Consider the following 288,358-nt stretch of genomic DNA (forward strand, 5'->3'; position numbering starts at 1 on the left):
TACATTGTAAAGAATATATTGAGATAAACCAAGTTTAATTATGATATGACATTTTGTGACTCTGTGATACCTCACAGTCAATTAAGATTGTGACTCAGAAACTCATGTTTCTGTGTAGCTCAAAGTCTGGCATTCAGGAACTCCAGAGCTGTGCAATCATAAATGGAAATTTAGTTTATGAATGGGGATACAAATTCCTTTGGTTTAGAATTAGTTTTTAATGCACAATGCCAGGAACTGACAAGCCCACTCTAGATTAGAGATGTTTTCAACCCATCCTCATTTTAGAACAGAAGTTCCAGGATTATTTATTGAATAAGTAAGTCCTGTAATTTCTTTACCTGAAATACTTCTAGTTATTTAAAACATGAAAACCTGACATTTTATAAAAGCACCATGAAATAAAACAAACTTCAAGTTGTTCTTCTCATAAATAATTCTGGTTTCTTATTATGCACTGCTTATCATGTAACTTATGGCTGGCTAAAGTGGCCCAGATTCTCCAGGCCTAAATAGCATCCAAACAATTTAAACCTTGGCACATCAGGACTGTCTGATCTTAAAGCTTATCCTATCTAAGGCACTGCACAGGCTGTTTGTGTAAATGTCTGCATCTTATCTCTAGAAGCCTACCAAAAGATCTGTTTCTGCTTTGCTGGAGAAGGCAGGCTGCAGGCTGTGAGCACTCCAGGTAAAGACATATCCATGCCCTTCATACTTCCATATTTTCAACTTCTAACAGCACTCTGCAGGGTCAGTCTCGTCAATGCCACCTTTCTGCTATGGTGAGGCAAAGGACTATTTCTCTCTGTAGCTAAAATCGTAGCATTTCTTTTTTACTTTTGTTTTTGTAATTATTTCCTTTAAGAAGGAGAAATTGTTCTTCATTACATGTGTGCTAAACCTAGCAATAAAAACCATAACCCAGAATTTCTAACAAGTACTTATCATTATAATGATTATTAGTGTTGTATAGTTATGCATTGCTAGCAATAAGTGTTTTTGTGGCTTTCCAGCACTTGCTCCTCATGTGAGTTTTTCACCATATGTTTGTGCACTGTGCTTAATGATGTCTGGAACAATGAAGCATAGTGCAGTAAAATAATAATGCTAAGTTCTCTTACAGAGCAACCTCACATTAATTTTAAAAGAAACTTTAGCCGTTTAGGGACTGCAGAGTTAGGCTAACAATATTTAATGAGCTTTGTTCCAAAGTCTATCCTGATATCATCAGCAATTCTGGTTTACAGTTGAGGATGCAAATAAATAGTGAAGGGAAATATTTTCCAGAGCCATTAAAAATAGTAGGTAAGAATAACAAATACAGCTGTGGGAAAATAAGGTGATTATTTATCAAAGTATATTTGATCAGTTTTTCTCAACTTTTATGCTACTGCAATGAGCATGAACTTATATAAATTACTTACAAATGTCTTTTTGAAACCTGACTTGACTTCAATGTGCAAGAAATCATCATTGTGTCCTCATAATGGAAGTGATGCTGACATTTTAGTGGGGGATGCAGAAGGAATCAATCAGATTTTACAACCCAGTCAGGATATGAGTGCTGGATAAATATAGACCATGGAAGTGGTGGTATGACATCATTGCTAGTGATATCTTGCGTCATGAAAACTGAAGTCTAAATGGGAACAGAAATTTCTCATCTTACTTTCAGATGACATCAAAGGTCCATTGGAAATTTGTTTTCATTAATGTGTTCTTCACTGATGGCAGTAGGGAAAACATTTTTTTGTCTGGAAAAAAACAAATCAACCTTTTTTTAAAGTACTGAATATCCATAAGTTTTTTTAATTTGAAACTTCTTCGACATATGCTTTGCATTCTGATGCATTTGAGACTTCAAAATCATTACATCACATCTTTTAAAGTTTTCATTACAATTCTGTCACACAGCCCTCCCTCTCTGCCCCTTGAGAAGCTTTTTCTGGCATCTAACTCCAGCTGAGACCTCATTTCCAACACCAAGCATGAGGTAAAGCCTTCACTGGGACTCTTAATGACCATCATAAAGAGTGAGAGGCTATCACAAGGTTTTCTTGTCTCCTGTGTATGTGAAATGGCTCATGCAAAACAGAATCTCAGAACAGCTGAGGTGGGAAGGGACCTCTGGAGACAATCTAGTTCAACCTCCCTGCTCAGAGCAGGGTCAGCTGGAGCAGGGAGCTCAGGGCCATGATCAGTTGCATTTTGAGTTTCCACAAGGGTGAAAATGCCACAACTTCTCTGGGTGTCTTCCCATGTTCTGACAGCCACACAGTAAAACCCAAGATTTTCTTATGTTTCAGTGGATTTTTCTGTATTTCAACTTGGCCCAAAAAAGATCACATGATGACACTATTTGCACTTATGGTCTGAACCCAACAAAGTCGTCATGCATCCTGGGAGGTTAGAAGAGGTACTACTTAACGACATGAAGGAATGGACAGGCAAGTATGGTCAGTGTTCAATTCTGAAGTAAGAAAGTTGTCCAAATAGAAGAGCAAACCTGGCTTAAAACATAGCCAGAAAAGCAGCCACTTTTCACCTGCTCTGGATCATAAGGATGGAAATCTCATCTCTGCTGACACTGGCAAGGTCATATGCTGCACATACAGCTCAGCAAACCTTTACTCATGCAGGATTAATGATCAGGGTATGAAACCACATGGTGGAACAGTTATCTGAGCACTGACCCACTCATACTTTTGCCTTGACAGCTTGCCTGTCTAGAGAGATGTCTGGATGTATTCCCTGACAGGAATGATGGTTCTGGTGAGTGCCCTAGAGAGACAGACATGAGTATTCAAATGCCAGAGCAGCTCTGAAGTGCAAGGTACAACTGTGTGCCTTCAGGTTTCCTTCAGCTATCTATGATCACTTCATACATCTCCTCTCAGTCAAACCACACCAGAAGTGATAATGCTCCCTGCATAACAAAATGGATATGGCCTTGAAAAGACAAAAAATATAGATGTCTTTTGGGTTGTGGGTAGGACAGCTCATTTATGTCTGAAACAATTTTTGTTCACTACTGTGGATCTCTTCAGTGAGACTAACCTCCTTTGGTCTGAGCGATGCCATGGTGAGCCTCCTCAGGTCCCAAAGCAGTGGGGTGGCCCCTGTGTTACCAAATTAAAAAGGTAGCATAATGTTGTTCAAAGCCTTAGCCCTAGAAATGATGAGCTTTTTATTGAAATGTGGAGGGGAACTTCCCAGTAGGCTTATTAGTGGCCAGAGATTTGCTTGTTTTCAAAATTCTGGTATCTGACTAGTGCTGGTTGCTCTCACTTTACACAGTAGGCAAACCTCACTGAATCCTCTGTACATCAGTCTTCAGAAGGTCTGCAGGCAAAACGTTTAAATACAAGATGTTCATGGGACCCTCGGTTTGTAAGTGACAGCCTGAATATTGTGTCAGCTCCCTGATAGTCATTCCATTGGAGTGGATTTCCAGGGCAAGGCCTGAAGGAATGGAGGTGACAATGGTAGGGCAGAGTGAGAAGAAAGCACGGACCGGACTGCTGACAGCAGCAGCAGAGAACATCTCTGTCCCTCCTCATCCCCTGTCACTCCTCAGCTCTCTATGCTGAAACTAAACCAGTGGTCATGAGTGGAGCTGCAAACCATGACAATAGCCAGAGACTGAGAAAAGACAAATGGAGCAAGGGAACAGATTTGAGAAAAAGAAAAAAGGAGGGAGGCAGTGGCACATGAACCAGTTTAATAGGTCGGATGGGGAGGGTGTAGGAACAGGTACAGAACCCTCAGACTTCCCAGCCTGGGCCAACAGGAGGACAGCTCACATGGGGCCTGAATTCAGATGAAGAGAAATGGTCTTCACTTTGTCCAAGCCGAGAGGACCTTGAAGCCCATGTTTCCCATGTGCTTGAACTGCCAAACTGAATTTGCTTGCATGGCCAGAGTCAGCCTTTTGTGGACCCTAGAAGGCTTGGGGATGAGGTGGGTGCTGGGAAGCTCAATATGACCAAGGCTTGGGAAGCATGGAATTACCCAGAGGCAAATACTTAGAGGCTGTGGTGGTAACTGGCAAAAGCTAAGGAAATGCAGAATGACAGACAGAGCCTCTGTTTCTCTATGTCTCTCACCTGTGCTCAGTGCTACCTGCAAATACTTCCTATCTTTTCTCAAAGGAGCAACTGAAAAAGATTTTTAATTGACTGTTTAGCGTTTTCCTGCACAAAAATGGACGTATCATATTCCTGATTTGTTCTTATCTAAATTTTTTACTTTATATTCTTTTATTAACTCTAAAAACACATTACAGAAGAATACAGTAAGGTTTAGGATTCTAAGTCACAAAGCAGGTTTGGTCCTTCAAATCAGCTAGATGCCATTATACAGTCGTCCATCGTAAGCCTTCCCTTCCCTTCTCCAACTGAGTTTACTTCTCTTTCATGTGAATGGGTAACAGAAATGACACAAATATGTCTCCTTCCTATCTATTTTTCTCATTTTCTTCAAGTTGGGTCCCTCAGTGTCTGAAAATTCTTTTCAGCGATGGAGTTTTTCATGACATACGTTGAACATATAGTAAATATATTTGTAGCCCTAGACTGAATTGTGAGGCATCAAGGAGAAAGATTTGCTATCAAGATGCCTACAGTAAATATTATTGCCATTTTGGAGAAAGAGAAGCTCTGCTTCTGCAAGTTTAAATTGACCAAGAAATTCTTTTTAATGCTTTTTTTCCTATTCCCCTCTCACAAATATTTGTTGGAAACTGGTAGTTTCATCTCACTCAAATAAGCACCAGATTCCTTAGGGGAAAAGATTAGCTCTAGGCAGATGTTCTGCTTAGCCAACTTCCTTTCTTTGGAGGGAAAAGAAAGAGATGTCAACACAAACACAAGTCTGTGTTTTAGGGCATGGGGGAATATTTCCAAATTTAATATGTTTTGCCCTTTAATGATGAAGAAAATAGGTAGATCCTGGAAGCTTATTTTACTTACATAAACTTACTTATTTGCTGGCCTGCTAAAGGCTAGACCTTGGCCAAGGATAAAACAAATAAATAAATAGTATTTCTTCTGTTGAGTTAGGGATATTTTACTTTTAACTTAGTTTTCAAAAGGCCTTATTTCCATTAGTACACAGATGGCTTTATAAATATGAAAAAGTGTGTGGGTGATGAGTCCTTGAACATAGTGCATTTGGGTTTTTTTACCAGTTAGTCTAGCACAAAAGTGACAATTCCTGTGGGCAATGTGAGCTCGGAGACCAAGAACTCAGTGGTGTCAGTGACCAACATCTTGTGTATTTTCTTAGAAAATCAGGATTAATTTTCTAAGAACAGCTGAGCACTTTAACTGATTGTGATAGATTGTTTTAGGGAATGGGTCTCTCCTGTTAGACTTGCTTCCTTGTGATTAATAAGCCTCATTAGGAAAATGGATTTGAACCTTGACAGCTGTCACTCATGCCAGTTCAGATTTGTATAGACAAATTTATAAACATTGTCATAGAAGAAACATATTTTCCCTTGGAACTTATATGTGTACAGAAGGAAAAAAGAAAGGATTTTATGTCATCACAGTACTTTTCTTTCTCATCTAGACAATCCAGTGGAGTCTTCCTGAGAGGACTTTCCCAATTCTTAATAAACTACCTCCTTTCCCAGACATTTGACAGATTTATTTGATCATCCCTTAGGAACATATTATTTTTAGGAGTTTTGTCCATTTGATTTGCTAAAGAAAATACAACTGTAAAATTGTTGGGGTTTTGCCTGCCCTTTTGTGTTTAAAACCTCATCCAAAGCGAAATCATTTGGAAGGATCAAAAATTATTCCTCTATTGTCTTTCTTGTCTGTGTTTTGATTTTATCTAAGTTCTCTTTTTAATGTTGCAGTAATTCTATTATTGATACAACAGATTTCATTTGGAAGAAGAAGAAGAAGAAGAAGAAGAAAAAAGTTTTCTTTGCTCTGCGTATCTTATGGATGATTTTGATTTTGTCTTTCTCATTTTAATCTCATTTATAGACCTGTAAGCTTTCTTCTGTTTCATGACGGGAAAGGGTACCTAAGGGATGGTGCCTTGGCCCATTGCAGTTACAGGAATGAGGAGGGACCATGTTCCCACGCAGCACCTGTGACAAGTAGAGCTCCTAGTTTGTGCTATAACTCTTTCAACACTGTGGCCATGTGGTCTTTCAGCTTCTTAGCCTGTGCTCCAAACAGTTTCTTTAGCAATGGGCAAGGTTCAGCTCAAGCCTAAAGATTCCAAAGAGGATGGGTTGTCTAAGTCTGGAAGTGCTTGATGTGTGAGACTTCCCTGGATTGTTGTATTTGACTTCTGGCTTATTACCTGGAGTCTCTCTAAGAGGAGAATAATTTCCTCATTATATATAATACATGTGGTATTGCTGGGAATTGGATTTCCTGTTCTAGCAGTAACACCTTGCAGTCCTGCATTAGAAAGGATTGGTTTTATCTCTTAGTGTCTCTTGCAATACAGATTTGCCCCTTTCTTTTACAGAGGGATGTTCAGCAAAGGTGTCAGCAAATTGCAGAAGTCCTGTCTGTGGGCGTGGTTTCAGTAAACCCCCTTGTTAAATATGGAGCTCTCCCTAGACACTTCTCTGCAGCCAAAGACCTAAATATTCAAATAAATATATTTAATGGCTCAATGGTTCTCTTCTTCATTGGTGTGAATTTTCCTTTACATGCCAGAGAGCTAACCAAAGAGCCAAGTGGCTTGAATCATGATAACCATGCTGCCAGGAAAAGGCAAGCTCTATATTTTGATTGGCAAAGGCACTGAGGAAGGTACCAGCCATATTATTTCTTCTTCTCGAGTAAGGGGGTTTTCAGGGCAATTAAAAATAAAGCCAAATTATCGTGGAGTGGGAATGATAAGAAAGTTGAGGAAAATACTGAAAGAGCTGAGAAACTAGCTCCCCTGTGTTGTTAAAAATTATGCACATTTGTCATCTATAGTCAAGCTACGGACTGCTCTACACACCTCTGAGGAAGAGGGAGTGGATGAACCTGAATGAGGACAAAGACTTGGGAAAACGTATATCCTTTCTCCTGACATAGCCAATATTAGATTTTCTAAAGAAAAGTGTGCATGTGGGGGAAAGATGTGAATTAGCACTCTTCATAAACTATGAAAAATCTTAGCATGGAAGTTGGAGCTAGAAAGATCCTGTTAATCCATCTAATTCAGACTTATCACTCCAGGAAGGCTCTCTCATGACATTTCTAGTGACTCATCTAGCCCCACTTAAATTCATATCTATGAGGTTATTACTTCCTCTTGCTTTTTAGGAATCATAATAATGGAAAGTGGGAATCCAGGCTTAACTGCTAAGAAGTGGATATTTATTGCATCAGAATGCATAGCTCAGCTCCAGCAGAATGCTCCCTTCTCCTTTGTCATTTAAAAATGAATTGTTTTTTCTCCTGCTCCTCAAATGTCTTAATTTTTTATGTCTCATACCTTAAATACTCCATAAAACACGCCTAAATCACGTTTTTTTTTGATAAGCTGTTGCAAGATTCCTTCAGTACCCAATTAGCTGTGAGACACCTGTGGGGCAGCAGCAGTACCAGACCTCAATGGGCACTGACTTTCTTGACATTACAGTTAATGCTGAGGCTGGAGTGGCAGCATTTATAGATTATATATAGATTTTTAGGGGTGTAATGCTAAATGGCTGACTCTGCCTGGGGTACCTAGTAGCCACAAACAAAAAGCAATTAGATGAATAGAGAAGGTCATTAAACCATTTTTCTCCTGGTGCCATGAGGTAACAGCCACTGAGAGAAGGCTGGCCAGGTTCTGTGAGGGGCCCAGAGGTGAACTGCTGCTGTGCATCACTTGTAGCCAGCTGCTGCCTGGTGATGCTCTCTGTGTATGGAGGCACAGCCCGAAGGAAGGGAGGATCCCAGAAAAGGACATGGTGCCTTTTCCTTTTATTGGCAGGAGAATGCATTACTCATAAACGATAAGAAAGACTTTGTCAAAGCAGAAAACCCCACATATTTTTCAGGTCAGGCTACCCTACAAACCATAATAGAATTTCTTGCAGGTATTTCCATTTCAGGTTTTTGGGTGGTGAAGGACAAACTTTACAGATCACCAGGACTAGATAGTAATGGTGCCATGAGTTCTGAAGAATCTCAAACATAAAATTACTAAACTATTGCACATGGGAATAGCATACAGTTTAAACCTTCAGCAATACCAAGGAAGGGAAAGCTGACAAAGATGACTTCAGTCACTGAAGAGTGGTCTTGGAATATGTAGACAAGTCGGTCTAATTTTTCATTCTGGAAAATCTGTAAAACAGCTTCCTAAAGAGTAGAACAAACAGATATTGAATAATACATTACAAAAAGGAATAGACAATATGGATATTATCAAGGCAGTTATGCCTCACAGAGTTTTTAGTAAGTAATGTATGTGGATCCGTGTAGTATATATGGACCTTCTACAAGCTTTCAGCAAGATCATTAGTCAGAGGTCTTAAAAACCCTAAAAACTCTTAAAACCCCCTCCGACTAGGAAAGAATCCCCTTTGGAGCAAATAACTGCTAAAAGATAGAGAATGAAAACTTTTAGCAATGGAATGAGGTTACTAATGCAGCCCCATGAGAGACACATTACTGCAGGCTGTACTGTTAAATAAACCCATACACGATTTGTGAGCAGAACAGAGAGGTGGTGAAGCCTGAAGGAGATTTGGGATACTCGGGGGAAAGATGACAGTAAGAAACTGGAGTGTGATAGCACAGTATGAGGCAACAGAGGAATAAAATTATAGAGGAAATGCAATGTAGAGTACTGCACACAGGGTGTGGGGAGGAGGGGGGATACCAGCACTCACTTCAGATATGGCTTGTTTTTTATACTTTTTCCCAAAGTACCTGTACATATCTTCTGTTGGCCAGAAAACGGATGGATGAATTGTCAGTCTGAACCAATGTGGCATTTTGTTGTGGTTAGAAATTTTAATGGAAATATTGGGAAGAGATGCAGAATTCATGAATCTACTTTAAATGTCTTCTGCTTTCTTAATCTCTCTGCAATGATGAATTTTATCTTAAAATATTTGAACCATTGCTACTGTAATAATGACAGAAGACAGACTTACAGGCCAATACATATAAATTGTGTCATTCTCATCATGCAATCAAAAAACAGAGGAAACTCAGATGTGTTGCAAAGATAATAAGATTCAAGTATATATAAATACTTGAATGCTTCTGTTTTATGTAAGACAAAAAAAAAGGTTTAAATCTCCTGAGAATTCACTTCTGAACTTGTGAAACATAGGCAAAATATTATGCTTTGTACAAGAAATTAATTTTAATACTGGCATGGCTAAATCTAGCATGGATAATTATATTCTGTTTATGCAAATATAAAGTTTTAACCTTTTTTCTTTGTCTTTATTTTTTTCCTTAGAGTACTCTTATGTGTTCCTCTGAAGAAGCTATATTGAACTTGCCACTTTTATATTCCCCTGCTGCTTTAAGGGGTTCCTTTCTGTGCTATTTGAGAAAGATCAAGGTTCTCTGGAGAGCAAGAGTGAAAAACATCATCATCAGTGACTTGTTCAGGGCCTTTCAGTCTGATGCTGTCAATCTGTCATACACCAAACCCCATCTGGCTGTGGCCTTTATGCACCAACACGGACAGTGAAAGGAGCAGGAGTGTGGGAGGGACTGACCACTCCAGGACCTCAGTCCTCACTCAGGCTGTCTTCTAGAAAAGTCCTAACTTTCCCTTTCCCTCTGTTGTAGTCCATGCACAGCACTGGGTGGAAGGGTGACATCAAAGAGTGGTATTTACTCTCAGAGACAGAGAAATTCTAGGCTCTCCCTAGACCACTCTCTGCACGTGAAAAGCCACAGTGGAACAGATACTGTTTAGTCTGGCTGGAAGTACCATGAAGTGAGCATCAGCTTCTCTCCTGTTTCTTGATTTTTGTTTCTCCTCCGTGCTCTTCCCCTGAATGCCATCAGTTCTATGCTGGAATGAGCTGCACATCATAAGCTCAAGCATTTTGCAATCCTTGTGTGGCAGTGAGTGGAACCTGGTCTATTGCTGAAACAGAACCTCTGGAAAGGCATGAAGAATAAACCAGAAAATTGTTTCTGTCTGGTGAACTAGGAAAAAAAGTATATGGAAAGAATTCCCCTTCATAAACTGTAGATTGTACTTGTAGTCTATTGAGCCCAGATATGCATGTTCTTTCTATTACAGCTCATGAACTCACAACTGGAATTTACTTTTTATAAAAGAATAAAAGAAGAAAAAAAAAGATGCAGCGAGCCAGCCCATAAAACAGTTTTGGACTCTAAAATTACATTATAATTGGAATTTTTAAACTTATGTAGAAACACTACTGTGTTAAAATATCTGAAATGAGGTATTTTCAACATAGAAGTTAAACAAAAAGAAACACCAGTAGTTTAGGGCAGGAAATCACAAATTGAAGCACTCAGTTTAAAAGGGATTATGGCTAATATAAAATAGGCCTTTCACTTAGCACTTCTTTGCTGCTTTGGCAACCAGGCACCAAAATACATTATTTGTGGCTATAAAATGCTATGAGCAAAGTCATGTTACAGGACTAAAAAGTTGAGAAATCAAACCTCGTGAGGAGTCTTCTTACACCACTTAGACTTGCTCCTGCCCCAAGAATGGTGATAGAGAAAGGAAAACAAGAACAAGCTCCCTAAAATGGGGGAAAACAGAGTGCCAAGGCCACAAAAATCTGTGACTCTTCAATTTATCTTCAGTTCTTCCAATCTTGGGTCTGGGCCGGTTTTTTTTATTCTGAGAGAAGAAGGAATAGGTCTGGATTCCAGCAAGACAAGAGCACACAGAGCCCTCAAAGCCTGTTGGGAACCAGTGGGTCCAAACAAGTACACACAAAAGGAACAGCAGCTTTCCCAGGCTGGGATCCAGCACTGTCCCCACCTCCCACCTTGACTTCCTAAGTGACCCATAAAAGAAAAGTAGCAAGAAGAGCAGGACAACAAAAACCAAGGCAGAATTAGCAGAGAGGTAGAAATGGATGTGCTTGCACTTCTACAGCTGTGTTGGTTGCCCCATGTAGATGCATATCAGGTCACTGGAGCCTGACCTAACCTGAGGTCTTATGGCACTACTGTTATGCTGCAATTGGTTGTGGCACATTGCAAGACCACAGAGAGACCCTAAGTTAACTGCTCAAGCTTTTGTGAATGTTTACTAGAAGTAGTTATAGACACTAAGAGAAGACTTCTTGCAGGGACAAATGTTCTAGCCTGTAGCTGCATCAGTTGTTGTTCAAAGCAAAGGGTTCAGGCTGTCCCAACAGAAATATGTTGCTTTGCAACAATTCATATCTTAATTCTTTAGAATTCATTACAGGACTGGGAAAGAAGCAGCATGCGAGATAAATGAAGTGGCAGAAAGATGTATGGGAAGAACCTGTGATTATTAACTGAAACACTTCAGCATAGAATGTAATTCCACCAGTGTGATTATGCTGGTTTATGCCAGCTGAAGCTGCGATTGTTTGTTTGCCTGTCTTAATTGCATTTAAAAAGTAAAGCATTCATTTCTAACCCTCATGTTTGCAGAGAAGTGCTTGAAAATGTAGTGCATCTAATTGTTCAAAGAAGCAGAACGCAATTATAAGACAACCTAGTGGTATTATTATTTAATCTTGTGGTACTTAGAGAAAATTATTCCTATTTTTGATCAGACTATTTTGAGAATTTGATTGGAGTTTTGTATAATGCTACTTTCCCCTCGTTTTTTTGGTGCATCTTTCAAACAGTGTCAAAAGGCAGTAAACATCACTTAAGGTAAGCAATCTTCAGCATAAAAATTAGGCCAGTTTGACAGAAGCAGATCTAGTGAATGTAGTACATGAATTGTGCTGTCCTTATCTGGAGAAATTAATTGGTTGCATCCTGTACAAATTCCCAGGAATTTTTGACTCTAGAATTTGCAAATGTATTTCTCAAAATTTGACACCAAAACATTTGAAACCTCTTTGGACCAAATGACCAAAAAGAAAACAACTGAAATGCGTGACCACATTGAAATTAGTTGCAAACTTTTAATTATTTTCAGGAGGATGTTTTTTCCAAGCAATTTAGAATGCACTGTAGAATGTGCTGCTTTGGCCATACCAGAGTCTGAATTCACCATTCACCAGCCAGATACAGAGCAAGAAGCAGCACGTGCAGTCAACCAAACCTTTTCTTACTTCTATGGCTTGTCTTAGGTGGTGCTCTGCCAGCGTTCAGTGAGTTACTGCTTTTGCTGCTGAATCAGACTCTAACAAATGTCTATTTCCTAGGGATGTTTTTTCTGGGCTCTTGTCCTGGTTTTAGATACGGTAGAGTTAATTTCTTTTCAGTAGCTGTTACAGTGCTGTGTTTTGAACTTGAAATGAGAATGCTGTTGATAACTACTATTAAGGAGGAGAAGCAATTATTTTCTCATCCTTTTCAAAGAATGTAAACCTGAAAGAGGGTGAACTCAGTGAAGAGCTTGGATGGGAGGTGGGAAGTACAACAGCTTTGCTCTGCATGTCTGTGTACCATGCTATCATGGGAAACCTGTCTTCACAGAGCAGTCTACCTGGCATGCTAAACAGCCCCAGACACCAATGCAAATGTAAAAAAACAGTCAGTGAAATGGCAAAAATTGTTACAGATGAGGGATAACATCACAAAGACATCTAAAACTTCTTATTTGCCTAATATTATTGGAGAATTGAAAAAAAAAAAGCCCCAAACTGACCCTGAGGTAGCTGTAAGCCCCTTCAGTTCATGGCCAGGTGCTCCAGAACTGGGGGACCTCACAGTTGCAACTAAAGAGGCATTTCTGCTGCAGCTGTTTATTATTCAGTTCCACCACATGGATTTCTTTTTTTCCCTGCTTTTTCTTGAGGATGTTCCAATTTTTCTGAACCCAACAGGAGGTAGCATCTAGAGAGTTGACTCACCCCCTCAACACCAAAGAATAGTGCCCCAAGGAATGGCCTACAAGTCAAAGGGTACTTTGGAGTGACAAGTTTGAAGAGTGACTTGCAGGTCACACTGCTACAGATGCTAGGTGTCTTCCCTGCAACCCTAATGCTGTGTGGAAGTTGGATGCAGGCAGTGGTTTTGCAGATGTGTTGGGAATCGAGTTTTGCATGTACAACATGTAACTCAGTAACTCTGCTGATACTAGGTGAGACAATATTCATACATGAAAAGAGCCATATGAAACCCTATAAAATAGATAAGACTGCTCAGGAAGCTGCCTGAGGGGATGGCAGGAGGTAGAGGCAGCTCTGAAACTGACTACTGCAGCCTTACTTGTCCACTCAAAGGACAATAAAACTATTTTAAATTCAGCCATACACCCCAGCCTGCAATGTCCTCAGTTGTTGGATCTCTGCACTGGGTGAGTTCAGAAAAAATTTATGCTAGTGCCTTAAGTTATTAGATCCTCTGCTGGAAATTCTCATTTCAATGGATTTTCCCTCTATTAAGCAGGAAAAATTTCCAGAACAGGAAAATGTGTTATCCTCAGCACTGCTTGCAGTCAGGTGGCACTGCTCAGGCACAGATGGGCTCCTCTGAACTCAGGAAAGCACAGGCTTGAAACCAGTGTGGAACAAAAAGTGATTTCTGACAAAAACCAAAAAGTTGTTCTGACCACTATTTCCCACAGTGGTTTTCTTTTTAGAAACATAAATATGTAAAAGGAAAACATCTGTCAGTGTCTGAAGACTTTTTGTATATACAGTTTTTGTTTTAAATTGAAAAAAGGTGCTGGAGAATTAAAAAGATATTATATGTTAACATATTCTAGTAAAAGTTTTTGAGACCTTTCCAACATTTTCTCTTACTTCTCTTTAATTTCTTTTTTTCTTTATAGCTTATGCATCAATTTATCTGCGTCTTTACCCGGATTTGAAGCCAATTATACCAGACATAAGTTTAACATTTGGCATGTGACAGATTTCCTAGGAAAAGCTTTGGTCATGAGCTGGGGACTCTTTAGTGTCACGGGTGAATCTCAGTGACATTAGCCTGTTTCTGCTTTCCCTCTAATGTGTATTTTCATGAACTGCTCCATACAGAAGTTCAGCTGCGTTTATTGAGCCAAGTGTGTGGCACCACTTTTCACAGAGAGGAGACAAGTCAAAGAAAGATAAAACTTCCACTTATGCATTTCTGACACTGCTGTGGCTGCAGAAGAACAACGAGCACAGGCACAACCAGCAGCATGGCTTCTGGTGGCAAAGGCTTCCCACGTGGCTTATCACTACTTACTCCATGGCTGCTTATCACTGATTATTCCTCTACATTTCTAGATAGGACTTTTTCTGAACTGTTTCAGTCCCCTGGGCCTGAGTTAGTTTATTTTTAATCATGCGCTCACGCCTGAGCACTGCCACCTCTCCCGAAGGCCTGGGGCTGCTCGGCGGGATGGGATCTGTGCTCTGCCACCTTCCCACGTGTGCCTTTGTGCCCACGGCCGCACCTGCTGCCGGCTGCTGGCTAAGAATAGTGCCCTGCTCCGAGTTATCTCCGAGCTGCTGCCGGAGGAGCGCAGATAGCGAGAGACGTGGCGCTGCTGAGGGTCACGCATGAAGCCTGGGGCTGAGATAAAGAGCACGAGGATCTGAGAGTGCCAGCGGGGTGCTTGGAAAGCAGTGTCTCCTTTCTGCTTTCTGTCTACCTCCAAGTGCCTGTGTGCTCCGAGCGCCAGAGTGCTCACCAGGAGATCCACGGGAAGTTTGAGGACAAGATGACAGCTGGAATAATGATCTTGCAGAAAATGAGCTTTGCTTAGCACTGCTGTCAGGAGGAAGGTTTTGTTTCAGTGGCATAGCAACCACAAGATGAAAAGGGCCAGGAATGAGAGGGAAAGGGGAGGTGGTGTCTTGCTCTGTAATGCAGTTTCCTGGTGGGGGAAATCCTGCGGTGCTCTAGAAAGACCCCCACTGAGCAGGCTGAATTGGGCTCACAGGACTCAGGATTTTTAAGTGCTCTATTGCCCTGGTAATGCTGTGATGCCTGTCCCTTGTCAGGCTCCATTTGGTCTCAGGGCAGAGTGTAGCAGCTCTCCCAGATCCCCAGTAATGATATGCATAGTACCCACAAGTCAGGCTACACACTCCCTTCTCCCTCACTCCCTGTTTTTCAGGAGAAAGGTGGCTCAGAGGAGTGCACTGGCAGATCCCTTCCTCAGAGGCTAGGCCATGTGCCAAGCCCCTCACCAATACAAATTGTCCCAGCAGGACCATGCTCGACATTTCATTGTAAGTCTGATGAGTGACCCCATCTGCCTGGTGCAGTGTCACAGGAGTCACCTGCCACCCTCCTGGGACAGCCTTGGGGACCAGATTTGGGATGGCTTTTACCTCAGAGTTTCACATTTTCAGGAGATAAATGACACAACTTACAGCTGCTCTTTGCCTTGATTTTTTAGTTTTGCCTCATTCCTGAGTCTTAACTATAAATTTGCTATTGGTTTAAGCTATCTGACAGTTTCTTGCAATTGATGCATTGATCAGGACAAGTGGAGATGGTTGATTTACCTTTCAGTAAGTGTGCTTGCAGATGTTTTCATATCCTCTCAGACAGAGAAGTGCAAGATGTGCTGTTTATTTGTTCTCATGCAGTAACTGATCAGATGCAATTCTCTTTTCTTTACTCAGGACTTTGAAATCTGTTTTCATCTAAAACTCCACTGCCATTTGGAAGCAGCATTCCTTCTGCTGATAAAAGTATGATAAATCCAGTATGATAAAGGATTTATTATTTTTAATTTTTCTTCCCACAAAAAGTTCAGATACTTTTAAACACTACATATGTGTTGTGCAAAGGTCTTGTAAGTTGATGTCCTACCTTTTAAAAATGATAATTTCATTTACATTCAGAGATCATTCAGCTAAAAAGGCTAAAAATAGCAAATATTATTTCCTCATTTATCCACTCTGAAATAATTTACTCTTATTACCAAAATCATCACAAAGACAAGCAATCCTTTATAGTTTTTCACACAGCTGGTTACACCCAGATTCACAGGCACAAGAAGAAGCCATCAGTAGCATGTCACACTTGATAAATCAGTGCATTCAGGTCCTGAGCACAATGCTCTGCTACAGCAATTCAGTGTGCATCAACTGAGTGAGGGCTGGCATCAGGGAGCTCAATTCTTAACTTGCCACAAGTGAAAGGTAAAACATGTTGGAGAAAAAGAGGTGGATGAAGAACCTTCACCTTGGCAGTTTTAATGGCTCAGGAGCACAGGGCAAACTTTTAAAATGGCAATAACTTCATTGTAAGTCTGAGCTCCGAGATTTATGGAAGGGGAAGTCTGAGTGCTCGAGAAAAGATGTCCAACTTTGTGGATGTGAGAGGCCAGCCAAGGAGATTACACATGGTGAAGCATCCACCCATTGCTTTAAGCTTCTGCTACCTCTGCAATGAAAATATATGCCATGTAACTACTGACACTTAAAAGCTATTGCTGTGCAGCTAAATGGATCCTGATAAAATGTCAAAGAAGATAATCCACAGTAATTGTTTGTGCATTTTTGTTGCAATAGACAAGCAAGTTCTGGGGAACCACAGCACTAATCCCCCACTGAAAGGATATCCATGCTAGAAACCCCAAAAATATATATTGAGGTTATGCACAAGACTGGGGTCTGGCTTTATCAGTATCTGGGGAAGGTAGGAGGGCTCTGATCAGCCTGAGTGAAGATGAAGGTCCTCATCCTCTGACATAGTGTGGCTTAAGAAATAAATTGCAAGTGTAGGGCAAAAGAGTTAAAACATACTGATCCTGATTTAGCTGATATGAAGAAAACTATTTCTGTGAATTTCCTACTTTACATGTGGGTGTTGGTTTAGTGGACCCTATCCATCCCAAACCGGACAGATGAAACTGTGCAAGACAAACAACCTTTGTTCCCTGAACTCAGGCACTTAGTCATCAGTAATTATTTAGAACAGGTAAATGAGCCAAAACACTTCATAAAGCAATATTTTTTTTGTTTCTCAGCTATTGCATCTGCTGCTTTTCCACAACCACCTTAATATTAAAATGCTTCTCTTGGCATTGTGCCAGTCATGGGAGAAACAAGCTGGTGGAAAGTAACCACATGCCAATCACAGTCACAGGGTTGCTCTACACACATTGAAATGTCTGGTTTATGGGAATAAGCTACTGCAGCTCCTATCATCAGGCAGCCAAATCCGTCGTGATTTGTATGCGCCAAGACAATTCAAGGTTTGTGTGCATAAAAACCCTGTAAGGCAGAGATTGAGATCTAAGGAGGAAGGACTCTCTGCCAAAGGGAGAATTTCTTTTTCTGTGGTATGAAAAATAACAAAATCAAGTCATTTAATTAAATATCTCAATGTGTGGAGCTGGGTTGATACATTTATTTGCAAATATCCTGGAAAACTATCTGTTATTTTCTGTGGCTTGACTTTGGGACAATTGCAGCTAGTGTTTTGCTTTTGTGATGGATTGTGTATACAGTGGTTCAGAAAAAAAATCAGAGAACAAACACGCAGCCCCTTTTTCAGACCTGTCTGGGATGTGTGTATGTGCTGCATTTGCAGTATGTGTTGTTCCTTATATCCTTCCCATCCCACTGCTTGCTGACTACCTGCTGAGATGGCTGCTTAAACAGGGAGCACTGCAGCAGACTCTCTGCCTGCATGCCCAAGTGTTTGAGAAGTTAATTCTTGCCATCCCTGGCAAATGTCAACTTCCGAGTCAACTTAACAGTTTAAGTCAGACTTCTTCATGTGGACATTATCCCTGAGCTTCTTTCTCACCATCTTTTTTCAACCCAACCAAAAGAAAACACTAAAATGTCTTTTGCAGCATCTTCAGCAATGGATGTATTTCTTTTAACTGGGAAGAAAGGCCTGTTGATTTTCCTGGCAGAGTCAAAGGACGTGCCAGTTGCCGTGCTCACACAGGCAACTGCATTAATTCGTTGCAAAGGTTAAAAAGTAAAACAAATACCTAAAGCCCTGGCACAGATCTAACCTGGTTCATAAAGGCGCCAGAGAGAAGCCCTGGTTTCTAGTGTAAATAGCCCACACAAGCCTACACTGGACATTAATCTGAAGGAAAATGGAACCAGAAATTCCAGGAGGGTGTATATTTTTCCTCCCTGTTTCAAATCTCTGTCAAAATCAACCCTGCGATACATACGCCTAAAACCCTTACCCAGAGGTTTGCCAACTCACCTTTAAAAGGGACCAGGGCTCAGGGGTGATGTGGCAATTGTGCCTGCACCTGCTCCTCCAGCACATGCAGGTCACTGCTGCACCACAGCCAGTGCCAGGCTGCTCGAGAGCTGGGAGATGTTGCTGTTGTGCCCATCTCTGCTTTATCCTACAGAGGATGTTTTGGTGAGTAAAGCAACAGGGGCTGTTGATGCAGTGGGGATAGGCTGGCAACTGGAGTGGTTATTGGCAGTGTGGGAATGTGACGGCAGTGGGGTCCTTGTTCAGAGGGGTGAAGCTATTTGGTGGATGATGCAGTTGTTACAGGCAAAGGGTTTGTGGTCAAACAATTGAGGGGGGAGAATAAGACAGGAGAGAGGGTAGTGATGGATTTATTGTGGGAGCACCTTCATCCTCAAGGGTGTGCTGTGCTAGTAAAAATAGCTACATGTAATTAAAGAGGATCATCACAGGGCAGGAGGTTTTCTCTGTGTCACCTGATACTGCTGTCAGTGTTGATGGTGGCACCCACATGTGTGGGTTTCGGAAGCCCAGGTTCAGCCTGTTCTTAGGCACCTCCAGTGACAGAGGGTCTTCTCAGTCCTGAAAGTCTTCCGGTGCTTCATTAGGACATGTACTTCACCTGTGCCTTGGTCAGGAGGCAATTTATAGACTATCCTTAGATTAGTCTCCAAGTGATGTCCAGTCTGATTGCAGTGAGAGGATCTCTTTGCGTGAAGGTAGGAAACTTCATATACCACATCTGGTAGGATAAAATATGATTGGGGGATTGCCTCTTTGCTGAACCAAAGCATGCTTCAGTTTGGGTGAAAGCAAGAGACAAAGTGAAAAAGACCCATCTTTGAAAGACACTGAAAAATCAATGAAAATAAAAGAGTGGGATGTGTTAAAATCAGCTGGCTGTAACCCAGCAACAGTATCCAACAGTCACACTCAGGGACAGGCTGCTTCTGCCTGTGCTGATCTTTTTCTGGTTGATCTTTTCTGCAATGAAATGTGCATTTGGCTTTTCTGTCAGTTCTGCCCAGCCAGCTCAGGAGTACCATGACAGACTCACGTCACCATACCTCCTGCTGAAACTGGTGCAAAGATCTGGAGGATCTAATCTAGCTAAAATAAATACAAGTTCCTCATCTCTGGTAAAAGCTGCCACCTAAGCATAGCAAGGGGTAGGGGCTGCTTTGGATGACCATTTTAAGCCCCAGTCTGCCTGAATATATCCTCTAACATGCAAGAAGTATTAGCCAGACTGCTTCAAATCTTGCTCCACAGTTACCACCATCTCTAGGCTACACAAAAGAAAGAGTGAAGAAGATACCCTTGGGTTGAAGTCCAGCAAGGCTGCTGGAGCTCCATCCCCTTGATCTGTCCTTCCACAGAGCTAGGCCTGTGCAGACACAGAACTTCTCTGAGAGCTCTTTTAGTTGCACTCTACATGGAAAACCACAGTATCTCAGCCCCTGTCATTCAGAGCCCCTGCAAAGCTTTGCAAGTGCTATTTTTCCATGCTTGCCCTCCTTTTTGGAGTATCCTCACTGTCCTACACTGTTGATTGCGGCTCTGTGACCCAGGCAGTGCTGCATAACCTGCATGATCACCCTGTACCTTGGTTAGTTCTAGAAAATGATCATATCTGAGCAAGGAGATGTTTGCAGCCAGACTGAGAGGCATACTGGCATGTCTGCTTTCCTAGGAAGTGAGCTCTGGTTGTAGGGAGGACAGAGAAATGTCGGGGAGCTCATGCTGGCTCCTGCCTTGTGTAGAGCTGTGCTTGTGTAAGGACACCAAAAGGTGAGTGCCAGTAACACAGCTGTGCTGTGACTGTGAACTTGTGCTACACCAACGCCACGAGTCTTTGGAGAAAGGATGGTGTCATGACATCTGTCAAGCGAGTCTTGTGCTCTGCTCTGTACATCAAGTCCTGACCCTTCATGGGCCTCTCTTCCCCTGCTCCTTCTTCTCACAGCCACAGCAGCCACACTCCAAAAAAAGTAAGTGAGGCTAGAGCAGGCCATGTCCTTCCCTGCCTCCCTTGCTCCATCTACCCTGGACAACTCTTCTCCCCTTAGCTTGGTGCTGGTGCAATGTGGATTGAGAAGGACATGCCAGTGAGAGTCTAGGTACAAGCCAGAATTGCAGATGAGACATTTAATTTCAACACGGTGCCATTTTCCAATGGAGCAGCTTTCTGGTCAGTCCTGCCCTGTGACAGAATGGCCATGGGGCAGCTGTACCGCTGAGTCTGTAGCCCAGCAGTTCTGCACCTTTCTTGAGTTGACTGGGTAATATGTGCCGTGGGGAAGGAGGATGTGGAGCAGAGGATCCAGCTGACAGCAGATCTGTTCCTATGCCCTTGATGGAAAAAGTGGTACAGAGGTATGGATCTGTGTGCCACTGTCAACACAGAGATGCTGGTTTTTTTTCCTCCCTGGACAATTATGCATACAGTGAATTTCTGAGTCACAGGCTGGCATCCCTGCAGATCAAATCATTTGCCCAGTACTGGAATAAGCAAGTGTACAAGCCTGAAATGGTGAGCTGGTTCTGTTTGCTCAGCTGACAGAAGTGTAGCAGTTGCTAATTCCATTGCATCCCCTCAGAGCAAAAAAAGGAGAAAATGTAACAACCAGCAAGAGAGAATACAGAGAGACTCTGTATTGCTCTTTCCACTAAATATGCCCAAATGCAGGCAGACAGCTCTCTCCCCTCACTTCCCTGAGTGCTTTATCCGGTGATGTAACCGACTGCTAAATAATAGACAAACCTGGTATGAACTCTCCTACTTATTTCTGCGCGGGTGCACGTATGGAGCAATCTTTCTGCATTTTTCACTGGATTTTACAACTAGAAATATGCCACTGCCCTCTGCTGGAAAAGCAGGAGCCAGACAAGCAGAAAAGAAAACCAGAGTGGAATTTTGTAAATGCATAATATGATTGCATTTACTGCACTTGGTACTGGAGACCTGTGAAATGCAGCAGGACAGGGACAGTGGGAGTCCTCTGCCCACTGGACAGAGAAGGATCCACTCCCCTACCACAGCTGCCTTTTCCCCTCACTTTGGAGGGCTCCCAGATTGGGAAAAACCTGGCAGTGGAAGAAGATATCAGACCAGAGTTACCAGCATTTGCTCTTTCTCCTACACTTCATGTATAGAATACAGTTGGGATTTTTGAGAACCCTTTTCTATCTAAAGATATGTTTTTTGAGAACTTACTAAAATAGTCAGAATAAAAAGTTTAGCCTATCTGTTGCATGCTAAAGTATCAAGCTGGCATTTATTTTTTAAGGTAGATCACTCAACACACCTCGAGAAAACTGTGTCACTCCAAGTGCCGTCAGATGGCTGTGGTTAAGCAATCCATATGGACAGCACGCCAAGGTGCACTCCTCATGAGTACTAAAACTGTTCTCTAATGAGAACAACAGCAGCATTGGCTTTGAGTGAGCAGATGCATCTGAGGAAGGGTTATCCTTCCAGAACAGGTTTCCATGACATTTATTTAGCCATTTCTGGTGTGATGCTTATCAGACTGATTCCTCATCATGAGAGGCACTAGCTTCTTTCTGAACTACAGAAATACTATTGCTAGGTTAGTCTTCAAGCATGGAAATGCTGGAATTGTTGCCTTGAAGAACCATGGCAGATTTTCAGCTTAAAGCTGGAGAGTCAAAAATATTAGTTTACATTGACAAATACACAAATAGCCAGGGTGGTGTGTTCCACCTACTCCAATGGCCTTGTCTCCATTGTTGTCAGGGTGATGCAACCTGGGCAAGGGGCAAGGGCCAAGAAATCGTGTGAAAAGTATAAGAAGATGCAAAGCAGGCCTTGGCAGCTACCCTTTGTCTTCTTTTAGTTTGTTTCCCTTTCTCTTCTTTATTTTTCCCTTTGTCTTTCTCTAGCACCCCAGTAAATGATTGTCCTGAGGATGGAAGTGTCACAATGGTGCCAGGAGACCTGAAAAATAAATAGACCAAGTAAGCAAAGACCAGCTAAGTGGAGGGTGAAGGGGAAAGCCTCCTTGGTATAGCAGCAGCTGGAGTGCTGGGCATGAAATGTCTGCTCCACAGACTGGTTTGCATAATTGACTTCCCTGACATTAACTTCTAAGCCCTTTGCCTAATTTGCTGACCCATATGTGGGTTTACATCTTTATATATAGTAAATGCATAAAAACTTTTTATAATGACTCCATGAATGACACGTTGCTGCCCTGTAACTCGGTAGCTGTCCCTGAAGTTACATAGATGTGTCTGATTATAGATCAGCCTTTCAAAAGTAATAAAATGAAGTGGCATTTTATGTAACTCAATGGGTTACAGTAGGAAGCTGCTAACAGTAGAGGATTAAAATAAAATTGTTCTTGGTATTTAAAAAGTGATGAAATGAGGAGAAAAATAAATCCACCCCCAAATGCTGCAAATCACTCCTTACAAGTTTGGCATCTGCCAAGATTCTACTTGGAAAAAAATCCTGGGCTCCTTTCCTCAGAGGGTCCTCCCACACTCCTCAAGGCATAAAGCCCAAGGGTGGTGTTCACTGTCCACAGACACACACAGACTGTGCACAGGCACACCCAGCAACCTCATTAATAAATGCCACCTTTTCCATGGGGTTTTTTTTAATGCTTTCCAAAAGATATCACTGCTAAATCCTCGTATTCTGTGCATTTTCTGTGATGAGACTTAAATACAGGGGAGCAGATCTGACGCATTTCAGCATATTTCCCTGTTCTTTAGAGGTAAGCAAATAAAGGTAGGCCATTTGTGTGTGACATTTATTGTTTATACATTAGTGTACATTAATCAAGAGACTGGCTGAATCAAATATTTCAGCAGTGATCAGTCAAAGTATGATTACAAGTTGAATGAAATTACTGATAATGATGGACTACATTCAACTGGAGAGAAACATATAGAAAGGAATAACTCCTGAGTTTTAGATTATTCATTTGTATTACTTTAAAATACCATCCCAGCATATCCTGTTGCCTTGATTTTCCTTTCATTTCTATGACACGGCTGCCACTGTTAAATAAATGGGATTGCATAACTTCCAGATCATTCACTGAATATGGCATTGAGTAAATTACAAAAGGGAAAGGCATATTCTGCAAAATGCGTTCCCCCAATGAGATGGAGTTAGTCTTGCACATTTATTTCCAACATTTTGGCTAGGCGTGTACGTGTCTCAAGTACTTAAAAAACCACAAGATTATTTTCCAGAATTCCACTGTGTAATTTTTGCCATTAAACACTAAAAAGGAAAAATAAAAGTCAACCATTCACTATTAAAAGGCTTTAATTATTTGGAACACTAACATAAAGAATGTTTACTTGAAAAGGTTTCTTTCCATTTTAGTCCATCTTCAAACCTGTTACACTGTATTTCACTGACTAGTATTACAAATTACACTGACAAGTTTCCTCAAAGTTGCAAAGGATAGAACTATGGTAAATTGTTTCACAAGTTATTTAGAAAAAACATATAAGAAATTTTTCTTTCCCTCTTCTTCTATGATGAAGCAGAAACTTAGCATTAAAGTAACAAGAACAGTCATTATAGTGCTAAGTATATTCGACATATTTAACCTCACAAATAAATAAATATATACAAGGGAGGTTACAGCATGTCAACTACAAAACAGAAGCTTTACATTGTAGAATTGAGAGCATTCAAGAGCAACTAAGTGACACAGAGTTTAAGACTACTACATGGTAGTAAAAAAAAGAGAAAAAAATCTTAATTCAGCAAAAATACAGGTAGATGTACATTAAACTGATAGGTTACAGCTCAGCTTCATTCAGAATACTGTGTTTTCTTTTTATTTATGTTTTACTGATCTAATATGTTTTATTGATTCCTCATTTTTTTCAGGAATGTTTGATTTTCCTTCTCTTCAATTTTGAACATCTTAATCAGGTAGAAATCTCACAGTAAGCTGCTTTGTGAACACTATTATCTACAGTAGTTAAGCAAGTGGGATGATAAAATATAAGTTCAGTAAATGCTTGTACATAATCTCTCCGTAAATGATTTCAATTATTAAAAGTATCTGACAACAGTCTTTGCTGTTATTAATTACATTTTGAGTGAATGGGGCTGACTTCCATTCATACACCACGGAAGTATTTGCAGTTACGAGCCTGAGGTTTCGTTCAGGTGCGTGTAGCGACAGCAGTGTTCCTGGGTGGAACGCTGTCAGCACATCCTCCTCCCGCCAGGTGTTTGCAGCCAGGGAAAGTGGGCCATTTGTGCGGTCACAGCATTAAATGATCTCTGCACTCAAAAGCACGTGCAAAGAGCAGAGAAAGCACAAATCCACATCCCTAATCACTGAGCGTCCACCTGCTTGGCAACTGAAAAATCTCAGCACAACTTTCTGCTCTCTGAATTTAAATAATTGAATATGCAGCTAAAAATATTTTGGTTGAAAAAAAGATTAATTTTTAAAAATTAAAACTTCCATTAGGACACATTCTCATCTGAAAGCAGTACTTGAAAAAACCTTTGATGTTTCAGCACATGCCTTCAGAAACATGTGCAGCTACAATTTTTATAATGCTTGTCATGGGGTGAAACTTGGTTCGTGAGGAGACATGTCCTTTTGGCACTCAAGGTCACATGCTAATATGTCACACATTTATAGAGAGTAAAACAAGTAAGCATTTTATGCTCTTCTCTGTTCTCTGCACACACACCCCCACACCCCTCAGTGTCATTATGGACACAGTATAGCAATGTGCAATTCCCTAATATTGCCTGAACACCATTTAAACATCCAACAACCTCAATCATGTCATTCAACAGGGAGGCAAGAGAGGGATACTGATACTGATAACGTTATATGCCCAGAAAAATGTTATTTATTTATTATTGGTCAACAATAGGTTGACCAGGTTATCCTAATGTTGTAATGCCATTTGGAGGTGTCTATACATACAGTATATCTGAAGTACAGAGACTGACAAACTCATGGGTTTACAAAGAATTCATCTTATATTTAAATATTTAAACTTAAGTTTTAGCACCGTCCATTATTTTTAGATTGTCTGTGGTATACACTGTCATATTTACCATGTGCATTATTATAAAAAATATGTGTAGAGAGAGTTCTAGGTATATATTTATATATCTATATATTGTTGAATGTCCTTTTGTTATTTTGTTTTGTGAAAAAAGAACATTAAACATAGACTTGAGATGGGAGACACTGCATTTCGTACATACCAATTAATAAATGCCGAAACACGACTTTGTGTAAACTGTGTTTCTATGTATAGGGATACAAACTGGCCTGCCTTTACAGCACAGAATGTTTTGGTAAGTAATGATTAGGTCTATTTAGGCAAAATGGTTTATAATAACCCTTTAACTGGTGTTAGGGTTTTACTCACTTATGAATAAAGAACAGCACTAGACATTCAAGAAGCAAGAATCTAGCAAGTGTAATAGGGAAAATCCATATTTTTCAAAAGAAAAAGACCATCAGCAAACTGCTCAATAGAAGTTTTCCTGCACTTTGTGACATGTCTGCTATTTTCTCCAGGAGTCACGACTTGCTTCTGTTTGGATTATATAATTTAAAGTTAGCCTTGTGGCTCTTCAAAGATATTTACACAGGATTACAATTGGCTGTCCAGGCATCATGCTGGCTGGCACACATTTAAAAACAGCTCAATACCATGGTGGAAAATTGTCTTTTTCCACAACAGTAAAAGAGAAATCAGTCCTTAAGTGGAAGCTGTTTACAGGAGAACACTATAAACTGGGAAAAAATAACTGAACAGGTCACGTTCTATGACATCCAATATTCTCAGTTCCAGGCAGACTTTTTGTATTCCTTTGTATTCCAATATATCAGAAACCCAGTTAGAACTTTGTGCTGCGACTAAATGTGTCGGACATGATGATATTTTTATAGAAGTTGTCGGAGTGAGGATTGCAATATCCTTTGACCTTGTCAATAACCTGGTGGACAGGGATGATTGATGTCTGTTCTCCATCCTCTTGGGCAAATTTTGAAGATGGCTTGTCAAGAAAAACACTCTCTGAGAGGAGGAAAAAGCAACAAGAAGAAGTTAGGGCCTCTTAAGCAAACTCAATGTGTCACCCCCACATAGATATGCCTTCAATTGCCACTATTGCTGAATTAAATTAATGGCCTTTGGGGTTGGCATTGCTTCTTCTAAATTCTTTTGAGATGTCTGGTTTTGTGGGCAGACCTTTCAGGTATCTCTTGAAATTATCCCCCCATTATTTTGCCTAAAATGTTACTGTCTCCTATGACCTTTTAATATCTTAATTTACTGCTGATGCTCTGAATCTTACAAACCAAAAACATTTTGATAGCACTGGATCTCCATAAAGAGCATCTCCACATAATAAAGTACTGTAGAATGACAGTAAACAGATTTAATTATTTCAACAGTGGATGTTTTGAGCTATGCACAGAAATAATATAATCTGTGCTGAATGTAGCAAAGGATGTGTTGCATCTTAAAGCAAATAACCAGAGCCAGAACTGGCCAAAACTTTGTACTTGCCTAGAATCACTTTGTTTTTTCCATATGGTGGAGGGTACAGGCTGAAAGTTTATAGGGAGGAAAAGATGCAACAACTGTGCATCCCTTCAGAGTCCATGAGCTAGAGGTCAAGGGTGAAGCTGAAGAGATAAAGAAGCAAGGCAACTCCCGGCCAGACTGGGTAAGTCTGCTTCAGTGGCTCACATTAGTGCTGTTCAGAGAATGGTCAGTAGGTAGAGCTAACGCAGCGAGAAATGAGGAGAGAGCTTGTCTCTCATTTTCTCAAGTATGTTGTCCTAATTCCACTGTAGTGAAGCTGGAATTAATTCTCTGAACCTGGGCAAGATCTGGACCATTTCAAGCCACCAGTAAGGTGGAGTACCCTGGGGAGCAATGTTTTCTACAAGTGACAGTTTTGATGGCTGTTTACAAGACCTCGGGAAAGTAATTTCCAAAAACTCCTTGTTAAAGGATCATTTAAGAACTAAGCATACTACTTGAACTATGATTTCATAAAAAACTTTTCTTAGAAATAAACCAACTAAAAATAAACAGAAAAGTAACCCATCCCTGGAAAAGTCATGATATCAAGCCATAAAAGAGCATAAAGTGTTGCAAAGAAGAAATGGATTGCAGACAGAGAAATCAAAACAGTTTCACTCATTAAAACAGAAACAGGCATGTTGAGGCTTATCAGGATGATCTTTTCAAAGCACGCAAGAATGTTCATGAATTGCAGCGAATAACTCCACGTCCAATGGCAAATATCTGAGTCCTGAGAGCCTTTCAAATTTATGCATTTACTAACCAATGGCTTCACATCTAAGTACAGGGTTAAAATCATGTATCCCTGAAATAAGTGGGACTTGTATGACCAAATTCTCTGCAGAGATAGTCTTAACTTCTAATTCACAGAAGTGTTACAGAGGGTATTTAAGTACTTTCTATGAGGAATTTGGTTTGGGTTTGTAGACAGCTGGGGCACAAGATGCTGTAGTGACCTCTTTTGTTCACTCATGAGGGTCCATCCAATATTTGTGTTGGTGTATTCTGTATTCAAGCAGCAGTTCACAGGATGGCTTTCAGGCATATATATTTCATCCTTCAGAGTAATTTTGGGTGCTAATAGATACAAAAATCTCAATGTCTAGGAGACTAATCCAGTAATGGCCATAGACCAAATATAAATACATTAAATTTTCTGTAATAACTTTGATAAATACTAAACAATCTTCTGGAACTCAATCAGATTGTTTTTGCTTTTTAATGTATGCTTTGTGTACGGGTGTTTCAGGATAATCTCCTTTCCCCAGACTACTGCACACAGGCATTAATGTCAGGACACAGTCTCTTTTCTAAAGTGGTATCTTCTAAATGCTTTGTGCCCCATGCAGAGTGCAGACACCCAGAGTCTGAAGCATGCTTGTCCTTTGATTCAGCATCAGTGGCGCAAGATAGAATAGAAATAAGCAGCGTTTCTGATTAGCAAAATCCTCTGCATCAATGAGGACATCATGCAAGAAGCATCCCTCCACCCTGTTCCAACCATGCATTCAACAAAAGCAATTCTCACTTTACCTGTAATGCTCCACCACTGATGAGGAAAGGGCCTTAGAAGACATTATCTACACCACAAACACATGAATGCTTGTGTCAATTCCAGGGAGCACATTATAACCATATTAACAAGACTTGCCAAGACATGTAGCTATGACATTATTTGCCTGCAATTTAGCTAAGTTGGCAAACTGAGAAGTTCAGCTATATTAAAAATCAGAATCTGAATGTTATTTTTTATTATTTTATTATTTTTACACAGGAGAAGATATGTCAGTATTTAAAAACCTAGTGTTATCAAAAAATCCTGTGGAGTATCACAATAAGATGTGTATTTTTAGAGAACAAAGTAAAATGTAATAAAATTCAAGAAAAAAAAAAGAAAATTGTTGTAGTCCCTTAATGCCCAAAAAACCATCACATTACAAACTTTGTTTACATTAAGAACTGCAATCCTTTCTAGGAATAATTTCTGCATGGGATTCAGCTCATAATTTTTGAAGAACATCTATGAGTAAGTTTATTTTAACTTTACTACTTTTTATCTGAAACAGTTTGTTTTACTTCAAGAACACCTTGCATAAACTCCACCACAAAGTCTTCTTAAGTGTTATCCTGATAAAAAGCCCTGAGTCCAACAAAGCATTTAAGCATATTTTTATCATTAATCCCAAGACCAAGGATCTAAATACTGATCTGTCATGAGTACAAAAGGTAATTCTCCGTATGCTGCAGAAAGGGCACAATGCTGTCCTCCTCTACTATTAATTCAACAACAGCACTGTGATTGGTGGATATTAAAGATGCTGTTTCTGGAAGACTGCTGGCAGAAGTGTTCCGACAGGGAAGAGATGAATGAATGGCTTGATCAGGGCAGCTGGGTGCACTGTACACCAAACCCAACCTGGCAGCAGGGACAGACAGCCTGGGGAGACAGGCAGCAGCCGTGTGCTCCCAGTGCAGTTTTGAATAGCAGTCCTGAGAGCAAGCCCAGGTGCTATCAGTTATCAGGAATTTCTAAGATATCTCTCATTTTTACTGTGTTCAAAGCAGACATACTTCATGTATGTTGTCAATAACCAATAAGGTTTTAAACTCTTAAAATACCTAATGCACAATCCCTCATGCTAGTGGATGCACTGAATATTGGTCAACAAGAAAACAAGTGTAATTCTTAAAAAAAAAAGGGATGTGTGTACCTAACTGAAGCAGGTAATGATCATCAATAAAAAAAAAAAATAAAAGGTATTTCCTGGAAACTGTGTCATGCATCAAGAAAGGAGAGTGTACCATCATAAATGAGACATTGGGGGCTTAAAAATAATTTATACTTAAGAAACAACATAACTTTCCTTCTAGTGAAATAATCTAATTCATATGCAAACATTTTTTCTAATAAATATTTTAAAGCAAGTAAACACACCTTTGAGTTAAATATGTGTGCAGATTTTATTTCCACTATATTTGTAAAAGAGTATTGTGTAATAATGCTATGTGACTTTACACAGGACAAAAACATGCACTCACAAAAACAGAGTAACAAAAAAAATCTGAACTATATAAGTGAATTTCTGAAATATTATCTCAGACATAACCAAACTTGCAAATCATTCCAGCTGCTCTCTTTCTTTGCTCCCTTAAAGTGTTCTTAAAATGAGCACATTTTCATGGCATGAGTGGAATACAGATGATGCCTTTTATTACATATACCATTGACATCTAAATAAATACGCAGTAGATAAGGCTATTTGTAGAAGGGCAAGACAATGCATACTCTGGGAACACAATGTCCATTTCCGAGTAGGCTCCATTTGTTGTTTTACCGATAAATGTTTTACAGTTAGATGAAAGGAGTTTAACCAAGACAATCAGCTGTAGACTTGGACTCTGAAGACTTGATTCCTATTTCCAGCTGTACTGCCAGCTTTCATGTTACCTTGGGTGAAGAACGTCATCTCTCTGTGCTTTGGCTACCCTGTGTTTACAATAGGATAATAAGCAAAATTTGCTTTCATCAAGCCTATTTCATTTAGTATGGGAACATGCGGAGATCAGATCTATATATTGGATGTATTGCATGTTAGGTAAGGATTCTTATTAAACAGTAACATATGTTTTAAAAGCATTGACACTATATGAATTGATGACATTTTCTCACATTAACCTTTGGGTAGGAACACTTACTGTACCTTTAGCACAAACCTATGTATTCACAGATGCATTGGGTCGCAGCGCAAGAACTCACCTGTATGGCTGTTTCGTTTGCAATATGTATTCGTCGTAGATTTTGATTTGGATGTTAGGTAGGTTGAATTGGAGCCAATGGAACTAGATGATAAGGATTTCCCAAGATTATCTGAACTCTTCTTTATAATATTGGTTGCTGTTTTGCTCCAATCTAAAGATGATTGAGAAGTTTTACGTAAATAAGTGCCATAGATAATAAATGCTTAATTTATTCAATTATGAGTATTTAAAATATCTGATGCATTTCTTAGCATTGCTTATAACAAATACCCTATCCTTTTCCTGTTAGGTATCCTCTTTAGTTTTAAAGAACTATAAAATTATTCAAACTTGATTTACTCTACCGCAGCAGTTGAAAATGGTGGCTCTAACACTCTAACAGTAGTTTGGCTGGACAGCAGAACTGCAAGTATGATCTGGCTTTCCAGAATGCAGGAGTGCAGAGAAGCTTTGTAGCAATACAGGGATACCAAACTTTCCCGACCTGAAGAGCAAAATCCAAAGGTGATAGGAAAGGGATAGATAGGATCATTTACAGTGGTCTTATCATCTGAGGGTTTGATCTCCTGCCGAGGAAGATACTACATACTAACAACTAACTTGTTGTTCAGCATATTAGTGCACTATTTATATAATAAAGTTTATTCAGTAGTTCACATTTAAAGAATTTTTCCAAACCATTAGTACAATAGGCTCTTAGGCTGAAATAACTTCCAAAATTAAATTAAATAGCTAATACCAATAACCTGACCAAAGAACCCTAACACTGAAAAACTCATCACAGGTGTCCCAATACCAGCAGAATAAAATTAACTACTTTTGTATCATATAATTGCAGGTAAGTGCAGGAAGTTTCACAATTTATTCATCTTGCTGTTATTCACTGTACTTCAATGAAATTCACAAAATGTGAGAGAAGTCCAAGCCAAAGATACATGAGCCACTTTAGTCTTGATTTAAATCAAGACAAATACTTTATCCTAAATTATTGCTACAGGAGTTAGGTATGCAAGTTCACATTTGACTTCTATATCACTGTTCTGCCTGAAAACAGTGTCAGGTTCATGGAGATTAAAACCAGCCTGTGGCACTGGTTAATGCCAGGCATAATGACATCACATTAACTATACCACTGTAATATTCAAATCCTTCATGCTTTTATTTCTACCATATTCATACCCACAAGCTGCCCAACAGCAGCATAAAAAAAGGAAGGAAATAATTTGATCCATCTTTGTTTTTCAGTTCAGGAGTTACAGGATAAACCACAAGGAAACTGAACATATGAAACAATTGGATGTCTGATCAGAACAAATATGATTTTCGTAATTTGTACTAACTCCTTGAAATAAAGAATCAAGCTTTCTTACTACAAAATGAAAGCTTACCATAGCAAGCAATGAGCTTATGCCACCTTACACCAACTGTAGATTTGAACACTCATCATTGAACAAGAACCACACGAGAAAGAATTATATGGTCCAAATCACCACATTAGACAGCAAAGGAAGGGCCAGTTGCCTGAACACAGCAGTCTCATGCCATCCAAGATGGCATGATCCAAGTGCAGGAGACTATAAATGCTGTGGCTCAAGTGTTGCACTTTTCATGTGTCCAAACCAAAATCTCTCCTTTCTGACTGTTGCAGATGAAGATGAACTTCAGTTCTAGAACCCAATAAGGCTTCTGTTAAAGGAATTTTCCATGTTTCTGAGTCTTTAATAGTCTCTGAATTAAATGGTAAAGGACAGGACAGTTTAAAAAGGCAAAGATAAAAGCAAAAGAAGTCAGAATATTTCTATGCAACTTTTAAGAATTGCTCTTACATCAGCTTAACAGTCCACACAATTCAAAGTCAACATACTTTAATATACAAGAAAATGAGTAAGACTGGATTTTGAATGACAAAATTTGAATCTCTGGATCCTTATTTAATTTTTTTTTTTTTTAGGGTCTGAAGGGCCTTCCAAAACCCTGCCCATGGCATGACAAAATTTACCAGCTGCCTTTAATGGAACACTGAAAGATTTGAGAATTTTTATGAAGTGATATCTGAAAAGTCTCTTGGAAATTATTAGTACTGAAGTGACAGTCTATGATTAATCTATTTTTCCACATTTCTGGCTTACCTTCTATTATATTAAAAATAACATAGAAAGCTGTTTACCTGGACTTTTATAGACAACTGCAGCACCTAAGGAGGGGAGCTGTGAACTGCCTTTACCTGAATTGTCTGCCAGTCGGAATCTGCCACAACAGAGATGTCTCCTCCATTGTTTCTGCACATTTTCTTTCATAGCACAATGGAATACAAATATAAACAAACCTGTGATGAAAGCAAATAAACACCAAATCAAGCAGGTATTTATAAACAGATAAACAGATTAACTGAAGTTTGTTATCTGAAGATTGTGAAGTGCAAATAAAGAAAAAAGTCAATTTAATATTTGGTTATTTTCATCCATGCATCATTTAAGAGGTATGGAAATTAACTAAAGTTTTCCCATCCTCTAGTTGCTATGTAAGTGTATAGGATATCAGAATACAGAGGCTAGGATGCCTTTTACTGGCATTGTTGATTTAGATTCAGCTCAGTGTTCATGCGTTTGGTTTTTTTGTTTGTTTTTTGGGGTTTTTTTGTTGGTTTTTTTGGGGGGGGTGGTTTTTCTGTTGTTATTGTTGGCTTAGAGGAAAATGATTAAAAGGTCTTTCTTTTCTTTGAAACAAACTATTATTTTGCACCCAACAGGACTGCAAGAGAGAGATTGCAAAGTAAATACTAACACTATTATATTAGCAAGGAGATATCTCCTGGATGTGGTTCCATATGTGCAGAACTGTGGGCTGTATTCTTTTAAAACCAGACATCTTGTAAATGGCACTTAAGGGTGTTCTGAAAAAGTACACCTGGATTTATGTGCATCACATGCATGTACTTGAAACGATTATGAAAATGGTAAGAATATGTTCACAAGTACCAAGTAGAAGTCCAGCTACTTAATCCCAAAGAAAACTAACTGATTTGCACATGCAATTGAAAATGTGTTTAAGAATGTTTTTGTAGAGTTGCTTTTCTCATGCAGTTTTAAAGTTTTTATTTTCACGACAGGAGGTAAGCATCCTACCATGTGATAAGGTAGGTCTTAACAGGGCGTATGGTACAATTTCATCACCTAGAGTTGTACTTCAGAGCTAAATATAGTAGTTGGAAATCTCATATGTTCCTGACTTTTCTCAGGCAGGCACTGGCTGTGGAATCTTTTGTTTTTAAGTGGCTTAGACTATTCCTTGCTTTACTCATATTCTCATGAGAGAGTCAACCCGAGGCCGAACACCTGATGGCCAAACGCTACTGCCAGATCCCTCATGATTTACCTTAAATGTGAATAAATACTACATAGTGTGGGCAAATGTGGTCAAATGGCTTCCTCTAAAACCATTCCTTTATGATCATCATGAACAGTTCTGTATACTAATGTCTAGCATGTTTCAGCTGGCAGAACACAATGGCAGGGTATGGCTTGGATAAAGATCTTCTGGAGAATCAAATTATCGTCTCTCCTCCAGATTGCTGAGGTCTAATTTTGCACTAGTGCATGTCATTGAACTGGGCTTGTATTTGCTTATAGCCACCAAGCCAGGCTGAAAACTTTGAAATCAGTTAACTTTAGGTAGGGGTTGGGTCATGAAACACAATTTTTACAAAATTTTTCAAGAGCTGATGGGGAAGAAAAGGAAAAGCACATTTTAAAAAAGGCATCGCCTTAATGCATCTCAAATGTAGTTTCTCTTGGATTATGGATACTGTATTTGCATTTAGTAAAATATTTTTCTATGTGGTTTGTTTAAATCACAGAGCAAGTCCAATGTGACCACTGGCAGCTCTTACAGGGTTAGAGGTATAAAGCTGGTTGTGGCCCAAAGTTCCTCTCAGGGCTTCTACAAAGCTTACAAACTTAGTAAACTGATGCTTAATTAAATTGCAGTGAATGTTCTGAACGGTTAAAAAGAAAATGCATATTCCATAGTAATGCAAAACAAATGTACTGAATTAAGTACTTTGCCTTTGCCCTGTCTGGGCTTGGCCTCCAGAACTTTTTTCTCTGTATTTCATTATTCATTAAGTTTACAACGTGCTTTTAGTAGTACAGCTTTGGTTTTGTTTCCCAGAGACAAATCAGACCCTAGGCTTGGCTCTTGCTTGGCTCTGATATGAAAGTATTTGGCTTGCCCAGGCATATACATAAAGTGAGCAGCCAAAAAAGAAATGTTCCCAGATTTTTTACTCTGAGCGTCAAGGAGAGAAAAATAATTTCCTATGTAGAGGAAATAGCAAAGTACAGTAACACTAGCAGTTGCTGCAATTTGCTTTTTCACTGCCAGTGCCCAGAAAATTGCTGATGGAGGCTGCTGGTATATCTTCAAATGTTCGTGCAGCTTTCAAAAACTTGAGAGAGGATAGACGCGTTTACCAACATCTCCATAATCGAGCTGCTAATACTGATGAAAGACTTGCCATATTGAAACATTTTTTGCTGCTAGGAAATGCTTCCTGATAAAGATTTGCCCCATTCCATCCCCTTACTGCTACATGAACACTGCACCAGTTATATGGGATTTTAAACATCCTCTTCCTTTATTCTTTAGCTTTGCCTAGCTCTTTCTGACACAGCAATACGTACTTTCAGATAGAAGATTGTTATTTCCTATTGCTTGATATGACATGCCTGAGCATAGACTGCATCATCATTGCTACCACAATCCATGGAAAGCTCATCACTCTTCTTTTTACATTTACTTCTCATCTTTTGCAGTTTCATCTTCTGACTTAACTGCCTTCCAAATATTCATTTTCCATTAAATAGTGCTATTACCCCACGGAGACTTAAGCAGTGGTGGTCAGCCTTTTATGCACTCTGCACATACAAGCTTAATTAACTGCACTGGAAATTCTGGTTACAGAGAACTTGATCAATTTGACCCTTGGCAAGCTTTTCAGAGTTTAAATCTTTTTTCATGTTCTTCCCATACTTCTGATCTCTCTAGGCCCTTCTAAATTTCTAACACAGACATAATGCACTAAATACTTCATTATGCTGCTAGGGGAGTATCAGAACCTGTCATTTGGAAAAAACAGTTTCTAGTAAGAACACCACATCCAAATATTTTTTGTCATTTTTCTTAGCATTTTAGGTTGAAACTGACCCAAACAAAAACCCACACCATTATTCTCTTCCCATGAAAGCTCAAGAAATCTTTCAGCACAGTAAATACATCTCAACTGTATCAGACAAAATCTGCACAGGGTGACATTAAGTACTTTTTCCATAAAGAGAAAACATTTTGCTGACCCAAAGAAAATTTAATTTTTATCTCAATATTTGTGTTGCATAACACATGTTCCTTCAATGATATTCTTGAATTTGTTTTTTGTTGTTTTTTTTTTTTTTTTCAGGCAGATTTATTTCTTATATCAATATGTGTGTGGTATAATGCACGCACTTCCAATGACCTTCTTGGGGTTTTCTCTTCATTAAATTTTTAGTTGTTCTTTATAGGTGGATAGGGCAAGCACTGATAGAGAATTTTATGGCAGTTGAAACATATGCAAATTTTAGCTCTGAGCTGAATGTTTTTAAATGTCAGCTATATAATTCTGTAATTTTTAACCATTTGATTACAATTTACAGCATTTTTCAGAAAGGCAAACTATGCTGGAAAAGTAAAATAATGAAAACTTGAATAAAGGAAAGAAAAATAAACTGACTATAACAGTCACTGGATTTTTCTAAAGCAAAGAATATCCCATATGTTTCTGCTATATGTCCACACTGAGACAGGACTGAAGTTTATTTTATGAGTTTCTCATGTCTTAATAAAATAGTTATGAGTTTTAGAGATTTTCTACAGGAATAAATTAAGGAAAAAGGCTTCCTATATTTGTTATAATCAGTGAAAGGAAATGCTGAAGGTCATACAGCATGTGTCTCAACAGAGAACACTGCAGACTGTTAGCTAGGAAGAGCTCTATTTATAATATAGTTCATTTTATGGAAAAAGACCTTGAAACCATAATGAATTTATGTAAGATATTCGACCCGGGTGTAGTTGATGTCATTATTCCACATAAGGGGAAACTATTGATGGTTTAGCATCAAAGGAAAACCTAGAGAGCTCAGATATGTGTTCCCTAGTCCAATCACTGGACATAGTAAGCCCCAGAACAGTAACAGATCAAATATTATTCATTCATAGAACAAAAATTCAGCTTACCTTGCAATGAATTGAAAATTGAGAAGAGGTACAAGAAAGGAAGAGTTAAGGGGCCCCAGGCAAAAAAGGCAAAGCCCCATGTCATGCCCAGGAGGAAGGTCAGGCTGACCACACTACGGAGGTTCCTCAGGATCTCTTCCTTCAGGCTCCGATTGGTTCTTTTCCCATTCCTCCCGCAGATTTGCACCATCACCACAATAAACATGGCGACATTCATTAGAAACATGATTCCAAAGTAGCCGGCACAAGTCACATAAAAGACAACTTCATTCTTGATCCAGCAGCTATAAAAAAATTAAAAAAAAAAAAAAAAAAAAAAAAGGATCATTTTTGGTTAATGGAAACTATCCTCCAATTATTCATATGACTAAAGGAAAATGAGCCGATTTCTGATACCACTAATGCAGAGCTACAATGTAAAATGAAACCTTTGTCCATTTTCTGTTTGGAAACAGGATGAAGCCCAGAGGCACCTTAAGTGACCATGGCTTATAGTGTTATCATATGAGAAATCTGAGGGCTGTACCCCATTTTAGTCAAAGCTAATTAAAAAGGTGGGAAGCAGTGGGAACTGCAGTCCTATAATGAAAAAAGTACAAAGAAATTCACTGCTGTCATCTGTGTGAAGCATTGAATGCTTTAAAAACAGAATGGGCAAACTTGGATCTTCAGTGTCAAAAATCTGAAGTTTCTTCCACTAGAGCTAAAGGAGAACTTGAACACGACTGGAGAAGTAGCAGGACTTTTGAGGCAGCCATTTGACAGTCAGCCATGTGAGAGACCTAAGTAATTTCTCTTGCAGCAAATGGCCTGAATGCTCAGCATGATACTATAATAAAATAAAAAATGGAAATTTTATTTATCATGATGAAGCTTCACTAGGCAAGGAAAAGAGCACTCACATAAAAATTTTGGCATTTGGAGTTACTATCTGGACATCAAGAGAAGAACATAGAGGACTATTGAACTACATCGGCAAAAGGTTGGTTTATTTACAAAGGAAACTATTTTTATACGATTTCTTTCTTTGCTCTTACCTAGAAAATACAGCTTTCATTTAAGACAAACCAAAACAGGTATTTTTATTTTATTTTCATGACAAAACCTATAAATTATTCTTTGCCAGAGACGTGTTTGTAAGTGGCATTGGGTCATGCAGATTTCCCTCCAATTTCTCTAACAGCCGTCTTCACATTACAGATTCTAATCATTCGGAAGACAGTTTTTCCCTTTTTGCTTGCTTAATGCACCATTGACTTTTGCAAAGCAACTATAAATGCTTAATTTTAAGAGAGCAAAAGAAATACTCACAAGTCATCCCCTCCTTGCCCGTTAGCATCTCTACCATATAACTCTTTGCCATAAACGTGACTTGCATTTGTATTAGCACTTGCTAAAACAATTGCTATCACCAGAGCTGGCAAACCTGTAACACAAGAAATCTGGTGAGCTTTCAAATCTCCTAAACTTTCAAATTCACCATGCTAAGCTGAATTACTGATGTGTCCATCCCTATAGTTTTAGTACAGAGTATCCTGAGAAAACTGCACTGAGAAGGTAGAAGGAAACAATTTTTCAAACAGTACAAATATATAGAACTATTAAAGTAATTAAGAGGCATTAATGAATAAGCCCTGTAATGTTCTGTAATGTATAAAAAGTTTAGTATGTGATAAGGAAACTAAAGTAAAACAATAAACTAAAGTAAAATAATATCCCTTAATTACCCAAAGTTAAATTTGCAACTGCACACAGGCTCTCATTATATAGTGAGATTAACAAATTATTGCATAAAATGAGGTCTAGCAGAGGGATGGTATTAGGAATTTTTTGAGGGATTTTTTTCATGCTAATGTGAATTCATTAGGTTGTGTCACTGGGGAACATGAACTTAAACCTGCAATTTCTCCACTGTTTCTCTCAACCACATTATATTATATATCCCATATTATCTTCTGCAGCGTTATACATATTATATATACTTTACTTATATGTGCCCCCCTCGCTTCCATAAAACAAACTATGTATTTCTTAATAAAAAAGCAGAGGGAGTATTTGGGGAAAGTAGACAACTATGCAGAGGAGAACTCTGCAGAAAAGTACAGCTCACACAAAAGAAATGTACGTTTCCTGATATGCCTTATTTACATGCCTTATCCTTGCTATAACAGAACAGATTCAAAGGGGAAGAGGTTAATTTGCTTTTCCGACCACTCAGTCCTTGTCCTCTGCTGAGGTTGCCAAAGAGGATGCTAGTTGCCAATGGAAAGACATCAATTATCAGCTGTACCGAGGTCAGTGCTCTAGCCGTAAGGTTAATGGCTTAGCATTGTGCTGTATTAATTCAAACACAATATGTGCATTCAGGGAGAAACCACAGATTCCTGATATAGACAAAAATGAAGAATAAAAGTCTTGCTGCTTGAGCCTTGCAGTTATTTTTCAGTATTACTTTTTCCATTTAAGTCCTGCTGTGTACATTGCTTAGGGCAGCCAGGATCTCTTCGTGGTTTAAACATTGTGCTGAATCTCAGAAAATTTTGGTTGTTTCTGATTCCACAATAGGCTTGTATTTGTTGGCAAGAAAATTTAAGCTGTACTTAAAGTTTTTGAAAGTCAATGCAAAACCTCCATAGGCTTTGCAGTAACTGCAAGAGTTTCTGCATTCATTGGGTTGACACAGTTCTCCATCTCTGACACAACACTCACATTTCCCCTCTCCCATTCTGGCCTCTTTGGAAAACAAGACCAGTTTATCTGGTCTCTCTGCTCATTCTGGGGCTGTGAGCTGCTCTGGGTGGAGAGTGCCAGTTAGAGTGTTATTTACACAGAATCACATGGGGGAACTTGGTGACAGAGAGGGCTGCCTGCATGCTGGCACTGCTGCAGGCAGGGGTAAGGAAATGACACACTGATATTATTAATTCTACTCTGCATTTCTGATAGGGAGCTTTTATATAGCAGCATTTATAGAGAACATTTATACAGCAGCATACATTTTATGTAAATATTGCATCTACTGAACTCACCCCAGCCAATGATGCAGAACTTCAGTATGTATCGCCGTATATACGTGTTGAACACCTTCACTAGAGCAATGTACATGTGAACAGCTTCCAGTCCCATCCATGTAAAGGTGGCCAGGAGAAAAAAGTGCAAAAGTGCAGCTACAGCTATGCAGAGGCCATCAATATCAAAGGATGCAATCCAGCCATCAAGCAGAAAAATCAGGTTAAGAAAGAGCAGGGCTGTGCTCAGATTCATCAGGATTTTGGATGGATAATCTCTTCGCAACTTCCTAATGAGAGAAACACAGATGCACATGATTAACTTTCTGCAGTTACACAAACCACCTATTGCAGCTGGGTTTATCCCTTCACAAAGTCAATAAAAGCACAGGGAACCCCTTCCAGCTGTGTTTGTGCAGTAAGACATAGTGGTGTGTATTTCTGTGAGGGATTGTTGAAGGCTTCAGCTATGTGTGGCTGGGGGTAAGCTACCAGTTCTTTGGGTCCATAATGAGTTAATTAACTGCTGCAGTATTTTAGCAACTGATTTTTTTATTGAAAAAAAACCCCAAACCAATCTTTCAAATTAAGTATAAACTAGTACTTTTTATTTTAATTGAAAGCAAAAAAAATACAGCTGACCAGAAGGTCATCTGTGATCATTTTATATGTAAATCTTAGCCTAAGTTTTGGAATATATTGTCCAGTGAATGTGGTTTTCTGTTTGTTTTTAAATAGGATCTTAGGAAGACTGAAGAACAAGTAATTTTTTTAAACTGCTCTCCATTAAAATGTGGGTAGTGGGGGGCAGCAAATAATTTCTACCAACTTGAACCAGAACACTATACCATAGGTAATGTAATAGGAATGCAATCATTGAAGTTATTTAAAACTTGAAAACCCCCTTCTCCAGCCCCCCTCCCCCACTTCTGTCCCCAGAAAATTATCCTTCTTTAGCAGCTACTATGTCCTGTCCTGTTACTGGCAGAATGCTTTCTTTGTGTTAACATGACTTCATTTTCTCTTTTTACTGTTCACAGAACTGTACTACTTCAAAATTTTTGCTTTCTCTTGAGTCACTTTCACATTTCAGCAGGAGTTCTGTTGAAATTCTTGTAACACTTTATAATTTATTTTAATTTCCTTTCTCTTCCCACTTCTTTCTGAAGGGGTATAAAATGTAATTCCTCTAATTGGAAGTTTCTCTTTTTCAACTTGGAACCTGTTATGCCTGCATAGGCAAGTTTTGTTTGGTTTTTATAAAAAGACTCTTTGAGAATTTTAAAATAATACCTATCTGTTCAAAATCTAGAGGATTCCCAAAAGGAAAATTTTGATACACATTCACCTTATTCCCCAGTCTGGGCAGCACAACACATAAGAAACTGGAGGAAAGACTCTGAACTTGTGTCCCCTTGAACAAATTTCCACTTTACAACACTGTGACTCTGATTTTGCAGGTTTGATTTTTTCAAATACAGATTTCCCCTCCTAGGCAAAAAAGCCAGACTAACCACGTAACTAACTTATTTCATTCTGCACATACAGGTACTTCCTTGTGATGTTGTTCACAGAATTGGTACTTACTCAAACGCAATGTATGTCAGAAGAGTTGCAGCTGAAAATATAGCAGATATTCCACAGCCTATGTAAGTGATAAAGGTCAGGACCTTGGTGTTCTGTGGGTCAATTTGTGTCACGGTTCTCTGAAGGTCCTGGGAGAGAGAAGGAAGAGACATCAATTGTAGCCAGCACCTTTTCTCTGAGCACAGCAGTCTTTTTGGTAATTAGTCAATAAAACTGAAAAGCACTTTGGCAACACCACTGTAACCTTGACACTGGGGTTCATTTTTACTGTGTGTACTTGGTCTATAGTTGTTACACCTTTCACTTCCTGCCCACAGCTCTTCAAAATATTGTGCTTTAAGTATTATAACCGCTGGGAATGGCAGATAGAGCCTGATTCTGATCCTTATAATTCAGTACCAGGAATTCAAATGTCCTTCTCTGGAAAAGTCTCCAGTTTCCAAGCTTTTTAATTCTGTTGTGTGTATACAACTCTCTTTCAGAAGATGTAAGATTTAGAAAAATGTAACTTAAAAGTATTCATATTGAAATGTGCAACATTGTGGGGAATTTCTGGCCTTTTTGTTATTAAAAGTTCATAAGAGTCAATGTAACTAAACATCTACAGGTGAAACCAAGGGCAAGATATTGCTTTTTGGATTTAGGGTCTGTTTTGATATAAGAACTACACTTTAAATAGAATTGGTCAGAAAAGTAGTGACAAGGACAACAGAAAAAAAAAATTGGGGAATAAAGTAGGAACATTCTGAGGATTTTCTTTTTTTTCTGTCTAACTGTAACTGCCCCATAGTACCATCTGAGAATAAATGCCAGTGTTGTTTCCTTTTTTTAAGGACAAGGAAATATGAGGATGTTTGGATTTATATCACTTTGGAGAAAATGTGAGCAAACACTAACAGATAATGATGTCAATTCTGCAGTCATTGTCATTGTTGTACCTAGCAAAACTAGCTATCAAAAAGAAACATTAAATGCTACAAAACTTTACATGCTTCATAGGAAAAGGCAGGAGCCTTTTACAGTCCATTCCAGCCTTCTATGACAGTTTATTTAAACATAAGGAGAGTATTCTTTGGAAATAATTTAGTATCTAAATAAAGTCAGAAGAAATTATTAAAATGGAAAAGCCATTAGAATGGTCAAAACTTTGTAAAAATCTACTGGAATGCAGCCCAAATTCAAAGACCTTCTGCCTTATTTCCTACTGCCACTAAAGCATTCAGGGAAGAGAAGGGGCTCATTGAATATATCCTAAGAAAGCCTTTTCTTTATCCCTTTGGGGGTGAAAAGTGGAACAAGACCATAATTTAGCTTGCAATAAGACACAAAGTTTGTGGCTCTTTCATATCTACATCTCAGCATGATGTGAAGAGAGCAGTTCTATTTAGAAGGGTCTGGAAGGCCAAAGCTGAAAAAGTCAGTGTATGTGGCTCCCTTGTGTGGTTAAAGTTGTATGTGACACTGCCACAAGTTACCTCAAACCCCAAATACTTCCACCTAGGAATTATTCCTGCTGTGACCAGGAGCCAACATATTTTCTGCAGCTATGTTTTACAGGCCAAAGAATGTTAATTTCAGCTGGAAAAAAACGTATCAGCCTGTTATTGAGCATAAACAACCGCCAAATTTAAGAAAAGATAGCAGTATTCCATTTTGTCACGGGATTTTTTTTCTCTCTGAAAAACACTTCACAAGTGCAAATTGCTGGAGGCTATGCTGCTGAGGCTGAAGTGCACCATATGGTTCCCTCTTTCATCTCCCTGACAGGCTTTGCTCTGCTACCCACCCTGTCTGGAGACTTTGCTTAAGGCTCTGACAGAGTACGGGCTACATGTTTTGTACCAGTGCTCTGTGAGCAGTCTTTTTCTGAGAGAAGGCCTGTATTATAAGGCATCCCCAAAATGGATTAAAGTCAAGCAAGAAAACAGCCAATATGGGTTTACACATTGTGCAAAAGGTGCCACTTCATAGTTTATGACATTAGATAAATCTCGTCAAATTTGCAAACTAGATTTGCAAGGGACAAGTCAGCCTTTTGACCTAAGGATGAAAGAGAATTATTGTGCTCCCTTGACTTTTCATTCTCATAGTTTTCTACCATCTGTAGGATGTTTTTCTTTCCCTGTTTTTCCTGACAATTAGTCTCTCTTCTTTTTGTTCTGAAAACAGCATTTCTAACTTCTTCTCATGCTTTTTCTTTTTTTTTCTATTTTTTTTTTCCTGCAAGCAACTTCCCACTTTCTCAATCTGGAAATTTCAAGTATACTTAGACTTCTTTCTTATTCACTTCCCTCTTTTTGCATACCTCCTGCCTCAGCTGCAGGTCACTTTTGTCAGATTATACTGTTAAAGGACATGTCAGAGATCCCCTGCAACTTAGGGCTCAATAGGATCACTTTTTTTTCCTGTGTTGCCAGAGGAAATATTAGTACTCGGCCTTGGTTGTATTCAGCTGGATGTTATAATATGTTATTTGTATTTTGATATCACTCAGAAGTCTCAATCTTAGGTCTTTTGTGGCACAGTATTTTTAAAATTTAGAAAAATCTCATGGGTACATTTTAATTAAAAAAATAATATTTAGCCACTTGTAAAGAATTTAATAACGAAAATAACAATAATATTCTTCCATTGCTAACTTTCTTCATTATCTCGTTCCCGAATCCTTATCACTAGCTACTTTGTTATGAAAATATAACTTTATGATAATAAGGGGGGAAAACCCACATATTATTATTATTAAGAAATATATGCAAAAGAAAGAACCCAAGTAACAAAAATGAGAGTTGTCTTGACACCACACAAAAGCTGTGTTACTCTTCCTGGGAAAGGTAACTTGGTGAGCAGAGAGTTTGCCTACCATTAGGACCCCAAAATGTGTGAGGTGGTTGCACAAGCACACAGTTTCATTTTCATTGGACTCTGCATCCACTTGGCAGCCCGCAGGGTTCCAGCCACCGTTGCCACCTGCGGAAATGAAACATGAGAAACTTCTGTCCAACCAACACATGTCAACCTCTCTTTCAGCAGATTTCTCACTTCATCTTGTGCAAACACAGAAGTACTTTCTCAAACCAAATGAGCCAGCACTAAAAACAACCAGGAGAGAAGCAAGTGTCAGATTTCCTAGTTTCTGCAGAGAATCACCCCAGATGAGTGTCCCAGGAATGGACTGGTGAGCAGAAGCAATAGACGGAGATGTATAATAAAGGTGGGGAGGTTTTTGGTTAGTGAGTAAGACCTACTATGTGGATCACACATTAAGACATACCTTAGTTTTACCCAATAATAAGATGGTTTCAGAACTCCTTTTTCCCCCACTGATGTTATGTCTACACCTGCCTGCATCCCACTCATATATCCTTGGGCACATGAAAGCTTTTATTGCTCAGGAGCAGAGGGTCCCGCCCTTCCTTTCTGCAGCATGTAATGCAGAAGGTCAGAGTGGGTCATCCCAATGAACCCTGGTGGCCTTTCCAAAAAAATATAAAGTGAACTATTCCCAACTCGCCCCACCTGAAAAGGCCATTCTGAAAAATAAGTAGAAAGATTTTAGTTTTAAAAATTAACATGCTAAAAACTAAAATTTCTTTTTTCTTTTTTTTCCCTGCCAAAATATGAGCTAGTTTTTAAAAATAATTAATATTTTTGACTCTTAAAGACTTTTTTTTCACAGCTCCTGACAAAATCCAGCATAATTTGCTCTGTAACTTCAAGACAATCAAACACTCAAACTCAAGACATTCTCTCAAAATACTGTGAAGATGTTCCAAAACCACTTAAAACTCTTCTCCACTCAAGCAACCACTGGGAATAGTTTCCTCCTTGTGTGTTTCTCCTTTAATGTGATTCTCAAGTTCAGCTTCCTAACTAGTTTCTATGATTATTTGCTCATTTTTGTCCTCCTGCATTCTCCTCAGTTGCTCTGTCTGTATTTCCTGCTGCTTTGAAGTACAAATTCGGATGGTAAATTTTATTTCTTGTAAGACTCTGTGTACTAAACCTCTCCATCCAAAATCCTACAGCTCTGTTTCATTGTAAAGAAGAGTAACGTTTCAGTAGTGATCTCTAAAACAGAAAGATCTGGAAAGTCATCCCAGAGAACAACTTTGTGCAAAGGATTAAGAGCATGAGTAAAACATCACACACAGGTTTGGCAGTAGCAATGAAGAATGTTCTAAAATGTTGCCTTTAATGTGTGTCTCCATATGCAACCAAAAAAGCTTAAGATCTGTAACAGTCAAAATCTTACAGTTATATAACCCAATTTTTAAAAACATGAGCAGTTAAAAGTATGGCTAAGAACCATTCATGTATCTGAGCAGCATTATAATTTAATTTGCTCATACAGAGAGATCAGTGAAGAACTGCAGATATGGGAAAAAAGTGGAAAAACTTAACTGAAAATTTTAAAATCCTAAAAAATTTGCATTAAACATAAACTTTAAAAAGGAGTATTTAACATTTGCTGTAACATGTAACTATACTAATAATATGTAAGTAACTAATAGAAGAAATTACACACTTCATTGAATGGACTTTACTGAATTCTGTAAAGATTGATTTGGAAGCAAAATAGCCAATACTGTGACCGATTTTAAAACTCAGACACATTTATTCCCCACATGAAAGAAATTACAGTATTTTTAAACTCACCATTTTTGTTCATATCCCAGAAGACACAGGTAGGTTTAGGATCTTCCTAAGAATAGATGCAAAAGTAGACTTTGTATACATCTTCAGACCTAAATCTCATCAACATTTACAAAAGCTATTGCAATGCATATATTTTCATTTAACCAGCAGAAGAATCCATATCATTTTGATTGTTGAAAACTTGTCTCAAATTAAGAGTTTTTTCTTCTAAAAAGACAGATTTGTCCAAATTGCAAAATCTAGAGCACTGCTTCTATGTACTGTTCGACAGTTCCTTTTGTACATCCTCAGAATAATGAAGTTTTCTTGTGTCACTGAAGTTAGCCATGAAAATGATGTCTTTATAGAATCTAAATACTTTTTACTGTTTACTTCCTTAGGGCTTCTCCGTGAATCCTCTATGAAAGGCCTCGAAAATGTGCCAGTGCCTGATGAACCCAAGTGGAGGTTGTTTTGCCTCACCTTAAAATATTCATTGTAATGCAATGCAAGATAAAGTTAATCGAGCTGTGAAAATTACAAATCAGGTTCTCATTACATAAACAATTTACTTAGGTATTGCATTTTAACATTTTCTTTCATGGCTCTACTGCTATTGCCTCTTTTGCATTAGATACTGAGAACAGACTCAAGCTCACACATATTCTAACTGAAACAGTATGTGCCATAAGGTTGCATTTGGTCTGTATTTCCCTAAATTTCCTGTAGTCATCTCTTATTAATGTGTTTCTGTCCATTCCTCTGCTGAAAACCACATGACAACAAAATAATTCTGGCAACTATTAACAAAGCGATTAATGTTTGGTCAAAGAATTTAAGTAATTATGAAGTTCCAGTGTAATAAATCATGTCCCTGGTCACGAGTATAGTCATGAAACACAAGTTTCACCTACAGTTATTGGCACAGAAGTTACCTCCGAGGGGCAGAATCAATGGTCTTTCAGGTGCATGTTAGCTCATGAATGAAGTACGAATGCATGAGGATGGGAGAGGTTATTTGTTTCTACTTTTTGCTTACTTGCTTTTGTTCTAGACTTCTTAATTTCATTTTTCGCTTGCTCAGAATCCATCCATATAAATCAGGCTATATGCTTAGCCTTTACTATATATAATTCACATTCCTGTTCCTCTGAATAATCAGTCTTGTTTTACCTGAATTTTGGTATTCTTGTTTTACCTGAATTTTGGTATGCTTGATTGTAACCTTCACATAATCCTGAAGATCCTGAATGGTTAAGTTTCCAATACTGCATGCCACAACAAAACTGGTCAAATTGGCAGGATTTTCTGCATCCTTCAAAAGATTAAAAAAATATAATAAATGCTTACATGGCACATAACATAAAGGCCATAGTACACAGTTTCATTTTTGCTGTGTGCCAGAATAAGTAAGTTGTCAGCATTTCTGTACTTTTGATCACACAATATAAGAACATTATGTTTATAAAATCAAATTATGGGTAAGCCTCATGGAAGCTTCCCTATTTTCCTTGTAGTCATAAACAAACATAGGCACAATTATAGAGAGAGGTTAGAAGGCAAACAAAATTATAACTCAAACAATGTAGCAGATAACAACCCATGATATGATTAGCTCATTTCCCTAAACAAGCATGAACGAGCTCTCTTATCTTATTGTTGAAACTATCCTTTATTAAATGCAAAGTTTTTAGAGAGTAAACTGTTTTCTGCATATAGTTGTTAAATCATCCTCCATCTTAAAATGAATGACTATGAAGTAGTAAACATATTCAAAGCAATGTTACATACTGAAGGAGATAGCATTTTCTGTAAGATCTTATTTGATAGGTATTTAAATAGAATTCTGACATTATCACTGACCAATAGGATTTTTAACCTGCAGCTGACAATTTTCTGGAAGAGAAGTTTTCCTTGGAAACTAAATATTTATTAAAATGGAAGTGCATTGGAAATGCTATTTTCTTTTGATGAGCTTCTATTGAAACCTGATATTTAGATGTCTGGTTGGGAAGCTTGGTCACTGTCTGTGGCAGATCATAGGCCAAATGAAGTCTATTGTCACTCACTTTCTCTCCCAAAATCTGGTCTGCCAAACTTCTGAACTCTCAATTCCTTCCATCTAGGGGTTTTGTTCACCTAACAAGATGTCAGGTATCAGCACAGCACTGGGCTCGTGAGATCCCACCACTCATGGGAGACACAACAGTTTCAGTTATTAAGTGCACATTATCCTGAGAAAAATATTTTATTTTTTAAGACCCATATCCAAGAGTTTTCAGACACAGTATTTCAGATTATACTGGAGCTTTGTGGCAAAATTTCCTAAAATCTTAAAAATTGAAGAGGAAGGAAAATGCAAATTTCTAGGCAGTTCTTGAGCATTCAGACAAGAAAAAAATCTCTTGGTTACCACCTAAATTTGCACATCTGACAAAGTCTATGAAAGTCCTTCGACATATTTCTACAGGTTTCAGTGGATTCTGTCTGTAAGCAGATAAGAAAAACTAGACACAGTTGGTCTCTTTAGAGAAAGCAACTTACTATATTCTTACTATTCTTACAAGGTAATAGAAATAATGTGTGCATTAAAGCAAAATAGAGACAACTACTTATTTAGCAATAAGGCTGTGCTCAGCTAAAGTTCAACATTTCGGGCATAGATGTGTACACAGAACACACCTGCCTTTGGTGAAGTGAATCCCACCCTGAACAGCTTTTATATAGTTCTCTAAGTAACATAACCATCTTGAATGAATTACAAGATAAAACTTACTAGAATTATCTCAGTTGAAAAAAAACCCCCACCACCTCCAATGCTGCAATGTATGTTTCACTGTTATGTTGAATACTTTTAAGGAATACAGCGAACAGTTTTCAGATACTTGTAATTGCAAGTGGAAGAAATATGAAATGCAATAAAAATGAAAGACTCTCATACTAATATATACTATACAAAGTTATTTGGTTTGAGATGGCATGTGGATCAGCCTATTTCAATCCCCTTTTTGTTGAACTTCTCTATTTTTAGACTTACTAAAAATGTGAGGATTGCACGTTTTTAATTCATTGTGTTAAACATCACCCATGAAGAGTTCGAAAAACACACAAAAAATGAAAGGCATTTTAGTTGCTAATTCAGGTGCCATTTTTATGGTTTTTGTTTTTCAATGGCTTATTTAGTACTGCTTAGAAATGCATTCTAGCACCATTAAGGGACACATTCTGACTTCATATGATTTGATGCCATTATGACCAGCCTCCATCTGTGTTCTTCTGGGTTTTTTTTAATTAAAGATATCCATCCTGTTTTTCTCAAAAGCAGGCTTAAAACGAATACAATTTAAAATAAGGATACTTTGGGGTGTATTTCAGAAGGCAACTGTGGGTCATGGTATTTTCTTGCCTAGATTATCTGAAGAATCTGGATACACTCCAATAAAAACGATAATATAGGGACAATACAATACTAAGGAGTTCTGCGGATGCACAAGAGCCAAAGGTCACTTGAAATACTGATGGGAAAACAAACTCAAGTCTTCTGAGACATATTCTACAGTTCACCATGAAACAATGTTTCCTTCTTAATTAACTGGTTTTTTTTTTCCCAAATAAGTATGGTTTTGGTTTTCTTTTTCCAAGCTGCAAACTCTTCCTAATATTTTTGGCGCCTACCATGCAGGCACTATTTGCAATTACCGTTTGATAAGACCCAAAAAATAAAAAAATCAAATCTACCTGAGCATGTTCAGGTTTCAGGTACAAGCATTGTTATCCTTATTCCTACTGAAATATGGTGTGCTTATGAGAACACAGGTATGAAAAGAATAGTGTGTATATAGAAACAAATGTTCTCTGGCTGCTAACCATCAGCCCAGGGACTCCAAATGAATACAAAGCAGTCAGCTGGATATGACTGCTAACCAGCTCTTATAAGGAAAAGAGAGTATTTGGCAGTGTTATATGCCAAATTCCCTCCTGATAGAAAAGAACCTGGCTCCGCCGAACATCAAGGACTTACATTAATGCATTTTAACAGAAGTTACGCCTGTTAAGAGGCCTTGCTTCTTTCCTCTGATTTTAAGCAGCTGGGATACAATTTTCCATAGATTACCCCCAAAAAAGGTTTATTTCACATGTAACAGGAATTTGCAGTTAAACCACTGACTTCAACTCAACTTGGGCACCTCAATTATTTTGCTACTCTGAACATAAGGCTGTCTTTAGCACCTACATTTGCTGTCATCTTTTAATTCCTGTAACTCATGAAGTACTGTGAAATTATTACACTACAGGAAACTTTTAGCAGCTGGCTTTGACCCACCCTCTCTGAAATGACTTCAAGCACATTAATGTTTACCTGAAAAAGACCATTTTTATTGAAGAAAGTAAACTGAGCCCTGGATATAACTTCAAACTCGTCTTGACTTAAATTCTTCAGTAAGCTTGGTGGCAGAACAACAGAAGCGAAGGCACTTGTCTGATCCTTGTCAAAATCTATCTGTTAAATGAAAACAGCAAAAGAACATGTTGAAACAATGAACAAACCATCTGTTGTCCACCACTGGGTTCACACTCTTACACAGAAATACCTAGATATGGGACTAGAACCAATCAAGACTAAAATGACTTGTGTCTATGTAAGAGTTGATGCAATAAATAAATTTTAAAGGCTGGGAAGGTTTTCCACCTTTCCAGCATGAGATCAGCCTTCTGCTACAAAAACGTATTAGACAAAACCAACAAAGAAACAAACTCCTGCACTGCTATAATGATGATTTGGAGATAACGAGATGGCAATTACGACAGTCATAATCATTTTCAGTAAGGTTCAAGATACTTTTCCTCATAACAAACAATGTTGAGAACTAAAAAATATGCTCTGAATCTTTCTGTCTTAAATTGTATTAGCTGGCTTGATCTGCACATCTGAAATAATTCTCTTATGAGCTGTTATAGTTTCTCTGCTACAGAAAGGAGATTTAAAAATTATTAGTGTCACTTCTCCATATTTATTGTGCTATGTAGCACAAAAAAAGACACTTTCTGACATCATATAAATTTAATCTATACTGGCAATGTATCAGACATCTAAAAGCCCTCTGTGGCCCAGAGATGTAACAAACGAGGAGGAAATAAAAGAGGATGTAACCCTGCATTTCATCAGCAATTCTATGAAGGATCACTTTCCCACCATGGCCTACTCAAGGTGTGCCACCATATCCCTTGAAAGAAGGGGAGCAAGCCAGCTCACAGTGGCTCTACAGTAAAAGCTTTTAAGAGTTTTACTGTGAGATATGGAAACTCCCACTACTGACTTCCCCAGAGGCATCTTGGTCATGTATTTATGCCTCTCATGGAGAATTGTATAATTGTAAAAGCATCACTAGCTAATAGAAGGTTAAAAGTCATAGGCTACTGACTGATTATTCACCCTTGGAAATCAGTAAGAAGTAGCTCATAGATATCTCCTGACAGGGATAATGTAGTTCAAACTCAGGTTTACAGAGGATAATTCTACCACAGTAAACAGAAAGTGTGTATGTGATAAAGATGTCCCATTAGGCATTGTCTGCAAATACAGTGGAAGAGGTTTCTCCAAAGAAGCATGGATATATTACAGGAACAATTTAATAATATGAATCACCAAAACCTTAGTCAAAGGTTTGGCAAGAAACATAAAGACAGAGTGGATTGAAATAGAATCTTTCCAAATTGCCATGGATAAATTTGCTTGGTATCTACTTTAAGAAAAAAATACTAAAAAAAAATCTGGAAACATTCTGACATACAACTTGAAGACTTTAATGTTCCCTGATGAGCCTAGGATAGATCATCTCATCATTAGTGAAAAAACCTGGGCTTTCACAAGGGAATCTCCCTTCAGCAGGGAGAGCAAGTATCTTTCTTACAGGCATGGAAAATATAAATGGTGACCACAGCTGCTGCAAATTTTCTGGTAGGAAGGATGCTAAAAATTCTCAATCAGCTGTTGGAAATGTGAAAGTCTGAGAAGAAGCTCATGTTCCAATAGGAACACTATAAATAATTTGACAGTTTGGATTTTATGATTATTTAGACAGTGCTGTAATAAATGATTCCAGGACGAGAAAATTCCTGGATGTCCTCAAGCCACAGATGGTAATTCCTTTTATATGTGTGATCATCCAAAACCTGGCTTTAGAATTTTTCCTTTCCTCCTTCCATAAATAAAGGATGAAATCTGCAGGAGAAACATTCCTTTGATAACAAAGAACTATTCAGCTTCACAAACAGCTACTGAGCTGCATTAATGTAAGAGCTAAACGAAAGTAGATTTACAATCACCAAAAATTTCTGATAAAATTGAATCAAAGAATTTTTAGCTAAAATATATAGGAATATAAATATGTGAAAACTCAACTACATTAAATATATTTTTATCTATTTAAACAAGCATTCAAGTTTTGATCCAAAGTCTATATACACGCACAAGTCCTGAAGCCTACTCTATTACTACTACTTTTTCCAGAAAGTAGACTTTTTTCTGTCTTCATTATTGTTTTGATTTCTGGAATATATAGTATCTTATAAAATTATCAGATATTTATTAGGATTGTTGAGTTGCCAGTTTGCAGCGGGAATTAATTTGTTTCTCTATTATTCTTATACTGTAGTGATTAGTCTTTAACTGTTTTTATAATGTCATATTTTGTTGAATTCAGTTTTAGTTCCTCTGGCCCAAATGAGAGCAGATTTTTTTCTTTTTCTGTGTAATATTTTCTGTGTGTTTCTCCAAGTAAGGCTCACTGTACTTGAATGGTTAAATACCCAGGAAACTGAGATTACATTACCACTGTCACAGACTTCCTATTTAACTGAAAAAGAAAAAAAATTACACTGCATTTTTAAAAGCATTTAGGTGCCATAAGATGCAGACAGGCATGTAGGGAAATTTATAAATTCTTGGCACTTCATCACTACTGATTTCAAAAGAACCTTCGGAAAATCCTATAGGTGCTCATGTGCATCTCAAATGTTATTTCAAACTTTAAGATGTCTGTTTTTTTCTATTTGTGGGAAAAAACTGAAAAAAAAAATATTTTTGAGGTGATGATAAATATCTTAACTATAGTATCCTGTCTAGATACTGTAGCACTGGAGACCTTCCTACATCTTGCGTGATCTCTGTTTGTTTTATTTTTTAACGTCTAGGCTGGTCAAGCTCCACATGAAAGACTTGAACTACCTCAGACATCCTAAATGGTACAAGCCAATCAACCTGTGTGTGGACAGCTGCATCAGACTTAAGTCTCTTTTAGCAGTAAATGTTTAAACTATACTGGAAGGTTGAAGAACTACTGTATCTGCAGAAATCTATATGTAGATACCTATATCTAAGTATCTTATTTTAAGGCTGAAAGACATCAATAGAGTTGTTAGCTATTGTACAATAGTCAGTACTGCAGATTGTTAGAGGTTATTTTCCTTTTTCACTAGTAAAAATACCCCACAAAACTAAAAAAGGTTCAAGTGTGTTCTGGATTTATAAGCAAATTACTTTTTATCTGCATGGAATGTGAGTTTATCTGTGTTTCCTGTCACTCAAGGAAATACTACATTAATCTGTTATCTGTTTGGATGATTGTAGGAAAAAGGAAATAGAAAGTAGGTGGAGAATTGGGAGTTGTAAGTGGATTTATAAGAACCACAGTAAACACACTTGGAACAACAGGCACATTTCATGTTCAAATACAACTGCTTGTTCTGTACCTGGAAATCAGATGCATTATTCTGTGGACTGACACTGAAAGAACCACCTTTGAATGAAGTTGAATTTATAGAAGACACTCCAAGTGCGAGATTTCGTGTTGAAATAGTCATGGATGGTCCAGCAAAATGGATCTTTAAAGCCAAGGCATCAATAGTTTTTAGAGCTCTAAAAACAGAAATAAAAATTATTCTGGAAACTGAATACAGAACAAAACTTACTTATGCTCTGCATGCTACCCACATCACAAAATGATCCTCTTGTTACTGACTGTGTTTCTGTCACCCATCTGTGTATTCACAAGGATACTATTCGACTGTAAATTTATGCAACTCTCTTGAAAACAAAACCTTTTGACTGACAGAAACTGTCTGACTACATATCACTGGTCCTGAAATAATTTTCCAACAATACTTAGATCTATACTACATCATGTATCAGAAGACTTCTTTTCCAGCCAAATACTTTGTCTTTGTCATGTACAGTAAAAGAAGAAATATTTGTGTCTATAATTTGGAGAATTCTTTTCAATGGAAATCAGAAGTGTTTGATTTTCTCGTTTGTCTATACATGGAAGGATGAATCCTTACAGCCTTGCAGGTTGCTCTCAAAAACTTTTCTTAAATGCAGAAATACTTACTCTGAAGATGAGGCTGCCAATACACTGTCTGAACTGGTTAGAATATTGGAAAAAATTGTCACAACAGTAGAACCCAGAGATTCATCAATTTCTTCATCATTCACAATTTTTTTGAGCTTCTGCACAACGTCATTTACTTTGTCTGAGGTCAGCTGCTGCCCCTCGCCAGTGAGATTCAGAAGCTGATTTGCGATATCTGCTGCATTTTCTGTGAGCATACAGAATCAAGCAAAAAGAGAAAATAATGCATTACAGTCCTGAAGTAATCCAGAAATACAAATTTTTATTATCACAGTTGAAAGCTAGCGTGTGTTCTATGGTACCTGTAATGAACATGGGATTTTATCCTTTGGTCAAATTTGAAATTTTTAAAAAATGTATTTAGAACCTGCTGATTGTATACTGTCCTCATTGGCTGTGTCTTTCTTTTTTTTGTTTTGATTTGAGTTTGTAAATCAGAACTATTATAGAAAGGGGTAATTGAATGAAAAAGAGAAATAAAATGCATATTATCTCTCTTTTTTTCTCCTAATGCTATCCTTTCTTTTTCACTGGGAAAAGGTTTCACTCTTGAAGTGAAACAAATGCATTTCAAAGTCTCTATTACTGAAAAAGTAATCACTCCTTTAAGCTTTCCAAAGAAAGTCTGATCCCCTAGCAAATGTTTCAGTCCTTTCAGAGGACAGTACTCTTACTTGTCAGAGGGCTGACAAGCACAACATACAAGCAAATTTCATAAGAATTTTCCTAGAAAGGAAAGTTTGATAGTGTGTCCGATGGCAAAACATGTTAAAACGGTAATTTCAATGCCACCTGGACAGAAAACTAATAAAAACACTAGCCTTTTACAACATCAAAAAATATTTGAGGTTTGCTGGAATTCGCAAATAACATTTTGAAAGATCAGCCTTCTTTAGTCTGCAACTGGCTGTTGTTTTTTATAATAGTTTACAGTCTACAGTCTAATATTGTAGAATGTTCATTTTACATGACATGATGTTTTCATATAATCTGACTGTAAGTACTCAATCGATTAAGTTAGGTAGCCAGGCTCCCTAGGACACCTCTATCAACAACAAAAAAAAAAAAAGAGGCTTCTCCAACAAAACAACTCAGAACAAGAGCTTACTGTAGGTATTCTGAAATACATATGCGTATCTAATTCTTTTCACCTGACTGAAATGTCATTTAATTCAGTAACTGGTATCCAGAGCTTTTAACGGGTGAGCTGAATTGAACTTGGGTGCACTTCCCCAAAGTTTAATTATTTACTTTGCACTGATTTTTTTAGAAGGATTTTTAAACAACTTAGCATAAAGAGAAAAGATATCCTTCCAAAGACCAACATTAATATACCCACCTGTACAGTTTCTAAGATCAGGCTGACCCCAGTATGATGTATAATTCTGCAGACCCAAGTAGCTAAAGAGGAAAAATGACAAAATTCACATGAAATATAGTAACAAAATTACATAAATATTTCATAATTCTTATGCAGGTGTCACAGTGGTCCACTCTTCTCAATTCACTAGCATTCCTGGTAACATGGCCCCTAGTGAAACACAGTATGTATACGTGACAGTGAAAGTGTATGATTGATTAAATGATAGTGCTGAGAGAAACCCCAGTTCTTCAGCAGAAATTCTTGCCTTGTATTTCAGGAAATACCCAAATTTTGACACAAACTATTACACCTCTACTATGGCCTAGTCAGATGCAGTTTCTATAATTTCTTCTTGTTATAAATGGCTTTGAGCAAGTAAATAGCAAGCAGTTCTTGAGTAACTCCAGTGAGGGAGACACCACAGCCTCTCTGGGCAATCTGTTCTGGTGCTTGGTAACCCACACAGTAAAGAAGTTCTTCCTCACATTCAGGTGGAACTTCCTGGGCATCAGTTTCTGCTCACTGCCCCTTGTCCTATTGCTTGGCACTACTGAGAGGAGCCTGGCTCCATCCATTTGACACCCTCCCTTGAGATACTCATAGACATTGATGAGGTCCCCCTCAGTTGTCACTTCTCAAGGCTGAACAGGCCCAGCTCCCTGAGCCTTTCCTCATAAGAGAGATGGTCCAATCCCTTAATCATATTTATCACCCTGTAACACTGGCTCCAAAATTAAACACACTTTTGCCTCAGTTTTCTTTAAAGACAATCATGTTGTCACAGCATGGAAAAAGGCAGGATGGTAAATGGGAAGATTTATCCCTTTACTCAGCACTTGATAAAATAACATTATTCCTCAGCTGATCACATTTATTATAACAGCACAGGTAATCACCAACTGTGGAATGCAGATGACTAGAAGAGACTGTTAGAAGAGCTTCCTCTTCTCCCAAAACACATCCCACCAGTGCTCCATATTAGCAAGAGCTAGTGGAGGCAGAGGCAAGGAAGGCACAGCACAGGGCAGAACACAGTACTTTATTTTTTTAATGAGAAGTGCTGTATGCAGACAATCAATGGTATAGTGTCGACCACAAATGAATAATAAAGATAAGCAATACTGGGACAGCAAAGGCCAGAAACCTTAATTTTTAATGATTCTGAGGCTCTGACATAAAAACAATCTGATTTCTGCACTACTCACTCTACGACAAGAGTTGGTCAGTCAGAATCAGTTCTTGTACAAGATTAGGAGGCTGAGGAAGTGAGTTATTTAAATATAATGTGGGTTGCTTTCCTGTTTGGCACTGAACCTCAAAGCTGATTCATATCCATGTTGCCATACTGTTTTCAAAAAGTAAAAGATCTGGTCTTCTTAGAACATGTTCCAGATGCAATGTGGGTGGATAAGACATACATATTGCATTTAATGATAATCATCCTAAATACTGAAGGAATTAATTAATATTGCATCATCATAACCATGTTTAAGGCACTCAAAGCCATAATGTTTTGGTAATATATAAACGGAAGTAATAATATTCCCTTATTATAAATGGGAAATAGACCCACAGAGTTAAAGTCTTTTGTAGATGTTTGCAAAAAAAACCTACATTAGGGAAAATTTCTTAAACCTTAAAAACACAGGTTCAAATTTTAAAGCATAAGATTATCCCCACCTTCAATTATGACTAACTACTGGCAGAATATTTGTTTCACAATTTCTTTTACTTTTCCCCTGATGAGACGAGGTGTTTTGGATTAAGACAAATACACATCTCATCTTCATAGAATTTTATTCTAAATCTTACACAAGTCAGATAGTAGTGGTGGAGTGGTAGCAAATGTGAAGCATTGGGTACAGTAACATAAAGGTCACGGCCAAGTGCAATGTCCTGCGTGTGGGTCAGGGCAATCACAAGAACAAAAAGAGGCTGGGGGGAGAATGGATTGAAAGCAGCCCTGAAGAGAAGGACTCAGGGATGGTTGAAGACAAGCTTAATAAGACTGGGCAATATGTGTTTGAAGCCCAGAAAGCCAACCATAGGCTGGGCTGCATCAAAAGCAGCATGGCCACCAGGTTATCACCAGGAAGTGATTCTGACACCTTAGTCTGCTCTCATGGAATCTCAGCTGGAGAACGGCATCCAGCTCTGAGGCCTTCAACGTAAGAAAAATGTGGATCTGTTGGAGCAAGTCCAAAGGAGGCCCACGAAGATGTTAGAGGGCTGGAGCACCTCTCCTAAAAAGAAACTGAGAGAGCTGGGGCTCTTCAGCTTGGAGAAGGGAAGGCCCTGGGGAACTTCCAGCAAGTAAAGGGGGCTACAAGAGATTTGGACAGGGACTTTTTACAAGGGCATGTAGTGACAGTACAATGGCAAATGGTGTAAACTAAAAGAAATTAGGTTTCAGTTAGATATTAGGAAGAAATTTTTTTTACTTTGAGGATGATGAGGCACTGGCACAAGTTGTCCAGAGAGGTTGTGGATACCCCATCCGTGCAAGTGTTCCAGGCCAGGATGGATGGGGGTCTGACCAACTTGGTCTAGTGGAAGAGATCCCTGTCCATGGCAGTGGGGTTTGGAACTAGATGATCTTTAGAGTCCCTTCCAACCCAAGCCATTCTATGATTCTATGACTTGAATCAAACAGTTTCATTCTGTAAGAAGGTGCTATTTTTATAGTCATGCTGAACATGGATTAATTGTGGGCCCCAATATGCCCTACAGAAGTGGTAGATTTTTTTTTTTCTTACCAATGAAATACATACTATTATTGCACCCACCTAATCTCTCACAGTATAGAAAGCGTCTTCCTGAAATACAATACCAGCCAATGGCAACCATTATATATACCTAAATAATAACTATGTATAACCAGAAAGCTGTGTCTGAAACAACCCAGCTTCTCAGATACTTGAACACTTACCAGGTTCTTGATGCAGTCTGAACTGAGCTCCCATGGCAAAATGTGATGTTGGTCACAGTAGGCCTGGTATCTGGCCAAAAATAGTTTGGAGGGTTTTCTTCGGCTAAACATTTTTCTGTAAAAATGAGTATACCAGTGTTAATAGTAAATTTCTTCACCTAATCATCCTCCATTTCTTGTCCTCAGCTCATCAACCAGTCTACAGCACAAAATTGTCTTCACGTGAAATGCTTGGTTGTTTGCAATAGAGGAGTGCACAACAGGGGATCACACATGCTGCTGCTTCTCAAGGGAAAGAGCTGAATGTGCATGCTGTATCCATCTGCACAACACCAGCCTCCACCTCTTCCCTCCCAAAGGAAGGGCAATCTTTGGTAGAAGTTGGATGGGAAAAGACAAGAGCTGAAAGAAGATTGATTAAGGGCAACAGCTGTCAGGAACACAAACAACACTGAGAAGTGGGGATGAGGTGCCTTAGAGGTCCAAAATATCTCATTTTAGCTCTGACTGTAGAGCATATTTCCTTATCCTCAGACCATCAGAGGAGCTGTAAGGGACTGTCCCAGCCACTTTGAACCAGACAGCAAGACACTGACTAAAGCAATCCGGACAACTTTGTCTGTGTTAAAAGTGGTATTTTGAGCATGGCTCTCTGAGATTAGTGGACCAACAAGGCTTATAGGGACAATTTAAAATCTGTAACAATCATACTGTTTGGAAATGTGTCATTATTTTAACACAGAAGATGCTTATTTATGAACAAGCAAAAATAAATTTGTTGTGCAACAAAACTGAACACTACTTACCCACTGGATCAACATCCACAGTATGAAGTTGATATCCTTCTTCCATGGTTCTGTTATTACTTATGAGCTTCTGTCGGATGTCTTCCTCTTCTAAATTGATGTTGTTGGTAGCATTATAAACCAGAAGAGCCAAAGCGCTAAAACTGCAAGCAAAATTATCCATGTGTTTCAGTCAGAACAGCAGAGGCCAAATATGTGGAAATAAAAATATCTGACAAACTCTGGTTTTCTGAGTATGGAGCAGTGTCACCAAAACAGTGCTGCTCATTAACTTTAAATTATTATTTTGGTATATATAGGGCCATGACAAGAATATATGGTTGGGAAATTTCATCTTCTAGTTACCATTAAAGATGCATCTCATCAAAAGAGCTAAGAAGTGTTTTCAGAAGAGTTCAGAAGATGAAACCATAGAGTTGTGAGTTCTAAATGGGCCTAATTAATTCTAAAAACCTGGTTCCTAATGGCTTAGGAACTTAAGAGCTGATTCACCCCACCTCACAAAACTTGTCAGGGTGGGACAAGTCATCCTCCAGAGGATCCACCTCTACACTGACTACAGAGAAAGACTAGGAGATTAACAAAGAACAGATGCCTAACATTTAAATCTCTTAAGTTTTTTACGGAGTGAAAAACACCCTGACATACTTTTGAAGCTTTTAGTCATAATTAGGAAAGACGCGTTCCTCAGATGAGTAATTGAAGTTTGAGCACTAATAGCTGCTCTGTACTGTAGCCCACTGCTACTTTCTTGGGCATATGAAGTAGTTCAAAGTGCCCAAGCCTCTTTCCTGTGAACAAAATAAAACAGTCCCCACCCTTGTCCCAAAACATAACTTTTCTGGAAGGGAAATCATGAACAGCCAACCAGTTCTAGCAGGACACAGGAAATAAGCCCAGAGTGGAAGGCCCAGAAATTTCCTCCTGGGACAAAAGGAAACTGGAGATGAGAGTACGTCGGTACCCAAGAGCATTGCTTGGCTCTGACTAGTAGGAGGTAAGCCACTAAAGCACGGAACATTGGATGTCCATGGGAGCCAAAATGTGGAAAAAAGGAAAAAGCAAACCTGCTTTGGGCTGTCTTCATCTTAGCCTTGCCCTTGGATACCCATCAGCCTGAATAAAGACAGACCTTTGGAGTGTGTGAGCTGTTCCTGGCAGCCTGGGCAGTGGTGGCACTGCCAGCACACATACAGTGAGCAGGGCACACACCCATCAGGGGTTCTTTCACCTGTGGCCCCCTGTGCAAGAAAGCAACAGCGAGCTAAAGGGGTTTGTGGTCTACAGGAAGAAGAGTAGCAGAAAAAAAATATGTAGGGGTTCTGAACAGGGCTAGTAGGGTTTTCAGGTATACCTTCCTAGACAGACCAGGACTTCAGTTAAAAAAGCCCTCAGAAAGACACCCCTATGATGACAGCTCAGAACTGCACTTCCATATGTGCCTAATTTTCTTGACATATTCACTGTTTTACTGGTAATATGTTGCTGGAGAAGAAAGATAAAAATGTGACCACCTGCAGGCTTGGCTTTCTCTTTTCCCACTGGATGTATTTTAGCAGAGAAATTCCAGCTATCCCTGGCCAGGTCGCTCCTTCCCTGCTCCCAGAGATACTGAGCTCCTCCTAACATTCCCTTGGTCTCTGTGGAGTGTTTAACATGTATATGGCAAATAGCCTCAGTAGGGTGGATATGCATTAGCAGGCTTTTGCTGTACACCTCAGATATATTACAAGCACAAGTTTATTACGGCATTTATTTTTAGCAGAAGTATGGAAATTGCCTACGAGACTGCCAATTCCTTCAGCCCTCCAGTACTTCAGCCCCAGAGTCTCCTGGCAGTTAACCATCTTTCCTAAAAGATTCTGGCTTCATTTGTCTATTCCCTTTACTTCAGAAGAGGAAAACTTAATATACTGATGCCACTCCCTACCTCAGCACTCTGGCTGCAGAACAGACATTCTGAACAGTCACCACTACTCCTTAGCTGCCTGTTTCAGGATTCCCAACTAACCAAATGATATTTAGTATCCATAACTGTGAGGAGGGATAACTCCAACAAAATGGAAGGAATAATGAGAGATGTGAGTGACTGAGATAAGAACTCAGACCAGCAGGGAACCTGAATCATTTATTCAAAGAAACAAGCTGGTTTTATAGACCTTTTCAAGGCACAGTATTTCCTCACATGGTAATTCTCAGTACGTGACCTATCCCATGTTGCCACGTCAGCAACATGCTTTCCAAACGTCCTTCTGTGGGGTGATCACACGCTGTTCATCTGCCTGTCAGCTCCCGGCAAACTCCCCTCCGTAAGGATCTGCCGTGTGACACCTCCTCCCCACAGAGTCCAACAAAAACAAACCTCTCTGTGCTGCCATGTGCTCCTTTGTGCTACCATATACTTCTTTGTACTACCATGTACTTCTACAAGCACGTCACACAACCTATAACCCAAATCAATCTTATCTCTCCTCACAGATAGATGCCGCACAACTGGTTGCAGCTACATTGAAGAATTACAGAGAAAAGTATTGATTATGAAGAACTGATAAAAATAATCTCTTAAACCAATCTGTTGTTTTCTGAGAAACGCTTAGAGCACAAGTCATGTATACTGTATAATAAGAGCCTACTCCATATTATGATGAAAACAATTTCTACAAACTTTTCAGAATGACTCATGCTCGCTTCCCAGAGTAAATAAATACCTTTTAACTTGACAGCTGACGCAACATGAAGTTGAGTGCTTCCTTCCACTTTTGTCACACTCAGATCCCAGAAAGAAAACATTATAATGGTAAAGAGCAAATTGTCAATTTGAGAAACAGTGGGATTGCACTCAAATAAATGGCAATGCTGCCATGCTTTGCTAGTGTCACCGGATTTGCTACACCCAACTTTAAATCTTTTATTGTGTGCCATATAAAGGCAGATAGATTCTAACAGCAGTAACCAATTACAAATTACACATCATCTACAGTAACCTGTACTGCCAACAGTACTGCCATCGATATAATAAAGAAAAATGGATTGAGGTGTGGGTAAACACAACAGGGATAAGTATGTTTCTCTTTTCTTTGACTGAAATGGTGACAGCAGGAGCAAGCAGGAAAGCTGGGGAAGACCAGTGTCTATCCCACTTTGTCCTGGTCTGTTGAGCTAATCTGGCTCAGAGAGAGGAATTTACGAAGCTGCATCCTCATCAGAGGCACAGGAAGCGGTGGTGGAGCCGGCACTGCCATGGCGCAGCCCACAAAGCCAGCTTTCTTCTCCAGCAGCGTGACTCAGAGCTATTCCAGGACACTGTGCCTACACACGGGCTGTGGTCGCGCTGCCGTGCCATGCGGGGAGCCCGAAGGAAGGATTAACAAACCACATGAACCCTGCAGCGCTGACTGTCTTGCACCTGAAGGGATGGGGTTGATAACCAGCAATGCACATTTCTCCTTTCTGTTGTACTAGACAGGCTGAACAAATACTGAATTACTCTTGTTGTCAAACTGTTTCACAAATCACTATTAATTTCTTTCATAGTTAATATTACTTGATTTAAAGAATATAAAGAAACATTTTAAAAGAATCTAAATACTCAGGGAATCTAAATTTCCACTATAAGGCACTGGGAATTTCAGTACTAACTACCCTGGCATATTTTAAATAGTTTTAAAATGACAACATTAAATTCTTTACTAAACTTACTGTTATGTTGGCCCTGAAGGTAAGCAGTGATGGGTTGCTGTAACTGAAGGCTGACAGCACAGGTAGGCCCACAGAGCCACCTCTGAACAGTTTTAACTACTTCACATTAACTGGACAGACAAAAATAAGAACTGACTGTTCCATAAGTCACTAGTGAAAATGCAATACAAAGAGCAGACAAAATGTTAGAATAACACACAGAAAAAGACAGAAATAAGTATGAAAGCAGAGGGAAACTAAAAGCATTGCACAAAAGCATCTGAGTTGTGAATAATCTTTTACTTGAGGTGATTTTGACTGCTATACATTAAATGTTCAGAACAGAGAGAAAAAAATTATGACTTGACATAATAGACACATTTAAAGAAATGTCAAGGATGAACAGCTTCCTTTCCCTGGAGAAGGTGATGTTATAGTTAGAATATGAAATCTGAGACTTCATGACACAAAACTAAAAATTGCAGCTACTTCTTGGACTACTAAAAAAAAAAGCATCCTAAGTCTTCCTTTTAAGTCAATGACTGTCGTAGCAGAACAATTTTGCAAGCACCATGGTCATGCTTCGTGCCTGTGCTTGTGTCTCTGGGTCTTGCTCCTCCTTGCAGATCTGGTGTGGGAATACAAGCAACTCTGGGTTTTCAACAGAAAGCAGTTATAATGTGTGCTAATTTGGGATGAAGGCTATTCATTACTAGAGAATGTTGCAAAGACCCGAACCAGAAAGGACTGGAATCCCTCACATGGAACAGCTGGTCTTTGCTGAAATGAGATTTTGGTTACACTTGCACTGTATTCTGAAACAACGAAGAAAACCCTCATTCCCCATTCCCCAACACACTGCTTTTCTAAAAATACCATCTAACAATGTCAGACCTATACTAAATCTAAATAAAGTCAGTGGAAAGATAAAGGAAGTCATTGGAAGCTGGAAAAGGGCAGGAAGCTTCAGCAGCAGACTAAGAAGGGATCATCCTTCAGTCACTCTAAAGGAAATCCCAAATTCTTCCACCTGTGATGGAGGCTTTCTTTACAGGTCATGGACACAAGATACCACCAGGGCATTGTGGAGAAACCTGAGGATTTTCACCTGCTGCTTATTTACTTGGTTTTTCAAACAGAAATATTACACATAATGTATATGTTATGCAGCATTTTAAAATTTTTCTCAGCCCTGGTAAAGGATGTCCCTTACTACCTTCAGTAACACTGAAGTTGAAGTTGTAGGGAGTAGAGGTGAGACAGGTCCAAATTCTTCCTAAAACCTCACCAGTAGAAACCCAGAAAATTTTTGAAACAGGAATAGACATCACAGATATGTTCATTTATAACAAGAATAGCATAATTATTTCATAACAAACAATTTGAATTAATCTACAAAGAATGTAAAAAGCCTAATACTTTACCTAGGACTAGAAAAGTGAAATTATGCTGCTCTAGTGTTGCTAACTCTTGTCTAAAACTATTACACAATCTAATTAATGTTTTATCCAAGTGCATTAAACTTTCCATTAAGCAAAACAACACCCAAGAACACAGCATGCAGGAGCCTGAATATGCCTCACTGACACTGGTAGCAAAACTCCCACAGACTTCAAGGAGCAGGACCAGGCATAGGTAGCTCTGATTTCCTGCTTTCATCTCTATTTTCATTCCCAAGACAAGGGATTTCTGTTTAGATTTAGTAGTTTTTATGCAGATGGCTGCCACTGCAGTTTTTAATTTGGATGAAATGTTTAACAGTACTAACGATAATATTGTTTCCCATAGTAGGAGCAACCAAAAACTGGAAATAGGCCAAAATTATGACAATCAAGCAGTGGGAGTTGGAACAAGCATAAACTTTTTTGTATGTTAAGTGGAGAAAAATTCATCAATTAATTGGGGTCTGAATTCTCAAAATTACTTGCAAAATAAGAGAAGAAAGGAGAAGCAAGGGAGCTGAACTCTTTATTAAAGACCAATTCCCCTACTGTGAAGCAGTCCTATGTAGTCATCTGACAAAACCTAGGATCAGTAGGACTTTTCTGAGAAAAGCAGCAGCAGCAGTCACAGAAAGTTTTGACACAGCTTCAGAGACATAAAAGGCACGGAATTAATGAAAGAAACAAACACATTTATAGTTTATCCACAAAATTGGCTAACTTGGATAAAATCCACAAATTGGTTTTGCTTTCAAAGGTTTCTGCAAAAATAATGAGGGACAAAGAAAGAGCTATATCCATAGCCTGTGCTGAACTCCTGTCTAGTTTGAACAGCTGCCCTCTCATTAAGAGGTGGAAACAGTACAGCCAGAGGAAAAATTGAATACAGACAAAGTCAAATATAGCTGTGATAAAATTCTGTCTATTAAAGTAGTTAATCATCTACCGAAGTATCAGCTTGATATATACTGCTGTCATCCAGAGATGTCACAGTATTAAAGGTGCTGATAATAATATGCACTTTTGGACTTGGCACTCTGTCTCTCATCACTGGGTACATAAACGCCTAATCAGCGCAGTGTACTTTGGATTTCTGCAGCTCACAGAACATAGTAATGAAAGAGCAACAATCCACTTCAATAATTTTGGGGTTTTTTCCCTTCTCCAGAATGCAGTACAGTTTAAAATATCTTTTTTGAAAAACACCTATTTTTAATGTGACAAAAAAAGCCAGCTTCCTACTTCCTACTTCCAGCTTCTACTTCTTCACTGAATCGTTCTCTCCAGTGATTCTTTCTCTTTCACATGAAAAAGACTAGGAGGGGAGAGGGACAGCTGAAGATCCTTGATGAGGTAGCAGTGTGGTAAATAAGGGGGAAGCAAAGCAAAATGCATAGAACAGGCTGGGGGATGTTGTTTTGTTGGTTTTGGGGTCTTTTTAATTGCTCTATAGAATACTAATCCAAAAGGAAAGCAAAAAATATGTGAACTGAATTACAAGAATATAAATCCATGTAAAAAGGGGAAAAACCTTCTCAAAGAGCAATTTTAAGAACTATTATATGCCTCAGAAATAAGAAGGCTATGATCTTGTGGAAAGTTCAGAAAAGAGAAAAAAGGCTTAGTGAGTTAAGAGTTAAGACTAATATGTTCACTTCTGTAGAAGATAAGGCCGTGATATTTTTGTTAGGTCTTAAATTTTACCTGTGGAATGAATTTCTGTTCAGATGAACATGAAGGTAAATAGAATAAGAAGTACTTAAAAACTAAGGGAAATAGCAGAATGCCTAAGACTGCAACAGACTTATCTATGACTATCCAAAATGAAGAAATAAGAAAATATTTGGGCAACTATTCACAGAAATACTATATAGGAACATTTAAATAGTAGGAACTGCATGAAATCACACTGTGAGCAAGTTACATACAGGAATTCAGCCATAAAATTTCAGTGATTCACCTGGGCAGTCAGGAATTACTATTACTTCCATCAAGTATTTAGAACTTCTAACCTCTAACCTGCTAATGTTTTATATTCTCAAATGTTACCCTAGCATCTTGTAGGATTTCCTAAGAATCATAACCAGGAAAAATCCAAGGAAAGTCTAACAAAGAATCTTGACAGCAATAATCTGGAAGCAGTAGGAAAAAAGTTTTGCTTTACGGATCTTCAGAAATTCAACAGATTTGTCCTCCACAAAATTCAGAAACAGATGTGTGAACCTCAAAGAACTAAAGAACTGGTGACTAAACCCAGGAACACTGAAGACCAACGGGAAGCTGATCCTTTTATGGTTTCAGAAGGGAGGGATGTACAAGCATAGATATATACGCAGAAAACCTAAGACCTAAAGATGCTTCAACCAATTTTTCTCAAACGTTCCTTCTGTAAGAGGTAAATTATGCATGAAAATGTATTCAAGACATGAAACTTCTATGACAAAAGGCAGAAAATCATGTGTGTATGTATTTCTATACATGTGTATGTACATATACAATGTGTAGTAAGTGGAATTTTTGTTAGTCATGTATCATGTAACTCACTTAAATTTTTAATTATCCTTGCATTACCCCATCTGGATTTCTAGGTTGGGCAGGATCTTGACTTGTCTTGTTTGTTTTATTTTCTAAGAAAACATTCACAGCATGACACTCCTGATCATTTGGAGAACATTAAAATTCGGTGTAACATGATCAGCATTTATACTAAATTATTCAGAATGATGAAAAAATGCCATTTGACCTTGACACAAAGTGCACTAGAGCCTATGAGAGGGCTGGCTTCTCGTAAGACCAGGCCTCCCTTGAAAAATGACACATTATGAACACATAATTCCATTGCCTCCGAAATGACATATAATGAACAAAAGAAATAGAAATGGGGTTACTTCCCCATAAGAGAAATATATTATGAGAAGTAATTTAGTGGCATATTCACTGTATGTCAAAAAGAGAGGGAAAAGAAAGGGAAGAGAAAGGGAAATTACTAAAATAGTTTCTCCCTCTTCAACCTTTCTTTTTGAGCAGACTAGGGAGAAGAAAGAAATCCAGGGGGCAGCATGGTAGAAAGGTGAGACGAGAAGAAATCAGGTGTACAGCTTGGCTTCTAGACTCATAAAAGATGAGAGAATAAGGATGGAGAAAGCTTTACATTCCTCAGCAGACTTGGATTGTTAGTAAGACCTGAGGCAAGGTCTCCACTTGAAAGGCCTTGCTGGCATAACCGTATCATTTAGAAGTGTGAAAAAAACCCGTACCCACATCACTACACCCTACTGTAAATGTAGGTCAAGCAGCAAAAGAGCCCATTCAGAGACTGGGCTTACAGTGTACCAGTTAAATGGTTTTGCCAATAAAAGCTGTCTTTCTGCTGTGGCTATGTGGGAAGGAGATATTACCTTTTTACAGATCTTTTCATGTCTAGGCAAACTCTGTTGAAAACTGGAAGCACCACTAATTACTTCCTGATGGTAAGTTGGGAATACTGGGCTATCTCTGATATTTAAAAGCCCAACTTTTACTGCCATTATCATGGCAGTTCTCAAGAGTAAGCAGTTAAAACTCTTCTCACAGGACTTTTGCCTACACTGTAAACAGATATATCCAATACCCACTTATTGCCCTATCCTCCCAAGAGTTATTGTGTTTTGGTTTCCTCTCCTTACTTTGGTCCTAAGATTCCCTCCCTCCCCAGACATCCCTCAGAAATCAGCCTGCTGCTTTCAAAGAAGCCCATGGAGGCCAGATTTTCAGGGGGGGTGACCCATCTAACTTTCGTTGGCTGCCTTTGAGGTCGTTCCAACTCCAGTGCCTCCAAGCCCAGCAGAAGTCAGGAAATGAGAGCATATGGTAAATAGTTTAACTCACACTGGTTTAGCTTTCAATTCTAGCATGATTTTTCAGTGTTTTCCATCTAGTAAGATGTCTATTAACTCAAAAGACTCTGGTTCAAGAGAAAAAATGCAGTGAGAGTGGACAGATACCAAAGTACCAAAACTTGCTGCTAAAGAAAGCTGGGTGTGTTGTACAACTTAAATATCCTGTATCTATTCAGTTTGTGACAGATGAAGTCTGAGCTCTGAAAAAATGATCTGTTAAGGTTTAAAGCTCACCAGGTTTAAACCAAACCAAACATGATAACCAGTATTAGGTTTCTAAGCACATTCAGAACACTGATCTTGCCAGCAGTCATGTATTTACAGACTTGCAGCATACGCCAAATAATAGGCAATGAATCCATTCATAGACAATGAAGCCTGTTGCAAAGCCACTTGCAATAGCAGCTGTTGCCTCTATTGAGAAAATGTCATTCAAAATATTACCTTTTAATACTTCTTTTTTGTCTTGCTCCCTCTCTTACGGAGGCAGGGTGGATGCTGTGAAAGAAACAGACATTAATTAGGGTGGATTAATTCTCCAAAGGAATACAGCATAAATATCTTCCTCCTTAATTTACCTGATATTGACCACATACACGGTGTAATTCCAGTTCTGGAAAGTACGGTTCAGCTGAAAAACAGGAAGACATTGATCACATGAATGGTGAGATGTTAATGGGGCTCTTTGTTGCTTAAGGCAGTGTCAGAATTTCACCCTTCTGCCCCTTGAGAAATCCCCTTCAGTTTTGCAAAGCAAAGAGAACACTCACTTTTCAGTGAGGTGATTGTTGTACAACAGGTAGTGAGAGATGTGGCTTTTTGTGGACAGGAAATCTGTATAAGGCCATGACACAGTGAATAGGTGAGTGCACAGGATGCTGACCTTTTCCTTTTCTCCTTCTCTTCCACATCTTAAATTCTCAGATACACTTTGATTAGAATAGATTTACTGAAAAAGTTACTGGCTAAATTTTCACCTGAAAGTCTTCAAACTTACAATGATCTTCTTTTCAGACCTTTGTACTCTTTATTCCGAGTGTTCAACAGCTGCTCAGTTTTCCCCTGAGAGACACCTTTGCATACTCTGCTAGGGCCAAGTGACTCCTTTCTAGATTTTTTGGCTCAGGCACCCATGTAGTTTGCCTGTTTACTGCTGCTAAGGGAACAACCTTGGCAGGTGTGGATGACTGCAATTCTAGTTTGTAGTTTACTATATATATATATTTTAGTTTATAGATTCCTTAGCTTCTGATAGCTGAAATCTCCAGGTTTACTAAAAGAAAAATATAGTTGCCATGTTTCATGATATCATATTTTCGCATAAGTAGTTGGTATATAGGTTTTACAAATTGTGTCAGTGTGACTATGTGAACTGTCAAGAATGAGAGAGAATATCTTTATTCAGAAAGAAAGAACTTTCAGAGGCAAGAACCTCAAGAATCCCTCACCCAGAGAGGAGCTTATGTCTGATAAAATGGACTGAAAAACCAGGGGCTACTAGAAAGCTCAGCAAGTGACCTATGGCAGAAACCTTCTGAAGCAGAGAACATCAGGATGAATTGGAAAAGTTTATTGCCTCACACAAATCAACACTGCCTGGTGTTTCTAGGATTTCTGCCACAATATAACTTCAAAACTTTTAGCACTTGGGGAGACAATTTTTGTCCTATATCGTGATGTTGGAACTCAGATATGTACCTCTTTTGGTGGACAATTCTGATTTCTCCATACTTTCCAAAATCTCACCTACTATCTACATTTCTTAAGAAGCTAGCCAGTATGGTGCAGACATTTCAAAATTTTATCCACAGTGCTGAAGAGCCCCAGCCAGACCTGAATTCATTACTGCACAAACCAATAAAAGAAAGATATTTAGAGAACACATGTGAAGAGGTTTTTTTGGTAGTCTCTTTTTTATTTTTTTTTCCCAACTGATAACAGCGATGGGCCAGATTCATATGTGTAATCACACAGGAAAGAAAACTTAACTTACCCATTCTGCAACAACATCATGTACTTTTGACACCGAGTTGGAGTTGGAACTAGAGACAATTATAGATATCCTGTAGAATAGCCCACCTGTCCATTAAAAACAACATTATAGTGTTAGAAACTGAGCAAATGTACCTTTTTAATAATGAGACTTTAGCTTCATGATTAATATAAAAATTGTGCTGAACCCCAGATACAAGGCCACCTCACGCTCTTGTTGGCATTTAAAGTCTGAAATGAATAAGCCCTGCAAGTTTGGGCCCATTCTCACCAGCCCTGTTGATTTTGACAAGAATTCCCTCCCCCTCCGTATTTTCAGAGACACTTGAAATGTAACATGGAAACTCATGGACAACATACATAAAAATAGTATTTTGCATACGCCTCTAACATGGTGTGTAAAATCAATATAATAAAAGTATCACAAATCTAAAAAATTATTATAATTAATGAAGTCTGAAACACAGATAAATTCTGCTCCTAGGCATATTGTCATAATTTGTTATAACAATATTGTTAGAATTATTGTTATAATTTCGTTATATGTTTCAGAATTGAACCACTGCAGATTAGAGTTTAAATATTGTGAGAGCAGATAAAACTCATCAATTAAAAGTAGCCAGGTAAGTGAGGACAGAATTAGGTGTGAGAAGGGATCTAGAGCTCTTGTTTCCGAAGTACACTCTTGCTCTCAGGCCTGGCAATGGCCAGAAAGTAGAAGAACCCACATTAGCTTTACAAAACTGGCAGCTGAACAAACCATCTTTCAGTAACAAAATGTGTAACACTTGGCTTGGTGCAATTTTATATTCAGAAAACTGTTTTGAAATGGCACTGGCTAAATATAAGTTTTCTTTAAACTCATGACTGGGTAGGCAGCATTACAAGATTTCACATCTAATAAATAACATCAAATCATTTCAGAGTTATGCTCTGTGTTAAAAGTCTGTACTTTTCACAAGCCAGTTTTTTTTTTTTTATTAAGTTACTAAACATTCTGTAAGCTCCAGTTGGATAAAATTTCCCAGGATGTGGGGGAGGTTTAAGAACTTCTGGACCAATTCACTGGCATGTATGCACATGCGTGCCACTGCTTGGTTTTGGGCTGTTACCAAGGTTGTGGGTCTTGATCACAGATACATCATATAATCTGCATTTATATAATCTTATGTAAATCTTACAGAGATACTACATAGGACAGAGCAGGACATGACAATAATTATACAGAAATCCCTTTCTGTCTCTGAATGGAAAGGAACTGCTCTATCTTTCTGACTCTAAATAAAAGACCTTTTATTCTAAATGGAGCAAATGTCATGATTTTACAACTTCATAGATAATTATTGCACAACAGCTAGAAATAAAGGCATCTGGAAAAAAATTTGAAGTCAGTATTTTCCAATTTAAATGTGCATACATTGCTTACTGTTCATGAAGTGGTTGGAGTATTGTTCTTTCTTTACAATATGGAATTAATTACATGAACATTGAGATTGGTATGAAAATTCCTCTATGATTAAACACTAAAGAAGATAGTTTACTAGTTACCTTCTTTGGTAAGCTATGATTACGTTTTTGACATGAGCAGAATGAACTTTGTTTTAATTTGTTGTCTTTTTTTCCTCTCTTAACTCAGGAAGCACACAAAATTGGTTCATAGTTTAATCTGAAAATGTACTTTAGTTTATTATTACTGTAATAGTTTGAAATAAAAAAAAATGACTAAAAAAATTAATTCTTTAGAAGTAGAAATTTGGACTTTGGGCAAGTTGAAAACACTTGCAAGACCTGGATGTCCTTTATATGTATATATCTCATATAAACACATAACCAATTTTAAATCTATAATGTACCTTTTACATGTGCCATACAGATACACACATACAGAAAGTGTGCATTATATATAGTCTTACAAATGCATATGTAATTATATATCTAATTATAACCTTATTTAGATAATTATATATAGTGACAAAATCACCTTAAAATAGGAATATGCAAAGTATTTTAAAAATCATACACAGTAACTACAAACTAGACTACAAACAGCTTCAAGATCTCCACCAGATGGTGACCCGAAGCATGTTTTAATGAGGCAAAAAAAAGAACAAGAACTAATCTACATTTTAAAATACTCTCAGGAGACTGCAGTGGCAGATAGTAAAAAACTAAAATTTACTTATCCCTGTTACAATTAAACAGTTGAAATCCCACCTCAAAATGCTGAATGAAAGAAAGGAAAAAAGTATAACATTGGTGAAAATCAGCCAAAGACAATTTGAAAAAAAAAGAGGAAAAAGTAGACTGGAAAACAAATCTCCCTACACCCACCACCAGCTACAAAAATATAATGATAGATGAAATATAAGTGTTTTTTAAAATTCTGTTACAAAAATTATCCAAACATTTAGTTTTGAAAAATCTTTTCTTTTTGAAAGTGAAATCCTCAAAAATATGTCAGTGAAGAACATTCATACACTCCCAAACAATAAAAGGGCATTAAATGATATAAAATACATGGCAACCAGTATATTATCCTCACAGTCTCCTGAGAGCTGTCTTAGAGAAGTAAACAAGTATTAGAAATCACACATAAATGACATTTACTATCACTAAGATGTTACAAATTCCCTTCTAGTGTAATTATATTATCATTCCAAAACATCTTCATATGCTAAATGGTCCTATATCTAAAGGACGAAAGACAGCTACTTCTACACTCAGTCTACAAACTGAGTATCTAATAGATAAGATGATCTGGGGGTTTTTTCTACATCTAACTTAACAGGCTTGACGTACTGTAGTGGACCTCAGGTCGACACAGACAGCCCAGCTCAGTGAAGGAATCACATAAACAAGGCAAAAGGACTGCAGCAGAGCTAATGAGTTGATTCAGTGGTAGGTAAGAGGTGCTGTTTTGGTTTGTCCCAGATGGTAAATTGGCCAAGGAATAAACATCAGCTGAAACTGATGACTCATGGTACCTCACAGAAGAAACTGGTGTTTGGGTCTGCATGAGAGAGTGATGGATGGCTGCTGCAGCTGCTGTCAGAGTGCCTGTCAAGATGGTCTCTTTGTGCTGAATAGAGAGTCTGCTATATGAAGATGGCAAAGGTACCACATCATTCATTATTGCAGTTCTCGATGACTGCAAAACAGGAGAGAGATTTGCAAAATGTCCATAATCAGCATTTTCAAAATCCAAGGCATTAGCAGTAATGATAGACATTGCTTCTCTGTTCCTGCTAAAGGATCCATATACCTCCACTTCTGAGTTCCATTCAGAAAGCCTCGGTATGTTTGCTGATGTCAGAACAGTGAAATCACTTATGTCTTTATTATTGTCAAAGATTTCTTGTTCTACTGCCCAGAGAGAGTATTTTGGAATGTCCACTTGATTTTCAATGGAGTTTTGTCCTAAAACAGTAAGATAACTTCTTGGTGTTTCTGTCGTTGGCAAGTTTAACTCTTCTACATCCCACTGAGGGAGCAGGCTTGGAGAAATTGTATCAAGATGGTTCTGAAAACTTTGTGGGAGTGGAGGTGTGGAATACCTGCTAGGAGGTACGCTGACTCTGAATTTTGAGTCTGAATGAAGAAGCTGCCTTAATTCCAAAGACATTGGAAGAAAGTCAGAACTCATTGAAGTGATGTATTTTAAAAAAGCACCTGCATCTTTCTGAACTTTACTTCTTGGTTTATCAACGGTATTTCTTACAGCATTATCCTCCAGAAGACCTGGAGACTGTGGTGTTCCGTGTGTTCTTGTACTGCTTATCAAACTCTTAACTACCCAAGTAACCTGAGTCCCAGGTGTACTGATCAAGAAAGGAGCTCGACTACCCCTTGAACAAGAAGGCTGGGTTCCTGAATGTGTTGGAAAGACAGACACAGGCTGATGCTTACTGTTTAGGAAGGTCATGTCAGTTTGATCACTTACTGTGTCAATTCGAATTTGCATGTGCAAACTATCTGTGGAGTTTTCGAGTACCTGATCAAAAGGACTTACCTGTACCCATACAGAAGATTGAGTGAAAGGTGCTTCCAGGGAAGGGAAAGGAAAATCAAAATAAAATTCACTGTTGGAAACCACAGTTAGGTTTGCAAAGTTCATTGTTGACTGCAATTGTGATATTGACCTGTCATTACCTTCTGAAATTCTCTTTGAAAGACCTGGAATAAATGAACTAAAGATTTGTGTTTCCAAAGTTAATACATGACTAGAAAAATTAATTTCTTCAGCTCTGTTACCTAACGATCTAATGGCAGATGTTTGTTCAGAGATACTGTCAGACTTAGCATATGAACTAATGGACAGCAATCTCTCTGTTGGGGAAGAAAACAGTTTATTAAATGAGAGCCAGAAATTTTCTGATGGCTCCCTAGAAAACATTTGAGATGCTTCTTTCAAATGATGGGAAACAATCCAGAAACTTGCTCTTAAAGAGGGGGAAATATCTACATATTTTGTTGGAAAATCCAAGTAATCTGAGTCCCAGGAGTCACCAACTGGATTCATGTTTTCTGGTTCTAATATGGAAAAAGCTGACTCTTCATTACTGTCATGAAATGCATCTAAATTGTTCTCCAGTGCTCCATTTCTGAGGGTCTCATTTGGCTTTTGAAAGTATAATGAATGCCGTAAATAACGAGACCAGTAATTACTACTAGATAGAAATATGCTGTCACTTTTCAAATATGTGTCAGTCAACAGCTGTTGATAAACAGGCAGGGCTGTTACAACATGCTTAAATGCTGAGCTTGTCCAGCCTGGTTCTACCAGAAATGCTGAAAATGTTAATAGTTCTCTATTGTGTCCTTGGACAGAATTTGTCAGTTGGATGTCAGGCATAAATTTTGTGTATGTTTTTTTCATGTTTTGGAAAAAACTTGTTGGTTTTGCATGTAGAATCTCCACAGAGGTTAAATTTGTAATGCCTCCTGAGTGATGTTCCTTAATGTGCATAGATTTTCTAAACTGAAATGCACTGTTTGTTGTTAGTGTAGAAAAAGTTTTCCTATCAGCATTACCTTCTATCATTTCCAGGTAAAAACTTTCAGGTGCCAAGTCTAGCAAATCTAACCTACTTTTTTGGAATGGTGGTTTCTCATCTGTGGATGATACAGACAAGCTAGAAAGAGAATGATGTCTGTCTTCTTGAATGTCAGAGGTGATATGATGATGAAACACTGTCTCATTCCACCAGTTCACAGGCTCCAAGACATTGCTTGTATGCATGAAATTGTTTGTGTCGCTGTTGGAAGATGAAATCCATGGAGTTTCTTTTTTGTGTTCGTAAGCAATGCTGCTGCTGCTGCTAACAGGAGAGCGGAACGCTGGCTCAGAGTCAGAATGACCAAGCCTACTTGCCAAAGCCCATGCTAGCTCTGCATTAGGATTTCTGCTGTGAAGAAGAGGAACTGCTGCCTTCACAGGAGGCTCTGTAACTGCATCTGCTGCATCAGAAGTACCACGGAATGGACTTCTAGAATAATTCAAAATATTTTCATTTGGCAACTGATTCATTACAGTATTATCTAGGTTGATGCTTTCCATAAAAGCAGACAAGATTACGTTGCCAGTCTCTTCAGAAGAAGCTGATGTGGACAAGGCTGGAAGGAACAAGCTGTATGGATATTTTCTCTCTGGGTTATCATCTGCTGAATTTTTACTGAACCGCTGAGGCCTTTGCTTCACTGGCCAAATAATTGGGGTTGAGATAATTCCTATTGTTTTTATCCCTTCTATCTTAGATTCTTGCTGCCACTGTGGTCGTGAATGGGAAAATTCAGGTGAATTTCTCTTCATTCTGAAGATAACTGTAGCAGGAAGTCTGAATTCCTGCAGGTCTGTGTGTAACAAGCCACATAGTTAATGGATTAAAGAAAATATATGTAACTTAACTCTCTGTTCTTGGCTGTCTGTTCTCAGTCTAAAAATCAACTTACCAAGAGTGGAAAATAATGCCTGTTAGCTGAGTGAAAGTTTAATTTCCTTCTACCGTAAGTGAATTTGGCTTATTTTCATAGTCTTTCTACTTTTTCTTGAGAGTTTCAAAGCTAGAGAAAGGACTTAATTGTCCAATTTTTATTCATACTAATATTTATAAGATTTAGTTCATTCTGTTAAAAAAATCAGAGTGCTCATGGTGAACATAGATTGAGTGGCTCCACAAAAAGGAAGCAGACACTATTTGGAAGAAATCATCACTATTTTCTTCTTATTTCTACAGCTTATTAAAACCAAACAGTCTGGATTCAGATAAATTCTTTCACATTGTGTACTGTACTGTCTGATTGCCAGTGTACAATAAATTATCTGCCAAGAGAAAAAATACTCCAAGAGTTTTAAATCCTACAGTAACAACTAATGGACTGGGGGAAAAAAACACCCAACCAAAAAAAAACCAACCTAAAAACCAAACCACAAACTCCACCCAGATTCTAATTTATTTCATGTGGAGTACACTGAAAAAATAAATCTGTAAAAAAAATATATATTTAAGCCTGTGATGAAAATTGCCGAAATCTATCTCTGTGTTTAACAACCAACTATAACAAACTAATAAATATTTTAGCAGCACTTCACAAAATGATGGTCAGTCTTTAGGAGACAGTGATATCACAGAATTTGAGAAAACCTCAAAAGAAATCCTGGCTTTATTCCTGTGCTAATAATACGTTCATTTACTACCTTATTTTTTCCCTTAATCTTTCTAAATGAAAAGTAAACGATATCTGATACTGTCAACATTTTCCCTAGTAAAGTCTGATCCAGCTCTTCTTTAAGTCAGTGGAAAGATTTCTGTTGACTCAGTGGAAGTGGCTTTGCTCCATAGGAATGGTTCCACTTGGCTCCTGTGCCTGAGGAATGGCGAGGAACTAGTGAGGAACAGACAATCCAAGCATACTACCACCCTGGCTGCACAGGCAGGAGCTACACAACATCTGACAACCTGCAGCCTTGAAACACTTCAATAGCACGGTTCTTTTTGGACCCTTTTCAAAAATCCCTCTTCCTTCCCTTGTTCTTTGCATTGTTAAATGCAATGGGTGACACAAAGCCAGGTAAACACGATACAAATAAACACAGTTTGGTTCTGTTCCCATTTGCACCATTCTGACATTGTCCAGAGATTTAGTCCTGATTTATTCAGTGTAAATGAGATCAAATCGAGACATGACCCTTGACATTATGATGGTAGGAAAAACACACCTTAAAATACAACAAATTTGCTTTAGACACAGTACAAGGAAAAATGTAACACAGGATTTCTTACCATTGTTTGGCTTATCGTTTCTATTAGTATCAGGCATGTTAGTGGTGACAGTGGGTGGTGTAGGAGTAGTAGCATTTACAGTAGCTGGTAATAAAGATGAGAAAGAGGTGAACTTGAATGAAATATGAATGTTAATAAGGTAAGACAAAATGGGAACAATGCATGACAATGTAAAATGAAACCATCTACACACAATGCCGTAAATGTTAAAAAAACACATTATTTTTTCTGTACAAAGTGATGAATAGATACGAACTGAGGCCCCAGTCCTGCAATCCTCACTTGCACTGACTTCAGTGGGAATTTTGCCAGTGTAAATTTTGCAGGATCAGTCCTGCACTTCTTTCATAAACTCAAAATTCTCTTATGAGAACCTTAGCTGTGCAAAGACCAGAAAATGTGTAAGTTCTAAGATGCACACACTTAGAATGCTGCTTGTGAAAAGAGTCTTTGTCCCTCCTCAAAGACTGAATATGACAAACAAATGAGTAACTAGAACACCCACATAAGGATCCACTTAACTCCACTGAACTCCAAACAGTGAAGAGAATTGAAATCAGACTTGGAACAGGTGAAGTAGAATACCTATTTTGAAAGATTTATGTAGGAACTCAGCTGTACTGTTCCCATTGACACCAACAGGAGTCACTCCACAAAATCGTGGAGAAGCAGATGAACACTTTTCAAAATTAGGAGGAGCCAAAACTGCAAATTTCCCCCATGATGGACTGGGAGAGTATATGTAGAGGAATTCAAAGATCATGCCACTAAATTTCCAAATAATGGTTTGGAAAATAATTTAGTTTTGTTCAATAACTCCCAAGGAATGCAAATCCACTCACATAGATTTTTTTCCTGAAAACCCTTATTTAAAATCTGAAGGTTGGTAAAATCTCCCAGTGTTACATGGCTTTGGAAGATTTTGACCAAGAATCAACCTAGGAAGGTTAAGCAGTTATATTTTGGGCAAGAAATTTTAATGTTTTGCTAGGTTGATTTATCTAACCTTTTGAGCACAAAACACAAACTTCTCACAGCATAAGGAGCAGGTTCACGCTCAGGTTTCAGCGAGACAAGAAAATTAGGGAAAGAGAAGGAAGAGTTGGACAATGGAGCAAACAGATTCTAATTGGAAAAGTGAGCATATAAAGTGACACCCTGTAGTATAAAAAAGCTCTTCCATGAAACTACAGCGCTATATTGTCTGAGGAGTAATTTACAAGACTTCTTACAGACTGTGTCTTCCAGCCAATGCTGTTAAAGGAGGCATCTAATGAATGAAAATTTCTACTAAGCATAATGGAGAAATCAGTTCTTTCATCAGACACAGCTGACATAACCTGGCATCCACAAACTTTTTACTGTTGTTATTGCACAACACCAAACAAACAAAGGAGTCCAAACTGGCCTCTCAGTTTAGACAAAGTCTGTGGTATTGACAGAAATAGATAGACATCTTATTACAATTTTCTTTATTATGACAATAATGATGATGGTGCGGAGTGGGATAAACCTTATCTGGCATCTTATTCAAAAGTGACTAACTGAACACAAGGGACATTTCACCAAACACTTTTTAGAGAAAGAAAGAGTATTACCTTCATGAAAATACTCATAATCTTTATTGAAGATGAGATGGTCTAAGATTTTAAGAAGGCAAGTTGGAAAGGCAGCTTCTTTTATTAGAGGCAATATCTACTACTAGACAAGTTAATAAAGCTGACACAAAGGATGAGGCTTTTAGAAAAGCAGGCTTGTTTAGCTGAAAGTGTGTCCATTTCTGCAACCATACTGGCTGACATTATGAAAGATATTCTCTTCCTTTCATACCATGCCATTTTAATGGAGGAAAACACTCAGAGATCTTCCAAAAGAACGGATGAAGGTATTTACACGGTGGTACCCTTTACATATAAAAATACTAACATTGAATAATTGTGGATGCCTCATTTACCCAAACTACTTGAGTAGTAGTATTTAGATCATACTATGCTTTGGGAATATGATGCCTGAAAATTACTGTTTAAAGTTTGATTATGGACATTAATGGCATTTCACTTTCCCTGTGGAGACCAGTACAATATGCTCCAAGAACCTGAACCAAATTTACCTCAGGAAAATCTGGGAAAAGTACACTGAAAACTGACATAGATCTCTTACTGGCTGGTCAGAGCGCATTTTCCCTTTTATTTTTAAGCTAAATCCAATTTACTTACAAATATTGGTTTTGAAAGAGTTCTGAGACTTCTTGTTCTCCTCTTATATTTTATTCTCTCCTGTCTCTTTCTTCCACCATTCAGCTGTAAAGGGGTTACAAAGCTAGATATTTTTGGTGCAGTTGCTGCTGTAATTAAAGTTTAACATAGCATACCAACACATTATAAGGCCTGTGTTCATGAACGTGTTGTGGAAATGGGTTGATGTTGCTCATGTCAAGCAATTCTTATGGAACTTCAGCATCTGAGCAGAACCGTTTAATTAACCATCCTTGCATGTCCACTGATTCATGTGACATGGAAATCTGTAGGGCTCACCCGTTCCTTGCATTCAACTGAGCTGACCTTTAAAGACTCCTAATGAATTTTTATATGTGATGATTTTTAGACTATTAAATCATCACCAAGTGTTGTAGCATGTGTTTTTCTCTATCAGCTGCTGAATTTTGCAATTTGATGTTAATTATTTTACCTTCTAATCTCAAAGTATCTAGCCTCAAAATGGCTTCTTGAAAAAAAACCCTGAATAAAAGCTAGTTCCTTTATTTACATCTGCTTGTTTTTTTTACAGATTTACCTAGTTCTTATACTGGTTAATATTTTACTGTGAAAATGTGCAGGAGGAAAAGAGGTGGAGAAAGAAATGAAAGCAGTCAGTTAATTCAGTTTTGATATAATGGAGACTATTTGGAAAATGTATTATCAAAGGAGTGATCACCTTTTTTCCACACATATTGCATGTACAGGACACCCACATACTTGATGAGACTAAAGAATTCCTTTCCTTGCTATTTTTTATTGCCACTCACCCTTTTAGAAATGACAATAAAAAAGAAATGGAATAAAACCCCGAGGAAAATAAAGATTTCCCAAAGATGAAACTGTGAAAAGGACCTGGATTTCTTACCTTGGCAAAGGCTTCCTAGGTTTGCACAACTGGTTGGTTCAATTGAAGAAGAGGGAATTAGATATGAGCCTTTAAAAGAAGAAAGCAAATAATTTAGAAAGGGTTAGTTATTGGGCCTAAACCTATCATGTCTGAAAACACATTATATCATGCAGTGACACATTCCTCTTCCTAATTTCTCTCAGTCACAAAACTGACACTGCCATTTGCCTTTAAAACTCAAAAGTTTTCATTTTCTGTTGCATTTCAGGGATCCTTGAAAACCCCGCTGACTCGCAAGTTAAGAGTCACTTACATATCCTCCTGTGGTTTTCTTAGCTTTCACTAAATAACAACTTGTGTGTACTCCATGAAATGGGTTTAAGCAAAGGGGTCAGTATGACCATGGGATTTATATGACCTTCATAACAACACATGCCTTGGAGGAGCAGCTATGCTCTGCTGCTGCAGCACAGGCTATCCACCACACACTTCTGAGTAATCTGCCTGTGACAGACACCAACCAGATAAAAGGTGATTAAACTTGTTCCTCTGCCCAGGGCGAGGGTGTGATTAATATTCTGGTATGCATGATTTATAAATAGATAAAGTTATAAGTCTGTATCTCTACAGCATTATTCATAGCAGCAAGCATTACACTTTGATGATCTGGAGACAAAACCAAGGCACATAAGAATGGCTACAAAAAAGAATTGGTGCAACTGCATAATTATACTTCCTGTATCCCAGAGGTTCAGCTGCAGATACAGCTGCCTTTGCACACTGTGTTGAAAATAATGGGACCATAGAGATCTGTCAAAATGTGAACTTACTATGAGTTTTGCCCTTTTGACTTTTGCTTTACCACTTCAGAATCATATTGATTCAATGAAGTTCTCTCATGAAACACACTATCTTTCCATAACATTGAATAGCTACCACCCATTGGCTTGTAAAGACAGCTAAGAAAATATTTCCTGTGATGCAAGAACAAATGAAGCATGGAGCTTTGACACAGAAATTGTATCATGCCACAGATACCACTACATGTATTGCCAACAAAGACAGGGTGGAATTAAAACAAGTCATCCTCAACAATATTAAATTTCAACAATTTTGTTAATGGATTAAGAGACAGAAGCAAATTCACTTTCTTGGTACACTTCCTATGAACTCCAGGAAGGATGTTCTAAGTGAGTGTACTATCTCCTGCATGAGGTGGGGTTTTTAAAATAAATTTGCTAATATTAAACAGTCAATATCAAAACCTACTCTAAGTTTCACCCCTGTTGTGTAACATGGAAAGATGACCTGAGAGTTGGCTGGAAATACTGTGGGTGTTCATATTTTCTTCAATGAGTATTTAAAATGAGTAAATCAAAATAAAATTTGATTTGATTTGGTGAAACTTAAAAAAAAAATCAAATCCAGCTTTACAAAACATTTAAGTCAGAAGACATTGCATTGAGTTTGCATGGCAAGGATTTGGCAGTAAAGGGGTTTCAGGGGCAGTTCTGTGAGAAGCTTCTCACAGAAGCTTTCCCTATGCCCAATGGAGCCAATGACAGCTGGCTCCAAGATGGATGCATTGGCCAAGGCCAAGCCTGTAAGCAACAGTGATAGTGCCTCTGGGATAACAGATTTAAAAAGGGGGAAAAGTTACTGCACAGCAGAAGTTGTAGCCAAGAGAGGAGTGATAATGTGAGAGCAAAACCCCACAGACACCAAGGTCAGTGAGGAAGGAGGGCAGGATGTGCTCCAGGCACCAGAGCACAGATTCCCCCCAGCCCATGGTGCAGACCATGGTGAGGCAGCTGTGCCCCTGCAGCCCATGGAGGTCCAGGGTGGAGCAGAGATCCACCTGCAGCCTGTGGAGGACCCCATGCTGGAGCAGGTGGATGCCTGAAGGTGGCTGTTACCCCATGGAAAGCTGACATTGGAGCAGGCTCTTGGAAGGACCTGTTGACCCATGAAGACAGGAACCCATTCTGAAGCAGATTTTCTGACAGGACCCGTGACCCCATGGACCTGTATTACAGACATGTTGTGTGATACATTGCACTCCAAATGTCTAAAACTCAGACATCCGTATCTGCTAGACTTTCTTTATAGTTAGTGGAGAGGAACAGGCACTCCTACAGCAAAAGAATTTTGACTTCACTGAGACATCTTCTCCAGCATGAGATGCACTGACCTGTGGAATAGCCTTTTTGATTCCACTATTCATAAAGAACACTGAGGGCAATTAGCTTAGCCTGAAACGCTGCCCAGCTGCCTAAGGCAGACACATCCCACACTGAGCTAAATCTGAGAGTGAAATTAAGGATTCCTTTTGCCTTGGGAATGAAGGACTCATAAAATGCACATGAAAAAAAAAGCAATTGCAGGCATGGACAGATATGCAGCCATGTTACCCTTAAAATGAGTAGATCATATCCTGCTACAGCTGTAGCCAGTGCAGGCTTCAGAATAAGAATCAGAAGCTGATTAAATGCTCCTCAGTTTGCCCGTACTGAACTCTGAACTGGTCAATAGCCATACACTTCTATCACTGCCTAGGCTACTTGTTTTACAATGAGTCCGGATACCTAGGCTGTGTATGTATACCTTTAAATGCAATCTGCATAAAGGTATGGCAATAAAAACAGAATTCTGTCCTGTCTTACACAAGCACCACACCACGGCTGTACAGCTGTGAAAACATTAGTCTAAGGAATAAACTAATAAAAGGTAAAACTATGAAAAGATTATCTGAAACAATTTTCCAGTGTTTTATGCTCCATAAATCTACTTGTAAAAGCTTTGTCTGAAAAACCATGAAAATAATACCCCTTGAAAATGTAAGCACTGTTCAGGCAAAGATGTGTTGAGATCACTGCTAAATGCGTGGTTTGTTTTTTTTTAAGTTACAAGGCACTTCCTGGTGAAGCATTATTGGAGCTGTGCAAAAAACTCTTTTTTGCATAAATCCTTTCACTGCTGTTAAATGAAGCCTAATCAGAGTCAGCTCCCCAATGTCAGTGGTTTATTCATGGTTGATAGCCTGACTCATCAACTCTCCTGTTGAAGGCTGGTTTTACAAAGAAGGCTTTTACTTGAGAGGAGGGAGGGAAGACAATTCTAACAATTTCATCTCTGGGATTAGTAACCATCTCTGAAATGGCACTGCACCCAGAATTTTCTTTTAGGAAATACTCTGGCTCAGGAAAGCTTGTATCACAGGGGATGATTTCACTTCAAGGAAAGAATAAGACTGGCTAGTAAGTTAGTTTCCTCATAGTCTTATTTAGAGGCAACAATGTTTGTATGTGGATACATTTTAAATGACTTGTACAGATACTGGGCCTGAAGTAGGAACACTAATACACCTTTTCTAAAACAATGTTCTGCTGCAGGAAAACAACTGATCACTCACATCCCAAGGAATAAAGGTGTGGAATGAAAATAATTCTATTGTTTCTATGACCACAGCTGTGATATTATATTTGTGTCATAGGACTGTACAATCTTTAACAGAAGGAAGAACAAGACTCCTACTGCGGTCAAAATTAAATGAGACTGCAGCTTTTACAGAGATCTTGGTAGATTGTTTGGTAAAAGCGTTATGGTAGTCATCATGGTGTAACAGTGTAAGAAGACTAAGATTTTCTGGGAACTTATTCTCTATCAGATCAGTTTGCACCGATTAAATAGAAACAACCTTTTTTTTGTCCAGAACATGTTCACCAGTTGCAGTCAAATCAGACTTTTCTTTGTTCTGGTAGAAAGGTGAAGGCACCTAGCTGCTTGTGCTTTTACAGAAGTGTTGCTTAATTTTTTTTAGCAGAGGCATGATGAGATCTTTCTCAGTAGTTCCAGCTGCCAGTGAGTATCCCACACTTTGATATGAGTACCATAAAGCAAGCAAGGCAGCTTTTTTAGCCACCTTAATCCCTCAAGAACTATTAGGTACAGAAACTAGCATGCCTCAGTGGTGCCAGCTTCTGCTCTAAAGTTAAATCTAAAAGATTCTCAGAATGCTGACAAATGCTCTGTCACATATACAAAAAAATACTCCAGGACATTTACGCGAACCAAGTGTCTGAGCCATGAAATGAGAATAGGTTGGTAAATGTATTGAAATTTATCTTCTGGAGTAATCTGGAGGAAAAAAGATCTTCAGTAATTACCAGTTAAAAGAAGGACTGATAATACATCATCATAAAGAAAAAATCTGATGATTTTGATCCTAAACTCTTCCTTTGTGTCCGCTTCCTCTAATTTAGTGTTTTCTTCTAGTTTCCTGTCTCCTATGCACTGTTTTTGTCACTGCTTTTGCTGGCTCTGCATACACAGCACGAGGCTAGCAAGGGCTCCTCTGGCTAATCAAAGGACCAAAGGGCAGGTACAAAAACATTTAGTAATTAATTAGCTAATACACTTTTTTTTCTCTAGAGACCACAGTAATCTTATTTGAGGCCAGCAGGTAGTTGCCATTATCCCCCTTTCGTATGAACCAATAAGGAGCGTTTTGGAAAAACTTTGATCTGCAGATCATTTCCAGCAGCAACTCAATACACTTAGGGGCCTTGTTCTTTTCGTTTAAGGAAACCCTTTCAAAGGCTCTGTGTATGGTGAGTGTAGAGCTGAAGTATAGCAAAGGTGAGACCTATTTTTCTTTCACGGGAATGCTCTCATTTTTTTCCATCTTGGTATGTGATATGTTCAGCACAATACAGAAGTGTGGGGGGAAAACAAGCAAAAAAGTTTTGGCAAGGCATACTCACCACAACTCAAATTGTTTTCTGCTTTCAGTGCTGAAGTTGGAATACTCCAGAATTCATTTTCCCAGTCTACAATGTTTCCTTTCACATCGCAGCTGAGGTTGGCCAGTGTTTGCGCATTCATGGTGAAATTCCAGAGGCGGAAGTTGTAAATGTCCCCATTTAGAGAACTCACTTCATTGCTGTTAGAGCCCAGCACCAGCCTCCCATCTCCAGGGATAACTTTGTCAAAGATCTCCGGACAGTTCACTACATGATAGATGTTTTTGGCATATATACCTATAGTGCCCGAGAAGCTATCCCATACAACACACAGCTGCTGAAAGGTTCCTGTGAAAAACTCTGCATTTCGGGGCAATGCATTCTTAAGGATGCACTGTGTGCCTGAGATGGACAGAAAATGGCCTTTTGTGGTCTTCCCGAAGCTCAGGAGTTCTGTCAACAATGCATCACTGTAGGAGAAAACCTTCCAGTCATCATTGTCATCGCTGTTGCCCTTGGTTGCTTCAAAGCACAGTGTGAACTGTCTAAGCTCTGGCACTGAGATGGTCTCTGCCACAGACACAGCATCGATGTCGGGAACCTGGGGAATGATGACTTTCTGATTCCTCAGAGACACAGCAACTAGAACCAAGAGCAGATAAGTAAATCAACAACAACAAAAAATTAATCATATAGGAATAAAGGCAGATTGGCAGCAGGGGTTAAAGTAACATTCATTAAAACAAACATTTATCAGGTCATTTTTATCACTGTAATATACCAACAGCACACACCAGGGGGAATTTGACTTAGGAGTTCACTCAGCTGAAAATATGCAGCGATCCTTTCAACGGCACAGAGAATGCTGTGTGATACCCAGTTAACAACCAGCCCATAAGTTGCATTAAGAGCAATATAGTATGTATTACCTACTGACTTCCAACTCTGTTTCAGCTCACTTTATAAAAATTACTTCTCATTCATCTAGTAAGGATGCATTACGCAACGGAATAAACCAGTTATTTGAAAAACACAGTATGACTTGCTTTTAAAATGTATTATTTTAATTACTTGTCTGCATGACTGCAATACACCAGTGAAATTCAGGCCTTCCTTCTTTTGAATATCGCAATAGAAGAAAGACCCCATTACATTCCTTGGCAAACTGAAGCCTTTTGTTGCTGAATTCAGCTAATGGGTGTTTCTGCGCAGCATTAGGCATCTTCTCATTTTGTTCCCAGAAGCTTTCTGGTCAAATACTGCAATTGTGTGTTTATGAATACTTATATCCAAGCTGTTCCCTATTTGCTAACAGTTGGGTCAGCAGTTTTGGATTTTGCACAAGTATCCAGAAATTTCTACCCCTACTACTATTTATGTATTGCTGTAAGGGTATTTAGGCAGAATTGCTCTAATTGTTATTAAGCATTCTCACTTGCATGGGCAAAATGGCAGCCACCAAATGAAAAAAAGGTATCACACGACAAATACTTTTTCTCCATGGGTACATTTATGACAATTCTGTTCACTCTATTTTGGAGAACATTATTTTTCAAAATAAAATGTTAATACGCTCAGTTTTATTGGCACATTTACGGCAGCACAATTGTTCCAGCAAATTTGTCCACAGAAAAGTTTCTGGCTACCAGACATGCAAAGGTGTCTGGTACAGATTGCAACAGACCTCACTTTTACTTCTGGCTCCACAGTTCTGCATCAGACTGTATCTCCTGCAAATGTCTGCTACCTCTTACATGTTTTCACAGTGTGTATACTGGAAGTTAAACTGTTTCTTGCAGAACCTGAAGAATAACTGCCACAGTAGTTAATTCCCAGCCTCCTCTGGGTTTTTTCAGTGATGTCACAACACTTACACTAATTAATACACATATTCTCTCCTCAGAATGAAAGAAAACCCTTTCAAATATGAGAGGGTGAGACATGAGGGAAGGGTAACCGTCACGCCATACCCAGGAAAAGACACAGATATATGGGGTATAAGGATTCTATGTTGTCTGTGGTACTGCAAGTTCCCTTTGCCAGCTGCTTGCAAAGACTCTGAGTTCCAAATGACCATATTTGGATATACACAAGAACATAATTTGACCAACATATTACATAGTAAAATAACATAAAGCATTGCACATTATCTGCCAACCCAGCAACTGCCTAACAGGAGGGAAGAGAGAAAAACACTGGGCTTTTATAGCTACTGGATTTACTTCATAGATTTATTTTTCCCCCCAAGGGAAAAAGCATGCTGTAATGATTTTATAGATAGAAAAAGCGTTCAACCCTCCATTGAAAACAGGGGCATTTTTTAGTGGGTTAATTATACTGTAAGCTACTTTGCGTAACATGGAAAGTGTTCCAGAAGAAGTGTAAGGATTCAAGACTTGAAAAAGAAGAAAGCTTATTCATATAAGCACCATCTAGCCTGTGTTATGGTGGTCAGGAAACTTATGGACCACCTGGTCACATTTAAACAGTATAGAAAGAGAAATAAATGGGACTTTGCTCCCATATGGAAAAAGTCTACTCAACTTTGCTGTATTCATCATACAGATTTAACCACTGGCACCTTCCTCATATACTGAAAAGACAAAACTGACAAGTATTTTGTCCACATGGAGAAAGCTGAATCCTGCCATCAATATTAAGTGCAGATCTCTTTCCTGATTGCTGTTGCACAGTCAGTCATCACACTGATGAATTTCAATGTTTGTATCAGAGAAACTGGTTATTCTCTGAGGAAGAATATACATATACTCTTGCAATACTCATCCAGGTATTCCAGAATACTTTCAGAATGATGTTAAATTTTTTCTCTTAGGAAGATCCTGAGATTAGCTCAATTGGTTAGAGGATGGTGCTAATAATGCCAAGGTTGTGGGTTGGATCCCTGTGTGGGCCATTCACTTCAGAGCTGAACTTGATGATTCTTCTGGGTCGCTTCCAACTCAGACTATTCTGTGATAACTGGATTACGATGGGCATGGGGCTTTTTGACACATTTTCTCATGAAGAAAGTACAAACCTTACTTGCATCTCACTGTCTCACATCTCATACCACCCTTCACGCATAAGCAAGACTGGAGTCTTTAGAATCTATTTTACAATCCCTTGCAGGGAACACTGGTCTCCTACCAGCTGATGGGCTTTTCAGTATAGTTTGGTGCTTAAGGGGTGCCTTCTGCTGTTTCTAGCTCCCCTGCTTTCATCTATTCTGTCACTGATGCTGGAAGAAATGTGTCAAACCTTAGCGAGGTCTGCAAGTGTCCACATACCAAGCACATGTTTGAGAGTGTGTTGTTACTACCTCAGTGAATTGTGCTTTTTAATCTGGGCTACTGCAGTCCTGCTTAACTGTATGCTAAATTTACATGACATTGCCTCAAGCATTTCTGTACTAACACAGGTCTGTTGGCTCTTCTTCCTCCCCTTTTGGTGACTGAGTGACTTCTACTTACTGGTGGAGTTATACTTACGTAGTTAAGTGTTACTAGGAAATTATTTACCATGACAGACCCTCAGCTGGTGTAAATTGACGTAATTCCCCCAAGACTGGCAAAGCTGCACTGGTTTACTGTAGCTGAGGATACGGCCCATCCATCTGCTATTGGTGTGCTGCAGGAGGTGGCAAGCAGGAGACAAACATTTGTGTGGGTGCCCAACTTGATATGGACAACAGGACTCTGCAAAACTTAGCTTGAAACTGTTCTTACAGAAAACCGAGCAGCCACACAAAAGCTGTTCTACTCCTAAACTAATTCCCTCCCACAACTCACTCTCTTATGTCTGTCTTTCGCCACATGTATTTTGTCTTTTGTACATACTGCACATTAGGATGTATGTACTACATACTACATATTTTTAAACTATGTTTCCAGATAGGAAATCGTGTGTCTTTGAATGGCCTTTTACTTTCCAGCTTTGCATTGTTTTGTGAAATTCAAAATTGAACAAACTAATTAATTTTATTATTTAAAAATTATAAATTCTGAGAAATGGAAAAAAATATAGCAGCATTCCCCTTATTCTGGGAGAAATTAATGCTTTTTCTCCCGTATCACATTTTTAGTAGTTAAAAACAGTGTCAGCTTGAAGTACAAGCTTTGAAACTTCATGTGAAGTGAGGGTGTGTGCAATTTTTCACATGATCTGAAGTGAAGGGGTGTGCAATCTCTCAGATGGCTTTGGGAACTCTTTGCAAGCATAGCAGAGCGTAGTACTGACATCTGCCATGTGGATGTGTTGTCATTTCAGTGTGTGTGCACACTGATGTCCTATGGTCCACATGCTTTTATAACTTGAAAGGAAAGCAGAACATTATGATCCCTTTTCCAAGACCCTTTTCTGTATCCATTTCCAGGTTAAGTGTTACTATGATCTTTGTCTGTAACTATGTTCTGGAAGTGACATAATTGCACAACTGTGAGCAATAAGAAGAATATAGTTATAACTTGCTCTAGAGGAATGCAGCCAGCTCTGTCAGCATCCAGTCAAAATCAAGATGTCAGGTGAAAGTTGCACATTTGGAGTAATGAAATCAAATGAAGCCAGCCTCAGCCTAGATGCTTAACAGCAAGCCTTAACACAGAGCTTCTGAGCTAATATATATGTGAAGTATTAAAATATATGTCACTTGTGAAGGTTTTCGATAATTTTACTCACAGTGGAGAATAGTTTTCTTTTTCAAAATAAAAGGGTATTTTCCAAGACTATTTAATTTTGATGGTGCTATCCATGAGCATAAGGTACTATTCAATTTGGCATGGAGGTAATACTCTTGCTTCCATAAAAGTACCTTACTTTTGTACATGTATATGTACATGTGTATATATGCATGTAGGTATATATACACAAAGGGTTCTCTACCTACGTTTGTGGACCTTTCATCTCCTCCTCATTAAACACAGCTAGGGTAAACATTGCATCTTTCAATTCTAATTGCAACTCATCCCTTACAGTCATAATTAAACATTAAAATATTAAAGAAGAATAAAGAAATAAATCATTTTGCATAATCTGACTGCATGTGATTTTTTATGATCCATTTGATTTTACAACTTCTTACCATACAGAAATAGTTTTGTTCATTTCAAATAGAGAAGCTTTTCAGAAAATTTGCTTTGACTTTCAGAAGAAAACAGATGCTCCTAGAATTATTATCGTATTTATTTTGTCAGCATGAAAGGACCTCAGTAGAGAGAAGTATTTTTAGCTCCTCTGTGATGTTACCTTTCTTCTTTTCAGGACTGCACACAGATTTTGATTATATAATCATGCCTACTTTTGTCTTATGATTCCTGGGAGTTACTATCTTAATTATTTTAAAATAGGTGATATGTGTAATAAATATTTTTAAAATAACCATGAGGAAGGTGTGCTTGTGACTGAAGAGAGAACTGCCAAACGTCCCTGTTCTGTGTTTTCAGAGCCAGCCAACCTGCAGAACATAACTGTGTTACAATAGTATAAAAGCTCAATGCAATACTGGTATTCAGCTTAACTTCTACAAAAAGGAAGTCTACTGAGAGCATGAAATGGGAAACTATAACCTTGAAGTGGAATAAACAGTGAACCACATATGGGGTTTGTCAGTGACTGTCCTAATGCCCTTTGTTACCTCACTGCCCTTTACTGTCTAATTTACTGTCCAATTAACTCTAATTAATGCTCTAAACAAAAAGCCAAACACCAACCAGAAGTTATTTGTACACTTATCTTCTAGGAAAAAAAGCATGAGTGTCTTTTTAAAACCTTTAAAACCATTGGTATGTATTTAAGGAAGGGAAAAAAAGGTCAAGGAATTGGAATGACAGGTAGCCATTTTGCAATGTCAGTTCATCCCTGGGAGTTTGTTCCAGAGGCTGGATGAACTCTGGTAAGTTCTGCTTTCTGCACAAACTTCTCCCCACTGTTGGGAGTTACTTTGGGCCAGAGGTTCGGGCTGATCTTCCTTCTGGCTCAACTAAGTTCCCTCTCATGCTCTCCTTTAGGTTTCTATGTCCCTCTGCAGGTGTGCTGACCTGAAGGACAGTTATCCTGCTTCCAAATCCTCCAGCATAAACTGGCAGAGAGAGAACTGTTAAGCCTAAAATCTTTGCATGTGAAGAGTTTTTCTAACACACTTCTGGTCAAGTCCTAGAATAGAATAATTTTGATCCAAAGAAAAATAAATTAGCTAACAAAATATACAAGATAACCCTGTGGCCTGTGAAGTGCAGCCTCACCCACTCATTCTCTTCTCATGGAGGACTTGATTCCTTTGGGAAATATTCTAATCCTTACAGGACATTTCCTTATAACATCTGTAATGGCATGAAATGCTTTGGATTTACTTACTTCTTACATAGCTGGCATTAAAACCTTTCTTTTGGATACTGAAGTCGCTTTTAAATGACACAATCATTTCATTTCCAGTAGAATTATAGGATAATCCTTTGGCAGTGATGCCACAAAGGTTCATTGGGCTTTCTCCATTGTCTAATGTCAGGGAATCATAAATGCAACCCGGAGCTTCTTCAATGTCAAAATCAATAAATGTTAGCTGTATGATAAATCCATGAGGTGCTCGGATGATCCACTTGCATGCCTGGCTGTTGGGATAGTCACTGGGGAAGCATGGAGAAGTGAAAATTCCAGAGGAGTCAGTTAGCACGGTCCTACAGTCATAGCATCCATGAGCTGACAATAAAAACAGAGAAAAACTGGAGGTCAGGCAGATGTAACTTAAGAGTAAAGTAACCATCAACACAATAACTAAATGTATTTCTATACTGAAAAATATAAACAGAGATGGGAGGCAGAAAGGCAGAAAAAGGCCCTGCTTCTAGTGGGCAAAATGTTGAAAATCCTATAGCAAAGAAATATAAATTATAATTCTAAATACTAACTTGTGCACAATAGATATATTTAACATGTATATTGGCCTGATAAAGGCAAATTGAAAGCAATTTTTTTCTGTTCAGAAAGGCAAATTCTAAAACTGCAACTTCTAAAAAGATGACAGTATCATTCACGTTTTTTGGCTGATGGTCTGATGCTGACTGTAGGTTATCCCAGCAGCTCTATGACATGCTATTGTTTCCCGAGAAGTGTCCCTGGAAAGGACAGCACAAGAGTTGGGCTGAAGAGCAGCAGAAGCAGCAGTCCCCAAAGGTTAGTCATCTGCATTTCCAGCTAATGCATTCCTCATCACCCAGAAGGGTAGCAGTGAGCTACTGGCTTTTGAATCAACAGTAAATTACTGCGTTCTTCCCATGCTGACTCAGCTCCATTGACACATTTGTGGCAGTCAGGCTTTAAGAAATTCTTACCCTATTTGTCATACTCCTTTGCTCACCTGCTGTGTTTACCCATGAGAATTTCAAGCCCAGTTAGTCCCCAGGGTTGCATTTCTTGTTTGGTTTACATTTGCTCATTTATCACATATTTACTTAGTGTATTATGTGATATCATTACCGTGAACTGCCTACTGCTAAAATCTGTAACAGTTTGCCAAAGCAGCACTGAACAAAACAGGTGGGAACTGAATATCACCAAGAAATAACCAAAGAAACTAACTGGCCCATTTATGCTGAATTACTTCGCAAGCATTTCATCAAGCCACAATCCCATGTCAAATCCTACAAGGATGAAAAAATATGCATTATTAGCTGCCCAAACTAAAAACAACTTAAAAAGTTGTTGCGTTTAAATTACATACAGAACAGTTATAAAATAGGAATAAATGCAACTTATTTCTCCAAAGAGCCCTTGATGTTTCTTTCCACTGACAGGGTCCTGATATTTTTCAGTCACATTTAAATGGTGTTTGGCCCAAGCAAATGGACCCTGACCCTGTGAAGTTGCATGCCAAAAAAGCAGTTTAAATCTGCATTTAGAATTGGGAGGTATATTTTGCAGAGTTTTTATAATTTTTATCTGCAAAACATGAATTCATATGGCCCCAAAGAGGTAAAGAGACTCTTTCAGCTCTCAGAGCCAAACGCAGGCTGGTTACACTAGGAAAGCTCAGTGGGATGCTTATTTTTTCAAATGAGAAAAAATGACTGTCTGAAAGATTTGCAGGTAGCTTTGGGAAGAAGTGGTGCTCCTGGAATTCGAAAACTTGATCTGTGTAGTACAAAAAAAAGTCTGTCTGTTTTTAATTTCTCTTCAAATATTTACAGTTAGAGGACTATGCTCACCTGCACTGCAACTCTGGTGTTCCATTTATTAACCAGAGAGGGAATATTTACTTATTAGTATGGTGACTATAAATCCTGCAGTTGTACAAACAGATGACGGCTTCATCCAGTGGATTTTGCACAGACAGGTATCAGTTTTCAGAGAACCACCCTAGATGAGAGGAGGACGAACAGGAAAAGCATGCTCTGTGCCACAAGCCACTGCAGGCAGTCTCCTAGTCCAGGGCGAGTGAGCCTCTACAGGGCAGAGCATCTGTAAGACGGCTCCAGCTGGAGCTGTCTCCAGCTGGAAGACTCAGTTATCCAGGATCCTGATTGCTAGGATAAAGGCTTACAGGGGCTGAGGATTTGGCAGCACACCTCACTCACTCTGCTTCTCATTCCTGCCAGAGAAACAAATGCTCTCTGGGCAGTTGAGAACTTTCCCCGGGCACTCAGATGGACCCAAAGCCAGGGACTAAAGTGTTAAGTGATGTAAATACATATAGGAGCATGGGTGTTAATGCACACGTTCATCCTGGGATACCTGAAGTAATCTTAAGGGCATTATAAGACATTGCTGAACCAGAGAAAATATGCTACTTGTCAGTAAAAGTGTATCTCTCTAATTGGTAGACTATTACACTCAACCTGAGTCTGGAAAAGTCAAATTTGTCCATCAAAGAGAACACTGATGTTCCTTGTGTTTATTAATTCTATTGATCATCAACAACCAAAAACAGGGCTCAGCTTTTCTAGTTATCTCTCTCTCTTGAGTATTTATCATTGTTTCTAGGCTGTGTAAAAAAAAAAAGCCACTATATATAACAAAAATACTTTTATCCCTTCTGTCGCTGTAAATATTAAAACATAAATGTCACTTATGATTTTTTTAAATAATTTAATCTTTGCAGGAATGTATTCTTATTTTATTACATCCATATTGTTTTGTTGGTTTTACAGAACTAATGCAAAAAACCAGCCCCTAAATTTAGGTAGGAAAATAAGTGCTCAAAACTTTGCATACACAGAAGAAACAGATTTGGTAAGCAAAATAGTTGGGTTTTTTTTTTTGAAGTGGGTTGGCTCCATTTTGGTATAGTAGCTATTCTGTCCATGACTGCAATTTGAAGTAGAAATATCCTGTTTTCATGCAAATGTCCACAGTAGTAAGTAAAAAGAAAAGAAAACAAACAACAAAACTATATATAAACAGAATGGTTTTGAATGGAACGTTTTGCACAGCTTCTCATGAGACAGTTATTTTTCTATAAACATCACCTATTTTACTCATTAAAGAGAAAAATTGCTGTGGCAACCTTAGGCTGTCAGCCAAAGCTGACAGATATTTTGCAATCCCATTGGCCCAGAGCAGTTCTGAACTGTGGAGAACAAATACTTGTTGCAATATACACCACAAACATTTCTAGAAGCAATCCAAGATATTTTATTGATTTTAATGGGAACAAATTTAGCTACGATATTCCTGGTTAGGAGCCCCACATACCCAGAATCTGCCTGTCAAGTAATTTTTACCACCATAGACCACAGGAAATTCACTCTAAATATATTTTATACACTAAAGGTCTTTCTCTTTCTCCCCCTCTATCCTTTCCCAGACCAAAATGAACACCCTTTTCAGATAGTGAAATCGAAGACTTCATTTCAACATTTCCTAAATTGAAAACTTCACTGCGTAATTCATTTGTTTCCATCATGAGAATACACTGGAGTATGGTTTTAATTTCATAATCACTTTTTTTTCTGCATCATACTCATACTTCCTATAATAAAGAATATTTAAGTATTTAGTGTGACACTTCAACACAAAACTAAAAATGGAAATTAATAAATTCCTCTGGAGCTAGTTAGACCTTTCACCAGTTACCTAAGTGATTCAAAAATGTTAATTGACTTCAGAAGTGGAACAGACTGTAGGGGAAATGGCTTTTTCCTATCATGGCATGGATATAATGGGCAAAAATGGAAAAACTTTCCATAGAGTTTGGGTTCCTCACCAAAGAAATGAAACTACTGATTTTCCTTAACTACTTAGTATTTGTACAGGGTTTTATACGTGCAAAGCACACCAATGGCTTTAAACTGTAGCTGGGAGAGCACTCTGACAATCTGGCCCACTGTAGAAAATTAAAAAATGAGTATTTATTGCCCAATAAAAAGTTTGGTCAAAGCAATTTGGCCACTTTTAATAGGAACTTATCAGTAAAAGCAGGGATAGAATCCCATTCTCATGGTTGCCAGTTTTCCTAACCATGAAACCATTCCCTTTCTTGTAGGAGTTTCCTGACAATTTTACATATATACCTTTTAATTTCTGTGAAGCAGAAAATACGCTATCCTAGGCTTTTCTACACCATGCTGAATCATCTGAAGACTGCCCTAAAACTAAGGGGCTAAGGGAAACAGTATCTGACTCATTAATGATTGCGCCACACAGACAGACGTGTGTACATGCAAACCTTACACCCTGTGAAACAAAATTAATTGCCCAGCTTGTTCTGTCCACTGATTTTGTCTCTTTAGAGTACCAGCACTAAATTCCACTATATAAACTCATGAAGACAACTCTAAGTACTGAAATACACAATTTCAAAAGTGACTTTCATGAGTCATTTGTGGGCAGCTGAAGCCACAGCCAGACACAGAGCTACAAAGCCTAACTGCAGATTTGGGAAGGAAACATTCTTTATATAATCTTATCCCATACGTTCCTGCTTCTCTTTTTAAATTTTTTTTCTTAAATGACTAACACATTCCAGCATTTGCCTCCAAAATCTGTGCTAATATTCATATTTTCCTCTAGCTTCTCACACTTCTCTACGTCTCTCCATTGTCACCGTTTACCCCTAAAACCTGTCTTTTCTCCTATTATACTCAGCACTTCTTTCTCAGGCATGAGTTTACCTCTCCACCTGCTTTCATTTCTGCACTTATCCAACCTTGGTGAAGTGCTGGACAACAAATTTTGTTTGGCCAAGAATTTTTCTAAGAGTGCAAAAGCAATCCAGCTTGGGACACTGTCTATTTCAGCCTTAAAGACCCTAGTTTTGTGAAGGTTAGGATCAAAAGAAAACAGGGTCACTGGAGGGAAAAAGTCCGTACTTGCAGTCTGTGCATTATCCAGTTTGTTTTCACACTAAGTTATGCTTTGCACTGGAACTTTCTTTTCCCAGCTGAAGCACTCAGCATTTCCCACCTGACAGAAGCGCAAATGACTCCACATGGTTAGGCAGTAGCACAGGATACCAATGATAGCTGGGGTGGGTTGAATTTACACTACCAGTATTTTTTTAAAATACATTAAAAGGTTTCCTCATAAAAGAGAATGCTGCTGGATTTAATTTTGGCATACAAATTAAATCTGCTTCTCTCTGTGGATGATACAATATTCATATGAAAATATTTTGAAATAAATCTATGTAGCTCTGGGATTGAATTTTCAGAAAACAAACCAAAATATTTATGTTAACTCTAGTCATATTCAAGTGGACAACAAGATCTCCCCTGCCTGACAGAATTAGGCCAATTCTAAACCACAGAAAATCTTAGCTAGAGTGCCTAGCACTTTAGACATAAAAAAGCAGTACAGAATTAATTTGCTTTCATGTTGACATCTGAGACCTTTGAAGCGCTTTACATATATTTGAAAAGGCAGCACTTACAAGGATGGCCATTTGAACTAAGTAAGAGAGCACAGGCAGGTGACACGGCAGAGGCACTTGCAAGTGTGCAGTGATATCCAAAATAGAAGAGAAACTTTACAATCATCTCCTGTCACAGCATGAAAAATCCGCCTAGTTTGATGAACATTAGGTGGAAAAAAGTTTTGCTTTGTAATAAGCAATTAATTGTTCAGGGTTTTTTCTATTTCAGGGATATCATAACACAAATATGGCCAAACATTAGGTTAGATGTATTTATGACTGCAAATAGATGGGTGAATGAGGTCAGCAATGGGCACACCTGCAGACAAGCACAAGGAAGGGCCAAACCACCAAGATGTGGGTGGGCTGGAATGGCTACAGAACAAACAAACCCATGTTATTCCAGCAAGACACAAACACCAAACCCAAAACAGCTATCCTATGGCAGAAGCTTCGACAGTAGCTTATCTTCACCTTAAAAATAATTTTGAACATAAAGGCACTCTGTAGATGTACAAAAATTTCCATATGCAAAGTGTGAGCATATTAATTGCAAGGAATTGTCCTATCATTTACTCTGAACATAAAGTAATGTTCTGCTCTGCTTACTCACTTGTAAGTTAGTTATGAGATAAGACCTCTTAATTTGTTTATGCAAAATAGGAAGCCTAGCACTCTTCTGGAGCCTCTGCAGACCACGTACTCTGCTCTCTGTGCAACCCACACTTTGACTGAGCTCAGTCTGGGAAAGTTCAGATGAGGAGATGTGGCTGGTTTATTTTTTGCTTCTTTATTTACTCTCTAAATTGTAGAACCTGTATGATCTCTCAAAAAGATCTTTATTCTGCTACAGTATGCTGATAAAAATTACTATATGCCACACATAATTTAATGTTTGCAGGTATTTAAATTATCAAATTAAACAGACAATCCTAATCCAATTTAAACATTCAGATTTAAAAATAAAATAAAGGATTATCTCTGTAATAAACAGAAAGGAAGGAAGACTCTCATTCTGATGTGTACAAAAGTTTGTCCCTTCACGTACAATGTTACAGGGTGGAGGTCTACTGCTTGAAAATATGACTGTTGTTGTGTATAAATGCAGATATCCCCTGATTTATAATCATCATATGGAACAATTTCTACTTAAGCATTTCTACAATGTGCACAGCTCTGAATTCCCAAAAGTCTTGAGCAAATCCTATAACCTCACAGATATGCTTTGAATTTAAGCATGGACTTAAAATTCAGCAACTGTTCATAGTCCTTTCCTGCACAATGGTGTCTTTGAGTCCTGTATTTGAGGCTTTACAGTCCTGTCTTCAGCCTTGCAGCCCCCTCAAGGCTGAATGAGAGAGCATGACTCCATAACTGCTGCCGTCTGAAATCACAGGGGAGGCACGGCACAGACCCGAGCAGGGAGGAAGGCTGTGCCATCCTCTCTAATTCTGACCCTTATCTTTTCCTTTTAATGAAAGGAGTGATAACTGGACCAGCATAAGCAAACACCCATTCAGGGAGAGAGATCCACTCTCAAACACACAGGATGCATATGGAAAGGTGGTTACCATGTGATTAAGTAAAGCTGATTGAATGTGGGGGGAGAAGGAGGTTGATCTTTTATACCAAACTGCAATGAAATAGTTCCTTCCAGAATCTGATTTTCCTTCCAAAATTACTTTCTGCCTAAAGACCAGGAAAGGCAAGGTTTAGTTCTAATTCTGCCACGAACTTTCTAAAAATGCCACCATGTCCAAGTCTTTTATTCCCTGCCCTCCCCACTAAAAAAAAAAAACCAAACATTATTTCTCTGGGTAGGGTTCAAACCCATCCCACTATCCTTTGTTAGTACTATATTATACTTAACTTCCAGTTCTGCAAAGGCATCAGTAGCAGGCTTTGATACTGGACAGTTTGTGTGCGGACAAATATATTTCAGTTCACCCTTGGGGTTTTTTGAATTTCTCCAAACACTGAACAGTCAAACTGCAGGTCATGAAAATCCCAGGCAGTGTAGTGTATGTCATCAGAAAATGAAATTCAGTAAACTTTAAATATTTTTCTAAAACCTAAAATGCCTAAAATAATTTTTTTTTGTTATTAATAGATGTAGAATAAATAGAACTCCCAAGAGGATAAACACTATAACTTTTTCTGTGAAAGCACCTGCATATACTCATCAGTAATATAACCAGCATATTTTATAAAATAAAATTTTATAAGCTTTATGAGTGAAACTTTACATTATTCTTCTGTAATACGTAATAAGATATATTTTGCAGAGCATAAGTACAATAAAGTTGTTAGCAAGAATCTTTCGTATTTGTGTTATTCTTCATTTGCAAATGTGACTCTTTTGGTTGATTTGTAAGGAATCACTATTTTAAGCACTATTAAAAACTCAGTCCAGCCTCTCATTCTGCATCATTCCCATTGCCTCATCTTCATAGTACTCCTTGTACCCAGCAAGAATTTAAAGCCTCCATATTCCTGACTGGAAATAGCACATAACCCTGGCAGAGTCTTTTATAATTCAATGAAAGACAAGATTGTGCTCTCACAAAATAATTCAACAATTGGGTTTTGGCCACTGAGCCAGGAGACAAAGAGCATACTATGTCCTGCCCAGTCCTATCAGCTTGCCTTGCATCATCTTTTGCTGATGCATTATGTCCGGCAACATATGGTGTAAATGGATGAACCAGTTGGCACACCTAGAAATAATAAAATGTTAGAAAAAAAATCTCCTCACAGGCTAGTATAGAGACTTCTATAAAAGTGTAACTGTTGTCTATGAATTTTCTTATTATTCCTGCTTCCTGTTGCTCTAGCCCTTATTGCTTATCAGTTTATTAACAAATTATACTTGTCATCACATGGAATTAGAACTGATTATTTTCTCTCTTTTGTAAGATGAGAACAAAGCACTTAATTAATGAAATTGTATGTGGCAAATTGAAAGCTGATAAAAGACAATATTTTCTCTTACGTAACAATGCTAGCCTGTGGAACTCTGACCTGAAAACTATCAAAGCAGGGAACATAAAACTCAGAAAGTGAACAGACATTCTTCCAAGTATCTAATAGGACCTCTGAATCCCTCCAGACATAAAATAATTGATGAGGCATAACTGTAAGAAATGGTAAACCTCATGGCTTATGTTTAAAATTAATCTTAACTAACTGTCCAGGAACAGTATTAATAGCTCCCTCTTGGTCGTGGACACAATCCCAGTCTCCTGCCCATATGGCTGCAGCTCAAGGCCAGCCCAGACAGGTCTTCTTGAAACCCTTCCTGGGTATGGCTGAGCAGCCAGCCCAGGTCAAAGGCCATTCCCAACATGCAATCTGGATACAGCTACCCTCATTTTTTGTAACTGCATGCACTTGAGACACAACATGAGCTGGCCTCTGAGGCAGAGAACAGCCCTGGGCATATCTCATTTACTGAAGTAGAAGTGGCCACTGCATGTGTGGAAAAGCAAAAGAAGCCATGTGAGGCTGAGCACAAGGCTCTGTCTTGTGTACCTTTTGTAGGAGCCGATTGAGCAGTTCTTGTTAGTTTTGATGTTCAAACACTACACAGAAATCTGGGAGAAACAGGTGGTATTACATCCTGTTTCTAACATCATAATAAAAATTATCTTTCAGGATACACTTGAGGTCAGTAACAGTAATAATGTACCAAAAAAATCAGGAAGAGCAAAGCTTAATTTTCAAATTAGGTTAAGATTAGAAAAGCAGACATGAGAATAGTAAATTACTGACTCAGGAAGCATTTACCGTGAATGTAGGCAGTAACCAGCTACTACTAAATCCAAGAGCAGGCTTTCCACTAAAACCAGGAGAGCAGAAGCTGATTTGCACTTCCTCTTAACACAACCGTGTAACACGGTCCTACACCAAGAGAGATTATGTTATTTATTTTTTCATAAATAAATATATAAACCACAGCTTTATTCCTAATGTTTTCATTAGGCACATAGATGGACTGGAACTTTACACTGGTTTAAGTTGTACCATTCATATGCAGGCTGTTGACACTTTGGACAGGACATTTCAGGGAACTGACCTCTTGACTTCTCAAGACTAGCATCCTATCCAGTCCTCAAAGGTGTCATCCAAGGATTGACATTAACAGTATTTGTTATGTGCTGGATCTCCAAAACCTTATGATAGTCCTGGAAAGGTAAGAGCTGATGCTCTTGACTGGGATGCCAGCACAATACAGGGACCATTAGAGATTCAAGTGTTTCAAGATATTCCGTACTGCTCCCCAGCCCCATTTTGTGTTGGAATTCAGTAGGTATTTATTTCTGTAGAGTTATCATTGCTGCTAAAAAAGCTCTGACCCCTCTTGATCACTCTAGCACAGATATCCTACTCCCTGACAGCAACCAACTTTATCACAGCAGTGACTCCAGCAGGTTTTGATTGATCTGGGAAATTGAGGGAACCAGCTACAATAGAAGAAAATACGTTCAGAGCCAGGGTGGGGGCCCTGCACTGCCTGTTTCCCCTTAGTTGTTTGGTTTTGTGCCAATGAAAATGGAAGTGGAAACAAACACATTGACTGGGTAAATCAGCCCTGACCCATACGAGTGGAGTTCACACTGTAGACAAAGTTATGGATTTCCCCCAGAGGGAGGGGGTAATGTGAAAATCCTGTGTTACACCCATTGTAACTTAAGAATATTTTCATTGGCATTCCTGTGATAATCTTGTAAAAATAACAGAATTGACTTGCTAGTTTTGGCCTGAGTTGGATTTTTTTTTCCACAAAGTAGCAGAAGTTTGGGACAAAGAAAGGTATTGACAGTTCAGTTTAGATAGGCTGGGTAAAAAGGTATTAACTAGTAAGTATACAGGTGAGTACAATGAGCACATAAGCTATCATACATGTCAGTAAAAAGAAAATTAATCCAGGGAAGGGAACAGGTGAGGGGTTTTCTATGAGGTTGCTGCATGTAACATAATGTTTTCAATCTGGGATCTACATATCCCACTCCATCACAAATTGTGCTAAGATTTACAAGAGGAATGGTCATCAAGAACGTTATACTTTTGTCTGCTCCAGCAAGAAGTTCTGGCTGGTGGCTCCTACCTGTTCAGCTGCTGCATTGTTATAATGAGGATCACATCCTCAGCTAGAGTAAATAGATAGGTGCAGTTAGATTCAACACCAGGCTGCACAACCTGAAGAGCTGTATGGCTAAATAAATTCTCAGGTATCATTCATGCAAACAAGTGCCACACTTCTCTGGGAAGTAGTTAAAAAAATGAGTGGGAAAACAGCTGACAATCTTTAGTGAGGAAGAGTGGCTTGTAGGAACTTGAATTCCCACCAGCTGCGCAGATACAGGTTAAAATAATGTTACAGCTAGGCACAGGTGATCTTGGTAAACCTCAGTCATGCAGATGCATACATTTCTTCTACATAGACATTGGAAACAGACTAAAGAAGCTGTCAGGATTAAATTCTTGGGTAACAGAGTTACTCTGCAGTGAAAGTAGAAAATACTGCATTTTCACCCAGCAAATCCAACACACACCCAATATCCAAAGTAGTTTCCATTTGATCCATGATGCATTCAAACTCTTTTATTGCTTATAAGAGGATAGTTCAGTTGCAGAGTTTTCTTTTCCAGGCTTCAATGTTGGAATGTCTTTTCTGGCTGCTACTATCAGTATTCTGAATAGGCCGCATTTTCAACTCCTATAAAGACCTCTAGAAAACACCAGGTAGGGGGATTACTGTATGGCTTATCAATTATATTCTTCAAGCTTTGTCTGTTTATAGGCCAAATTTTGTGTTTAGAATTTTTTTTAGAATTTTTTAGCTATTCCAGAAAATCTGGTATCTTGCAGTAGATGTTGAAACTACATTTTGCTGTTGTTTAACGAGTTACAGAAACTATGCAAAATTACTCTACACTAGAATTCACTATTATAATAAAATAGCAAGGCATTCTAGACATACTGGGAAACACCAACTCAAAACTGATTTCATACAGAGGCTTTGAAACATTTTAAGCCTTTTATTACTTGCCCTCTCTAGGAGTTTTCAAAGTATCTATTTCAGTATTATTTGGGCTACTTATATTTCAGTAGTTTAGTATTTTCTGGGTCCTTTTATGAAGTTATTAAAAATACATGCTGTTGGTAATATATTTGTCTCATCTGATCTGCAAGATGTAGCAATATAAGTCAAAAACTTTGTGATTTTTTAACATCACAAAATAATAAAGGGTTTTCCTGTTACACACAGAAATATTCTGTTGTACCCCATCATAGAAAATCAGCCATTCTTTCACCTTCCACAGACAATAACATATTCAGTGTTAACACTTATTATTCAATGAGTTCTGCCCAGACCAAACTGAAAAGATGTCCCAAATAAGGATATCAGGTATTTTCTTGTACAATTTTAATGGAGGGGTGAGAAGACTGGAAAGGGTTAGAGCCTCTTTGCTAAGGCAAGATTTCACCTTTCCTACTTCATTTAGGGACTTGCTGGAAATAGTCCAGCTACACAAGTAAAAGCGAGATCAGAAATTACTTCTCAACATTTTTCATTGATGACAACAGAATGATGCTGTGTACAATATGGCAGACTAATATCTATTGTGGTGGGGAAGTGTGTGCATTTTGGCCATTTAATGTTACTCTGATATCTCTAATACTGTTTTTTTGATCTATATTCTCAAACAAGCTGTTCATTATAATTTTGAATAATTTCAGTCATAGAGCCTCTAGAAGCTTTCTTATCATATTGTTTCTATCACATGTAAAGATGGAAGAGATTGGCATACCTAAGTCAAAACAGTAGTTTCTTCACTGATGTATCACTAATTTCCACTCCTGGTATGTTGGTGTATTTCTCCTCACATAACAGCTGAAAAGAAACCTTTGTGAACACAGACTGCAAAGTCTGGTACTGAACAGCCAAGTGTCTCCTCATTGCTTCCATTAAGCTCACAAGGACTGATCTTTGTGTGACTATACCTGAACCTTTTATTTTTTGTCAGTCTGGGCTATGCAATTTATTTTTCTAACCTCCATCCGGTACTGCAACTGCTCTAGACACTGAACTCCCAATGCAATCAATCAAAAGTTCTCCCCACACATTCCAGTGCTTTTTCCAATGCTAAAGCATTTTTCTACCAGTTCCCTAAAGAAAAATATTCAATGGATGAATGGACTTCAAAGTTAGGAATTTGGTTCTGATCAAACTACAGGCATTTAACTCCTTCAGTATGGACACTATGTGCCTTACTTCCCTTTTTGCATCTTGCTTCTTTACTGAAAGAAAACTCCAAATTTACAGTAATCAGATCAGAAATAAGTAACAGATTAACTGTCTTTTTTTTTCAGCTATGACCTCTTACCACATAAAACCTGAAAATTTTCTCTCCTTAAGCGAGAACAACTATGATAAGCTTGACTAAGTTTGGCTTTAAATCCTATGTTAGATTCTAAAATGCTTTATGTCTTATTTCTAGTATTTGTCTACTCTACATCTTAAAGAACAGGTTTACAGATATTGATGTGATGTTTTTAGACATGTCTGCAAAAATGTTAAACTGGTCTCTGTGTTAAAAACATGTACATTATTTAGTTACACAAAACTAGACAGCTTCAATCTCAATTACCAGGAGAAATCAATTCTTAACTGAAAGAGGAATTCTGAAAATAAACTTCCTGCTTGTTTGGGGAAACTTCTTGTTTCCCCAAATCAAAATCAGCAAGTTATTCAGTTTAATATAAGACCAAGAATGCTTTCTTAGTCTTAATAGAACTTGCTTCATGTGAAGGAATTTATTTTCTGTGATGGTTCTGCAGTCATCAGCATTATTTGGAAACAACATCTAAAGCACTTGCCTTTTAATGGAATTAAAAGGTAATTACAATTGACTTGCCCTGCAATTTCTGAAACCAAACCAAGCCAATCAAGCAAAGGAAACCTCTTTCATAAATCTGTTATTTACATATAAAGCAGACAGGAAAAAGGTATTTTGTTAGCTCTGGAGACACAGTTTAAGGAGGTTTTAAAAGATTAGGAAGTATAATGACAGGTGCACTGTGTTCCTTAAAATGAGACAGGAAGTGAGTATGAGACAAAACTTTACAGCATCATCCTTCTATAAAACTGTGTGAACAAACTGTTCTCTCTTAATAATGATTCTACATTCACATTTACAACCAAGTATTGTGCCTTTACTTGACCTTTAACACATTGTACTGCATTAATTGCCTTGACTATTCGATTAAAGAAAGCCAAGTACTGGATTGCTTCCATATTCCTTCTGAGTTTATTTTTAAAAATATTTTCCTGAAATATTAAACTCTGCCATTGTTTTGTATTCAACAAAGCTCTGAAGTTTAAGCAAGCCAACATGTGTCATCATCTCAAAACTTAACATCCTCACTGTGCAATTTTTCGGCTAATCTTTCTAGCAAAACCTACCTCAGCATACACCAGTGACTGTGGCACACTCCATAACACCTTTTCAAACACCACTTATTATTACATTTAAACTGTTCTAAAGAAAAGCCTGTTTCAAACCCACAATGAAAAATCTACCTTCTTATTTAGAGTTGGAGTCCATTTATCAATTTTTTCTGTCTTCGCACCCGAAATATGAACTAATAACAATATGAAAGTAATTTGAGTATCTAGACAGATTATCTGGACACCTCTGAGAACTGAAGCCCACTTTGACTGCAAGTTTTCTGTTGCTGAAATTCTCAAACCCACAAAGATTGACTCCTTCAGGATACTAAGTCCTGGGTCTTCCAGTGATGAAGTCTGACAGAGATCTAAACTAAATTGGACCTAATAAAAGGACTAAATATGGAAGAGACACTAATCAAATTCTGATATTGAACATCTTACTCTGAAGTTCCAAGAAAGCTTACAATTCTTACTGCTTTCACATTACTTACCTTTTACTATAGTGTTTAAGCACAATTACTCTGATTCTGCGGATACTAAAAATCTTAACATTTGCAATACAGTAATTTTTGAGCTACCATTTAAACAAGCAATGGTGCAAGCCCAAAGACAGAAACATAACAGCATGGAGAGTATAAGCCCACTTCTCTTAAAGAGGGAGGGGGGTTTTCCTCCTGTATGTAGATTTACTTGGCAATAACAGTCAATAACAAAAGTTAGAAGCAAATAGTTAAAAGTAAGTATATTTTTACCCATGACTACAGGTTTATAATTATGAAGTGTTAACTGCAAAGTTTGGAGGGAGAATCAGGGAGAAATATCTCAGTGGCACAGAAAAAAGTGATTAACAGAAAAGCAATTTGCCATGTGTGACAATTAATAAAAATGCAGCAAAATATAAAGCATATGCCCATTTCTATGGTACATGCCATGTTGGTACCAGTATGACCTTTCAAAATGCACCAAGTAGAGCAGGAAGGTATTTAAACTCACCTCCTTCAACAGTAGAGTAAGGCAGTGTTCTTGGGGTTCTCTTTTTTATTGTTTTGGGGGTTTTTTTTGCCTAACTCGTATATACATGCTGTGTAAACTATTAAACTGCAAACTGTAAACTTGAGTTCATAAAGGAACCCATCAATGACTTCTTTCTCTGCTCCTTTAGTGTTTATCTCAGTGATCATTTCCCTGAATTGAAAATTTACTTCAGGGGCTATTGAAGCATATCAGTGCAGTGTTCAAAAGCAGTCTGAGGAGACTGGTGGGAACAGTGGCTATCTCCCACATCTGCATCCTATCATACTGTCAAGGAGAAAGTTACCATGAACTCTGTTCACTTTTGTTCACCCAGATATCTTAGATATTTTATCAGAAGTCCAGAGGAACACTTAAAAATAGGAATTCAGTGTAATAAGTTTAAAGTTTTGAAGTAGTTATGTTTAAACATTAAACAAATATCACATAAAATACATTTAATTCTCTTTTAGTTCAACATTTTATTCTTACTAAAAGCTTTTCTCCTTTCATCATCCTTGGCCGGACCATCTAGTTTTAGGCTTCATTCAAAACTCAAAAGAAATGTTCTCACAGCAGGATTTGGATCACAGCCTTTAGACTCAAACATGAAAAACTGTAATTGACAATAACAAAACCTGATCAAGTGACCTGACTTCATGCACAGTTTCTGTCATAGAAACAAAGGACTTACCTTATTATCCTCACACACAAAGTTCAACAGAAATATAAAAGTTGCTTAAGGTGAACATCTAAAGCGTGGCAAGTTTCTATATGGAAAGCATACTACCTATGAGTGACTATAATATCTGATCAGAAAACAGCAGGCAACAGTTTGGAGAAAGGTCTTCTTAGTTCTTTTTATTAATAAATCTACAGTGTTAGTTTTGAATTCAAAGTGGTCCCTACCAAGCATACACAATGAAGAGAAAATCTGCAGAAACAAGAAGTAATCTGAAAAATTGTTCCAACAACACTGCCCTATATCCCTCTAACATATATTTGAATGTGGGAAGTAATAAAAACTGTAAGATAATGAAGCAGATCACAGCATTTTTTTGGAAGGAAGGAAAAACATAAATACAAGGCCTCATTTGGCCAATGTGTTACCTTTAGAGAGGTCGTGTCAGAAAAGGCAAGAAGTGGTCTAAAAACACACAGCTGTTACTTGGTGACTTGTGGCTGTAACAGAGTCCCAAGAGGAAAACTACAGACACTGAAAATAAGGTAAGGCACAGCAAAATTAGGAAGAGGCATATTAATGCTGCACTGTGTAGGTTGGAACCCACTTTATAACCTGCTTAAACACAGCTCAGCATACTTAACAAGTTGGTAAGCGTTCTCTGCCATACCATGAGATTTTTTTAGAGGGCATATTTCACTCATGGAAGCAAGAGAAGAATGAGTCATGAGTGATTTCATAACAGCTCTGCAGAAATTAATCCAGCACCATCGCTGTAGGAGAACTAAGCTGGACAGGCTGTCAAAGCACAGAGGAACAAGGAGAAAGAGTCCAAAACCACGAGTAAGAAGCACAGAGTAAAAAGGATAGGGCCTGTGTAAACAGGAAATAAAGGAAGTCTTGCATTTCACCCTGACCATGGTGTCTAATTGCTACGGATAAGAAAAACTGAAAAATTTCTTTCCCACTACCTATGTGCATAACCAAATAGTAATTTAACTCTGCATATCATCATGTTAATCTAAATCCACCTTGCTCCTGTCCTGTGACAGCATTATTTCTTCCACAAAAAGCCAGTGACGGAGCCCAGAACTATGGTAGACTCCCATGGCAAGAATGGCAGAATTTTTAGGCAGATCATCTGACTTTGGTCAGGAGTTCAGCCAATAAAACTTAGTGGCTTTGTGCTTGTTCTCTTCAGGATTTTTCTATCAAGGACTCTCAGCTATTTGCTCAATTAAGCTACAGTCAATATAAAGAGCTCCTTAGGGAAAGTATTCCCTCTTATTCTAATTACTCCAGCTGACCCTAGTGCCAAGGTCTGCAAAACCGCTGCTGGCCTAGAGTTAAAGAATTATTGTACTTACTTCCTTAAGAGACAGGCTATTCCAGATCTCCTAGTTCTTATGAAATCTATTAAATCTATTTTAGTAGCTGTGTGGTTGGCACTAGCATCAATCATTGCAAGTTTTTCAGCAAAAGTTGCTGAGCAGTGCATGCAAACCAACAGGGAACTCTTCAGTATGGCTCAGGATAGCTTCAGTACAGCTCTCCCTCAGCGTGCATGGAAAAACTGAGGAATGTTTTAATACCTGCAAGTGTTAAACCTAATATTAACCTTATACCTGGTCAGCTGATACAGACATTAATTTGGTGTAGCAAAGATTAACTGAAAAATCAAAAAATGATAGTTGTAATCAGCCTTCTGAAAATAAGTAGTATAGGAATAATTAGATGGGAAATCTTATTCCCAAAACAAAAAGGAAAAAAAGAAATCTCCTTCAAAAAAAATTCTGCAAAGTAATTTCTGATAAGTGTCAAAACATTTGATTGTTACCACCTTTAAAACTTTTAGCAAACCTTTTTTAAATACTGAAGAAAATTCAAAACAATGACTTAAAATTTTGCTTTGAATTTTCAGAGCAATTTTTTTCTCCATCATTAAAACATTTAAGCTAGAATTTTTATCTTGTCACTTTTCTTTAAAATTAATACACCTTTAAGTATCAACAAAAACCAATATGTTTTGGGGAGAAAAATCAATATTATTTAATAACAACAACTGAATTCCTCATCCAAATAGCTTTCCAGTAACTGATATTTTCTTTCCTCTTTGTAGTTTTCTTAAGTGTTTTTATGCAGTAAATTCTGCGGTGAGACAGACTGCTGGAGATCCATTTGTAGTATGAAAAGATTTTGGGTGTTCTAGACAGCTCTCCTGTGACTCTCATGACTGCTGGCTTTTCTCCACCCAGGCAGCTCTGATCACCTCCTGTAGTCAGACTCAAAACTATTCAGCCAGAACAGCCAAAACAGGCTCTGACAGTATGAAGGACTAACAGCAATTACAACATTTTGTAGCATGTGGTAATTGAGTCATTATGATCAGGCTGCAACAACTACATGAAGGAAAAGTTCTTATAATAGCTCTGATGGTAACTGCTTGCATATTTTCTGAAGTCTGGATCAGTTATGAAACCTGCAGAGCAGTGTTTAATGGTCGGGTGGAATGCGTTCCTTCCGACAGAACCATTCAGGCACTGCTTGCATCTATGCAATGCCATATACACAAGAAGGTGATGTCAGCCTGAGCTAAATGGCTCTGAAACTGTGGTCACCTATTTCACTACTGAAGATACTATGCTGCACTATGGAGTAATAATGGTGACAGTCTTAAAACTCTTTTCAGATCATCTGTAAGTCTACTTCAGCCTGAACTCTAAACATAACTATGATGAAGTGCCAGCAGCAACTTTAAGCAGTTTTTAGTTATGGAAATGGCAGAGGGTTGTTTGTAAGCAATCAGGCAACTCCTAGATAATTCACCAACTCAAAAACATTTGCTGGAAGTGAAGAGTTCATTTATAACTAGACAGAGAATTGCACCTTTTCTTTCAAGCTTCCTGACTCTTTGCAAGTGCTACCTCTGAGGCAACCGATGAAACAAATGCAAAATAGTAACAGAGACAAAAATATAAATATTTCAGTCTAAAAGAGCTGATCATACAAACCTTCCAAGTGGGAAAAATCAACAAAAATAAATACCACCATGCTTACATTAATATCAATCATCTTATAAATAGGTTAAGAATGATCTTACTTTGCCTGTCTATAGAGATGGCTGTGATGAAGGAGCTTCAGCAAGTATAAGGGACAGAGTGGGCTGAGTGGTATAGGTGTGATGCAGAGTTGTCATGAGAGGTCTGGGAAGCCAACCTTGCAGCACCTACTATGAAATGATAAGCGTGAAACACACATTCACATCCTTTCCCTAATGGCAGCAAGGCCACCCTACACCATATGTAGCAGGACTACAGCAGCTTTGCTGCATACAGCAGACTTCTGCTCAAAGCAACTCTCTGCTTTGTCTGAAACCAGTCCTTCTCCCAGGACTGTATCCCCAACACTAACCAAAGGCCCAGTTTCATTTCAAAAGCCAAAGCAGGAGCTGTAAGGGGAAACCTTATTCTGGGTGTAATCTGTGACTCTTAGCACCGGTGCTATGTGAAATGTATTATTTCATGAAAAATGATTATGACAATAAAAAAACCCAGTTCCAGAGTACAAATATTTAACATTTTGTCTCACAGTTAAATCTCCTTTAAGCAAATTTTGTTTTTCCCTTCACATGAAAACACTGCTGCTTCATTTACAGACAACAAGCCACTCTGTTCTGAGAAAGCAATTGCTTTACAAGAAGTAATAGTATCAGAAGTTTCTTGGCATTCGGATTACTAAGAAAACAAAATCAGCACAACAGTGTTATCTTCCACTTAGAGCTGACATCTGCATGGTCTTTCAAACAGAAAGGTCTAAAAACCTCTGATGTCTGAACCAGCTGATCTCTGAACTGCCTACCAATAAGATATAATCTATTTATGTGACCATATCTGAGTTGATATGAGGATATGCAGAAGTGCTCTGTCTTTTTAGAGAGAGGTAGCACCATTAGTCCCATGGCTACCAGGTCTGCACTGTGCAGAATAACAGGTTTGCTCCTTCATTTGTAAGAAAGAACTCACAGCATATATGGTGCATTGCAGACTATCTTGGCTCCTTCTGCATCGTAGTTTATTTCTGTGTCTTCTGCATTTCAGAAGAAAGCAGAAATTAATCCTTTCTTTTTGCAGTAATGGCACTTTTCTTGCCTTCACATTCTGAGGGGAAAGCTATCATTTGACACCTCCACCAAGGTGTCAGAGGGTGGTCTAGCTATTCGTTGCAACTGAAAATGTTGTTCTGCTAACGTTCACAGTTGTGAGGATTACCATTCAAGTGAGCTGCTCGAAGCTTTCATTACATTTTAATAAAGGACCTGAAGTACCGCTCAGTCCTTTCCACTGCTTGTCACCATGATCAAATACATGCTATTATTTTCGGGCCCATTTTTACCAGATGCAGTCACAGTCTAGAGCACTAGAACAGGAGTGTAATCACAAGTCATACGTTCTGAAGACTTGCTAATAATGTTAACACCTGTAAAGTTTGCTGGTAACTGGTAGTCAGGTAAAACTAGTTTACTACAGTTTTTCCCTCTGACCAGACCAGTGCCTTGGCTACCACAAAGGACCTGTGGTATAAGGAATGCTAGAATTAGTGGACACCTGGATAAATAAAATCTATTTGGGGAGTCAACATGACTTCTGTAAAGTGACATTTTGTCTTGTAAGCTTCTTGGAGTTCTCTGCAGGCTTCACTTGTGCTACGTGGGTTAATGTGACCCAGCTGACATGTTTCACTTGGATATCCAGAAAGTTTCTGGCAAAGACTTTCACCGTAAGCTTTAAAGGCCACTAAGAAGTCATTGTATCAAAAGCAAAGTTTTGGCACGGATAAGTAACTGGTTAAGAAGTAGGGCATAGGAGCAAACATGAAGGTGTCAAAACACACAAAAGTCACCAGAAGAGTTGCACAGGGGTCTTTGCTGGGATCCTCACTAATTAGTGAATCCAGAAAGTATCTGGAAAAGCAGTAGAAGAGTATAGGCAAAGTTTGCTGATGATGGAAAGCTTCTCCAGACAGTAGATACCTTGAAGGCAAACTGTAAAGAACAGAAAAATGAGTCTCTTATAAGACAGAGTGACTAGGCAGTAAAATAACAAATAAAATTCAACATAGATAAGTATGACAGTGCCCTGAGTGCACTAAAAGCCCTTAATTGGCTTTCAGTTCTTGCTGGACATATGCTGTAGGTGTATCTGTCTCTGGCCTTTGTCTCTGGCTGCTCCTAACATGACTCTCTGGATGGACCCTGGACCTGCTTCTTCACCTTACCCTGTCTATTAGCCCAGCCCAGACATAGTGAGACAGTACCCAGTCAGTGAGGACTCTGTGCTGGTGTCAGTTTGGCTTCCAGATCCTCCTCCATCATGGGCAACCCAGCTCCTGCTGCTCCCAGCCAGGTGACAGCCCAGGGCACATGCGGATGTCCCAGCCTGGGTTTAATGAAGCTGTTGAGCCACAGGAAGAGGATGCATGGGTGTGGGTCCTGGGTGGGGATGGCCAGGGCAAAAGAAGTAGCCAGGTACTCTTCAAGCTGGGAAAGAGACAAAGATCTACAAAAGGTCTGTAGGTGAAAGGGAAAGGAGAGATAAGGAGTACCTGCTCACTCACGTCACTTAGTGGCCCTTTGTTATAGAAGACAGGTTCAAATTAAGGAGAACAAGGTGGTCCTTCACACAGCAGGAAGTGGACACATGGCACGCCCTGCCTGAGGACAACTGTGGATGTAGGAGTTCAAAGGGAGTGGGCAACTAGCTGGCAGAAATCCATCGCAGGCTAAACAGGGAAGCCACACCAGCCTCAGTTAGGTTTGCATTCCCAAAATGGAAGGGGTTAAAGACAGGGAGAGTTTTGAGGGAAAGTATCAAGTACACAGGCCTAGTTTTAACTCTTCTCTTCCAGGTGCCCAAATATGAACACTGGGCTGGTTTGACCCTTGTCTTAAAGAAGTAACAGACCTACTTCTGTTCCAAGGGCAGATGGGCATCAAGTTATAGGAAAAAAATTATTTGATGCAATCTGTAATCTGAAAATTGACACAGTTATTAAACATTTCATAATTTCTAGAAGACTCATTTGTCTTACCACTAGCTACAAGCCTGGAGAGTAAGAAAAACAACCTTAGCTCTAAAGGAAATCCTTTTTTAAGTCTGGTGTCTTAAGGATTACGATCCTTGTTCTTTTTGAGGATGTTGGCACCAAAGACACTAAGGAAGCAGAGGGTGCTTGGCACTGCATGCCAGTTCCAGTCTTTCATCTAGCAGACTATCTTAACATCAAAGATATCCCACCCTTTACTAAATATATTTATTTATTTACTTTATTTATTGCTGAAGAAGTAGGAATCTCTCCACAAAGCTCCGGGCACCCTGCCATTACCTCGGATACAGAGAAAGATTGTATGCATTACAGAGAACCCCACTTCCTAGAAAAATGCCACCTTCCCTCAAACTTCAGTCCACACAGGATCTGCTCATCCACACTCCAACACTCTTCAGTTGCTCCTTCAGAAACTAACACTGCAGAAGTAAAAGTCTTAACCATTTTTTCCCTAGATAGGTATTTTCTTGTCACTCTTTTGTTAAAAGTAACAAGGAATCCCCTATTCCTAATGCTAAGTGTTTTGGTTTTTATTTCCAACAGCACAACACAAATCAATCATCAGTAAACTAAAAATTACTTTGCCTTAAAAATAAACAAACACACCTAAAAGCAAACAAGCAAGAAAAAAACACCCCCAAAACACAACCCAAACTGTACCCACACATCACCCTGGAGAGAATACTGGAAAAGATGAAGAAATGGTATTTTTCAAATGTGTAACCAGAAATTCCCTGAAGCTATACATAGAATAAAAAATTGAAGTGAAAAAAAAAATCTTTCGAGTGACAGGAGTATGCTGGAAGTATGACAACAGAATATCTCTCTGTTGCTTTTTTTCTTTTTTATTATGAAACACTGTTTTCTGGTGTTACATAGATTGTGCAGAGACAGGTTGCTGTTGTTCTAATTGCTGGATCATTCAAAGGCTGAAATAAATAATTAAATTTAAAAGGAAGTCGTAAGCAAACGGCTTCACAGGGAAGTAGTTTGATTACTCCAATCACTGTCAATTTCAGCTTCCTTATAATGTCTCAAAAATATAGTGGAGAACATCTTGATTAAGTGGGAATGAATGAAACAAGAAAAATAAGTAAATTACATTTTGTTGAGGACTTTCTGCTCTGCATATGGGATACATTAAAATTCTAACTACACATCTCTAAGAGTAATTATAGTTTTATCTACATATACACAGACAACTCAACAATATAACCCCTCCCAGAAACAGTCAGACACCATTAGGGTTGCACAATCAAGGACGACTGAAGTTAGGAAATGCCAGAGTTAACCTTCCTCTGGCCTTTGTGCACAGATAATTGAAAAAAAATCGTCAATTACATAATCACATACTACTGTTTTTGCAGGATCTCATTCAGTGCACAGGAAGGACAAATCCCATGAAATAAGCAACTTTGCAGTATCCGGCTTTACTTCTGTGCTTCCATGTGTTACCCCCAGCCTTGAAGTGATTCCAGTCCTCTCCTAAGACATTATCACCGACTTCCTCATGAGCTCTTCTGTGGTGCTCATTAGTATAACATTCGAACGTTTCTCCAACAGTCATTTTATTTAAAACTTACAATATGGCTGTGAGGGAAGAAGTTCTCTTTAACTCATTTTACAGAAGTATAGCTGGGGAATATCAAGATCAGAAGAATCTCCCGATGTTGGGCGTCTCCTTTCAGACATGCAAGAGCTAACTTGTGATTTGCAGCATTACATAGAGGTTAATATAGTCAAACACAGTTCCTATTCGCATCAGCTGCAATCAGAGATGAAAATCATTCTATAAGTTTACGTTAGTGACAGAAACTGAGACACATTAAAGACAGCCGAGAAATTCATTTGCTGAGCCATCTGTAACAGAAAATAGAGAGAGAATTCCGTTTTCTAGCACAGCCTTCAGCCACCCTTGCCATGAGATCTTCTTGCAATCCAGTTCCTCATTCAGTGTACATATTTTACCTCTGGCCGCACTTTAAGCAAAGACTTTAAAAACCATGTTTGTTTTCAGCCTCCTGGCATGTCTGCTTTATACAAAACTAGAGGCCAATGACAAAAAGCAGGTGGCTTTGTAATAAACTCTCCATCATCACCATAGATGTGAAAATGGAAAAAGCCATAGGCAACCTGAATTCTTCAATTCTGTTTTTTCCTAATTACTGGGTTGCCAGCTTTCTAGCCTTAGTACTTTTTTTAATATATTTTCTTCCTAGATTTTTCTTCTATTATTTAAAATAAGTCAAATTTGAAAACTACCCTTGTGTGACAATCATAGGAAACCTTTCCCACTGGTCTGCCACACAGGTTTCCAACATATCAACTAAACTAGCAAGTGCTGATTCTAGATTATAATTCTCTATTTCACTAGTTGAATCCCAATCTTTTCCTCACCTCCACATAAGACAGGAAATTACTGCAAAATAAAAATATGTACATGTCTTACTCTGTCAGAATTGGTGTGATTAAAGGGTTGTGTTACTTTAAAGCCATAACAGACAAGTAAGAGCCATTTAATAGCATGTGGCATTTCAGAAATAAACATACTGTCATAATTAGGAAAGACAGATTACAAGGATGTGGCATTACCCATATGTAATTGGGAGCCTGGATATTCACTCAGACCTCTCTTATTGCTGCTGATAAAGAGGTGCTCACAATAAAAGCCATTATTCATTCAAGTCTCATACAGATATATTTTTCCATGACCAAAGCAGCCTGCACTCAAGAACGTAATTTACTTAAAGTGTGGACAAAAGATCTGTGCTATGTGTCTGGATTTATAAATCTGTCAGCGCATGTAGGCATACAGGAGATCCACCTGCACAATCCAAATAAACACAATACCGTGTTTCCATATGGATATTTGTCCTTAAACTGATACAAAATGTTAGTTCAACATTGGCTCCTATTAAAGTTGCATCGTAAACATATAATGTTTTAGGATCATTTTTATCAGCCATTTTTATAACTTTTAATAATTGTATTTTTTAAAGTAATATCAAAGAACAAGCCAAGTAGATTTATTTATGGCAGTACATAAGCACAGGGTAATGGCTGATGCCACCTCCAGACTATATATCTCCAGTGAGATATGATAATTCTACTTAGTACCTGTTTACTTATGAAAGCTCATGTTACGTGGAGAAAATTAATAAAATACCACCATTATAATTATTATTTAATATTTACTGTATGACTTTAAGTGGACAATCCTCTTTGAGTTTCATTATAGCTTTAAAAACATAACAGGCAAGTTGCTAATCTTACTGAAAGCTTCATATGTGTAATACATACCATAACCCCAAGAAAGGTCCATAAGGGAACATATTTACCACGTCAGTGTTTAGAATGGGCATACTGGTCTTCAGTGTTTCTCATAATTGTTGACAAATTGGTAAGTATAGCCCAACAGTGGTACATAATAGTGCAGAATATCTCCCTCCTTTCCAAGCAGCTGGTTCTTGAATGTACATAGCACCTTGGCCATACAAAGTCTACTTGACTGTCATATTTGTTACCATCAGTATTTGTATACACACATCTAAGTTTACACGCTGACACCATAATTACTATAAGGAATGATATAAGAGGAATAAATGGGGACTGTTGATGAGAACTATTGTGAGGGCCAGTATAAAAAAACTGAACCTCAAACACAAAGAGAATTATGACAAAGTATAAAGAACAAATTGCAAGTACCACAGAAGAGCTTCCTGGCAAGAAAAAAAGTTTCATCAACTGCTATTAAGTAGTTTATGTTTGTGACTCACAATGGTCAGGTTTTGATGACCAGATTCTTGTTTAAGACCTTTTTTTTTGTTATTACAATATGTAGCACCATTTTTCCATTCTGCTGTCATTGCATCATTTCTTATATTGAATTCTGCAAAGGAAAACTAATTGAAATCTAACGTGAAATATCACAAATTGTGAAAAGACCTGATTTTTTTTTTTTTTTTTTAAGTTTGGCTTGATCCCTGCTAATAAAAGATGTTTCTTCAGATTTCCACATATTTCAAGTGAATAAACACAGTAGCTGATTAAGATAAGAAGCATTGTAGACCTCACCCTAAAGATTAAAACTCTGGCCAGGCTGAGCTGTCTTCTCACTAGAAATGCATCCACTAAAGTAAAATAAGAGGAAAGCTCAAAAAATCATGCCACTAATAATCAAAAGCAATTCACTTCAAAAGGAAAAACAATGCTTTCCTCTGTGCATTAGTATTAAAAACAAGAGTGGATGTCTGCGTTCTTATGATATTTTAACTGACTGACAGTTACCAAACAATCCCCAAACAGATGCAGTAAACCTAGCTGAAAAAGAGAGTGATAGAGCAAAAATGCTGGCTTCTCCTTGGCTCAGTTTTTGAGAGTGCTGAGAGTATTCATTTCCCACTGGATCTCTGGGAATCTGAGGTGCTCACTCCCACAAATGGTACCATGTCTCACAAAAAGCAGGAGCAGTGCTGGAAGAAAACGTCTTTCAGTACCAGTCCTTCCAGAAGAGTTTGTGCATCTGAATTTTTTGCTGCAGCTCAAGTCAATTCTTAAGTACCAAGAAAGGATTCACATGACATGGTGATTACACAGACAAAAAACAGAATACAAAAACCTCTTCCATTTCACTGGGTGAGATCACAGTAATCTGCAGACAAAACCAACAAGTTACAACATATAATCATTGCCAAGTGTACACAGCAACTCTTCTTTTGTTCTTTAAGCCTTTTTCCTTTCTGAACACTGAACAGTGATGCAGCACCATGCAAGCTAAGTCTTTTAAAGCCATGGGGCAGAACTTTGGCCTCTTCTGACAGAGGAACACTGCTTGGCCAAGACACAAACTTCCAAATAGGTTCTCATTGGACATTTGGGAAGGGATTTTCCAAAGAGCTCCACAGTGATGCACCTCTGCTCTTATTCAAGGATAGCAAAACCTGCACTGACTTTCGTGGGACCCAGTAAAATGAATGTTATGCAGTCCATGGAAGAACCACCAGAACATACACAGCTGAATATCCACTTGAGAATTTCCTTATATTTTATTCCAGAAGTTGTGCAAAATTATTTGAAGATTAAAGCAGATTTGTCTCAATTTCACTATTCCTAAGCATAAAAAAAGCACACACCTTCTATAAGATGATTTCTTTATTTTCTCAATCATGTTATTAGTAAGTTATTTGCCTTTACTTTCTTGAATACTTATTTTAGAAAATGAATGCTTTTAAGAAAACACGGCAAAATTTTAAAATTAATGTTGTAATCTGCTCCTTCAGATTCAGGACATTTATTACACCAGAAAAATGATTAGGATGATAAAGCAAGATAAATGTTTTGAAAACAATAGCTTTTAAAACTGGACTCTTCTCAGTTACATTTCTGGCACCTACTACATTCCATTGCTATGATGTGCTATTCAGAAAAGATTTATGCAGCCAAGCATATTTTTCCTAAGATCTTAAGTTCAGCTATTAATTCTATGATTAAATTGCCAGTAATTCAATTCTGTTAAGCCCTTAAAAAAAGAACAACTTCAAATACTTTTGTTGAAGGTAGTAGTCAAAGGAGTCAGTAAGCACAGGAGTTGTGTCAAATAGAGCACTTGTATCACATATGTCAACACTGCAAATAAAGAGGGAAAGAAACCCACCCAAAACTAAAGACAACTGACTATGCCAGATATTATTTGCAGGTAACTTTTAAGTTACAATTTTTTTGCCAGAGATTTAGAAATTTCTCATTTGTTATTACCCATATGTGAAAAATATGTGCATAATTTATTAGAGAGAGGGAGTGTGTACATAGAGAGATGTTTGCCTTTTTAATCCTCAGTACCATCTTATGATTGACATGTGCCACCAGAAGGAGAAATTTATTCTACCAATGCTATTTCTGCCTTTTTGGCTTTCATAGAGATCTTTCCAGGAATGCAGAAGGGCTAAATGCAATTCACTTGAAAAGCAGTAAAATAATCACTTAACAGTAGAGCAATTCCTCATATGCAGAGACAGACAGAGGGAAGCCCTGACGGGTGGCATTTCTGATATACAACGCCTTTGGCAGTTGCAATAGCAGGATTTTACCAGAAGCACATCCAATCCAAAATAAGATCAAAATACTGGACATCACAGAAACAGTACACTGTCAAAATCTGACATGCCAAAGAAAAAAAACATACATTTTATAAACCAATTATATAATGAACTGTAACTGGATCAGCTGGTGCACATTTGAGGCACCAGGTTTACCCATGTGAGGGAGGGGGCCCCTTATTTTTATTGTTACACTTCCTTTAAGTATCTTTATCCATCTAACAATATTTTTAAAACCCCACAACTTCTAACCCATTGTACAAATGATGCCTTTTTTCAACACCAGCATTTTGCCCTTTTATTTTTGTGTGTATATTACATACATACATGAAATATAATGGTTCTTTAAACCAAAATTAAAACCCAAGATGATTTAGCACCATTTGGGTGATTTGTTTTTCAAAACACTGGATGGGTGGGCACCCACACCCAAAATGAAATCTTTCAGTTATTTTAGATTTCATTGCAAAAGACATATTAATGTGTTCCTTTCTGTTTCAGAAACTGTTTTCAGAAACTTACCAGACAAGTGATTTCAGGATGCTCTGTATGCTTTCAGTATGATATATCACTAACATACTTTGGGTGTGGAAGACATTTAGACAGAATCAGAAGGAAAAAAACACTAAAAGATTCAAAATTTAAACCCATTTATTGACATTTCCTGTAAATTCAAAACAATGAGAAAAAACAGTTGCACTCACACCTCAAAAAAAAGTCTCATAGGACTGGGTTACTTGTACAAATGCCTCTGTGATAAACTTCAACCATGAGGTCTTTCTCTCCACCTAAAAAGCAAGTTCTGATTTAAAAATGCCTTGAGTTTCATAGTATGGATTTGTCACTGCACAGTTCTTAATTAAAAGAGCTCTGAGAAGCCAGAGCATGCATCTGAACAAAACAAACTCTGTTCTAGACAGGGAGTTGCAGCTTTCTGTCTGACACCCGTTAAGAAGCATATTCATGAGTGAAAAAAACTGGAATTAGGAAAAAATCTCATTGCATTGTATCCTTTCAAAAATTAGGTTAGCTGTGTGACAGTCTTCTCATGGATCTACCCTGCAAGCTCTTGCAGATATTTAGCTCTGGAAAAAAAGCTGGTTTACAGTGTACTGGGAGACAGTTGGACTGCTTTGGGGATATCCAGAAGAAAAATGGTTTCAAGAATAGGAACTCACTTTTTGTCACTATTTAATTGAGTAAATTATTTTCCAATACAAACTTTTTCAGTCTATAAGAACTTTCAAAAATTAATTTGTCTGAAAATATGCCATGCTGACACTTCCACACAATATAAACTCTCTTACATCTTAATTAATATAGCATTGGTTTTAGAGGATTGTGCAATCTGAGTCACCACTGTGGTGGCCTCTATTGTCAAATTTGACTATTTGTTACACTGGAATTGGGACAAACCAGTAAATAATTGAAAAGATGTTCAGAAGTTACTGAAAAGGAAATTCACAGAATGGGAATTGGTAAACACGTTTGGGAGCTGAAATCTTGAGGACAATTAGCAAAATTGTTTCCAACTAACAAATTGAAAACAGTCAACATATTGTTCAAGCAACTGTAGTTCCAGACAATAAGGGAAAAAATAAAGCAAAAAACTCCACGAAACCTACAACATGAAAGATCATAAAAGAAGAGCACAAGTTCATTGTGGTACCAAAAAAAATAGGACAGGAATTGGGTTTAGAGTCGAAAGTGGTTTGCTCTATCAAGAGAAGGCAATTAAAATTGACCAGTGTGAAAGATATCTGGAGGCCAGACTACATAGGCAGACTTCTAACTCTGAATTATACGTTAATTTTCCTGTACTGCAGCAAGAGTTAGAGCCTAGGCTGTCATTTACAGGAACTGAGCAGACTAACGAGCACTAAATGCAGACAAAACAAGAGGGGTTTCTGAAAACCCTCCCTTCCCTTGATATGCCTGCTTGTATTATCATATCTAGGGCAGGAAAAGTAGTTTTGGTTCAACGTACCACAGTAAGGGATGTACTTCTCTCATGTAACTTATCATTATTACTTTAATATTTTTGTTAACTCTGTAGAAAATGTTCACACTCTGTAGCTAAAATACATTATTTTCCTCCCACAGGAGAGATATTTTTCTCTTCCATGATAAGACAAAGAAATTCAGAAACAGTACATGTGAATTATTTAATCAGATGTTTTTCATACACAATTTTAACAAGGAATATAACTTTCCAGGTGACTTTTCTTATATCACAGTACCTTACTAGATTGTAGCTACAATTCCCTCACTTGTTTTTTTTCAGATTCTTGAAAAATACACATCATATGTCTTTCTTCATTTTAGTATTGTATATCTATCTCAGACATCTCTGTGCTGTGGTTGTGTGAAAATGCAAATGTTAACATTTCTCTATCAGAAAGTGATAACTGAGGTCTTGATCTAGTAAGCATTACGTGTTACACCTTGTGCAAAACACTTAAGCAACCCCACTAAGTAAACATAATACTATGTTCTAGCAAAAATAATCATGGGCATAACAACAGGCATGTAAAATCTGCAAGATCAGCCCTTCTGATTAATTAGGAAATGCTGACTTTACAGTGGTAATTATGCACTTATAAAAGGTCCATTGGGATATTAAATCAACCATTTTAATCACTCAGTATTAATTGTGATACATATTGAAATGTACATCACACAATTGCTAGACTTGTATGTTAGGAACTTTTACCTGGAAAACTTCTGTTTCTAGTTAACACCTTCACTTCATGATGCAATGCTTCTCACACTAGTAATCCACAGGAGAAAAAAGGTGGCACACTCAAAGACTTCAGTTTTTTAATAAGACAGAAACACATTCTGTTCTAAAATGTTCATTCAGTTTATTGAGAGAAACTGACAAATACCATAAAAAATAATTTTTTCACATAATAACCTCTATCAGGGCAGCCGTTTGTAAAGCACAGCCCAGCTGGCCACAAGTCTTCTTGGGGCTATTTTTTGGATATACTACTAAGGTAGGTACTTTTATTATGTGTTGTCATAAATAGTATTGACAAACATTCAAACTTTTGTTGGCTATGTTTTTAATTTATAACGGAGGACAGAGAAAATGAGGCAAAAATAATTTATAAACAGATTCCAAAATCCTGTAGGTCATAAAGATAGGACCTTCTGTGACAGGTTGTTCTTTCTTTGAAGGCATATTCTTTATAGCAGAAGTATATTTTTTAGCCTGTGCTCTAATAAAGGAGTGCAGAGACCCTGTACAATGAGGCTGTAGTCAGCTTAAAAATGCCTGAGCATATTCCATATCGGTTTGGCTGTGGGGGCGTATCAGAGGAGGGGGAAAAATCACTGTGCTTTTAAGGCAATACTGTCATGGTTAATGCAATAAGGTCGAAACATTTAAGGGAAAAGAATTACCAACACCATCAAAAGATTATAGCTAAAAAACGTAAACAGAGGTAATGAGAGGCAGGCTCCTGTGAAATTCATTTCCAGAGTAATTTACTTTTATATTAACAAACTGTCAACTAGGGGAAATACAAGAAAGACGACTAGCAACTTTTTCTCTGCAAGATTTGTATGAACAGAAATTGCAAACACATGCCTCAAGCCAGCAAAAATTTAGATATTAAACAGAACATAAAGGGGATAGCTTATGTTTTGTTTAAGCTAAATTAAAATATAAAAAAAAACCTGACAGAGAAAGAGGAAAGAATAAAAAAACCTTGGAGCTATTCATTAAATACACAGATTCCTCCTGACTAATCTCTCAATTACTCATGATTTATGTATGCCTCTGTAAGGAAAGAGACCGCCAGACTGAATATTTTTTCCAAACTTTTTACATTTCCTGACTTTTGCCATAACTTTCAGAAATAAGAATTTCCATGCCCGAGTCAGGGACGGCAGTATCAGTCACATTTACCCTGCTCTGCAATAAATGCACACCCATTCCCACCTCTGGGATGCCATGAGAGAAGTTTGACAAAGCACCAATAACAACTTTACAAAACCACTCCCTCTGTACGTGAGGATTGTGCTGACTGACTGGGTTAATGCCTTGGCACTTCGGTTCTAGCTCTGCACATGGTAAGAGAGAGGAAGATAAGGGAATGTGCTGACAACCATTTCATCATTTGCCGGGTGATAGGATCTTTGGCCCCTGTCTGGGGTAGGCAGCTTGAGATCTGTGGTGAAAAACCACACTTCCTGACTTGGCTGTGCCAGATAAAGCCCAATCCATTTTCACTATGTCACTAACTCTTGCTGCTAGCGCTGGTGGCATGAGCAATACTTCCCACCACATTGACTTCCCATCTCTTATTAGGCTTCTGAACCCACAGATTCACTCTGAAATGCTCCCATAAACAAGGGAGGACTTTAATCCCTCCTTTATCTACACAGGCCCAATTAAGGAGCATAACAGACAAAGAGGATCTTATATTGTGGATCATCCTCAGACATGTGGGTGAAGGACCTGACTTCAGACTTATTTTTTTTTCTTGATGAATTAAATACAGCACAAAATTTTACTTTGAATCACCACTAAAATTAAAATTCCAGAGGCTGTAATAGAAGTGAAATTTACACTTTGGTGAGCTCCTGAGAATTGATTAAACTGCTCTGAGGACATGGAAATGTGACTACAGACACCAGTGCACTTTACTGATGGATGACCAAAAGGACAAATGTTCACTCTGGCGTTAGCTACAGTCATAGTAATTTTGTGATAACATCAGTATGGGGCACAATCCAGAAATAGTGTAGTAAGAATTATAGATGTCCTCATGGCTTTACTAAAATAAATATTTTCCACATTCTGAATAAAACTAAATATGGATGCACAGCAGTCGAAACTTGAAACACTTATTGATTCTTATGTAATTATAAGTCTATTAATGACATAAGAAGGTGAAAACTCTTACGAGGATGTTGCCATCTTCTCAAATGTTCAAGTGCTCAAAACTGAAAGTCCAGTGCTGACAAGACACTCAAAAACTAGATTGGAAAATAATTATGCAAACTGCAATCTGCATTAAGGTCGCTGAGAAAACTCCAGTTCTTCTCCTGGGTTACCATTGAGAGCACAGACAACTCCCAAAAGACAGCACAATATTGAAACATTAGACATTTTGTTATGACAGCAGAAAAACAAAAAAGCAAGGGGGGACAAAAATGAACATTTTTGTGAGGTTACACACACCTGAAGCAGCAGATTTTTACTTTCAATACTGAGCTGCTGCTTCTTTATGTCAGATAAAAATGAAGCCATTGTGACAGGACATACACCAAGACAATTTTTTAGGCACAGCAAAAGCACTGTCATATTTGAAGAAGTGCAATTTCCAAAGGATCTCCTCATTTCCCAGATTTTTAACCAAAAGAGATTCTACACGACAATGATTAAGAAAGAACTACAGATATTAGGGAAGTTTGGAAATTACATAATGTATTTCTCAGCCCCAGGGAAGAGGATTGTAGATTTAAAGCCATTTCTGGTAGATATTACTATACATTCCCAAGGACTGGGATTTCCCAGTCTTTCTTGACATCTATTTCACTGCTATCTAAACCTTTTGATGAGATGTCCTCCCCTCATTTATACTGCTGTAATTTAAGCCCATTTTTTTTTACCCTTTCAGCTACCTGGAAAGATTAGTCTATCCCTTCCCACTGCACCTACTTCCTTAAATATTCTCAGTTCTTATGCATTCCCTCTTCTGCCTATTATAGACCAAAAAAATCTTAGTTCTTTCTGTCTACCTTCATTAGTTATGTTTTCTAGAACTCTGTTCACTCCGCTTGTTCTCTTTTGGACTCCCTGAAACCAATGAAATGTACATACAAACCAAAAGTTAGGAATATCTGAATGTCCTATAAAAGCAGATTTAACTAATTCTGTTTAAAACACCCCCATTCTAACAGTTCCTATGCAGTCCTTCCACTGGAAGACAGGCAAGCTGTTTACAAGGGAGGCAAGACATATACTTGTCACAGAGAAACTTAGGCACCACTAGATGACCCCCATAAGACCATCAGGGACATCTACCCCAGACAGGAATGGAAACCTGACAAGTTACTACCTGAGCTGTACTATAACTTCACCCTGACTCACAACACATGACCTGAAGCCAGTGTGCCCAAAGTGCATGGCTGCTGAGGTTTTAACTAAAGGACATGTTATATTTTTATCAATTTTTCCCCTGTTAATAATTTCTTTCTGTCTTTATTTTTCAAGTGTCGCAATCCATCCACTGATTCCTTTGAGGTATCAGACCTATATTTTTGGATTCCACTCCACTGGTGCACCTGCTTGTCAGTACCCTACTTACCAATTTGTGGTTAAACATTCTTTCCACAGACCATCCCTCTCCTGTCCTAAATTTTCTGCTATGTAATCCCTCTCCTAAGCTTTGTTTCCAAAAGCAGGCCCAGTACTGTAGTTTTCCTCAAACTAAACTATAAAATTATTACTTTTGCATTTTTCCATGTCACAGCATGACTGACATATTTATCCTTATGAATAGCCCCTTAAATAATCCATAAAACCTGGACCTGATGATCTTAATCCCTCGCTTGTATGTAACCTCCTCTGGGCAAAGCTTAATAAGCACCAATAGCTTTCTAAGCTTACAGCTCACTCGAGAACCTGGATGAATGTCAGGCTTTTATGACATTTCTACTGTAAATTCAGTAAAGCTTAAGCTGCCAGAGAGATTATGAATACCATATGAATCCACAGCCAAAGTGACCAATACCTTTTAAGAACATGAAATAAAAAATGCAGGAACAGCAGTGTTTCCCACTTTGTTTGTCTTGTTTTATTACAAAAAGCAGATGGAAAGACTCTATTTTGAAGCAGAACCTATGCTTTTACTTCAACATAAAAAGAAATATGAACCTTGAGGGTCTACATGCAAGTGCTGCCAAATGACAGGCTCCTGTAAAGGTAAATATCTCATTTTTATTTCAGTCGAGTAATAACAGCAGACTACCTATCATCTCTTTCATTGCTGAACAGCAAACATCTGTCTGTTGAACCTGGGCATTTCCAGTGTACCTTATTTATCTACTTATCATTCATGCAGACAGGGAAATACCTTTTCCATTTATTAAAAGTTTTGAAGATTTCAAATCTATTCCTGCAGAGGCAAGAAAGGAAAAGCCCCCACAGGGATGCACTTGAGACTGGAACACTTCAGCTGCTTTTGCCAATCCAATGGTACAAATCATTTCATTGCTGAAGAGGTCAGCTAGGGGCATATATGATTTCATAGAAGTGTGTCTTGGAGTTTGGCATCTTGGAATTTGACCCTACTTGTTCAGCACCAGCACAGCTAGCCATGGTGTGCTGCAATTAGCTGAATGCACGGGTGAGTTTGTGGTTGGCTTTCTCTGTCCTCACAGAAGGCTGAGACCTTCTGGCTCACAGGGCTTAGGTTGCCGTGAGACCCACACTTTCAACTATCAGTTATCTGTTATGAAGAGGAATTAGCAAAGGATAATAATTTTGGCGTCCTAATGTTCTAGTCACCAGGTAACAGCACACAGCAGATGTAAATGAGAGAAGGTTTTGCTGATTTACTTTGTGCTAAGAATGGCAGCTGCATGGCTCAAGATCAAGTTTGGACCAGGAACATGGGGACACAGAATCCATCAGTCAATGGAGCCACCCTAAATGCATTTCTGGGTACAGTTTAATGGAAATGGAAAACACCTATTAAAGTGACATGAATATGGAAAGTGCTACTGCACAGCAACAACATTATTTTGTCCTTAAAAAAAAAAAAGTGTAGGTTTTAAAAATTAACAAAAGCACTTTTTTTTAAAAATAAAAACATTACCAGAGAAGCTAGAAGCCCTTTCTATATATAAACAATCCTTTTTCCAATGGCAAGACTGTCAAAGCAAAACTACCCATCTGATACAGAATTAGCTGAGCACCACAAGCTGCTCCAAAATTTTCATATGCTCCAGAATAAACGCCAGACAATTTTTTTCCAGCAAAGCAGCTGGATCTCCTAAAATACTTTGCACTCTAGTGGTTAGGACAAGATATTTAGTGAATGAAATCTCTCATTCATATGTTTAAAGAAAACAGTCAGAATATTACATTGCGCTGTGCTGAAGTGTCACCACAGATCAAGATGACGTCCGTTTAAACTGATGGTTCTTTACAGTGTACAGTTATCTTACTTGCATATACTTTGCTGAGGAATGTTTCTATTATTTGAGTCATAAAAAGCGTTTAAAAATAATAAACACACTCCAGGTATTTTACAACTTTGAACTACAGTGAAGGGTTATTGAATACACAATCTGCACGCACAAACAGTACTGTGGAAAATGGAAGAACTACATGAATACTCACAGAATTTCAACAACCAGAAGAAATTCAAGAGAGGCAGGCATTAACAAGGTAAATGCAAAGAAAGAAGAAAATGAAAGAACTCAAAGAAGAAATCCAAAGGAAAAAAATAGCAATAACTAATAACAGCAAAATTGTAAAAACCGGCAAAAAGAAAATTCAGCAGTAGCTGAACACAGGACCCAAACTATAAAATCATAAATAGTAATTATAAAGCATCACTTTCATCAAAGTGTTATATTGTACAGAATTCAGTCATGTGTAAGCATAATCCTCGGTCATTATAACTTTGGGTCCTAGATCATTTATTTATGCAAGAAGATAAATTGCTGACTTACCTGCTTGCTGCATGCATATAATATAAGTGGTAAACAAGCAGAGACAGTGCTGCAGCTTCCATTTCCAGTGATAGCACCACATTTCACTGACATGAGACATCCTGGGGGAAAAAGAAAAGCAAGCAAGAATTCAGGGAGTTTTACAACAAGACAAGAAAATGAGGAAGATACTGTTGTTAGTCAAACTATTAACTAGCAGTACATAAAGTAGCGCTTGAAAATTATGGATGGCCCTAGTATTGCTTAAATGGAGACAAAAGTCTGCTAAAAAGGGTCAGAAATTATACTGTCTGGTTCTTAGCAGACAGCAAAGTGGAAGACTGGTCAGCATTGGGTTTCTAAGCAGTTAGATGAGGGTGGAATTTCAGTAAAAGAAACAAGAAGCACAGTCTGAAAGAGTTAATTTGTAGGGGTTTTTCTGGAATAGGAAGTTTTACACATATAAACACATTTATTCTATTAAATTATATATAATATATACATATTTGTTATTAAATAGATAAAGATGGTGGATGACAATTTGCCTCTGCCCTTAACAAGGCTTTCCATTTTTCACCTCTAATTTTTTGACAGCTATGACATTTTCTGCTGACAATTTTTATGAAAATCCTGAAACTTTCCATGCCAAAATGGAGGAGCTTATCTGTGCTGCCAGAGAAATCAGGGACATCCTGATTATTTAATAAAATAAATGCAGTTATAGGAAAGTCTCTATCAGTTATAGCATGAAGTTAAAGTTTTCTTCCCCTTAAAGCCTAGAGGATATTAAACAGCTAAACCAAAATGTTTCCTCCATTGTGGGCAGAACAGGAAGCAAAACTCTTAATAAATTTATTCAGACCTTTAACCATGCATCCTAAATGAATGGTGTTGCAATACCTTCATGTCTCATTCTATTCAACAAGTTAGCAGCAAGCAAAAAGAAGTAACAAGTAATGAAACACAACATGCATTTTTTTGACCGACTCCTTCCTCTCCTGTTTGGTGATGGTAACTGGCTTTTTTTCAGTAAGATATCATCTACCTATACTGAGGTAGATTAGGAGAAAACTCTTCCTTCTGCTCCACAGACATTGGCGTGAACCCACCAGCAAAAGCTGGGGGCAAATATAAAACCTTTTTCAGTGTAAGCTTCTTTTTTTCCCCAAAGTGGAAACCAATGCAGGAAGATAAACCATTGTAAAGGAACAACTAATGTTTCAGCTTTAAAAACAGTAATTCATCAAAGCAATTCTGTGGGCTAGACACCAACGGGCCCAGGTAAATGGCACTTCAGCAGACTGCTACAATCAGTTAGGCTTCCCTTGAGTGCAGTGCTACACAGCATAGGTATCTGATTACAAAAGAAGTTCAGTTCTTTGTGGGTAGTTATATCTAATTAGGCATCTGAAGCAGATTTATTTTTTCTGAGTTATTGTAAAGTCAAACTTAACAAGTGTTGAAGACAAGCACAGAAAACATGGGGCTCTGAAGTACAAGAATCTCTTTGATTAAGCCAGACATACAAAATAACTGGATTATCAAACAATAGAATTATTGTCCTTCAACTTAGTGATCCAAAAATCCCTATTAAAATCTCAGACAACAGAAAGCTGAGGTTTTGGAACTATTACTTTTCAATGTATATAATTCATAAATCCACAATGCATTTAAGATTAATTTAGAAAACTGAATTTGAACAGAAGTCCTTTGAAGGCATGAAAACAGTTACACGCACACACGAGCACATATGGCATGCATATATACTCGCAGAGTGGGGAAATGGAAATGTTGGGGCTAACAGCTTGACATACCAGAGGAACAAATGAATTTTCCTGTTCCTACAGAAGAAAGAATTTGCAGGTACTACAACCTGCATGCCATCCTGCTGCTTAATCTACCAATGCAAACCTGTAGAAGTGGTAGCATTACTGTTTTCTGTTGTTGGTTTGTTTTGAACAAGCACAGTTACAGTTATCAGACTAGGAAACAAACAATTATTTATTAATTCATAATAAATCTGTATTGATTTTCATCAAACAGATAAATTGCCTGTATCGTCACTTTTGATATCTCTGTGAGCTCTGGCAAAGTTTTTGCTCATTTAATAACTGGAGAATCTAAGACACCATGTTTGAGATACTCAAGGAAAAATAACATGGCAATCTGCTGCTTAGGTCTGGTGTGAATGCACCCAATCACCCTGCCTCTAGTGCCTTTTTAAAAGAACCTGAAATTCTACATTAGTCTGAAAGAAGTATTTAATTTGGCCAATTTCTATTGTTACTATTTACTTGCATTGCGATAATGCTTACAAGCCAGTACTCCATGGTACTCCAGGGTGATAGTTTACATTCTGTTTCCTCATCCTCACCCATGTAAAAAATGCTGGTCAAGAAAGATTTCAAGAACATAATCAACAACAGAGAACAGCATCAGTAAGTTCAAGCAATAAGGCAGAAAGGAGTAGCTATAAAGATTTTTCCCCAGCGTAAAAAGCTAGATAATTACATAATTGCTATTAAAAAATACACAATTCTCCACCAAAATAAATAAAACAAATATACAAAAAAATAGCAAACCATCTACTCCACTTACATTCTGTGTCATTGAAGACAAAACAATTCTCTTTACACCACTTCATCTCAGTTGACAAGAAAAAGGTTTATCAAACTCAGACAAGAATGAACACAGAAGAGCATGCTACCAAAAAACTCCACTAATATGGGCACCATGAGTCAGATCTGTTTCTTTTGGAGACAATCATTGAAGAACTATTTTACAAAGCATAACTGCTAGCTGAGTGCTATAAATTAGTGAGGAAAACAGTTATTTATATGTTTTTAGGATCTTGCAGAGACAAAAAGTCAAAATTCAGAAAACTGACTTCTCACAGCCTTACACTGTGATGCATAACACTCCTGTCCACACGAGAAGTTGTCAGGGATGAAAGGCAGATAACACACTTCCAACAAAAAGGCTTCTTCCACAAGAAAATCCATCCCTGATATTTTTATAATTTGACATTTCAGACAATTACGATAATGTGTTGTAACAACTGATAAATACTTCCCAGGCTTTAAAAAAATCACTAATTGCAGATATTATTCACCTCTTAATAGCCACTGTATTTATTTTAAGGTTCTTTTTCTTGATTACAAGTGTTAATCAACATCTAGAAGTGAATCCAAACAGCATATGAATAATTCTATAGAAAAATTAGGAAACAGTTCTGTGATTGTTTATATCTTATCAAGGGATGATATGGTCCCCTGACAGCACTGACTTGATGGCCCAAGAGACTCCTTTGGTCTTGTGTTATTTTAAATAGTATTATAAACGTCTGTTCTGTCATTTAATATTCTTTAACAGCGCAGGGAATGGATATCAGAACAGCAATATACTAAAACACACCATCAGTTTAGGTAAGCAAAGGGATGGACATTTGTCCATAACAAAGATCTCAGAAGAGATATAGATTACTTCAGTCTTTGGTTACACAAAAATTGCTGAACACTGTTCATAGTGAGTTTTCTTCTCTATTTTGTATCAATTTAAATGAAAAAGCCATGTTCTGTCCCCAGCTGGTAACACACTAGCAGCTCTGAAGAAATCACTCCAGATTGTCACAGAACCAAAACATTTTACCCAATATATCTGGGAATTATTAGGACACCTATAGTAAGTGCACATCTACTACAGATAGATATAGTCTCAAAACAGCAATCCCTCTCAACCTTTTGAGGGTTTTTGTGGGTTTTGGCCTTCTGTGAAGTCTGATTTTTCTGAAGTCTGAAGTGCTAATTTTTCTATGGACTTGCATTTCCCAGTGTAGACACTGTGTGACATGACCAGCTATGCACTCTAGCTACCATTTCAGTTCAGTCCAGCGCTACTTTCATTCCCTATAACATAGGGAGACAATGAGCTTATTCACAATTCATTCCAGAAGAGCAAAATAGACATGTAAATTATCTAAACCATAAATGGATAGTAATTTGACACAGTTCAAGATGGAATTACTGGGAGTTTTGCTACATCCAACTACTAAATCTTTTACTCCACATGCCAGCAGCCAGCTAGCAGGCAAAAGAGCATTGCCTTGTACGGAATACACAGGTCTGCAGGACAACATACACAAAATGTGAATAATGCTGGAGCATTTCATTTGTATACTGTACCATCCCAAAACATGCAATATAAATTTAAATACACCATCTTTTGTGTTCAAAACTTCGTCAAAAATTCCCTGGAGTAGGATGTGAATTCTGCCTGAGGCACACTGACAGGACTCTCTTTGGTCTTTGACATGTCTAAAGCTATTAAGGAAAAATGTTGCTGACACTTTAAAATTAAAGGAAAGATAACGTCAATTTCACAATTTTTTTTCTCACATAGATTGTAAACAAAAAATATTTTAAGCTTAATCACTCTCAAGTGGAACTGCAAGTGAAAGATGATTGCAACTCACAGTTTAGTTCCCCAAGATTAATAGAGGTTAATTTAACTTTGAAATCATTACTTTAAACTGTAGTACATTAATGTCTTGAAAGATTAATTACACAATGCCCCTTAAAACTTTCATTTTGTTAAGCACTACTTGTTCCTAATTATTCTTACAGCCAACTTTGAAAACACCCTCATGATCATCAAGAGAGATGAAAAAAAAAAAAAAAAAGACACTGCCTTTTAATTTAAACAGTATCAGCCCTATCAGATCCATCTAAGTCCCTTGGCTTTCCTTTCAAAAGGAACTTTTCCCAGTTGCAGGCAATAAATCTGGCTGTTTCCAACCCGGTAGCACCGCAACACGAAGTCTTTAGGAACTCCTAATTTCTGCCTTAACTTCACGACGCGGTGTGCGAACCCCCTGCCCTTTTTCATTTGTACTGATTCCCTCGGGTGCACCCACAGGTCCTCGCTCCTGGCTGCGAAGGCACCGGCGGAACGCGTAACCCCAAACCTCAGCACGCCGCCTTATCTTCGGCGAGGGACAGTCAGTAAAGGAGAAATATTCCGGGGAAGGCACCCGGAGGCCAGGGCACTGTCCCGCCCGGGGCCGGTGGAGTTGGGCAGGAGGGGGAGCCTCCGACCCGGCCGCCCCTCGCCCCCCGAGGGTGGCGGAGCCCCGCGCTACCCCCGCTCCGTGCGCTGCGGAGAGTCGCGGTGCGGCTGGGAATGCTTTCTAAAGACCGCCCTGCCCTTCCTCTCCCTGTCCCTACTTTTTCCCTACTTGTGCTGGCATCTCACCTGGAAGGCTGCCTGTGGTGCCAGGGCTCCTCGACGTGAGCGGCCGCAGCCCCGAGCCGAGAGGCCGGGGCCGGGCGGATGCGGGGGCACCGCCGCTCAGGGCAGGCGGCCAGCGGGGCCAAGTGTTTCGCTACTTGTCCGCAAGCACGGGGAAATTCACCAGAGCGGTCCAAAGGACGGAGGTAGGGTGCCCTGCGAAAGGCACCGGCCGCCCGGGAGCCGGCAGGGCAGCCGCCGACGGACACGGAGCCCGGACGGGACAGAGCCCTGCCCTCTGAGGTCCCGGTCTGAAACTTCGCCGTTTCCCCATTCCTTCAGCCCTACCTACCTGCACGCCTCAGCCCTGACATTACTCACCACCTTCTGTGGGTGGTGGGGAAGCCCTGCTGATCCGCCCGGGGTTCCTCGCCCCGCGATGGAGCCCGCGGGGTTATCCGCGCTCCCCCAGCGCCCCGGGCGGCAGCCGCAGCCCTCGCCCCGGAGCCCGGAGAAGAGACTTACATGGTGACATTACGGGGCGGCTCTCCTCCGGGTCTCAGCAACCATCCTCCCGCGCTGCCGCTCGCTCTGCCTCTGCCCCGCTCCCTCGCCGGCTTCTCGCAAAGGTCATCGCTCCTTGCCCACCTCTCTTCCACGCCCGCGCCGATCCGCTCCTCCTCCGCCGCGATGCTTCTCCCACCCCGCGCCGCGGCGGGACCTGCCTCTCTCTTTGCACAAGTCGGGGAAACTTCGGCGTGGAGGGAAGCCGCCCCCGCGGAGGGCAGGAGCCGCCCCGCCCGCTCCCCGCGCCTGCTGCGCCCCGCAGTCAGGTGGCGGCCCCGGCGCGGCCCCGCGGGCTGGCCCGGCCCACCGCGCTCCGGGGGCAGGACGGGCCCGGCAGCCGCCGCCACCGGGGCCCCCAAGCACCCTCCGAGGAGCTGCTCCACGGGACCGGCGCGCCGCTCTGGGGAGAGGGATGGCTACCCCCGGAAAGGCGCTCCTCGGGTGGCAACACACGGCACCTTCCAGGCTGACACGGCCGTGCAGCGACCCGGCTCACTGGCTAGGGGCTAGGCCAGGGGTGTGCAGTCCCCAGGCACCCCTCGAGACATGACAGCCACAGGCCCAAAGCCACCCGCAAAGGACACGGGCCACTTCTGAGAAGATTCCATACTGGGGACACTGCCCTTGCCGGTCACAGCGCCCTGAGTGTGCAGCACCTCGCAGCATCCCAGCGGCAGCACGGCCCTGGGGACAAGCACACCCTGCACACTCTCCACACTGCGCACTGCAGAGGGAAGCGCACGTAAACCCACCTGCTCAACTCAAGAAAACTGTCCACTGTGTCCCAGAGCTGCTGGCACAGACTCCAAGGCACGTAAAGTGTGTCAAGTTTCCTTTGAAGCACAGAACACATTAGGGACACAAGATGGGTAGGTGGAGGTGACGCAGCAATGACCCACTTTCTGAAGCGTGCAAGGTGGTGTGCTGCTCCCACAAAGTGCCGGCCCACACCTCACTCCTGGGTAGGAGTTCTTGGAGGATGGTAGTTTGCACCATTTGGTAATGATCCTGAGTTGCTTTGCTCAATTAAAATCTGTAGGACATGGGACTGCACTACAGGTAGGCGGGAAAGCATTGAAATGATAGAAAGGGAAAAACAAAAGGTTGTCAGAGAAATCCAAAATTTTCAGAGTACTCCATGGATCTGAGCTGGCAGGATTAGGAAGGATGGGGGAAGAAAAGCCATGACACAGTGAATCATTCAATGAAGTTATCAGCATGCAATGGCAGTTAAAAGCAAACAGTTCCTATTTTAAGAAATAAAGAAAACATCACTAAATTTTTCATGAACTTTATACTGAACATTACTATTCACTTATTCTGGTCAATTTTTATTCTCTGTCCTTAAAACCAATAAAGCTATAGGCTTGCTTTCATTGTAAATTCCTGGCACTTAACATGGGCGCAAGAACTGCTGGGGTTGGGTTAGCCAAATCCACGTGGCCAGTGGTGCAGGCTTGAGCAAAGCCATCCTACAAATTCTTGCTTCTGGGTTTATTGTACACCCACAGATTATTGCCTTTACCTCACATGCACAGCACAGTCTGTGCTTCTAGAATGCACTGGACTTGTTGTACATGAGCTCAGGATCTCCTGGGCATATTGGACCCACCATGTATGAGATATACACAGTAAATCAAGAACATCTGGAACAAATCAATCTGCCATTCATGCCCAGATTTGTGATACATGTGTAGGGTTTATCTGCTGGTTGTGTTGGAAACTTACATCTTCCTTCCCTATTTGGAAGGCATTAGAGGTGACTGCAATTCCAGAACCTGTCAGTCAAGCTAAAAAAAAAGTAAAAAAAGAAATAATGGGATCTTTCCCATTATGTTTTTGTTCAGCCGTTTCTTGGTTAATTCTCCTGTTCTGAGTTTGCTGTCGTACACTTTTGCAACCATCAATCTGCTTACCCCTCCACGGCAGGAGCACTGCTGCTTCTGGATCCCAAACTGAACACTGCCCAGGGAGAAATGCCTGTGATGCCCAGTGGGGATAACGTGCAGTGCAGATTTTCTGGACAATGAAGTAGCACGTTTCTGAAGACAGTCTCAGAGCTGCAGAGCAGTGAAGAGAACCCAATCCCTGATGCGAAAATGCAGATCATTATCTGGCAGCAGCTCACTGTGCCACATCTGCCTTTAATCAATAGTGAAACAACTTGGCATGGTGTGGGTAGTTGGAGAGGGCTCCATTTCTGGCGGCTGCTTAGCAAGAGAGAGTTTCTGTAGTAGATCAGTCAGTGATTTTAAGATCTCCATCTCAGCGTGAGAAACTGCAGACTACATTGCAACACTCAACTCAGGTTAACATTGCAGGCTGTCTTTTGCACAATGTGATTAAGAGGGAAAAAATTACAGAAGTCTGGGAAGCAGTGCTATAACCAGAAAGGTTCTTTATATTGACATCTAGTGAGCGACACCCGCAGAAAGTCAAGCAGCTCTTTTTATTCTTTCCTTACTGCATCTGTAGTCACAATCTTGCTTTACATTTATTTTTATTACACCTCAAGCAAGGGGGGTATGAATATTGTTAGGTACAGGGGTAGCATATTCTTCAAATATTGCAGTGTTTCATGACTATTCTGAAATGATAAGTTAAATATTTTGCACGAGTTTATAGACCCCAATTTTTATGGCTTTGTTCATGTATTTCTGTAAACTTATTGCTAGGGTGGTTTCCTTATATTTTGTGCAACATTGCATTGACTCCATTAAATATCTTATTAGAATGTTAAAGGATGTTTCATGAAATAATAATACGAAATACTATATCTTATATCTGGATACTTCATTTTAATATTTGAGACACATGATTTCTCAACAAACTTTTGCTTTGAAAGTCTCTTGTATATTGTATCAATTGCATTTAGGAAAATCTGTGTTTATTTTCAGAGAAGTGCGAATACTGAAACTTTATTGCCTGTAACAGCGTAAAAGAGAAAACACTTAACCTGAAACAATAAAAAGGAAGCTGAAAATACACAGCGCATTTCTATAAGCCCAAGAAGAAAATTCAAGATCATATGCATTCTCAAAAACTCCAAAAGAAAAAAAATTTGCTTTGCATTCTACAACTATTCCTGGCTTTCTGTCTGGTGATTCTCATATCTTGAAGAAAACACAATATATACCCACAACTGAGTCTGAAAGTTCAAAGGTGAGCTCCCAAATGCTGGTTTTGAGGATAGAAGTTTGGGCATTGGTCTAAAAGGTGAAGTAGCAGAACTGATGTGAATTGTTGGGAACAGCAGTTCACATCAATAAAAGGATTCAAAAACTCACATCAATCCAAGAATTATTTCAGACTTTTGACATATAGGTCTGTTCCACTATGCTTGTACATAAAGTAATCTCTTGAAGCTTTTCCTTTTCAAGAATCTTTTGTCCTTCTAAAGACTACTTAACCAGCTCCCATATTTCCCAGCACCAATCAGCCTTGTTTGCCCCTACCTGGGTCACAGCTGAACCCATTTTTCACAGTTCAGAGGACAATCTGACCAAACCTCCTGGCTTTTCTACTTTCAGAAGGTCTCTAAGCAGCTTATCTTTCCTTATTTTCCCTTATCTGAGAGAGTAAGGGCATTACCTTTCTGTTTCAGGTGTAAATGCAGCACAAATGGCATCAGGAGCGGCTCTTTCTTTATTTAGTTCTTTTTTTTTTCCTGGAGAGATGTTTTCCCTTCAGATTTGAAGTGCCATCCAGACAGGCCTGGTTCCCATTAGTAAGATACTGAAGAGGTGTCAAGTCAGTTTTCACTGTGGGCCTTAATGTAGTGGTTTCACCTAAGTGCTGGGCAGGGATGGCTGGCTGCTGGGTGAGTAAGCATGTTTTAGAGGCTGCTGACCCAATAGATAGGGGGAAATGGCACACAATTTCTATGCTTAACCAAGTACCAAGCCAGCATGTTCCAAGAACCAACCACCCAGTTCCAAGAACTTGGGAGACAAAGGAATTTTAAGGACCATATCGACTGAAGTTCGTAAGTGGTGAAACTGCCTATAAATGATTGCACTGACCTACATATTCTTCAATTCAAGTTTTTGTCTCCTGAAAACAAGCATGAAGTGAATTGTTACTCTAATGTATTTCTACAATGCATGTTCAGGATTTCAGGGGCTAACACACTCATGCATTTACCTCATTTGGTACTTTCTCTATGTGCCTTTATGTACTTAAAACTTAGGCTATGAAATATTTCCTGTCAGGGAGGTTACCACAAGCTAAAATTCTGTGCTTTGTGCCAGATGAGATGTCTTTGATGAAGTGCTGAGAGCATGGCATATACAGTGCCTGCACACACTGCACTCCATAAAATTCTGTAAAGTCTGTGACCTCAAACAAAGCAAGAGACAGATCAGGCAGCAAATTAATTTGGGTGGTTTTCACAAACATTTCATGTCTTTGATCACTGTCTTGTATTTTGAGCCCATTTCAACTCCTTACTGTTGCTCAAGCACTCCAGGGGTCCTGAACCTTAGCCTGCTGGGGCATGCTGCCACTGGTGATTTTGCACACATTTCTGATCTGTGGGGGTGGGAGGATGCTGGAGGTCCCTGCTTCCTGAACTTTCATTTCTCTAAAGGGAAAGAGGAACCTCATAACATTTTTCTAGCTTCAGATGAATGAACTTGGGAGTGGTGCTCACTTTACATGGTGATGTACTCTTACTATAAAGAGCTCTGTAGGATGATATTGTTATCAGTAAAGAAAAAGCAGCAGCCTGAATCTGAGCTGGTGTCTGGTGTTCAAACAGGAAGATAAACGTGGTAAAAAAGAGCTTGTAGGATCAGAGGATATGCAGAGAGAATCAGTCATTTGTGGTGTGATACAAAGCACAAGGGGGAAAGGCTCAGTAGTGAAAAGAGGGGCTTCATCAAGAGAGAATTAATCTCCACCAAGTACACTTTGAACATAATAGATACCAACCAACAGGGTAAATAATTTACCTATCTAATTCTTTTGTCTAAAAATGTGCCTCCATGGCTACAAGTCATTTCAATACTGAGCTCATCACCACCTAAACTGCCCCATCTCAACAGATTAACCCTGAAATTAGAGCTGTTTAGAGAAGGTAACACTGATAGCTAGGGTGCCTCACAGAGTGTTGGTACTGAGAGGAACCACACTGATATTTTTGTACAAGACCAAGAAAACCTTTTCCTGCCAAGATCTGTGTACAAACTTCTCATGAATGAATAAATACTTGATTGGAATAAATACTCATCCCTGAAAGATTCTAAAACAGCGCCAAATTTAAATTTTGCTCTACGGATGTCACTTCACAAATAACCAAATTTTAAGGAGCAACAGGTTTCAGCTGAGCAGGCCATGTTTTTATGGTGCCAACTGACTTGATTCATCTCTAATTCTGGATTCTTGATCTTTTTTTCAGTCATGCATTGCCAGTTTGGAGGAGTTAAAAAAACAGTCATTCTTCACCTATTTTTAGAACCCAACTTTTCCTTTAATATGACTTCTGGGCAGAATTTCTCACTTCCGTTTTCTGTCCAGATGTTAAATATTTGGAACTACTGGAAGAAAAGCTGACCTCATGGTATTTCCATCAGGTTCCACTGGTGGAACAACTGGAAACCTCATGAGGAAAGCCCTTCTCTAAGTGTTCAGACTAGTTTTGCAGACTCAAGAGCTTAGGAAACTTTGGATAAGTTTTGAGTATCAAAATATTTGGATGCTTATCAGAACTGAAGCTGGAGCGAACTACATGAAGCTCATTCATCACTCTTTGTAATAATAGCACAAGTGGTAAAAAAATCATAGGATCACATAGAAATTGAAATAATTGCAGGTTAATCATAATCAATTAACTATTTACCATGTCATAAAAAATAATATACTTCCATGCAGAATGGAAATTAGATGACACACACAAGCGTAACATTAATTTAAAAGAAGGGCTCAAAGAGCTGTGTTGTAGGGTGAAAGCAGAAAACATACAAATATATAAACCCTTTATAACTTTTAAGAAAATGAAAGAAAAAATGAGCTAGTACCATTTGAGATTAACTAGCTATCCACATCTCTTTTGAAATTTTTCCCTGTGTTCAGGCTGAAACCACATGAGTTTCACATCAACGTTTTAAAGCATTACTGCAAAGTTTCATTTTTGAGATACGAGAAAAAGTCCTTGCAATTCCAGTTTTCAATAAATTGTACAGAAAACCCAACCAAAGAAAAAAGCCCAGTATTGTTTCAAAACTATGTGAAAATTTGACCTGCCTTCAGAACTTAAATTCCATTTCCTGTGCCTATGCGTTATTATAAATAACAGAAGCATATACTATCTGTTCTACGAGACAAGGAAGAAATGAGACAGTTTCTTGAGCCTGAAGAACATGATGGAGTGATACAGGTAATGCTTTGTCTGACAGACTTCAGCTCCCCAAACTTATTGATTAGGAATTCTTTAAAAGCTGAACTAAGTAGGACAGACTTTGGTGTGAATTTGGAGCAGGGATTAAATCCATGCTTTGGGCTTGCAGGCCCCAATCTGTATGAGAACAGTTAATTAAAATAAAAAAGTGCTTTCCATTAAGAGTGATCTGAGAAAAACAATCCAAACCCTGACCTTTTCAATGTACATTTTGAATTACCCTCACCATAATATCTGAATGATTGATTACACATTACCCTTGAGTAAATACATGGATTTACCGTAATATTCCAAAAAGGGAGCTGACAGAGAGATTAAAGGCAAAATTACAGAAAAGTACCCCCATAATAATTGTCCAGCCTAAAAGTCTTAGGACGTTATTTTCCCTTGTGAATTTTGTGCTATGTTTGTAACATTTCTGAATTTTTCAAAATGTATTCCTGTGGAGCTCAGTCTTCCTCATCGTAAAAACTAATAGGGAAGTGGAAATGCATCAGTGATGAGTTTTTCCAATCTAAAACACTATGGCAGCAGTAGGAACAAGTTCTTCATAGCTTCCTTAAAATATTTTTTGTCTGCCTTCAGCTCCTTTCCCATGTATTGCTTCTCTTTTCTCCCTGGTTGCAGGTGTTGCACACAAGATGAAGAGGCATCTCAAATTCTAAAAATAATTGTGATTCTTGCAGGTGTATGTATAGACTTCTATCAGTGAACAGAGCTGGAACCTTGAGGAGGGTGTGGTGAGAACTGAAAAGTTGTATCACTGAGCTCCACTTGAAACTGCATCACCCACCTCCAGAACCTCCAGTTAAGCCACCGTATTTTACTCCAAGTTGACCTGACACAAATACAACATCCTGCAACTAAAGAAGAAAAAGCTGTGAGGGAAAGCAGCTAATCTGAAACAGGTTATAATTAATTTACTCAAAGGAATATCACTGAGATGAGCCAAAATGAGCTCAGAATCGCTAGATTAATGTGTATTTACCCAAACCTGAACTTTTCCATATGATGATGTAGTAATCCACATCTCTGCAGACCTCCTGGCTATTTCTTCTTTGTGTTTTCTCTTTTCCTTTCACAGGCAGAATATAATTGAAAACAAAGGTAAAAATCAGTGAAAAAAGCCCTGGAAAGCAAAGGCACAACCTCATTAAGAGAGTGCTACTGGAACAGGAGTATGTTTTTGTGACTGTGGGGGATGAGAGCTATCAGCGGTTCCACAGACCAGCTGCAAAACAGGGAAAGGAAGTCAGCAGTGGAAAAACACTCACCAAAGCTTTATGGACAGCTTTAATTCAGAATTGTCATAGAAGACCTAGTCCAGCATCTGAACATGTTCAATTAATTGTGAAAACTGAGCTAGATTCATGGTTTTGATTTATTTCTTTTGAAACACTGCTGTAAGTGTCATCATGGAAGCAAGACTGCATCTATTTGTACTGCAACGTCAATGTGCAGTCCCCTGAATTTTCCATTTAGTGAGGGGTAATTAAGACTATGTTTGTAGGCCTTGCTTTAAACTTGTCATAGCCCAAGACACACTTAATTTTCTTTTTTAAATATTTTAAATCCTGTGTAAAATTTTATGCATTTTCTTCAGTAGTAAGACATAGTAAAACATCATCCAATATAGTCTCAGGAATTGAATTAGTGTAATATTATAGTGTTACTGCTATGGGGCATGTATTGGATGGCTATATCAATACTTTTTTCCTTAATTTAAGAGAGAGTGCATGAGAAAAACAGTTGAGGTTGTGTTTCTTCATGAGGAATAAATAAGTCCTGGAAAATTTTGTGGGGAAGGGGAAAGAAATAAAGAATGTCTACTTCCCTAACTCAAAATTAGGGCTTGACAAGTCATGGGAAAATATGCAAAGAGAAAAAAACATATTCTCCATTTAACCCTGTGTGAAATTTTGGTGTTTTCTTCTTACAGTTATAAAATTTTTTCGAGCCCTCTTTCCCCCTTCTTTCTTTTCCACCCTGCTTCCCCCTACTTTCTGCCCCTTCTTTCTGCATCTTCCCCCTACAATTAGAGATTCCAAAATAAAGGTTATTCAACTTCACTCTATATTAAAACTTACTTAAATGAAAAAATATGACATAGCTTTTAAAGTATCAAAAATCTGTATTTTGCATGTATTTTGAAAAATAGTGAGATTAATATAAATTTGAGGAAAAAAACCCCTGAAACCACGAACTCCAAACTTGTATTACCTAGGTATATTCAGTCATTTCCCTGAATTGTACTGAAACTTTCCAAACATCATAAAAAGAACAAACTGTATTCTAGAACAGTCAGTCAAAGCCTCTATGTGAAAAAAAAAAAAAAAAAAGACAAAAAAGAAGACAAAACCCCCCTTACCTCTAATTTTTTCTTGTATTTTAAGTGCTGTTTTTCTTTTGTTTGAGAAATATGGACCAGTCCTACCCTCAGTAGAGGTGTTTCCTGTAGTCTTTCCTAGGACCTGGGGACTGTTTATTTTACTTCCCTAAGCATTAGGGATATATGGCAGTATTAGGCATTATATGGATATACAAAATAATCCTGCCAACTGTACCCCTGACTGCCAGGAAGGGTTTAAGTGCAGCTGGCAGTGTAATCCTCCCCACACCACAACCCTCTCCCCAGGGCTGAGGTTTAAAAGGCACGGGACAGCCTTCACTAGTGAAGCAACTGCAGCAAGAGATGGTGGCTTTCCCAGAGCAAATTCCAGCCTGTGGCAAGAAATCACCGATTACTTACTGAAGCGAGGGGCAAGCTTTGCCCACAGCCAGGACACAGGAGGAGAGGACAGATCCCACAGCACGGGAGCTGGGGATGATTCAGTGTTCCTGTGGCTTGCTTCGTATTTCAGATGTAAGGTCTGGCTAAACATGAGAGCTGCTATTTCTTACATGCTCTAAATCATACTTTATAGCACTTACTAGGGTTACTGTACTTCTGAGATAAAAAGAAATGAGCAAAACTCTCTTAATAATATTAAGTACTGATTACTTATATACACTCAATCTCTGAAATCTATTACAAGAAACAGTGACCGAGAGAAACCACTACAAATAATGTAAATACAGGTACAATTATAAATATTCAAAATTCACAAAGTTTAAATATGTTTGAACATCATTCCCATTTAACTTTCTTATTTTGCCATTTTAAATTATTTTCACTGGCAGTAGGCAATCATGAGAATGCAGAGGGCTAAAGAACATTCAAAAGAAATGCCTTGTATGAAAATATCTGAACTTAGTTTAATAATCCTTTTTTGATAAGCCACAAAGATTGATTAAAAAACATACAGTAATTCTTTTGAAGTACACCATTTTCATTATGATGTTGAAATGTCTTCCTGCAGCTAACCTTTGTCTAATCTATCCTGAACATACTTATTTATTTTTTCAAATTGAAAAGGAAATTTGGGCAGTTGAATGTTAGTGCTGCTTATTAATTTCACAACATTAGTATAGACAGTAATTTATTAAACTAGAGGTATTTGGCAAACCAGTTTGAGTTAATGACTCAGCAGCTCAAATATGTCCCTAAAGCAATGATCTCATATACAGGTTCTTTTATGTCCTAAGTTGTTGGAGTCCAGCTCTCAATGACTTGGTTTTACCATCATCACGTCATAGCTCCAAACATCTGCCTTGGGATCTCTACTTAAAGTCTCAGAGGAGAGGTGAATGGGACTGCAGTAAGAGCCAACCTCTTTCCTATGGGAAGCATATACCTTTCACCTTAGGGACAAAACACATTAGCTCTATGACCTGGGAAAGCACCAGTGTCTGCCCCAAAATCCTTCTAGGAAAAGGTCTGCAGCTGGAATCCCACTTTCAAATAACTGCCTTAGGATTTAAAATACTGTGCTAGAAATACTAATGCATTAGTAGAGTTATTCTGTGTATCATTACATGATGTTACCATAAAAGACTGCATTTAGATATTGAGAGTGGGTGTTCCTCTGGGTGCTGTCCTTTCTCTCTTCTTGTGAAACATGCTTCCTTCCTGTCTCCTCTCCGCCCTCACTTCCTCATGCCTTTTTGGAGGGTGAAAAAGGAAATAGCACTATGTCCACAGACCCCACAACGGCTTCCTAATCATCCTTCTGCCCCCTAAGCACACAGCACTCCACCTCCACCTTCTCCTTGCTCAATAATAGGCAACTGGTTCCACCCTGCACTGGAATTTCACACAGCATCTTAGCAATTAAGGCACGTGTAAACAAAGGAGTGCAAACCCCTAACCACTACTGAGGAAAAAGGGTGAGTGTATGAGATGGCACAAGAAAAACATCTAAGGGTGACTAAGAAGATACAGAACATCTCAGGAGTTAGGAATTTCAGAGGGAAGATGCAGGGAAAATGGTAGAAGCACTGAAAATGAATTGGTGGAAGAAGACTGGATGGATGAATCAAATAGGTACAGAAGAAGCACAGGCAGGGCCACATAATGGAAAAAAAAATAAGTGGAAATACAGCTACAGGGTAAAAAAAGGCAAGGGACAGTGCAGTGAGAAAAGAATGGAAGATGATGGAAGGAGGTGCAGAAGGAAAACAATAAATTGAACTGGAAAACCAGAAAAACGTGAAAAATAATTAATAAGCATTAAGTTTAGTAAAATTATTAGATCAAAATAAAATGGGTGTGAAAAAGATATGCAAAAAACTTGGTCTTGGAGTTCATACACTGCAAGCAAGTATTTTTGGAAATATTTTAACACTGTAACTATACTTTTCAGACCACTGTTCCTCAGTATCACACACATTATGTGAGAATGTGTGTGTAGAGGTAATGCCCACTATACTAAGTATCATAAGGATTAACAATCTAAATCATTAAAAGCCATGAACTTACAATCATTACATTCTTCCTCCGTTTCTCATTCTGGTTTTTTTTTTGTGAGCTTGAATGCATACATCCATTAAGCTAATAAGGAAAATGGAACTGAATTTGCACTAGTCTGCCTGGAATGGCTCCCAACACCACTTGGTTCAATAGTCAGCAAGACCTTAAATGGGACTTTTTGTAGAGTTTCCATGAATAGCCAGCTCAGATTCAGAAAGGTCTGAACACCCCAAATTCATACAAAATCAGTAAGAAGAGTGTCTATTAAGCTGCTCTCCCAATTTTCTCCCTTTATCTTATATCAGAAGAACTTCCTCTATCATCAAAAACAATCTCCAGACAAAAACTAAGGTGGGGGTTTTTTTCCTGAATTACAATAACTAAATAACTTTTTTTCATTGACATAGACATTTCAAAAGACAAGAAGAATCATTGTGATGCCTCCAGTGATGGTTATTGATGACAGTCTCTTGAAGCTGTAACGTTGTTCTTAATTTCTTTACTCTCAGTAAAGTAATTTATCTGTTGGGGTTTTTTTCTGGCAGCTGTTACTACTTAAGCTTCTGAAAGCACAACTGAAAGAGCATAATTGTTTCTTTAGATGTCATCATCTTAGCTGTAACACTGGATCTCAGGACAGATTACTGATTTCAACCAGTACTTATATTGCAATCAGCAGTGGAAATAATTTGAAACTGCTCTGCCTGCACAAGCAGAGCAGATTCCCCCTGAGGTTAAGGGAAAGGTTCCCACTGACTTCAACAGGCTTTGGATTAAGCTGTGAATAAGGATCTGTGCAGGGTAAATACTGGTGACAGAATCTGGGGCTTTGCCAGATAAACACAGAAAGAGATGGGGAATTTCAGAATGCTTTGTTCCTGGAAGAGAGGAAACTTTCTATCCTTTGTTTTTTAGCTCTAACTATCCCCCATCCAAAAAAAGGTCAGGAGGCAAGAAACAGGAGAAAAGACTGAATTTTTCTTTTGCTCTCAAATATTCAACAGAATGTGAGTACACTTCTGAGAAACATTTTGTTTTAAACACTCTTTACTAACAGTGACAATAATCAAAATACAAGAACGTATGATTTGGTCAGTGGTGTTAGAACCCATGGACAATCCTTATAAACAAGGTTTTGGGTTAAATGTCAGAGTGCACACTGGACAATCCCATTCCCCATCAGCATCTATTCTCTACTTGTTCAGAAATGTTCTGATGATTAATACTGGGACATCCTCTTTGATACAATGTGCAATATTACCCCTCTCTTTTATCCAGCTAGGGAATATTAAGAACCAAGGAATATCCCTTTATTGAATGCTCTTTTTAATGAGATTATAGTAAGACATCCCTCTAAAAGCTGGTTTTGTGTGGGGACACAGAAAGAAATTCCAATTTATATTGACCAATGTTGCTCTTAATTTTCCATTGGTTTTCATATTTTTAAACACTCTAAGTGTTAATATTTTCTTAATTACACTAAATTTAAAAATTGTTGCAAAGAGGGGGCCAACACCTTGAAAACAATTTATATACTAGACCAGAATTAAACACACTGACTTATTTTCAAAAACACGGAGATATGGCACTTAGGGACTTGGTTTAATGATGGGCATGGCAGTGCTGGTTAAACAGCTGGACTTAGAGGTCTTTTCCAAGCAAAAATGATTTTATGATTCTATAGGCTGGATATGTATTGAAATAATCATATGAGGCACTGCAAGCTCTTAAATATTGTATTCTTTAGACCATCAGTGGATTTTTGTCCTCAAGCATTTTCTGTTCAAGTCAATTTGCAGAAAAAAACCCAGCAAATGTGAGCATTGTATTAAATTTAAATTTATTCTATTAAATGTGACATACTAGTGTTTTTAAGAAATAACAAATAGATCATCTTTGCCAGAAAACCAGGTTTTAACAAAAACTGGTACAGGGAAGCAAGTTCATACAGACTGTGAATTTTCAGTGCAGAGAAAAGCATTTGTCCTTTTCTGAGCCAGAAAGCACATTCATCTTTCCCAGTGGCAGCAAATACGTGCAATTTACACATTACTGTCTAAGCTTCTGAAAAAAAATGTGGCCCTTGAGGCTTTCTTCTTCAGAAAATACAAAGTTAAGCTTCCCACTAACATTTTTTTTGGTGGGAATCATTTAAAAGCAGTTAGGAAGCACAATTTTAAAAATCCCTTGACTGTGACCCATTCACCACGCCCCAAGCCCAGACTTAGCAGGAAAATAATTTGGTGATACCGTAGGGTTGCCTTATCATGGCATGCCTAAAAAAAGTCTTTACAATTAGATTATTAAAGCATGGGACCAAACTCAGTTCAATTTTAGTTAATAATGCAAAAGTTGTTGCAGGTAAGTTGGATGCAAGTTTTTATATTCTACTTTTGTTAGTAGATGAAATGAGCTTTGATGACACTGTGGGTCCTCTGATTTGGGTTTCTTTTAACATGGAATAGGTTTTTACTTTAAATGCATAGTAGATTTGAATGCCTGAGCTTTTGGGTTTATTTTTCCTCGAGGCAATAGATCCTTGGCAACTCACCAAGCCTTTTCTACTTGCTTTGCATAAGAAACAGCAAGACCGTGTGAGTATTATGTGTGTGTGTGTGTGTGTGTCTAGGATATATGTGAATATATTTTGGTCATAACACAGTTTCTCTGAAGAGGAACTCTTGTACTAACTACTCACACATATGTATGTCTATGTGTGTATTGAGTAATAACTAATAATAACTAATTAATCCTTTGTCTGCACAGGGACTGAAAGAAACTGAGAACTCATAAATGCACACTATAAAAGAAGTGCTGTATTCTGAAAATAATGTGGGAAAACAATAATCTTGCTAATATGTGTGTTGCTCATGTAAAATATTACCTTAATAAAGGAGCTAAGAATCCACTAGTTTCTATATAGATATAAATATATCCTAGTTTATTATTGTAGCTCTAGCTTATGATAGAATTACTCATTTAAATTACAGATGTAATAAAAACTAGTCTTGCACAGCCCAGTGAGTAAAATCACCAAGACAACAGTTAAGATCTGGAATCCAAGTGAGAGTAACACTGTCTAATCAATAGTCTATGTTCCCCTCAGTTAATGCTTTACCTATGTGTCTCTGCTTGTATTTCAAGCTGCCTAAACCATGGCACATGTAGCCTTTTAACAATTCTTCTCACAGCCATGATGCACTAAAATTTCAAAATTTTCTTCTGTTTGACGGATAAAGGACTTTCTCCCCACGGTGTTGATACCCAACAATGAAAGAAATTGTCTGGAAAAGTTTTGGTACCTACAGTATGGTCTTATCTCCAACCCTCCTCTTCACAAAATGTCTTCCTCCCGTGATCCTCACTGCACTGTGGAGACCCCGTCCTGCAGCCTCCTTCACATTCCAATTAACAGCACTCTTCCCTGTGGTGCCTAGAGCAATGCAAGTGGATATCAACCTTAAATCTTCTTTTTTCCCAGTCTGCTTTCCTCCTTGTTGGGGCAAATGATTTCCCATATTGTCATTTTTTCAGACCACAGCATCTCTTTTCCTTCACACACTTTCTGTCCCAGCCTGCCTCACTGCATCCTCAGACTCTGCAGGGAGATCTGGTAAATGCAGGAGCCAAGCTGGCACAAGCCAGCTGAAAGAAAGGTAGAACTTAACCAATCTGTGGGCTGTTCTTAGAGAAGGATGTATTAATCTGGCTTATCAAACCCACATTGACAACCCTTCATTCTGGCTCTGAAACCTGTGGGGTAACCTATTTCACACCAATGCAGGGGAGCACTCAGCACCTGTGCTCAGACATTTAAGAAAGAGCAGTAGATGCTAGGGGAAGGAGGAACAGTGGAAGAAAGTAGAAGGGGACACTGCCTGGGACATGGCTGGAGATCCAGTCTTAGAAGGAGGTGCTCCAACAATGAAGGAGTTATGGCTTTGAAGGATTTTAGCTATGGACAACCTATGTCAGATCAGGGACACCCCAGAGGGACTATGGTGTGTGAGTAACTCATGCTGGCGCAGAGGACAACAAGTGAAGAGGAGTAGAGGAGAAAGAGTAAACAAGGAGTGCCAGAAAGTAACCATTATTCACCAAAGCCAATTTCATCCAGTGCCTTGTTGTAGAGTCTGGGACAGTATCAGGTGGTAAAAATGAGGGAAGTTGAAACCAGGAAGAGTACAGAAATGATATTTGATTGAAGGTGAACCTAGGAAAGGGGAAGGAAAAGTGTTTCGCTTTGTTTTTTTTAATTGTTTATGCTTTTGCTAAATCAATTATTAGAAGCTTATGTTAACGAGCAATAAAAAAAAAAAAATTTCATTGAATCATTGAATGGTTTGTGTTGGAAGAGACTTTAAAGAGCATGTAGTTCCAGCCCCATTGCCATGGGCATGGACACCTTTCACTAGATCAAGTTGCTCGAAACCCCATCTAGCCTGACCTTGAATACTTACAGGGATGGGACATTCACTTCTCTAGGCAACCTGGTCCAGTGCCTCACCATTCTCACAGTAAAGAAATTCTTCAGGATATCTAACTGAAATCTGCCTGCTTTCAGTTTAAAGCCATCACCCCTTGTCCTATCACTACATGCCCTTATAAAACTTTCTCCAGCTCTCTTGTAGCTCCCTTTAGGTATTTGAAGGTTGCTGTAAGGTCTCCCCAGAACCTTCTCTTCTCCAGGCAGAAAAATCTCAACTGTCTCAGCTTGTCTTCATAGGAGAGGTGCTGAAGCTCCTTGATTATCTTCATTTTCCTCCTCTGGACTTATGCCAACGCGTCCATGTCCTCCTTATGTTGAGGGCCTCATTGAGGGCTGGATGCAGCACTGCAGGTAGGGTCTCACAAGAACAGAGTAGAGGGCAGAATTCCCTCTCTCGTCCTGCTGGCCACACTGCTTTGGATGCAGCCCAGGACATGCTTGGCTTTCTGGGCTGCAAGTGCACATGGCCAGCTCATGTTGAGCTCCTCATCCACCAACAAAGCTCTTCTCAGAGCTGCTCTCAATTTGACACTGTTTCATCTGCAACAGCTTTGGAGTCCTCTTCTTGTATTAATAAGCCACTGTAAACACTTTGTTCCATCTTACCTTTCCACTTCTCATATGCAAGAATGCTCCTCCATATTTCAAAAAAAACCCAAGCAATTTTCAGGAAGTTTCAGGTACAGTTTTGACCTTAACTAAAGCTACTAAATAGAAATTCCAGCAGTGGCTAAATCACTGCTGATTTTGTTAACTGTGTGCATACCACTGATAAACGTGTTGAGTTTCACATACTGAGAAAACACAGGCAAAATCTTCCTCCATCCAAACTGAGGCTTACTTTAATGAAAAGCCAGTTACACTTATATGTACATATATATAAGCATTTGCACCCAAATTCGTATTATGCAACTGGCAGGATCATGTTTATCGGCCATTTTTCAAAATAATGAGAAGCCTTTTTATCAGGTATGGCACTTTAAATATAAGATGGTGTAATGTGAAGTGAATAATTAAATTCAGTACTAAAGAACTTGATATATAACTCTTGACATACCCTGTTATAAGCTTTAAGATAGGAAAATGCAGTTTCCTGGTGCAAACACTTATTTTAGGCTTAATCTAATCAGAATGATCATAAACCAATGATTCACAAGTTCTGTGTGTACACCCTTGTTATGATATTGTTCTTAGTCACGCAGTTTATTGTTTTTAGAGTCACATAGTTCCTTTTACTCCAGGAGAAGCTATTCTAAAGTGGTGGATAGTCTACGGTTTGCCAGTATTTCTTCAGAAGGTCTTTTCAGTAGCCAAGGGCAGTTTATGTTGTCTGCACAGAAATAAAGTGACTAGACATCCCTCAAATGGCCACCAAATGAGTGAAGGAAAACCTTCTTGTAATGGTTGTCATGACCATTTATAATATTTGTTAGTTTGTCATCCACTTCTACTCTTTCCTTCACAGAATTACCAAAAAAGAGAATAGACCACAAATTAATTCAATCACAGCAAGCAAAGGATGGAAACAGACCCCACACAATCGCTGTATTTCCTTTCTCTCTTAAGAATGATACTGGCATCTAAACAAAGAAAATTTGAGAAGGAGAAGGAATCTGGCTTTGGAAAGTATAACAGTAAGCCAACAATACGTCTATGGAGACAATAACATATCCATCTCTACAATGGCTTTGGCAGTCATCCTTTGGTCTCAATTTCCTATTACACAGTTTCAAAATTCAAGGTAGAAATTCTCTCTCCGCCTTGTTCAATCTCCCTTCTACTCTCCCCTCCTAAATAGTGAATGAAGTCTCAGCCTTCAGGAATACTATTCCCTAAAATAAGTATGTGTCATGGCTGGGCTCTTCTGGCTTCTTTCCCCTCACTGCTCCTAGGAATCAGAATGGTTTTCTGAGCTGTCCTGCCATAATCAAACCCGCTTGTTTTCCCGTTAGCACAGCACTAACTCACTCAGATGCCAAGTGGGTTTTCATCCTACCCTTCACGGAATTATATCCACCTTCCTGACTAGACCCTGCTGCTGCAATGACATGAGGCAGGGGTTGTAATAGGGCTTAAATCTTCACCTTTACCTCTTTCTGATACTGAATCTCACTTCCTCCTTCAGTTGCAATGCATATCACTTAATCTTTCTCTCTACCAAGTGCCTTTGAAACATGTTTGTTACAGGTTTTTGACTGCTGTGGCAATCCTGCCACATTTACTGAAAACTGCATAGGGCATAGCTGCTAGATTCCATGATGGGATCTCAAGACAGCCCAAACTTTCGTGGTGGATCTGGGAGTGACTGTACTGAACATCCCATTAAGACCTTCTACCCATACTGGCATTCACAAACACCATCTAGAACCTGATGATGCCAAAGTCAGGTCATTGGATCTTGTAGATAAATTAGAAAAAGAATAAAGCATTTGAAAATTCTTCACCCTTCCTAAGGTTGCTTGCTTTGAGCAATGGTGCAATCTTCAATGTCTTCCTCCAGATTTTCAGGCCTGAGACAGCCTGGACAAGACAAGTAGTTAAGATGCTCCCTTTTCTGCCTTCCAGCAGCAGCCCTCTCAAGAAACCCCATGGCACAAAGCACTCTTGGGAAATCAGAGCATCTTTCTTTTACATATGCATCTGTATGATCCAAAATTCAGATTTTTTTATTTTCAAGATCTGAAAGCCTTAATGGGACACTGTCTTTACTCTCTGCAGGTGGTAATGGGATGGCATGTAGGGAAAGAAAACAAAGGGATCTTGTAATTGAGAGAACAAAGAACATTTAGTTAGGAAGAAAAGACTATTCATTCGAGGCAGGAGAGATGTAAAGAAGTTTTTAATTATTGGTTAGCAAACTTATTAATAATTATACTACTGCCTATCCAGGCTCACGCTATTCTAACCCGATGATGAAAATATTATAAAAGCTATGTACACTTTTAATAAACATCTCTGGTTATACCACAGCTGGGGACCATGTTTCTTTCATGTGCCTGCAATGGCAGGCATGTGCATATAATCTTCCACTGTGTAGTTTAAGAAATTAGAGCTATCCTTTTTGAATGAAAGTCTGTACTACTCTTCCTTCTAGGTTAAACTATTGGTATTGTCTTTCTCATGAGATTCATTTTCTTGACTGTTGTTCTAGTCTAGGTGTCTTTCAGGAGAGCTTCTAAAACTTTTGGGCTTCCTTCCAAAGTCTTTATTTTGTCAGATGACAAATTAGCACATAGGAACAGAAAATTTACTTGAGTTTATCCTGTCACTGTAAGAAATTATGTTTCTGTTTTCTCTATTTTGTGCCAAGATTCTGCCTTCCATCTGGATGTATTTGTCAGCAGGACCCAAAGTTTACAACACAACCCTCCCCTTAGTATGAGCTACAGAACTCATCTGAGTATGGCATTGATGAACATTTCTATCTTGTCTTTTACCAGCCACGTCAGCAAGAACCCTCCCTCCAAGTTTAACTGGAAATAAATTAATGATATAGTGGAGAAATATCTCTGGTTTCCATTATGCGAAGTAGTAGCCCGTTAATAGTTAGGTTTCCAGCTGAAGGATGGTGGAAACAACATGCAAACTCTTAGAGACCATGTTTTCCCACTGAGCAAACATGCACCTAATAAAATTTGTGAAACATAGCAAGGATGAGATATGAAGGTTTGTCTTTGACCCCTTTTTGGGGGCTATAACCTCGTCACACGAATAGTTTTCTCTGCAATAAATGTAAATACCACTGAAATTGAAAGATACTGTGAGAATATGCCAGAATAAACCTAATTGTTTTTTGACAGATACTTCCAGACTGTTTCCTCTCTGCTCCACTGTATTTCCAGCAGACTTTTCAGAAGTCGAAGTCCCCAACTACCCCTCTGTTCATAAAATCAAAAAAAAAAATTCTTTGCCAATACATCACTGTTCAGAATTAGAATTTAAGTTTCTCACTCTCCCCTAAAATGGCCCTATGCGATGGCCATTTTTTATTTACCGACATTACAGAGCCATGAGAAACAATTTATAAAGTGCATTTCATTACTCAAGCACCAAGCTCTTAAAGGTGACAGTATTTCACTTTGCAATAGATGCTACATCAAATATAACTTTTGCAAGTAAGTAGGTATCATTCTCTGTCCATGTTTGAAGACTACCTTGACTTTTTCTTCTAACTGCTCGAAGTCAATCCCTCTGACATTTGTGCACAAGAGAATTTCAAAGCTGAGGCTTTCCAATCCAAAATACTGTTATACAGAGTTTAGTTGTTTGTGGAGCACATTTTAAGATACTGGAAATTAACAACACATGTAGACATAACTGTGTTTTTTACAGTAGGTGGAAAGGGGCAGTGCTCCTTTCCATTAATTCATCTTGACTCAGGCTGTCCCTCCTTTTGCTGGAACTCTTTTTAATAATTGGAATTTCTGTTGGAAGAGGTTACAGGTGGCTGTAGTGCTTGCCAACTTGCAAGTGATTTGCAATTTTCTCCACTATTGGGAATGCCTGGTGCAGGCTATTTCATATACGCATATACTGCCTGGCTTCCATTAGAAATATAATTTATAGAGGACAGAGCAATATTTTAATTATGTTACTGATCTCATTGCACTCCACTGGATACATAGGATCCAAGTGCACATCCTGGGTTTCATTTAGTTCTTTGCTTTATTGTAAAAGACATTTATTTTGTCTAGATACAACTATCAATCTACACCAGTTCATTAATTTGGCAGTTGCAAATTAAAAATGTTACACAGTATTATTCATTAAGATTTGATAGGAAAAAAAAAAAAGAGGGAAATTAAATATAAGGATAATTCCAGAGGTAAAGAATACTAAAAAAGAAAAAAAGAAAAGAAAAAAAAAGAGGTTATTGCATGTCATCAACTGAGACAACTGGTGAATCATACCACAGTACTCATCTGCTAATGCTGAAATAATGCACATCCATCTGGAGGGAGGGCTCCCTCCAGATGCTAGTGAAAAAGCCTATTGATGCTCCTGAAAGGTATTATATTGATGGGACTGCTTACATAGTTTTGCCAAAAACAGAAATCATACAGATCCGACACTAAGGTGTCACTGAAATCTATTACCAAATACTATCTAAACTACCCAAATCAGCTACTGAATTACTGGATTTGATGTAGCAGTTAGTCAATAAAACCCAGAGCCAGGACAACAGATACACTGTTCCTCCCAATATTAAAGTCTCTGAAACTGTATGTAACTTGAGGATACTTGAAAGAGAAGGCTCTGCTATTGTCTGTCATTAACAAGGCTATAATTGTTAGAGCCCTCAGCACCAAGATTTAATTAAATGAATACAAACAGGCAGTCCCACAATAGGAAGAGACTTAGGGAGCAGCATAGAGGCAGTTTTAAGGAAGGACTTATTTCTCTTGCCTAATTTACTATTTCCAGTTATTGTTTACAAATCTTTCATGTCAGAGCACTGTTGTTAATGAAGGTATTTGTGTTTACTGCTTTTTACAGTTTCCTCGAAAACTGACGTTATTTATCTTCTCTAGAACTAATAACTATAATAATAATATCCTGGTTATAAAGAGATGGCTGCAGTCTAGACAAAGACAGTTTAAACTCAACTTTAGTTCAAAGGACAGCAAATAAAGACTAACAGTGCAACTAAGAGAAACAGGCTCCACTGAAAAGTAAAGCATGTCTTTAAACAGCCTAAACAAGTACAGCTGAGAACTGTAACACCTAGCACAAATATGGGCGGATTGATTTGGTTGGTTGGTTTGGTTTGTTGGGGTTTTTATTTTGGTAAAATCTTCTATCTCCCCCATTTCTTCAGGTAACAGTCAAGTTATAATTAAAATCCATCTTTTCTCACTTAAAAAAAAAGAAAATAAAAATCTTTTGGACTGGAGTTAATTACGTTCTATGCCTAACAGGTATTCAGGCACCTTTTGCAGACTGGATACAGCGTCAGCAAAGTTTTCAGATTCAAACTTAATTGCTGATGGCACACAGATCACCTGGAGCAGAAGATTAGAAATGCACTTTCAGAAATTTCACCTTTCTGGGATAAAGCTAGCTTTGACAGATAAATGTTTCTACCTCTATATAGAGATGCAAACTAGAAAGCAGTGAAGAAAATATAGTGCAGCTTGTCATGGGAATACACTGTGTGAAATTTGCTACACTGGCTAATGACTTCAGTGAATCGTGTGGAATTTTGGCTGCACTGTGTTTGAAAATTGTGTTTGCATTTAGCCATAGTGTATCTATATGATAAGGAAATTACATTTATTATAATTACTGGTTTAGCACAAGTTCCACATCAGTATCGAAATACAAAAGCTCATAAATTCTCTTCTTCCTTCAAAACACAGTTATTTTAAAAGAACCTTATCTGAAGTGCAGGAAATTCACAGGAAAATTTTACTTTAAAAGTAGCTTAATATAAAAAGAAAACACTTGTTACATTTCTGTTAGAGAGACCTACTACAGAAGCATAGCTGATACCAAATACTTCTCTACATATGATTTGTTAGAAATGTTTTTGCACACACTCTTTGAAAAACAGGAAACATTTGGGCAGCTAAACTGGATTTGGTATGGCTCCAAAGGTGCTTCAGTGCACATTAGTTTCAAAATTAAACAATTATTGTATAGCAGTAAAAATGCCATTTTGATCTGAGGGGAAAAAACAGAGCAACTAAGGTTTCTTTGCTAGTAGAAAACGCAGACTTAGTGCAATAGAAATAATATTCCTCAAGTAAGCTCTTATCCAGTAAAGGGCATCACCAAAATGCTCAATTTGATGGATAAACGAGTAATTGAGGACACTGTTACTTCACTGTTCCGAGAAACCTGTCTAATTTAATGATTTAAGCATAATCTGACTACTTAAACAGTAACACACAGATACCAACATTTTGATAAACCCTGGTCCAGAAAGTACCATGACTGACTTGCTGCAACTACTTGCAGCACTGCTGGCAGCGAGGCACTGCAACACAGGCTGCTGCTGCTATACTAGCACTCCTATATCCCTAGGCCAGGAGGGGTAACCAGCCATGCTGAAACCCAAGCTGCCACAATTTTGTGTTAGAAGTATCAAGGTAACTTAGACCATGATTACTTTTGCTGCAATAACACCCCTCACTTGAAGCTAAACAGCCTTCAAAAATACGCCCTTGCTTTGCACATGGAAACAAAGAGCTCTCTTTTGGCTTTATCAGTTGGTCTAAATATTTGGGACTTCAACAGCATGGGGAGTGGGAAAATGATATTTACACTACCCACCTTTAAGCACTTAACGTACTTCCTTCCCCCTCCTTGTCTCCAGTGTCTGCCAGGTTTACGTTTGCCGCAGCTATAGCACCTCTGTCTCCTGTCGGAACAGAACACCAGAAATGGCGTATTGCCTCAAGCTTTGTGATAAGTGGCAAGGAAACAGGATGTAAATTCACATGACAAGTACTCAGTTAATAATTTTTCATAAATGATAGTGCTATTATATTTGATAGTAAGCAGGGAAAATATGTGTACAAACAAAGCCATTAATCTACCTCAAGTCATCTGAAGAGAAATACCTTACGGATCAGATTCTCACTTACTTAATTGATTTTTTTTCTCCACATGCTTGTGCAAGATTATGGTGTAAGATGACAACATCAACAGTTCTGGTGAAACAACTGAAAGGAGATATCAGAGAATACCACTATGCAAAGAATTTATCTACAGAAAGCGATCAGTGCCACCAAAACTATCACTGAGATAAGGAATGTTAATATCAAACCAGGAGGCCACCTTTGGAATGGACAGTGTTTGATTAGTAACTATGAAGACACCAGAGTTTACAAATACATTTCTTTCCCTAAATTCTACACACTTACAACTCCAGTTCTCACAGACCACACGTAGTTGAGGCTTCCTCACTTTGTCCTAAGAACTGTAGGGGTACATGGGAGTTGGTCCTCGGAACAACCTGGGCAGACAGGTAATTTAAACTGAACTGGAATCTGCCTGGTATTCTGCAAAGAGATGTTTTAATACCACATACCAGTGAAATGCAAAGGTTTTGCTTCTCTGGGGCATTTTAGAATGGATTATGATGATTCTAAAGTTTTATTCTATATTGTATCATACTGTCAAATATGAAATAATTAATTTCAATTAATTCCTTACTACTTTGATGTAAGAAAAGGTGGAAATATGAACAATGACAAAAGTGAATCTTTAATTCTGGATTGGTGAAAACATGCCGTAAATTTCATGCAGCCCCATATTGTGTTCCATCAGCAGAATTCACAATATGGCCTTACAATTTTTCCTCTTCTTACACATGTAGTAAGTTTAATAGAGTCTGACCTTATGACATGTCACTAAAGCTGATTCTCCCCAGTGAGAATGGTCATGAAATCCTCTAGTCATGAAAGGGAGAAACTGAAGGACAATTAAAACTCCCACTTATTTGGTTACACTGCCTGTTGTCATTCTCAGATTATGTTTCTGTGTATCTGTCCGGAATTGGTGTGTTAAAAAGATGCAATTTTAATATTTTCATTCTAGAGAGTTAAGGAGGTACCATCTGAAATTCCTTATTTCACTTGGACAATACAATTGTTTCTACTACACTCATTTACTCGTTTACATACTGTTGGGGTCCCTCCCCTGCCGTGTAGCCCTGGGAGAGGGGCCCTGAGGGGACAGACACGGGGTTAAGCTTGGGAGATGGAGAGGTGGTGGAATTCAAAATTGTACAAGGTAGAAAAGGGTTACAAGCATCGCAGGTCACTGGGCCTGATGGTGTTCCTGTAAAAGGCAGTATATATGCAAAAAATCGTAGTCATGTTAGACAATATCTCCATTGTAAGTCCCCCCTACAGTTTCCCTTTCCTAATCCCACCTTTCCCTTTTACCCTATGTCCTATTACTCCCAGTGTATTCCTAATCAGTTTTTTCATCCATGGTTTCCCTCACAAAACCATGCTTTTGCCAATTGTTTCCCCAAAAATCCCTTTCCAATGCCGAGTGGGGGATGAAAAGGGGCAGGGAAACCCCATGTCTGTCCCCTCAGGGCCCCTCTCCCAGGGCTACACGGCAGGGGAGGGACCCCAACAACATACTATTTATTCTTCATTGTGATAATTTCCACCATGTATGGTAGTACAGAGCCTTAATTTGTAACACCTTGTGTCGTGTTCAGCCAGGCCTAAAGCACAGCTAAAACTCAAAACACCAGCGTAGCTGCAGTACGAAAGTTGAAGAACAAACACTAATGAAGAGTTGGTTTAGAATTTCAGGAATCACCATATTAGTTTAATTCCAGGCATGGATTATTTGGTCTCTAATGCTGTTGCACCAGCTTTATTAACAAATAAGAGAGATTTATAAAGCAACCTTGGACACAAATCTCATGCTATGGTTGTTGCTTGAATGGTAGGGACATGGTTTAGTGATGGACTTGGCAGTGCTGGGTTAATGATTCTATCATAGATCATAGATCTATGATTCTCTTCCTAGCCTTTGGATAACTCAAATGCAATGTGGAAAAAGCTGTGTGTCTCCTGTATAGTCCCTTAGAAATGCTGAGTGCTTAGATGTGTTTCTGTAAAGTTTAGAACCCATGACAGGCTATGAAAAGTAGAATTTACCCAGATACCCTGCCCTCAAAGTACTGGGAGGGAATACATTATTTCCCAGTGTATTTCCCTTCTTCACTACTGACATAATTTGTGTTGAAATTACTGCATTAGTATACTTCAGGATCAAAGGTCCTGCATTTATATAAAACATATATTAGAATATAAATATTTCTTCATGCTTGGTGATCCCTCTTTTCTGGAGACAAATTAATGTAATCTTTTGTATACCAATGACATATTCCTTTGGGAATACAGTAAAATATACTAGAACTTCACCATTAATAAATTTTATGATTAACAAATTGTATCAGGTGAAGCAAGAAGCACTTGATTGTTGAACCTTTTATGAATTTGGTTCCTCTTAACAGAAACTTTTCTTGAAATTTACCAGTTTCATTAAGCTTGTCCTACAGAAAATAGAAAACATACTTAATAGATGAAGGGTCAGTACTTCAATGAGAATTTACCAGTAAAATAAAATTAAAACTTTAAATATTAAAATATAGATATAATATAGATCATAGAAACATGAAGGGTAGATTTTTTTTCCTTGGTGCTAGTTCCATGCTAGTGATCATTCATAAAGTAATCACATAAAACCAGAAAAATACACAGCTCTCCCTTTAGAAGTTCAGATACTGTATGAAGGCAGGAAAGGCAAAGCTCTGTCTGACCCTCTTCTCTGCATGCCTCCTAGTTTTGCCAAGGAAGCAGTACAGAATAACTGTTGACTCCAAATCAGCAAGAGTAGGAAGTCTAATTAGTCTGCAAAGGGATGGCCATTCCTTTGTAGTTTAATTGACACTGGATATACTTCAACACATTTGTACACTCCCATTTTTCAAAAAGGGGGCTTTGTAAAACTCTGGCATGCCTACATCCTGTTTCTTTCGCAATGCATCGTACTGTGGCCAGAAGTGCTGCTATTGTATATCCATCAGAGCAGCTTCCAAGACTAAATTAATACATGATTAAATCTTGTTTTCAAAATAGCACTCCAGTTTGAAAGAAATTAGTCCAAACTAAAGACAAAAACAAACAAATCAAAAATCCTGAAACAAAAACCCAGCACACCTGTTGAATAGAGAATTCCTCTACTTAGAAAGCAGGCAGCAGTTACGTAGGGTAATAACAGAGTTATGCACAGCTCAGGGTTGCTGCTTGACACAGTGACCTGCTTTCAACTCCCTCCTTGGTTAATGGGGTTTGTAACCTCAGGTTTTGCTAGCCAAGAACCTCCTAAAAGAAAACAAAACCCAATCAAAATGGAATCTGCACTGCAAAATACCAATTTGTGCCCCTTCCCCCCTAAACTAGTCTTGGTTCACTGGATTGTCATTTTGGCAAATCTAGTCAAGTGTCACATCCCAAACTGTAATTAGAGAAAATAAACAATGATGTATCCTGTTGAGAAATAATATTCTCAAAATTATAGTAGAAGGAACAACTGAAAAAACAGTATTGGCCAATGTGGAATAAATTCATACACAGCAATGCAAATTTTCTCCTTGCAGTTTACGAATTGCCTGTTTTGTATAAGATGCTCAAGAAAAATACAGTAAAGAGAAAAAAAAAAATCACCTTTGGTTAGTCTGCTGACTTTTAATCACTCCAGCAAGACCTAGGCTGCTTTGGATAAGAATGCCAACCTGAAACAAAAAGTGAGAAGTTGTGGAAACCTATATCTGATGGGGGAAAAAAAAAAATTCTGGAGCATGCTAATGTTACAGCACAAGCAGAACACTGCACTCTCCACAAGTGCCCAAATAGGGGTATGTCAGCCCCTATCAATTACAACTTCCATTCCCAAGCAAATCTCAGAAATGGCAAATACAGGTACAGGTGAAAATGTGACAGAAAAAACCCTTAATAATATATACATAGTTCTTTTTATATGGTGTGCTCCACAGATACCAGAACCTGGTATTGTAAAGGTAATGGACAAAATCATGACAATTATTTATGACACTTGGTCATTGTAGACTTTGAACCTGTCTTAAAAGATTTTGGGAGCACAGTTTTGTAGCTAAAATCATCACAACAAATTAAATCTTGAAACTCTGAACTGATTTTTAAGAGTATGTTTTTGTTTTAATCATCTTTTCTTCCACTTAGCCAACCTGGATGTAAGTTCTCCAGCATCCTCAAATTATTCTCCCCTATCCTTTTCCTCTCTTGTGTTTTCCATGCTCTGCAATCACATGTCACCAGAGAGTATCTGTCCCTTCTCCATGAACCCACCATTCCTGTAGCAGTTACATGGATTCAGGAAATCACGCTTGCAGCAATTCATAAACCAGCACACATTTTTATGAGTGTGCTCCATCTCAAGAGAATAAAGCCAGTCATTCACCAGCCAACTCACACAATTGTTACAACACAATGTTAGTAAAAAACCCCTACTGACAAGTCTAAAGTACCTGCCATTCCTGTTGCCACATTGTAGGGGTGGGATTAGGTTGCTTTCAAATTGTTTATGTGACTTGTTCATGACGCATGGCAACCAGCACGCTGGCTGCATGCATGGAACAGCAAGTGAAAGCAGTCACAGTGGTAAACAGAATAGAAAGAATAACTTTTATTCCACATAAATACTCATATTGCATAATCTTCTCTGCAGAGAATTCCACACACTTACTGAAAGTCCTGATTTTGTTCCCATGGAAGTGCTAATTTCATCACTTAAGTCAAAGACACCTATAGCTCTACATTTCTCCTCCCATATGCAGAAAATTTGACATCTAGATGCTAAATTAGATATGATAGAATCAGACATTATTAAGACAGAGACCAATGTTCATACACTGAACTTTATTAGTTTTCTTTTCACGTAGAATTGAATCAAATGATTTTCTTCTCTCCCTGTTTTGATGACACTAATCAAAACTTGTGGTGCGAGGGAAGGGTATCATTGAAGAAATATTTATTTGCATTTAATAGCTGAATGCTTGCAACAAATTCTAGTGTGATCATGAAGAATGCTGGCTTTTTTGTGAATGCTGTAACACAGGTTACGAACCTGCATTTGGTGGCAAGTGTAGCATTTAAAGAAATGCCAGATAGAAATGGATGTGTTATGTTTGAATGTTTATGAGGCAAATAAATTTGCATCAACACTTCCTAAATTTTTTACTTTGCCTCTATCTTAAAATACAATTTAAAGTACAATAGTAATTAGTTGAGCACATTAAAACTTAGTAAAAACTGAATAAAAAAGGTCTGTGCAAATCTCTCATTCTGGACAACCAAATGACTCAATTGTGTAATCCACTAAGAAAAATATTTGAAGAATGAGTGAACTGTGTTGGGATAGTTTCCCTTCCCACTCCCTGCCCCTCTTATATTCTACTACTGTGAGACTTCTAATACATAAAATCCCTGTTTCAGTTATATCTTGCCAGAGAGAAATATTAATTACATTAAAAACTCTATAATTTCTTTTAAACTCACAAGTATGAAGCACATATTCCCACAGAATAAAACCAGAAGCTTACAAGTATTAAAATAAGCATACATGTCTCCCCAAACACTCACAGCAATAAAGACGCAAACTTCCAACATTTGTTTAATTTTAGAATCTGGGTTAATTTTTCCTTTCTTCTGTCCACTTCTGTGTGGAAATTTTTTTCCACATCAAGTCGTTTTACTGGGCACTGCCCTGAGCATAGCTGGAAAAAAGGATGACTATGAATAGTCCCCCTAAATTATCTATCATTTTCTATTTTGCATGTACATTAACTTTGTAATTTAAATTGCATCTTCAGGAATAGTACCTGCTATGGTCATTTTAAAATGACATATGATGAGCCTCTGATTCTGTTAGCAAGTCTAACAAGGGAATGGGAGTCTCATGGGAGGAGTTCTAGCAGCCAAAGAAAAAAACGTTTCATAACTTCAAACATGTCTGAGGTTACCAGGTGTCAAACACTGGGGATAAATGGCATCTAAAATGACATTAGGTCAAAGTCACAAAACACAGAAAATAAACAATTTGAATTGCACTCCACAAAAAAGATCAGATTTAATATTTTTTTAGAGTGGAGAGAGGTCCCCTAGTGACAAAAAATATCAAGTAGCTATTCTTATCAAAATGACCACTTCACTATACAGATGCTAAACATTTCTCACTGCATGATAAATTTTCTTCAGGAATCAAGATGCACACAGAGCAGACATTAATGCACATGCTCTGGTATTCTCCTGGGAAGCCCAAGGAGTCACATGAGAATTGCTTTGTGCCAGAGGAAATTATTTAGCAAGTCTTCAAATGTTACCAAGTGCTTGACAGGACCTACTATAAACAAAGCCACTCAGTTCAGCAGTAGATATGGTGGCTACTGTGTTTGGTCACATGAACAAAACAAGCCTCTTCTGCACTCTTTTGTTCTTTTTGTCAAAGTTCCTAGTTTTCTGAGTATTTTGAACCTAGCCCCCCAGTGAGTCCCAGTCAGCAAACCCTTGTTTTGGAGTGATGATGAAGGAACCTACTGAGATACAGACTGATAAAACATACTATCCTTGCAAAATACTTCTGCCACTTGCTTGCAAAAATCTCGTGAAACTACTTTAAGTCTTAACAGACAGTTTCAGAAAAATGGCTGAAAAAAAAGGCAGTATAAAGATTATGAGATTAGAACCTCCACTCTGTAGAACTATCAGCATACCACACCTGGATTCATTAATGCCATGGCCATTGTTCTTGCTGTATTTTACTTAACAGCAAGCAAAGCTTTCTGAACACAGCAAACACTTACGTACATGAGCACTCTTACTGCCTCAATAAGACCATTCTCATGGATGGAGTTACCCAGGCAAGTTAAGTGTAGGATAAAGGCCAGATGTGTGTGGTTTCTATTCTCAAAAGCTGTTGAGCTCAAGTGCAGCAATTTTGAGTACCTGCATGCCTGTTTTACAAACACAGATTTAGTATTGACACTGAATGAAGTATTTTTCCCAAGACTGTGCTGATACACTTAACTTCAGCACAAAAGAAATATTGCTGTTTTTAACACCACATTTACAGAGATTTCAGTATGGGCTCGTTCCTGCGAAGCTGAACTCACACCAAGAGGTACGGACTCTATCTTGAGCAGTGCCATATCTCGACAATATCTCGACAATATGCTATACATCTCAATCTTTGAAAAGCTTTTCATATTGCAAACTGAAAAGGTGTTTGCATTGAGAAGCATGCAGACTGTGGATAATCTTTCACAGTCACAAGCAAACATACATTAGGTATTGATAATTAAATACAACCTAAAAATATCTCTTCATTCTACCCCACACTCACTATTATTCACAAAAATGCTTACAAAGTACTGTAACAACTTTAGGCCTAATAAAGACAAAATTATGTGGAAAACATTTTCCCACTGGAAAGCACTGTAAGACATCAGGTCATCACAATGTCTCAAGTCCTGCAATACCTTTTTTAATAGTAACATTTCCAGGTATTTTGGGAGATGGACCATTAGAGTTGAGCAGAAATCAGAAAAATTTTCCCAAAAGCCCATTGACTTGACAAATTGAAATTTTAACTCTAGAATCACTTCAGTCTTGCAATCCAATCCACAGATTTATCAAGGTGTCTTAAAATAAATGCTTCATCATTAATACCTTAAGAAAGCCATTCTGTAACTATGATTAATCTTTTTTCAATAAGTAAGATTTTCATAATCTCAGTAGCCTTTCTTTGCATCTCATACTGGTAAATAACTTTCATAACAATCATCAGAATCAAATCCAGTACTGTAAGCGATAGTGTACTTTTTGTACTGATACAATCTCATCCAATGCATCTTAAATTCACATTATGATCAGTATTGCTTCAACTTCCAGTATCCTAATTTTTAATAAGAAAACACTGTCTTGTTAGAACCCAAGTGAATTACATTGTATTTTGTGTTCTCAGTTTCACTCCATTCTAACGTTTCAGTTAAAATCACAGAATTTCCCCCAGTCCTCTGCAGGTCTTGCAACACTTCCCAACTTCACCTCATCCACAAGTTACATCTGACTTAGATGGTGACCTCAACCTAAGTCACTGATACATGAAACAGTATGTGTCTTTAGGCTGATCTCTCTGTATTTCCATTCTGAAAATAATTTAGAATTTACTGCAATCTCTTTTTCCACTAGCTTTAATATATTTTTCAATTCTCATGTTAATCTATTTCCATCTAAGTATTTTTAGAGCCTTATGTCAAGCATTACTTTAAGTAAATTAAATTAAATTAATTTCATCCATTTCTAAAGACTCAGTGTCTGAAACCACTTGGAGTGAGGGGAAGAATGAAAGGGCAAGGAGGAAACATACTATATGCTATCATACCCATGTTTGAACTTCCAAGGCTTTTGTTCATAATCTGAAGTAACCTCTTGCTTAGTCTTGTGGTTAAAATAGCAGGCCTAAAGTAGCAGAGGTTTGGTTTTTTTTAATACAATTGCTTCCTTGCATTAAAGGTTCTTATTACTGCATTTATACTTATTTCAGTATTATAGAATGGAGGTTATTTTGGACCTCTGATAAATTCAACATTTTAAGATTTGCATTAGATGCTACTGTTCTAATTAAATTCCTGCCTGTCATTTACAACTACAATGTTTTAATATATCAAATCTTCTAATTTCTGCCCATTTTTCCCTAAATTATCCTACCAAGTTTTTTTCCATCTCTTCTTGTAGTGGGTTGACCTTGGTGGGACAACAGGTGCCCACCAAGACACTCTATCACTTCCCTTGCCAGCAGGACAGGGGAGAGAAAACAAGATGAAAAACAAGATGGTAAACTTTGAGATAAGGCAAAAAAAAAAAAAATTAATACCTTCTCTGCCTCTCCCAAAAATTCTGTTTATTTCGGGAACTTGGTATAATGATCAGCCCTTCTCCTGTCATTACTTGTCAGAATTACAAAAATCCTGACTATATTAGTAAGTGTTAAATCTAAATAAGCCCATTTTACAGATTGGCTAATTGAGGCAAAGAAAGTTTACAATTGCATCAACTGCTTAGCTGGAGGTCTCCAAACTCCTAGAGATTAGTTTGTTGGACTCTGACTTGGAAAATGGCTCTGAGTAATTTCCATATATCCTTTAGATGTTGCAGTCATACTGCTGCCAAGGAGCCTCTGAAGCTCAGAAGGGAAGTACAATCACTACCTCTTTCTTTATAGCACATAGCAGCTAAAACCCAGACCAGATAATCTTCAGAAATTACCCAAGAATGCCTAAACATGTGAGCTATCACTCATACTTAGCATTGTATTAAACTACAGCAACCTCCCTCCAAGCTATGGGAACACCACAGATTGAATACAGACACTGAAAATGGGAAGGTAAACCAAAACAGGAATGAAAGCACAATATCAGCAGATAGCAGTTTAAGGCAAACAGATCTCCGTAGTTCTCTGCAGATACCATGTAGTAACTTATGCAATCTCTCATGTTCTCCAAAAGGGCACATCAAGTCAATTTTAATTACTTAATAAATATGACATATTTAATGAGCACGGATTCATAGGATGGCAGGATCTACTCCTCTCCATTTCCAGAATGCTGTCAAGTTGTATTTTTTTTGCTTCCCTTTTATGGCTAGACTTAAGATTCTGCTATCATTTTGTCAACTAGGTTAACTTTCTCCTGTGCCGTAACTCACATTTGTTCCAGTCTGCATTAAAAAAAAGGTATGTTTTTTTCCCTGTCATTCTAGTGCTCCTTTCCACCTCTCCTATTCCCCTATAATCTTCTGCCTTGAGGTCCAGCATTTTTACTCATCACTTTCAAGGTTCTAAAGAAATCTGACAACTCTAACCTCATTCCAGTCACTGTCCTGCTCCCATTCCATGTAGGATTTTAAGTACTTACTCTGTTTTCTTCTGCAATCACTTCTCTGCCCCCTCTCATTCTGTGGAGAATGCAATTTCTTTTTCTCCCTTGGCTTATGTCTTCTCTCTTTCAAGTTTGTTTTCAATACTCATTTCTAAGTTTCCTATTCTGAGATCATTTTAGGGCATTACAACAGTGTCTATAATCAGACTGTTCCAATACTCTTGTAAGCCAAAGAGAGCTCTGCTGGCAGCACTAATATTCTTTTCTTGCTGAGTATCTAATGGAAATTCATGTTTTCTCCAGTTCTCTCGTTACCACAGCTGTGCACTGAAAGGTGATGATGCAGTAAGAAAGAAGTATTGCTCCTTTTCCCAGCAAACTTGGTTAAAATTCCAACGTTTAAAAATAAGCACTCTGAAGTGATCGTGAAGAACAGTTGCTGTCAGTATCAGGATGCATTGGTGGTTTAGAAACTTGGCATCAAAGTCTAGGTTTTCCTAGTCCAGATATCCTGGCTCAGGATCTAATTCCATAAACTGCACGACAATGGATATTATAAAAGTATGCAAGAATTACACTTTATAAGCATGGGCAATTTCCAATCTCAATCAAAACATTACTCCAAAGACTTTGCAATAACAGAAAGTACATTTGATCTTTTGTAAATTTAACTTCCTCTGAATTTGTGTTCTCATTCTTTTTGTACTGGGTTCCTATTTTACTGTCAACATGAAAAAGAAGAAAACCAAAGATTCATTCATTTGGAATACCACATAATTAAGTGCTAACTTTTGGCCCTAAACTAGTACATTTAAAACCTCACATTAAGTACAAAATTTGTCAGCAGTATCTATATTTTTATATCTGACACCTTCCCAATACTTGTAAACAAGGTAATAATGTTTTTTTAAAGGCAGTCCTATACCCTTGAATTTATATGCATTATGTTATACATGCACAGATGTGCCTGCACACAAACCACCTTTACCTCCCAATTCTGCTTCAGGCAGGAAGTTTCTCTGTTGCTAGTTTCTCGTAGGGCAGTATTACATAGTCTCAAATACTACTGTTACAATCACATTCTGGCATGTGATCATACTTAGGTCTGTGCTTCTGAAACTTCACTTACAAAGGACATCATTAACAATTCCACTTGAAATTACTTCAACAATGTGAGAACACTGCCTCCAGTATTAGTAAATCCAATTAATTTGAAAATGTTGAAAATGTTTCATAAAAGATGACCTCTTCTGCAACACATTTTTTAAAGACTTCTGCAGGACTCCTGAAGTATAATATTGAACTTTCCCTGGAGAGAGATGAAAATACAAAGAACTGCAAAAACATTAAGTGTTTTAAGTAACAAACACTGAACAGATTTACTAAAACAGATTTACAAAGAAATTAGCTTTATGCTACTTGATTCTAGCTTACATAAGTAGCAAAACTGAACATGGAATACCTGATAAAAATCTGACAGATGCCTCCTTCTCCTTTCTTAGGCAGGACTTAGAAGATTGAGAACTCACAACCCAAAGGAGAATGGCCAACAAGTACGTAGGTGGCAGACAGACTGAGAGTTGTTAACTGCAGCATGGAACAAAATCAGCACTCTATTTAATACTAATATTTAGTACTTGTTTGTGTGGGGAAGCAGTTGAGAGAAGCTATGTGTTGATACTTTGTCACTCAGAGTGACTGTAAAATGAATCAGTCAACACTTAAAAGCTCACACAATATGTAACAATGGGGCCATAAATTTCAGTGCTTGCCATGAATTCCAATTTGGAATAATTATAGCCTATGTACCTACATTCCCCAGACATTTCAAATATGTACACTTTTTGAACTGTTCTGCAACACTGGTTTTGGGCTATCTGCTGTATTTAAAGCTGTCCCAGAGGCTGTACTTAATGGAATGGAAATGCTTTGCTATAATTTACTTTAGGCATCAGTTTGGATGATAAATATTCAGTCTGTTACATCAAAAATTAGCAGCTTAAAGATGGGGTTTAAAACATGATTTTATGAGCTGTTAGAAAACTTCTCAATTAAAAAATAAATGATCACAGCAAAATAATTTTATGCAAAATAGAACTCAATAGGCTATGTCAGGTATTGTGGTCTGAAGGTTGGTATTAGGATATGCTCCATTTTACATGAAATTTTATATAGTAAATCTCCTAAACACTAATTTATTTTCAGAAAGAATGTCCTGCTAGCTTCTCTAAGAAATTCTTAAACTTTTGTATTAGCATTTTCATCTCCATTCTCCTCAGGAACACTTCAGTTTCTTTCTAGGCAGAAGAAGGTTAACAGATGTGTAAATGATCAGTCAAAAAAATTGCTTATGAATTTTGCATTACTTATTGTTTTTTTGCTGATGATTCCCTGGTTTCCTAGAGGAACCAAGAAGTTCAATATAACCATGGCCAACAGAAAATATTTTATACACTTTAAGAAATACTTAAATTTTCATTTTCAAGTGTAGTTATGTACTTCCACTTCAGATCATTCAATCACAGAAAACCCCAACAATTTTAATTTAAAAGCCTCAAATCAATACTGCATTATATCATAGCTTACTTATTTTTGCATGTAATACAAAAGCCCCAAAGTTCTTTTCATTATTTTATAAATAGAAATAGGAAAACTGAATTTCTTCCTACTAGTTCTGGGGACTGAAGCTGGTTTTAGAAAATAGTCTTATGATCCTGAAATGAAAGCATCTTCTGACTATTTTATAGCAATGCTGCATGTATTTTATAGCAATGCTACAGTGTAAACCAACAATTATATACGTACAAGAATTTGCAGTAATTCAGTTTGATATTGAAGTGAGAAATCTATTTCGCATGAAAAACTGTACAAAATACAGACTTACTGCTCAGGTCTGTACAGCATTACTGTCAAAAAAGTTTCAGATGGTTTTATTCTAAATTCCCCAAACAATTAAAATCTAACCCAAGTCACTGTCCAGATTAGCACGCTATACCATATCAGAAAGCGACACAAAAAATATCACATTTTATCTATTAAATCTCAGTCAACTAAAGTGCTTAAGCATACATTTACAAGTTTCATATTACCCATTTCAAATCTGCTGTCAAAGACACTACACTCTTAAAAGGATACAACCAGCTAAACTTTAATGCATGCTTATATTTGATTTTCTTTTCCTCATCTTTTTGCTTTGAATATAAGACTTATTTTAGTCACTCCGAAGCAGTGCAGCTATAAAAAACATGGATTTGATCCAGCAACTTGGAAAGACAAAGAGATCAGATAAAATGTCATTAAAATTATTACATAAATCAGACATGCTTTATGGTGTATTCAATTATTATGTCATGCCAGTTAAAAGACTGTGTATTCTTTCTTTTAAACAGCATGGGGGGATTTTTAACAATCAAGAGCTCTATTATTGCAATAGTAGACCTCACAAAGACTCAAGATTCAGTTTCCAAGATATTTTAATTAAATCCCAAGTCCAAAAAGTCTTCACAACAAAGCAGACAGGAAAAATATTAGTTGGAAATACAAAGCTCTATGACACTAATACCAGAGACAAACCTATAGTGCTTTAATAGCTGAAGAACAAGCTTTTTTCCAGCCTCTTAAAAAGATGGAACAGTTTTGACATTAGTCTTCCTGAAAGCTCATGTTATTTAGAATCTCTGCCTCCAATTTCAGGATCCTTGTTGATAAATATTAGTATTTTCTCTTAATTGCCCATACATATACAAAATTGTAAGTGTTCACACAGAAGGAGCAAGAACCAATAATCAAGAATACATGTAGTAGTCCATACAGCTGTGGGGGATTAGATTGGAACACCATCAAAACAACTCCCTCTGAAGTATCAAGAGATGTTTTTTCCAGCACATTTTCAAATGAAATACGAAGATCCTCAAGACTTTCTCAACTTAGACTCATGTCTCAGATAATACAAATACCGAAATGATTTAAGTATAGAAAGTCCTTCCAAGTATGGACCTGTCAGCCTTCTCACATGCTCTCATTTCAGAAGGAAAGCACTAATCTTAGTTACCATTTTAAAGCTATTATACCTATTAAATAATTGTTTGCAATAATACAACAAGAGTAAGAATTTTAACAGAACATCCTAATTCTCAAGTTTTTTACAGTCAGCATTTTCCAATTCTGATAATCCAAATATTGCAAGATGAATTCTAACTCTTGACTGGTGTTCACAGTACTTTCTTCAATATTTTGTATACAGCAAGCCACTGCATTCATGTTTCAAGCTCTACTGTCTGTAAAATGGAAACAGAGATTCCTACTGTACCATTAATTGCTAATCTGACACTGAAACAGTGGTTTCATTGTCATGAATGATGGGATTGAGAATTTCTGTGTAACTCCACTTCCTTAACAGGTACAGTAATAAACTGTTAGCTCTTTAGGTGAAAGACATGAATCTGGTGGATTAAAGCTTCATTCTCTGCCTGTAATCAGTAACTTGAGGGCCTTCTGTAGATTCTGCACAGCAGTGCTCACATCTTCATACTGCAAAGCACTGCCAGCATATTTGCAATATTTTTGAGCTCTGGCAAAGTCCTCTGGAGTCAAGCGGACTTCTCCTGCAAAAATATAAGTATTACAAAGTTACTACAAAGGAAATCTGACTTCAGCTTCCTTTCTTATGATTTTTATGTTTTACTTCTATTTGTGGTAATATTATGAAAACCAGGCTAATATTTGTGGTAGTATGACAAAGACCAAGATACAGTATTTCTTCTGTTCTGTTCTCTTTTCTTTCCATTCACATAAAGCTTAACTTCTTTGCTATTGAAAAATGTGAGGACCTTTCTAAACACTGCTATTTGCATGACCCAGTGCCTTTCAAAAGTAAGCCAATACCTTTGAGAAAGATCTGCTCTTCATCTAAGACAGCAAAGTAGAGCTTTTACATGACATTAAGTTAGCTGTAATCATATTACAACCTGCAAGAAACAGGGACAGTGCTTTTTGTGTCCACAGCATAATTACTCTGCTCTCTTCAGGAATAATACATAGTTACAAACTGTTCCTTCTCGACTGGAATAACTTTTCAGAATGTAGAAACATTTCTCACTGGCGTGTTTTCATTTTCATCAACAAATTTTATGTTTCCATTTTTCCAAATAATTTTTACGTTTCCAATTTATGTCAGAAGACTGAAAGATTGATGTCATTAAATGTGCCCATTTTTTTAACACTGGAGAACACTAGCAAAAGATATTCCCATAATATAGAATAAACCAACTTTTACTTATTAATCCGAGTATTTTCTTGATGTAAGTTAAAACTTTAGGAATTCTGTAGTGCTCAAACACACACATTCAGTCTTGGAGAAGGCATAGTAGGGACTTATGCCCTAACTGGCAGAAGATTTTATATGTGAATAGTATCACTGATGTGGGTGCAAAATAAAGCACAGCTGTGTTACTGTACATCCTTCCACCCACAAATTCACTGGGAGTTTTAAGGCTAATCCCATCCCACTCCAATAATCTATGGACAAATTATAAAATCTTTCCTCAGGTTCTTTTAAAAAAACTTAACTTGTAAATGATAGATTTTTATGGGCACGGATAAATAATTATATAAAACACTAATGATTATGTATATATTTAATAATTTCCCACACAGCATCTTATAAGCATTGAACAGATTTCACAGATTAAGAGAAAATGCATTTTTAAATACAGCATACATTTTACATAAAATATAGTTAAACAAAGATTAAGCTCTCTAAGTACATTTTACTTTTAAGCAACTACATTAATATACTTAACACCATATTTTATGGCACAACTGTAGTTAGCTGGATCCTTTCCTTCAAAATAGAACTGTTGTTAGCAATACTGTGAGAATGTTTACTAAAGAATCTCAGTTCTTATCAAAAAATGTCTATTATATTTGCTTTTCCTTCCCCTAATCTTATTATTTAAGAACAGCTTTTGAACAAATTAAAAAAAAAACAAAAACCAAAAAACCTGGGAATATTAAAAACTAGACTGGTCTGCTGATTTTCAAAATAACCCTACCCATATAAAAAGCAGAAAGGTAAGCACTCGGAAGATTAATCTTATCAATTTTTAAAATATGCTCTAGAACTCTACTTATTTTCCTTTCAACAAATAAATATAACCATTGAGGGACATATTGGTGGGCTCATTATCAATGCAATGTATATATTAATTTAGTGCTTAGTAAGTGAAGCCACATTAAATCTCTTAAAATACATATACATGTGAGTAAATACATGTGAGGGACTGCATAAACACAGGCACACATCTCAGTTATTTTGTAACCTAAATAAAGTCACAGACTAAAAGCAGCTGAGGTCAATCTGCGACAACATTACTGAACATCTTTAAGAAATTAAAAAGACCAAGTTCCCCTCAAAGAAAGTAGCTTCATGCTATGATGCCAAAAGAAACTACAAAATCATTCTTTAAAAACTGGCCAAGGAATCAGTCCAGTATTCAACTAATTTATTGGAAGCAAGCCTAAATTCACCCGTCTAATCTTATTTTTACAGTATGAGCTCTATTAATGTTTTGCTGGCATAAAGCCTTATTTATTATGAAATCTACCTCAGATGCTATTATGACATAACTTGAGGGAAAAAAATAATAATTTAAAATTTATAAACCAAAGTTTATACAGTAAGAGGGTTGATCTTTTGATGTGCTCAGGAGCCTGAGCTCCTATTGAAGTCAACACCTCACAATGGAAAAGCAAAATAGAAACAAACCAGCTCTGTGTTCTTAAGTTTTCAAAATAACGTAAAAGTTAACTGTAATGACTGTACTTACATCAAAAGTATAGTTGTACTGTAATGACTGTACTTACTAACAAAAGTTAGTAACTGACTTTAATTTATATATTCTAAGGGTTAAGCAGTTTTGGAGGGAAGGATCTGAGGGTCCTGGTGAACACTGATTTGCCCATGAGCCAACAATCTCCCCTTGTGGTGAAGAGAGACAATGGCATCCTGTGCTGCAGTAGGAAGAGCACTGCCAGCAGCTCAATGGAAGTGATCCTGTCCCTTTCAGCCCTAGTGAGGCCATATCTGGAGTGCTGTGTCCAGTTCTGGGCTCCTCAGCAAAAATGAGATGGACTGACATCCTGGAGACAGTCCAGCAAAGGGCCACAAAGATGACTAAGGGAATGGAGCACCTCTCATACAAGAAGTGGCCAAGAAAGCTGGGACTGCTCAGCCTAGAAAAGAGAGGGCTCAGGGGGATCTTATCAATGTATATAAACACCTGAAGGGAGAGTATTCAAAGGACAGAGATGGGTTGTTTTTCAGTGATGTCCAGTGACAAGACCAGAGGCAGAAACACAGGTGGGTCCTGTCTGAACATCAGGAAACAGTTTTTACTCAGAGGGTGACCAAGCTCTGGGACAGGTTGCCCAGAGAGGTTGTGGTGTCTGTCCCTGGAGAGATTCAAAAACTATCTTTTGAATTAGCAGTGACATTTTTTCTCAAACTTCTTCAGTGCAGCAAATTAAACCACCGGGAGAGTGCACAGGCAGGGGGAGACACAAAGGACATGGTCCTGAGTGACTGGTTTTACATGACCCTTCCTTGAGTAGAGGGGTTGGACCAGACCACCTCCTGAAGTCCCTTCCAGCCTCAAGTATCCAGTGATTTTTGGCTCTAAAAAAGCCCAACAACACTGAGATAGGAAAGGTATACCGTATTTATTCTGAAACAAACTGCTTCTGTGTTATTCTGGAATTACTAGGACTGTAGTTATATTACTGAAACATGTCAGGAATATGGAATCCGGCATGATTCTTTTAGTTTAAGATGAACACAAAGTGTAAACAATTTGACTAGAGATGGTGAAATAATTTTGGGGAAAAAAAGCAGTTTTAGAATGAAAGTAACGTGCATTTTACATAATATATCTGCTTCTCTCTGGAATCCTTTTCTACCCATCAGATGTTTTTCCTTTTTATGATGCCCAAATATACCGCAGTTGATTTAAGAACATTTCAATCACACAAATTGGTGCATAAAAACAGTGATGGCAAAGGTAACAAATGGTTTTTGAAACAAGATACTCTTTTTTCCCATTAAATCACTGAAAATATAATCAAGGATTTCTTTTTAAGATCATGAAAACACATTCAATGTCAAATTATTATTTCTACTTTGTGTGTAGAATATCAAACATTATATTATACATACAACTACAATGGATAAATGCTTTCTTTATACTATGCCACCTGTGGAAGGGACCATATGGCAATGTAAGAAGATCTTATAAAAACCATGTAGCGCAACTATGAATGCCTTTAGTGTTAGCAAAATCCAGGGGTAATAAATTTTTTTAAGAAAACTACACCAGAGAAGTGCACGCACACGTACATGAAGTCGCTGTGTAACTCTACATTCTGTTGTCAGACACATTAACCCATGCTTAAATGCAAAAGCTTTGACACTTTCAAAAGTCAACATTAAACTCTGAAACTTGTTCCCACAGGACAGGACAACTATTGAAAAATTCATGCTGAGTAAAAACCAAAGAACACTATTCCTTTAACTTAATCTTCCTTTGATAAAATATTTGACTCCTCTCCACCAAAAGCTTTTCTCCCATAACAGTATTAATCAAATGGCTTCTCCCATGTTATGGGAAGCAAAGAAAATATACAATTAATTTTTAAAATATACATTTGATCTTACTACAAGAAAGAGTCTTGCAGGAATATGCGGAATATCCTGTTTGGCTATGCCTAGACTACCACATTCAACACTGCCAAGGAAGGCGTCTTAGCACTCAAACTTGACAGTCTGCAGTGTCAAACTGCTGGAACAGACTCCAGTATGGTTTTGGCCCATGAAAACTAGAACTTTCCCAAACAATTCCTGGGCACGACTTGTGGTCAGAGCAAGCTACAGACCATTCAATGTCTTTATGAGCTACCTTGTTTAGGTTTAAAAGTTTAATAGTATGGATGTGAGAGGTTCTGTGCCAGCTGTTCTCCATGCCAAATATTTGCAGGCATGTATAATTTGTTAGTATAGACACAGATATAATTTCTAAATCATGGAACAAATGTACCTTGCACTGTGCTAGCTCTGCACATCTACCGGATGGAGAGCAACACTGATCCATCCCTCCTTCCTGTCCAAAGGCAACTTCTGTTCCACAGGAATGGTATGTACCTCAATACGAAGCAAGGATCTAGCCCAGATATGTATACTGCAGCTCAGGAACTGGGGAGGGCTTTTGGGTCCCACAGTTTTGTACATCCATTAAGAGATACAGGCATTTCTCAATCTGCTTATTGGTTAGAGAACAAGGCCACTGTTGGCATAGAAAGGACTCCTCAGTAGCATGAGGAGAAGAATGCACAACAAGACAGTGACAGGCAAGGACAAACACTTTCCACTGCTCTCAAGCTTCTTAATTCCACACATGCAAACAAAACTGTCACTGTACCTCTGCTGACACATCCCCTGCGCCCTCTCAGACTCCTGTGTAACCGACACTGTTTCCTAAGCTTTCAAACCAAGAACCTACTGTATGACCTCTATCACCTCTCTGGGTGCACTTTTGCAGCATTCCCTCATAAGAATGTAACACTTTGAGCTGTTACAAGACTCAAACTTGTAGCGACACAACTGATGTGCAGAGCAGGAATGCAGGCATGCAAATACTCAGGTTAGATCACGTTAGAGATTTATCATGGTGCTCAGCAAGGGTCTTAATCTCTTAATTACACAATATTACTTACTACGCATTCTCATAAACATGATTCCTTTTTATTTATGTACTTATTAAACCAGGTTATCTCAGGAAGGTGGTAAGAGGGAGCAATGCACTGATACTATTCAGATATTGAATAATGGAATGTCTTAAGAAAAAATTAAAGTTTCAATCAAAATTATGACATTTTTGACAACCAGAAACGAACATTAAAACCAAGAAACAATGATGACTAAAATTTTCAGAGTAGTTACCAAAAAACCTGTTACAATGACTGTCTAGAAGATCATGTTAAACTAGTTAAACATGAAAGCTTTGCTTCCAAACACCATAAAATGTGCCTTCCAACTAGCAGTTACTATGGCAAAACTTAAGTAAAACTTTGAGCCATTTCAGTTAAGGAGCTACTGAAATCCCCACAGCAGTCCCCAAAACTCAAAAACTATCACCAAGTTTCAATGTTTCAGCTACAGGTCTGAGGTGTTGTTTTCAATGAAATGAGTTACTGCCACATGAAACATTATTTCCAGCTCAGTTGGCCCGAGCATGGTGTTAACAATGTCAAGGCTGTGGGTTCCATCCTGGTATGGGCCATTCACATAAGAGTTGGACTCAATCCTTCTGGGTCCCTTCCAGCTCAAGCTATCCTGTGATTCTGTGATTACAATAATATGCCAGAAAAACTACAGCACCTATAGTACCTTTTGCTCTTCAGAAGAATACTAGAGGTTAATATGGCTCTATTAGTGGCAAAATTTGCTATTTTTAAGACATCTTCTATAAAAATGGCTTTCTAATACATTAAAATGGAAACATCCTTAAGCATTCTTATGCCAGCAGACTAAAAACAAGTTAAACATTGAATTCCTACTATAGCATTCAATTGAAGCAAAAATGCTTTTTCAGGAAAGCTACTTTAACAGACACACTCTTCAACAACATAATAAAGTAACTAAATATTTGTAAGTTATAAAATACAAAAGCATACCTATATAAACTTTGTAGTCATAACAGACAATGTTTCACTGTGGTTAGCACTAGAACTTATCATAGCAATTATGTATACTATCAGCTTTCCCAGATGAGGATAAACTGTAGGGAAGAATGTGAACAGATTTTGTACCAGGATTTCGAGACCTCCTCCTCACTCAACATCCTTGTTATATTGCCAAGAAAAATCGGATTATTAGAAACAGATGTAATTTATGGAGTTTTTTAATACTATTTTCTCTATTAAAAAAAAATTCTTAGAAAACAGTTAACTCTTTGTCCAAATGTACATGAGTGTTCAAATTAGAATCTAGGATGATTCCAGCTTTATTGTCAGTTACTACTCTTCCACAGGCTGTGGTTTCCCTAAGGTTAGCCCTTATGTGTACATTTCAAAGCATGGAATATGCAAGCGGACATAAAATACATATGATATAGGTTATCAGTGATTTCAACACCAAAGACAGACGACATCTTAGAAGATAAAAGCCTTGATTAATGGTATATCAAAGTAACATCATTCGCAGTACCTTATAAATTGTTTCATTTAACACAGGTACTACTTACAGTCAGGAAGCACGCACAATTATTCTGCAGGAAAACACAACTTGAGTGTTTTATGAATTATTTTATGAAGTTAATAAGTAACTTACATGCTGACCCTGTAGAATGAATTTTAAGTAAAGGGAATGTGTATTAATTACAAAAAATATAATTTAGCAAGGCTATCAGGAATATAGGCTTTGCAAAGTATATCAGACCCTCACCTGAGAAGCAACAATATGAAAAATAAAACGCCTTACACAATGATAGCTCATTGGTTCAAAGTAGTCAGACAGACAACACTATATTGTAACAGCTTTCAGAAACTATTAAACTCTTAGCAACACAATGCTTAGATGTTGTCCATTCTTTTTAAAATTCTGGAATAGCATTCAGGTAACAATGACAGTATTTCTCAAACTTCTTCCTTCAGTGCAGGGGAGACACAGAGGATACAGTACGGCAATGTACAACAATACAAATGCCACAAGCCTACCTGAAGACTGAGCGCTGTAAAGGGAAGGATCAACTAGAGGAATATTCTGAGGAGTAGGCTGAATGGTGTTACTTGTCACTCCTGCAAATCAACGCAAAAAAATGGCCTTGGATTATTCTTACTTATTGGCTTTAAAAGTAAGCAAACAAAACAGAACAGGTACACTTACTGATTTTCAAATTTAGCAGCTGAAAGCTTACTAATTCTGAAAATTTCTAACAATAATTTTAATGCTTTCACTTCAAATATGAATGTTTTACAAAATAAAACAGAAGAACGTAGAGTCTGTCATCCACTTTACAGGATTTCACAGAAACTAAATTTCAAGCACTAAAAAATAAGAAAATACTAGTCCAAGAGACACTAGTTACCCTAGTGTATTGAGGAAAACCTGCTAAAGAAAAGTGTGAGTAAACTTTTATATTTCAAATCTGAATTCTACATTCTAATACCAGAGGCAGTCTATATTATTATATTTTTAAAGCCCCATGCCTGTCACCTCACACTTGCAAACTGTCTCCTTCCTAATTCCTTTGAAAACAATTAGTGAGAATAAAAAAGGGAGCTAAGTTTAAAAGGGAAATAGTGGTGCTAGAAGAAGAAACAGCACTTTATGCTGTGAAACATTCTTGTATCTGTATTCCCATTTTAGGTACACTCAATTGCTTTGCTCCAAAACTGTATTTTTGCAGTATGTCCAGAACACACCAGATTGGTATAGTTATTTCTACAACATCTGCTGTGTAGGAAGAGGGTATAGTAATTTTTCTAAATTACGTCACTCCATTGAATGACTGGTGGGCTTAAAACTATGTAATGCACAGAATTCATGTATTCCAACAAGGCACATACTCTGTAATTTTCAGATCTGGTAAAAAAACCCCCATACTCTCCCTCACAGACCCAAAAATCCCCTACATATCTGAAGGACTTCCCTTTGATAAAGCTGAAGAAAAGAGCATCCTGAACTCTTCATAGGGTGAAGCATTTTTAAAATGAGAAAGTAAAATAAAAGGAGGGATTGTGCGACAAAAATCTCATATGTTCCATAATATAAAAATGTATCTGAACAATAATTGATCATCAGGATTGAAATGAAGAGCTTTCAACATTTTACTCTTATTAATCATTAATTAATAATTCTATTCTGTGATTATTATAAAAAGTTCCCCTAAGGTAAAAAGTTGTATTTACCAATCACTTAATACTTTTTTTTTTTTTTAAATACAGCATCTGGGAAGGAACTTGTAATTTTTAAGAACTTGGTTTTGGTCCAAAAATTACACATAATAATAAGAAAGATGTAGGAGCCAGTATGTTTAGCAGTAGGGACAAAATTCCCATTAATAATATTGTCTGAAGTCAATCACACTAAAGCACTTGCATGGGAAAAGGAGCACAAGCCAAACCAAATCAGTATGAATGGTACATCAGGCATGATTACTAGAGAGTTGTAGCAACTTCAACACTATGTTGGACAAGCTTCCACATGAAGAACAGCAGCCTATCTCCACAGAGAAAGCTACATATGAAATGAAGTAATACAATTTCATCTATCAAGTGAAATATTCACATTGTGTTTTACAGTACAGATGTTGCAACGCAACATTTTACTGATTCAAGAGAAGACAAAAAAATTGTCTGCAAGAACCTTCACTTTCTTAGTCCATATATGTCTTCTGTAGAAGTCCTCCAAAATAAGATTTATATATTTTAAAAAAACATTAAAAAATATTTCAAATGGCATTTTTACATTTTAGCTTATGAAGGTGCTTTTGCCACACAATACTGTGTTATTCTACTCTATATGTGATGGACTAGAATTTGGGCAAGAATTCATCTCCCAGTAAAGGCATGGATTTTTGAGGTGTGATTTGGACATACCTGCGTTATGAGGTACTTCAGCTGGAGTGTTGGCTGGTGCATGGGCACCTGGTGGTATATGTATGCCAGTGTAATTACTAGTTGGTATGTTGTTAGCTTCATATGTAGATGATGATGATGATGATGGTTGAGTTGTTCCACCATGGACAGAAGATGACCCCGCTTCTTCCCTTTCAGCATCTGCTAAAATGACAGAAAATAAGAATTACTGCAACTGTTATGTACAAACACTTGAAAGCTTTGGCTTTCCTTAAAATCTCCTTTCAAATTTTTATTGCCAAAAAAATTGCCCCCACACAGTGTGACATAAAACATCAACCCAAATCACATAGAGTTGATTTGAAAAGGTAAAAAGCAACATACCATACAATAAAGATCTAGAAACTCACATAGTTTCAAAGATCTCTTCTGTTCAAATTGAAGAATCATTTCCTTACTGATCTGAATAAGCTGTCTCATTAGAACAATTTGTTATACCTTCATGTACTGCATCCATAGAAGTTGAACAAGTTACTAGAAACAGGCAGTAACTTACACTTTAACATATACATGAACCAGAATATGGAAAACTGTATTTGCCTTACAAACTCTTCATGAAAGGCTAGACAGTGCCAATTCTTTTACCCCGTATCAAATCCCAAATAAATAGCAACCAAGAGGAACTTTGGGAAAGTAATACCAAACAAGAAACTAAATGCATCTTAGCTAAGTCGTAATTGCGTCTAGAACAGTTAGAGCACATAATGAGCTATAAGAATAACAAGGTTCAATATATCCCATAGCATGCACAAAGAATATACATATTTTTCAATCTAGTCATGTTCTTAAGATTCTGGTCTAGTTTATTTAATATTACTTTAAAGGCTAATGATCCAGTTAATTTAGAATATGTGGTTGATTCCGGCTCTTTCATTTGAATTCAGTTCAGTTTAAAACAACTAATTTCCATTTACTGTGTATGTGTTCACCTATATCAATGATGTCAGATGGAACAAGCACAGTTTTGGGAATTGCTTCTTTTAACAGTCAGTGCTTGAGAAGGAACAAAAGAAAAATGGGAGCACAAAACTTGTATGTGTGTAGAGCTAGCAGAAGAGATGTTTTTTAAGAAATCCACACTGATCTTCAACTACACAAGACTATGTGTTATGCAAACACTTCTACTGCTTAATAATTAAATGGTCTACTATTAAAAATATTACTATTACAAATATCAGAATTGCTTCCCATGTGAGTCCTTCTTCCTCCCAGAAAAACTTTGCATGCTACCTTTATGAAAAATGCCTGAACACCTTGTAATTCACAATAAGATTTACTAAAATAAAAGGCTATAAAGCAGAGTAAAATCAAGTATTGTCATGAGAAAATTTTTAGTGGACTTTAATAAATACACTGTGGTTTTATGGAACAATTTCTGACACATGCAAATGAACACCTGATAGGTTTCTGGAAGACAAAGAATATCTTAAGGTGCCAGATTTTTCTTTTGCTGTATTTTTTGTTAGTAGCTCATACTGCAATATCATGTGGCTAACATGCACGGAAATAAAACTAAATGTCTGAAAACTGGCAAAAGGTGAGATTCAAGAGTAAACATTGCTGTCTTTTAAATAATAATGTAATGATAGGAAACCATTGTTTGAATGCTGTATTTTTCAATGGTTTTGGTGTTAACTGAAAAAAAAAATTAAACAGTTTCAGAAAAAAATTATCAAAACCACAGAGGCTTACTATACATAAAATGAATGAAATAGTTATGCACAACACTCATCATGCTGTCTGAAGGTGAGGCTGCCAAATATTACTTGTAACACTGTTACCAATTATTTATAGCTTGGTCAATTTCTAGCCATAAAGTTGAATTTTCCGAGCTGGGTGTCTGCTTGAAGCTAGGATTTTGGGAAAGCTGTTGTAAAAACTTCTAAGCCATTTTTAAGAATGATGCAGTGAGAGAAAACATGCTTCCACTGTGCTTAGTATCTCAGCTATGAGAATTACCTGCAATTTCATACCCACATTTAACCTGTTAATGCATGTATTCCTTTATTCTTCCCCTTTCAGCTTCCTGTTGCTCTTATCTGGTTCTCAAGGCAATTCTGATTTCTTTCTCTGCACTGACATGTCCCATATCTGCAACCCTTTGCCCCATATTTATGCCTCTCTTGCACTGCTCCCATCTTCTCTCCAAGCCATTCCCAGTTTCAGTTTCCAACTTCCGCACTGCATAGTTCAGGGTCTCTACTCACTGCTGCAACAGTGCAATGCTGTGGGCAACACTGGCCATGGAAGACATGAACTCAAAGGGTTAAAGTCTCGCAATGTTAAAAACAATCAAAAAAAGTCAGAAGTGGTGACCACCTGTAATGACAGTGCTGGCAAGAGGCAAATTCACAAAAGGGCAATCTACTTTTTAATCAGCTATTTGTACAAAAAGATTAAGCTCAACTGTTTGATTTGCTCATTATGCAATTGGCCAATGTTAAAACTGTATTAAACATAAAAGTAGTTTTGTTTAAATTAAGTCTTCTTAGGTCTTTAAAGTGCCCAAATATCATAAAAGCATTGTAACTATTCTTTCTGGAAAGCAAATACTTAAAATATTCTTTATCAAAGACTAAAGTATCAGAAACATTTTAAGATACCCACTTTCAGTATTTGTGAATAGTTTTTAACAGTAGTGCCAGATAAATGTTCACTTTTAGCAGCCTGAAATCCTTTTAAGTCAACAGAGGTTTTAAATTCTGTAATTAGAACATCCATAATATAACTGAAAAAAAAAAATTTCCCAGGGAATGAACGGTAAAAAATCAGAAAATTATTTTCTCATGCAGCAGAAATAACCTAGAATTCAAAGTTCCCTACAATTTGCTTAAAGATGCTGAAATACTAGGCTGTGGAACAGTGACACAATTGTTTTACATTTCATTTCAGCTCCAGCTGAGTTTTTTGTCTTGGAACCTCATCAGCCTTCGTGTTTGAATCCCAGCATAACGAATCCATGAGCTCTTTAAATTTTCTGCAGAGCTACAGTATACCCAGACCACTTGTTTGTGTTTTTGAAAATTATTTATTTACTGAAGGCAAGGCTTTGTGAAATAATCATCCGAGGCCCATAACCAACCATCCAAAGATACTTTTATATAAACAGAGGATTCTCAAGGCTTAATGGCATTCCCTTTTCTAGTGTAAGCAAGCACTGATCATGACAACTACAGCAGATCAGTGCACTAAATATAAAATTAGCAACATTTTTATTTTTAAGGAGTCCAGACTCCTCCAGTTCTGTGGACTCCTATTTTTATTGAGTTCAGAGAATTATAATCTATCAATTTATTTTTTTTTTTTCATTCCGCAGAATTGTTTCTCTTTCGCTTGAGATGTTGCTAAAAGATTCACAATGTAAGGTTCTATTTGAACACTGCTTTTAAAAAACAAACCAAACAAGTATTTTTTTCCCCAACATTGAGAAATGAACTCAAAAACCCATCAGCTTCCCACACTATTCTTTTTACTAGATGGAACTATTAAGGTTTTCTGAAATTCTGTAATAGAAATGTAGCCTACATATTATATATTGCAATGAAAGTGATTACATTTGATGTATTTACTGTGGCTATATCATGACCATTTATATTCAAATATTTCATTATTTCCATTTTTTTTCCATCAGTGTAAAATCTTGTTGGATGACCTAGGGCTAATGCTAAGTAACCTTTATGTGTACTCTAGGACTTGTATTCCAACTGCATTAATAAATTAAGCATGTCATTTTAAGGTTTCCATGGTGGCATCCTGACAGAAGCATCCATAAATCCAACAGCAGAACTGCATAAAGCATGCCTATGTTACTGTAAAAACATCTCCAATAGTTACAGTATGGTTTTCAAGAATCACAAAAAAAATAACACTTCGGAAAAAAATGGTAATTTGTCAAGCTACAGAGACCTAGTTTCACTCTATTTAAACAGACTTTTTCCACATGCTAGGGGAGGAAGAAAATGAGCAAGCAGAAAGGAATGGGGAAGGTCCAGTCATACATTCAAACAATACTGCTTTTCTTCTTATGATGCACAAAGCAAGAATTGAAACACTTTTTTACTGATTCTTCTCATGAAAATTAATTTGCATCACATTTTTGTCTTGTTCTGTGAAACATTATGGACACCTACACTATGGAGCTAACTGTCAAAAATAAACATCAACACATATTTTTCATTTCACTTCCCAGAAAATAGGAGTGTGAGAAATAATCTCTCTACATGAAATACAATTCAACAACAAAACAACCAAACAACATATTGGCAAATTACAGATCTTGCGGGCACTCTATCAAAAGGGATGTTAAAATTTTGATTCACTCAGCATTTGCATCCCTTTTAAGTTGCATGTAGACATAACCTGGTAATGAAAGCAAGAGTCTTCACCAATTCCCATAACCAGCTGTAATGAACTGCAAGGAATACCAAGGATTTGAGGAAAGCCTGAATTCTGTTTTCCTTCCTACAACAGTTTCTTTTGTAGCCTAGAGCAAGTTAGTTACCTCTCCGCATTAATAAAATCAAGAAAGAGCCTATTTGTTGCTTTTGAGAAATAACTAGCTTCTACAGGTTGCACATATGGATTTTAAGCAAAAGCTTTGTAATGTTTACTTAGAAATTCTATTTTTGTAGTTGTTCAAAATTCATAATTCACTTCACATAATCAGGTCAGCTTTACCACACTATGAGCCAGACCACTAAAGAGCACTCATCTTAAGGCTGAAAATATTTAACTGAGCTATTCATTACAGTCAATATAACAAGAGATTTTTCTCTCACATGTTGCAGTCTCCATTAAATCATCAACCTGGTGTAATTTGACAAAGATGTGGTGATGTTTGCAGTTGGAGTTGCATTCCAAGTATCTCTTGCTACAGCTGCATGGACAATTAAGAAAACTGCCTTGGCAAAGGTTGTATGTTGAAGAAGAAATTAGTTTGCTAATACTTCACTTCAAATACAGCTGTGCATAGACTGAAGCATATTTCAGTGGGTAAGATACCCATTCCAGTGTTTAAGTGTTTAAGTAGGGTGTCTTTAGGTTAGGAAAACATAGTAACAAGAATAAACAAGTAGCTTGGAAATAAAACTATCATACTCGGTATTTGTTCACAAGTATTTGAATTTCCTTATGTTACAGTGTTTCTGGAGTACTAATACATTAACAGTATTTTATCCAGGATACTGAAAATAAATTATACTTGGCACCCAGGCTTTTAGACACTACAAAGATAATAATAAGCTGCAATAGATGTTCAGTACACATTCTCCTTAAAAAAAAAAAAAGGTAATATACTTTTTTTTTAATGCAACACTCTCTAGGACATATAAATTACAATGTGGAGAAGAATTAAAATATGAGATTGCATGATGAAAAGATTGAGAACCAGAAGAGAAACTAGTTTCCTAATGTTTTGATACGTTTAAAATAAAACTAATGTGTAGGAAATTACAAGCCTACTCGTAACTTACGACAAGCAAATTACAAGTTCAGACTTCAAAATCCACTGAAGACTCAGGTACAGACCCCAAACACAAATGAATGTAAACAAACAAACAATTACTTTTATGTGTATATACATGTATAATTCATATGTGTGTGCATGTATAAATACATTGATTATCTATATTAATACATATGTTCACAAACCTTTATGTAGCCACCTCAATAAGGTGGCTCTACAGGTTAGATACAAGCCATGCTCTACAAGCTAGATTTTTCCCTCTTGCACTGTAGATTTGTTTATTGACCCTTTTTATTTGGAGAAATTTGTATTACTAAATTCAAGCTTAAGAGATAAATTAGCATCAACTTAACTGACAGCCCACAAAGTCTCACATGCCAGCTCAGAAGAAAAATAACAAATTATTTGATGTTCTTAGTTGTTCCATTAAGGTATGTGAAGAATGATACACAGGTTGTCATTGCGCAGAATTAGTCTGTTTTAATTTGCATAGTGAAAATATCCATTTCAATGACATCCTATTTCATAAGAGATCAACCTTTAAAATTTGTATACAATCTGCATTGAGGAGAAAAGCAAAGAAATTGGTCACTACCAAAACCAATGAAACTGATCACTATTGAAAGCAAAACAACTTGTTCTGATACACATTCAGTTTGGTTAAGTGGATGTCCTTAGAAATCACCTCCTTAACTGTTAGATAAAGTGGGAACCTCGAGGAATCCTGTACAGGGAGCTCAGGTAGCCAGAAGGAACAACTGAAAACACAAGGAAAAGGAGGATGAGTGAGAAAGAGGCAGAAAATCCAACTCAGTATGTACTGAGTAGGCCATAAACCTGTTTTGAAACCCACATTATTACACAGGGAGAAAGGGGATTGTCTCACAAGCAGATCTTTGCTTTGAAGTTGAATTCACTTATGATCAGTCCACTTTCAACTCCTACTTAACTTCTGAGACAGGATAAACTGGCAAAAGGATCATAACTTTACAGAACAGATTTAACAGAAGGTCTGTGGTTAAAGAAATGCATGGTGCTGGCCCAAAGCTGACAATGACTTCTTAGAGAGTAGCTGTATTGAAAATAATAATCTCCACTACAAAGAAAAAGAAGTTTTATTAAATAAGTCAATCACACAGTAAGGTCCAATAAAAATAACAGCAGGAGAAGCTGAAAAGAAGTAGCAGAAGGCAGCCCATTGTGAATGGATTTAAGGCATCAGAACATCAACTGGGGAAGCTGTGCTTCCTAAGGAGTGCTCCCTGAAGAACTGTGCATACCACCACTTCACCTTGGCACAGCCTTCTGCTCTCTTAAAAAGAAAAGGGAAATACGTACCAAAGCTCTCTCCTTCCAGTCCAATGGGGCCAGGTTGAGGAGTCTCTCCATTCTTTAAGCAGTTATGAATGTATGCTGCCTTCCACCTGGCGTACTTCCTGTGCTGGGCATTCTGGGGGAAGGAAAAGGCCAGTCATTTTAACCACTCACTTCTGTGAATTAATGCATTCAAAAGAGAAATATAAACATATTTTCCACTTTCTCTGCTGTCATTTGACACCCTTTTAAAGATACACAACGTGTAAAATTAATAAGTGAATTTAAAAAAATAATTAAAATAACAGCTCTAACAAGATCTCAGCATGAAAGGAAAATGTGGAGATCTTCAATTAGTGCAGGAAATGTCAGGAAAAGGAAATAAATTATACCAAGACCATGAAAGGTCTTGTATATGAAAGTATGAAAGGCATAGCACTGTGTAGTAATTACTGACATGAAATAATGAAGAAAGCTTCCTATCTCCACAAACTTAAATGATTATTTATTTTAAATACTTGAAACTTAAAATGATACTGCTACTGATCAGAAATATGAAATCTTTTCTAATTATATTGTTTTAAAATTGAAAAATATATTTAAAAGCATGAATACAGAAAGGCTGATGTAACTGCAGATTAACATGATTTGTTTTTAATATTCTGTGACATTGAGATTTTCCATTTTGTTTTTTAGAATATACTTTACTGTTCCTAGGTACAACTTTTAACATATCAAAACATGAAATGAAAATTGACCAGTTTATATCTCCTTGGACTGTTACAACAGCATTTGTTTAATAATCCAGGAAGAGTTCTCAATTGTTGCATGAAATCTTAAACTGATTATGCAAATCAACTACTTTGTCAAAAGTTGTATGGAAAACAACCAGTTCTGACAGTTATGAGGTAATATAAATCAAGGAACAAGGCTGAATATAAACAGATGAGAAATGTGGACGGATGAGCAGAATAATTTGCCCAAATGAACAATGCACGTTATGATAGCATGCTTCACATCAACACCAAAATTTTAAAAATTAACTTTTGAATTAAAAAACTAAAAATTAATTTGGAAATTAAATCCAAAGTTTCTGAGAATTAATGAAGTGAAACTCAATACTGTACTTCACAAAGCCTATTGCACTGTCATCTAGAACAGGGTTGAGAGACAAAATGCAAAGGGTATCTCCAGCAAGCTCCCTTGCTCTTATTTAATACATTGTATCACCCAGGATGCTCAGGCACCTCGGGAGAAAGATACGGTCTTCATTTTTGAAAATAAGATGTTCTCCAGAAAAAAAGCCTATTCTGATGACAGATTTATTAAAATGCATTCACTCCACCTCAGAAAGGAAAAGTGCAATTGGAAAACATGGCTTTCTATTAAACTTTGTTTTAATAATCATTTCTGGTCAGTCAGTGTTACAGATTAAATTCCTTTATTTTTAACAAACACAGTAGAAGCCACAAAATGCAGAAAACACACATCCAGAGTACGGTACTTTTAGAGAAGATTATTACGCAATATTTAAGAGCCTGTACATCTCCCCTCTGTTCTAATATGGCGATTATTTTTTGATAAAGTGTGAGGACACTGTTGTATCAGGTGTCCATCCTAGGTGCTGGCAACTCAGCATGGCAGGAATGGTGTCTGTCAGGAGAGGCCAGGGCTGCCCCATGCTGGATAAAAACAGCTCCAGTGGACCCACCTCGGGACATAGCTGAGACCCTCCGCCATCTGGTGGTGCCCTGGGGAGAGCATATTTAAGGATGGGCCAAGCACCCCCAACCCTCACACCCAAGATGCTGGATGGAGAGAGGAGAAGTGAACAAACTGTTTGATGTCTGTCCTGCATCCCAACTGCAAAGCTTATCATTCCAGAACTGAAGTGAAATGCTGTTGGTTTTGGTTTATTTTTAACATCACTGCTGTCCCTTTTAGAAGGCTGTCCTATTGAATGAATGCTACTACTGAGGTAAACAAAAAGAACGCTGCTACTGCAGAGCTTCCTACTGATCTGATCTAAGCTGTCTCGTAAAACACATCTTCCAGAAAATCCTTTTGCCTAGCTCTAATATGGAGATATAGAACATCCACTCCTCATCTGTGACACAATCCATTCCTACTGCCCAAAAATCAATCACTTGCCATTTAAAAACATCTGATTCTAGGTTTCAAATATCTGCTTTCTATGCCTTTTCCTGTTGATTTAAATAGTTGATAGTCGATACATATGAAGGCAATTTCAATTATCTATTGAAAAAATAGGCAGGTGGTCTGAATACAGATGTCATACTATATAACCAGGTATTAGGCTGAGTGTTTTTCAGGCAAACAAAAGCTTCTGCAAAAGTCTAAGACAGTCAAGTCATAGTTGTCCCATCATCCCTTGAGAATGGATAAGGAAACTGTTGAAATGTAATGATGCTATACAGAAGAGCAAATCTTTTCTGTGTTTCTTGTATGCTCTCTTTTATCGTCTTCAGCAATTAAACACAGTGAGAATTCTGCTTCTTTCCAATTACAAAGCATTTCTGTCCTTTCAGCATCAACAGTAAAAAACGCCAACACACAGTAGAAAACATACCACTGCTAGCATTGTGCACTGACATTTGTAAAAATTTCTTCCATCTTCAAAGCAGGATTGCTTCAGGTACTCTGAGGAGTCAATGGATCAGTGCACTGTTCTGTGCACTGGATTCCTACACACTAAGATTGGGTTTTTTCAGTCCAATTCAATGTGCAAATGTGCATTCACTTTCTGGCTTCTAGGAAGTGTTATAACTGGATCCAGTAAAGGATGTCAGGGTGCAGAGCAGGCAGTTTTAAGAGAACACATCAAAAAGCAAACTTACTTGTGCCTCTTGATAAGGTGAAAATTTTAGATTGGTATAGTCTCAGGCTACAGAAAATGGGAGAATCTTGTAAGAACTCTTCAGCAAGCATTTCGCTTGGCTAAGACCTATCTTTAGTATCTACACTTACATCCTATAGTACTCAAGAAGTGCACCACTATCAAGACCATTCTTTTACCTTCTTTCCAATGTTTACAAATGAAAGTAGCCACAACAACTGAGCAAGTATGACTGGACATTAGGCATACTTATCAGACTGGGGATTTACATACAGGATGTCAAGTCTGTGAATGTCAAGAAGGACATGGAAAAATGTGAAGATGGGAAAAGTCAGGAACCTTGCATCGTTTTTCCCCTATAAGTATTCCCACTTACTCAATGTAATGCTATGCGTCCCACAGTAATAATCGAACTTTGAATTTCTAACTGATACTTGTCATGAAACATCTTCTAACAGATGTCTAGTATTTCACATATGACTTGAAATAATTAGCATGATTCTTTATGGCTTACTAACAAGTATTTGGCTACACTATTAGAACCTATGCTCTTTGAAATTTATATTCACGGATTATAAAAGCAACGTCTGTGCTTGGAAAAGCAGTCAGATAATACACTCATATACCTGACACTTACCTCTTCAGAGAGCTCCCCAAATACCGTTAGAACATCTATCAGGAGACTTGCAGTATAAAAGGATTTTATCATGTTTCTGCAAAAAAGAAAACATTTTGCTAAGTTGGTAATGTCAGTCTCTCAGAACCACATTTCAGGAGTTGTCATCTTAGATCATACCGGCTTATTTCAAGCCAAACATTGCTATTTTTTTTCCTTTTAATCTGATGTTACAGAAGCTGCTTCACAATGTTTAAATCTAGCAATATATTGATTGTCCCCTAACTACTGTGCAGAAAATGTTTAGTATTTTTTAAAACTGGTTACGTGTTCTGCACTTAGTTTCTAGTTCAGAATATTCTATGTAGAACATCCGAAATCCTGTATCAGGTTAGAAAAACACAGGAATGTGCTGTAGTAATTGCTGTAAACCAAACTACATAACGGATCATCACAGCTATTTTACTATCACTAATCAACAGAAACTATAACACACTTGATATAAATAAAGCACAATATTAGCCTGCGATTTTAGAAGGCTTGCCAGTAGGCGACCAAACCTGTAAGGAATATAAGGGGAAGGATACCAGTTAATGTGTGAAGTTAGAGACCTAAAAGTTGTAACAAATGGAGTTTTCCAGAAGAGAAAAACAATATATTAAAGCCCAATTCTTGTTTCCAGTCAAATTAAAGAGCATTTGGATATGCACACTCCCTGACCAGTATCTTAACTCAGATAAGAAACCCAAAGATTTTCACCTACTTATGAAATTGCCCAGCTCTGTCTTCATTGTCTGCATACAAAAACATTTTCAAGGCATAATTCTCCACATGAGCAGAACCAACAATTTCCTGAGTAATTGCTTCATTATCACCAAATTGCTTTTTCATCTGAAAAATGTTGGAAAAATACATTAATCACTTTATTAGAGCACAGCAATTCTCCAAACACAAAAGAACTTGCTGATTTAAACAAAGTCAAGTACAATTTAAAAAGAAATGACTTATGCTTTGTTTTACAGCTTCCAACATAACAAAGGCTAAAAGCAGCATGTGAAAGAGAAAGCACATTCTTTTAAAGAGAGAAATATTACGAATGAGTAGCTCTGAAGCTTCAGTCACAAAATGCTTATAAAAACCACCCCCCTCCCCCCAAAGTTAAAAATAAACACAACTATAGTACTGTGAAGGAAGGAATAGCAACAGATATTTTTTCCCTTAGTATCTGAAATACCCTTAGTATTCTGAAGCCTGTGTCAGGATTCAACACAGTTCAACTGGTAAAGTAATGCATGCTTTACAAAGGTGCTGTAGATCAGAGTGATCATGTATCTTCCCCCTTGTAAGGTTATTTCACTGCAGTCCATTACATGTTTCAAAGTATCTGAGCCCTACCTTGACCGATCTAGTGACCTATGGATTTACTGGAATTTCCAGTGTAAGCAGTGTATTTCAATTCAAAGACCTCTTTTCAAAGATGTTAGAGTACAAGAATCCTCAGGTTTCCTAATAAAAATCAGTAAAGCAAACAGCCCTCCAACAGTTACAACAGGTGGATTTACAGCTTCTGAATAGGCTTACTGTTTGCACATAAGGAAATCTCAGGTTATCCTTAGAGAACAAAAACAGGAACACTGCATGATACTAACCTGCAGCCTTTATTTTGCCAAAAGATTTAAAAACAATCTCTGAATGGTAGTTATTTTTCACTGTGCGTGCGAAGAAAATTTAATCATGCAGGCAGCATTTCCATGTTTTTTAGACTGCTGCCAACTTTCTAAGACATAGGACATTACCAGAAAAGTTACTTGATTTCAGTAGTTAAATATAAGTTTTCCAAATAGAATTTTAAATTTAAAGGCTTTCATCTAACTACTCTATGTAGTTTTCAAGAAGTATGTGTTTTACGAAGTGTAATTCTCTTGTAAAAGTACCAGAATTCGTAAGTTCAAATGAAACACTCAAACACTGAAGTTAACTCAGGAAGAAAGCTATTGGTATACACATATATTTCCCCAACCTATCTGTATACCTCACACTCAGAAAATAACTGATTCCTATACTTCATCTGATGCTCAATAATTTCAAACACGACTAACACTGTTGCATTTCTAAAAGTATTACAGTTAACCAAGATGTTTACTTTTGAAATTATCCTTCACACAATCTGTGATTCAATACAGCAGTACTGGTGTTTTAAACACTGATACAAAATTTCAACCTAAAAATCAAGGCATTTAGGTTTAATTTGACAGTTGAACCGCACCCCTCTGCGCCCCCTGGTGGTTACGAACAGACTGGAAACGGCAGCTACTAAGTAACAGCAGGGGTCCAACTTTTCCATAAATCCGAACTTCCTAGCCCCAAAACTGCTCTATTAGACTTGATTAGGAGTGCTCTCTCCGTCCTTCCACCACTCAGATAGAAGAATCTTCAATACTTGTGCGTCAGTTGTCACACAGACAATCTTACCAGTAACCAAAAGGTGAAACTATGGATTTTTGCTGCTTTTTTAGTCTTTCCAATTTTGAAACAGAAAGGGTAACTGAATGCTGGACATTAACTGCTTCAGTACCACAAGTAATCCAGAAAATTCCAACAATTATTAGGAAATGAAGAGCAAAATCTTATTGAGTTTTAATCTCACCTCTCCTGCCACCTCTTTCCCTTTGAACATAAACCCCAGACCCATTAATGATGTCAAAATCCAATGAAATAACACACCAAGAAGTCACTGTACACTGAATTTTCCATTGCAAAAAATAAAAGATAAAAAAAGCAAGAACTAAATGTTACCAAAAAAAAGGACAAATGGTTCATGTTTCATTTTTTCCTGAAGAATCACAGAATGGTTTGGATTGGAAAGGACCTTAAGGGTCATCCAGTTCCAACTCTCCTGCTGTGGGCAGGGATGCCATTCACTAGATGAAGTTGCTCAGGACTTATCCAACCTGGCCTTGAATACTTCTAAGTCATCCATCTTTCAAAACTGAGGGCTGCTGTACTACTTGCACACAAACTCTTCAGGCATTGCTAGATTTTGGATGGAATCACCAATACTGACCAAAAAAAAGAACCGCTGCTTCATTTTTCAACATTACTTTCTGCTTCCAAATGAGCACTTAAAACTTAAAATCAACAAACTTCTTCCCTCGAGAATACTGAAAACTACAGGGTACGAACATAAACAGTTCCTGTAACATAAGCTGACCATCTGTACAACAACCTCACCTTTCTTTGTTTAACTCTTGTTTTATTAAAGGTTTTTAATAGTATCAGGTCCATTCAGAAGAGCATGGCATAGACCTTTACCCATGCAGATTAGACTGTGCTTACAAAAATTCATAAAATAAAACCTCCAATCTCCAGTACAGGATACAACCAGAAGTATCTTCGTCTTTTAAAGAATATTTTAAAAAGCTCCCTAGATACAACAGTTTAGGTTAAAGATTTCAAAAGCATCCAAGGACTAGGCTATTAAGCCCTACAGCAGTGAAAGTAACTCTTAAGACTTCAAGGAATCAAAGGCAAATCAATTTAAAAAGTCTTCTAGAACACCTGCATTAACTTCATAATGAATTATGATTTGTCATGAGAATATGTACAAATAAAGCATTGTAATTTGTACTGTCTACACGAAATCTTACGGCAAAATTTCAATTATGTGCATGCACATACAGCTTTATCTCCTTCCAATCCTTCTGCAATTTCTTACATACAACCGAGGTTCATACAGTATGCCTGCATGCAGAATAGCTGCAGAGAAGAGACAGTATTTACAGAAGTTTAAATGAAAATTAAATTAATATCATGATCATTTTTGAGGAAAGCAATAAATTCTACTTACAGCTTCCAACTGATCCATAAGTTTGGATAAAAATTTACGGCATTCTGGGGTTTTACTATCAATCTTCATCCCTGTTTGCATTGCATACAAACGACCTTGAAATGATACAAAACACACAAAAACCACCAAAAGTCATTATCTAAGGCAAAACCCATAAGCAAACAAAGCAATGCCCCCCAACACACCTAAAGACAAACTAATGATTTAACCATGTACTGACTCCAGTACAAGTGAGCAGTGACAGTGAAATGTAAGGTTTGGCCTTGCAGAGATACTAGAATATATTTTTGAGAGGTTTATGCTTTATTTTTCCCCAATGTCTATTCCCACTCATTTCAAACTGATGTTTGTATCACTATTATGCAATATTAAGTGCTTTTATAAATTACCACCACCCTCACTTGCAAATCTCTCAAATAGGAACTTCAAATTGATTTGAGAGAGTGTATGGATATAAATGGAACTTCACGTAGCAGAAGCCAGTTAGCCTTAAAACACTTGAACAAATGGTATTAAGCATCTCCTATCTCCATGTATGTGCGTACATAGCACCAAAACACTCAAGACACAAACCTGATCTTCAAATCAGACAAAACGGACTTTATCTAACTTTCCCTGCAAGAAGAGTTACGCGTTTTTATTAAGATCTTGAAAATGAATTATTAACATCTTCTGATTAAAAGTTATCTTTTTACTATGAAAAATCCATGAGTTTTAGAGTTGCACATGGCAGAACTTAACAGGCTTCATGAAACTGTGGGCAGACCCAAGTAAGTATTATTTACTAGGATTAACACACACTAAGAAGGGAAAATGGCCAGAAACATTCAGTAATCAAATGCAGATTTCCCACATGTCCCACAAGAAACCCATTCCTCTAACTCTCCCTTCTGACTTTCAAGGGAGTCCTACAAAACACCTTCAAATGCAAAGTTTAAGAGTCAAAAGCCATAACTCCACCAAATATTATCATGAAGTAGTTATTATGGAATACCCCATGTCCTTCTTCTTGCAGGACACAGAGTTCTGCAAGTAATCCTTACTTGCTTCACAGCTTTAGTATCTCATTCCTCCCAAGCATCTCTTCATACACTAGAGAGAACCTCTTCCCTTTGAATTACCTCAGTAAACACAAATATTACACAATTGTCATCACACTGCACTTATCCTGATGCTTGCTGCAGAAGAAAACATATGCTCCAAAGCTTGTCTGCCTTTTCCATCTATTAGCAGTTTGTCTAATAAATTAGATATCTTTCTAAAACTTACTTAGATTCTGCTGGTGAGCACCATAATTTAGCTAATTTTTCTGGATTTTTAAAGTAGTATTTCCCATTTCATATACAACTGAATGTTGAAGCCAAAGTGTATGTTCCTTATTCGGGACTGCAAAGCTCACTAACTTTTCAATGTTAAAGCCATTGGGTTGCCCAACTATTTAAAGACATTCTTCTGAAAAACAAAATACTTCTGCTCTCCAACGCCTCTCTAGTTTTACTATTACAATGTATAAAAGGATCTAGCATCTTCGTATTCAAGTTTCCAGTAAAGAACAACCATGTGAAAGTCCTGAACAAAACTAAAGGAATTAATAAAGACTAAGAACAACTACAACACTTGACCATGACAAATGGAAGAATTGCTATGTAGGTCTCATCAAGTGACATCATCATTATTGAGCTACTTACTGATAGGTACTCTTAAGCCCACCTTATTTATCTTCAGGATGCTGACATGTTAATGTCAAACATTAAAAACACCACATGTAAAGTTGAAATTAGATTTCAAAGAAATTCAAACACAGAAAGATACAGAGAATTGTATCTAAGGCACTAAAATTAATATTAAGTCATCTATCAATTAAAATACCATCATCACATGACAAGGAGCTAATGCGCAATCTTTGATTAAATTGATTTTAAGTACATACTTGATTGTAAGCTCCCCTGAACACATTTCATGATACAATTTAACAATATAAAACTTAAGAATTAACACAAGGTTGCTAAACCTATGAGCCATCTAGATCAGTTACCTCTTTTTGATGAATGAAAAGATCAGATATTTTCAGAGGCAAATAAATTCATTTTAGACTGATATGCATTAGGGTGACAAATTCAAAATGTATTTGGTCATTATAGGATACAGATTTACCTTACTTGCTGAAGTATGCATCTTCAGATCTTGTCCATAACTCATTTACATAAAAAGAACTCTGTTTCCATATAAATGGATCTTGTAAATATCTTTAGTCTTGATCAGTTTAAAAATTAAAAGTACTTCTAATTTGTAACTGTTACTCTTGTGTTACCTATATGGGGATTTTTTTTACTCTCATTGCAAATATATCCATTTAAATACTGAATGCCAGATAATTTTTTCTTCACTAATATCCAAAGGGGTTTGTTTACAGGACTGTGACATCTGTACACTTTGTATGAAGCCCTGAAAAGCCAGCCCTTTCCCCTCTTAGGATTTCAGAGGCTGAGAAAGACTTTAGGACTCCTTCAGGCACCCCAATGAACAAATGCAGAACAAGTCTTGAACACACAGAAATTACGTGTCAGGGAACAATAGTTACAGATAAGAAACATCTTTTTCTTGTCCATATGTAACTTTACACTGTGGATGACATCAAGCAATCTTCCATACCAACACTATTTCCTCCTAACCTTCCTTCCTAGGACCAAGGTACCCAAGGTTCTTAGGTTGTTAAAGATCAAAGGACTATTATCCACAGCACAGACTGCCAAGAAGGCAAGAAGGTGCTCTAGCAGCAGCAGCTTTAAGATACTAAGAACAGAGACATCCTAGAGATAGACTATTAATGTCACCTGAGATAAGATTAAATGTGTTCCACCTGGCACAGCAATTACATCTCTGTACCACAAAACTGACCATAGGAGACAGTTACCACATGCAGCCACCAAGTCCCAATTTGTAGCACTGCCTACAGAAATTGTTAAGATTTCCTGAAAGATCTTATTAACTGGCAAAAGGTCAAAGCACACTTTACCCTAACAAGAAAGTCTACTGTGATCTTTAAAAGCTTTTGAAGTCCAGAATTTTTGCATGCTCACTTCTTCACGTACTTTTATATGTTTGAAAGAAGGACTAACCTGTCCAGAGATAGGCCTCTGCTGAGGCAGTCACTGAGATAAAGGCAAAAGCTATTCCTTTTTTCTCAAGTAAGTGGTGATCAAGAATGAGCGTGATGTCTGTAAAAAAGACTATTGACAGAGCATCACTATATAGTAGCATTCAGTGCCAAAAGGTAGTCTTGGCTCAGATACCATTGATAAAACCATCTGATTGCAACGAAAAATGAGGCAACCCTTAAGTCAGAAAACACAAACCAGACACTACCAGTCAAAATCTCCACGAACATCAGCTTCACTCAATGAACTGAAGATACAGAAGAAAACTCTCCACAGTTTGAATCTCATCAGTGACACACAGAATGTTAAGTATGTTTAGGTACACTTACTGCTTTACTCAATGCTGCTCTAGTCAAAAGTAGGGCTTTAAGACTGAAAACCTCTATCATTAAACTTACCAAGCAAACAGAAGGTGAAACAGCTGAAAAACTGAAAGAACTAAGAGATTTCTAGGGACAAAATAGGAAGAGGAGGAAATAATGTGGTATTTATCTTTAAACAAAACAGGAAAACAAAATTGGAAGAGGAGGAAATAATGCGGTATGTATCTTTGAAGACACTACTGAAATAAATATAATTATCTTTTAATGCTTTGAAATTTTGCTTCTGAAATTATCTGTATGAAGAGCAACATGGGAATGAATCTGAAAGCAGTAAGCAATCCTTTGCCTTATTGCTGACAACAAGAAAAAGCGTCTACCAGTTCTACTCATTCAATTTTTGAGTATTACTATAACATATTCCTAAGGAAAAAATTTTAGTTTATTTCCAAATGCAAGTTCTTCCACATCTGTGTCTTCTGTCATCCTCTCTGCTCTAATTTTGAAATGTCCCAAGTATTCTACATGAAGGCTATCTGTAAGACTGTGTTGGTTTTGATACTACTGCCTTTGCCAGTTAAGGGGTTCTCTTGCATATCTTTCATTTTGTGAGTGCTCAATCACACAGGTATTACTTATTGTAAAGATACATGGTAATAACTGAAAAATATGTTTTCACCCAGTGAAGGAAATCTATAACGTGCTTTTCATGCCTAACTTGTATCAAATGGGCAAACTCACTTCATTACTAAATTTTCAGCAGCAAGAGCAAAACATACCTCTCCTGTGTTAATATCATCAGTCAAATTTTAAACTGGCAATTAATGGTCAAAGAACTGTCCTCCATGCTTATGCTGACAGGTAATCTCAGTAGCAAATATCGTGTAAGCAAGAGGCCAAAAGTTTACCGCCTCCAACATCTCCACTAAGAAAGTCAACAGTGACATCAGTTCAGTTGCCCCCTTCCCCCGCATCTAAAAGAAAACAAATTATTTACATTATATACAGCTGTTCTGGTTTCTGTAATATTGCAAAAGCAATATTCTGTAATATTGCAAATTACTATGCTTGATAAGTCCCAAAACTTTTGCTTTAATGGAAGTGGTTCCATTTCTAGTAAGTGGAAGGTAATCTCCTGAAGGGTATAGACACCACAAAAGAAATCCTCCTAGTGTTCTGTATTACAAATGCATTGTTTTACCTTGTAGAATACCACACTTGAAAGGCCATTTTACATCAAAATCATTTTGGTTTTCTCTTCAGAACTTCTCTGTATACATTGAAAAAAATGTTTAAAGTGCATGTCCCTAATGACCAGCGATATACTGTTAAAACTAAAGAACTTGACTTACAGGAGCCATTTGCTTTGGAACTTCTGATAAAAAAAAATCCTCTGTCAACAGCCAAGCTTCTGGAAATGTTAATGTAAAAGAGAACTAAACCCATACATTATAGCTGCAAAAGTTTTCAAGTTTTTAAAGCCAAAATGGAGTATATTAAGAACGTAGACAATCTTGGAATTAAACGACCTGTAATTCTTATCTCTCTTCACTATTTATGATGAAGATCTGGAATATCTGGAAACAAATAGGTGAATGAAATTATTCCTCCTTTTTTTTTATGCACTCAGCTTTATAATAGATACAACTATTTTTTGCCCCCCTCTATTCAAGTAGCAAAAAAGACTTTTATGTGGCCAATGAAGTAGTATAGTATGTGCATAAAGTACTAAGGAGGTAAAGGAGGCTACATAGAACTAATGTTTAAATATTAAATAACATTATAAGTAGAGCTAAAGTAATTTGTAATTTTACAACAAAGACACGACTGTTTTGCCAATTATTAACTAAGACAGTTTGCAGACACGACATTTATCTTCAAATTCATAAAGACTTGGCAAGTAATCATTCTCACAAAAATGTTATGCCAAGACAACTACAAAATATACATCTTGATTTGCTGCCCTTAATCTCTGTTCAGTAAATACTAAGTGTGGGTGTGCTGGCTGGAATTATACAGTGAGCTTTACAGAAACTTCTCTCCCTTTATTTATGTCACGTAATACCACGTTATTTTTCCTTTGCTAATACACAGCACAATTTCAGAGCAAGTATTTTGTCTTTAGTATGTGCCAGACATTCATTCCTCATACACAGTAAGTCACTCCAGATTTATGTTTGTGTAACAACTGAAACTCCCCTCGCTCCCATTTTAAACTAACTTTGTGCCAAGTAAAAAATACTGGAGAACAAAAGTTCCAGCCAGCAAGCATGCACAATAGGTTGATTCTTTATCTTCCTAATTCTGTCCTACTATCCATCTTTCTTTTTCCTGCTCTAACAGGATCAAAAGATTATACTTCTTTTTCCCTGTGTGTATTTAATTCTCTAGCATAGAAAATAAATTATTAGCAAGTGGAATATTTTTGACATTTGATAGTAACAAAGTGACATAAAATAGTAAAAAATAACGTTGCAATAAATTTTAGCCATATTTTGATTCTGATTAAGGGATGAAAGCTTTTCCAGGCTGTAATTTATTACTCATTCATATTCTACATCTTCCTCTTCTCTTTGTCAAACCACTGACAGAAAAATGTTTGTTAACTGCTTGGTACAGGAAGCCAACAGTTAGAATATAAATGTGGGAAGCAAGGGGAACAAGTGTTGCAATTATTAAAGGATCAGGGGCATGGATTATTGATAGAATTATGGGATCAATAAAAGAACTGTAGCAATAGGCCTGCAAGCAAAAGGCCTGTGAGAAAAACTCTGCATGAGAAAAATTCGTGTGAGAAACAAACCTGAGAAACAAAGAGGGAGTCTTGAAGATTTGCAGCTGTTCAGGTAAGACCTGGAGAGGGGGAGGTAAACTCTGAATTCTTTTAATCATAACATAACTGTAGAAGCTTGCCAATGTAAGTCCAATTATGTAGAAGTAGAAATGCATTTTGCTAAGAGTTAAGCCACTTAAGAGTTAACAAGCTGGTATACTATATAAGTGCCTCTGGATTGCTAATAAACGGAGTTTTGCTCTTATCAACCATATTGGTTTGGACTGCATTCCTCCCCCTGCCAGAGTCCCCGGGCTTCTCTTCCTTTTACAATTCCAACAAACAAGGACATTAAATTGGATTCTACTCAAATTCAAAACTACTGGAAACATATTTTCATATAAAAATGAATTATTCTTGCTTTCATGAACATTAATGTGTCATATTTCAATCACATAATTTCTTCATGCAGATCATAAATACATGATATTTCTACATGGCTAAGTCCAAGCTGTCTGAAATCAAAGACTTTAAAAAATAGATTTAACATACTAACAAACAAACTTGGCCTTACACTCTCTCTTCATTACATGATGCTGAAGGAAACTAGCAAAAGACAAGGCATTAGGCTGGCAGCATCAACTGAAAGCTTCAAAAGTGACCTTAATGGCTAACAGCATCCACAGCTGCATCAAGAGAAGTGTTGCCAGCAGGTTGAGGCAAGGAGTCTTTCTGTTCTACTTGGCACTAGTGTGCCACACCTGCAGTCCTGGATCCCCAGGATGAGACATGGCAAGGGCCACAAAGCTGATGAAAATTTAGGAACATCTGTCACACCAGGAGAGGAAGAGAGCTCAGATTGTTTAAGTGTTGAAAAGCAAAGAATCAGAGGGTCTTATCAATGTATGTAAATACCTTACGTGAGAAGGGGGGCAGTGGGGAGTGAAGATGAAGCCAGACCCTTCTCAGTGGTGTCCAGTGACAGGACAAGAGGCAACAGGCTCAAAATGAAATACAAGAAATCCCATTTAAACATAAGAAAAATCTTCTACTGTCTGGGTAATCACACACTGGAACAGGTTGCTCCCAGCAGTTGTGGAGTCGCCATCCTTGCAGATGTTCAAAAACTGCCTGCCCACAGTCCTGACCAACCTGCCCTAGTGATTATGCTCTGAGCAGGGGATTGCATGAGGGGATGTACAAAGCCTTCCAACCTCAACAGTTCTGTGTTTCTGCAAATCAGAATACTGATGTTAATGCATCCCTTCTTCAAAGGCAGCAGCAAACCTCAGGCAGGAAAAGACAGTTGTTAATTCTACTTCCAGAGGTTCAAGTTCAATAAATATATACCAAAAAAAGGTGAATTATGTGCCGGAAGCAAGGCACCTTAGTATATTTACACTAAATTTACACATTTACATTTACCATACAAGTGAAATTTATGAGTTTCATACAAATACATGTAATTCAGAAAAGGTTTCGAACTCTGAAGTACACTTGTTCTATTTTATGTTCTCATTCCTATCTCTGTCAGAATAGATTATTTTAAAATATTTCCTATATAATCAAAGCAAGTGCCCAAAAATACTACACAAGAGTTAATATCATCTTAATTTTTGCTACCACCCACAGTTTGCTTTGAGGATTGTGGGGTTTATATAATTGTCTTTGTCATTCCTAACACTTTTTAGTTTTTCTGTCTGCACAGACAAAACAATTTTAAGAGCACAGTCTTCCCCAGTTACGAATCTTTGAAATAATCAGAGTGAACAAAGACTGAAAACAGAAAAAAATAGAAAGCAAAGGGAAAAGTATAAATTGAGAAAAAGTTTTAGCTTATAGCACAAGCAAGAGAAGTCTAACAGTACACTATGAAACTGCTATTTACTTAAATATCTGACTACTTTAACTTACCTTGAGTAAAGAAGAGATTAAATCTATTCTTCTGTATGCAAGCTCTAATAAAAGCCTTTAAAACATTTGTTGTATTGGTAGCCCACAAAATAGTATTCTGCCACCAGCAATATGAGAATATGGAAAATGTACTTTTACAAATGGACTACACAAAACTAATACAAAAGATGAGTATTTAAACTGGAAGGATCAGGAATTGGATCATACTAGATATGGAATGTTATAAGCACATTCTTTTAAACATTTCACTTGCACAGTGTCCCAGAATAAACGAAATCATTAAGTATGTGCTGAATCTCTCCAAATACAGCAAATACCAGTTACTTTTAATTTTATTAATAATTCTTAATTACTTGCATCTTCTAAATTAATCATTCGAAATGCACTAAGATACAATAAAAAGTTGAATTATTTAAAAGCTCAATTAAAATATTTGGCCATTATTAGTCCTCTGCTCTAAGGAAGGATCAGTAAAAAACAACAGTATTTGAGTTGTAAAACTGCACAGTAACTATATTTCCCAAATTCTTAGTCAGACCATGAACTTTACAGTCTATTTTTTCTGTAAAAATAATATTAATAATAATAAACTCATATAATTTGTATGCAAAGAGAAGCTTGTTTAATAGGTGTCTGACGACACTTGAATGTGAAAAGCCAGTCACATTTAGCAGAGGGATATTTCTGTTAAAAGCTGAATGACTTTTGGTTCAAGAGGTTGTCAACTAGTTGTGGAAAAAAAATTGTCTCTTTTGCTCCTCTCCTGCTTGATCTCACAAACGCAGAAAGGTTAATGCAAGAGTATGATCCTTTGGAAGCATTTTTTCACACCTCTTTCATACAGAACCAATCTACTGATCTTACATGGTTGTTTGCTGATGTTTAGTAAAGCAAAAATCACCACACTTTGCTTTTTGAAAATTACTAGAATCATAATTTTCTTCATGTTGGATTCATTGGCTATCCAAACATTGTTCATGAAACATCAGTCCTTTTCTGGCAACTCAATGGCATTCTCTCAATACTTTTGAATTAGAATATCAATGTTCAGTAAGTATAGACTACCAATCATCTTTGCAAAGAGATTAACAATGCTACAGGAAGGCTGAAACAACAGCCATTAATGAAAATCTTGCTTTAAACTGTAAACCTGAAGTTTTTGGAAGATACAGCTACCTCTCAAACCTTGCAATTAAAAAGACCCCAAACTTATCAGTCAAACTGCCACAGTTTGGATATATGATTTCTTCAGTTATTACAGGCCAGAGATTTTTTTTTAATCAGAGCCTGCCTCCTTGTGTCTGCAAAATAACATCTCAAAGTAGTCAAACAGTAAGACTCATGTAAGTTTTTAACATAATAAGTTATTTTATTGACTACCAATTACTTACTTGACTTTTGCTAGGCAACCAATGTAGCATTCTTTTCTAGTATTCCCTTATACCTGCTGAATAAACTGACCTTTACCGAACCTGAAATACCTACATACTTAATGATTAACAAATAATACAAAAGTGAAAAAAAGTATCAAGTGGGGAAGAAAGCGTTTAAAGTAAAGTGGTAGATCACTGCAGTGCTGGACACTTACATTAACCATTAAGTGTTTAATCTCTTTAAAAGAATTATTTTGTGAGATCATGTCCTCTTAAAAGCTTTAAAAAAATAAACCTGGTTTCTTTATTTCTCTACGGTCTGTGTTCTGGGTAGAACAAATGTTACAACCATGTTAATTTATGGTACATACTGTCAGGAAAAAAATGTATTTTAATTACTTCAATAAAAAGGTAATAGTTTACACACAACATCTAAAGCTACTGATCATATTCTGCTTTGAATCTGATTACCTAAAAAAGAGGTTAAGCATGAAGGTTTTGTAAGGATTACACAGGATTACCAGTAATAAACCAGTTTTTTAATTTTTGCAGTGTGGAAGTACCACAACAAAAAGTGTTGTGTTATAGTGTACAAGAACATCAATGTTCAACATTTTATTTCTCACGTGGAAAATTATGTGGCTGTTGAAAAAGACAAATAATCCCTGCTGCAGCTATTTAAACTGTGTAAAACAGATTAATGGGAATTAAATTACAGTTTCTGTAAATCAACATATGCCAGCAATACCAAAAAAGCAGGAGTCCTGCCTTTGTCCCAAGCCACTGTGTCTTGTTCCTTGTCTTTGTGGGAACACAGTTGCTTAAGCAGCAGTGAATCGGCCTGGCTGAAAAATAGCTTATTATTGTTTTTCATCATGCAATTAGATTAACATTTGCTTCCAAACCACTCTAGGGTTGGGAATGAGAGACCAGAGGACTACAGCATTTTCTTTAGGTGGCATTACTGATTTATGCTATCCTAATGCTTAAAATGCACACAAGAGAAAAAAAATTAAAATAGTGTATGCAAATAAAACATGTAACTGCCATATAAATTCCCAGCTTTAAGAGTACACCTATATCACCTATGATGAGAGACAAAAAAGTAATGAGAGCAGTAATTTCTCTGACAATTTTATTGCTAAGCTATAGACAGCAATTATTTTAGGTTGCAAACACATCTTGTCAGAGTGCACTTACTTCTGATGCTCAAATTAATTTGTGTCACAGCTCTTATTATTAGACATATAATAGAGCAATTTAACTAAAATTAACATAAAACAAAACCTAGCATACATATGCCCATACTGCAAACTACTGTACCATGGCAACATTAATAGTATTGTGACCAAAGCTTTTTTCCACGTATGAACCACGTATGGCAACACTCCAAAGCTATAAATACATCACTGTTCAGACTGATAGTTACATCCACCAGCTAACCAATGCTCCCCCTCACAGGGTGCCTGTGAAAGCAGCCTTGTGATGGAACATGCAGCACTGTCCCATCGCATGGCCTTTCACCACAGGGTGCACTCTGCCGTGCCTCACCAGCCTCCTGGTCCCAGGACATGCAGGGTGCCAGGCATGTGCCTGCAGATGAGGCTGGTGGAGAAGTGCCAGCACAGGCAACACCACACAACTTAGCATGCACAGTGCTTTCCTCACTCCATTCCTTCCAAACAATACATTATATAAAACGTATAGAGCTCCTCTGAAACCCATTTCAAAGGCTCCACAAAGAGATGCTCACTTTTTTCAGTGATGTGTCTAATGAGAAGCGTTTTCAAAACACTATCTGAAAGGTATCTTGAAAATTTTTTGTGTCCCCAGATCTACACTTCTAAAAATTTATCTTTTTAGTAAAGCTTTCACAGCATGCTAGGAGTATATGCAGTACTTTTTTTTTTTTTGATAGTAGCAATATTAATAATTAATACTTTGGGATTCCATGCAATTATTCCAAACCCACAATGTTAAAAATTAATGGCTCATAAACCTTACTTTTGCTTCAAAGCCAGAACTAAATGAAGACAAAAACAACTATGGAACAGGAGTAATGCATTTTCATCAATCCAGACAAACTCATCCACCACGGGAGGAAGTAAGTGTCATCAGTGGAACACTGGTGAAAACAAAGATCCTTTGTTTTTTTTAAATACACAAAGGAGAAGAATGAGCAAGACCTAACTTGAAAAAGAGGTATCAGTGCTTTTTACTTTACGTAATACTGTAATGAAAAAGATACCTCTGGAATACAGTCTCTGCTATACTCAGTAATGAATCAGATGTGTTGAAGCACTCAAATGAAAAAATAAAAAGTTTCAGACTGCTTAGGACAGACAAGGCAAGCGACTTTACAGGAAATGGTAATTATCCAACACGGGCTTTTTTCCCCTCTACGCTAAGACTTAAGCTTCAGAATGCAAAACACAAAGAAAAGTAGAGATCATACACTAAAACATTTCTGGTTTAAAATAGACTTGTATTTTATCACCTACACTAATGCATATCTTTTTCTTGTATAGCCAGACAGGTTATTAATGACAGAATGACAGAAAAATGACAGAATAATGACAGAAAAACCCAGAGAAATAAAGAAAAACAAACAAACAACAAAAAACTCAGTGCAACTTGACCTAGCTGGTGTTTCCTGCCACACGCAGTGCCACTCGTCCTGTTTTTCCAGTAAATAAAGAGAGAGTACTACTGAGAACATCCAGTGTTCTAAAATGTGGCTACCTCACCTTCCTGGTTGCACTTCTCCACGTTAGCACATTATTCCTGTGTATCACAGAAAAGGTAAAATTATTCTTCTGTCACTCGGATGACAGCTTTTTCAGAGCTATCTGAAACCTGAATGTCAAGATTTCATTCTTCTAAATTAAAATCACCTTACAAAGAAAAACTACCAGTTCTACATCTATTTTTTATTTCATTCTTCTTGAAGACAAGCCAAGTAAACCCCTCAAATAACCTCGCATCTCAATAAAAAAAAACAACACTGTGATGACACACCTTCCTTCCCCTTAAGGGTGGGCTGTCGACAACATAAACATACATTTCTGGTGATCTGCTAGTCTTAGGCATTTTCCAAGTGTGGCTTAACTGTGACAGGCATTTAAGCTTAACAGCAGGCTTGCATTTCTTAATTAGCTTAGAAGCCATATTAGCTTGAAAAATCTACATATTAATTTGCAAGATTTGCAGTAAGGTTTTGCTGTGTTCATTTCGGTGAAAGAAGTAGAAAAAGAGCAACCCACTCACTCCCTTTGAGAACCCCGACCCCGTGCGAATGGGCGGGGCGGGGCAGGAACGGAACGGGAAAGGAAAGGGGAAAGGGAAGAAAAGGAAAGAAAAGGGAAGGGAAGAACTACTATCAGAACTAAAGATTCTCAGACTCAAAATACTTATTCAGGGTTACACAGGACAGGAAGACAAAAAGTCTGAAAAGGTTCTTGAATGCTATTTCTTGCCATACTTCTCAGGACTATCCCATCAGGGCCACTTTGCACGGTGGCGTACGCGCACGCAGCCGGGCTGCCGAATACGCACTACGACTGCGAAGAGCCTTTAACTCCGCAAGCACAGAGAGGATGAAAGGCGAGCGGGGCTGCAGCGGCAGCCGAGCACACCGCGACCACCCCGCACCGCCCAGAGGTGGGGCTTCCCTCCGCCCCCCGTCTCCGCACATCCCACGGGCAGCCCGGGCGGGCAGGGGAGGAGCGCTCCGGCCGGTGCAGCGGCTGGCGGCCGCGGGAGGGAGCGGCGGCCGGGCCCGGCGGGGCGGCGCTGCGGCCGCCTCCTCACTCACAGTAGTACGCCACCACGGGCTCCCGCTTGTCCAGCTCCTGCGCGGTCCGCAGATGGTGCTGGATGCTCTTGAGCTGCGGCGGCAGCGGGGGCAGCGCCGAGGCCGCCATGGCGCGGGAGGCGGCAGCGCCCGGGTCTCGCTCCCGGGTCTCGCTCCCGGGGCTGCCGCGCGCCGCTTCCGCTTCCGGCTCGGGAGCCGTGGGCGGGCGGGCGGCGGGGCGCGGAGAGCGCCCCCTGCTGTCCGGGAGGGGGCGGGCGGGGCCGTCCGTCTGTCCGTCCGTCCGTCCGTGTATGCGGAGCTACAGCTTCGAACGCCACCTGCGTGGCCCCTTAGTGCTTGAAACGCGTCCCACAGCAGCCGTGAGGAAGGGCTGGAGACCTCGGGGCGGCCGGGGCTTCTCCCTGGCCCAGCGGTGGAATGGCAGCCTAGCCCCGGCTGCCCAGGGCTGAGCAGTGACGCCTTCCCCATCCCTTCTGCCTCCCTTCCTTTGGCAGGTCAGCCCAAAGAGCTGTGCAGACCTGGCCTGTGGAGGTACACCTGAAAGTAAAATCCCTTCTCAGACTGAAACATCTTATCCTTGGGCTGTGCCAAGGCTTACCAGAGGTCCAGGAGGCCCTCGGGGGCTGAACTGCACCTTTACATCCTGGCCTCTGCCCTTCATCCCCAAAAACTGTTGTCCACAAAAATCGGATCAGTTACCTGGTGTGCCAATAAATACACACTCGAGAGAGACATTGATTATTCAGAGTTGCGCCAGCCTGGGTGTTTGGTGGTATTCCATAAATCAAGCACCCCAACTATCAACACTTTGCCATTAATACATTTAGCAAACAAAGGTTACAGGTTAACATAGTTTTCTTATCAATTAGTATTCTGTCTTCTGTTAGTTGATGATTCTCTTGCTTCTTATGCTAATTAGTGACCATGCTTAGTCTTTCTCATTTGAGTCATTTTGTTTCTTGGGTCTCTGGTCCATCAGCTGGTGGTCAGGATCTCCCCCTGCCAGAACTACCTTTTACCCAGTGAGAGCTGATTGCAGCACAGTTGCTGAGTTGCCTTATTAGTTTCTTCCTGACTTTGTGAGTTCTGCCAAATGGCCCTGTGGCCTGTAAATTCTGCATTCCTTGTGTCAACTATCAGTGGGCAACCTTCTTCCCAAGATTTGTTAGCCTCCCCCTGGGTCTGAGATCAATGAAGAATGCCAAGCTCTAAACCTGGCAAACAATGTAAACCTGGTAAATGAGGCAATTCTTCTACCAATTTGATTTGTTTTTCTAACACTTGGACATCACTTAGAGCTTGCTTGCTAGCTGCTATCTGTTTTCATGGATTAAATGTCCCTTCTTGTTGATTAGGCTTGAATGTATAGAAAGACTAAACATCAAAAAAAAAATCCTTTCTTAAGAAAATTTTACATATTCCACATTTTGCAATGCTACCATGGCCTGGGTAATAGGACTGGGCTGCTTCTTGCCAGCTGTCAGCAAGCCTGTCAACCCTGGAACATGCATCTTGTAGGACCACCACTTCCCAGATAACTTTTTCTCTGAGGAACCACCAGGGATTTCTGCTTTTGCAGAGAGGGGATGAGAACAGCAAAATAAATGTGAACTGTTGAAACAAAATAGTTTCAAATGGATCTCACAAGTTATTGAAATATAAATTATTTTAGTGTCTATTATCTCATTCCGATGACATTGTTAAAACTATTTTAAAATTTCTTTTAGACAGCCCTTTTGCCAAACCTGTTCTTGATCTCAAAGTGTCTGTTTGCAGGGGAGGAGAATGGCGATGCTCCAGGCCATAAAAAAAGGTGCGTGTTGGATGGAGGCACAGCGTAGGAGAGGTGGCTGCATTGTCTCATTGCTGACATGGGAGAGTGCCAAAAAGGGAACAGAAAGGATATTATGTCTGAACAGAAGAAAGAAATCCATGAAAGGAACAGAACAAGGAGTGGTTGCAGGACTGGGATGCTGTGGTGCTATACTAGAATCTGGGTGGCCCAGAGCAGCTATACCTTTGATGTAAAGGCAATCATGTCACAATTACAGCTCTTTGTTAAGTGAGAACTAAAATGGTCATGATGTCTGACTAGAGACAAAACTGACGGCAAACACATGAGCTGGGGATTGCTTTGAGTGCTATCTGGGAAAATGAGGTGGCTGGAGTGTGGTGGAAAGCAATGAAAAAGTCAAAGCACTTACAGTGCGAACCTGATGTAAGCAACAAAAATGCTTCCTCAGTGTTCTGGGAGACAGGACTTCATGTTCGCTGTGTAAAGAAATAGAATTGAATCAAAGAATCCCCAAGTGTATTATATAATTCCTTTCTAAATGGCAACAAGGAAAAAAATAAGCCTTCGTGATCATCTCAAAGACTTGCTAAGCATTTGAGCAAAAATCAACGCAACACTGAGAAATGCATGAGGGCATATCAATCTCAGAGGGACGAAGGGTGGAAGGAAGCTGATAGAAAACAATGTGAATAAGCATGAAAGTGGTGGGAGTTTGGAAGACTAAGCAAAAGAAAGTTTAGAGACACTTGAGAATACAAAGAGCGCCAGGAAAACAAATGGCAAATATAGGAAATAGGAGTGTTGAAAGCCACAGGGAAATGATTTCTTTACATGGATATAATATCTCCATCAACGTGTTCTAGAAACTAATAGCAGAATCAGGCACAGAAAAACATTTGCACTAAAAGGCAATAATGCACTTTTTCTTTAAAATGAAAAACTGAGGAATTTGACAATTTTAATTCCACAGGAAATGCAGAAAAAAATATTGGTGGTGTATCTCATTTGGAAGAAGGAAAATTTTTAATATGTTCCAGAATTTGACCACAAAAGGAAAGGGCATAGTGGTGGGTAATCCAGCTCCTAAAGCACTCAAGGGATCCTCAGGCAGTCCCACACCAGTACTTGTTCTTCAAGGGTCTTGATGGTAACAGGGATTTAAGGAAGTCCTGAGGGCTTGGGGGTTTTGGCACACCTCTGACCCTTCTGAAGTGTTTGGAAATTTACAGAAGAACAGCAAGCAATGACATATTAAGCACCAGGGAGAATACTGACAAGGTTGTGATTAAGTTATTTTATTATTATACAAATAACTGATTAAGTGGCATTTGTATACCATTGATAACAACTGTACCTGGCACGTGAAAGTAAATTATTTTTCTTAGTAGTTCTATATGCTGTATTTTTTTATAAATAAAAATTTTTTTTACCTGAGATTACAAGTTTCAGTTTGCAATAATAATTCCAGATGGATATTGACATATACAGTGAAAAATTAAACATGTATTAACCAAAGAACATGGCATATTATGCAAACAAGAAGTTAGCACAGTGATTTTTATTCCACTTGCAATGCTTGCAAATATCAAATAATTAATTTAATATTGCATAAATCTGATAGCTTTGACTGGACATTTATTTACGACATGTAACTTATTTCCATGGGGGAAAAATAATATTAATGCTTTAATATATTGAAATATATCATCTTGTTCTTGATCAGCATATTAAAAAAAAATCACACACCTAGTTTTAGCTCACTTTGTTTTACATGGCCCAGATTCAATCAAATCCAAGACACCTAAAACTTTCAATGCCATTTGTGTGATCAGGATTACTTTTGTGGGTGAGAATTGCAAGGCTATGATAATTCAACTGTGTTTGGGACTTATTAACTAACACTTGGTGGTAAAACATTTGGTAAGAATTTTTCCAGACTTTTCTAAACATTTCTGAAATGACCCAAATTCTGTTATCAGGATCCCAGCTTTTTATATTTGAAAAAGGAATGGAAAATGGCTGATTGTTATTATTGCTGTGTGTAGATATTTTATACAGGAAACTACCTTCTCCTTTCTTTCTGATTCTGAAATCTTTTTTATTTCCATTATCTCACTTCAGCACAAGGAAATCACTTCTAAATATGTTTATTAGCTCTTAAGAAGAAACTGTTGCACACAAAAACATCTGATACCTATATACCTTTGACACCTAACCTAACCAAATGCACTTACTGCATAGAATAATTTTAATATGCAGACTTCTTTTTTCATTGTTATTCTAGCAACTTTAGTCACAGCAAGAAGAAGTTAGATGTGACACAAACAGCAGAAAATTCTGTGGGCTCAATTCCACAGTCACACACAAGCAAAACTCACTGAAATCAAGTCATGATTGGGCCTAGGAATGGCTTTTTTCCGAGATTTTATTTTGACACTTCTAAGCCACTTAAGCAAAATTGTCAAGAAGCCCTTTTCCTCCTTCAAAATGTGATCATACTAAATTGGTAAAAATCTTCTGCGTGGTAAGCCAAAACAGGAGGGTAAGGCATTGCAGTCAGCACAAAGAATACCATGCTACTCTTTCACTTTTAGAAGGAGATTCTGAGCCAGCAGGTGACAGTAGCTGAGCCTCTGCAGAGTGAAGCTGGTATCCATGGATATGTTGTCACCACAGCCTAACCAGGAGTCTCTGCCCCTGGGGGCTGAGATGCAGGTTGCATCTCAGTGGCACTGCTTGGGAAGATGCTTGAATGCTTTCTGGTACCCAGAGAGTATCCACCATTATTGCTCAATTCTCAAGCCATAAGAACATGTAAGAAATTTGCAATAGTTTTTCCTGAAAGGGCAATGACCTTATTAGCTCCAATGGCATGTGTTCAGAAAAGTTGTGAATAGAAGTGTGTTTATAAATAACCTTCTCCACACACACAGACACTCCCCTGGAGGCAGAACTATCGTATGTGGCAGGTCATGAAAATATATTGCTCTTGGAGACCTCAGTGCCTTTGGCCTTGACATGGAAACAAAGATTATTCTAAAACAGTGTTTTAGATAAGGAGTTCAGGTCAAATGACTATTCTGCCTCAGTAATATTAAGTGTGGTTCTCCTCTGCAACACTGCATAGAGGCCAGGAGATGATTTGTGATTTGTGGTTTGAAATCATTGTTACAAGACTGTAGGTGGACAGGGCGGTAAATGAGTACGTGTGGTTGACATCACTGAGTTTTTAAGAAACCTAGCCTTCTACATGAGATCTCAAAAATTTCAGCAACACACAAGATCACTGTAATCACAGTAAATGTGTACATTGCAATAAGAAAAATCGTCTTTTCAAAGTGCTCTGGCACCATGCACCGGGTAATGTTAAACTTTTTTTCAAGTGCTCCCACATCACACATGTAGATTGCGTTCACTTTGAAACCAAAGAGCTGAATCTGAAGCCAAAAAGCCACAACTTCAAGGACAATCCTTAAGAAAACAGAGAATATATAAAAACCGGTGTAGGATGACTTTTGGAGAATATCTTCCTGTTTGATGCTCTTACAAGCAGCATAAAGGTGAAAAAAGGCTCCAGGTACCAGTACAATCACCAGCTGTAATGCCCAGAAAACCTAAAATGTAGCAGAAATGTAGCTGTCAGATCATTTACAACTGCATTGGGACAGCTAAAACACATGCATATTGGAACATTTTGCAAGTCTGTTTTAAATATATATCAAATGTATAAGCACTTAGATGACAATAAAAGTAAAAAGCAGTTATGTTTTGACTTGAAAAGTTTAGTTGGTTTCTGAAACATGAGGATTGTTTTGAAGGAAAGGAAGCACAGCTCCCTATTTAGTCACTGATAAAGGAAAATATTAAAAGGAAAATATTAATGAAAAATCTAGTTATAATTAGCCTAGTTAACTATAATTAGTCAGTTAGTACTTATATGGAACAATCACGTTTTAATTTTTGCAGTTTACTTTCTTAACACTGGATTTTTATAATGAAAAAATAACAGAAAAAGATCATTACCTGAGGAGTTATCGGTCTGAACTGGTTGTAACAGAAAAGATTAACCTCTCTCTTGTCTGGGTCACAGCTGAAATGCAAGGCCTCATTTCCATAAACAGCAAAGCCCAAAACACCAAGGAAAAACATTCGAATTGAGCCAAAAAAAAGAGTGTGGAATTGACCAATTACCGTTGGCGGCCTGAGCTGCAAATCAGAGGGTTCATTCAACATAAAAAAATAAAAATGAACAGTGTTATTGTTGGAGGTCTACTGGCTTTTTTTCACTATCCAAAGTATTTATTTTATTCTACTTGTTTTAAAAAGAGAGAGTTTGTCTATGCTCTAGAGAGCAGTAGCTCTCTAACAAAATAATGTCTTAGAACACTTTATTGTTCCTACTAACTTTATATAAATGTTAATTTGTCTAGCACTTGCCAGTTCATTTGTTTCACTGCCTTTATCTGTATTCCGCTGCTGCAGAAGGCGCCAGACGGAGCTGAACGCTTCGACCCAAAGTCTATTCGTTTTGCTGTTGTACTGATTCATTCACATGATGTCAGGTGATGGCAAAGCACAGACCGCCGTGCCACCATCAAACCTAAACATGCTTAGAGCCATACTTATTCCCGCAAATTAAAGCTTCCCCCGAAGGGGCAATTCCAGCCCCGTGCTCGGGCCGAGAGCGCAGGCGGGCGGCACCGCTGGCCCGTGCGCGGGGCGGGGGCGCGGCGGGGTCCCCGCGCGGTTTGGGGCCGGACCCCCCGCTCCGGTCGGGGCCAGGGGGGCGCCCCCGCGTACTCACACATCCCTCCGAGAAGCTCCGGATGTAGTTGGGGGACATGGCTGGGGAAGGTGCCCTGTGTGGGCGGCGGCCGGAGCCGGAGCCCGCCCTGGCCCCGGCCTCGGCCCCGGCCCCGGCCCCGGCCCCGGCTCGCTCCGCCCTTTGTCCCCGGGCGGGCCCCTGCTCTCGGGCCGGCAGCGGGCGCAGCAAAAGCGGGGCCGGCGGGCGCCCGGCGATAATCCCCGGGCAGCACCGTCAGCAGCGCCGGCCGCCACCGCCGCCCCGCCGCCGGCTGCGCCCCTGCCCCGCTGCCCCTGCCCCGCTGCCCCACGCCAGCCTTTCACCGCCACCCCGGGGTACCCGCTGTACCGACCATCACCCCCGCCCGGCCCCGGAGCCGCTCCCCGCCCCGGTCCCCATCCTCGTCCCGGTTGAGGCCCCGGCGCAGCGCTCTCGGAGCTGCCGCCGGCGGGAAGATCCGAGACCCGGCTAGCCGGAGCATCTAGATCTTACTAACTTTTTGACCAAGTCCACTAAAAAAGGATGCAGCAGGACTTGGAAGCCGTAGATCCACGATTCTGAATTCAAAGAAACAGAAATTGAATTAATACAAATAAATATTAACCACTTCAAAATTGCTACAAATAACTTAATGGCAATAATTGCTATTAATAATTTGCCAGCCTACTCAATATGTGAGGTTGAAGGAGCTCCAGAAGAGCTGTGCATGCGAGTCCATGCATGCGACAGACACTCCTACTGGTAAATTGCCGCAAGGATGTACTTCAACTCAGTAGTTTGAATGCAGTGGGAGTTCTATGGGAAGATGGAGAGAGGAAGGATGGAGATGGGAAACCAGTAAAGGGGAAATGCTAATTTGTCATTCACTCACTGGTATGCAGTAGTTTATTTGGCGTGCACAGGAAAGTGAAATCCAGTCACCAAATCCAGAGAGGGGTAGTTACTGTTTTGCCTCTAAACTCAAAAGAGAGCCTCCCTTGTAACTGGCTGCAGCATGACTTCAAGCTGATGTATCAAAAAGCATTGTTCCCCCTGTCATGTGTGCTCATAGGCATGGAAACATAGGCAGAAGAAGGGAAGTGATGGGAATTGGTGTTCATTTTACGTATGGATTTAGCTGTTGTGTCTCTAAAAGGTGCCTCAATGACTGTATTAATGACATGGTTGAAATAACTGTTGTAAGACATCAGAATGCCCTCTGTAAAGGAACCTGCTGTGCATCTACTGAAGTAGCTAAATTAGAAAGAAGGTGAAAAGTGCTTCAATAAGTGCATGTTATTTACTCAGCTCCTAGTTCAGGCAGTTAATGAAATGTCTGTCTCCTGGAGTACTGTAAAAGGTGCTGTATCGGTAGCACTCAGACTGGGTTTCCAAGCTTTTTATAATGCAGTCTGCTGCTCTCCTGCATAGAGAGAATGCTGAGGTTTGTGTATGTCAAATGAACTAAAAGCAGTAATGTCTCACAGTGGTGTGTGATTTGCAATAAAGTACTGTGGTTCTCAGGATGTGTGACTAACCTTCACCAAAACGCAGTGATTGTGGTTACAGTGAATTGTTTTCCGATACATAATACATATGGAGCTTAATTATCATCCAAATGCAATTTTAGTGTTCCCACAATACTATGAAATGACTAAATTAGTTCAGCATGTTTAATATCAGTAATATTTCAATAATTTAATTATTTTAAAATGTGAATTGCCTATTGAAAACCTGCTGTTGAGTGTACTTCAAAAATCGTTGCATTTGTATTTATTAGGATCTCTTTAAATAGAAATGTTTAAAAACACAAAAGGAGTTCACAACAACTCCAAGTTTCGAAATGGAGATGGATCTTTCAATGCTTTTTATTATGCTTGGTATAGTAGTTATTATTTGCACATCAATTGATGAACATGAACCCATGAAGTTTGTTCAGCATTTGATTCCACTATAGATAGAAACAATATTTCAGAACACATTTTAGGTAACAGTCTGCATTATACAAATGCTACTTTGTATATTTTTATTTTTCGGTGAGAATCACATGATTACTTACCTGACTGGATTGTGTAATATAAGACAATCAACAATCAACCTCGGTGACAGTATAGAAACTTGAATTTCTGTCCTGTGATAAAAGCGCTAAAAGAAGACTTAGCTGGCAATGCTCTGATTTTGTTCTAGGAACCCATAAGGAACGCAGCTGCATTGAAATACAAAAAAATTAATTCTGGAGAGGTTGTCAGATAAACCCAATACAAACCCCATGGGTGTCTGCAGTGAAACCCCACTGAGTGTGATGAATGGGCCCACAATAAAATTGTCACTTTCTTTGAAGTGGCTCCAGTGTCATGTGAGCTCAAGCACAGGAATTCCATTATCTTCGCACTAGGAGGAACTAATAACAATGTTTTTCTTTTGTCATGCGTGTTCAATGATGTGCTTCGTAACACCACATTAGGAGGATAACTTGAGATGGAAGTAGAGTAAGCTGGCATTGTGCAGTCCTTTTGAGTGCACTCTGCCAAGGGAACTCAAGCCATTCCTTGGGACTTCCTTGACAGAAAATCATTATTTGTTTTGAGTCTATAAGAGCAGCTGTGTGTTAGTTGTCTATCAAGGACAAATGGGATGGAAGTGGTTGATATTGCATTTGTTTCTAAGTGAACCTGAAGCCTGGCTTTTGACTTCCGTTTGCAGCTCAGTGGTGTGCTGTTTAACCTTTTAATGAGTTGAAGTCCTACTGAATAATCAGAGTAAAACAAATGGAATCTAAATGCATGCATAAAGCTGCAGTTGAGCTTAGAGGGATGAGCTGCACATTTAACATTAAGCACCCAATTCATTGCTTCACTAATGTGGTTAAATGTAATGGCACCTATTATCCTCGTGCCATGAATAAAACAAGCACCATGAAAATGCTACAAAAAATTGAATTGGCCTCAATAAGATAAAGTTTTGTTTGCCAAAAGAGAGCTTGCATGTCTGAATATTGGAGAAAGCCATTTCTGCTAGTTTTCCAGCTTTGTCTAGTACTGGAAGCACCTGAATTTCCATTTTTGTTTGCAGAGTTCCCTCCATCAAAATAAGAAAGCCTCTATGGAAGTAACAAGAAAGAAAACATGAGTGACATGAGTTATTGTACTTTTGACTGTCTGGAAGACGCTACTCTTTACTACAATACATGCCACTTATTCCAACTGTATCTACTGATCTAATGTGTGATACTAAAAAATTTATTGAAGATTTGGTTCCTAATGCTCAGTGTTTAAAATCAAGTAGTATTTGTTCCTTGGTTGTTGCCTTGTTTCTTTTTAATATTTGACTGAAGATCAGGCCTTCAAACATGATCACTTCCAGGGCTCCACTTGAACCCAGTTTTCATTTAATGTGCAAGTACACATACATAATTAAAGGCTGCTTACTGCAGATAGTTTTGGTGGCAGATACGCTTGGCTCTTTGAGGGACTACACATGTTGTGATGTGCAAATCTGGAATTAGCCCTGGAATTACTAAGTGCCTTGAGCTGCATAAATGCATGAAGAGTGTTTTTTCCTGTGAGACCCACTTCTCGGTAGAGGGCGTTTGTGAGATGCCTGGAATTCCTCATTCCTGCGTGAACTGATTCTGAGTCCCTACATTTGGGAATTACTGATGAACTGGATTTGCCTCTCATGCCTCCAGGTTGTTGTGGTTTCTGCCCCATGGTGTTGGACTCCCGGATGCACTCCATCTGTGGTGGCTGGTTGTGCCTGTCCAGTTTCTTTCCCACTGGGGAGACTTACCTGTGGCACTCTCTCCCTCACTGTTGTGCCAAGTACTGTGTCACAGCTGCACAGGGAAATTGTCTCTAGCTGTAATCTGAAATAACATCTAAAGACATGGGTGGACTCTTGTTTGAAAAGAGAATAATGAACAGTTTGTGTGTGGAGATCTCAATTCTGACTGGTTTGTGTCAGAGTCTGTGGATCTTCCCCACACACGCCTTTTCACCTCTGCAGGAAATTATATTCATACTGTTCAAGTGTATTCCATTGTCTTTACACAGGCATCTGTTGAACAACATTAGAAGCATAATCTAACTTTCTGTTTTCCCTGAGCTGGAGACACTCACTTTCTTCAAAGCTGATTTCCTTGCTGTTCAGAGTTCTGAAAAATATAGTCTAGATAAAATCAAATGCTGATAAAAATCAGGAATATAAATTTGCACTGAAAATGTTTCTAATTCCTCAGCCTTAGGAATTCATCCTGTTAACTGAAGGACAGATAAAATTTACTAGGATAGAAGAAATTCTTCTGAAAGGCAGCAGTAGGAGTGGTGGTGGTGTACAACGAAAAGCAAGGGGTCTCACCTCTCTCCATGCAAACTGCAATAAGTTTATACCAATAGAAGTTTTTAAAGTGTTCTTTTGTTGATATTCATGCAAAAAGACTCAACTTCCTCTTGTCCCAAGAAAATCAATATTAAAGACATGTTGAATTTAAACTATTCTCCCAATGGGAATCATATTGTTTGTTCATATATAAACATATTTCCATACAAATTAGCAAAAGGACCATACTTTCAGTGTTGAAGTTTACCTCAGTGTTAAAGACATACTGGATCCAGCCAGTGGGAACCAAAAAGACTGATTTGGAGTGTTAGCAGAAACATGACTGTTGTTGACCTCAGAAAACTTCATGTATGCTCAGCAAAGTAAAGGGTCACAGCAATTTAGATAAATGTGTAAGCCATCAGTAAGGCTGCCTCAGAGGGAGCATAGTTGAATTCAAAACTGTGTGGAGGAAATTTGATCAGTAACAAGAATCACCTCCAGAGGAGCTCTGTGATGTTTATGATGAGCTGCTTAGTGCTAAAGGTGAAGTATTTAGCCTGATCCTTTCCGAGGCCTAGCACTGCTTGGGTTCTAACAAATTATTTAGCATTATATGAATCATTAGTTTACACGACTTGAACGCATTTATATATTCAGAGATGTGAGAAGCGTCACAATGATCAATGAATAGATATAAAGAGGTGTAACTTTTAAGAAAAATTAATTATTTTTCTTTGATAATCTTTGTAAAAGTTTATTTAAGAAAAAATCACTGATTTAATTCCTGCACTAGACAGCACGCCATGGATAGGCCATGCACACATGACATGCTTTGCTTCTGATATTTCAGTGGTCAGACTCTCCATAGACCTGTTATAAACCCACAGAACTTCAAGAGAACTGGTGTAGTAACATGAACAAGCAAGTTGTCTACAGGCTCATGCATCCTCCCTTTTGAGAAAAGGAAATAAAGGGATCAGTCTGCAAAACACGTTACTGGCAAATGCTGTTATTCTTCTGCCTTAACATTTTGTCTTGAAAACTTCAGTCCAGTGGGTCTGCCTGTCTTTCAGCATATTTACACGGCTACCTACATTCATGGCTTCTGCTGGAAACAGATGGAGCTGTTTGGAAAGCCTATACATGTGCAGACACTCGGAAGTAAAAGACATCACTGAAAAGCAAGAAACATTAGGGACAAATGCTAATCTTCAAAGAGGCAAACAACATTCATTCTGCACTGTTATACCATTGGCAGAGTAAGTAATGGATAAAACACATCACCTGTCCCCCTTTCCATAGTCGAGACCATTGTGAAATGCAGCTTCACAAATCAAACCTTAAAACTTTAAACACAGCTGATGTCTTTGAGTAGGATCTGTGCAGAACCCACAGCTGGATGTCAGCAATAAAATCTCTTCATTCTCAAGCCCCTTGCTCCCCGCCACCCTGCGTTTCAAAGCACTGAGGTTTCACCTGGATAAGATGCTGAAAGAGGGGTTTCCGGAGGGGATCCCGCGTTCTCTCCGACGTGTCGGACAGCTCTCCGGTTTGCCGGGCAGAGCCTGGCGGGGGCTGCTTTGCGGTGAGCAGCGGCGGGGAGAGAGGCTTCCCTCGCCCCTCCCGCTCCCCGCGTCGTTCACAGCGCGCTCAGGGGCTGGGACCCCGCGGGACGGGGACGGCGGCGGCTCCGGGATCCGCCTCTCCCTTCACCGCAAGATCCACCTCGGCGGCGAGGGGCTGGGGCGAGGGCACGGGCACTCGCAGGAGGAGGGGCGGGGCGGGGCGGGGCGGCCCCTCCCGGCACCAGGTATAAGCCGGTGCTGCGGAGAGAGGAGCGGGCTCGCTCTGCGCCTCGCCCTCGTCCCCGCGGCCCGGGCAGCACCGGCGCCGCTGGACAGCGCTGGCGGCTCCGCGGGCGCGGGGGGGCGGCCGGACCGCGCCTTCGCCGCAGCGGCGCACCCAGAGCGCTCCCGGGGACGCGGGCAGGTGGCGGCTGTCCCGACGGCGTTCTCTGCCCCCCCAGGCTCAGGATCTCCTACCGACCGGGAGAGTCTTGTCTGAACACCTGAGGGGCAGTGCATGGGAATTTTTCCCTTCCCCGCCACTGCGCCGGCGGACATTCCTCTGCATTTCTTAAGGGAGAAAACTCGGCAAAGAAGGGGGAGGAAGAAAGGCAGGAGAGAAGGGAGGAAAGTTGGTTGACTTGCAGAGAGAGAGGTGAAGCTTTCCTGTGGCTCCCACTGCGCTTTGCACTGGAGACCTTCCGTCCACGCGAAGCTGGAGGATGGAGCCAGAGCCCCCGCCTGAGCTCATAGCAGTGCCCCTCGGGGAGAATGGGAGTGTCCACCTGGCGCCCGACACAGCCCTGCTGTCCCCGGGGAGAGCCACGGCCATCTTCATCATCCGCTGTGTGATCCCTTCACTTTACCTGATCATCATCACTGTCGGCTTGCTGGGCAACATCACCCTCATGAAGATCTTCATTTCCAACAGTGCCATGAGAAGCGTGCCTAACATCTTCATCTCCAGCCTTGCTGCTGGCGATCTGCTCCTGCTAGTGACCTGTGTGCCTGTGGATGCCTCCCGGTACTTCTCTGAAGAGTGGCTCTTTGGGGAAGTGGGCTGCAAGCTCATCCCTGTCATCCAGCTCACCTCCGTTGGTGTCTCTGTCTTCACCCTCACTGCCCTCAGTGCTGACAGGTAGGAAAGGTGGGCTGCCACTTCAGCTCTCTGCAACTTGAGCTAAGGCCAGCTGGAGCTAGATGAAAGGTAAATCACGCCCCTAGATAATGTATCCCTGGTTTGCAATTCCCTCATTCCAACCTGTGAGGTGTCCATGCTTCTTCTTCTCTCACTAACTGATGGCAAGTGGTACAAATTGAAATTAAAGGGTGTCTGAAAATGGCTGTGCCTGGGCCCCCAGCTTCCAGGGTGTTAGCTGCAAGAACTAGGTCTTCTGCGTCTCTGGGATGGTCCTGTAACAGTCCATATATTGAAATCTTATTCATTAGAGTAAGGTTTTAGATGCCAGATATGACCCTTGCCAAGCCATAGTGTTATGTGAACAGGCAGTGGGTGACTTAAACCAAGTTAGGCACAGATGTATTTTTTAATCAATTTATTTCCTTCTGCTGAGAAAGTGTCTGCGTGTGTGTGTATATGTGTCTGTGCCTTAATAGAAGAGTAGGTTACCTGAGGTGACCGTCAGAACTAGTTTAGCTTCTGGGAATTCAGAGACACCAAATTGCTCTCTTGTAATTGTCAGTCTTAAACTTTTGTTCAAACTATTCTTATTAGCTTCTGAACTTTTTGAAAAGTTAAAAAAAAATACCCCCAAACAAACTAGAAAGTAACACTTTCTTCTCCAGTACTTGTCAAATTAGGAAGAAACAAAGAGTTGGATCCCCAGTTTTTCCTCCCAATTACTGTGAATGGGTACTTAAGGAATTTGTAGCAACTGAGTGGCTGTAGGACTATGCTTCAGGCTCTGAAAAGACAAAATCTTGCAGTGTAATTGCAAACCTAAATTATATGAAATTATTCTTATTCTTTTATCTAAGCAAATTTTTTTGGCCAGAAATGAAAATGTTTAATTCCTTTTGCATAGAAAATCTCCCACTTTCTTTTGTTGAGTTTTGAACTGAGCCACTGCATTATATTGGTGCATGATGTGAAGGGTTGAAATATAGAAATATATCTTCGCACTTACAATAATGTTTCTTTAAAACTTTTAATCCTTTATTTTCATTACTAGAGGATAACTTTTTTTTTTTTTTTTTTTTTTTTTTAGCTAATTCAGTAAATTGTTTAGTTCCACCTGAGGGTAGTCTTCACTGACCATTAATTTCAGTTGTGTTTGAATCAGGACCTAACATACTCGTCTATAAAGACTTTGTAACTTGTGAAAATGGATTATAGTCTTGAAGAAGAGCTTGCAAAACATACCTAAAGTGAACACCTCTAACTCTCTGATTACCTCAATTAAATAGTATTTAAAAATCTGTCCTTACAGAGCCAAGGAAACTCTGCAGTTCTCTTTCTGCTCTATTTCCACTCCTTAAAATCTTCTGGTGTCTTATTTGAAAAGGGAAGAACTTAGTGGAGATCATCTCTCTAGAGAAATGTTATGTGAGGGAATGCTGGTGATTTAATGTTTAAGGATTAATTAATTTGCTTTTTGTATAGCTTTGGAGCATTCATTGATTTTCCAGATAATTTATATCTTTTTTTTATATCAGTAAAGATTCAAGAATTTATAATGCTGAATCTGTTTACACTTAGTGCATCTAGAATAGCACATACTAGAAAACAGCTACAATTTGTGTCCTGAGACCTAATAAGCTCATTATAAATACATTCCTCCATCATTTTGGAGTTCACAGTATATGCCAATGTCAGAAATGGTTAATATCAGTAATTTAACAATGTTTCTTTAACCTTTGTAGTTTTATTTTTGGTTACTGAGAACAAAAACTTTTATTTTCCAGTTAGAAGATCAGCCACTCACTTTGGAGACCAGTCTCCTGGGAGACCAGGAGATTGCTGAGTGAATCTGGCTGAACTTTCAGTGGAGTTTGGGTTGGAGTCAAATCTATGGTCTTTGTATAACACTTGGGTTAAACTAGAGGGGAGGCACTGGCGTGGAGGGGTTTCTGCCACGCTAATCTGTAGCCAGATTCTAATGTGTGTCATAACTAGATCAGTTGTGGGTGGTTATGCTGGCAGATCAGAAGTGGTGGTAGCATCCTCCACCCAAGAGGTCCCGAGGAGGTGAGGCCCGGCTGGGGGCAGTGTTTTCTCCAGATAAGTGAATCTAGCATAGGATGTTAGCAGTTTGTAAGCAGTGATGGCACCAAGAGGGCTCCATTATAATCCAGTGCATGTTTGGTCTGGTACACAATGTCTTCTTAGTGGCCTCTTCTTTCACAGATATTGCTCAAAGTACATTTTAATATAGGATAATTTAAGCCCTTCCTGCTTTTTGCTCCTTCTTACCATGAGACTGTATAGAAGGCCAGATATTGATTACACTAAAGAACAGATTTTGGAATATTTAGGATTCTTTGCAGCATGCCTGCGTGAATTGGGATAAAGGAGGTTGTCTTTGTTTCCACAGTCTAATTAGCACTTTATGTGGAAATTCTGCATGACAATTTCCATGTATGTGATACATTTAACAGAAGTAGCTACAGAAGCTACAAACTCTGAATGAGTGTTGCCAACAAACTGAAGCTATAAGGAAGAAAAAGTAGTACTAATTGAATGCATTTCATACGGATTTTTTTGTCACAGATGTCCTTCTCAGCATCAGTAATGCTTTCAGTGTGACAATCGTGCCTTTTATTTGGAAGCTTCATTATCTTGTACTGAGATTGAGTGTTAATTTGGGGTTTTTTTTTGTGTGTGTACAAATGTAATACGTAATTTTTAACAATACTTTCCAGACTTCCCTAGAGCAGACTTGCAGATGGAGTTTAGCAGCATATCTGCCTGAGGTTGCTCATCCCCATCACAAGAATAGCAGCTAGTCCTTCACACCCCTGAGCTCCTGGAGGTCTGGCTGCCAGGTGTGGGGAGTGGTGCCCTGCTGCAGCCTCACACATGTGGGGGCAGGTCAGTGGTGGAGCTGGGGGTGGTGGTAGCAGACATCATGCAGTGGTAGCCCTGACGGTGCAGGGTTTTGGTGTCAGAGCAGTATGGAGTGTCCCTCTCCTATGGGATGGAGAAGGCAGCACAGGAGCTGTGCTGCTGAGCCAGTTGTCCCTTCTCACTGCCACACAGGAGATATGTAGGGACAGCGACCCTGCCCCTCATGGCCACTGACTTTTCTCTATTGTGGAGAAACTGGATCACCTCTACAAACCATAATATTTATCTTGTTTATAAAACCAAGGAAGAAAGAGAAGGTGGATAACAGAAAGAGAAAACTTAATAGAGTGGATGACAAATAAGGAAAAGGAAGAGGGCTGAAAGACAAAAATGTAAGAAAAAAAAAAGAGGGGAACTAAGGGGAGTGTAGGACAGAACACACCCAATAGCACTCAGCACACCCTGAAAGTGCCCAGAGCTGGTGGGTGATGGCCAGGGATCCACTTTCTAAATATGTGGTGGGGAAAGAAATGAAAAATGGGGCCTTGATGAGCTTGTTTCTCCAGGGTCCCTGGACTGCAGTTTTGGCCAGGGGTAATGGATGCTGGTGAGAAAGTCTCAGGACTTGGTGTGGTCTTTGACAAGGAGGATAAAAATAAAGAAGTGATAAGTATTGCCAGAGGGAGTGAAGCATGGCATCCATGAAGAAAATGTGTGCCAGCATCTCCTCACTGCAAAAAGGGCAGAAGCCAGGGATGAACCTGATTTGAACCATCCAGTGAACTTGCTCACTGCTGCATGAAGTGTTTTTCCAGTTTGTGTCCATGGTGAACCATACATTTAATGCAGAAGGCAAACTGGGCCCATAGGGAAGGTGTGGAAAGGTGCTTCCAGGATGCTTTTCAGAGTTAGAGGTCTGGATCGCATTTTAACCTTGGTGTGGACGGCTCGGGGGCAGGGAATTAAGACTGGGCACTACAATGTGCCCCTCTGGCCATTACTGCATTATTGTGTGGTACCCACAAAATGCCAAGTCATCTGGAGTGAATAGCCTTTGGGGGAATAAATAGAAGCCCCTTCAGACAGCTTTAGATTTCTTCCACATAGTCTTTTCTTTTCTCTTTAGCTGTCATTTATGCCTTGGTTTTTATGCGGTCTGTAAAAATAGGATTAATTTTAATTCTGTTTCTTTTTCTACATTGAATTTTATTTCTAATGAAGGGTTTATATGTGTTAGCTCTAATGCAGTTCTGCTGCACTTTAATGGAGACAGCAAAGCTGTCACTCACACTACTACAACAGGAATAGCATTGTATTTGCTTTCTTCCTAAGTAATGTGACATAAGAACACCTTTGATGGGACAAATACTTGATTAACAGGTTTAACTTGATTAACAGGATTAACAGATGCCACTTGGCCTCCAGGCCTAAAAACAGGCTACGGCAATGTTTAGTTTACTCATATAGATGTAGCATATTTATTAGATATGGTTCCTCATTCCTCTCCTCCCCTCCCCTTCCCTCCATCTCTCCTCCCCTCCCCTTTCCTCTGTCTTTTCACAGTAGAAACTTGGAGAAACTGCAACTCTAATGAAGACCTATTTGTCTGTCTTAAGATATGTAAAAATATGTTCATCAGTGACTTGAAATTATCAAACTTAAATATAAATTTGCTGGCAATACTGACACATAAGATCTTTTCTGAATAATAGGCGGTGAAACAATTTACTAATATTGCTTTGAGGAGCAGAATTTAACAAATTACTGATGGTGCTTTTAACTAGTACAGTTATAAATGAATGGCTTTAGAGAAGTAGAACTAAAAATTCAGATTGCAGGCAGTGAACTAGCATTGCAAGATTTGCATGAGCTTGTAAGAAGCATAGTTGGCTAATGTGAGGTGAATAGCAAGAAGCAGAAGTAGAAATAGAAGAAAAAATGAAAAGGAAAGAGAAAATTTATCCTCTGAAACACTGGGCGGATGACAGGTAATGTATTTCATGCAGAAAAAACCCCTCCACCATCCTGGGAAACTTCTGGTTTGATTCTTTTCAGGGTGGAGATATCATCAACAAGCGTTGAAGCGTTATTGATAGTTTTTGGCTCAACCGAATGTATTTTTACAGAATGGAAAACTTTTCCCACTTAGGAAAATCTTAAGATTTTCCCCCTGAGAAACACAGAACACACGTCATTGACATTGATTTTAAGTGTGTTTACACATGGTCTTCTAGTCTGCATTATATTCACTATCAGACCTCAGAGATGCTTGTTCCTGGGTGAACACAATTCTCTGCTCTCAAGAGATAAGCACAGAATAAAAATATTGATATTCCCTGAAAAAAAAAAAAAGACATTTGCTTTACATTGCAAGGATTTATAAGAATAAAATAGAACAATGAGAATCTCAGTTCATTTGTGTGTTGTGAAAGAAGCTCCCACAACAGTGGACCTCAAATGATCCCACACTGTTTTCAGCTAGAAAAATTGTTCTCCTCTTAATGATTCAACTGGAGTTGGGCCAGTTGAACTGCCCATAAAAGGAAAAGGGCTTTGGTCCCATCCAAAATTTCATTCTACCGTAGTCAAGTGGACAACAACTGGACATGATATTAGTATTTTTAGCAAATACTGACCATACAACCATGTTTCCTTTTCAGATTTATTTATAGGCTTTCATGTTAGGATTTTTGTATTTGAAAGCACCCTGCAGGGACACAATTAAAAACTAACATATGAATGGTTTTGATAAATTACTCTAGTTTGCAGGAAATGTAGAAGTATGGCATAGCAACATCGCTTTAAATGCTTATTTATAATATGGCAAATAATACCAACTCCTCCAGCTTCTCGATTTAATTGAAAATCAAAGCAAAGTAATATGAATCTGCCCTGCCTCAATTGTGTCTCTGCTTGGCTTATGACACTTCATTATTAAATTTATTTTCATCCTACATGATGTCATGTAGGAAACTAGGTGATAAATTAGGGTCCTATTTGTGGTAGGTACTATATAAAAAGTAACAAGAATAAAGTCCTTGACCTAAAGGGCTTTTAAGGACAAAAGACCATGCAGAATCCAAAGGGCAAGGAGACATTGAAGCAAATCTAGTTAGAATGGTAGGCTATTTTCCAGTGGCTGCCTAAGTATTGTCTAGTTGTTTTGGGTTTTTCTTTTAAATTTTTTTTAAGATCATCACAACAAAGTGCTCTAGAAAAAAAGTAGCAAAGCAATGGAATGACAGCTTAGGCCTAGTCAAGGAGCAGCTTCTTTTGAAATCAAGTGTGTGGGAAGGGAACTGCATTTTGGATGCAGGAGAGGCAGGAATAGAACCTTCCATTCTAAATTGAAGCTGAGAAATACCTTTAGAAAGTCTCTGAAAACAAAGGTTAGGAGAGGTAGGTAAAATAGAATGGAGTTTAGAAGGTAGCAAAATGTTATAACTCTGGAGGAAGAGGATATTCTTTTCATCAGTTTGTTTTGGGATTGTGTAGAAGGGAGGAGACTTCTTTAAAATGGAAAAAAAATGCTATACAAAAGAAAATCAGTCTGCAGAATGAGAAGGGGCAAGTTCATGCTGGTGTCTGTTGGCAGAAACCACAGCTCCAAAGACAGGAAGTGTTTCCCGAGTTTGGGTCCCATTGTCAGCAGTGATAATGAGAGAGGATGTAGGAAGACGGAATTTACAAGAAGGCTTTTAATTAAAACCAAATGCATATTTGTAATTATTTCCTGAACTTCATGGCAACGTATAATTTGCTCTTCATCAGTCAAATAAAAAAAAGATGAATTTATTTACTAATTTGACTAATTTGCACCCTTAGTCTAATTTACTGACATGGTTTTTATTGATAGAACATATGGTCTTTGTAATTTGAATGGTTGGCAGTATGTTTTAGCCTTACACTGGTTTTATATAAAGGAAAAAGTTGGGTTTTCTCTTTGGGAACACTTCTCATTACACTCAGTTTACATTTCATTTTATCTGTAACCTGTTTCTTTTCACTCTATAGCTTTTCAAAGATATAAACAAGATGACAGGTTTGTAAAGCATTTAGTGCATTTTTCTTCCCGTTGACACTGAGTACTGTGAGGGCTGAGTCCTAGGAAGAAAAGTGCCACCTTGTAGTCAGTAAAGTAGCAAGTAGAATAAAAGAAGGGGGTTTTTTTTGTGCTAAACTCAGCTGTTTTGTGAAAAAGGGCACTCTGCTCCAATGCCTTCCAACTTGGAGTAAGTCATGGCTCAGGGAAAAGCATACAATTTGCTGAAACAGCAGTATATGCTAAAGTACCAATATATGTCACATCTTCTGCTAATGTAAAGACTTCTGAAAAAGTCTTCCATTTAGAGATTAACTAGGCCAAATTGCTGCTAAAACAATTATTTGTGACCTGGTCATTTTCTTGGGTCATAGGATACAATAGGACTGTGGTCAAAATATTTTGAAGCAATGAAATGGAAAAGGAGAGGAAAAAAATCTGTAGTACAAACCACTATTTTTATTCAATGCCCCTCCCCCCCCGCCCCAAAACCCCCGCACCAGCTCTTCCCTAAGAATGCAAACTTTTCAAAAAAATGAGCAGATGCAAGGACTTGACGTCACCTCAAAAATAGACAGTCTGTCTTTATGTAATGAAATAAAGGCAGACAGCAATAGGAAGCAATTATTGAATAATAAGGTCACAGTTTGTGCTGGGGAGTACTCATGCTTTGTGCAGAAGCTTCTGTCCTTCCTATGGCAGTATAAAGGCTTTCTTTACACCTTGGTGTCCAGGGAGTTTCTCAGTGTGTGTTAGCAGAAATGGTAAATATAAATTAACAGACACAGTTCGCTGAGTTTTGTTTTCTACTCCATGATTGTGGTGAAAATAGACTAAAAATTCTCTCTGAATTGAGAGAGGATATGAACATTAATAGCCATTATTTTTAATTATTTAGTGATTAAACAATTTATCACAATCCTGAGAAAGAGGACCCCAAGGCACATTTTGACTCACACATTCTCTGATGGAAAGGTTTCCTTGCGTACCACGACAATGCTCTGCTCCAGACATTTTCATGGCATAGACAGTTGCAAACATCTGCTTAAGGTGTTGGGGGGCTATAAACTATCTGTCAGGACCTGCAAATTAGCCCTAAGGGGTATTTGGGATCACAGCTCCATTTATCAGCATTCCCTTCAGCATCCATGTTATATTTGGGCATAAACTAATCCTTGGGAAGTATTTAAACACATGCTCATACCTGTACATATTTATACACCTGTATGCATGTATATCTATCTACAGGCATGGATATGGAATTTTATCACAAAGAAGAGGCATCTAAGTTACTGTTCTCCTTAACCTAAGCTCATTGCGTAGCTAACAGAGAAAAAAATAAGCACCCTAGGGGGTGATTTAATATACCTAAAATATGAATCACTCTTTGAAAGTACTTCTCCCCTCACTACAAACACCTGAGGAAGAACAAAGTTATGTACCTGGAGTATGAATCTCTCCCAACTCCCCTCTTCCTGGTAAAATTTTCTTTGGATATTAAAGAAGTGTAGTTTTTTTCCATTTCTCAAAACTTCTGCTCTTTCAAAAAAAACCCAGCCATCCCAAATCAAATTGAAAGTAGAAACGAAAAAATTAAAGAAGTTAAAAAAATCCCATGAGCTTCCATATTGCCACAACTTAGACAAAATGAAATGTTTTGTTTAAGGTTTTGTTTTTAATAAAAACATTAAAACATAATTTACTTACATTAAAAAAATAAATTAAATAAAAGATCTAAGTAGAACTTTAAGGTATCCTTGAAATATTTTTCTCAAATTATATTTGTCCTTACAGCATGAGCATTTTCTTGTGGAAAGTTTGACTTTGTATCACTTCCTGCAATGATTTTTATTTTTTAATAAAAAGATTCCTGACCAAAGTCTACTTCTATTAATTTATTTTACAGTGCTCCAGTGTGATATTTCCATTCTCTGCAATTCTTCCTGTTTCCATTGCAAGGGCTATGAAATGATCAATTCCACAAAGTTTTATATGCAATCATACATTATGAGACAGTTTTCCAAAACGCAGTGTAGAGCAGCAGCTTCCAACTATTGATGTGGAAATGTTTATGTAAGAGTAATACTTCCTGCACAGGCCCTTGGGAGTCATTTATGCCTGACTTTATGAAGATGCATACATTCCCCTGAGGGGGCTGGGAGCATCCTAGAGTGGGAAAGTTGTGGTGGCAGAAAGAGAGAGCCCTGGGCTACAGGAGCCAAGGAAAGAAGGAAGGAAACACTAAGTGATCATGTGCTGGTACAAGAGTCAGGTGGAAGTATGGGATGTAGGATGCACATCTGGAGATTTGCTGGGGGTGTTTGGAGAAGGAAAGGGTAGAGCCATGGCTGATTCTTCACTGTCACCACACTGGCACAGAATGGGCCATAGGACACAGCCATAGGTTGTATCCAGGGCTCCTTTTGCCTCCTCTGATGAGTGCTTACAAAAAAAGGTAGCGATTAGATTAAGAATGATTACAAGCCCCTTGACATTTCAAATAAGAAAAAACATGGCATTATTCTAATCAAAGATATGAAGTAACCTTGTGCATCCCATTTGAATTTGAATACCTTTTAATTTGCATCTGCATTTTGATCAATTTCAGGTACAAAGCAATTGTAAATCCCATGGACATCCAGACTTCCAGTGCAGTGCTATGGACTTGTCTTAAAGCCTCTGCCATCTGGGTAATCTCCATGCTCCTAGCAGTTCCTGAAGCAGTGTTCTCCGAACTGGCTCACATCAATGACACAGATAATGCCACTTTCACAGCATGCATACCATACCCCATGACAGATGACATGCACCCAAAGATCCATTCTGTGCTGCTTTTCCTTGTGTATTTCCTTGTCCCTCTTGTTATTATTAGTATCTACTACTATCATATTGCAAAGAGTTTAATAAAAAGTGCTCACAACATCCCTGGGGAACACAGCGAGCATTCCAAAAGACAGGTAAGCCATTTGCTTTTTACATCCCAGTAAAAGATTTGTGTGCTTTATACATTTATAAATGAAACTCAAGGAATTATAACATCCAAATTGTTGGATTTTGCAGAGGATTAGTTCAGATTCCACGTGAACTAAGCCAAGGATTATCTGAAAATTTTCCTTGTTTTCACAATTACTCGGTATTAAGCCCAGTATGTAAATTAATATGAACAAGGAAAATTATAAATTCATTGCCATCAATGCACATTCCTAACAGTAAATGAAATTGGTATATATGTTTGTATGTGCTGTTACTGTAACCATTACTTGTATTCTTACCGAGGAATGATGTTTTTTAGTTAATGACAGTGGCTTCACCTATTTCTATAGGCAGTCATTTTAGGAAAGAAATCTTACATGAATGTTTTGTGAATTGTCCCTTTTTATTTGTGCTTGGAAATGAGAAAACTGACATAGGCAGGGAAAATTTTACTTAGGGGATCTAAGACTTCTAGGATGAAGGAGTGTTGGAAATGTAAACATAGAGCATTAACCGATTCTTTTTTGACTTTCTCAGATACAATACTGAACTTGCACTTTTCTAATATCCCTTCTGTTATAGATGCTATAAAACTCTCGGTATAGATTCTGTATGCCTTTGAGACAAAGCATTTTAAAATGCTGGACAAAGCCAATCTTCCCCGTAAGGCACAGGAAGCAATAAGATAGCAACATTAGCAGGAGCACAAATATGTACAAACAACAGCTTTTGCAATGAAAGTGCCTCAACTACTTTGCAAAAGCATTAGTATTGATAGAGAAAAATACTTATGCCCATTTAGACAGTTTTGAACAGTTTTCTCTGCCAGTAATTTAGAAAACTACTTTCATACTCACAGAAATCTCCTTAAATGCACATATTCTTTCAGAAAGACTACATTCCTTTATGTCCTTTTCATTTCTACTCTAGTCTGTTTCTTGTCAAAAGTGCATACATATTAGCACCTCATGTATTATTTTATTTTCCTGTGAAATATAGAGAGCCTTTTGGCTGAACCCTCTAGATGGAAACAATATTTAATTTATACTACATTTCTGTACTCACATGTATTTTCAAAGTAAGAATATATTTTTTCATTCTACTTAGTTTTTTCTCTTTGTTAATCTATGAGGCTCAGAAGAACAGAAAATTCTGGTGTACTTGCATATCTCCCAGCAAGAGGAAATAAATTCAGACTCTTGCTATCAGCTCATGTTTCTTTAGGCCAAGTGTAATATTCACACTATATTTCTGCACCTCTTAGTCTGTTCTTGCAATCTGTCTGAATGCAAACGCTACCAAATTTGACTGCTAGAGTTTTCCCATCTTTTTTGAATTCCCCACTGTTTTTTGTTTAGATAGGCCTAAGAAAACCATTTAATTTCACAGATTTTGAAAAACTGTTAGAATAAATTCACTTGATTTTTTTTTTCCCAGAAAATTGAGCAGAGTAGAAAACTTTCCTTTCTTTGCCTGATATACATAATAAATCTTTTAGGAGGAATATGGATAAACTTTCTGCCTCTCTCTGGTGCCTTCTACCTGGCCAGTTTATCTCCCTCTCTCAGTTTGGAACCACTGTGTAGGCTCGTGTCCTGCCATCTTTTAAGTATCTACATTGTAATCTGTTTTACCTTAGCACTGCAATTAAGGTACATTTTGTGATGTTATTGCAATTAATGGAACCTTTCACCTTACTCTGGGATTAAGATGCTTCAGACAGTGTAATGCAATTTTGGTGGTTTCTCTAGGAGAGAGGTGCAAGCTGAGACCTTTAGTGAAAAACAAAGGGATATAAGTACCACTGTATAGCTAACACCCTAGTAAACATCTATCTCATGATATCTCTAGATTTTGAAGCCAACAGTTTCTAAATAGCTTTCTAACTAAAACCAAAGATTCAAGCCAAGCACTGAGATTTTGTCAGAAAAGGTTACATTTCATGACATCCTTTGGTGCATGCTTACAGGCTAAAAGCCAGTGTTTCCTTGGGTCATGAATCACTCTTGCTGTGTACTTCGGTAACTGCAAACAGCTAAGATCTTTCACTGAAAGTAAACTGAAAGAGGAAAAGGAAAGTAAAATGAGATAGCAAAAGTAATTCAGGCCCCAAAGGAAGCATTTTTGCTGGCCTTGCTTATGATAATTGTTAACGCTAATATAGAACAAAATGCTACAAGTTTTAATTAAGTCTGTTATGTGGGGTAGTTCTATTCACTGTTGTTTATTTGGGTTCTCTTCATCTTTTTAGATGGAAACTCGGAAGCGTCTGGCAAAAATTGTTTTAGTTTTTGTTGGCTTCTTTGCTATCTGCTGGTTTCCTAACCATGTGCTATACATGTACAGATCTTTTCATTACAATAAGATCGATCCATCGATGGGACATATGGTTGTTACCTTAGTGGCCCGAGTGCTAAGCTTCTGCAACTCTTGTGTCAACCCATTTGCACTGTATTTTCTCAGTGAGAGTTTTAGAAGACATTTCAACAACCAGCTTCGCTGCAGGAAGAAAGCTCAGAAAGAGAGATCTGCCAGCTACTTGCGCAACTCTTCTGCCATTCAAATGACTTCCCTGAAAAGCAATACCAGGAACCCAGTAACTACCATGACACAACTGAATGGGCACAACTTGAAACAAGAAATGTCATTATGATTTAATGGGTGTGATTTTTGACTGTGAAATAAATCGGAACTTCTCCTTTGCAGCTTGTAACTCACTTCTGACACTTGTTCTTTGACAGTCTTCAGAAGAGAGGATCTGTTAAATTCTGGCCAATCTGAGGTTACTTCACACCTAGTCAGACTCTTAGATAGAATGAACAGTATGTTTCATTGAGAAAACAAAACTGACTGGCATCATATTGTACTTTAAAGGAGATACTAATATATGTTTAACATAAAGGAAAGCAGTGTATCTGATATAACATTGCTTTAAAAGGTATAGATTTTCTGATCTGAAAATATGTATTTTTAACTGAATATTGATCCAGGCTTGTGTTTTGCTTTAACAGATTTTGCATGATTTTAGCTCTGTGGTATGTGCTAGCATTGCTGATTAGGATTGTTAGGCATTTTGGATTCAATTAAACTTTTAATTTTTAATTTATTTTTTCTTTAATCAGCTCATATGTCAGCACAGGTAGTCAAACAGACACAATGACTGAAGCTTATTGCTGCTACTTATGCAAGGCTGTTCATATAAAATTTTTGGAGGGGGGTGTCAGAGATGATTCCCCCCTTATACAGTGGCATAGAATCTGACAAATAATCATTCCCAAGCCAGGTGAGATGTTAGCTTTTCTGTCTGAGCTCCAGAGAGAAGGTGCTCACAGTGTCTCTGTCACTACACTGTATCCTGTAGTGACTTCTGCAGTGACTTCTTTAAGGTGAATACTAGAGAGTACACTAGAAATTTAGATTGGATTTCAGAATTAGTTGCTAGTCTTATAATTTCAAAAAGCTGAAGTGCTAATGCAGTGTATCAGTTTGCTGTTCTCTTTGTCCTTAATATACACTTGCTCTTATTTAGTTCTGTTTGTAAGTCTGTGAACCACCTGAAGTACAAAATTTCTTTCTCAATTCCTCTTTCTTCAAGACTAGTTATATCTCTACCCCAATTTTTAAAGCAGTGAGAAGTTATATTGATGTAATCTGTAAGTGTTCTAGCTAATTATCTGGAAAAAAACCCCCCAGTTGTAACCACTCAACAGGGAAAGTAACAGATTGAAGTTCTTAATGTCAACCAGCATGGTCCAGTTGGTGAGACCTATAGGGGGATGCAATGTACTTACAGTTGTGTGCAGCATTCAAATGAGAAAACTTATTAAGTTCAGCGTAGGCTGGCTCCATATGGCCTACTTTAGTTGGTTGCAGTTGCCCTGTGGCTTCAGCGGCTCCTTGGAAGTCTTTATACAAAGGAGCTGATTAATATGAACTTGTAAATCTGTGTGGAATGGTTTAGAAAATTGTCACTCTGTCATAGTTTAGGAATGGCATTCCCCAATTTAGTGTTATCACTGAAACACATGTTATCACTGAAACATGTGCCACTGTCTCACTCCCCATTCCCTCTCTCCCTCCCCCTGCAGCGGGATGGAGAGGAGAAATTGGAAGCACAAAAGGTAAATATCAAAGGTTAAGATGATAACAATTTACTAGAAACAGCAATGAAATAAGCAACAAACAGTAGCAACACCAATATTAATAGCAGATTGTTGCTAAAATTAGTAACAAGAGGTGAAGGATTCATATGCGAGTGATCACCATGGGGAACTTGGCGCTACCTGGGCCGCTCACTTCACCATCCCTCCCCCACCCCCTGCTTTGGCATGAGGTGGTATAGAATAACCTCAGGGTCCCGGCGATGTCCCTCCTGGCTACTGCAGAAATGAACCCTTTTCTGGCTGGAGCCAGGACACATCCCTAACTGCCTAACACTGCTTCATCCATTTTCTCCATTTGGCTCTTTTTCTTCATCCCTTAGTTCTGTGTGAGCCCACATGTTCTTAGAACTCTTTTTTAATTTTATACCACTAATTCCTCCTGGATGCCAAACAAAGTTGTGGATTCTGCTCTTCTGATCAGTCTTGAGTCCTTTCTACTCACAAAGATTTTACACCTGCAAAGCACTAAAGCTTAAAGTCTTCCTTTGTCAATTCTTGATGTATATCATTGACTGCAATCAAGTTTTCTGTTTATTTCTGCTGAGGTTTTTTTGTTCCTTACTCCTTATTGTGTTTGGCAATCTTTCTATGCTGCATAGCCTTTCACAGAACTTCTAAATCCATTGTGGTTTTTATTTCCTAAATGAATTTTTGTGATGTGGGCATTACCAGATGATACAGGTGCCCTACCGGAAAAAGAATAATCTAATTTGTAGTAGATTTGATGCTTCTGTTTGATTCATGCTCTCCACTCAATGTCTTAAATTGCTGTGTGTGGTATGGACAGCATGAGCCAGCTTTCTGGCAGAATGACAAGCTACAGTCTGCTCCTTTTTGTTGTGAAGGGAAGGTGTTCCGAAGTAGACTATAACTCCTTCTTGTCAGGAAATCAGCACAGTTTTGGCTCATTATTTCCCAGACTTAATATTTAAAGTATGTTTCAAGTAAATAAACTAAATTGTATATAGCTCCTCTAAAATTCTTGTAGCACGATGGGGGGGAATTATTTAATCTGTCTGGAGCTTTACTAGGTGTGTTGCTAACCCAATATGCACATTTTGGAAGTCTGTTACTGTGCTTCTGTACACATTGTATATAAGTACAGCTGTATGTATAAAGCTATTTTCAGACAACTCTGCTTGCTAACAATTAAAATGATTCTAGAATGCATTTTATGAAGTATTTTGTTCTAACTGTAGTTAAAGAAACAAAGGAAATCTGTAAATAAGATCATGTCAGCTTTTCACATACTACATTGAGATCTATGCCAAAACAGTTGTTAAAATGCTATCTGTTTTTTTTTTTCTGTTATGAAAATTTTCTTATTTCAGAAACATCAATTCTTTTCTATCTTCCCCTCCTGTGTTGTGAGATGGTTTCTTTCAAAAATATTTTTTCAAAGACTGAGAAAACTACCATCCCTTCTCAGTCTTTGAAAAATGAGAGAATAGAGGTAATTACTGTTTCCTCAGTGTAAGACATTTATTTTTTATAGACCAGAGCTAGTACAAAATAAGTCTGATAGCATCTTCTCACTCCACCCTGCCAATACTAGAAACATTACATACACTGCTGAATCCTGAAATGTCAATATGGTTAAATTCTCAACCGACCTGAGGTATCTCATTTAGCATTACGCTGTGATGTGATAATTATCTTCAACAAAGCCACTTACAATACAGCACAAATCTTTACAACACACCTGCCTCATAGATATTTTTCTTAACTCATTCAAGACACATTTAAGTCTGTCTTGTCTTAACTCATTCAAGTCTGATTTAAGACCTCAGAGAGGTCTTAAACTAGGCTCAAAGGGGGAAATGGATAAGACCAGGCTCACTAGAGATCAGCCTAGGGGGTAGCAGGCTTGTAAGAGGACAAAACCACTAGCCCACGTGAAGTGCATCTACACCAATGCACACAGTACAGGCAGCAAGCACAAGGAGCTGGAAGCCATTGTACAACAGGAAAACTATGTATTTGCTATAATGGAAACATGGTGGGATGACTCTCATGACTGGAGCACTGCAATGGATACCTTATAAGCTCTTCCAAAGAGACAGACAAAGCAGGAGAGGTGGTGGGGTGGAACTGCATGTGTCTGTGGGCATAGATCAGGGGGAAGGTCAGCAGGGTGGACATCATGGTGGTCGCAGTCTGTTATATTCCACCCTACCAGCACGAACAGACAGAGGAGGCATTCTATAAGCAGCTGGCAGAAGTCTCATGGTTGCTCACCCTTGTACTCATGGGTGACTTCAACTTGCCAGATGTCTGCTGGAAATATAACACAGCAAAGAGGAAGCAGTGTAGGAAGTTCCTGGAGTATGTGGAAGACAACTTCCTAACACAGCTGGTAAATGAGCCTGCCAGAGGAGGTGTCCTGCTAGACCTGTTTTTTGTGAACAAAGAAGGACTGGTGGGTGATTTGCTAGTCCATGGTTGTCTTGGGCATAGTGACCAGGAAACATTAGAGTTTCAGTACTGGGTGAAATAAGGAGGGGTACTGTTGGGGTCCCTCTCCTGCCGTGTAGCCCTGGGAGAGGGGCCCTGAGGGCACAGACACGGGGTTTCCCTGCCCCTGCTCAGCCTCGTTCCCATTGGTTGGTTTGTGTTCCCTGCGCGGGCAGAAGGACCCTTGGTCCCGTGACTGGAACAGTTCCTCAGCAGAGCTCCGGCCATGCGGCTGGAGAAATAAACATCTCTCTGAAACAGCTATCAAGAATCTGTCTGTCCATATATATTTCCTTTCCACGGGACTCCTGGTTTGATATATGCATGTTGCAGTATCCCCAATGCAACATGGTACCAGCAGAACTTCCACCTTGGACTTCCAACGAGCAGACTTTGGCCTGTTTAGGACACTGATTGACAGAGTCCCTTGGCAGTCATTTCTGAAGTGCAAAGGAGTTCAGAAAGGCTGTATGTGCTTTAAAAAGGAATTGTTAAATATTCAGGAGCATGCTGCCCCCAACTGTAGAAAGAAAGACAAGTCATCAGGGAAAAATACCAGCCTGATTAAACAGAGAATTTAGGCTGGAATTTAGAGAAAAATAGAGAATCTATCCTCTCGGGAAGCAGGGCCAGGTAACTTGTGAGGAATATAAGGATATTGCAAGGTTATGTAGGGAGAAGATTAGAAGAGCCAAACTAGAATTTGCATGTTTTTGTATGAGATTGAAAGTCTGGATTTATACTCAGAACTAAGGGTATATGATCTCAAGACAGTTCAATATAATGAATATGATCCCACTGTGAGTAAAGATCATGTTCATGACCACCTGAGGAACTTGAATGTAAGTCAATGGGACCTGATGAGATGCATCCCAGAGTCCTGAGGGAATTGACTGATGTAGTTACCAAGTCACTTTCCATGATGTTTGAAAAGTCATGGCAGTTAGGTGAAGTCCCAGATGTAAAAGGGAAAAAAAAAAGCCTGTGACAAAGATGGAGAGAGACTATTTACAAGATCATATAGCAATAGGACAAGGGAGAATGGCTTCAAACTGAAAGAAAGTGGGAAGGCACCAGAAAAGATTTACCAGAGAGGTTGTGGATGCCTCATCCTTGTGAGTGTTCAAAACCAGGTTGGATGGAGCTCTGAGAAACCTGGTTTAGTGAAAGGTGTCCCTGTCCATGGCAGGGTGATTGGAAATAGATGATTTTTAAGGTCCCTTCCATGATTCTATGATAAATGGTTGCTCTAGAAGCCTGGTTCAGCTGTGGATCAGAGCGCTGACAAAGAAGACTAAAATCAGTGGTGTGTCTTTCTTAATGTTTGAGTGAGACATATCATTACTTCTAGGACCACAAACTCTTCCAATCCTCTAGCACTTTTCTGCATTGCACAGGGAAGGAGCTAAACATTGTAAGGGTCACTGTAAATCCAGTATGTACTTATTTTGGAGATCTTTGCTTTGCCACTTACAAAATGACCTTTTACTATGGTTTTCTTGAATGCTCTGTGTGTTGTTTACAGAGAAGAGCAGTTTTGTGGGTTTAGCCTTTATTGGAACAAAGTGTCTGCATCACCCTGACAGCTTGTATCACAAGAAGTCAGGCTGCATGTTCCAGCATACTGACCAGTACTAACAACAGGCTCAAGAATGCATTTCAATTAAACATCAAAGCTTCAAATCAGCTTATACCTGGACAGGATTTAGCAGTGGCTGACCAGAAATTCAGCTAATAAAGATGTATTTCTGAATAATATTATTAAAACCCGAGCAGATGCAAATTCCCAGTTTGACTCTTTTGCCCAGAAGTGCAATAGAGAACAGAGACTACGTGCAGAGAGGAGGAAATGGTCCTTTTACACAGTACGTATGGGAGGATCGGTGTGCTGATGATCACACCCTGTGAGACTCCCAAATGGACAAGCACATGCTAGGAATTTAACCAACTTCAGAACTGCTCTTCAAAGATGTAACATGTTTTATAATGACAGCCTGAATTGGACTAAAAAAAAAGGAGCACATTGTTAAGGAGTTTTCAGTAGTTTTCAACAGTGTGTAATCAAGCACTGAATTGAAGACGTTGAGATGCTGGAACAAGGTCCAGCGAAGGGCAATGGAGCTGGTGAAAGGTCTGGAGCACAAGTCTTATGAGAAGTGGCTGAGGGAGCCGGGATTGTTTAGCCTGGAGAAAAGGAGGCTCGGGGGGACCTTATCACTCTCCAGAGGTATCTGAAAGGGGGTTGTAGCCAGGTGGGTGTTGGTCTCTTCTCCCTGGTAACAAGTGACAGGATGAGAAGAAATGGCCTCAAGTTGTGCCAAGGAGGGTTTACATTGGTTATTAGGAAAAAAATCACAGAAGGGGTTGTAAAGCATTGAAGGAGACTTCCAAAGGAAGGGGTGGAGTCACCATACCTGGAAGTGTTCAGAAAACGTAGCTACGGCACTTGAGGACATGGTTTAGTGGTGAACGTGGTGGTGCTGCTGGGTTGATGGTTGGACTTGATGATCTTAGAGGTCTTCTCCAACCTTAACAATTCTATGGTTGTATGAATGCTGCAGATCAAGTATTGTTTACACAGTGGGTTGTAGAGACTTTCCTTCTCCTTAGGAACACTCATCAGCTGTCTATGGCAGTGCTTGGATTGTAGTTGCAAGTGTGATCTGAGAATTTACATGTGACGCACGGTATCAGCATTCAGAGACATTGAGCTGCCAAAAAGCAGAGCTGTTGGCAACTCCCTTGACATGTCAGATCTGCAATCAGATGTGTAACTGGAGAAAATAGATACAATAAATATGTTTTTAAGCCTCTTGTATGTAAGAGAATAAGAGGAAGTCAGAGGAGCTTACCATTATGAAAAAAAAAGGAAAGTTTTTTTAGCTCGTAACACAACATTTAGTACATGTTACTCTACTGCCATTTAGGTAACCTGCCAAATCTTGTCATCATGTTGATCATCCAGAAGATTGCTCTTAAAATATAGGTTATTATTCTCCAGAAACCATTTTGAGAACACAAAATGATTTTTGGAGAAAATAACTTGAACTTAGAAAACTAACCTAAATCCACATCAAATTACCTTGTAGGAAACACTAATCAGGTAGGTAATTAATTACCATTTAATTAACATTTCCTGTTAAACATTAAAAAATAAGCAATTGCAGCATTTTTTGACATGAAATTTGACCAAGAATTATTAGAGCATGAGTCAAAAAGGGCCATTTGTTCAGGCCTCTGTTTCTTTACTGTTTTTGACCCTTCTGATCCTCCATTTTCTTGTACGTTACATTGTGCCTTATGTAGCGAGAGCATGAAGATGCTTTCTGCTCTAAGTTCTGGTCATGTAATTAATTTTCTGTACAAAGGAATTAATGTGATACTGGTGTTTCTGAAAGATTTTCTTACTTTCCTCTTTATCTTTCCAACAGAAACTCAAGGCCCTGAAATATAACATGAATTCATGCATGTTTATTCTTGGCAGTGTAAAGCCATAGTTAATATATAGTAAAATAGACATCCTTATCTGATTTTATTTAAATTTTTTTCTCAACTACATGCAAAGCAGCCATGCAGTTCTAATCCATATTAATAGGAAATGCATATAAATATAGAGAAACCAATAAGGCAGTTCTTCAAAGTGTTTGTGGATTATAAATCAGACCAAATGGGACTGAGTATCCATTGCACTACCTCAGCAGTTACCTCAATTTCAGTATAATTGGGTTCTAATTAAATTTTACTTTTGGTGAAAGGCTGCTAAAAATTAAATCTTAAGAGCTTTATTTTTCAAGCTGAGAACATGCTGGCAAGTGTTCATTGTAATAAGCCTGTTAAAAATCCATTTATTCATCTGATTTAGCTTCTATAATTCCCACAGAAGCAGAAAAACAACAAAGAAAAACTGAAAACCAAACTCAAGTGTCCTGTGAAATGGTTTCCACTAGTATTGTCTTTAAAATGGAAATTCTTCCCAAGAAAAGAAATTATACAAAAAATCAACAATTTTTCTTGAAAATGTCACATTTTATGTGAAATTATAAACCTTTTAAGAAAAATTACAGTACTTCTTGAATCCAAGAAAAAAAGCAGAGAAAAATCAGAGTTTTTGCCTAATGCCAGAGATTTTCTGGTTTTGAGGAGAACATTTCCATTTAGCTCAGTCGGTCAGAGCATGGTGCTAATAACGTGATGGTTGTGGATTTGATCCCCTTATGGGCCATTCACTTAAGAGCTGGACTTACAATCTCTGAGAATCCCTTCCAACTCAGACTATTCTGTGATTCTGTGAACCCAAAGTGCCCAGTTCAAACTCTCCGGCATAAATCTTAAATCAAGGAAACTGTTTGACTGTCCCCATGCGGAAGTGATATGTGTAAAAGGTCAATTTTTAAAGGATCTGTCATGTATGCTGAGAATTTTTACTAGAGAATTGCCTTTATATTTAGCAACATTATGTATGGCTTTTATTTAATGTGAAAAATATTGATATGAACAAGCGCAACACAGTAATTTGACTGAAAGGCAGAAAGCAAAAGTGCTTATTCCATCAGTCTGTCAGATGAAAATAAAGACTGTTTCTTTCTGACACAGTCTAATGTCAGACACCGAATGAGTGAAGCCATGGCACATCAGAACACTTCAGCATTTTCCCAGAGCTTGCACAATGGCAGAACCAGGACAAAGTTTTAATGCAAAAACATTTTCTCTTCTTACTGAAGCAACATACACAGCAGGTACAGTCCTTGGGTACACCCTTCAGACATGTCAGATAGATTGAAACTTTCCTTTTTTGTCCCTGTCCTTCGTGTAATCCTGTTGGATCAATGTCTGCATGCAGCACACATAAAGAATAAGAGAAAATGTCAAGTCTGTGACTTCTGCGTTCTCTTGTGTTTTCTAAAATGTGGCAAATAATGTGTGACAAGGGAGTAGAAAATACTGTGGAGGGTGTAATCAATGGGAGAATACTCATTTTGCAATGCAGCTGTTTCGCACCTTTTCGCTAAGTGACAAATAGGTTTGAAAAGATACAAAATTTCCACAAGCCATAAACACCTAGCAGAGAGCCAGAATAAATCACTTACCTGATACTGCTGAGTAGACATTCCCATAGGACGGCTGTGGGGTTCTGTACCCTTCAGAGTGTGTTGCCTTATGGCATTGGTCAGAAGTGGGGATGACTGACAGTACAGGACTCACCAGGAAAATGCACTTGACAAAACCCCACAAAACCAAATCACTATCAGTCTTTTGATAAATCAATTAAGATAATAAATATTAATTATATTAATTTAATGTAATGAAGTTAACATCAAAATTAAGTGTGTGCTTCATCTGGCTGTAATTATTCATCCAAATGTACTCTAGACATTTCTTCCAGAATTGGTGTTCATTTTATTTGCAACCTACTCCACCTAGCATAGATGTGTAATTCACCTTCTACAGTGTTTTGCTCTGTATATGTCTATGCCCTCATCCAGAGTTATGCACAGCCTGAATCCCTGGATATTTATACAGTCCTGCAATTAAAAGAAAGGTGTTTTATGGGCAATCATAAATGAACCCACTTTTTTTTCTGTACACAGTCCTTTCTCCCCATAATCATCAGAACTGTTGCAGAAAAGAAGGTGGAAAATTCTTCTTGCTTTTGAAGACTCATTGACAGAAGAACCCCATAATTTGCAAATAATAGTGTTCTGTCAGGACAGAAAGGCATAACCTCTGTAAGACCTGTGCTGAAAGCAGAAGTGGTTGAGTATCTCAGGGAATACTGTACCACTACCATAGTGCATGCTTCACTGATAACTCAAAAAAAAAGCTCCCTTCATTGTCTGGAAAAGTTTGATCAGTCAGTCCTGCAGACTTTCCTGTGCAATTCAATAGCTGTTCAGCATGCCCAACAAGTTGGGCATTACACATGCCCTTATGAGGGTGCTACAATGGCATGCTCACCCAGAAGGAGGAATTCCTCTGTCATGGGATGAGGAAATAATGAAAGAAGACAATAGGAAGGTACCAGAGAAGAAGCCCCTAAAATCCCCCAAAATAGGAGACATTACTCTGAAAACCTGCCTTGGTTTCATCCTAGACTTAAAAGTCCAGGAGGAAGCATACTTCAGGGACTTCATTGTATTTTCTTAGGTATGGGGAACTAGAAATGTGATGCTATATATGCAGATCTTCCCGGTAGGGGAGTCCTTTCTATAGGAAATGCATGGGTGAAGCATGACATGAACAAACAGGAAGAATCTAGCAATACATCCCTCATTGGGGATTTGGGACAGAGATGGAGCTTCTTTTGCTTCCTTTCAGCAGGCATTTCTAATTGTGTATTGCAATGTAATACACACACACGGACTTTCTGATCGTTCACACCATGAGAAACATCTGGACAATTTCATATGCTGCAGTTTGTGCTGTAGCAGTTAAAAAAACTATTTTTCTCTTCCTATTTAAATTGAGTTTTTCAACTCCACAAGAGAAAAAAATCACCCCAAAGCTAGAAATTAATCTTTTATATAGTAATATCATGATAGAAAAGCCTTAAAAGAAAAAGGGAGGAATATGATAGACTGTTTTTACACCCCCAGGCTACAGCGATAAATAAGACTTGGCTTTTCCTCTCCTTCCTCATTCCTGTGGCAGTTAGTGTTGCTCTTTCTGGAAAAACTCCATGGTGCAAATAACAGGACAATCCCACTTTCACCATGGTGAGAGTTGAAGACAGAACATTAACTTGAAAATTTAATGGTCCTCATAAGATTATAATTTTATGGATGGGGAAAGAAGGCATCTGAGACCAGCTTTTAAGTCTTAAGAGGTAATATATGAGACTTCACAGGAAATGCAGAACTAACTTTACCTACAAGTTGTTTATGGTGTTTAGGAAGGAAAATTCCTGAAGCCATCTGCAGACTACTGTCTGTGATGTGCCGGAGGATGTAGCAAGTTACAGAGTTTTGTGCTGATATGAAGCTGGGATATAGGTAGGACATTCACTCAGACCTGAAAGTTGGAAAATACCTAAAAATACAAGATATTCTTACTGCACTGGTATGCCTTCCAGGAAGAAAGAATACAATAATGTTAAGGCTAGTCTCTAAAATTTACCATACAGAAGGAGTAAAAAGGAAACTTCCCTTTTTAGTGATTATTTTAAAAAAGAATGGTAGGTCTTTGTGGTAGGACCCTTACTGTGATCTGGATGAGCACTTTATCAGAAGTATGACAGAGAGAGAGAGAAGTAGCTGAGAAGGTAGGCAAAAAGGACCTTAAAACACTATTATTTACTTTTAAAAGTAAATCCCAGCATCCTGTATTGACCGAAGAGGTCCTATATTTGTTTTAAAAGCCTTACTGAAATAGGACACCATTACTTTCCTGACAGCAGATAAAGGAAATTTTAAGGGCAGATCATGTCTGGAAAAATTCTCAAACTATTGTGGAAAGCAAAAGCTATCTCAATACCTTTCTTCCAGTTTTTACATTCAAAAACTGCCTCATACTGGGGCCCCAAGGAAGACTGAGAAGCAGCAGGCTCCTGGTACATGAATGTTCCTTCTGCGTTGACTGAGCCAGCCTGACCTTGCTTCAAAAAAACAGCCTTGGGAGAATTGACAACCACAGTATGTGTCCCATAGTGGACACCAGCTGAGCAGTCTGACACGAGGACAACTTGTACTCAGGGCTCTCAGGCATGCAAGATATGAAGGCAGCAATGTGCTGGTGCTCTAGTCCCTCCTGGGGCTGTGTGGTTAGGCTGAGTAGACCTTACAGTCCCTAAAACATCATCTATAGCTTGTCTTATGCACAGATTGGAAACTGCTGATGGATAAACTACACCTCCCTCAAAATCCTTTATACATACACCTGACAGTCACAGGCTCTCTCTGGGTACCATTCAGGAGAACAGAACTGTGGCCCATGACAAGAGTCCGAACACTCCCTTAACACACTCACACACACACACACAAGTGCTGGAAAGAATTAATGCTAAATGGATTGCCCTGGTGAAAATGATGATCAGCAGTAAATTTAATCAGAATTGTTGATTTAAAATATTTATGTGTTGGCTCTGAGTGCTTGTATGGCTTCACCCTCCTAGTCACACATCCAGTCCTGGGTAGTTTTAGGTGTGTTATAGTGCAGGTCACTGCTGACATGTTCCACTACTCCAGTGTGACGAACACGGAGATGATAATTACATAGAATTGTAGAATGGGTTGGAAGGAACCTTAAAGAGCATCTACTTCCAGCCATGGGCAGAGAACCTCTCACTACACCAGATTGCTCAAAACCCTGTCCAACCTGGTCTTGAACATCTCCAGGTATGGGGGAGTACACAACCTCTCTGAGTAACCTGTTTCAGTGCCTCACCACTCTCACAGAAAAGAATTTCTCCCTAATACACAATCTAAATTCACCCTCCTTCAGTTAAAGGCTATTCCCCCCTTGTCCTGTCACTACATGCCCTTGTGAATAGTCCCTCTACAGCTCTCTTGTAGGACGCCTTCAAGTACTGGAAAACTGCTACAAGGTTTCTCCAGTCTTATCTTCTCCAGATTGAATAACTCCAACTCTCTCAATCTTTGTAGGAGAGGTTCCCCAGCCTTCTGGTCAACTTTGTGGCTCTCCTCTGGACTCAGTACGGGAGGTTTACATTTGTCTTGAGTTGGGCCTCCAGAGCTGGACACAGTACTCCTGGTGGTATCCCACAAGAGCAGAGGGCAGAATCCTTTCCCTCGACCTGCTGACCAAGCTGCTTTTGATGCAGCCCAGGATCTGGGTGACTTTCTGGGCTGCAAGTGCACACTGCCAGCTCATATCCAGTATCTTGTCCACCAGCACCCGCAAGTACTCCTCAGCAGGGCTGCTCTCAATCAGTTCATCCCCAAGTCTGTACTGATACCAGGGGTTGCCATGACCCAGGTGCAGGACCTTGCCCTTGCCCTTGTTTAACTTCATGAGGTTTGCACAGGTCCCCCTCACAAGCCTCTCAAGGTCCTTCTGGATTGCATCCTTTCCCTCGAGCCTGTTTACTACATCATGTAGCTTGGTGTTGCCAAACTTGCTAAGGGTGCACTCAATCCCACTGCCCATGCTGCTTACAAAGAGGTTAAACAGAGCTGCAACAGTGCAGTCTTTTCCCGGGCATGATGTATTTAAGATGTGTCACCCATTTTATTTCCTTTTCTTTCACTGGCTTATCTACTTGTCCTGTAAATATGTGTACATGCACTACCTTTGAAGGTTCCTACTCTTTCTTGGTGTTTTAAACATTAGCAGGATGAAACCAGTGCTAATAAAAATAATGTCATGTTACCTATTTCTAAGCCTAAGTGCAATGCTAGGCAAATATTTTCATTACGTCCTACTCAAAATATCTACTACATAACTCTTATTCATTTCTGTAAATGCTGATGAATAAATTGGTTACTTTTTGTGTACTCTATGACTCTCAGTGATTTACCATTCAGGAAATAACACTGTGAGATTTGACAGCCTGAATTTTACCTGTCTGATGGTTTATTTCTATAACAACATTTTATAAACTTAGACTTACTGTCACCTGTACTGAGCTGACAAGTAGATGTATTATTAAACCATATAAACATTAGTTTATGAAATATTTTCCTTTTTTTCCCTCCTTTCTTGGCAGGATGAATAAAATCTTACTTAGAACAAAAAAAATGTTATGAACTATGCTTCAGCTTTCACTTGAAAAGTGTCTTTGATAACTGACAAAAAGCATGTTGCTTGATTTCTCATTCCCTATCTATAAAAGTATTTTATTCAGCTGTTAAAAAGGGAAAGAGTAATATGCAGAAAGGTGGTTATTACATAAAAGAGAAGGGGGAAAATCAGAAGCCTAGTCCCTAGTTTGCATTATTAGCCTTAGTCCTCTCCCCTAAGTACAAAATTCATTACCTAGAACATATAACAAATATTTTTTCCCAGGTGGACCTTATATTTCCAAAACTCTCAGCAGTTTCCTTGTTCCTAGATTTCATGCTCATTCAGCTGTTGGCATATCTGTAATGACTGTCAAGAAGAGGGTTGATTAGTACATACTGTGGTACCTTTTCCAATTAAGGCTTTTTTTTCCAAGAGTGTGAATTTCACATTTTGGTAGCAACCCATGAGGAATTAAACTTTTTGTTGACACATCTGAATGGGATTTGAAGTTACTTAATCCCCTAAAAACTGGCCTCTCAAACTTTTTGCCAGTTCACTTCCCCAGAATAGTACTTCATAATGAACCTCAAACCTCATTTTTTCAGACATTTTTAATGTAGTACTTTTAAGCAGAGTTGTTGCTTTTTACTAGTTTTTGGCAGATATTCTGCCTCTGCAGAAAATATAATCTATTTTGATGCAGGATTTCCAAAGCATTCATGTACTCAGAACTGACCCAAAAGGTATCCAAATATATGTTTCTCTCAAGTAATTAATCCTCTAGCTGTTTGCTTAAAGCCAACTCTTTTTTTATGCTGATGGTTTTTCATCAATATTAGCAATGAGAGGATTTTTCTTGTGAGAAATAAATGAACTGTCAGCCCTGCAGAAAGAGTAATATTCTCTGTTGGGCAAAGGGGCATTCTTTTGGTGTGTCAACAGCAATGTGATGGACCATAAGTACATGGGGTTTAGTCCATTACTCATGACTGAAGTGACTGCAACTGTCTAAGACACACACAAGAAAATGGTCATCTTTGAGAGGAAGGATTCCCTGAATGCCCTATTTGGGATTTTAAAAATCAAGAAAGCATCACAATGGGCAGTAATGTGGTAAGTAGACACGGAGGTGAAACCTATTCAGTGAACTTCAACACCTAAATGTTTTTCAGTAGTGTACTCTTCCAACCTACCACACTCTCTGGGGATTCACAATGAGTTTAAGTCTGATACTTCTCCAATTAGATTTCTGATTAACATGCATAGGATATGCTTCCATCTTACCTTCCACCCTTTGGTTTAGCTTTTATAAAGCATTTGTTCCACTGAACCTGTCAGGGAAGCCAACAATCCTAGCAGAATGTGGACCACAAGTGGTTTCCACACAGTGTACTGAATGGTAGATCCTAAATCTGAAGCAAGAGTTACCCACTGGAAAAAAGACAGCAATCTGCTTGTGATCATCTTGACTTTTGAGTAAATGACAAAAGCAAATGGAAGGGGAAGGAGGGAAGTGATTAATTTGCTTGGCAGCATTAGCAAGAATGAAGTAGGTGTTAAAAGATAGACCAGCTGTGAAGAAGAGGGAGATGCCAAGAGGCTGTCATAAAGTCATGAGGATGCGAGAGGACACACAGGAAAGGCTGGGATAGGTAGATGAAACCAACCAGTGACTTGGGATTGGTTAGCCTGAAAATATGGAACAGGCATCAGTGACTTTGGAGGCAGGGAGCTGGGTTAGGAGAAGCTGGAGCTACCTGGTGAGCGTGTGTCTAGGCTGCTGTCACATATGCCTTTTGGCCATGCAGAAGCTCTCATAGCTTCAAGGAAGACAGCTGCACAAAGAGGTAATGACTGCGTGATAAAACCATGCAGCACCTGTGGGACTTCTGGCAGCTGCCGTGCCAGCTTGATTTGTTTTCAATTTACTGTATATTGTTTTCTGTTAAAAAGATGTAGCTGGGGAGCAAGGAGAGAGGTTGCTTATTTCTAGGTGATGCTGCCTGACACACGCAGCACTCTTTGGAGTCTTCATCTCCTGGAAGCAACTGGGAAGGGAGGAAACCTGCAGATCATGCACAAATCACCTGATACCTTAATTTTCTGAAAGTGATGAAATATGTTGATTCTAGCAGGGGGTAGTGGATACTGTCATCTCTCAGTACATGGTCAATGAAAACCAGTCAGCCCAAATCCTCCAGGAACCATGCTCCAGGGAACATGCAGGTATTTCCTTCAACAGCTTCCATGACATAGGCAGAGAAGTACTCCCAAGACTACCTTTTGAAGAGGCAGGCTCAAACGATGAATTGGACAGAAGCCTTGTGTGCCTTTGCTGAAAGCTCCAGATGCTAATTCATTGGCAGCTGCTCACTATCACTGCAAGTTTTTTATTATTTGCAGAACAAATTGGTTGTCTTTCTACATCTGTCTGCCAAAAAACCACCTGCCAGACAATTAGTTAATTGCTAGCCAATAATCTTTGGACAGTGTGTTGCAGGGTCTCTTACATTTCAGCTCATTTTTTGAGGCAGTACAAATTAAGAGAAAGCTGCTTCAAATGAAGAACAAGTTTAGAGCTGCTCTAGGCTGCACTAGACTGCCAGTTGCAGTGCAGGAAGGGATCTAGCACAGAAGAGCAGTGTAGTTGTGTCCTCCCAGGTCTTATCAAGTGCAGTCTTCATGCTGACCCAGATCAGTGCACAGCAGCAGGAAGCCATACATGATACTTTATAACTTCTAGATGTCCTTCCCTGAATAAACATTTTTTGTGTGTGGAAGAGGAAAAAATTGTGCTAAACATAAGTGTCAGGAAAAGATAATTATTAAAAAAATAGCATGTACTAACATCAACACAGCAACAGTTGTTTCCTGTTGCTTAAGCTAAGAGTATGATAAAGTTAGAATTACTTTTAAGGCTCAGCAAAATTCAGTGGAGTAATTAAATAACAGTTTGTACAAATGATGATATAAAAACTGTGGTAAATAATTTTTCTAGCTACCAAGTTTCTAAGTGTGTATAGAAGGCTCTTTCCTCTGTATTCACTGCATTGAAATCATTGATTCCACAGCTGGGGGTGCCATCTGTGACCATGACAACCTCATAAAAATAAGACATGGATACAAAATGATCTAACAAGTTGCATTAATTGTCAATGCACTGATGCTGATAACTCAGAACTTCATTTTTCAATTTTGAAATATTAACACTTCAGTCAAATGTTTAAATGAAAAACAGAGTCATGGTATCAATAGAATCAATCTGAGGAGAGGTAGCTGCTTAACAGGACTCAGGCCACTTATCCCAGAGGTGTATTAATGATTTTGCAAGGAGAACTTTCTGCCTTCATGGGAGATGGAATTCATCTTTTAGTAACAGAAATATACATTTTCTTGCTCTATTTCACTCTAGATATTTTATTAATTTATTTTCCACAGTGGACACTCAGTTGTGCCCCAAGGCAAAACCTTTGGTTGTTAATCATGGCCACGGAATTGCATGGAATAGCAGAGACATAACTAGGTTTTTTCAGTAGTTCTTACCAGGATACCAGCTCAGGGTACATGCTTGGTTTCCTACCATTCTTTACCACAGTCTGCTAACTCATATGAGAGCTACAAGAATGCTCTTCCATCACTGGGATTAGTTGCTCTACTTCCGCTGCCACACCATGGAAATGCCTTTTTCAAGGACCAAGGAACTGGAAACCGAAACAAGAGAGTTTCAGCATTCTTTTCTCACTGAATTGCTTGCGTCATAATGAAAGGAAAATAAAATCAGTTTTAAAAATCTGTTTTATCTAGTCATCATAGCTCCTTCACAGATAATAGACTTGTATAATTTTACAGAAATTCAGGCACAAGGTTAAATCACAAGAAAGAATGACTTGCTTAAATACATTTAATGAGCTTTGTAAACTTTCAAAATTTTTATATTGTTAACAGTGACCTCATTAACAGCCCTGGGGGACAATTTCAAAAAGTTAAAGAGAAGCAAAAAGAAAGAGAATTGAGCTCAGCTATTTGTTCAAGCCACCAGCACATGAAATAGAAATCACAGCCTTAATGTAGGCATCTTGTGAAGATATATTCTTTAATGCAACATATGGCTAAACAAAAAAAAAAAAAGGGGGCTTGATCCCATCTGTCTCACCCATCCTTATTGCTCTTTGTATTCCCTTCTAGTGTCACAATTTCATTTTAAAGCAACCTATTCCCAAATATTTTATGTTTTCCAGGGAATTTTTTTTAGTTTTGTATGGTATATCAACCAATTGATAATATTTATCACCTACTAATAAAAAATCATATTCTAATCTATTGTTGTGTAACAATTCCTTGACATCTTCAACACATTGATTTTTTCCTCTATAGTAACATACATTCTTAACTTAAATCTTTATGGTTCTTCTTTTAAATCATCTTTTTACTTAATTAAATGTTATTAGTGTTAGAATTCTGCACTAACATTTCTTAAAACTTTGGTCTTGCAAGCTAACAAAAAAATGAAAAATATAGTTTGCAAGGACAATATTGAAAAGACCTATACACTTATGTAAATAAATAGTTAGTATGATGTCTATAATACATCTATAAAAAACAAAAACAAAACAGTCCCTGTTTGAGTGATGACTCAACTGGTGGTATAAGCACAACTTCATTCACTAATTTCAGTTTTGCAGGTGAAATTTTTTCACAGCTCAACAGAGTAACCATTGGGAGTGGTAGACTCATTTCTTTAGGTGACCTCTGTAACTGGGAATGCCAGGTGAAAATAAAAATCAGAATTATTTTTGACATATTTAAATTATGGCACAGGGTTCAAAGACTGCTACAGGCAATGGTGCGAAGGGTGTATTCTATGAGGCAAATTTAATAATACTGGCTTTAATAACAACTGGCTTCAGAATTCTGCAATAATTATGATAACTGGGATAAAATAAACAAAGTGACAAAGACCACATGTACCTGATCATGTGCCATGTCACTAGGGCCTCTGGGCAGCACAATGTCCCTCATCACTGAGGGCCCTCACACAACATGCCTGTGTCACAAAGAGCCACACCCAGCACCCCTTCCACAGCTGATCCCACTGGGAGTAGCATGGAGCAGCCCCCAGATTTGTGGGCTTCTAGCCCCTTGTTATGATCTGGTTATTAATATTATCAGAAATGCCTCTGCCTGAATTAGGGTGCAAACGAGGCTATGTGCCAAAGTCCATAGCACGGGTTTTATTGAGCAAGCAAGACAGAGAAAGAAAGAAAGAAAGAAAGAAATAGAAAGGAGTTGGGGGAAGAGAAAGTGAGTGACAGATTAAGTAGAAAACCTCACTGCTACGTGGGTCCCAACAGTGTCTCATTGATGGTCTTAATCAGGTCTTCTTGGTGGTGTTAGAATTCTTATTCAACTTTTTATTCTTATTAGTTTTCTTACTCTTATTTCTAATATTTACTTCTACTATATCTTGTACTATGTAATTTTATTCTCATTCTCATTTTTTTTCTTTTTATTGTTCTTATTCCTATACTTATTCCTATTCCTTTTTAAAAATAATTCTTCTTCCTCCTTCTTCCTTTTCAATTAATGCCCCACCCCTCTCCCAACCACACACACACTTTTTTGCATGAATAGTTCACTTGTCTTCTATAAAGGGGGATGGGGAGTTAGCGACTGTTTTTTGAAGGGAACTAGACATGTTCAAAGCAGAAGCAAAGTCTTAAACAATCAGACACAAACTTGCCTTTTGGGAAGCGTGTTGGTGAGTGAACAAACAGCTAAATGCAGTCTTACCTGCAACGTGCCTAAGGGGACATCTGAAAGGGAAAGCATACATAACCCACACAGGAGCACAGAGATACGAAATCACATGTTTATCTGATTGTTCTAAGTGCATTCATTTTGTTCTTGTTCTTTTGTGTTACATCCAAGCACTTTCTGTGCTATTCTTTTCTCCTGAACCTGTAGTTCCTTAGAATCTGATTTCATGTTCTTGTATTAATTGTGCAAATAGCCAGCACCACATTTGTGGAAGGGGCCATAAAGTTTAAATTTTTATATTGTTAAGAAATTTCCAATGAAGACTTTTCCAAGGCTTAAATAATACTCTATCTCTTGGGGTGAAAAAACAGATGTAGCAGAGAAACCTGAAATAACATTAATTGAGGAGGACTTTAAAAGTCTGCTCAGTTTTTAAAGTCAGTTCTCTACAACAGAAAATTTAAGCACTGATATTTTGTCCCTGATAAAGAGATGTAAATTCTATCTTGAAATAAATGGATAATTCCAGTCATTGTGATGCCATAATCTGTCTTGCCGATGAATACCATTGGACCTGATGTTTGATACATTGGCATTATTGATCTTTCCTTCTGCTATTTAAATTTGTGCTGGATTACACTTAATTACATTAATCAGTGTGGTTCTATTATCATCTCCCTTAATGAAAAAATCTTGATTTACCTACTTGAATAATTGCTGGATCTGATCAGGCACCTGACAGCTTTTGAAGAAGAATGACCTTTAACATGAAGCTAAAGAGGATGTTTGCTCTTATTTATGCTTGAGTGAAGTTCAGTTCATGAACTGTCAGATTTCTGTCTGAGAAGAGAATCTGTGTTAGGCACAAACACTCCAACAATGTTTTCTGATACTGTAGGGCTTGCAGGTGTTATGAGTCTAAGTCTAGCATTGGAAAATATTTCCAATACCACACATAGCTGTTTTAGTCATCAGCTTTTCTCATTTTGAGCTGAAGATGTCACCATCTTCTGATGGCTAGACCTACAATATTAAGCAGCTTCAAGCTACTAGACAGATACTACAAAGAATAATTTAAAACATTTTAAGTATTATGGAATGTAATATTAAATCTCAAATTATGTTTGGATTTGGTTCATTTCTCCCTACTGTTAAAAGGTATCACTTATTAAAACAGCCTTTCCTTTTGCAGAGATCCTTGAAGCATGCTGTCTACTTTCCTCTGCATGATGGCTTGTAAGAAATAAGTTTTCTCTGCCCTTCTGACAAAAAATTGCAGCTCCACATGCTGGCATTATCACCTGTTAACACCAGAAAGAGTGCTCCCACTTTACCTTGTGAATACCCAGTTCTTGCTTCACTAGCCCCAGGGCAGGAAGGACGAGGGAAAAGGAGTGTCATGAATGTGAGCTCCTGTCACTCCAAAATCTATGTATCATTAAGACAAGGCATTTAAACGCTTCCTTTCTGCTTTGAAAAGCATTTAATTTGCCCTAAGTTACAGTAGCAACAGCACTCCAATATATGTGCCTGTATGAGCAGAAAACCCAGAGTGTCCTGCGGGCTCCAGTTACAGATTCTGTCAGCTGTTTGCCTGCTAAGAAGAGGAGCAAGTCATATATCCTCAAGATATATAGATGCCTTTGCATACTCACTTGGATCCTGGCAGTGAGCCTGTACTAGTTTGAAAACAAACTAGTGGGAGACACCAAGTCAGAATAACAATTTAATAGGGAAATAAAAAGAGGAAAAAAAAAATATAAAGGCAGATAACACTGGATTAAACTGACAGAGTCAGGATACAACCTGACACCCTGTTAGTCAGGGTGGTGGTAGCAGTCCAATAGAATGGTGGCTGCAGTCCTCCTGAAGTGGTGATCCTGTAGAAAAAAGGGTCTGCTCCTCCTCAGCAGGTCCAGTGATGGCTGTATAGCTCCTGTCCTCAGAAATCCAGTGGAAAGGGTTGTCTCTGGTGTTCGACTCTCAGATTATATCCAGGATGGAATGCTTGGTTCCTCCCTCTGGGTGGAGCATCTCACAATGGGGTAATGAGTCATGAGGCCAAGTGTTGATTAGGCTCATTAACAGAAGATGGTCAGGAGGGAGTTATCTCTGAGTCATGCCGCAGGGCATTGATGGGTCATTAACAGAAAGGGGGGGAGGAGGCAAGGAAACACTGCCCCACCTGGTTTCAAGAGCTCATGAGGATGGTAATAGAATACACTGCAACCCAGGACAAGCCTCCTTTAGACTTCTGGGGTGCAGCCTTTTTATTCTAGACTGATACAGTAACAAAATCATACCCCTGCATTTTCAATAACTTGGCAAACCATGACATAGTTTTGCAGTTAATGGATTTTATTTTTTCTGTAAATTCAGTCATTTCAGGAGATGTAGATATTTTGTGAGTTTTATTCCCTAATCCATGATTTAAGCACTTTAGTTAGATTATATCAGTATTAACAGTAACACAAAATATTGGCTTACAAAATTTATATAGAAGCAATAGCCTATTTCTATTTTTTGCTCAATTTTGGCATTAAAACCTAAAATATGAGAAGGTTTTCTTTGATATATAACTGACCTTTTTCTAGTAGAGTGTTACAAAAATAAAAGGCATTTCAATTTTTCTTTACTTCCTTGCACCTATTCCAATACCATAGTTCTTTCTTTCCTGTCTCTATCTATAAAGGAAAAAAAAAAGAAGAAAACAAAGTTTGAGGTGTCCTTTTTATTGCATTATAACAAAATATTAAGTACAGTGTCCTGTGTTTTGCTTGATTCCTCTTGTTTTATCTTGATGAAATAATCTTTGTTACATTTCCACACAGCATTTTGGTGAAAAATAGTATTTGTTTTAAGAGTAACCACATCTATTTTTTGTTATTGTCACCTCATAAAAAGCCTAATTCTCTGCAATTTTAAGACAATGTTCTCAGCAAGAGACTGAAATATCACAAAGAATTATCTCCTGGTGAGAAGAAACAAAAGACATATTTCTCTCAGCAAAACGCAAATTCATTTCACAGGGTTTTGCTCAGCACAGCAAAGGGAACCATAGCAACACAAGCAAGCTTATACATTCAAAAGCTGTTGTTGACTGATACAACTGAGACAAAAATTAAAGCGCAAAATCAATAGTATTCAAAGTTTGCAAGCAAAGATGTGATTATCATTCAAATTTTTCATTTGGATTCAGAGCTCATACAAAATCAGGTATAAGGTCACAGGTAAGTAACTGTGAAACCTTTGGGTTGCATTTCCACTGATATAAAATGTTACTAAATGGAAGAGTGCCTTGTGATATGCAAGTCTTTGTGCAGTGTCTAGGTTGTTTGGTGGTAACTTTCCCAGTTCCTGGAGGTTCAATGAATTAGAAAGATAATCCACTCTGCTGGCTGCTATTGCATATATTACACTAATTAACAATCCTGATCTTTTTCTGACACCAGCATCAAATGCTGTTTTACTTCTCCTGCAGACTGGACATTATTTTGCTTGGAGAGTCACAGCCTACTTGGGAATAATAACAGAAAAATTCAGACTGGATTCAACCCATAAAAGAGAAGACTATTAATGGCAGCCACTGTGGCTTCCTGTGTGGGAAAAGAACAACAGAAATAAACCCCCTAGAAGCTAACAAATGACCCCAGAGTATATCTGGTTTACAATATATAAGATGAATTTGAATTGACATAATGACTTTGGCTGGTAAAAGCTCTGTAAAACACAAAGCCTTTGAGTAAGCAGTTTGATTTGTACTTTATGACCTTCAGATTGAAATCTGGCATTTATGCACAAGATAATTAGATGAGAGCTGACCTGAAGCTCTCAAACCTTGTCATTAATAAGAAATAACAGGTGAATGGAGTACCTAGTGAGGGAATTTCCATTGAAGACATTCTAGGAGTGGTTTTCAGTGCAGCATGATTCAATATACTCATCAGTAACCAAGAACTAGGTTTAAAAAAAGTAATACCAATGTACACGTTAGACTAAGAGTCTAGTGTTATCCTTATTTATAAAGGGAGGGAATTAGAAAATACATGGCTTAACCTCTGTAAATGGCTTTTTCCTGTGGAAGGAACACACTGAATCCCATAGCTACCCATATTTTTAGAAGGATTGTGAAACATTGCACATAGGGAGGGTCTAAGACTAGAAGTGATGAATGGTCTGTAAAACATGGCTTTCTTCCAAATAATTGAAGGGTTCACTTTTCTTTTGTATATTTTAGGGAAGTGTGAGAGGCAATATGATTCAGTTGTAAAAGTATCTTCAGGAAGAGAAAATGGTATGTATTTTAGGATTTTTCCAGCTTGCTAAAAACAAAGTAAAATGTAATAAAAGTAAATGTTCTGGACTTAAAGCTGAAAAATTTAGATGAGAAAATTAAGTACATTTTTACAAAAGTCATAATTACTCTGTTATCCAAACCACCAAGATAAGCAGTAAATATTAACAAGAAAAACATTTTTACTATCACACTTATTCTTGAGATCTTCAAATGAAGTTTGAATTACTTCTGGAATACATGTTGGCTGAATTCAAATTACTGAGATTAATATGAAAATAACTGAGAGAAATTCAAGATATACTAGAAGCCAAAGAAAGGGCTAGTTCTTCCTAGCTTCAGGTTTTTCATCAGCATTTCCAAATCTACCTTTTTAAGCCAGTGTACTGTGTATTCAGTAGCAATACATGGAAGAGACCTAAGGGATGTGTGTGTGTAAATTTGTAGCGGCAAAAAGGGGAAATAGGTTTCTGTACATCTCCTGCAATACTTTTCTCTCTCCTTTCCTCTTTCCTCTCTTCCTGCAAAAACTCTCATGGTCATTTCCTAACAGTTTACATTGAGAAGGATTTATCTTAGAAGGATAAGAAAGCTTGATGGAGATAATACTTAGGAAAATGGTTTTATGTCTGAATTGGCAATAGCACTTGCCAGTTCAACTGATCAATTCATAAAGCATATTGAAGGAGATGGGGCAAGGCTGCTTCCATATACAAATATGTATGTAAATATCCTCCAGCTATATAATCAGGAGAGTGGTAATACACCCCTCTGTTCCTAATTTCTGCTCCAAAATGCAAAACCTGAGCAAATGGACAGTCAGAACAGCACTGTAGTTGACATCAGGACTTTGCTTATAGCACTGGAATTGTGAGTGTGGCTTTCTAAACGAAATATTTGCAATGCAGAGTTACCCTTTATTACCTCATGTCTTTAAATCAGCCTTGGGAAGTATTTTTAATATTTTTTTTAAAGCACAATTGCTGCATTCTAAAGTTCTGATTTTCAAAACAACAGCCTAGAATTAGAAAACTGTCCTAGTCAAGCAAATACTTCTTCATGCAGAAGGTTACCTAATTTCTGTAGTTATCGAAGGCTTTGTACAAAGAGAAGGGCACACATTTTACAATGGGCAGATCTGAGCAGACTGGGAGCAGCCAGGGATACCTGGAACATTTGTGCGGTTGTGGTGAAACCTTGATCAATTTGATATCTTCAGAAGCAGCAGATACCATGGATTATTAATGCTCCATATGCCTGAAAGCATGCTTGTGGTACAAATGGAGACCAAGGCAGGGAGTCCCTAATTTATCATTGGACACAACCTCACACGGTGCAACAGCAGTGCCTGGCAGGTGTGGGAGGTCACATCCACAGCAGGAGGTGCTGTCTCGAGGCAGGACATGTTAGTTCAGGGGCAGTCTTGGGTGCACTCAGCTTCCAGGGTGTCAGCCTTGATGGGTTGAGTAATGGTAGCAGTAGTCTGAGGGGTCTGTTGGTGTGAAACTTGTCTGGGAAACATTACCTCAGTAGAGAACTATATTAAAGCATTAACTTCAGCAATGTACCACTTGCAATCTTGATAATTTTGCTGAAATTTTCCTCCTAAATGCCTGTGCATGTAAAATTGATTGTTTATGGCGCAGCTTTTACATGAGAACACCCTTTTATCGCATGCTGTGTCATGTATATGTTTTCTTTCTAGATCAATACCAACAGTACTTTTTTTTCAAGCTAATTTTCCTTGCTCACCTTATTTTTCTTCCCTGTTTACCCATAACAGAGCTATTTCCAAGCTGTTTGAAGTCAGCAGAAGCACTACTACAGACTTCAAAGGAACCTGAATGTGTTTTCAAGAATAGATCAGAACGTGCCTCCTGTCCTGAGGGATCAATTAACTCAGGGAATGTGAAGTACAAGCAGAGAAAGCACCAGGCTCTGTCATTTCCCACAGAAAATAATTCTACTGAGCAGAGAAGATCATTTGTGCAGATTACCTGTCATGTTTGGGGAGGTGTGTTTACGGTGGTGTTGAGAAGTCTAAGGAGACAAACCATTTTAATTTGCAACCAGTGACAAGACGAGTTTATAGAATTAAAAAGTTTGCTGGAGAAAATAGCTATACATCTTGTTTCTAACACATCTTTCCACTGAAAATGTATCCTGAGTTAAATCTGATTTTGTCTGATTTCAGTGAATCTGCTAATTAATGTTTCTATTCCAGAGTCCCATGCTTCCCCCCACAGAGCATGATTGATTTTAAAGCAGATATAGCGTGTTTCCCTTTACCACTGACCCACTTCATAAGCCAGCTTAAACAGCACAAAATTTTTACTAAGCTGAGGAGGTTCTAATTGCCTCATCTGGAATGGCAGGAATTATTGCCAAACCAGGTTTATTTTTTTTTTTAATTACTGTGTCAAGAATTATGGCCACTTCTATCCATGTGCTTTATGATTTTCTAGTGTATCCAGATATATAAGCTGTTTTTTTCTTGTGCAAGGGAAAATGCTCTATCAGTCTGCTTTGCAAAACACATCTAGATTAATCCTCCCTGCAAGGCTAAAATTCATGAACTTAGACTTTGGTTGATTGTCAACAAAATCAACTAAATGTATCTGCAGTTTTCTGTGCTTATTGTTCTATCAATTATAACTGATATAATTGGCTTTGTAATTTTTGCATTGCAACTGGCTTATCACTTGCCATTTGTCCTATTTTATGCTATAGAATACATTTGCTGCTTAGATTTACAAATGGTTTATAAAGCAAGATCCCATTAAATCTGTGTGCATACTGGTTTCTACTTTCATTGTTATCATTCCTCCATTTCATGATAAACAAGCACAGACACTGAGCAGGGAATGACTTTCCAATTACAGACACCTGAAGATAAATAAAACCTTTTTTTTATTCACATAGGAGAAAATTCCCTCTTTCAAGCAGTAATAGGAACTTATACTGAAAGGATAACTTAGGCAAAGTTAGTGATTATTCAAGTTGTGAACAGAATTATGATCTAAATTGTACATACAGAAGCCCAACAATTTACTTGAGCAATTAGCCTGAGGCTAATGTGCTTCCTTGACTGGTGATGTGACTCTGTGAGCTCTGCATTTTAAATAATATTATCTATATAATTAATATAGATTGAGGAGATGTTCAGAGTTATAATGAATATGGTAACTCTTCAGCTAAACAGATAATTATATCAGGAGGAAAGAATTAGCCAAATTGTGTTGGGTTTTGGCAGACACTAACACTGGATAGCTATATTTGGTTTCATTTGTCCCCAGTTCATACAGGCAATCCAGTCTCCAGAGACAAACAGATGTACATGGTTCACTCTATCACCTGGTTCACTATATTCTCGTCTGTGGTGTTCTTCTTATGGCAACAAACTGCTGCTGGTAGAAATTCAGCACAGAGACTCATGAGCAAAGCATATAAGCATTTATCTGAACACACAGCAAAGATTTGGAATATTGCAATATTTTTAAAAGTTCCTTCACCCCCATCCCCTTTATTTTGTGTGTGTTTTAATAAATCAAAGCTCTTTGAAGCCAAAGCATTAAGGTTCAGAGGAAAGTTGTTATTTTGGATTCAGCTACTAGAGTTTTGGACTCTTAGAAACAGTTAAAATTACTCTAAGTGTTCTTAATTTAGAAACATTTTTATGCCAATAACCTGCCTGCTGTCTCTTACTTTGGTCTTGGCTGTTTAAATTTCACCGCACACTGGTTTAGTACTTGCTTATGTGCCAAGTTACTATTTACTAGTGATAACGTTAATAAAAATTACCTAAAACTGGGCCAAAAATATTCCTATTTGGCAAAGAAAATACGCATACATGTTATGAAACTATAAAGGTTTTCCCAACATTATGAAATCCCCAGAAATAGGGATTTTTTACAGAGGCAAGTCTTTCTGAAGAAGAGTCTTTGATCAAAGTTTCAAAGATACTCAAATCAAAGTAAAGGTCAAGATTTCAAATGTCATAAATGCAGAACATGTATAGGTGTATATGTATATGAGTGTGTCTCTCTCCAAATAGCAGATTATAGTATATAATTTCTTTTTGATATGTTATATATCAAGCAATATAATCAAATTATATGCATATGTGTGTATAGATGCATGCTTTATGTTGTATATGTACTCTTTAGGTATAAAATATAATATACATATAATATATAAATACATGGATATAACCATATATAATATTATGAACAAAACATGAGGCACTGAATATTTTTACACTGTCCTGTTTATTGACAGCTTTCTTCTTAATTCTGTTATTTTCTGACTTTAGTGAGCATCACCTAAGAAGATGCTGTTTCTACAAAACTTATAAAATCTATTATATCCTCACAGTCACTACATGAACTCTTCAAATTCTATCAAAAAATTTATTTATTGAGGGGTGCAAATATAGGCTTGGGAAAAAAAATTGTGTCCATTTTACCTAAGTCTTCTCCTGTTTCTGCTTTCAGACCTTGTTTGGTAAGTTAAAGGACAACTTTCATGGTGCTAATTTTCTTGTAAGCACTTCCCTGTAAGCCCTAATGATGACTAACATTTTTCCTCGAGGTGTGAAATAAAGTGTCTTACAAGCTCCTCACTCCAGAGAACTGGATTTTTTGATGGATTCATAGCACTCATTTCAGGAGCGCCTAATCAAAAAGTATAGAGACAGTATGACTGAAAGTATAAACAAAATTAAACTAACTTTGTACTTGATGCGTGCAAAGAGTCATTCACCCTTGGCAACTGTAATAACAATTCTATAATAAAGACCTTAATCATGGGCGCCTCTTATGGCATCCTCTGTTTTTATCAGGTTTCCATCAGAGTGGTGTATATTCACTTTTTGTAGGCAAAACAATGTGAACTCTAATTTTTCTTGAAGAGTTTTCATCTTACTAAAATTATTCAAAAAACCCCAGAGTTTTTATTTTTTTCATACTCAAGGAATATTAGGCAGAAATATAATTCAGAACAACAAATACAATTCCATTAAACTTTTTTCACAATTAAAATGAAGTTATAAAACTCTTCTGTATTTATCACAGAATCATAGAGGAAATGACTCATTAAGGTTGGAAAAGACTTCCAAGATCACTGTGTCCAGCCTTTGAACAAACACCACCATGCCAACTGAAACACAGCACTAAGTGCCCTGTCTAGATGTTTCTTGAACAGTTCTAGGCATGGTGACTCCACATCCTTCCTGGGCAGCTTGTTGCAATTCTTAACCACTCTTTCAGTGATAAAATCCTTCATGGTGCCCAACCTAAACCTCCCCTGGTGCAGCTGGAGGCTATGTCCTCTTTTCCTATCACTGGTTCCCTGGGAGAAGAGCCTGACCCTCACCTGGCTACCGCCTCCTTTCAGGCAGTTGTAGAGAGCAATAAGGTCTCTCCTGGGCCTCCTTTTCTCCAGGCTAAACAATCCCAGCTCCCTCAGCCGCTTCTCATGGGACTGACTCTCCAGACCCTCCCCCAGCTCTGTTGTCCTTCTCTGGACTTGCTCCAGCACTTCAGTGTCTTTCTTTTAGTGAGGGACCCAGAACTGGACACGAGTCTAATTGTGGCCTTACCGGTGCTGAGTATAGGCGAAAAATCCCTGCCCTGGCCCTGCTGGCTACAGTGTTTTTGTTAGAGATCAGGGTGCCATTGGCCCTCTTGGCCACCTGGGCACACGCTGGATCATGTTTAGCTGCTGACCAGCACCCTCAGGTCCTTTTCCACCAGGCAGCTTTTCAGCTACTCTGCCTCAAGTGCTGCATGGAGTTGTTGTGACTCAAGGCCAGTCACCAACACTGTGTCTTGTTGAATCTCATACAATTGGCTTTGGTGTACTGATTCAGCCTGTCCAGATCCCTCTGCAGAGCCTTCCTGCTCTCCATCAGATCAGCAGTCCTGCCCAACTTGGTGTCACCTGCATTACTGTTGTAATGTCTTAAACTGCGACATCCATGAAAACTTTCTACTGATTTTAATGACCTTTGAATCAACCCCCCAGTGTTTTACTTGCTGTCAGTTTTGATTGTTTTACACTGTTTCAGAGCATTTTCAGCAAACAAAAACACACACCCAATCATACAGGAGAATCCCAGTAAATTCTCCAACAGGAGATGAAAATTATATGTAGTCTACCAGTTTAACTACTCCATGACTCATGGAATGACACGCATGGTGAGTTTATAAAACTAAACTTGTAACAAAGAGGCCAAATAGGAGGTTTAATAAGTAAGACAAATAATTGTAATCCCTGCATATTTTTGTGTTTGTGCAAAGTATTTGTGTCATCTTTCCATTACATAATTAAGCTAAACAGAATTGCTACCTTAATGAACCCCAAAAGTGTCTCATTGACTTCCAATGGCTTCCACCACTAATGTTGTCCAAAGACCCTCAGAACTGAATGTTAGATAAATAATGCAGAAATCTAGAAATTTTTTTGCAGCTGCATCAGTAAAAGCCTTTAGTGGCTAAAATATTCTTCAGGCTTGAACTCCTTGTCTTTATGAAGTAAACTCAGACAGCTGCTGGGACTGACTTGTGGCTAAAAATCTAGCTAAAAATCCACGAAATTCTTTGGGACACCTCATTTGGTACTATTATCAACTTCTTTTAGTATTACATTTTGTTAAGAATAAAGGACTCCTGACGGGATGAGTTGAGGGCCAACACATGCTTTGAAGATTAGAGCTCAGTGTAAATACAGTGTAATCAGTATAAGGGACAGATGATATCCCTTACAATCTTAAGCAAACAGAAAATTGTCTATATATTCTTTATTTCTATGGTTTTCATTCCTTTTAAACAGAAATTATTTTCAATTTAAGAATTAAAATCTACAGTAGACCAAAGTTCAATATTACATAAGTCTATGATTTTTAATTAAGTAGGAAAATTTCAGTGCCTCCTCTCCTTTTCTCACATGTGCATTGCAATCACATCACATCCTTCCCTCATTTTCATGTAAAAATAGTAGGGAAAATGAAGCTAAAGAAACTCATCATGTCTTGCTTGTCAAGCATGACTAGTAGGAAGCTCTACAGGCTATACAAATTATCTGCCATTTTCCTCTGGCCAGGAAATTAATTTGCAACTGTTTTTAAAACTTTTAGTGATCATCAAAATAAGTTAACATTCAGAAGTACTGAAGTACAACAACACAGAAAAAGTAACCCTACACTTCTTATCTTCTTTTGCACTAGTTGCAGTTTTATCTCTGATACAGTCCTAGCTAGAAGGAAAAATACAGATTTTAGCTGATTCTGACTGAGTGCTTAGTTCTCGAATAACAAGCTTGAAGCTACTCTTGCCAGTTTTCCAGTGGTGCAAGAGAATTAAAATCTGAAGCCTGAACAAATTGTCTGCCTTGAGTCTCTGTCTCACTGACCTCAGTCTTTGTCCATTAGCCTGTGCCAGCCATTTACTGTGACCCTAAACCCAAATGCATATATGTAAGACATATGTTTTTCGTGAGGTCTGCAGTGTATGCTTGGATATCCCTTTGGGCATCATGACAGCCACTGGTATCAGACTCATTAGCCTGTGCTTGGCTCAGCTGTTCCCAAAGCTGGGAATTTGTACAGCTTGGCAACCATTAGACGTCAAAACCACACTGCTATTTGTGTGACTTCGCCCAGGAGTGGGAGCTGTTCAGGAGTTGCTCACAAAGTGCAGGAGATTCAAGGGCCACAGATCAGTTGTCTTATACCACAACACTTGGTGTCCCTAAATAGTATCTGCATCTGCTTTTCTTGGTGACCGTCAATGGGAAAGGGAAGTTTTTAATTCCAAACCCTCACTTGATGCAAATCAGTATCACCCATGTGAGCAGAGTGATAGCACTGTATGTTGGCCCATGCTGTGTTTTGCTCCTTGAAGTGTATTTTCCTCTCCATTAAATTTTAGGGACTCTCACAGACCAAAAGTATTACCTTACATTATCAAAAGCATGTTTTATTCATGTGTTAATAATGTCCTAGATAATTTAATATAATGTATCCTTAACTTGCTATTTAATGCAAATAACACAACTACCATAAAGAAGCACACATAATTTTATGCAAAGAGCTTTCTAGCTGTCTATTCCTAGTACCCACATGAAAAACAGTTACTCTGATATATCTACTGAGCTAAATATTTTTATACATTTCAGACTTACTTGATTGTATAAAAAGACCCCCAAGAAAATATATTAGCTAAATACAGCCCAATCACAAAGCTTTTTCTTGAAAAGGTTTCTTTCAGAACATAGAGAGAATCTGGGCTGTTTAGCATTTCAAGAAGAAAGAATGTTCTCTAGAAACTTTTTTCTCCCTTTGTTGTTTTCATTTGTAAGCCGATTTTTTATCTTGAAAACATTGTTCTGGTTGTACAGGAAATTATTAATTTCCTCTGTCTGTTTCCATTTTTCATATGTTTGCTCTGTGATTTTCAGGCTCTGTTGCTTCCTTTTAGTTGCTCTACCATTTGCAGGGGAGAGGGGGAAAAATGCTGCTTCATTTTTATTTTATGCTTCTCTTCCATTTTTCCTACCCGGTTACATTTGTGCAACTCCTGTCTTACCTTTTTCATGCTATTTTCTTTCAGAATTCCATTGATATGAATTTTAAGAGTATTTTAAATATTTATTTCTTAAAACAGATTTATTACATTTTTATGATTTCACAGTGAAGAAACAGATTTAAGCAATAGGATCTGATCATCAAATATATTTTCTAATGAAAGGATTAGACTGAGGGCAACATCCTCTGGGGAAAGCTGTAACATTGACTCACACTTGCATCTTACTACCAATACTATTGCAAAAGAAAGGGAAAAGGGGAGATAATTTAATATATTTCCACTTACACGTTCCCAGTTTCTGCTATAGAGATGCCAAGGAGCTGATTTTCAGAAAAGTGATGGGAATGGGAGATAAATTTAGTCAGGAATCCTAAACGAAGTTGACCAATGTGCAGAGCACTGGGTGACACTGAGCAGACATGGAAAGGACTTTTACCAGGGTTCTGGTTGGATTTTAAATGACTGCACATGGGAAAATGTGTCAAGCCATCAAGGATGAGGTCAGAGTATCTGTTTTCAGTTCAATCATGTCAACAGCCTTTGATAATGCTGACAATTCTATGTGACTCTGAGTAGTTTGCATATTGCTCTATATTGCAGTTAGGCGAAATACAACTATTTATTTACCACAAAACCTTTTCAAGAAGCAGAAAGAAATTACCTTTCACTTTGTATCTGTTAGCAGAGAAAAAATAATGAGTATACATGGGAAGTTTTGCTTTGCTAAGCATTGTAAGGCAGGAGGCATATTAGGGATATGGCCTCAAAGGAGCCATGAATGTTCCATATCCCAAGGAAATTAAGAATCTCTTTCAGAGGAATTCAATACGACAAGTAAATATAGACAATTAAGTGTGTTAACACTGACTTCATATGGAAGAGTAAAGAGAATAAATAAGTAACATTTTCAAAAGTTACACTCTAAAAAGCGAGGAAACCCCTTCTGAATCTGTTCCAACTCCACTTTCAAAGTTCAGAAATCACAAAAGAAGTGCAATTTCTGTAAATTTTCTAATGCCATTGAATGATATTTCCCTCTCAGGCATGGGGAATGTCAGAGGTGTTGCTATTAATTCGCGTATACGAAGGTCACCCCTCTCAAAGAGCTTTACACTCCTTGGTCACATCTTTCTGAACATTTCCCCCCTGGTCCTGCAGGGCCTCAGCCAGCCCACTATATATTGAAAGAAGTTCCAGTACTGAGATTTTTTTCTTATCATGCCTGGAATCTCTGGCCAATGAAATTTATATTCACCAAAGGCATCATAAAATGTAGTGGGAATTATGAAAATTTGGTAGATACAGGAAACAGTCAGAAATGTATCAAACTCTCATAAGATAGCACAGAGGATCCAAGCTAGCCAAAATGTGGTCCTTCAGAAAAAGCAGGTATTTTAGTTCACGTAATGCCTCCTATGAAAAAATTTTTAGCTTGTGTGTGTATTTTTTAAAAATATTTCTACTGCTTTACCACCCCCTCCTTTTTTTTTTTTTTTTTCTAATGAACCTGAATGTCTGCATGCTAGAGATCTGCCCTTTTCTTGCTGCAGCACATAGTGTTCTGTTATGGTGATATACAAGTACTCTTATCTGTAGTGATATCAGCTTATCTTGTAAAGGTGTAGGTTCATGTTCAAGGCTGCTTTGTAATAAAAGGTGGTTTAAATTATTGTGGTTACCCAGCTGCGTCTCTTTCCCTTGAAACAGTCACTTGGGAAAAAAATCTCTGAGCTTGGGCAGAAGTGTGATGGCAAGGTGAAAAAGAAAGAAGGAAACAAACCCAACACCTGGAAATTTTCAGTTTACAACTAATGAAATAAACAACTTTAATGCTCAATCTTAAGAAGGACAGAGCTATTTCTGAATACTCTGCTTACTGAATTTACTGGAGCCAGTAGAAAGCAGTGCTACTCCACATCAAAGTCACACTCAATGCAGCACTTTGCCACAAAGCTGTCAGAACTCCAATAGATGGAAATACTGAGTCATCTTGGTATTTCCTAACACATTTCTAGAGCTGTAATGTCATCAGGTCGGTCAAACCTATGGGTATGATTGCCCCCTGTCAGTTCTTGTCACACTTGTGCCTGCACGGTGCCAGAGAACAGTGACTATTAGGAGCAAGATGCTTCCATCTTCTGTACCAAGGATGACATTTGCTTATCGTGTCCTGTATATATGGAGCTGGAAGATGCAGTGACACTACAGATGTCCCTGTCTTCTCATCAAAATGCATCTCCTGTTGTACAACTTGTATAAATGTTTGACTACTAGGAACAGTCAAGTTTTGTAATATGTGTAAGCAGTCATTAAGCACGCTATGTTTTTTAAATCCATTTGTAATTCAAACATTTATCTTGACTTCTTTGTAATTGCTATGAAATAGAGTTTCAGATTATTATTTACCTGCTGTGTTACAATTAGCATGTTCCTAATAGCTGCAAAATGGGAAACTAAAGCTGAACATCTGAGTCTAATTAACAGTTCATGTCACATTTTACAGGAATGGATACTTGTTGCTTTTGGCAGAGTTAAGAGCCAATAAAATTACATTCATAATGGTTATATTAGGGTGCCAAACTTTAAAATGTAATTAGTAAAAAATGAGTATAATTTGACTTCTGGAGAGACTGCTATCTGAGGAAGAGGGGGGTATTACGTTATGTTTAGGAGACTGATGGAAAGGACAGAAAATAGAATTGTATTGTTCACAGTGCAAATTCAAACCCAGAAGAAGCTGGATTCATTTTTGTCAGCATTATCATGTATAAAGATCACACAAAATGTACATTAAGGGAATATTAAAAGTCTGTTTGATTTCTGCAGCAATAATCTCTCTTATCACTTGAATAGGGAATCATGGTATAGATGTCTCCTGCACAGAGTAGCTTGAGAATAGCAAGTGGTATCCAGTCAACATTGTCAGGAAGGCATGAAAATCCTGATTTTTATTTCTCTCAGCACTTCCTTGAAGGATTAATCTGATGGCATCACTGAAGATCCTCTGAATTCTGTCTGGGAATTGTCAGCCTTGTTTTAATTAAATAGGAACCTTGGAAGAGCATTAGTCTTGAAATTTATTACAAAGAGTGAATTCTTCATTGCTTTTTAGAAATAGGTGCTTGTCCCTGGCAGAAATACTTCCTTCCTGTCCTTCCTCCAGTAAAAGGCCTGTGGTTCCTCATAAATCTGCCTGATTCTGATGCTGGTATTAGCCTTCAGTCCTGCTCTTTATGTTCTTCCTCTTGTATTCATTTTTCAAAATGTTTTCTTTTATTTCCTACTTGCCATATGATATCCTTGAATACTGGTCTCTGCTTCACTGACTTTTTCTTTTTTTTTTGGGGGAGGACTGTGCAGAGCAGGGGGCTAACTAGTATTTTCTTTTTTTACTTTACTGTCACTTCTTTTCTCCTAATGTTCTTACAATAAATGTTTCCTATTTAATTAGATACCGGCTAACTATTCTCAGAGATTTAGATGAGATTCAGTGATATGCTCGTGTTACTTAACAGTGAAAGTGCTAAAGAATGATCAGATGGTTGAAGTACCATATGAAGGAGATTTTGGTCTTTATAACCGAAATGTGTTCACAGTAGGAACTACCCTGGGGAGTTGGACACTGTGTGACTTCTGGAACAACAGATTTTTAGATCTGACATGATTACAGGGGAGTTCTATTATAGAGAGAGGTTGGGAACTTATGTTGATACCTGAGACGAGGACAGTCAGTTATACAAGAAACTTAAATGTATGAAAGAGTAACAAACAGCAGGAAAACAAAACAGAAAAAGTACAAATCTTCATGAGAATAATAGAAAACTACACAGAGGTATTGACAAGACTTTTTCCATGGGGGTTTTAAAATGGATAATGATCAATAAAATACAGCTGCAATGCTTCTAAAGTTATTTTACAAAACAAGACACTAAATTCGAGTTATCCAAAATAATGCTGCAAATATGGTGACTGGATATAGTGAGACTTGCAAACCCCACCAATCTTCATGTCACTGAAGACAAGAGATGATTTGTGTGTATTAGTCAATGAGTTTACGTTGTAAAACACCAGGAGGTGTTTAGTTTCCAAAGAAGTACACCTTCATTTTGAATAGAGAGGCAAAATCTTCAAATGTTTTAAGATGGAACTCAGTCCATTCACCAGAAGGATTATTGCCATAGCTGCTTTCAGGAACTATCTGGGACTGGTTCTATGTTGTTTCCCACAAATGTGCAACAAATCCACAGTCATTAAAACTAGCATTTGGAAACCCACCAGATTTTTCAATTGTGTGCCCAGGAAACTCCAAGTTTATCACTTAGCACATACTTCATCTTGGTCACAAGTCTAGACTCTCCAGTCATTCACGCATTAACACATACGAACCGCACCAACTTCAGTAGAGATTTTTTCTGGCTTGGCTTGCCACAGAACAGCTATTTGGCACTTGCCTCCTCATGAGCACAGTGTTATCATTTTAATCCTGACCTACAGACAGGTCATCAGCATGAAACCCAGGACACTCGAAGTAGGAGATCTTGACCTGACAGCTCTAGACAGATTCATTCCCTCTAGAGTTTTTCTGACCTTCAGCTGCTGTTCCAGACTCTCTGTCTCCATCACATACACTTGCCCCTCTGTTCACTCTATCTATCCTTACACTTTTGCAGCTTTCGCAAATCCATAAACCCACATGGCTAATCTCTGACATACCATGCAGATTTACTGCAGGGATCTGCCCATTTATCTTCCTTATTATTTTAAGAAGCACTAACTGCTCCATCTCCTGAGCGAAAATGGCAGTTCTGATGTGCTGTGTTGCATCTCTAATCCTCATAGATCCAGCTGATTCTTGGATCTCACTCATTAGCAGCTTTCATCATAGTACTATTTGTAGAACCTTACTTTCTCCTACTTTTTCTCTAAGAGGCCAACACTAGCTGATTTCTACAAAAAACCAAACCAAACAAATCCTGAAAGCAGTTTCAACATTCATTGTTACTTAATGTGTAAGCTTACTTAGATTGGCAAAATGGATTAAAAGAGCACATTTTGGTTCAAATAGCCCCTAGAGAACAGTGGAGCTATTCCAAGCCTCTTGGCTTTCCTGCTACATGTGGCACTCCTGCCTGACAGATTCTACTAACTTGTTTTTAATTGTCCCACAACTGTTATTACAAAGTGTAAAGACTGAATTTCTTCTTCTGGGTTACACTCGCACAATTTTTAGCAGAATTTCTTTGTCAAAAAATAGAGATTTAACATCTGTGGCATTTATCCTCCACCAAAACAACCATGGAAATGTTTTGTGAAATGATTATTAACTGTTAACATCAACAAAAGGTCAGTTGTTTGGACAGATCTGTTTTGGTACTGGCCATGAAATACACAGAGGCGATGGAGAAAATGCAGTGCCTCGTGGTTCAGTTATAAATGGCACAGAGTTGGGATTTTGGTCCAGTTGTTGCAGAGGTGTACCAAGTAGCTGACCACTGGAGGGCTGCACCACCGACCGTCTCCAAATGGAGAGCCACACTGAGACTGCAGAGACTGTGCTCTGGCTCTCTCTCCCTGCAGAGATTCAGACTGGCACGGTCAGCTGGCTGCTGCAGACCTCTCTGGGTGAAAGAAAGGCAGCTTTGTAACACTGTCAGAGAAGAGCCAGGGGTAGAGCCAGAGCATCCCGGCTCTGTGCCAAGGTGTGGCAGATTTTTCATCACACCTTTCCAGAGTTAAAGGCTCACTTGCACTGTGGGAGAGAAGTAGATGCATTCTGTTTTTATGAAACAACAAAAAGGCCTCTATTTTCCCCCAATGTCTTTTATGATTATATTACCAAATCTCCCCTCTGAGTTCTTTCCCTGGGGGACCATTTTCAGCTCCAGAGGCCTTTTATGGCCTATGTTTTGCCTGCTATTCAGACATAAGAATACTCCTGTTTACTCCTTCTCACCCTTTAGGATTTGAAAGCAGCTGAGGCAGCATTCCAAAACTCATTCTTTGCCTTTCAGTATACAGAATAAATTATCACTCTTTTTCCACGACTGGAATGCACTGAGGATTCATTATCTTTTAAAAGAGTGCTGCTTATGCTGGCAGATCTGTTTGTATCCTGTCACTTTTCTAGAGAAAGTATTATTTTTCTGATAATCTTTCAAAAGTTCTTTGGCAATTCAGTATGCCTGAGTTAGTTCCATAACTCGCAACTTTATGTATTGTGTCTTTGCAGGTATAAATGCCTTTTAGAAAAATTGGTCCTAGTACAATGAGCAGCAGACCTGTGAACTTTACTAAGATCCACCTTACGTTTATGGCTGTAAGATGCTTCCATTTTAAATGGAAGTAAGATGGAAATTTTACTTCCATTAAAAGTAAATGCAAGATTTATTTATTTCCATTAATAGTAAGTTTGAGTAGTAAGATATTTCTGCTTGGTCTGGCCTTGCTTCTGTAAAGAACCCAAATTTTATGTTGTTGTTTCTAATTCTGAGTGGCAATAATGCCTGTAGTACGGGACCCTCTTCTAACTGAGTGAATACAATTTTCAGAATTATTATTGTAGATGGCAAAGATCATACCAAACATATTTTCTGTCATAGTTCCTTTCCATATTTTATAATGCTAAAAAAGCTTTTACTGAATCCAAACTTTTTACTTTTTACAATGAGCCAAGAATCCCAAGGAAAAAAATGAAGTGAGAAGATATAATTGAAAACTGTACCCTAATACACACAAGGAAAAAATTAAAATTTTGTAGATCATTTTGAAGTTTTATAAGACATGGTTAGGTAAGATTAAATTTCTGTGCTAATTCTAGCAAAAGTTAATTTGAAAACTTTCCTTGGAATGTGACTTTAGAGAGAAGTTGTCCAACAGCACTAGAAATCCATCCATCCAGTCTCTCCATACATATGATTACGATATTTGGATCCATGTAACTGTTTAAGAATGACAGCTCTTGATTCTGGTTTCCCTGCTGAGACTAACTTCAGTTTTAAATGTCTGTATACCTCCTACCCCTCTCTTGCTTCCTGTACAATTTACTTTTAGGACAGAAGTACATGGTGCATTCTGAGATCATAAAGCAGTTCCACAGCTCATGCTGGAGCAAGAAATGAGATGCAGAATGCACAGGGCTGCACAGACCAGCTCAGGTTTCTGCAAAAGCAAAAACGTCTTTCTGCAAGAGAGAACAGTAATTATTAACATGGCTGTGGCTTGAAATGCATTGTGGTGAAGATATACTTCTATCATCTCAGGAGATAAATTTGCCCCTCATCTTGTGTAGCATGGAACAGCACTGTGCAAATTTACATGCTTCAGGCTATAGGCTGTGTACTTGCAGATTCATAATCACAGTAAAAGAGGTACTGCACAAATATATTTATACTGCATTCAGACCATGGATAGTTTAGGTGCTACTGAAGTGGATATCTACACCTGCATCCCCATTTACTGGGTGTATGAAAAGTCAAACCAGTTGTATATATCTGTGTGATTCCAAGTAGAGCCAATTTTTTTGTTGTTTTTCTTAATAATTTATTTAAATCTCGGAAAGAATCACAGCATAATAATCCATGAGAATTACTAACTTCCTTCATTTTTATTTTGATTGTCTTCCATAAAATAGACTTGTCTAGTTTTTTGGCAGATAGAATGATTTCATTGCACATGAGTCATCAAAATTACACAATCTCTCTCTAATATTTTAATTAACACAATTGCTGATAATGCACTTATTTTCAATTTATTACAAGTAAGGCTCAGGATTTCCAGAATGACCCAGATAATTTAACAAAACAGCTAACTTTTGTAATTTTAAATTGATTGGATTTTTCTGCAGCTAGCTAGCTCAGTTGATTTTAAATAGATTTTAAGCAAATTTTACATTCATATAACAATTTACTTCAAAAAAGAACTGCAAATAAATACATGGTCCAAAACTCATTCCCAACAGATTTTCTATTTGGCCAATATTAAGAAGTTCCACTTCTGTTTAACAGTTGTTAACAGCCTCAGACAAGTCTCTCCCTGGGAATATACTGAGGATACAATCCTTGGCCCTGGTACAGAAAGCAACATCTGCTTAGGTTTTGACTAACACGAAGACAGCCAGGATTTTTGATGGCAAGGAGGAGGCTTTGGAACTTTAAAAGGTACAGTAAGGCAAATTTTGCAGCAATTTTCCACATTAGTTTTCAATTCTCTGAGCTTCACAGGTATATACACACATCTATCTAAACCATGGGCAGAAAATGGAAGGTGATATTTCATTGCAGTAAGTCAGTATTTGAAGTCTTTGCAGATTGCAATGGTTGCATAAAATACTGCTCCAATAAACCCAGGACATTATAACATGACATTATAAAAAATCTGCCACTAGACATTGGTGAGGACACCATTAGCTTTCAGAACATTCTGTGTACATTTATTCTAATAAATTCCTTATTTTTGTTCTTGAGTAACAATATTGCTGATGAATGAATAGCTAAATAATTAACAAGATATTATGAACCTAAAATTGCTTTTGTTCTTGTTTTATATCAATTCAACTTTAAAAATCCTTTGTTTCAAAAAGTAATGATAACATTATATTTCATATGGAAGTTCATGAAGAGGATACCAACATTGTCCAGGTTTCCATAGTGTCTCCAACACATCATTATGCCAAAATGTGAATTCAGCTGTAAAATCAGTTTCCTGACATGGGTCAGCTAGTACAGTAAATCTATCTATCTTTGCTAATTTAAAATATAATTCAGTGAAAATATTTCAATAACAAAAAGAAAAAATTAAAACCACACTGAAAAAAAAAATCTATTCTACTTTCATAAAAGAATCAGACAATTTTGAAGTGGTTCATATATATATATATATACAGGAAGAGCAAGAAGCTTTGAGGTAAAACGCACTCAAGTATATCATTTTACTAGAGTTAAAGAGGATTTGTATGATGAAAAGTAAGGCTAAATAAATATCCTTTGCTATTTGAGCTGGTTAATAAAATTTTAAAAGGCCAATTTGTGTGATACGAACTTTTTGTCCTCTGAATGTCCAAAAAGCCCTCTATATTTCCATATTTTCTATTTCACATTTCCCCCTTCACCTTGGTTCACAAGACAGGCAAGAAACATAAATATAAATAAAGATACCTGACAGGTTACACTGTGCCCTTTGGAATATGCATAAAATACTACAGCTGGGTTTCTCTGCTGTATTATATAGTATAGCCATTTAATGGCAGTTTTTCAGCGAGGTTCGCAAAATTTCAGCAGAAACACACAATCCGCACATGTAGTATTACAAAATGTGCACACTGAAATATTAATACTGCATAGCGAATTGCCAGGATTACTGAAGCTGTTACTACTCTACTGCTCAATGCATTGAGACGCAGAGACCCCCAGACACCGGCTTCACTACCGTATTAAACCCAAAATTCTAAGTTCAGCCATAGTGCAGAGCTAAAATACGTGAGCTCCTCCTCTTCAGCACTGGAAGTTTTTAAGGCATGGTGCAAGACCAACGCAGATTGATGGTTTCCTAGATTCATGCCCGTGTGCCTGTGTCTTCTGTGCTCCTCTCCTAATTGCACTGGGTTGGTTTTGTCATGTCAGCACGCTTGCAGGAGGGATGACACTTCCGTCATCCATGTGGGTGATTCACAGCTGATATAACCACGCCGAAATCACAGAATCATAGAATGTCCTGAGTTGGAAGGGACTCCCAAGGATCACTGAAGTCCAACCCCTGGGCCTGCACAGGACAGCCCTCAGATTCACCCAAGAAACACCATGTACCTGAGAGCGTTGTTCAATTGCTTCTTGAGCTCCATCAGGCTTCCTGCTGTGACCACTTCCCTGGGGACCTTGTTCCAGTGGCAAACCACCTTCTGGATGAAAAACCTTTTCTTGATAACTAGCCTAAACCTCCCCTGACACAGCTTCATTCCATTCCCTTGGGTCCTGTCACTGTCACCAGAGAGATCAGTACCTGCCCCTCCACCTTCCCTCATGAGGAAGATGTTTTAATATGGAAATTGTCTCATCTGGAAACCTTTAGAAAGGTAAGATAAGATAAGATAAGATAAGATAAGGTAAGATAAAATGAACACCATATTTTTGTTGCTAGCTGAAAGACTCGAAAGGCTATTTGCTGTTTGCAGATCTTTTGATGACCACGAGAAATTGTTCCGCTTGCACCTATGTGCAAGAAGGCAAGAAATCTATTTAAGGTGAAAAAGTCGATGCTGCAGGGTGATGACAAAATTTAGTATGTGAGCGGCTTCTTGTACCTTCTTCACCCACTGGCTTTAGAAGGAAGCAGTTCAACATCGTAACCTGCTTGCACATTTTTGACGGGGAGGTCTCCCAGACCTACAAGCAGCATGCAGAATGAACAGTGGCAGGATAACATGTACTATTAAACCCACTAGAACAGATTAAAATGAACTAGTCCTGGAGCTTGTAACCATGGGTTTCTAGTATAATAATGGTCAGGCTAAAGAATTCAACTGATAAAAGGAGAAATCCATGTGAAGGTTTTATCAAGTGTTCACCGACATTTAACACAGATTTAACACAGAGTAACAAATGTGGATACAAAAATGCTGTTAGCAAGAAATCTTCCTGCTTCTTTCTAAGCCCCTGAGAGACTTTTCTCTCTCACAGAAGAGGCAGCAGAGTTCTATAAACTATGAACACCTATGACCTTGCAAAGCCTTGTTTATGGTATAGTAGGAAAATATTTTGACAATGGATGTTTTAGGATTTTAGCCAATCATCCCCAAGGGGTGGCTGATCCTTTGACCAATTAGACTGTGAAGAAAAAGTCTATGAAAGAGTTTGTAAAATAATTAAATAAATCAATCTTGCTGCACAATTCCTGCCTGCTGGATCTTCTCTCCTCCCTACGGCTGCGGGATACAGTAATAAACAAAAGATTACCAGACTGTCCTGGGAAAGACAAATGTTTCAGTGCAGGTATTTTCAAGGACCAGTTCTTGTTTTAATAGAAAACAAAATGGATTAGTTGATGGAGGCTTCAGCATCAGACCAGGCATTAAAACCTAAGCTAAACTAAATCAAATACTATTGAAGGGAAAGCTTCACTGTATGCCATGTGTATTGGACAGAAGCAAAGATGAGATCTACCACAAAAAGAGGGTAAAATATCACACTGAAAGGCAAAAAAACCCCAAAACAATGCTGTGCAGAATGACCTTAATTAAAATCTTAAGATGCTCATAATTTATTGCAAAGGTACAACTGAACTGCTGTTTTTTGAATGAGACTGGCTCATTCAAAGTTACCCTCATGATGAGTGCACCCAACTTTATTTAGCTTAAAGGACAGGCATACCTAAGTATAACAAGTCAGAAGAAGCAGTATAACCCTTGGTAATTGATTTTCATGGTTTAATCACTGTCACAGAAAACTATGCCTAATCTTTTAGTTTGAATTATTTATTTTCAGTTATTGATTTTACTGTGCTTTTCTTCACAAGATTAAAGAGCTGTTTGATGCCTGGTAGTTTCTACCTGTAAAGAAACATAAACTTTGTAAATAGATCATTTAATCATCCTTTTAAATTTTAAAGATGTAAGTACTTTTCCCAACCCTTCATTATTTTTTTATTCTGTTCTCAGGATTGTCTTGTTTCTACTACACTTCTAAACTTATGAAAACTAGAAGTAGATTTATTATTCTACCGTCATTTTATTAAAGTTCAGATTTTGCAGAAGTTGTGCTACATTCTAACAGTGTGCCGCTTTTTAGCACACGGAATGTTGTTATTTCCATAGATCTATTACTTTGCAATTGCTATACTGAAACATTGTGCTTAAACAAGTTTTTTTTGACAAACAATTCAGAGAAGTGTCTCTGATTACTCTCTCCTTATCAGTATTTAGCACTTTGTCAGCTCTGTGTCATCTGCAAATATTGGATTGCTTTTATGTGTTTCTCATCACTGAGGTGCTGAGAGCTTTCAGTCTATTATAGTACTGTAAATGCTAGAAATACTTCTGTTTTATGATGATTCCCCCTTGAGAATAGCATTTGGTTATCACTGCTTGTATATACTCAAATCTATTAAACTTATGCTTCATGGATGCTATGTGTGTGTCTACTAACCTTTTAATCAGACTGTTGTGCAGCACTCAGATGAATGTCTTGGTTCTGCCTCTATTGTGCTTGCCTCTATTATGTCTTTATGTGCTGTAAGTGAAATCCCCTCCAAGGATATCACATTCGCTTGACAAGATTTTGTTTCCGTAAGACTGTGTGGACTGATATTCATTATTTACTTTCTCTTTAGTTCTCTATGAAATAATCTTAATTCTTTATATTTTTAGACCAACAGGCCTGCAGACCGACTGATGCATGAAGAGAGCTTAAAAATATTGGCTATTCCAGGTTCAGCTGCTGCAAGAGCTGGATCTGGGTTTTCTCAGTAGAGCCCCATAGCAGCAGCTGTCATCCCCCAGACCAAGCCCCCTTTGGATAGCAGAAGTTGTAGTTTGGTGTGCATTTGTCTGGGGAGTGCTGAGGAGTCCAGGAAATTGAACACTCTTTCAGACTTTACTGAAAAAAGCATCAGCAAAATAGTCATTTCCTTGGCCAACACTTTGCTACTCTGGGCAAACTTTTTGGGCTTTACTTAGCTTACATTATTTCTCCACCATCTACACTGGTGATTAGAGCCTTCCTTAAATAGTCATATAATGAAAAGCACTTTGACATTAATATGTAATAAAATATTTCCTTGCCTCTTTTCAAGTAGAAATCAGAAATATTAGTTACACAGTTCACACCATTATATTTAATGGAATTTTGGTATTCATTCCCTATGCAGGTGCTCAGTCTCTTTTCTCATTTGAAGCAGTAAATCTGCAGTATACTATAGGTTTATAAAAAGTCAGAGCTTGCCTATATATTCATGGTATTGGTCTGAAGCAGCTTATAATATTTTTGTTTTGTGGTGTACACAAAAGACATCTTCTACTTGAAAGGGTTTTCCTGTTGTTATACTTGTTTCATTTGTAATTGCTGCTTTATTTTCCAATTCTGTAATAAAAATATAACAGATAAAAATTGTGTTTTAATTCCCCCTGGATAAGGAGTAAATACTTTCATCCTGAAACATTAGGGATATTAATTTCAGAGAGTTCCTTCCTCAAAACACACAAGCCTGATTTTCAACTGGCTCACATTGCAAGAAGAGGAAGAATCAGGTCTGCTATTCCTGCTTAATGTCTTTCCTTTGCAGCATGTATCCATGTGTGGGTGAACACATGGTAAAGTGCTTTCCCTGTAAGTTTTACACCTTTCTATTTCAGGTGGGAGGTTAGAAGTCTCATTCATGGACACTTTTTGGATTTTAATAATAACCTGGATCTGAAAACATGCGCACAGACCAGTGCCAGTGACAGACTGGTGTCTCATCCGAGCAAATCTTCTTGAGGCAAGTACTCTGGCAATCTCAAATTGGACCCAGAGCACACTGTGCAGGAGCAGAGTTCCTTTGTGTATCTTCACAGCTAGAGTGATGTTTCTGCATAATGTGTTACTCCTGACTTGGAGTAAAGGATATGATTTTATCTTTCTTTTTTTTCATTCTTTTACATACAAATGTCTGTTACAAATGAAGGAAATGTCCTTAGCAGGGAGGCGAGCATGGAGCTTGGTGTTTCTCAGGTTGGATCAACAGGATCAAATAAGTTTGATCACAAAGTATTTAATTTTGATAGTTTTTGCAGCATTGAGAACACCAGTACTGCAGAAGAATATTATATTTGGTTTGTTTATTTTAGATGTATTACTGCTGGAGAAGTTGACTAAAGGTTTTAAAAGTAATGAAACTGAGATTTTCCATAGAAATCAGGATCTTGCAGCATATCCTTCCATGTTCTAAATTCTCAAAAAACTCATTCCACAGCTGTAGCTGGTTTATTTCCAGGACTTTCCATTTCCTGGGCTTTGTAAGGTGTATTGCCAAAAGCATTAAAATCTAATCTGAAATACAATGTAATGAGCAAGTGTAAAGAACAAAAAAATGGGAAAAGGAACTTAACACAAATGGCTTTCTTGAGCTTTGATAAAACTGAAGTATTTCAGTCAGTCTCCTTGAAAGCCTGTTCTTCTTCAGATTTAAAACTATGCAGAGGAGAACAGTAATAACTTAAAAGTGCTTAATGTTTTATGCAGAAGTTTTTGTGTCTGGAAAGGAAAGGAAAAATGTATTACCTAAAAATAACTTAAATGGTTGCTTACATTGCCTTGCTAATATCACTGTGGAAATGCATTTCTGTACTCTACACTTGGATCATTTCTATATAATTTCAAAATGAACAGAGACGCAGAGATGAAATAGTTTAAGATAAATATTCTTCAAAGTTTGTGATGTTAATGAACATACCAGTACAAGAGTTCTGAAGCAATTCAGTGTGAAGCAAATCCTTTGTTCTTATTCATAAGAGTCTGAATACCTGGAAGTGAGCTAAAGTGTTCTCAATGCTTATTTTGAGGAAGTTTGTGAGTGGACACTGCATGTTGTGTTCTACTTTTCAATAACCTTCTGAGGCATTGCGGGGCTGTAGTTTTTGTTAGGAGTAAAAATGTTTTAGTCTGTCCCTTGGATGACTTTTTGAGGGAGGCTTGCACGTATTTCTCAGTTTTACTCATAGAACGTAATAAATGGACATTGGATTATTGGTGCTCCAGAGCACAGAGAAATTGCTGTGTGATTTCAAGTATGTGCAAATGCCTCTACTGTAGCCTGAGACTGATGGTAGCTTGTTTCTCCTGAAGTCAATTTCACAGCACTATGGAATCAGCACTAATATCCAGCTGGTGTTTTATCCTGTGTAAAAATATCATTGATCCAAGCTGCCCCCAGTTAATCCATCTGCAAGGGTATTTTTCACCTATGAACTTCTACTGTTCAAGCTGTAAAACTGCAAGTGGGAAAGTGCTGCATTGTTTCCATGTTCCATGTGGTAGTAGAATACCTATAACCAAAACCTGTCAAGTCTTACAAGACCTTGCCTGCATTTAGGAGCCTGAAAAAAGCTACTCCTTTATACCAGACCAGAAACAAATGAAAGAAAAGTGCAAGTACTAAAATTTGTCATCACTTTAAAGCTGTGGGAACAAGGGAAAGAAATGAAAGAGTTTGGCACTCACATCCTATTGCAATTTAATGGGAATTGAACTTTTCATACTCAGAAAGAAATCTTGAATTTGGGACCAGATTTTGAAGATATTTTACATACTGAATGAAGATTTGCACACAGTGATGTCCTCTGGAGCATTCTGGCTGCTCAGCACAGTGACATCCCTATGTTACAGCTGGAGCCAAGTAATACCAAAAGTAGGTAAAGTGTTTGAAACTCTCTGCTATGTTTTTCTTAGGTCTTGATTGCTGTCAATGACTCTTAATTTTCTGACCATTTGAGAGTACTTAATATTTATATTTATTCTTAGGAGGTAAAATAGCTGATAATATACTGCTGTTCTATATTAATCATGAACAATCTTACTTATCCTACTTATTCTGAAACACGTATCGTGGGAATTGTGTGAAAGTCTTCCTTCACAACAGTTGCAGACGTTTAATTAAATCTTTTAGAAAGATATTTCTATAATTATCATTGATAAAGCTTTTAGGATGTTTATTTTTGAAATCTTCACACAAATATTTTCAGAGGACATTGATAACATAAATGCTTTTTTGCATTAAAATAGTTCTTATAGAGGATAAAAGACTCCATGATTTTTATAATCCAGTAGGTCTATCTATTCTGGAAAACAGGACTTGAAATAAAACAGTAGGCACAGTTATGGGTTGTATGTATACAAACTCTATTTAATAGTATGGGTTATATTAAGACCTTAACAGGAAAAGTAAGTACATCCCTGCCACTTTGTGAAAGAAATTGGTGTAATAAAGAGAAGATTAATTTACCAACTTCTTCTATTCCCAGATGAGAGTATAGTGAATTAATAATATAATAGTACAATATAATAGTATAATGTAATATAGAATGATATAATATAATATAATATACCATAATAAGTATAATGAATTAAAAAATCTTATCAGTTAGTAGTCCAAAGAAAGAGTTGCAAACCTGAAGTCCCCATGGTTCCCAAGTTTTCTATGGATATGATTCTAGGTTCTTAATATCTCTTAAAGTAATAGGATTAACTTAGGCTGAAAGAGTGGCATTCTTAGTACCTGAAGTTCTGGCATAGTCCATAAGATATTTATTTCCTATACACTTGTTTCTTTCATAAATTCAGCTGGCCACCTCATTTCACCTATGAGGAAACATCATCCTTCTACAGAGAGACCTTGTAAAGCTCACATTCAAGGGCACTATTACCCAGTGTCATTGCAGTTACAAAATAATCTGGAACTAGGGAAGGAGGGCAATTTACTAAGCTTGGGAGCACCTTTCCCTTGCCATACTGAGCAGAGACCCTGCCAGTGTGCCAGCAAGCATAGGAAGGTGCTCTTTCTGACTGCTGGGCAGTGGCTACAACAGCAATGGGGTAGTGGGCACAGAGGGAGACAAAGAGGGAAAACGGGGACCAGGGACTGCTTGAGAGAGCATCCTCAGGGCTGGCCCCTCTCAGACTCAAGCAACCCTCAGCACCAACCAACCCAATGTAAGGACTCTACCAATAAAAAAGGAAAGAGCTTGAGGAAAATGAAAGTGTTTTATGCTATTTGCAACAGAAGAGAGAAAAAGAGATTTTAAAACTCAAAACCTGTAGTGATCGCAGAAGACTCCCAGTTAAATCAGTTCCCATAAACTACTTTCCAGACTCAACACTTTTCCAAAAATAATATTACAATCTTGCCTAGCAAATTCTTTGAGTTCTTTTCTGTATTAGTCAAAAATTTCTTCACTCTCTCCCAATAGATGCAGTAAAGAGACAGTTATCGTGGTAAGAAAAATGACTTAATAACATTCTTGCCTCTTCCCAAAGACTGTCAAATGTCTCCTTACAGCATGATCCCACTGTGTTAGTAGCTGCCTAATTAAAATTCCATGCAGCTCTTTGAAAGCAGAGCATGTTTATCACAAGATAATATGTACTGTATTTTAATGTGCCACCTCACTCCTATTAACTAAATGTTGCATTTGTTTGAAACCTACAGTGCTATATATAATTGCTAACAGTCTCTTGATGCCTAATATATTCTGTTACTCCTGACATGTAATTTTTTTCTTGTAAAATGCTTCATTGTTTTAGCTAGATCTAGCAATTGTGCTCTGGTGTATAATTTTTCATTTGGAGAAAACAGTGAGAGGGCTGTCTTGTCAGATGGGGTCTTGCACAAAGTATCCTGGGCAATTTCTCAGACGTGAGGGAAAATGTTATGATGCTTCTCTCACAGGAGCTTCTTGCTGCAAAATAAATGAGACAAGCATGGCAAATTGATCTGTGTTCCCCTGTGTTAGCGTTAATGGAAAACATCTGAAAAACTTACATCGGGATTTGCACGTAAGTGTGAGCAGGGATCTGTGAGGAATTGTGCCTCTACTTAACATATAATGCCCTCCAATGTCAGAAATGTTGATCATTATCTCTGCCCTTTGTGCTCAGCTGTCCTGTCATGAATAAAGCACCTGGGAGTGGAACTTGAATCATTTATTGTTCTGAGTCTTATTTCCACAGAATAAGATCACTGGTGTCTCTTGTGTGTCAATCAAGATGTCTAAGACAGGGATCTTCCATCACTTTTTCCCCATCTCTGAAATGTCAGCATTCCACAGAGCTTTTTCTTACAAAATATATATTTAAGCAAAGCATTCTTTGTTGTTTCTCTACATAACATATAGCATGGGATTAAACTGTCTTTAGGATATCTATTTAATTTCACAGATAAATCTTATTTTTTTTTTTCAGTGTTCCTTTTCCTGACCCATTGCACCATTAGTTATGACCATAAAATAGTCAATTAGTTAAGATTAAAAGATGTGGTTATAGTCCAGACCCCTGGCATCATGATTTCATTCACTTTATCTTTCTACAATATTTTTCAAAGCTAAACCACTGCTGCATTTGAAGGAAAACATCACTGTAAGTACAAAAGCATTTCAGAGAAGAGGTAAAAATAGAGGTCCTGAATCTGATAGCTTGAAGATTGAGTAAACACTTTATAAATACTGCCTACTAAATCAGGAAAAAATCAGGAAAATTTTAATCGAAAAACAAGAAGAAATAACATCTGTCTGGGAAAGATCTAAACCAACAGCACTAATCTCTTCCAGTAGATATCTAGCAGACATTGTGTTCAGACATTAAAAACTTGTATGAAAAGAAAATGATAGTATTCTACCCAAGCTAGTCTCAGTCTTTGCTGTTGGAGGATATCTACCTGTGATGTGAAGGATGAGCTTTACAGCAAATTTTGGCATGTTGAATTTGGTAGTTTTTGAATCTTTAATTGACATTGCTGCCTCTTGTTCAGCCTCATCTCACTGTTGTATTCAGGAAGAAATAAACTTCTGTATATCTTGCGGTTAGTGTACATGACTACATCCACATCTAACCTGAATAGAGGTGAAACACAAAGTACTTCTGGGCATTCCCTTTTAGATTGTCATCCCCAAGGTAAATTGTTTTTGTGACAGGCAGGGTTCACAGTGTTAGTGGTGTGTAAGTCTGACTTCACAGGCCAACTCTGTGTAGTAGGTGGTTTGAACATAATGGCAATGAATTCATTACAGAATTGGCCTTCAGAACAGCTCCATACCAGGAACATTACAACACAGATCATGTCAATATAGACAAGGCTGTGTTTGCTATAAATATTTTCAGCTTCTGATCAGAGAATATGGCACTTGTACAGATTCACAGGATGATGTCAAGGATTGGAAGGGACCACCAGAGGCCATCTAGTCCATCGTCCTGCTCAACAGAGGTCCAATTAGAACAGCCTGTACAGTACCTTATGTGAAGGATAGCCACAGTTTCTCCTATAAATCTCCCTTTCAATTCATGCAGATGATGAGTGAAAAAACCCCAAACATACATTTCTTTTCTACGCAGACGTTTTTCTTAAGATAAGTTCAGCACTGTGTTCTGAACCACCCCAGTCTAGACAGCAGGCACTGAACTTCATCTCTCAGTCCTATACCAGGCCCTAAATGCTGGAACATTATTTAATCTTTCAGTGTTGTTTTTCTTCCTCCATTTTCATCAGGGCTTTCTTTCAACCCCCTGAGATATTTGGTGAAAGGATTGCACTCTTCTATGCTAGTAGAATGAGCCTAGTATATCAGGGTCTTCCTCATCTTGGCCTCATGGATCCTAGTTTGGCATAATGAGACTGCAAAGAATTCACAGAGGCACAGTGAGAAGCTGACTCTAATGAGGCATCAGATCATAGCATGGAACAAAGCACAGGATTATTTTTAAATACTGCGTCCCTGTTCACATCAATTAAAATGACAGGCAGATATATTTTTTAATGAAATATTTTTACACTAATTAGGTTCATATCAAAAAGCTAAACAATATGAAATACATGAGAAAAATTAACAATTTATTTTAAGAGTGAAATTATTACAATATAAATAAAAGCAGTACAAATGTTCTTGTGTAACATAAGTTGTGAGATAACTTCATTGTTAGGGATAGGGTGTGACTTTTGGTCTTTGACATGGATGAGAGATTTTCATCTTACATTTGTAAATTTCTTGTGAGACCAGAGAAGGAAAACTGGAGATAGAAGGAGAGCTGGGAATAAGATGGGTGATCTTAGACTTTTATTAGAAAGAGAATGAAGAAGAAGAGTAATCTAACAGGAAGAGTAATCTAACTGACAAAGAAAGAGAAAATATATATTAAAATGTTGCTTTCTTTATCAAATGGGTAAGTACTGAAATATCCTAGAACTTTCCTGCTAGCATGAATGAGAACACCTTCATTATTCTTTTCTAGTGCCACAGCACTCAGGAGCAAAACAATATATTTTCAGCTTCACCTCCCCTCAGAGTCTTGATGCTCTTCCTGTTTTGAAGTAGAGGAACAAAATTTAAAAACTAACAGCTGGCAAGAATTTTAGAACAGGGACATGGGAGCATAAGGAAAAAGAGAAATATGAACAGAAAAGCAAGAGATTGTAAAACAGAAAATATGCTGGGAGAGGAGAAGAGAGAGGGCTTGGACAAAGTGGGAAGAAAGCAGTAAATGTGATCACTGAGTGCCCCAAGAGACAATACAAAAAGTAGAGAGTATTGAATCATCAATCTATCACAAAGGGCTCTAACCCTGTTTAACAGACAAATATGCATGAATGTTCCTGTAGACAGTTAAAATGTTTCACTTTTAAGAAGAGAGGACTTATATTAATATATAAGTGATTTTAGATTGTGCTGTGTTGACCCTGGCTGGATGTCAGGTGCGATTCAAAGCTGTGCTATCACTCCCCTCCTCAGCTGGATGGGGGAGAGGAAATACAACAAGTTGGTCAAGATAACAGCAGGGAGAGATCACTCCCCAGTTATCATCACGTGCACAATAGATTTGACTTGGGGAAAACTTGATTTAATTCATTGCAAATCAAATCAGAGTAGGATAATGATAAATAAATCCAAATCTAAAAAACCACTTTCACCCACATTTGCCTTCTCACTAGACTTAACTTCACTCCCTATTTTCTCTCCCTCCTCTTCCCCCGCAGTGCAGGGCAAGGGGGAATGGGGGAAGCAAACAACTTGTAACATATTGTTTGTGCCATTCCTTCCTCCTCTGGGGTAGGACTCCTCACACTGCCCCTGCTCCAGTGTGAGTGCCTTCCATGGGGTGCACTCCGTCAGGCACTGCCTGCTCCAGGACAGGTCTCCCATGGGGTCCTAAGTCCTGCCAGCAAATCTGCTCCAGTGTGGGTTTCTCTCTCTCCATGGGTCCTCAGGCCCTGCCAGGACCTGCTCCAGTGAGGGCTTCCCATGGGGCCACAGAGTCCTTCAGGCACCCACCTGCTCCAGCGTGGGGTTCTGCATGGGCTGCAAGTGGATCTCTGCTCCAAGATGGACTTCCATGGGCTTCATGTGAACATCCTGCCTCACCACAGTCTGCACCATGGGCTGCAGGGGAAACTGCTCTGGCTCTGGGACATCTCCTCCCCCTCCTTCTTCACTGACCTTGCTGTCTGCAAGGCTGTTTCTCTCTCCTCTCCTGCTGATGTTACTGTTGTGAAGGTTTTTT

At 38.3% G+C, this 288,358-nt stretch overlaps 4 protein-coding genes across 10 annotated transcripts; 1 reads left to right on the forward strand and 3 right to left on the reverse strand.

Moving 5' to 3' along the window:
* Nucleotides 1-23,541: 23,541 nt before the first annotated feature.
* On the reverse strand, nt 23,542-134,609 carry ADGRG6 (adhesion G protein-coupled receptor G6). Of its 5 annotated transcripts, XM_048297754.1 has the most exons (26): nt 134,331-134,594; nt 128,601-128,701; nt 92,065-92,406; nt 85,738-86,358; nt 80,993-81,061; nt 77,870-77,953; nt 70,591-70,676; nt 69,176-69,228; nt 69,042-69,095; nt 59,600-59,742; nt 58,794-58,908; nt 55,841-55,902; nt 54,481-54,688; nt 53,843-54,008; nt 50,451-50,591; nt 47,289-47,405; nt 46,112-46,157; nt 44,316-44,422; nt 41,456-41,583; nt 39,890-40,158; nt 38,172-38,286; nt 36,861-37,144; nt 32,812-32,913; nt 30,586-30,738; nt 28,362-28,408; nt 26,223-26,309 (listed from the first exon to the last, which is right to left on the reverse strand). In XM_048297754.1, coding segments are annotated over exons 1-25 (3,582 nt in total). In that variant the 5' UTR covers nt 134,333-134,594; the 3' UTR covers nt 26,223-26,309; nt 28,362-28,394. The 5 variants fall into 5 exon arrangements, with proteins under 5 accessions (XP_048153708.1, XP_048153709.1, XP_048153710.1 ...); XM_048297751.1 differs by lacking the exon at nt 28,362-28,408 and having other exon boundaries at nt 23,542-26,309; nt 134,331-134,595; XM_048297752.1 differs by lacking the exons at nt 28,362-28,408; nt 134,331-134,594 and adding an exon at nt 133,830-133,852 and having other exon boundaries at nt 23,542-26,309.
* Nucleotides 134,610-171,011: 36,402 nt separating this feature from the next.
* On the reverse strand, nt 171,012-208,876 carry VTA1 (vesicle trafficking 1). Of its 2 annotated transcripts, none has more exons than XM_048297554.1 (8): nt 208,696-208,876; nt 195,344-195,438; nt 192,260-192,387; nt 191,518-191,593; nt 188,048-188,159; nt 181,207-181,386; nt 179,323-179,403; nt 171,012-172,160 (listed from the first exon to the last, which is right to left on the reverse strand). In XM_048297554.1, exons 1-8 carry the CDS (start codon nt 208,802-208,804, stop codon nt 172,015-172,017), a joined length of 927 nt encoding a protein of 308 aa, XP_048153511.1. In that variant the 5' UTR covers nt 208,805-208,876; the 3' UTR covers nt 171,012-172,014. The 2 variants fall into 2 exon arrangements, with proteins under 2 accessions (XP_048153511.1, XP_048153510.1); XM_048297553.1 differs by having other exon boundaries at nt 181,207-181,389.
* Nucleotides 208,877-211,769: 2,893 nt separating this feature from the next.
* Nucleotides 211,770-215,436, reverse strand: GJE1 (gap junction protein epsilon 1). Its single transcript, XM_048299314.1, has 3 exons — nt 215,295-215,436; nt 214,514-214,696; nt 211,770-214,104 (listed from the first exon to the last, which is right to left on the reverse strand). Exons 1-3 carry the CDS (start codon nt 215,331-215,333, stop codon nt 213,709-213,711), a joined length of 618 nt encoding a protein of 205 aa, XP_048155271.1. The 5' UTR covers nt 215,334-215,436; the 3' UTR covers nt 211,770-213,708.
* Nucleotides 215,437-221,574: 6,138 nt separating this feature from the next.
* NMBR (neuromedin B receptor) lies at nt 221,575-237,533 on the forward strand. Of its 2 annotated transcripts, none has more exons than XM_048299775.1 (3): nt 221,575-222,296; nt 231,836-232,184; nt 234,452-237,533. In XM_048299775.1, the coding sequence occupies exons 1-3, from the start codon at nt 221,881-221,883 to the stop codon at nt 234,851-234,853; spliced, it is 1,167 nt and encodes a 388-aa protein (XP_048155732.1). In that variant the 5' UTR covers nt 221,575-221,880; the 3' UTR covers nt 234,854-237,533. The 2 variants fall into 2 exon arrangements, with proteins under 2 accessions (XP_048155732.1, XP_048155733.1); XM_048299776.1 differs by having other exon boundaries at nt 222,204-222,365.
* Nucleotides 237,534-288,358: the final 50,825 nt, after the last annotated feature.

This window comes from Corvus hawaiiensis, chromosome 3, assembly GCF_020740725.1.
Source record: "Corvus hawaiiensis isolate bCorHaw1 chromosome 3, bCorHaw1.pri.cur, whole genome shotgun sequence".
NCBI classification, from domain to species: Eukaryota; Metazoa; Chordata; class Aves; order Passeriformes; family Corvidae; genus Corvus; species Corvus hawaiiensis.

Excerpts from the sequence above, each read along its gene's own strand:
- ADGRG6 (XM_048297751.1), bottom strand. Across the intron at positions 81,062-85,737 it reads AGAAAACAATTTGAGTTGTG|GCTCATATCTAATTCCCTCT; the intron begins GTGAGTATGCCT and ends CTTCTTTTAAAG. Across the intron at positions 30,739-32,811 it reads CCGACTGGCAGACAATTCAG|ATTGGAGCAAAACAGCAACC; the intron begins GTAAAGGCAGTT and ends AATCATCTTTAG.
- NMBR (XM_048299775.1), top strand. The coding sequence starts at position 221,881 with ATGGAGCCAGAGCCCCCGCCTGAGCTCATAGCAGTGCCCCTCGGGGAG. Across the intron at positions 222,297-231,835 it reads ACTGCCCTCAGTGCTGACAG|GTACAAAGCAATTGTAAATC; the intron begins GTAGGAAAGGTG and ends GATCAATTTCAG. Across the intron at positions 232,185-234,451 it reads GCGAGCATTCCAAAAGACAG|ATGGAAACTCGGAAGCGTCT; the intron begins GTAAGCCATTTG and ends TCATCTTTTTAG.
- VTA1 (XM_048297553.1), bottom strand. The coding sequence starts at position 208,804 with ATGGCGGCCTCGGCGCTGCCCCCGCTGCCGCCGCAGCTCAAGAGCATC. Across the intron at positions 188,160-191,517 it reads TTGGGGAGCTCTCTGAAGAG|AATGCCCAGCACAGGAAGTA; the intron begins GTAAGTGTCAGG and ends TCCTTCCCCCAG. Across the intron at positions 181,390-188,047 it reads ACTGGAAGGAGAGAGCTTTG|CAGATGCTGAAAGGGAAGAA; the intron begins GTACGTATTTCC and ends CTGTCATTTTAG.
- GJE1 (XM_048299314.1), bottom strand. The coding sequence starts at position 215,333 with ATGTCCCCCAACTACATCCGGAGCTTCTCGGAGGGATGT. Across the intron at positions 214,697-215,294 it reads GGAGCTTCTCGGAGGGATGT|CTCAGGCCGCCAACGGTAAT; the intron begins GTGAGTACGCGG and ends TCTGATTTGCAG. Across the intron at positions 214,105-214,513 it reads TCAGACCGATAACTCCTCAG|GTTTTCTGGGCATTACAGCT; the intron begins GTAATGATCTTT and ends GCTACATTTTAG.